This window comes from Manis javanica, chromosome 14 (assembly GCF_040802235.1).
Source record: "Manis javanica isolate MJ-LG chromosome 14, MJ_LKY, whole genome shotgun sequence".
NCBI lineage: Eukaryota > Metazoa > Chordata > Mammalia > Pholidota > Manidae > Manis > Manis javanica.
This window is the reverse complement of record NC_133169.1, coordinates 65,869,122-66,157,479: the sequence shown is the minus strand read 5'-3', so window position 1 is coordinate 66,157,479 and position 288,358 is coordinate 65,869,122. Positions and strand designations below refer to the sequence as shown.

The 288,358-nt window shown below is 37.3% G+C and overlaps 1 non-coding gene and 1 pseudogene across 1 annotated transcript; one reads left to right on the top strand and one right to left on the bottom strand.

Annotated features, from left to right (window-relative positions):
* Positions 1–9,604: 9,604 nt before the first annotated feature.
* LOC140846307 (U1 spliceosomal RNA) lies at positions 9,605–9,769 on the bottom strand. The gene has a single exon (XR_012125338.1). It is a non-coding gene; the product is annotated as a U1 spliceosomal RNA (small nuclear RNA).
* A 19,197-nt stretch (positions 9,770–28,966) lies between these two features.
* Positions 28,967–29,862, top strand: LOC108395949 (NADH dehydrogenase (ubiquinone) complex I, assembly factor 6 pseudogene; annotated as a pseudogene).
* Positions 29,863–288,358: the final 258,496 nt, after the last annotated feature.

Genomic DNA, 288,358 nt, shown 5'->3' with positions numbered 1-288,358 from the left:
ACCAGAGAGAAAATAAGTCAGGACACAGAGGCACGGATCAACACACTAGAACAGATGGACCTAATAGACATCTACAGGACTTTACATCCAAAAGCAACAGGATACACATTCTTCTCAAGTGCACATGGAACATTCTCCAGAATAGAACACATACTAGGCCACAAAAAGAGCCTCAGTAAATTCAAAGAGATTGAAATCCTACCAACAAACTTTTCAGACCACAAAGGCAAAAAACTAGAAATACACTGTACAAAGAAAGCAAAAAGGCTCACAAACACATAGAGCTTAACAACACACTCCTAAATAATCAATGGATCAATGACCAAATCAAAATGGAGATCCAGCAATATATGGAAACAAAGGACATCAACAACACAAAGCCCCAACTACCGTAGCATACAGCAAAAGCAGTCTTAAGAGGAAAGCATATAGTAATCCAGGCATATTTAAAGAAGGAAGAACAATTCCAAATGAATGGTCTAATGTCACAATTATCGAAATTGGTAAAAGAACAAATGAGGCTTAACGTCAGCAGAAGGAGGGACATAATAAAGATCAGAGAAGAAATAAATAAAATTGAGAAAAATAAAACAATAGCAAAAATCAATGAAACCAAGAACAGGTTCTTTGAGAAAATAAACAAAATAGATAAGCCTCTAGCCAGAGTTGTTAAGAGGAAAAGGGAGTCAACACAAATCAACAGTATCAGAAACTAGAAAGGAAAAATCATGATAGACCCCACAGAAATACAAAGAATTATTAGAGAGTACTATGAAAACCTATATGCTTACAAGCTGGGAAACCTAAGAGAAATGGACAACTTCCTAGAAAAATACAACCTTCCAAGACTGACCCAGAAAGAAGCGAAAATCTAAGCAGACCAATTACCAACAATGAAATTGTAGCGGTAAGCAAAAACCTACCAAAGAACAAAACCCCCGGGCCAGGTGGATTTACTTCGGAATTTTATCAGACATACAGGGAAGACGTAATATCCATTCTCCTTAAAGTTTTCCCAAAAATAGAAGAGGAGGGAATACTCCCAAACTCATTCTATGAAGCTAACATCACGCTAATACCAAAATCAGGCAAAGATCCCACCAAAAAAGAAAACTACCGACCAATATCCCTGATGAACATAGATGCAAAAATACTCAACAAAATATTAGCAAACCGAATTCAAAATTACATCAAAAGGATCATACACCATGATGAAGTGGGTTTCATCCCAGGGATGCAAGGATGGTACAACATTCGAAAATCCATCAACATCATCCACCACATCAACAAAAAGAAAGACAAAATCCACATACATGCTGAAAAAGCATTTGACAAATTTCAACATCCATTCATGATAAAAGCTCTCAGTAAAATAGGAATAGAGTGCATGTACCTCAACATAATAAAGTCCATTTATGATAAAACCACAGCCAACATTCTACTGAACAGGGAGAAGCTGAAAGCTTTTCCTCTGAGATCAGGAACTAGACAGGGATGCCCACTATCCCCAATGCTATTTAACATAGTACTGGAGGTCCTAGCCACGGCAGTCAGACAAAACAAAGAAATACAAGGAATCCAGATTGGTAAAGAAGAAGTTAAACTGTAACTATTTGCAGATGACATGATATTGTACATAAAAAACCCTAAAGACTCCACATCAAAACTACTAGAACTGATATCGGAATACAGCAAAGTTGCAGGATACAAAATTAACACATAGAAATCTGTGGCTTTCCTGTACACTAAAAATGAACCAATAGAAAGAGAAATCAGGAAAACAATTCCATTCACAATTGTATGAAAAAGAATAAAATACCTAGGAATAAACCTAACCAAATAAGTGAAAGACTTATACTCTGAAAACTAGAAGTCACTCTTAAGAGAAATTAAATGGGACACTAAAAATGGAAACTCATCCCATGCTCGTGACTAGGAAGAATTAATATCGTCAAAATGGCCATCCTGCCCAAAGCAATATACAGATTTGATGAAATCCCTCTCAAACTACCAGCAACATTCTTCAATGAACTGGAACAAATAATTCAAAAATTCATATGGAAACATCAAAGACCCCGAATAGCCAAAGCAATCCTGAGAAAGAAGAATAAAATAGGGGGGAACTCACTCCCCAACTTCAAGCTCTACTGTAAAGCCATAATAATCAATACAATTTTGTACAAGAACAGAGCCACTGACCAGTGGAACAGACTAGAGACTCCAGATATTAACCCAGACATATATTGTCAATTAATATTTGATAAAGGAGCCATGGAAATACAATGGCAATGTGACAGTCTCTTCAACAGATGGTGCTGGCAAAACTGGACAGCTTTATGTAGGAGAATGAAACTGGACCATTGTCTAACCCCATATACAAAAGCAAAATCAAAATGGATCAAAGACCTGAATTTAAGCCATGAAATCATTAAACTCTTGGAAAAAACCATAGGTAAAAACCTCTTCAACATAAACATGAGTGACCTCTTCTTGAACATATTTCCCCGGGCAAGGAAAACAACAGGAGAGATGAACAAGTGGGGCTATATTAAGCTGAAAAGCTTCTGTACAGCAAAAGACACCATCAATAGAACAAAAAGTTACCCTAGAGTATGGGAGAATATATTTGAAAATGACAGATCCAATAAAGGGTTGACATCCAAAATATATAAAGAGCTCAAATGCCTCAACAAACAAAAAACAAATAACCCAATTAAAAATTGGGCAGAGGAACTGAGCAGGCAGTTCTCCAAAAAAGAAATGCAGGTAGCCAACATACACATGAAATGATGCTCCACATCGCTAATTATCAGAGAAATGCAAATTAAAACTACAAAGAGGTATTACCTCTCACCAGTAAGGATGGCTGCCATCCAAAAGCTGATCAACAACAAATGTTGGCGAGGCTGTGGAGAAACGAGTACCCTCCTACACTGCTGGTGGGAATGTAAATTACTTCAACCATTGTGGAACGCTGTATGGAGGTTCATCAAAATGCTCAAAGTAGAAATACCATTTGACCCAGGAATTCCACTCCTAGGAATTAACCCTAAGAACGCAGCAATCAAGTTTGAGAAAGACAGATGCACTCCTATGTTTATCACAGCAGTATATACAATAGCCAAGAATCAACCTAAATGTCCATCGGTAGATGAATGGATAAAGAAGATGTGGTACATATACACAATGGAATACTACTCAGCCATAAGAAGAGGGCAAATCCTACCATTTGCAGCAACATGGATGGACCTGGATGGTATTATGCTCAGTGAAATAAGCCAAACAAAGAAAGAGAAATACCAAATGATTTTACTCATCTGTGGAGTATAATAACAAAGGAAAAACTGAAGGAAAAAAACAGCAGCAGAATCACAGAACCCAAGAATGGACTAACAGGTACCAAAGGGAAAGGGACTGGGGAGGATGGATGCTCAGTGAGGGATAAGGGGGGGGGAGAAGAAGATGGGTATTAAGATTAGCATGCATGGGAGGGTGGAAAAAAGGGGAGGGCTGTAGAACACAGAGAAGACATGTAGTGATTCTACAACATTTTGCTATTCTTATGGACAGTGACAGTAAACGGGTTTATAGGGGGGACCTGGTATAGGGGAGAGCCTAGTAAACATAATATTCTTCATGTAAGTGTAGATTAATGATAACAAAAAAAAGAAAGAAATTAAAAGGGACTACTCCCTGACAGGATAAAACTAACTAAAAATTGAACGATTAATGCATGCTTTAAATATCCTTAATTGTGATCACTTAAAGGGTGTCAGATGGTCAGCTATGGAGGTACATTTTTCTGATAATATTCCTTTCTCTTAAAAAAGAAAGCAGTTCCTGTGTGGTTACCTCCAATTAGTTCTACACAATGGTATAAAGGGCATATCAAAGTGTGGGCAAGGTGCTGTTTGTGTTTATACAGAGGATCAAAGCCTAATTTGGCTACCCAGAAAATGAACTAAGATACGATATGAAGAAGAACTTCCAACATCAGCACTCTCTGGAAGACTTATAGCAGAAGATAATCATCAAAAAACCTCAACAAAGATCCACGCACTGCTACAGCTGTAGCTGCATTCATCTCACCGGTTCCTGGACTTGCCATGGGAGTGAAGAAGGAAATATCTAAGCTGGCCTGTGTATACACTAAAACAACAAATTTGACTGGATCTACACTGTTGGAACTCAACCAAGAATTAGGAGAAGTGCAAGTTGTAGCGCTTCAAAATCTTACAACTACAGACTATCTACTGTTATAAGAACATATGGGATGTGAACAGTTCCCAGAAATGGGTTGTTTTAATTCGTCTGATTTCTATCAGACTGTTCAAGTACAGTTGGACAATATTCATCATGCCATAGATAAATTTTCACAAATGCCTAGATGCCTAACTGGTTTTCTTGGTTTCACTGGAGATGGCTGGTAATTATAGGTCTGCTTTGGTAATGTAACTGTATTCCTATTATGTTAATGTGTGTATGCAATTTAATTAGTAGTTTAAAACCTATACATACTTAAGTTACTCTACAAGAAGATATGTCAAAGAAATAATCAATCTTCCATGTTATCTTCTGTCTGCTACTCCTATAGCTTTTCTTCTTCCTTCCTAATTACAACCCTTAAATAGAATTCGTGACTCATTACTGAGTATCATAATTCCTCCAAGTGGTAAAGATACCTCAAGACAAATGCTGGGCATAGAAGCCACAGGGCATAAATATGCAAAGAAGTAAAAAAGCTAACCTTCTCAAACAATATTGCTTCTCTCTCACTTACCAACTTTACATTTTCCTGAATGGACCCGGAAGATGACTGGTTAGCCAGAGAGAGGTAAGATTCCTCAAGGGAGGAACGACCTAAGACAGGCACAGTCGCAGGGTGCCATCAGGTGAGAAATTGGGGATCAACAGAGGTGAGGCTTAAAACCTCACACCCCCTGTTTTGAGAGAAATCGTCTTCATCCGTGGATGTTTTATTGCCCTTGTCCAGCTTGCATTAACACATAGTCTACAGGCACACACCTGATCATCTACATTTGCTCTCTTACAACACTAAACCATGTTGTCTACCTTTACCTTGCAGGTACCTTCCACTTAAGAATTTTATTAAATAATAATAATAATAATAATAATAATAATAATAATAGTAATAATAATAGTAATAATAATAATAATAATAAAGGGAGAAATGTGTGATTCACATATAAATCAATTATAAAAATGAAATGAATATTCATATTTGACCTGATTGTTTATAGTTCATAATAAGTGATCAAAACTGAATGTTTCCGTGATGACTGACCTTGTACTGTTCACCATGTAAGAACTTATTCACTATGTAAGAATTTGTTCACCATGTAAGAACTTGTTTGTTAAGCTTCAGAAGATTGGAGACTGTTGAGAACTAGGCTTGGGGTGGATTAATAGTTGTGCATTGAGCATTGACTCCCCTATACATAATTTGATTGTTGTTAACAACAGTTTGGTCAATAAATATGAGAGATGCCCTCTCAAAAAAATAATCTCAACACAATGTGGAGAGGGTATGTATCTCAATATAATAAACTGTATGTTTGATAAGCCCACAGATAAAATCATACTCAATGACATAGAGCTAAAAGCTTTTCCTCTAAGATAAGGAATAAGTTAAGGATGTCCACTAGTCAACACTTTTACTCAATATAGTACTGTAGGTCCTACACATGGCAATCAGACATGATAAAGAGATAAAAGGCATATGTTAAACTGTATTTGAAGATGACATGATGTATATAAGCCCCTGAGGACTCCACTAAAAATCTACTAAAACTAAAAATTGGATTGAGCAAAATTACTCGAAGCAATTTAAAATTTAATGTGGTCCTTACAAATAACAATAGCATTTTTCAATGAACTAGAGTAAAGAATCCTTAAATTCATATGGAGCACAATTTAACCCATATAACCAAAGCAATCTGGAGAAAGTAGAACAGTGCTTGGGAATTAGGCCTCTGACTTCAAACTATACTGCAAAGCTATAGCAGTCAAAACAGTATTGTACTGGCACAAGGACAGATACATAGGTGAATTGAACAGAATAGAGAGCCCAGATATCAATTCATGCATATACAGTGAATTAATATATGATAAAGGATCGATGAGTATACAATGGGAAAAATACAATCTCCTCAATAAATGGTGTTGGGAAAACTAGACAGCTACATGCAAGAGAATTATACTGCATTACTATCTAACTCCAAACAAGAAAAGTAAATTCAAAATGGATTAAAGACCTAATGTAAGACTTGAAGCCATAAAATCCTTAGAAGAAAACATGGGCAAAAGTCTCTTAAACATAAGCGTGAGCAATTTTGTCCTGGACTCATCTCCCCAGGCAAGGAAATGAAAATGAACAAGCAGGACTACATCAAACTACAAAACCTCTGTACTGAAAAGGATACCATCAGCAGAAGAAAAAGGGAACCTACAGTATGGAGAATTTATTTGTAGCAATTTATCTAATAAGGGGTTAAAATTAAAATATATAAAGAACTCATACACTTCAAAACCAAAAAACAAATAACCTAATTAAAAAATGGGCAGGTGAATGATAGCTCTCCAACGAAGAAATACAGATGGCCAGCAGGTACATGAAAAGATTATTAGATCACTAATAATCAGGGAAGTGTAAATCAAAACCACAATGTGCCTCATGCCAGTTAGAATGGACACTGTCCAAAAGACAAGAAAGAACAAATGTTGGCAAGGATTTGGAGAAATAGGAACCCTCCTATACTTTAGGGGAGGTGAGAATGTAAATTTGTCCAGCTACCATGGAAAGGAGTATGGAAGGTCCTCAAAAATCTGTAAATAGAAATAAATATGAACTACTAATTCTAATTCTAGGAATTTACCCAAAGAAATCAAAATCCCTGATTAGAAAAGATATATGCACCCCTATGTTTATTGCCGCATTATTGACATTACCCAAGTTATGGAAGCAACATAAATGTCCATTAGTAGATGGATGGATAAAGAAGAAGCGGTATGCATTCACAATGGAATAGAGGGTATTATGCTCGGTGAAATATGTCAGGTGGAGAAAGACAAGTACCAAATGATTTCACTCATGTGTGGAGTATAAGGACAAAGGAAATCTGAAGGAACAAAACAGCAACAGAATCACAGAACCCAAGAATGGTCTAACAGTTACCAAAGGGAAAGGGACTGGGGAGGATGGGTGGGAAGGGAGGGACAAAGGCGTGGAAAAAGAAAGGGGGCGTTACGATTAGCGTGTATAGTGTGTGTGGAGGCACGGGGAGGGCTGTGCAACACGGAGAAGACAAGTAGTGATTTTACAGCATCTTACTACGCTGATAGACAGTGACTGTAATGGGGTATGTGGGGGGGTACTTGGTGATGGGGGGAGCCTAGTAATCATAATGTTCTTCATGTATTTGTAGACTAATGATACAAAAAAAAGAAATCCTGACATTTGCAACAACATGTGTAGACCTAAAGGGTATTATGCTCAGTGAAATAAGACAGGTGGAGAAAGACAAGTACCATATGATTTCAATTATTTGTGGAATATAAAGAAAAGCAAAACAGAAGGAACAATACAGAAGTAGACTCAAAGATACTGAGAAGTGACTAGTGTTTACCAAGAGGGAGGGGTTGAGGTAGGTTTGGGGGGACGGGGTGGGGGATAAAGGGGCAAATAATCACTATTATAAGTTATTCATGAGGATGATAGTAGAACATGGAGCATATATTCTACATCTTTCTATGTTGACAATAACTGTAGCAGTTGGAATGAAGATTTAATAATGTAACTTTTAAAACACAGTCTTGTATACTTGAAACCAACATAAGATTGTATATCAACTATACTTTAACAAGAATAAATTTTTTAAAATGGACCAGCACTTTAGCTGAACTAAACATACCTTTCAAAGATCGAAATGTGTACAATGTGTTTTATTTTACTTTTCTCTCCTAGTATTATCTAAATATCAGCCACCAACAGCTCCTGTAGTTAGGGATAAATGCACATGCTGCAATTCATAAAATAACTGCCATCAAAGCTTTTTATGTCTTTGTTTCAAATGCCTGTGTAACTCTTCTCCATGACAAAGCTGGCCGGACACTTAGAAATCATTAGAACATGTTTCCTTTCTCTAGCATTTAAGGCCTAGGTGAAGGATATTCAATTATGAAAATGGTTGTATGCTCTTACAAAAGCAGAATTTACTAGTTCCCAGGTTAATTATGTACCTCTTTACATATAGCAGTTCAGTCAAGTAGTGGTGTTAGGCTTGATTAGTTGTAAAAATACTGAAAGAAACAAACTATAAAAGTATTAGATTGAATAACGTTATGAAAAATATTGATGCATTCAGCTTGATGTATTGGTAACTATTTAGAGATGCACCATGGTTTCTTGTGTTTATGGAAATGGTTTTATTGTTTTGGTGATAGGTCTGATTGTACAGTTGCTCTGGCTTCCATTGGATTTAATTAGCCTGATAACACAGTAATATGAGCAGTTTATTCCATGGGATGAGATAGACTAATGGAAAATTCTCGTTTAAATATTGGGAAGAAAACCTGAATCAAAAATTTTTATTGACTTTATGTTTCAATTCAAATCAATCTCTTAAAAAAAGAACTTTACGTCATGATAAATGTAAAATGGGGCAATATTTTATATTTTAAAAACAGATATTTATGAACTCAGACACTTTTACGATTTGTAAATGATAGCCTAAAAATAGAAAAAAAATAGATAACCACAAAAATCAGTTAACCTATTGAAGAATTGTTGCTATGAAAAGGTCTTGAACCTAAATTCAATAAGTGAGTCATCCTTTCCCAGATAAGAGGAAATCTACTGTGCTTTCATGATGAAGAAAGCATGGGCAGAGTGTCAGCTTTTGATTAAGCAGAGAGCTTTATTTGGGGAAAGGACACCGAATCAGGGCTTCAAAACATTGGGTACTGCCATACTGAGGTCTGAAGAGGTCTACTTGTATAATCCGTTCTCCTGCCATTCGCACAAGGATGTCTACTTTGGAGGTTATTTTTTGTTTTGTTAATTCAATGTGCTTATTAAAGAGATTCAACAGTGAAAAATACATTATTCTATCCTTTCTTGTCATTTTTACATTCCACACTCCTTTACATTTGATTCCTTTGTGATATGAAGCCCAGAACTGTTTAAAATAGCATATTTGCTTTGTTAATACATCTCTTACTGACCTGATGCATTTTAGAATATAGAATTTTGATGATATTTGTCCCCAACTTATTCAAGGTTGTTCTACTCCTTTCCTTGGGATAACTTTCAGGATCATCTTGGTGTTTTGTCCATTTGTCTTTTTTCATTAGATCCTTTTCATTAGTTACAATCAGGGACTGTTTTAAGTTTTAGATAAGCATTTACATTGTGCTTTGATAGCCATTTTCCTTTTTATTTTGTGGATGCCAATTTTCAAGTTATTTCATTAACTTTACTATTTAGTGAGTTTGTATCATACATTTTTGGTTAAATTAGTTCAGGTAAGAGAGTTGGGCACATTGCATCCACTCTATTAACACATATTTTTTCCTTTTTTTATATCAGGGGAAAGCACAAGCACAATCCCCCACTATCACAAATTATGGAGTCAAGTTTCACACATTTGGGGATATAGCAGGGGTCAGCATATCAGGAGTGCGAATGGATGAGTCTTGCCTTGGGAAATCCAACTTAGTGATCGTGGTATCTCTTCTGCTAGGTAAGTATTATCAACACACATTTGACTAATACATTTATTTACTCATTAAACCAAGAGGGATCCATAAACCATTTTGGAGGATTTGTGCTTTCTTAAAGGTTATGAAACCTCTCTTCAAAGGTTATCTCTAAAAATAGACTGTTGCCGCTCTAATTAATCTCAATGGATTGGCCAAGATACTAATGAAAAACAAGGCATGAAGGGCCTTCAGCATCCCTGGAGGCTGCAATTTGTAGTTCCCTGAGATTTGTCAGAGATCAAATAAATCATTGCCCAATAGAGATACCCTAAAGAAACAGAAAAGCCAGTGCATTTTATTTCATGTCTCTTAGAGTCAAAGTCCCTTCAGCTCCAAGAAAGGACTCTCTGGATTGTGCCTAATGAAAGAAATTGAAGGATAATGGCATTAGCCTTTACAGCAGGGTGTCTTTGAGAAACACTGATATGTGCCGAGAGATATCCCATGTCTCAGTCATTAGTATACCTGTGTTTAATCATTGCTCATTCTGTTACTGGATTGTTTTGATTTTAGACCCTATTGGGAAGAAAAAGATTTTTCCAGTTATATTGAAAGGTTTTAGTATTTAGGTATATTTACAGTATTTATTTAATATTTCCCAAGGTTTATTGACTGTATTTGATACTGTGTTTTCTTACGCTTTGATTATTTCACTTGGTTAATTAATAACAACTCTGCAAGGTACAATCATTATATAAGGGTTGTATATATTTTCATTCAGTAAACCAATTTGTATCACTTTTTATAGCGTATGAAGATTTCATTCTCTCACAGTTTTGTTTGTAGCATCATTTTACCCTTTGATCAATTGACTACAGGTCACTGAAGCATATTAGCAAACACAGACAATGGAAGCACCTTCACAGAGTTCTTCCTGATGGACATCTCAAGCTCCAGGGAGCTCCAAATCTTGCAAGGTCTGATATTCTTAATGGTTTATCTGGGAGCTCTGGCTGGAAATCTTTTGACATTTACCATCATTGTTATAGATCCACATCTTCACTCCCCCATGTACATTTTTATGGCACAATTTAGCCCTCATAGATTTTGGTTTCATCTCAGTTACTGTTCCCAAATCCATCATGAATTCTCTAATGGGCAGTAAATTGATTTCTCTCAGAGCATGTGCTGCTCAGACTTTCCTATGTATTTTCTTTGGATCTGCAGAGTTCTTTTTCCTTGTGGTGATGTCCTATGACCGCTATGTTGCCATCTGCCACCCTCTGCACTATGGGCTCACCATGACCCCATGTCTGTGCACACAGGTGGCAGGTGTCTCATGGGCCAGTGGCCTGGTCTATTCTGCTGTCCACACAGGGACCATGTTCAGTCATCCCTTCACAAAGTCCAATGTGATTCACCAGTTTTTCTGTGATGTGCCTCAAATTATGAGCATAGCATCCAAGGCTGTGCAGTTTTCTGAGTTTGTGGCTCTTGCTGTTAAGTTCTTGCCTCATGTTATTCTGCTTTGTCATCTTGTTAACCTCATATGTTTACATCTTTCCAACCGTGTTGCAGATGCATTCTGTAGAAGCCCGGAGCAAAGCGCTGTCAACCTGCTCTCCCCAGATAGCAACATCTATTCTCTTTATAGTTTCTGAATTGTTTTGTTGTTTTGGTCATATTTCCAACTCATCAAGTATTCAAACCCTCCTCTCAGCTATGTTCTACTCCATGGCGCCCCCCCTTAGTGAACCCCATCATCTTTAGCCTGAGGAACAGGGAGATTAAATCTGCTCTGGAAAGAATGTTTAAAAGAGCTTTTCAGTTTCACAGGAGAGATATTGTCCCTTAACTGGAAGTTAATGTTTCAATAATTAATGAATATATGTATACAAAACACATTTTTTGTGTATAAACACATTACCATAGAAATTATAAGTTATTCGGTCATTTGATAAAGAAAAAGATGGATCTATTAATAAATTAGCTGTAAATAATTATGCAGTTAATGAAGAAAAATCTTGCTTACTATTACTTATATACCCTCTTTTTAGTTTCTAATTATTTTGTGGTATGTAGTGGATATTTTGTGTTGTAGTAGCCCCATGGTTTTGTAAGTTAATAACACCTACAATGATAATTTATTTGCCATATGCGCACATTGGTATGCACAAAGGTGAGAAAATAATCGGTTTTATTTTTCTGTAAAAATCACCCATATGTATAATTTTATACCAAAAATAATAATTTTTTCATCTAGCCTTTTTATTTCAGTGTATTTCCACATTCTATAGATAAACAGATACTCTGTCATTTTATTAGATAATTACAGCAAATAATACTTATGTTAACAACTCCATCCATATGCATAAATATATAGTACATAAAATATATTGCAGATTGTCCATCCTTCTTAGGCTTAGCAAGATGAAAAAAGATAATTTGTACACAGGGAATTTGAGAATATCTTATAAACATGAGAAATATAGAGAAACATAAAATAATACTTGTCATATGAAACAAAGCATTGTGATAGTGTTTTAATGCTTAAAATATGTGCTAATAATTTATAGGACAAAAAAATAAGAACATAGCAATTGCGGTTGAATTTAGTCATTGACATTCCTGAACATGGACTCTGGGTGGCATCTGGTGGATTGTCACAGGCCGTAGTCCTGGAGAAGCTAGTCTTGGTAGTAGGTAGCATATAAAACATTGCTTGATGCACACTACGTGATTCCTGATGATGCAACAAGTAGTGGGATGTGGACAGCCAGTAGAACTCATGATCCATGTAAGGGGAAGGCAGGAGGGAAATAGGGTCAAGGACTCACAGGAAACAAGGAGCCACATCCTGGGTATCTGGAGAATTCAGCCTGAAAAACAAGCGGGCCTTCCCAGCTACAAGTCACTGAGAATCCTGTAAACTTCCTTTTCTTTGGTTTATAATTCCTAGACACTAAAGTCCCAGTGGCCTCCACTCTTGGAGCCCCTCCCTTTTAGAGGGAGTCTCTTTCTTTCCTTCTCACTCATTATTAAAAACCTTGCTGGTTGTTCCATACTCTTATCTTCTGGCTTCATTATTCGTTGCCTCCAAGACACGATCCTGGGAAAAACATCATCTCAGCCAGTAATGCTGTCATCAGAGAAAAAAATTGTTTTCAATCCCCTTAAAAATTTTCATGGAGTTGTTGTTTATATAATGTTTATTTCAGTATTGAGTTAAATATTTTATTTGAGGAGGGGAAATTGTATTCAGAAAATATGGGCTTTTATGATTTCCATGATTTTCAGATATATGGATAACCATGAAGTAGCTTATAATTAAATCTTAAGTTGAACAAATTATGACATGTCATGATCTGAGGCCCTAATTGGGCAGACCAGAAACTAAGTGTCCTTCAAATATAGTTGCTAGATCAGTAAAATTCAATTTATATATGGCCATCTGTATGTGTTGTATGATCCACTCAAATAAATATTACAAAAATAAATATATATGTTTACTTCTGTTTATTAAAACCCACCACAGTTGTGAAGTAGTATTCTACATTTTCATGACATCTTTCCTCGCTGGACTCAAACCAATATAGAATCATGGCACATTTATGATTTTATCCTATGATCTTATTCAAAATCTGTCTACACATATTAATTAGAATTCTCACAGTCATCTCAAGATTCTTTCTTCACTATCCATTAAGAGGAAGAAAAACTTCAGAGTCCATTCTGCAGTTATAGACATTTTAAAATATTTATTCTGTGCCTATTAATTTCAAATGTATAACATAAGTTTTATCATTAATGTTGACTTTTGCTGCTTTTTTTAAACAACTTTCTTATAAATATGATAGGTTAGTAAATTGATCTTGTTTTACCTCTTTTTTATCTTTCACAAATATCATTATTTATCATATAACATATATATGTATGAATTTTTCCTATATGATATTGTTTTCATTATAATGAGGAAGTAATTTTAAGATGTGATTATCTCACCACTTACACAGAAGCTATTTTGGGGATCTTGTGCTCTCCAAAGTTTTACCTATTTAAATCCCTTTACTTAAAGTTTAAAAATCCTTATTTAAAGTGTATCTGTAAAATACCTACTGCCAATCTAATTAATCTCAATGGATTGGCCAGAATTTCTATGGACAACAAGACATTGAAGGTCTGCAGGTTTTCAAGAGCCTGTGATTAGTAGTTGTTCTGAGGCTTGTCAGAAATCCAAGCACACCAATGCCCTCCAGAAAGAGATCAACAAGCAATTCAGAGAAACCCAGTGCACATTTCTTCATATGGGTTACCATAAAAATACATCTGTAAGAAAGGATTCTTTGAAACACATTCAAGAAGAGGACTGAAGGGTAGTGATATTGGTCTGTACATCAGTGTACCTTTGTGAGAGTACATCAATGTAGTAAATTACATACAGCAGACATTTCATTCCATACAAGCATAGTTTGTACTCTCCATTATGGTTTCTAGTATTATCTTCTTAGTTTACCCTTTGACTCCAGGGAGAGACTGGAAAACTTCACCACATTCACAAAATTTCTCCTGATGAATATCTCAAGGTCCCAGGAACTCCAAGTCTTTCAAGTTCTGTTTTTCTTACTGACTTATGTGGGAACCTGGCTAAAAATTTGATGGTCCCTATCTTCATTTCCCAGTGTAATTTCCTGTAGGCAATTTATCCTACTTAGGTTTTGGTACCATCTCAATTTGCAATCCCAAATACATCATGGATTCTCTAATTGGCAGTGAATTGATTTCTCTCACAACATACAATGTCGAAAACTTCCTACTTATCTTTTTGGAAACACAGAGTTCTTGCTCCTTGTTTTCAGATCCTATGACTGCTCTGTTGCCATTTGCCACCCTCGGCACTATGGCCTCACATGATTCAGTGTCTGTGCACAGGTAACTGGTGTCCTATTTTATGCCACTCACAAATATTAACTCAAAATGTATTAAATACTTAAATGGGTGACCTGAAACAATTCATAGAAGAAAAAAATAAAGTGGGAATTCATCATATTAGAAAGCATCACTGCAAAAACACCACAAAAAAAAATCCAAGAAAAAAATGGACAAAGTATATAAAAGGAAATTTTCCAAAGGAGATATATAAATGGGCAACATGTACATGAAAAGATGTTATCTATCACTTAATAGAAGAGATAGAGATAAAGTAATTAGGAAAATGAAAATCAAAGCTACACTAAGGTATCACCTCACTGTAGTTAGAATTACCATAATCAAAAAGACAATGGATAAATACTAGCATGGAAGTAAAAAAAGGGAAACATTGTACACTCAGCGTTATTATAAATCAGACCAGCCACTATGGAAACTAGCATAAATAATGCTCAGAATGTCAAAAACATAAATACATGATCCAGCTATTTCATTTTTCGGAATATGTCCAAAGGAAATGAAAACACTAAGTTGAAAAGTCATCTGCACCTGTCTATTCATAACATCATTAGTTACAAATTTCCAATTGTGGATAAAATATCAGTATTCCCAGGATCTCTAACCTGGCCTTAGTCTATCTTATATCAATAGGTGTTTCCAATGAGTGGAGAGAAGTAGCCTTTCTCAATAACAGTAAGTGCTTATAAGGGATGGGGGAAGAGTGAGTGCGCACCTGGACTGGAGAAGTTGTATTTTATTCTTCCCAGCCAGGACAGGGAGAGACACGAGCCAGTGAGAGTAGTGACTTCCTGTAAGCAATAAATAGGTTTCTCACACTTTGTTTTCCACTTGACTGATTTCAGTTCAAAACACTTTATTTGCCATGGGTTGAGATAAAATATTTTTCTCCTGGAAGTGGTTGGCAGTATCTCTGAACCTGACATCTCTCTTCATGGGTGTGACACTCAGGGGGGCTGCCCCTAGAGATGGTGAGAAGACCTGGAAACCCCCTGCAGATGGCGGGGAATCTCTGGTTGCTGCTGCGGTGGGGACTGATGACTCACCCTTACCTCTGGCAGATGTGGAGGGTGTGGCTTCAGCCAGGGGATTCTACTTGGGGAGCCCCTGATGGGAAATTGGTCTAGGGTACAGTACCTCCTAGTTGGGTGGGACATTCTGCAGAATTGGGAAGGGTAGAGACACTGGAAGCTGTGGCATTAGCCCTCCATGAGATAGAAGACTGCTTAGAGGCCCTTAGTGCCCATGTAGCAGCAGGGATTGTGGGATGTTTGTTTCTTGAGATAGTGGAAAGCTTTAACACGGAAAGAGACACACACCAGCATCACCTGGAAGAGGTGGGTAGCAACCTACCAGATGCCTTTAAGAAAGAGAGACAAGTATTAAGAATATTGAGAAGTGAGATTGTGCTCCTGGAAGATATTTTAGCAGTGAGGGAGGAGGCAGCAAGAAAATCCAAGTTGTAGGAGGCCATGGGGTAGGCTGAGAAAGGAGTGGTGCCTTCAGCCCTGGAGATGGTACAGAAGATATCTGGGAGGACGGGGGCTGGGCCAGAGGGTGGGACTGTTGCTGAGGCCACAGCCCAGGGCACCAGCCTCTTCTGTATTAAAGGCCAGCCCAGTTGTAATTAAGAAAATAAAAATGCAACAACTGCAGGCTCCGTGGGGGAGGAACAGCCTCCTCCTCAGGTTGTGGAGCTTTCCATACTCTCCTATTCCCAGGATGAACTGGTGGGCATGAGTATCCAGTTGTGGCTGAAGCCATCAGAACATCTGCCAACATGACTTTTGTGTCTTTGGGGTATGATGGTGGAAAACATCATTATGTCTGGTTCTGAAATGGGTAGACTGGCTTCCCTGATGACTCAGCCTTCCCTATGGCAGTGATTGAAAAGTGCCCATCACACACACAGAATCATGTGTATCTGGATTGGCTCACAGCAGCCATCAGGAAGGTTTGGTCTAATAATGGTGATTTACCACAGTTACTTATTTGCCAGAAAATGCATGCAGAGCTCCAGCAGGTTTTATGAGAGTAGGGCATGAACGATACCATCTGTAATATGGAGCCCCAGGGCCCTGGTTAGGAGTTGTTCACCATGAGAATGAGAAATGCTCCATACAGTTCCCAATCTTTCTTTGTGTCCTTAGAAACTATTTTTGCACACTACATAGGACAACCCATAAGTGAGGCTACTCGTACTTTAGAAGATCTGGGGGAGGTTGAAACGATCAGAGCATAGAAGGACGTACAGGCTACAACTGAAATGAGAGGTGAAAAGGCTCAGGTGAAGATCTCAAGGATCCAGATGTGGGTTGATTTGATAAAGGCCAGGGTAATAAAAGAAAAACTTGATGGGCAACCCAAGAGGATCTTGTTAGAACTGTGGCACCAATTAAAGCCAGAGCAGCCATTCCAGCCACTGAGGTCCAGGACTTGGAAGCCAGAGGCAAAGCCCCATTTCCAGCCTGTGTCCCTATGAGACTTCCTGCAGAACAGTACTCAGGCCCTACCTGGGCCCTCACCCCCAAACCCCACAAGATGACAACTGGAAATGGTGGTTTGACTAAGGGGGGTTCAAGGCCCCTATCTTGGGTGATGTGGTGAGGCCAAGAGGCCAAATGTAGAATTAGAAATTCATTGGTCCCCCACAAATGTACAATGTGTCCTGGCACTGGTGGACACAGGAGCTGAATGTTCTCTGATTTATGACAAGCCTGAACATTTTACTGGGACCCTTGCTATAATAGATGGCTATGGGGTAAGGCAATTAGAGTGAAGAAAGCCCACGTCCCACTGGTGATAGGGCATTTACTGCCAAAGGAATACATTGTGCACATTTCTCCCATCCCTGAATATATTTTGAGGGTGGATACACTGCAAAGCCTGTGACTACAGACCACAGCAGGTGAGTTCAGACTGAGGGTACATATGGTAAAGGCAGTTCTGAGCAGCATGCTAAGCACCCACCTGTAGCTCTGCCTCTCCCTTGGTGGGTGACAAATACTAATCAAGCTAAATTGCCTGGGGGTACTGAAGGAAACCAGAGAAACTCTACAGGAGCTGGAGAAGGTGAGCATCATAAAGCCCACTTACTGGTCTTTTAATTCCCCAGTGTGGCCAGTGAAAAAGCCAGACAGCTCTTGGCTATGACCATAGATTACAGGGAATTGAATAAAGTCACACCCCCTTTTCATGCTGCTGACGCCTGTAAGCATCCCCTACAGACACCCTCAGTCATGAACTAGGGACACATCATTATGTTGTGGAGCTTGCTAATTCTTTCTTCTCTATTGAGAAAGCACAGAAAAGTCAGGAACATTTCACATTCATTTTGGAAAGCCAGAAGTGGACATTCCTTGTCCTTCCAAAGGGATCCATCCATGGTCCCACCATTTGTCACTGACTTGTATCCCAGGACTTGGCCACATAGAAGAAACCACACATGGTGGGTCTGTATCACTAAAGTGATGATATGCTCACGTCTGATTCTCTGGCAGATTTAGAAGGGGCAGTTCCTAGACTGCTGCAACATCTACAGGAGGAAGATGGGCTGTGAACAGCACCAAGTTTCAGGGACCTTGTTTGTCTATAAAGTTCTTAGGAGTTGTCTGGTTGAGTAAAAGTAAAGTTATCCCAGAAACAGTCACAGACAAGGTCAAGGCTTTCCCTACCCCTACCATTGTGTCAGTATTAAAAGAATTGTTGTGTCTTTTGGGCTACTAGAGAGAGTTTATGCCACACGTCACAAATTCTGAAGCCCTATACTGGTTATTACAAAAGAGCATCAGGTGGGACTGGAATGAGACATCTGCAGCTGCTTTTACTGCTGCTAAGAGAGCAGTGAAGGCCATACAGGCCTTGAGTGTAATTGATTCATCAATGCCCCATGACCTAGATGTTAATGTAACTGAAGATGGTTATGGATGGGGCCTTTGGCAGGGACTTGAATGGACCTGCCCACCTATTGGATTCTGGTCACAACTATGGAAAGGAGTAGAGATCCAGTACACTTTGATACAGAAGCAACTGGCTGCTGTTTCCCATGCCTTGATGGCTACAGAGCCCATCACCAGAACAGTTCTGACCAAGCTAATAACTACCTATCCCATCATGGGGTGGGGCAAGAGTGAACACAATGGACATGGAGCAGCTTGGCTCTGGTGCCTACATTGGCAAATGGGGCACGTATTTACAGCACTTTAGTGCCCTCTGTACTAGCCCCTTCAGTGGAGAACAATGCTTATTGGGGCCAGTCACATATGCCAGTGGAAAGAAGGAAGAACTTGTTTTGGAGCCATTGGTAGCCAATAGTCCTTATCAGGAGGGAAGGCCCCTATATCTGAAGATGCTTGGTATACAGATGGCTCCAGTTGTAGGTAGCACCCCATGTGGAGGGCTGTGGCTTTCCCTTGTAAGATTGAGACAATATGGATGAAGGATGGAGAGGGGAAGAGCAGTCAACTGGTTGAGTTGGGGGCAGTGCAGCTTGTGATCACCCAGGAGCCCTCACCTATCATTGTTTACACTGACAGCTTGACCATCTATTGGGGTTTGACACTGTGGCTACAAACATGGTACCATACCAACTGGATGGGTGGTCACTTGACTCCCACAGGGAGGGGTGTGAAGGTCTTGTATACTGGACCAGAATGAGATCCCATGTCTGCCAATGTCTTATTACAGGACGACTCTTCTGCATGCCATGCATCCATCCTCTCTGATGGACAATATTAGCCTATTCTGGTGTTATTAAAACATGTATTTTATCACTCTTAAGGTTATTTCTTCTATAGTCATTATTGCTAGGACCCCCACCACCTTGTTAAGATTGTACAGAGCTCTCTACCAGTTCAACTGCTGGCCTCCTGTGAAATGGGTGAGCTAGGGAATTAATCCACATAGGGCTTTGAACCTAGCAGGGTCCTCCAAATTGGAGATTATTATTATTTTATTGCTTTTCCTGTATGTTATTAATCAGATTATTATGATCCAGTTTTGTCACACCAGAGCCATTGTGGATGATAGGGAGTAGATTGTGAGACAAGATTTCTGGAGGGGTGGGCTGTGGGTAGAATTGCAACGTTTCCAGAGTCTCTCACCTGGCCTTAGTCCATCTCCGTATCAAAAGGTGTTTCCAAGGGGTGGAGAGAAGTAGTCCATCTCCATATATGTAGGCCTGTACAAGGGGTGTGGGAAGACTGGGCACCTGGGCCAGAGAGGGGTTTTTTGGCTTCCTCCAAGCCAGGATCAGTGATACATGGGCAAGTGGGAGTAGTGACTTGCTGTAAGCAATAAAAGGGTTTCTCCCACTTTGTTCTCCCCTTTAACTGATTTTGTTTCAAAAGTTTATTTGTGCCCAGTGGGGAACACATTTCCCCCAAGAGTTAACACCAAGATATGGAAGCAACCAAAGTGTCCATCAATAGATAAATGGATAGATAACTGGTAATATAAATACACAATGGAATGTTATTCAGCCGTAAAAATGTAGCAAACCCTGCCTTTTGTGAAAACATAGATAGATCTTGAGGTTATTATGTTAAATGAAATACGTCAGAGAAAGAAAAATGCTGCATGATTTCACTTATGTATGGAAACTACACACAGAAACACACAAACACTCATATAAATGTGGGAAGTTGTGGAAAGGGGAATTAGAGGAAGGTGTTCAAAGGTCCAAACCTCTAGGTATAAGAAAAATAAATAGTAGGAATAATGTATGACATGATGACTACACTGCTGTATGATACATACAAAACAAGAGAGTAGATTGTAAGAGTTCTCATCACAAAGAGAATGTCTTTTTTTCTTTTCCCTTTATTGTATCTATATGAGATAATATATGTTACATATATAATATATATAGCAATCATTTAACAATATATATAAATCACATGATTATACTGCATACCTTAAACTCAGTTAAGTATGTCGATTGGTATCTCATTAAGCAAGAAAAAATAGGAAAAAATATCTCACACTCTATGAAAATCTTGTTCAGGCATCCCCACTTTTGTGAAGCCTAAAACATCCTGCACCAAGTATGAGGGCTCCTGCTACCATGGAATTGACCTCTCATCACTACTCAATAAGCTTTTCAGGATTCCTTGTGGAAGTCCCTCTATGTCAACTTTAGGAGTGGTGAAGTAGAGACTTCAATATTTAAACTTTCTTGTCCTTGGAGATTCCTCTTTCCACTATGCTTTTCTCTTGGAAGACAGTGGCTAATTAGAATGGTCAAAATATTGGCAAATTGGATTTTTCCCTAAAAACTCCTTTTGTACTTAGTATCTGAGGTATACTAACATTATAAGCCACATTCCATTTATGTTAGGATCCATTCAAACCAAATTTGGTGAAGGGTCTCAATATGTACCAGAATTTCTTTTTCTTGTGCTAGATTCCCTTCAAAAGATGACAACCATGTAGAAGAAATTATCTATCACCTAGAACACAAGATGGTTGAGATTAGCTAGAGATTCAAAATGGAAAAAGCCTGTTATGAAGTGAAAAAAGCCTGTTGGATTTACAGACATAATCAAAAATAACAATATCCTCATTATGGAAATTCCATTAAGAGACGAAAAACACCAAAATATATATTTAAAGCAATAAGGTCTGAAAACTCCCAACCATAAGGAGAAAAATATATTAAGATCCATAAGACCAAATAACCCAAAAATGTTGAGCTCAGTTAGGACTGCACTGAGACATGTTATAAGAAATGGTCAGGAGGCAGGGTCAAGATGGCAGCATGAGTAGGACAGTGGGAATGTCCTCCCAAAAACATATATATTCTTGAAAATACAACAAATACAACTAATCGTAAAAGAGAGACCAGAAGACACAGGACAACAGCCAGTCTACATCCACACCTGTGAAAACACAGTACATGGTGAAAGGGGTAAGATACAAGCCCTGGCCTAGTGAGACATGAGCGCCCCTCACCCCAGCTCCCAGTGGGAGGAGAGGAGTCAGAGCAGGGAGGGAGAGGAAGCCCAGGACTGCTGAACACCCAGCCCTAGCCATCCATACCAGAGCACACACACAGTACATGCGTGGGATGCTGGAAACTAGGGAAACAGGACAGCAAGACCTTTGAGGGGGTCCCGAAGCCGGTGCCCCTGTGACAAAGAAAGGTGGCTGCTTTTTGAAAGTCTTAAAGGGAAAGGGACTCCACAGCTGGACAGAAGCTTCCTGGGTCAAAGTCCTGCAGCTGGAAATTCCAGGGAACCCTGGGTGCAATAACCCCCCGGGCAACAGCTCTGAGACCCCTTATGGAGGTAAACAACCAAACAGCCCCCTGTCCATTACTTCTCTGGGGCCCCACCATAGCAGAGCACATCCTGAGGCTGGACATGCCCACAGCAAGGGAGCTTCCTTCATACAGGCCAGGCAAGATACAGAGACCCAGTACATATGCAATTGCCCAACACAAGCCACTAAGGGTCGCAGTTGTCCCAGATAAAAAAGGCCAGGAGCTAGTGGAAAGCCTGGGCACTCCCAGCTGACAGAAAGTAAATAGCTCACCATTGTACCTATCAAGATGAAAAGGCAAAAAAATATGATCCAGACAAGACTAAACCAGACACCTTTGACATCTGATACATCTTCCCCTGAGAAGTAACCTGGAGAGATATATTTAACCAATCTTCCTGTAAAAGAATTCAAAACAAAAGTCATAACAATGCTGATGGACTTGCAGAGAAATATGCAAGAACTAAGGAGGGAGAATACAGTAATAAAACAAGCTCTGGAAGGACTTCAAAACAGAATGGACAAGATGCAAGAGACCATTAATGGACTAGAAAACAGAACAGGAACACAGAGAAGCTGATGCAGAGAGAGATAAAAGGATCTCCAGGAATGAAAGAATTTTAAGAGAACTGAGTGACCATTCCAAATGGAACAATATCCGCATTCTAGGAGTACCAGAAGAAGAAGAAGAGAGAAAAAGGGATAGAAAGTGTCTTTAAAGAAATAATTGCTGAAAACTTCCCCAAACTAGGGGAAGAAAAGGCCTCTCACACCACAGAGGTACACAGAACTCCCATTACAAGGGATCCAAGGAGGAAAACACCAAGACACATAATAATTAAAAAGGCAAAGATCAAAGACAAGGACAAAGCATTAAAGGCAGCCAGAGAGAAAAAAATGGTTACCTACAAAGGAAAACCATCAGGCTATCATCAGACTTCTCAACAGAAACCCTACAGGCGAGAAGAGAATGGCATGATATACTTAATCCAATGAAACAGAACGGCCTTGAACCAAGATTACTATATCTACCATGATTATCATTTAAATATGAAGGAGGGATTAAACAATTCCCATACAAGGAAAAGTTGAGGGAATTTGCCTCCTACAAACACCTCTACAGGGACAGCTCTATATGGGAGAACTGCTAAAAAGAACACAGAACAAAACACCCAACATATGAAGAAAGGAGGAGGAGGAATAATAAGGGAGAGAAATAAAGAATCATCAATCCGGACGATGCTGCAGTTGTGGCTGCATCCACCCCACCATTTCCTATACTTGCCATTGGAATGAAGAGGGAGATGTCTAGGCTGCATGTGCATACAGTGAGACAACAAATTTGACCGGATCTGTACTGTTGGAACTCAACCACGAGTTGGGAGGGGTGCAAGTTGTAGCATTCCAAAATCTTATAACTATAGACTATCTACGGTTAAAAGAACATATGGCATGTGAACAGATCCCAGAAATGGATTGCTTTAATTTGTCTGATTTCTCTGAGACTGTTCAAGTACAGTTGGACAATATCCATCATATCATAGACAAATTTTCACAAATGCCTAGGGTGCCTAAATGGTTTTCTTGGCTTCACTGGAGATAGATGGTAATTATAGATTTGCTTTGTTTATGTCACCATATTCCTATTATGTTAATATGTGAGCACAAGTTAGTTAGTAGTTTAAAACCTATACATGCTTAAGGGACTCTACAAGAAGATATGTCAAAGAAATAATCAATCCTCCCATGTTTTCTTCCATATGCTACCTCTATAGCTTTTCTTCTTCCTTCCTAATTACAACCCTTAAATAGAATTCGTGCCTCATATCGAATTTACCGAGGATCATAATTCCTCCAGGTGGTAAAGATACCTCGAGACAAGTGCTGGGCATAGAAGCCACAGGGCATAAATCTGAAAAGAAGTAAAAAGCTAACCTTTTAAAACAATATGGCTTCTCTCTCACTTACCAACTTTACATTTCCCTGTATGGCCCTGGAAGATGACTGGTTAGCAGGAGATGGGTCAGATTCCTCAAGGGAGGAACAACCTAAGACAGGCACAGTCGCAGGGGGCCATCAGGTGAGAAATTGGGGATCAACAGAGGTGAGGCTCAGAACCTCACCTCCCCTGTTTTGAGAGAAATCTTCTGTATCCGTGGATGTTTTGCTGCCCTTGTCTAGCTTGGATTAATACTTAGTCCATAGGCACACACCTGATCATCTACATTTGCCCTCTTACAGAACTAAACTATGTTTTCTACCTTTATCTTGCAACTGCCTACCACTTCAGCATTTTATTAAAAATAAACATAAAAATAATAATAAAGGGAGAAATGTGTGATCCACATATAAATCAAGTATAAAAATCAAACGAATATTCATATTTGACCTGATTGTTTATAGTTCATGATGCGTGATCAAACTGAAAGTTTCTGTGATGAATGCCCTTGTACTGTTCACCATGTAAGAATTCATTCACTATGTAAGAATTCGTTCACCATGTAAGAACTTGTTCGTTATGCTTCAGAAGATTGGAGACTGACGAGAATAAGGCTTGAGATGGATTAATGATTGTGCATTGAGCATTGACCCCCCTATACAGAATTTTATTGTTGTTAACAACCATTTGATCAATAAATATGAGAGATGCCCTCTCAATAAAAAAGTAAGATAATAGCACAATAAAAATATTTATATAATAAAAAAAAGAATCATCAGACCGCGTTTATAATAGCTCAACAAGCGAGTTAAGTTAGACAGTAAGACAGAAAAGAAGCTACCCCTGAAACTTTGGTAAACACAAACTTAAAGCCTGCAATGGCAATAAGTACATACCTTTCAATAATCACCCTAAATGTAAATGGACTGAATGCACCAATCAAAAGACACAGAGTAATAGAATGGATAAAAAAGTAAGACCCATCCATATGCTGCCTACAACAGACTCACCTCAAACCCAAAGACATGCACAGACTTAAATCCAAGGGATGGAAAAAGATATTTCATGCAAACAGCGGAGAGAAAAAAGCAGGTGTTGCAATACTTGTATCAGAAAAACTAGACAACAAAATAAAGAAAGTAACAAAAGATAAAGAAGGACATTACATAATGATAAAGGACTCAGTCCAACAAGAGGATATAACCATTATAAATATATATTCACCCAATACAGGAGGACCAACATATCTGAAAGAAATACTAACAGAACTAAAGGAGGAAATAAAATGCAATGCATCCATTCTAGGAAACTTCAACACACCACTCACTCCAAAGGACAGATCCACCAGACAAAAAATAAGTAAGGACACAGAGGCACTGAACAGCACACTAGAACAGATGGACCTAATACACATCTACAAAATTCTACATCCAAAAACAACAGGATACATATTCTTCTCAAGTGAACATGGAACATTCTGCAGAATACACCACATACTAGGCCACAAAAAGAGCCTCAGTAAATTCAAAGAGATTGAAATCCTACCAACAAACTTTTCAGACCACAAAGGCATAAAACTAGAAATAATCTGTTCAAAGAAATCAAAAAGGCTCACAAACACATGGAGGCTTAACATCATGCTTCTGAATAATCAATGGATCAATGACCAAATCAAAATCGAGATCCAGCCATATATGGATACAAATGACGACAAAAACACAAAGCCCCAACTACTGTGGGATACAGCAAAGTCAGTCTTAAGAGGAAAGTATATAGCAAAACAGGCATATTTAAAGAAGGAAGAACAATCCCAAATGAATGGTCTAATGTGGCAATTATCGAAATTGGAAAAAGAAGAGCAAATGAGGCCTAAGGTTAGCAGAAGGAGGGACATAATAAAGATCAGAGAGAAATAAATAAAATTGAGAAGAATGAAACAAGAGCAAAAATCAATGAAACCAAGAGATGGTTCTTCGAGAAAGTAAACAAAATAGATAAGCCTCTAGCCAGACTTATTAAGAGGAACAGAGAGTCAACACAAATCAACAGAATCAGAAATGAGAAAGGAAAAATCACGACGGACCCCACAGAAATACAAAGAATTATTAGAGAGTACTATGAAAACCTATACACTAACAAGCTGGAAAACCTAGAAGAAATGGACAACTTCCTAGAAAAATACAACCTTCCAAGACTGACCCAGAAAGAAACAGAAAATATAAACAGACCAATTACGAGGAAAGAAATTGAAATGGTAATCAAAAAACTACCCAAGAACAAAACCCCTGGGCCAGATGGATTTACCTCGGAATTTTATCAGAGAACAGAGAAAACTTAATACCCATTCTCCTTAAAGTTTTCCAAAAAATAGAAGAAGAGGGAATACTCCCAAACTCATTCTATGAAGCCAACATCACCCTAATACCAAAACCAGGCAAAGACCCCACCAAAAAAGAAAACTACAGACCAATATCCCTGATGAACATAGATGCAAAAATACTCAAGAAAATCTTAGCAAACCGAATTCAAAAACACATCAAAAGAATCATACACCATGACCAAGTGGAATTCATCCCAGGAATGCAAGGATAGTACAACATTCGAAAATCTATCAACATAGTCCACCACATAAACAAAAAGAAAGACAAAAATCACATGATCATCTCCATAGATGCTGAAAAGGATTTGATAAAATTCAACATCCATTCATGATAAAAACTCTCAACAAAATGGGTATAGAAGGCAAGTACCTCAACATAATAAAGGCCATATATTTTAAACCCACAGCCAACGTCATACTGAACAGCAAGAAGCTGAAAGCTTTTCCTCTGCGATCGGGAGCAAGATAGGGATGCCCACTCTCCCCACTGTTATTCAACTTAGTACTGGAGGTCCTAGCCACTGTAATTAGACAAAACAGAGAAATACAAGGAATTCAGATTGATAAAGAAAAAGTTAAACTGTCACTATTTGCAGATGACATGGTATTGTACATAAAAAGCACTAAAGACTCCACACTGAAACTACTAGAGCTAATATCGGAATTCAGCAAAGTTGCAGGATACAAGATTAACACACAGAAATCTGTGGCTTTCCTATACACTAATAATAAACTAATAGAAAGAGAAATCAGGTAGACAATTCCATTCACAACAGAATCAAAAAGAATAAAATACCTAGGAATAAACCTAACCAAGGAAGTGAAAGACCTATACCCTGAAAACCATAAGACACTCTTAAGAGAAATTAAAGAGATCACTAACAAATGGAAACTCATCCCATGCTCTTGGTTAGGAAGAATTAATATTGTCAAAATGGCGATCCTGCCCAAAGCAATATACAGATTTGATACAATCCCTATCAAATTACCAACAGCCTTCTCAATGAACTGGAACAAATAGTTCAAAAATTCACATGGAAACACCGAAGACCCAGAATAGGTAAAGCAATCCTGAGAAGGAAGAATAAAGTTGGGGGATCTCACTCCCCAACTTCAAGCTCTACTACAAAGCCACAGTAATCAAGACAATTTGGTACTGGCACAAGAACCGAGCCACAGACCAATGGAACAGAATAGAGACTCCAAACATTAACCCAAACATATATGGTCAACTAATATTCTATAAAGGGGCCATGGACATACAATGGGGAAATGACAGTCTCTTCATCATATATTGCTGGCAAAACTGGACAGCTCCATGTAAGAGAATGAAACTGGATCACTGTCTAACCCCGTACACAAAAGAAAATTAGAAATGGATCAAAGACTTGAATGTAAGTCATGAAACCATAAGACTCTTAGAAAAAAACATAGGCTAAAATCTCTTAGACATAAACATGAGTGACCTCTTCTTGAACATATCTCCCCAGGCAAGGAAACACTCACAGAAATGAATAAATGGGACTATGTCAAACAGAAAAGCTTCTGTACAGCAAAGGACACCATCAATAGAACAAAAAGGTATCCTACAGTATGGGAGAATATATTCGAAAATGACAGATCCGATAAAGGGTTGACATCCAAAATATACAAAGAGCTCACACACCTCAACAAACAAAAAGCAAATAATCCAATTAAAAAGTGGGCAGAAGAGATGAATAGACAGTTCTCTAAAAAAGAAATTCATATGCCAACAGACACATGAAAAGATGCTCCACATTGCTTGTCATCAGAGAAATGCAAATTAAAACCACAATGAGGTATCACCTCACACCAGTAAGGATGGCTACCATCCAAAAGACAACAACAACAAATATTGGCGAGGTTGTGGAGAAAGGGGAACCCTTGTACAGTGCTGGAGGGAATGTAAATTAGTTCAACCACTGTGGAAAGCAGTATGGAGGTTCCTCAAAATGCTCAAAGTAGAAATAGCATTTGACCCCGGAATTCCACTTCTAGGAATTTACCCTAAGAATGCAGCACTCCAGTTTGAAAAAGACAGGTGCACCCCCATGTTTATTGGAGCACTATTTACAATTGCCAAGAAATGGAAACAACCTCAGTGTCCATCAGTAGATGAATGGATAAAGAAGATGTGGTACATATACACAATGGAATATTACTCAGCCATAAGAAAAAAACAAATCCTACCATTCGCAACAATATGCATGGAGCTAGAGGGTATTATGCTCAGTGAAATAAGCCAGGCAGAGAAAGACAAGTACCAAATAATCTCACTCCTATGTGGAGTATAAGAACAAAACAGCAGCAGAAGCACAGATCCCAAGAATGGACTATAGTTACCAAAGGGAAAGGGACTGGGGAGGATGGGTGGGAAGGGAGGGATAAGGGCAGGAAGAAAAGAAAGGGGGCATTACGACTAGCATGTATAGTGTTGGGGGGGCACGGGGCAGGCTGTGCAACACTGAGAAGAGAAGTAATGATTTTACAGCATCTTACAATGTTGAAGGACAGTGACTGTGAACTTGGTGACAAGTAGTGATTTTACAGCATCTTACAATTGTGATGGACAGTGACTGTGAACGGGATGTGGGGGGTACTTGGTGAAGGTGGGAGCCTAGTAAACATAATGCCCTTCATGTAATTGTAGATTAATGATACCAAAATAAATAAATAAATAAATAAAAAAGAAATGTTCAAGCATGCGGCAGCTCCCGGGGTACGTGGAGTCCGGGCGGAGCGTGGCCGTGGCTTAGCTGACGGGATGCCTCGGACACTGACCGTTACTACCTAAAGATGCTGCAGAAATGAGATTTTGAAGGGTATTTATGTTCTCTGCGATTCCCTGCAGAATCCAGAAGCTCTGCTGTTGCACTGAGGGCCTTTAATTGGAACTGGCTCAGGCTAGTTAAGGACTTGGTTTCTGAGAAAACAATTGGACTGATATGAATGTAATTTTGGGAAAAAACTGTGGATGATATATAGTGTGACAGTCCACTGCCTCAGCCTGTGGTCATTGAACTGTGAAAGGCTGTTAAAAGACATAACCTGACTAAAAGATGAAAATCATTGATGAAAGAGAAAAAGTTTGAATGACAGAGCATAGTTTAATATCCAGGAACTAGAAAATTATGCTGAAAGCACACAGTTACCTTCTTTATTTAACACTGGAAGTACTGCGTGTAAAGGACCTTCATGCAGATCATGTTGCAAGTCATATTGGAAAAGCACAAGGCATTGTCACTTGCTTTAGAGCAATGCCCTATCATGGTAGCAGAAGGAGGGTGCTCCTCCCCATGGATGTGTGTATGCTGCATGGTGTTGCACAAGAGGATTTTCTATGGAAGAACCAAGATAAAGTGTGAGAGATGTGATCTATGATATTGCCAGCCAGGCGTACTTGCACCTATACCCTGCTAGGTCCTTCCACAAAAGTGTTCCTGTGAAAGTATTTCCTGCTTTTCTTCAGGCAGTTGCCCTAGAAGAACATTTAAAGAAAATTCAGCAAGTGGATTTTGACATATTCCACCCATCTTTACAGGAGAAAACATTACTTCCATTATTTTTGTATATTCAGTCATAGAGAAAAAGATATTAAAATAATTTCATGGCACTGATAAAAAAAGAAAATGGTCAAAAAGTCAGTGACAAATATCGCTTTAAAAATGACAACAAAGATAGATACATCTTTATGTGGTAAACACCATAATTATGTCAGTCAACAAAAATTTCCGACTGGGAGAGAAAGGGATTAGATGATCCAATATTGAAAAAGCTTCCTGTCAAGAAGGATTTTCATAAATAGCAGAGCTGTAGTTTAGAAATGAATAAGAGATAAAGACATTCCCAAACAAAAGCTGAGGATGTTCATCACCACTACACCTGCCATGCAAGAAATGCTGAAGGGAGCTCTCTGAGTTGAAATAAAATGAATATAATTATCATAAAATAAGAAGATGGGGTAAAATTCACTGGTAATGGCTAAAATATATTCAAAGAGAGAATCTCTAAAACAGTAAAAATGCTACTTAAAACTTACATTTACATCTCTAGGTCAAAACTTAAAAACAAAACCAATAAATGTAACCATAATAAAAAAATCTGTTGCATACAAAATATTTTAAGCATATAAATATTATAACATCCATTACATTATATGTGAGAGGGAGGAGATATAAAAGGACAAAGATCAGAGGAGTCATAAAAAGATGGTGGTGTGAGAAGAGCAGAAACCTTCTCCCAAAATCACATAAAACACAGAAATATAGCAAATACAACTAATTCTGAAAGACTGAAGAACAGACAACCTACATCTGGTGAGAAGAGAAGACCTCACAGAAAAGGAGAAGTAGCAAAGCTGTGACCCAGTGGCACCCGTGTGCTCCTCCTACCCCAGCCCAAAAGCTGGAGGAAGAGGAATGGAGCAGGGAAAGAGTAGAAGCCCAGGACTGCTGGAAACCCAGCCCTGGAGATCTTCTCCAGGAGCACTAACACACATGGCATGGTGCTCTGAAGGCTAGTGGGTTTTTTTTTCTTTCCCATTACTTTATTTTGTATTCTTCATGACATTTCATAATTTCTGAAATTCTTACCTTGTTAGTTCACTTATTTACTGTCTACTTACCCTCCTATAATTTAAGATCTAAGAGACAAGGGATCTTGTCTATCTTGTATATTAGTTGCTGTTCAATAAATTCTTGCTGGATGATTGAATGCATCAATGAACCTATAAACATGATTCCATTTTACTTTAAAATATCTTCAAAAAAGGATAACATCTAAGTGACTAGTTGAACTAATCATAGGGAAGTTTTTATTTCCCTCGTATCTATCAAAAAATTCTCATCTTTCAGATGATAGTCTTTTCATTTTTTTGAAGACAAAAGAATACTCAGAAAGGCTGAGTTTCCAGCTGCTTGTGGAGAACAGTAATGCAATACTGGCTGCCCTGGGACAAAAGAAAGGTGGGCACTGTGAAAGACTTCCCAGCAGCAAGAGGGGAACTAAAGGGTCAAAGAGTACACAGAGTTCACTGCTCAGGAGAAAGGATATGTGGAGAAAATCTTCCAGACACTCTCAGATCAGCAGGTTGAGAACTCTTAGGAACTTCAGATATTCCATCCCCCTGGTTGGCAATGCAGCCGTGATGCACCCCACTGCAGCACACAGCCTGCTGTTCCTTCCTCCCAGCAGGCACTAGTCCTGCACATCTGCTGCCTATGCCATTGCACAAGGCCAGTGGGAGTGTGGCCCAACCTATGGAAGCTACATGGGCATAGCACAGATGCTTTTCTCTGCATGCTCAGCCCACAAGACCTGGCAGTTGGAGACAGGTGTTACAGCCGAAGTTAGGAAAAAGCTCTCTACTGCCAGCAGGCAGTGTATCACCTCACCTGTGACCCCTGCCATTGCGGCAGGTGTTCAGCATCTCCAGTGAGTAGAGCTTCTGGGCACTAGAGGGCACCTCCTACAAAAATTTATTATCCCTTAAGAAACACTATAAAGAAAATGAAGAGACAGAGGAATTTGACCCAAACAAAATTTCAAGAAGAACACCAGAAAGAAGTCTTAATGAAATGGAATTCACCAATCTTCTTGATAAATATTTCAAAATAAAAGTCATAAACATACCTACAGAGCCAAAGAAAAATATTCAAGATCTTGGGGAGGATTTCCACAAAGAGATAGAAACTTTGAGAAATAGAGTAACTGAATTGAAATGTAAAATGGAGGGACTTAAAAGTAGATTAGGTGATGTAGAGGAGATGTTAAATGAAACAGAATTTAGAAAACAGGAAACAAAGAAGCTAAGGAACAGAGAGAAGAAAGGATCTCTTGGAATGAAAGAACATTAAGAAAGCTGTGAGAACAACCCAAACAGAACAATATTTGAATTATAGGGGTATGAGAAGAAGAAGAGATTAAAAGAGATAGAAAGTCTCTTTGAGGAAATAATTGCTGAACACTTCTCCAATCTGGGGAAGGAAATACTGTCTCAGGTCATGGAAGTGCAGAGATCTCCCAACACAAGGGATCCTAGGAAGACAACACCAGACATGTAATAATTAAAATGGTAAAGGTCAAGGACAGGGAGAGTATTCAAAACAGTCAGAGAGAGAGAAAGATCTCTTATAAAAGGAAAAATCAGGCTACCAGCATACTTCTAAGCAGAAGCTTTACAGACCAGAAGGGAGTTGTGAGATATATTTAATGCAATGAAACAGAAGGGCCTTCAACCAAGAATATTCTACCTAGAAAGATTATAATTTACATTTGAAGGAGGGATTAAACAATATACAGATAATCAAAAGTTGAGGGAATTTAAAACCCACAAACTCTCTACATTGTATCTTAGAGGGACTTCACAAGATGGAACTGTTCATAAGGGTAAACAGCGGTCACAAGACAAAATAAAGCCACAGTAAAGGAAGTAGACCAATTAATTACTAAGCAAATACAAATTTAAATCAACTACTTGCAAAGTTAGTCAAGGGATACATGAAGTATACAGAATATGACACCTGATTTAGAAAGAGTAGAGAAGAAAGAAAAATAAAGGGGGAAAAAGGACCTTTAGATTGTCTTTTAAATACAATAGAAAGCGAGTTAAGACAGACTGTTTGATAATAAGGAAGCTGCCACTGAACCATTGGTAACCACAGATCTAAAGCCTACAATGGCAATAAGTACATATCTACTGATAATCACCCTAGCAATGTTAAAGGATTGAATGCATCCATCAAAAGATGCAGAGTTACAGAATGGATAAAAAACAAGACTTGTCTATATGCTTCCTAAAAGAGGTTCACTTCAAACCCAAAACATACACAGACTAAAACTGAAGGCATGGAAAAAGTTCATGCAAATAATAGGAAGAAAAAATCAGGAGAAGCAGTATTTATATCAGACAAAATAGATTTCAAAACAAGGTAACAAGAGACAAAGAAGGACTTTCCATAATGATAAAGGGGTCAGTCCAACAAGAGGATATAATCATTATAAATATCTATTCATCCAATACAGGAGCACCTGAATATGTAAAACGAATACTAATAGAATTAAAGGGGGATATAGACTGCAATGCATTCATTTTAGGAGACTTCACCAAACTACACATTCCAAATGATAGATCAACCAGACAGAAAATTAATAAGGAAACAGAGGCACTGAACAATGCTTTAGAACAGATGGACCTAACAGACATCTGCAGAAGAGTTGACTCAAAAGCATCAGGATACACATTCTTCTCAAATGTACATGTAATTTTTTCCAGAATAGATGAGATACTAGGTCACAAACTAGCTTCAGTAAATAAAAAAAGGTTGAAACTGTGCCAACCAGCTACTCAGACCACAAAGGTATGAAACTTGAAATAAATTATGCAAAGAAAAAAAAAAGGCCACATACACATGGAGGCTTAACCACGTGCTCCTAAATGATCAGTGGATCAATGACCAAATTAATAGATAGGTCAAGCAATACAGGGAGACAAATAAAAACAACTCAATAACCCAAAACCTGTGTAATACAATGAAGGCAGTTCTAAGAAGAAAATATTTTGCAATACAGGTTAACCTCAAGAGGGAAGAATACCAAAAGAAAAGTCTAAACTCACAATTAATGAAACTAGAAAAAGAAGAACAAATGAGGCCAAACTAAGTAGGAGGAGGGACATAATAAACAAAGAGCAGAAATAAATAAAATTGAAAAGAATAAAACAATAGAAAGAATCAAACCAGGAGTTTGTTCTTTGGGAAACTAAACAATAGATAAACCCACTCAGACTTATCAAGAAAAAAAGAGAATGAACACACATAAAAAGAATCAGAAATGAGAAAGGAAGAAATCAATAGAGATACCCCAGAAATACAAAAAGTTATTAGAGAATACTATGAAAAATTTTATGCTAACAAATTGGATAACATAGAAGAAATTCACAACTTTCTAGCAAATACAACCTTCCAAGACTGACCCAGGAACAATCAGAAAATCTAAACAGAACAACCAGCAATTAAATCAAATTTATAATAAAAAAAACTACCTAAGAACAAAACCCTTGGACCAGATGGCTTCACCACTGAATTTTATCATACATTTAGAGAACACCTAATACCCATCCTCCTTAAAGTTTTACAATAAAGTAGAAGAGGAGGAAATACTTCCAAACTCATTCCAGGAGGCCAGCATCAAATACCGAAACTAAGGAAAGACACCAAAAAGGGAAACTACAGACCAATATCCCTGATGAACATATATGTAAAAACACTCAACAAAATATTAGCAAACTGAATTAAAAAATACACCAAAAAGATCATGATCAAGTGATAGTTATTCCAAGGATGCAAGGATAGTCCAATATTTGAAAATCCTTCAATATCGTACACAACATCAACAAAAAGGACAAAAATCAAATGATCATCTCAATAGATGATAGAAAAGCATTTGACAAAATTCAACATCCATTCATGATAAAAATTGTCAACAAAGTGGTTATAGAGGGCAAATACCTCAACATAGTAAGTACTATATATGACAAATGCACAGCCAACATCATACTTAACAGTGAAAAGCTGAAAGCTTTTCCACTAAGATCGGTAACAAGACAAAGATGCTCACTCTCACCACTTTTATTCAACAGAATACTTGGGATATTTGCCATGGCAATCAGACAACACAATGAGATAAAAAGCATCCATATTGGAAAGGAAGATGTTAAACTGTCAAAGTTTGCCGATGACATGGTAATTTACATAAAATACCCTAGGGAATCCACCAAAAAACTACTAGAACTAATTACTGTATTCAGCAAAGTTTCAGAATACAAAATTAATAAACAGAAATCTGTAGCATTCCTATATAATAATGATGAACTAGCAGAAAGAGAAATCAGGAAAATAATTCTATTTACAACTGCATCAAAAATAATAAACTACCTAAGAATAAACCTTATCAAGGAGTTGAAAGAACTATACCCTGAAAATTACAAGACACTCATGAGAGAAATTAAAGAAGACACCAGTAAATGGAAATATATCTCATGCTCATGGATAGGAATAATTAATATTGTCAAAATGGTCATTCTGACTAAAGCAATCTACAGATTCAATGTAATCTCAACCAAAATACCAACAGCATTCTTCAACGAACAAGAACAAATAGTCCTAAAATTCATGTTAAACTACAAAAGACCTTGATAGCAAAAGCAGTCCTGAGAAGGAAGAATAAAGCTGGGGGGATTATGTTCCCCGACTTCAAGTTCTAAAACCACAGTAACCAAAACAATTTGATACTGGCACAAGAGCAGATCCATAGATCAATGGAATAGAACAGAGTCCAGATATAAAACCACACATATATGGCCGATTAATATATGATAAAGGATCCACAGATATACAATGGGGAAATGACAGCCTCTTAAACAAATATTGTCAGCAATACTAGACAGCTGCATGTAAGAGAATGAAACTTGATTATTTTCTATACACAAATGTCAACTTGAAATGGATCATAGTCATGAATGTAAGTAATGACACTGTAAAGTTCTTAGAAGAAAAGATAGGCAAAATTCCCTAGAATATAAACATAAGCAACTTTTTCCTGGACACTTCTCCTCAGGAAAGGGAAACAAAAGCAAAAATGAACAAATGGGACTACATCAAACCACAAACTTTCTGTACAGCAAAGGACACCATCAGTAGAACTAAAAGGCATCCCACAGTATGGGAGAATATATTCATAAATTATTCATCTGATAAGGGGTGGTCAAAAATTATATAAAGAACTCATATGCCTCAAAAAGCAAAAAACAAAAACCCAATTAATACATGGCTGGACAACCTAGAAAGACACTTCCAAAGCAGAAATACAAATGGTCAACAAGCACCTGAAAAGATGCTCCAAATCATCAATAACCAAGGAAATTCAAATTAAAACTACAATGAGATATGAACCTAACACCAGTTAGAATGGCCACAATCCAAAAGACAAGAAATAACAAATGCTGGTGAGGGTGCAGAGAATTGGGAACCCTCCTACACTGTTGGTGGAATGTAAATTGGTGAAACCATTATGGAAAGCAGTATAGATATATAATATACAATATAGATAGTTTTTGATCACCAGTTCTATTTCATTGCCAGTAACTGGTCTATTCAGTTTTTGTTTCTTCCTGCATCAGTTTTGGAAGTTGATGTTTTTCTTGAAAGTTGTCCATTTCTTCTAGATTGTCCAATTTATTGGCATATAATTTTTCATAGTAGTCTCTAATAACTCTTTGTATTTCTATGGTGTCTCCTGTGATTATCTCCTTCTTTTCTGATTTTGTTTATGAATGTTCACTCTTTTACTTGAAAGCCTGGCTAGGCGTTTATCAATTTTTCTTATTTTCTCCAAGAACCAGCTCCTGAATTCATTGATTTTTTTCTATTGTTTTATTCTTCCCTATTTTATTTATTTGTGCTCTGATCTTTACTAACTATCTCCTTCTACTAACCTTGGGTTTCATTTGTTCTTTTTCTAATTTCTGTAGTTGTGAGTGTATACTATTTGGCATTTGTCTCATTTCTTGAGAGAGGCCTGTATTGCTATGTCCTTCTCTCTCAGAACTGCCTTTGAAGCATACTACAGATTTTGGACTGCTGAGTTTTTATTTTCATTTGTCTCAATATATTGCTCAATCTCTGTTTTGATTTGGTCATTTATCCACTTATTATTTAGAAATATATTGCTTAGCCTCCATATGTTTGTAGGCTTTTTGTTTTTTTTTTTTGTAATTTACTTTTCATTTCATGCCATTGTGGTTCAAGAAGCTGCTTGATAAAATTTCAATCTTTTAAATTCTTTGAGGCTCTTTCTGTGGCCTAGTATGTGATCTACTGTGGAGAATACCCCATGGATGCTTGAGAAAAATGTGTTTGCTGTTGCTTTTGATTGGAATGTTCTGTAGATATCCGTTGATACAATATATTGTTCAGACCCTCTGTTTAATTACTTATTTTCTGTCTTGTTGACCGGTCTATTGATGTGGGTGGTGTGTTAAAGTCTCCTGTAACAAATGTGTTGCAGTCTATTTCCCCCTTTAATTCTCATAGTATTAGTTTTACAGATTTAGTGCTCCTTTATCGAGTGTATAGATTTTTATAATGGTTACATCCTCTTGTTAGACTGACCCCTTTACCATTATGGAATGTCCTTCTTTGCCTCAGTGGACATAGATACTTTACAACATTTTGACATGTTTTCTTATAGAAACAGTATTCTTTTGATAGAAAGAAAGGATTTTTTTCTGATAATTTTTCTATTTCTTCATCCTTCTCTTTATAGGAGCTGCATATCTAATATGTTCAGTTCATATTTCTGAACTTTGGGAAGTTGTATCTGGATTTCTGAATAGTGCATTTCCTCCTCACAATAATGTATCTGAAATTACATTTTGTGTTCCTTATGTGATTTGTGCAATATTTTAAGCACTTCCTACACATTGTATATTTGCAATTATTATTTTTACTTTTTCTAACTTTAATGAAAATTATAAAATGAAAAATAGGTAACACAAGGACTTCAGGAAGAGGAAATACAAATTACATGAAATTAATCATTGATACAGAACACATATGTTAATCATGCTAGACTTTCAAAGCCAGTTATATGTAAGCACTAAACTATAATTTAAAAATATAAATATCTGTAATTGAAATATAAAAGGAATTTTAAAGACCCCTAAACAATAACCTTTTTAATATAAAATTAAAGATATCTGTTCTATGGAAGCAGAAATTGGCATAAATCAACTATTTAGTATAGTCCACATACTGTGAATACTCACTTTGTGTATATGTCCATGTAAGTATAGGAGAAGATACATATTAAAGACCCAATATTTAACTTTTATTTACAAAAGTAATTTTGTGGACAAGTTGTATTTTATAATGGCTCATGGGCAAGATTTCCACTTCAGATAATGAAATGATTCATTTGGTAGCTCAGCATCAGGGATTTCTTAGGAAATCTCTTGGAGATTTTGAGCTTCATGTTGACCTATTTTGTTGATCATGCTCCCTTCTCCACAGTCAGTCTCATGAAAGAAATACTTTCCCCCAAAATAGACCCAGGGGAAATTTATTGAAAATCTGTTGAAATTTCCCAGGTCCCCAAACTACAGCCACCTATGTTGTTCTCTCCTGCCTCACCCCTTCCTCTCCTGGGCATACTTGAAAATATATTGAGACACATCACAGCCTCAGAGCTGCTATCATTCACCTTTTCCTTAGAGAGATTTGAAGTGGCTCTACCCTCACTGAATGTGTAACTAAGCTTCCCCAGTCCTGAAGTAGCGTGAAGAATTCTACTTACTTCCATGACATTAGATGAGAAAAAATCTTCCTGGATGAAGAGAATCTATGAAGGCTGGAGATTTCAAGGCACATGTGAAGTCACTTTAATAAGGAATAGTCTCTTTATATCCCAGATTTTCAGAGGTTAATACACCATGACCATGTGAGTAACACTTCTCATTTTTTGGGGAAAAATATACTCCTTGTCTATGATAGAAAAAGGATTATATCTCTAACATATGATCCAATTAAATGATTAAGTGTGATACTTTCACCTTTAGATACACATAAACTGATCTAAAATCTCTCTGTTTTCTAAAATTAATTTTATTTAAATTTAATTTTATTGAAAATTTCAAGTGTTTTGTCTCATATACAATTAAGAGAAAACTTCTGGTGTTAAAAACAGACAGTGTGAGGATAAGAGAAATCAGAGACATACACATACATGCATAGCGACATGAACACATATGCACACAAATATAAAAGTTGAATTAGGAATGTGGTATATAGATAAGGTAATTTTATCAAATTATAATAAACTCATCGACATATAATAAGTAAATGAAATTTTTTCTACCAAATAATAAAAACTTTAAACTAAAATAATAATATATTCCCTTATGTCCTACAGGTACTTGCAGTATTTGGTACTTCTGCCTACAAACATATTCTGAAAAATCATATTCCAAATTAATGGATACAAATAAATTCTGACAATATTTTGAATTTAAATCATGAGAAATTTAGTGTGCATTACAAATTAGTGTTACAATTGAAAATATGTGTTTCTTATTTATGCATAAGTTAATCCTGCAAATCATTCTGCAAGCAAAAAGGTGAAATGGTGCACAAGGTTTTGTCAATCATGATTGAACAAACATTATAAGCAGTGGTTATCAAAATTATAATACAGAAAAAAATGGATTCCTTTTTCATTATCCATTTGTCCTTGGCTCTGTGTAACATTGAGGATTTGAAGAGACAAACTCACTCTTCCAGTAATCCCTTATAAATTATCTTCCAAATGTATCCACATCATATTTTGTAAATCTGTGTTTTACAATATCTCCTTTATAGAACTATACTTTGTCCTTGTCAGAAAATGGGCAATTGTGAGGTCATTATACTAAATAGATTATGTTATTGCATAGAATTATAACACAGTAACTAAAAAACATTGCTTTTATATATAGATAACTCAGCATATCAATATGTCACCAAGATAGATGTTGGGTTCACAAACCAGACAACAGATTTTTCATTTCTCAACCCTCAGGTTCCCTGGATCAGGGAGTGCCAGACAGCAGTAAACCACATAAAGAGGGAGTAGCTAGCCTGGGAACATCCTAGCCCATTATCTTTGGCAAATTCTGCATCAACAGGTGAGTTTTAAGCCTTCAGATGTAGTACAGGGTTTTCTAAGGCACAATAGCTACATCGACTTGTCATACTGGGAAACTGAGTTACATTTTTTGGTTTGTACAAACATAAAATACAGGTTTAGTTGGATTTGGAAATCTACAAATATACTCAGGGTGTACCAGAGATGTTTCCAGTCCTAATTATGTGGAGTTCATTCATAGAATGAGTCCATTTGTATTTGTTCACAGTTCCCTAAACAATTTAGAGGTAAGGAAGAATTTGCTGTATTATATATCTGAGAACTAAGGAACAGAAATTAAACAAAGCCAAACCATGTGTTTCAACAATTGGTAGTGGCGTTTTGATCATGACTAGATCAGAAGAAAGGGTAGTTTTTTTTGACTTGTGGAATTTTGAGTTAGAATTTTAATCATTCTATTTTAGACATAAAGTTTCCCACAGGCTAGGAAATAGCTGAAACCTTAGGTGGTGGTGGAACATTGCCATATAGACCTAGGCTGAAGTAAGCAAATAGTCTGGGAAGAAATTATTCTGAAAATGTATAAATATTATGTAATCGATAATAAATGCTTATTTAAAAGTCCTAGCAGAGTTTAGACAAGCCTCTGAGACAATATCCTCCTGTTTTTCCCGCTCACTCACCTATGTTTAAGTGCATCAGCTGCACATGAATATACACAACCTTTTGAACTAGTGAGAATGGCAGGAACTATTGAGATAAAGAATTTGAAAGTGATAAAATGACCTGGTATTATTTTCCAATTAATGTTGAGCTAATAAAACTAAACGTTTTATTGTTTTCTAAGCTAAATCTATTCCATACTTCTGGACAGTAACTCTCTATGCAGGGTGGCTTTGCAGAAAACAGGCAGTCACAAAAGTCAAAGAAACCACTGTCCAGTCATATTTGTGCCATTTACTGGTTATGCCTATTGACACTGGGGTACAGCAAGTGTGCTGCCAACCTCTCTGTGTCTTACTTCTTCATCTGTGAAATTATAATCATATTGGGTCTTCACTTTCTTGCTGCATGTGCAGATTGAAATGATTAATGAATGACAACTTCAATATCATCAACAGTTCAATGATGATTACTATTGCCATTACCAAATATTTTTTATTGAAATATTGTTGATATATATTCTTATTTTGGTTTCAAACATATGACACAGTTGTTCAGCACATACCCATACTATTAAATCCTCAACCCCTCTAGTGCAGTTACTGTCTGTCAATGTAGAAAGATATTACAGAACCATTGACTCTGTTCTTTCCCCATTCTGTTCTTTCTTCCTAATCACCAACTTACATTATGATTGAAATTTTGTACCTCTTTATCTCCTTCACCTATTTCATTCACCCACCTTAACACCTTCCCCATGGTAATTACTAGTCACCTCTCAGTGTCTATGAGTCTACCACTATTTGGTTCCTTTGGTTTGTTTTGTGTCTAGATTCCACATATAAGTATAATGATATGGTATTTATATTTTTACACCTGGCTTATTTCAGTTTTCATAGTACACTCTAGTTCTGACCATGTTGCTGCAAATGGCAGGACGTCTTTATTTTTGTGGGCTGAATAATATTCCATTGTGTATATGTCCCACCTCTTCTAACCATTCATCTACTGACGGACACTTATGTTGTTTCCAAATATTGGCCATTGCAAATAGTGCAGCAACAAACATAGGGTGCATATATCTTCTTGAATCAGGGATTTTGTTTTCTTCATGTAAATTCCTAGGAGTAGAATTACTGGGTCAAATGATATTTGTATTTTTAGTTTTATGAGGAACCTCCATAATGCTTTTCACAGTGGTTGCACCAATTTACATTCCCACTAACATTACAGGAGAGTTCCCATATCTCAGCATCCTCACCAGCATTTGTTATTTGTCTATTGGATAGTGGCCATCCTAACTGGTTGAGGTGATATATCATTGTTGTTTTAATTTGCATTTACCTGATGATTAGCAATGTGGAGCATCTTTTCATGTACCTGTTGACCATTGGTATTTCTTCTTTGTAGAAGTGTTCAGGTCTTCCACCCATTTTTTAATCAGGTTATTTGTTTTTTGGAAATTGAGGCATATGAATTCTTTGCATATTCTGGACGTTAATTCTTTATCAAATAAGTCATTTATGAATATATTCTCCAATACTGTTTTATTTCTTTTTGTTCTGTTGATGATGCCCTTTGCTGGACTAAAGCATTTTAGTTTGATGTAGCCTCACTTGTTCATTTTTATTTTGTTTGCTTTTACAAAAATGTTCAAAAACTTTTAAGCATATATAGTAATTCAGTGCCTAGAACAGTCTTGCTAGAAAATGAATGAAACACTTACACAGTGTTAAAGTAACTTGACAAATTTCTATGGTTATTAGGAGCAAGAAGAATGCACACATCCAAAAATTTTGGTTTTAGCATCCTTGCTGTTAACCACTACAGTGAACTTTGAGATACAATACATAGTAAATGAACTTTATCAAATATTTTAATATAATTGTTTTGTATAGTATCTGCTGATACATATTGAATTACCTTTTTCCAAATAATATATACTTACAATGCCTATGCCACCTAATAAATTTCTATTGGACTCTACATTATAATCTCTTGCTAGCTAGTTGTAACACTAAGTCACCTGAAATATTAGACAAATGACACAAAGTCATTCACTCACTATATGGGAGAATCAATTGAAAAGTTTTACTAATCCCTGGTTCTTTTTCCTATGTTAAATTGACTTTCAGAGTTCTCAGTACAAACCTGTAAGAAATTCTCCTTTTTTCCTAAATAGGCTGCCTAAAATTCATAAGTTTCTTAAAATATTTTATTACCTTCTTCACAAATCAAAAATCTCCTTAAAAATAATCTGACATCTAAAATATGGGCATGGTTTTTCTGGCCTGACTAAAATATGTCTCACCATTTACCTTTATCAACCTTCATTTCAGAGGAGATCCTTCCTGAAACATAAAAAAATTACTCATCATGTTAAATGACTTTTAACTGGTCAGATACATATAATATGACTTTTCCATTTTAATTATTTTAACTGTACAGTGCAGGGGTTTCAAAATGCATTCACATTTTTGTGCAACCGTCCTCACTGTCCATCTCCAGAAATATTTCATTTTACAAAATGGAAACTCTGTACAGAGAAAACAAGAACTCCAATTTACTCCAATCCTTCACAATGACCACTTGCTGTCTGCCTATATATATTTTACTGCTCTAGGAACAGAATCATACAGTGTTTGTCATTTTCTGGATTGTTTAAATTAACATAATATACTCAAAGCTCACTCAGAGTTAAAAGATAATGAATAAAACTATATAACAAAAGTAAACAACTATGAGCATTCAAGAGCAATTCAGTAAATTTCCATGTATACCTTTGATTTTGCATGTTTCTTTGGTTTTCTGGAAAATGTTTTACAGAGATGAGATGGAGTTTCCTATAAAAGCTGGAGAGAAATTTTGAACATTTCTTCCTTACTCTGATTTGGGCTACATAACATTGGTTAATTGATACAAATATAATGAGAACATTAACACCACAGAAATTGGGAAATGCTACAAGATAAGCTCATCCTTTAATCCCAGACATTCATTAAACATTTGTGAGCCCATCACTGTATCATAAAAATCAAAGCATGTCTGCAAATTGGATTACAAATGTTAATTTTTCTTGCTTGGAAACATAATCTTACACTTTTAAAGAAAACATATATTTCTCATGTTATTTTGAGGTATAATGGACAAACTTTTTTCTCCTCTATTTTCGTTCTTTTTAAACATTGAAAATTGGCTTACATACAATACCTTATTGATCTTAGATGAAACCTCATTGATTGATCAATTACATTATTTAATGCTTCAAAAATGATAATATAGTTACCATCTGTAACCATACAAAACTATTATATAATGAGCTATATTGCGTATGACATACTTCCAATTCTGCCACTAAATCATTTTATCATTTAAAGTTTGTATCATTATCCCCTTCATCTATTTCACCATCCCCTCTACCATGGTAACCAACTATGAGTTCTCTGTGTTTTAGTCCATTTCCATTTGGTTTGTTTTTTCATTTCTGTTTCTCAGATTCCACATCAAAGAGAAACCAACCATATGGTAGAAAAAATTTATGAAATTGCAGCGATATATGCACACTAATATTTTGGCACCTAATTTAGAGTAGCCAAGATATGGAGGCAACCAAAGTGATCACCAATTGAATGGATAAAGGAGATGGGATGCATACATACAATGGAATATTATTTGGCCCTGAAAACGAAGGAAATCTTGACATATTTTTAGAAAATTGATGGACCCAGAAGTTATTACACTAAGTTGAAGGTCAGCCAAATAGAATCTTTATATATTTGAAATGTGTATCTTCATCCATAGACATACATATATATCATACAAACAAATATGTATATAGACAAACACACACTACACATTGTGACATTCTCACTACAGATAATTTACAAATCCTTCCTTCCACACAACCAGGTAACATTTTCATTTATTGACATATCTTGGTTTACAGCAAACAGCTAACTCTTTGGGACTACACCCTTGGATGAGATGATTAACTATACCGGTGTCACTGAATTCCTTCTCCTGGGATTCTCTGAGGACTTGAGGATGCAAACACTGCAGGGTGTCCTTTTCCTCGTGGCTTACCTGGCAGCCCTGTTAAGAAATGGGCTCATCATCATGTTCATTACTTGGGATCCTAAGCTTCACACACCCATGAACTTCCTCCCGAAGAACCTGTCATTCATAGATCTCTGCTACATTTCTGACACTGTTCCTAAATTTGCTCTCAACACCCTAATGAGCAGGAACACAATATCCTTCCTTGGATGTGTTTTCAGGTACTGTTCTTTGTGAGTTTTGCTTCTGCTGAATTTGCCATCCTCACATTGATGTTCTATGATCGCTATGTGGCCATCTGCCATCCGCTGCACTATGAGACCATCATGAACAAGGGGGCCTGTGGGCAGATGGTGGTGGCTTCATACATCAGTGGGGGGACCTCTGGAGCCATGTACACAGCAACAACATTTTCCACAACTTTTACTTCCAACAAAATACATCACTTTTTTTGTGATATCCCTCAGATTATTTTGATCTCAGACTCCAAAATGATCATAAATGAAGCATCAGAGACTGCATTTGGCATAAGTGTCTCACTGTCTTGTTTCTTCTTTATTTTATATTCTTACATACACATCTTCTTTGCTGTCTTCAGAATCTCCTCCCTGGAAGGCAGGTACAAAGCCCTCTGTACCTGCCTCCCTCACCTTGTTGTTGTGACTTTGTTTGTTTTAACTGCTTCATTGGCCTATCTGAAGCCAGCCTCTGATGTGAACTCGGTTGTAGACATGATTTTGTCTATATTTTACACAGTGGTTCCTCCATCAGTAAACCCCATCATATACAGCCTTAGAAACAAAGACATAAAGGTAACTCTAGGAAAACTCCTTGGAACTGTAGTAATTAAGTGAAATTAAATATATTTGGGTAGTTTAGAGTTTTCTCTTTAGTTCTAACTCATATATATGAACACAATATCCTATATTATGTGTTTCAAATTTTGCCCTTTATGTAAAGGCGATGTGTCATATTATTAATGTACTATCTTAGTCATTTGGGATTAATGCTAGAGCTGTCAGTGCAGAATGTTCTTCAGATAACTGGCAGAAAAAAAGAGTTATCAGTGAAACATTATTACTGTGGTATCTTTTGGACAGTGGCTAGCAAAATTTCTTTAGCAATATAAATAAATGTGTTTTTTAAAATCTAGACATCCTAATTGTAGAATTACTTCAAGAGGATACAAGTAATAACATATTATGTACTAATTTTTTCAAAAAAAGATTCACTGGCCATGTTCTTTTTCTTAGTTGGGAAATAGCCACTTTAATTTTATAACATACATAAAATCCAACTTAATTCCCAAAATGAGCATTTTATAATTAGTGAAGAGGGAAAACACATAGAGCAGAGGTGGACAATTACTCTTTCTGTTCCCAAAGGTAGTACTCCCCTTTAATGAATGTTACTCCCCAAAATAGAAAATTACCCTATTCTGTTCTACAAAGAGTGATGATTTTCAGTCTTGAATCTCTAAGGAAAAAGTGAAGACAAAAATTACACTTATCTTCATATCTTCCTTTTCATGCAGCATTTTGTTGAAAATTTCAAATAGAGAATTTCTTCAATAAAACAATTCTTTGTAATGTATTCACTCCATGTGTATTGAATATACACAGTATTTAAAGAAGAAATTCTAACCTCTTTTGAGGCATATGTGTTTGTGTGGGTAGAGGGAAGGGAAATGGTGGGTTAATAAAAATCATCTCAATGACACACTGAACTTTCATTTTTATTATCATTTTATTAAACAAAATCCAATATAATTCATATAACTGTGCCATCCCCAAGAATGACCCACAGTTTAGAAAACAATATTCTTGCTTGTATTTCCTAGATTATCACTGCCCTTACCGCTATATTATTTAATGTCATGTGGAACATCCTTCTGTTTTTATTGTCTCCGGAACTTCAGTATAGACAGCCTGGCCCGGGTATGAAATTATGGCCCTTGCTGTTCAGACTGTAAGAATGAAAGATCATTTATCTTTATAATGGATAAATTCAATTTTCCCTTTCCTCTTATGCTCACAATTAAACAGCAAATAAAGGTGTGTGTCAATGGAGGGAATGCTACTTTCTCCTAGGGTCTTTCTTTCTCTTGACAAAAGACTGCTTGCCCAAGTATGTCCCATTCAAGAACAATAAGCTAAGGACATTTGTAAACCATGCTGTCCCCTTCTACAATGTGTTGTTACCAAGAGTAGCACATTTATATTGTGTTCAAAATTGACAGACCACCAACTTAATATAGACTATTACATATTTTGGAAACTACTAGTGAATCTTAAATTAGCCACAAACCTAAAGCCTATAAAAGACACACAAAATATTTTAATTGCCAAGGAAAAATTTAAAGAACACATCAAGTCACAAGAGAAGTGTAGAAGAGAGGAAGAAAGGAATAGGGGGGAATCTACAAAACACCAGAAAGCTATTAAGAAAAGTGTAATAAATACCTATCAATAATTACCTTAAATGTGAGTGTACTAAATGCACAAATCAAAGACATAGGGTGGCAGAATGGAAAATAAATAAGATGCATCTCTATGCTGCCTACAAGAGACTCATTTAAACATAAAGATATACATAGACTGAAAGGGACAGAAAAAGATATTTAAGGCAAATGAAAGAGAGAAGAAAGCAGGAGGACTTATGTAAGACAAAATAGACTTCAAACCAAAGAAAGTAACAAGAGAGAAAGAAGGACATTACATAACTATAAAGTGATCAGTCCAACAGAGTATAAAACTACTGTGTATACCTATGAACCCAAAATAGGAAGAAAGAAATATATAAAGGGAGGTAAACAATAAAGATCAGAGTGGAAATAAATGAAAAAGAGACTATGAAAAAGAGAAAAAAAATCAATGAAGCTAAAAACTGGTTCTTTGAAAAGGTCTATAAAATTGATTAAACTTTAATTTTAATTAAAGTTTATAAAATCAAATAAATAAAATCTGAAATGAAAGAGAAGATACAGTTTACACAAGATAAATTCAAAGGATTAGAAGAGGATTCTATAAATATTATGTGCCAGTAATTTGGCCAAGTACAAGGAATGGATAAATTCCTAGAAACAGTCTTCCAGGACTGACCCAGGAAGAAACAGAACATCTGAACACACTGAATACTAGTAACAAAAATGAATTGCTATTCAAAAAGTTGTCACAAAATAATTACAAGATTAGATGACTTCACAGGTGAATTCTACCAACCATTTAAAGAAGAGATAATACCTATCCTTTTGAAACAAACGTAAAAAAGTAGAAGAAGAATACATCCAAACTCATTCCACAAAACCAGCATTACCAAAACCAGAAAAAGACACTATAGAAAAAAACAAAATTACACACCAATACCCATGAAGAAAAAAGATATAGAAATCCACAACAAAAAATAGCAGAACAAATTTAAAATATATCAAAATTATCATTCATGATGACCAAGTGAGGTTTATTATCCACAAAGATCCAGGATGGATCAATATTCACAAGTCAATCAATGAGATACACCACATAATCAAAGGTAGGATAAAACCACATGATCATAAAACTGAAAAATCATTTGAAAATATCCAACATCCATCATGATAAAGAAAATCTCAAAAACACAGATGTAGAAGGAATATCCAGCAACATAATGAAGGCCATATATGACAAAACCACAATTAATATCATATGCAATGTAAAAATCCAGAAAATTTTCCTCTAAGATCAAGAACAAGGCAAGGATATCCAGTCTCACAACTTTTATTCACCATAGTACTGAAAGTCCTAGCCACAGCAACCAGACAAGGAAAAGAGTAAAAAGGAAGAAATAAAACTCTTGGTAGATAACATGATACTAGGGACAGCCCTAAACACTCTACAAAAAATATTAGAACTAATAAATATATTCAGCAATGTCACAGGATACAAAATCAATATACAGAAATCTCTTGCCCTCTTATGTAAAAAATAACAAACTAGCAGGACAAGAAATGAAGAAAATAATTTCTTTTAGGATTGTATCAAATGGAGTTTGATACCTAGGAATGAACCTAACCAAGTAGGTGAAAGACTTATGCTCTCAAAACCATGACACTGATGAAAGAAATTATAGAAGATATAATCAAATACAAAGATATTCCCATGTAACAGATAAGAATTCAAATTGTAAAAATGTACACACTACCCAAAGCAATCTACAGATTCAATCCAATGCCCATTACAATAACAATGCCATTTTCACAGAATTAGAGCAATCCTAAAATTTGCATACAATTGCAAATGACCACGAATAGCCAGAGCAATATTGAACAAGAAGACCAAATCTGGGTGCAGTGTGCTTCCCGATTTCAAACTGTATTACAGAGCTACAGTAATCAAAACAGTATGGTGCTGGGATAAGAATAGATACAAAGAGCAGCGGGACAGAATAAAGAGCACAGAAATAAATGCACAACTATATGGTCAATTAATATAACAAGAGAAGCAAGAGTATATAATGAGGAGAGACAGTCTCTTTAATAACTGGCACTGAGAAACAGGAGGGCTATATGCACAGCAATGAACCTGGATCACTGTCTTATACACAAAAATAAACTCCAAATGGATTAAAGACCTAAATGCAAGACCTGAAAATATAAAATTTCTAGAAGAAAATACAGGCAGTAAAGTCTTGATTAGCAATAGTAAATTTTTAAGATATATCTCCATAGGCAAGAGAAATAAAACATATAGACAATTGGGACTACATCAAACCAAAAGTCTTCTGCACAGCAGCAAAGGACACCATCAACGAAACAAAAAGGCAATCTACTGTATGGGAAAATATATTTGCAAATGATATGTCTGAACAGAGGTAAATATCCAAATCTTATAAAGAATTCATACAACTCAGCACCAAATATAATTAAATAAACAAATAAATAAATAAACCACTTTAAAACGGGCAGAAAACTTGATTTTTTTCCAAGGAAATGTACAGAGAGGCAATGTTCACAAAAAAAAGATGTTCATCACTAATCATTGAGGAAATGCAAATTAAAACTACAATGAGATATCACCTCACAACAGTCAGAACAGCTGCTATCCAAATTATATGAAATAACAAGTGCTGGTGAGGATGTGGAGAAAAGAAAACATTCCTCTACTATTGGTGGGATTGTAAAATGGTCCATCCACTGTAAAAAGCACTATGGAGATTCCTCAAGAACCTAAAAACAGAAACACTATATGACAAAATAATTTCATTTCTTGGAATTTACCTGAAGAAAAGAAAATCACTGACTTGGAAAGATATACACACATGCATGCTTATTACAGCATTATTGACAATAGCCAAGATATGGAAACACCCTGTGTGTTCAGCAATAGATGAATGGGTAAAGATGGGGTGGTACATATATCCATGGAATATTACTCAGCCATAAAAAATAATGAAATATTGCCATTTGTAACAATGTGGATAGAGCTAGAATGTATGCTAAGTGAAATAAGTCAAAGAAAGACAATACCATATGTCTTCACTTATATGTGGAATCTGCAAACAAAGTAAATGAACAAACAATGAAACAGACATAATAGTAATAGACTAAGAGACATAGAGCAGAGACAGATGGTTTCCATGGGGTAAGGGGAAAATGGTAGGTGGAATGGATTAAGAGTCACAAAATTCCAATTTAAAAATGAATTATTCTTGTGGGTGAAAATGCATTTTAGGTAATATAAAAAAATATTGTAATAGAGTTTAAAATCAGTATGAATACTGACATAATTACACTTATGGTGAGCATTTGGTAATGTTGACAATTGTCAAATCACTATGTTGTACACTTGAAACCAACATTATATTTCATATCGATTATAGTTTAATGAAAACAATTATAATGCTATCAAAGTCCAATGAAAGCAATGGTAGCATTAATCTAAAAAAGTAAATTCAGATATAATAAGGATTGACTTCTGTGACAGAAAACAGGTAGAATTTCCCCTGTGACTGTTGGTATGAGGGCTCAAGTGCTATGAAAGCCCTGTCACATCATCCAGGTTACCCAAGATGCCTGATACTGGAGAGTGTGGCTCTGCTTCTTCCTAGGGTGTATGATGACCGACATGATCCCGTACTTATTCTGGGGCTCTGTGACCTGTGCATGGAGCAGACAATAAAAGGGTCACTTGGTAAAGCCTGGAACTCAACCCAATGTTAAGTAGTATTTGCTGGATGTGATCATTTTCTTCCCTAAGCTCCTTGAGCTTTCTCTCAGTTTACAAAGCTGTCCTCCAACTTTCCTGAGCTCTTTTCCTATAGAAAATAATTCCTTCTGAGAGAAAAAAGTGCTTCGTTCCAGTCCTTTCTCCATAAATTGACCCTTTCTATAGATGTTACATTTCTGCTATGTAAAGGTCAAATTTCCACACACTTCGGTAAGTTAACTCTGGATTTCTAACAGCGTATTTCCTTCACAAACAATTTTTTTCTGAAGTTGTTATGTTATCCATGAAATTCAGGAATTATTCAATTTCCACACATTGCACATTTGCAATTATTATTTTTATTTTTTTAATTTTAAAGAAAAGTATTACAGTGTCAGAGGTAACATAAGAATAATTACATCTATTTCTGCAGGAGGAAATAATTTATTATTGCATGAAATAAATCCTCCCAGCAGAAAACATGTTACTCTTGCTAGATTTTCAAAAGTAGTTGTCATAACTAATCACTAGATTCTAATTTAAAATATTAATAACTGTAATATAAATAAAGAGAACAATTTTTAAATAACCCCTAGGCAATATATTTTCATTAAAAAACAAGGAAGGATGAACCATGATGTGAGAAATGAGCTTAAGTGTGTTCTTTAATATATTCCACATAGTATGGATATTCAATTAATGTATATGTCTGTGAATGTAGACACATAATCACATATACATATAATTAATAATTATTAGCAATAATTACATATATTAAAGACATACCATTTAACTTTTACTTATAAAAATTATTTGTCTAGCTGACAAGTTATGTTTGATTACTCAAATTTGGTAGCCAAGCATCAGGGATTTTGAGATTTCTTAGCTCAAATTATGTTTGATCACTCAAACTTGGTAGCCCAGCATCAGGGATTTTTGAGAAAATGTTCTGTTGCTCTGTTGAGCCTGCCACTTTCTCCCCAAGCAGTATCAAAAAAAGAAATAATTTCCCCTTAATAGACCTCTGGGTTTATTCTCAGTTTTAATTCCCCAGGTCCTCACACTATAACCACCTCCTCTGGTCTCTCCTGTCCCACCTCTTCTACTCCGGGGTGTTCTTGAAAGGATTGAGGAGAGACACCACCAGTTCATACATGTAACAATTCACCTTTTCCTTAGAGTGCCTTGAAGAGGTTCTTCTCTCAGTGAGAGGATAACAGTTCTCCCAGTTCCTGCTGGGATACAGCCTGCTACTAATTTCTATTACATTAGATGAGAGCAAGTCTTCCTGGATGAAGAGAATCTATGAAGACTGAAGAGTTCAAAACACATGTGTAATTCCCATAGTAAGGAAATAATTTCCTTTATAGACCAGCTTTTCAGAGATAATCACACAATCGCCACGTAAGTAACAGCTATTTGGAATTTTGGGGAGGGTGAAATTTTCCTTTTCTATATAAAAAATATTATTTTTCTAACATATTATCCAATTAAATTACTGTATATATGTAGACACTAATTCAAAATAGCACTTATTCTCATGAACTTCAGTATTATTGAATATTTCAGTTTTTTAGCCTCAGATACAATCAAAAGAGAAAAACACCAGAGTTAGAAAAGACAGTTGTGAACATAAGCAAAAATCAGACAGACAAATATGAACCCAAATAAGGAAAATAGAATTAGGAATGTGGTATAGATAAAACCTAAAAATATAATTACTTCACAGAAATAGGATTTTTCCTGTCTAATATGTTCCTAAATATAGCTAAAAGTTTTATAGTAATGTTAAAATCTAAATACATACATCATATGGGACCCAATAACCTCTACACTTGTTAAGCCTATCCTCCAAATTGAAAAAAATAAATTCTGACATTTGCATTTGAATTGTCATAGTTGTGTAATTTTAAAATTAATGTTATGCATTCAAAATACATACTGATCAGAAGTTTCTTCTTTACACATAAATTAGTCCCATATATAATTCAAAAGGCTAGAAAAGGAAATGATTCACAAGTTATCACCAATCATATTAAATAATTAGTAGAAGCAGTGTTTATCAAAATTATAACACAAAATGAAATCGGTGTCTCTGTCATTATCCCTTTGTCCATGGTTCTTTCTGAAATAGAGGATTTATGGAGAACTCTCTCTACTTCATTCTTTCCTTACAAAAGAAACTATCTCACAAACGTATACACATCTTAGGGCTTTATAAATATGTGTTTTACAGCATTATCCCCATTACATTACTGTGCTTTACCCTTACCAGAAAACCAACAGTTGTGACCTTTTAGCATTTAAATTACTTTGATGTGTAGAGATGCAATATGGTGACTAACACAGTGCTTTTATGTAGAGAGGCTTCAGCATTTCAACTACCACCAAGATAAGTGGTGTCCAGGATCCATGAAAATGAAAGCAGCATTTTCATGCCTCGTACTCAGGTGTTCTGGATTGAGGAGTGTCAGACTTCAGGAGGCTGAGCAGGCCTGGGGTGGCCAGACTGAGAAGGAGCCTGCCCACTACCTCTAACAAATGCTGCCCATTAGGCCACAGTTAACAAAGCCCTCAGACGTACAAGAATTTTTGGAACTACAGCAATGGTTGACACTCTGACAGAGTATATTAGGAGACTGAGTTATATTTGCTGTTTCATGAACATATGCAATTCAGGTTCATGTGGAATTTGGAAATATATTAATATAGTTAGGCATTATCAGAGATGTTTACATCCCTGTCTTTGTGGACTGCATTTCATAGATGAACCCTTGGGTAAGTGTTTGGACTTTATAAAACCACTTAGAGATTAGGTAGAATTTACTGTGTTATATCTCTGATAACTAAGGCATAGTGAATGAACAAAAGTCAGAAACTAAGTCTTTCAATAATGGCTAATGGTGTTTAAGACCACCAGGAGAGAGGAGGAGGAAATGTACTTTTTGTTGAAGCCTATAATTTGAGTTAATTTTTTTTTACCATCCCTCCTACCTAGGACAGGAAGTTTCCTACACGTCATGAAACAGCTGAAACTGTAAGTGGTGGAACAATGACATCTAAGGTAAGCAAATTTTCTGGGAAGAAAATATCCTGAAAATGTAGAACATAAATAGTATATGATACATAATTAATTCTTATTTAAAAAACACAACTAGAAGAACTTAAACATGCCTGTAATTGAGACAATGTTCTCTCCCTCCCCTTCACTTACCAATATTTAAGGGCAGAAGCTACACACATATAAACAAATCATGTCCTTCCCATGCAAAGGGCAATAACTACAGCAATGAAGTTGTTAGCAGCAGCCAGATGGCCCAATCCTGTGTTTCTATTATCTAACATATATGTTGGGCTAAATAAATAACTTTTTATTTTGGTCATACACACATTGACTCCTGCCTGGCAAGAACTCTCTGTGCTGTGTGTTTTTGCAGAATGGAAGCCAAAGGAGCCACTTTCCAGTATCATCTCTGCCATTTACGGGCTATGCCCCACGATACTGGGCGGAGGTCAGGGAGCTGATGACTTCTCTTTGTATTACTATCCTCAGCTGTGAAATGGCAGTAGTATTGGGACATTGTTCTGTTTACAGAGAAGATTAACATTAATAATAAATAAAACGTCAATATAACCAATTAACAGTTGGTGACCATCACCATTGCCCAAATCTTCCAGTTAATAAAGGTTTCTAGTAACTTCATTACATTAACTAATTTAATGCCTAGAACAGTCCTACGACAAAGTAATGAAGCAGGCACAAGGGTTTACACAACCTGGCAAATGTCTACAGGTGGACAGCAGCAATGAGGAAGTGCACACCCCACAGTTCTGGCTTTGTAGCCTCGCTTTTAACTGCTATATTTAATTTTCTGAGGCACAATAAATACTAACCCAATGTTACCTGTAATGTATCTCATTTAGTAGCTGTTTATAGTGAATGTTTACTTTGTGGTAAATACTGTGTACAGAGTACTCCCATTGCTCAATAAATTTCCACAGGGCTCCACTTATAATCTATTGTTAATCAATTGTAAAACTTAGTCACTTAAAATATTCACAGAGTTTCACAAAGTAATTTACACAGTTCATGACAGACTCAGATTGAAAACCAACATGTTTCTAATCCCTGGTCCTTGCCCTTTCTTCTTCATTACACTGACTCTCAGACTCCTTACTATAAAGCCATAAATAATTCCCTCTTATCTCCAATGAAGCTGGCTAAAAATCAGAAATTCATGAAATTAGTATCTTTTTAACAAATAATTGTTCTGGTAATGGGCATATTTTCCTGGCCATTATGTTAAAATGTATTTTATAATTTACATATAAATTTCATATATCATTAATTTCAGAGAGATTATTGTTGAAAGTTAGAAGACTTTTATCATGGAAATGTAAATTAGAACCACAATGAGATATCACCTCACACCGGTTAGGATGGCCAACATAGAAAAGACTAGGAACAACAAATGCTGGCAAGGATACGGAGAAAGGGAAACCCTCCTACACTGCTGGTAGGAATGTAAACTAATTCAACCATTGTGGAAAGTAATATGGAGGTTCCTCAGGAAACTAAAAATAGAAATACCATTTGACCCGGGAATTCTACTCCTAGAAATTTACCCAAAGACTTTTAAATTACTTTTAATAATGATAAAATGCATATATCATAGGAAATCTTAACTATTTTAAGCGTTTTCCTATCGTGGTAACTACATTCACATTGCTGTGCATCCATCTTCACCATCCATCTCCAATGCTGTTTCATATTGAAAACTGAAATTCTAACCCAGTGAACTGTAACTGTACATTCCAATCCCCCCCAGACCTTGACAATCATCATGTATTTACTGTCTATATGAACTTAATATAGATACCACATTTTAATGGAATCATAGTTTTTATAATTTTCTGACTAGATTATTTGGTGGACTCAAGACACACTCATCTTCAAAGGTAATAAAACCAATAAGCAAAATTAAATAACTATGAACAATTAAACAACTTTCCAGGAACACCTTGGTCTTTGCTTCCTACTTTGGTTTCCTTTGAAACACTTTTATACAGATGTGCTGGAGTTTCTTCTAACAGCTGGAGGTGTATTTCGATCATAACTTACTATGTGTTAGTGGATATCACATTGGCAATTTGATAATGCCATAATTGAGAACACATCACAGAAATCTGCAAATGCTGAAAGATCAGTTCATTCATTCATCACAGACATTGTTACACATATATGAGCCAGTCACAATACTACAACTCCAATACATCAGTGCAACCGGGAATTTGAAAGATTAATTTTCTTGTTTAGACATACAAAATAATACATAATTTTGGAAGAACCTACCCCATCTATTTATTTTTTCTGATTTCTGAGTTATAGCAAAATATAAAAATTGTATATATTTGAAGGTTTCAACTTAATATATAGGTACACATATACTTTATATATATACAAGTACAAGTACACACACATACAATTTGTGAGAAAATGACCACAGGTAAGATAATTAACATATCCATCAGCACAGGTAGGTACCATATTCTTTTCTTCCTGTGTGTTGATTACAGTGCACAGCTCACTCTTTGGAACTTGCCGTTGGATGATGATCAACCACACAGGCGTCACTGAGTTTGTCCTTCTGGGATTTTCTGAGGACTCAAGGATTCAAACCCTACATGGTGTCCTGTTCCTCATGGCTTACCTGGCAGCCCTTTTAGGAAATGGACTCATCATTTTCCTTATTACTTGGGATTCTCAGCTTCACATATCCATGTACTTCTTCCTGAAGAACCTGTCACTCATAGATCTCTGTTACATCTCTGTCACTGTTCCCAAATTTGTTCTCAACTCCCTGATGAGCAGGAATAGGATATCCTTCCTTGGATGTGTCTTCCAGGTGTTTTTCTTCATGTGTTTTGGTGCTGCTGAACTGGCCATCCTCACAGTGATGTCCTATGACCGCTACGTGGCCGTCTGCCACCCGCTGCACTATGAGACCATCATGAACAAGGGAGCCTGTGGACAGATGGTGGTGGCTTCATACATCAGTGGGGGGGTCTCTGGAGCCATGCACACGGCAGCAACATTTTCCACTACTTTTGCTTCCAACAAAATGCATCATTTCTTCTGTGATATCCCTCAGATTATTTTGATCTCAGACTCCAAAATGAGCATAAATGAAGTGTCAGTGACAGCATTCATGGCAACTATTTCACTTCTTTGTTTCATCTCTATCTTATATTCCTATGTGCACATCTTCTCTGCTGTCTCAAGGATCTCCTCCCTGGAGGGCAGGTCCAAAGCCCTCTCCACCTGCCTCCCTCATGTGGTCGTTGTGACTTTGCTTGTTTCCACAGCTGCCTTGACCTATCTGAAGCCAGCCTCTGAGTTGACATCAAACCTAGAGATGATTTTGTCTATGTTTTACACAGTGGTGCCCCCATCATTGAATCCCATCATTTACAGCCTTAGAAACAACGACATAAAATTGAGTCTGAGGAAAGTCCTTGGAATTGTAGAATTTAAGTCTAATTAATTATATTTGGGTAGTTTAGGGAGTGGTTGCACTTTATTCCTAAGCACATATTATTTTCAACTTCATCATTCATATAATAGGATGTTTCTCAATATTAACATTCTAATTTAACCATTTTGGATTAGTGATAGATCCATCATTGCAGGATGTGCTTCAGTAATATGGAAAATATAAAGCTGGAGATATCAGTGGAACACTATTTTTGTGGTCTTTTGGACAGTGTCTAATAACATTTTAGAAATATTAGGATATAAAATTTTTTAATTAATTCATTTCATCTTTCCTTGGGTGCACCAAAATTATAGGATAAGATACTGGCAAGAATTAGGGCATAGAAGGACTGCAAAGCTTCCAGTAGGAGAAAAGTAGCTGAACATAATAAAACTTGGGAAAAGACAGAGGATTTGGTTTTAAAAAAGTATCATATCAGGTGCTGGATGGTTTAAAAACTATTTTACATGGACGGCCCACCTTGGAGGTGCTCCTGGCCAGAGCATCCAAGGTGAGGCACCTGCATTGCTACTTAAATCTATTACAGACATTGATGAAGACAGGAGGAGGGGAAGATCCCTCCTGAAAAGGCGCTGCAGAAGGCACAGCCTCAACCTGAGCTCAGAAGTACATATCCAGACACTCATGCTGAAAACCCTGGGGAATATTATAATCCTTTTGATCCTAATGAGACAGTCCGAGTGAGGCCTGTGGTCACAAAGAAAACAGTTATAGATTATAACCACGGGCCTACATAACCAGTTACAGGGGGAAACCAAGAGTTATTCCAGAAAAGAGATGCAGAAAATAAGAACCAACTTTGCTCAAGACGTAGCCTCAGTTGCAGATTGGACATCGAAGTTATGGGACCCAGGTATAAATACTATCGAGTTGTCTGGGGAAGAGATGTCCCAAATAGTTTGCCTCACAGTGGAGCCCGGGTTAGACACTACCCTGCAGGCCATACCAGAAAATGATCCTAAGGTTATTTTGAGCTTGTGAGAATGGGTCAGCTAAGCATGGATGCAAGTTCACCTGTATGTAGACCATACTGGTTTGGGGACTAAGATAAATTGGAAAACTACTGGTGAGACAACGAAGGTGTTAAAGAAACTTACTGCCCTTAAGTGTGCTTATGGACAAGAGGGATCTGCTCCCTTGAGCTGCACTATGGATACTGCAGCAAAGAAAACATTCCTGCAGAGAGCCCCCAACCGTCTGCAAGTTGCATATATGCAACTAGTTACTGGAGCCAAAAGCTTTATGAATTTAATTAAAACTTTGCAGCTCCAGAGGGTACAGGTGGGAAGGCAATTACTTCTGCCAACTCCATTCCTCAAAAGGGGGGAATGGAGACCTGCAGTCCCTAGAAAACAGTACCCTGGTGGATGGGATCAGACATTCAGGAATGCAAAAGGGATGTTACAAGGTTACAAGGAATCCCCAGTAAAACTAGAAAACCAAGTTCAGTCCGTGCAAGCCACTAGTCCTGAGGAATGCAGGATTATATTGGAAGGAATTAGCAAAACTTCAAATGATTTGAACATGCAGTGTGCCAGCACGAACCCACAGGCACAGTGGATCAGTCTACAACAACCTCTTCAGAGACAATAGAGTCCTGACAATCCATTTGTATGAGTACGCAATAATGAGGGTCCCATTGGGAATCTAAGGTTCTTACAATATGGTGATCAGAGAAGGATGGGCCAGTCAGTTCTCCAGTGAGACTTCTGGCCAGATCAGTTTAGGGTACAGCATGGCCAGGGCTGGATGATTCCCTTCACGGACCAGTTTCTCCAGAGAACCCATTAGAGCAGGGAGAGCATCTAGAGGAGCGACCTTCCCATCACCTGTACAGGCTCCTACCCTGGGCATGTGGACAATAAACCCTACACAACTTTGAAAATGAGACTAACTAATGCAGAACCTGATGTTGATGAAGTACAGTGTGTATCATTTCTAATTGATACAAGAAATAAGATTTCTATTTCAAAAGTTACACCTAAGGTATTCGAGAATCCCCTATACACTCAAGGCCTGGGAGGCTCAGTTTTGCTGACATATTCAAATGAGGTATGGATATATAATACAAACTACCAAAACTTAAGGGAATTATATATTATTCAGATAAAGCTGAAAACATTGTAGGGTCGTTTCCCTACAATTTGGCCTGAATTAATTCTCTATAAAAAGGTAAAGTTGGAGGAGGAGCCAAGATGGTGGTGTGAGTAGGACAGTGAGAATCTCCTCTCAAAAACATATATACTTTTGAAAATACAACAAATACAACTAATCCTAAAAGAGAGTCCAGAAGACACAGGAAAACAGCAGACTACATCCACCCCTGTGAGAGCAAAGCACCTGGTGAAAGGAGTAAGATCCAAGCCCCAGCCTGGCGGGACCTGAGCATCCCTCAACCCAAATCCTGGCGGGAGGAGAGGAGTCAGAGCGGGGAGGGAGAGGGAGCCCAGGACTGCTAAACACCCAGCCCTAGCCATCTGAAACAGAGCGCAGACACAGTGCATGCGTGGAAGGCTGGAAACTAAGGAAAAAGGACAGCAAGTCCTCTGAGCAGGTCCCGAAGCCAGCGACCCTGTGACAAAGAAAAGCGAGTGCTTTTTGAAAGTCTTAAAGGGATAAGGACTCCACAGCTGGACAGAAGCTTTCTGGGTCAACATCCAGCAGATGGAAATTCCATGGAACCCTGGGCGCACTAACCACCTGGGCAACAGCTCTGAGAACCCTCATGGAGGTAAACAGCCGAACAGCCGCCCGTCCATTAACCCTCTGGGGTCTCGCCATAACAGATCAGTAGCCTGAGGCTGGTCACGGCCTCAACAAGTGAGCTTCCTCCATACTAGCTGGGCAAGATACAAAAACCCAGTCTACACCCAACTGCCCAACAGAAGCCACTAGGGGTCGCAGTTGTCCCAGTAAAGAAAGGCCAGGAGCCAAGTGGAAAGCTGATAGATGCGTCAATAGCACTCAACTACACCTATCAACATGAAAAGGCAAAAAAATTTGATCCAGATAAGACTAAACCAGACAGCATCAGCATCTGCTACATCTTCCCCTGAGAAAGAACCCAGGGAGATACATTTAACCAGTCTTCCTGAAAAACAATTCAAAACAAAACTCACAACCATGCTGATGGACTTGCAGAGAAATATGCAAGAACTAAGGAAGGAAAATACAGAAATAAAACAAGCCCTGGAAGGACTTCAAAACAGAATGGACGAGATGCAAGAGACCACTAATGGATGAGAAAACAGAACAGGAACGCAGAGAAGCTGATGCAGAGAGAGATAAAAGGATCTCCAGGAATGAAAGAATTCTAAGCGAGCTGAGTGACCAATCAAAATGGAACAATATCTGCATTATAGGGGTAACAGAAGAAGAAGAGAGAGAAAAAGGAAGAGAAAGTGTCTTTGAAGAAATAACTGATGAAAACCTCCCCAAACTAGGGGAATAAATGGCCTGTCAAACCACAGAGGTACACAGAACTCCGATGACAAGGGATAAAAGGAGGGCAACACCAAGACACATAATAAGTAAAACGGCAAAGATCACAGACAAGGACAAAGTATTAAAGGCAGCCAGAGAGAAAAAAAAGGAAAAGTTGGTTGGTAGGATTGCCTACAAAGGAAAACCCATCAGGCTACCATCAGACATCACAACAGAAAACCCAAAGGCCAGAAGAGAATGCCATGATATACTTAATGCAATGAAACAGGAGGGCCTCGAACCAAGACTACTGCATCCAGCACGATTATCATTTGAATATGAAGGAGGGATTAAACATTTCCCAGACAAGCAAAAGATGAGGGAATTTGCCTCCCACAAACCACCTCTACAGGGCATCTTACAGGGACTGCTCTAGATGGGAACACTCCTAAAAAGAGCACAGAACAAAACACCCAACATATGAAGAAGGGAGAAGGAGGAATAAGAAGGGAGAGAAATAAAGAATCATCAGACCGTGTTTATAATAGCTCAATATGCGAGTTAAGTTAGACAGTAAGATAGTAAAGAAGCTAACCCTGAACCTTTGGTAACCACAAACTTAAAGCCTGCAATGGCAATAAGTACATACCTTTCAATAATCACCCTAAATGTAAATGGACTGAATGCACCAATCAAAAGACACAGAGTAATAGAATGGGTAAAAAAGCAAGACCTATCCATATGCTGCTTACAAGAGACTCACCTCAAATCCAAAGACATGCACGGACTTAAAGTCAAGAGATGGAAAAAGACATTTCATGCAAACAGCAGAGAGAAAAAAGCAGGTATTGCAATACTAGTATCAGACAAAATAGATGTCAAAATGAAGCAAGTAAAAAAATATAAAGAAGGACATTACATAATGATAAAGGGCTCAGTCCAAAAAGAGGATATAAGCATTATAAAAATATATACACCCAATATAGGAGCACCAACATATCTGAAACAAATACTAACAGAACTAAAGGAGGAAATAGAATGCAATGCATTCATTCTAGGAGACTTCAACACACCACTCACTCCAAAGGACAGATCCACCAGACAGAAAATAAGTAAGGACACAGAGGCATTGAACAACACACTAGTACAGATGGACCTAATAGACATCTACAGAACTCTACATCCAAAAGCAACAGGAGACACATTCTTCTCAAGTGCACATGTAACATTCTCCAGAATTGACCACATACTAGCTCACAAAAAGAGCCTCAGTAAATTCCAAAAGATTGAAATCCTACCAACCAACTTTTCAGACCACAAAGGCATAAAACTAGAAATAAACTCTACAAAGAAAGCAAAAAGGCTCACAAACACATGGAGGCTTAACAACATGCTACTAAATAATCAATGGATCTATGACCAAATCAAAATAGATATCCAGCAATATTTGGAAACAAACAACAACAACAACACAAAGCCCCACCTACTATGGGACAAAGCAAAACCAGTCTTAAGAGGAAAGTATATGGCAATCCAGGCATATTTAAAGAAGGAAGAACAATCCCAAAGGAATGGTCTAATGTTACAATTATTGTAATTGGAAAAAGATCAAATGAGGCCTAAGGTCAGCAGAAGGAGGGACATAGTAAAGATCAGAGAAGAAATAAATAAAATTGAGAAGAATAAAACAATAGCAAAAGTCAATGAAACCAAGAGCTGGTTCATTGAGAAAACAAACAAAATAGATAAGCCTCTAGGCAGACTTATTAAGAGGAAAAGATAGTCAACACAAATCAACTTAATCAGAAACGAGAAAGGAAAAATCATGATGGACCCCACAGAAATACAAAGAATTATTAGAGAGTACTATGAAAACCTATATGCTAACAAGCTGGGAAACCTAGGAGAAATGGACAACTTCCTAGAAAAATACAACCTTCCAAGACTGACCCAGAAAGAAACAGGAAATATAAACAGACCAATTACCAGCAACAAAATTGAAGCGGTAATCAAAAAATTACCAAAGAACAAAACCCCCAGGCCAGATGCCAGATGGATTCACCTCAGAGTTTTATCAGACATACAGAGAAGACATAAAACCTATTCTCCTTACAGATTCCCAAAAAATAGAAGAGGCATGAATACTCCCAAACTCATTCCATGAAGCCAACATCACCCTTATATCAAAAGCAGGCAAAGAACACACCAAAAAAGAAAACTACAGACCAATATCCCTCATGAACATAGATGCAAAAATACTCAACAAAATATTAGCAAACTGAATTCAAAAATACATCAAAAGTATCGTACACCATGACCAAGTGGTATTCATCCCAGGGATGCAAGGATGGTACATCATTCAAAAATCCATCAACATCATCCACCACATCACCAAAAAGAAAGACAAATCCACATGATCATCTCCATAGATGCTGAAAAAGCATTCGATAAAATTCAACATCCATTCATGATAAAAACTCTAGACAAAATGGGTATAGAGGGCAAGTACCTCAATATAATAAACACCATATATGATAAACTCACCACCCATATCATACTGAACAGCAAGAAGATGAGAGCTTTTCCTCTGCGATTGAGGAAAAGACAGGGATGCCCTCTATCCTCACTGTTATTCAACATAGTACTGGAAGTCCTAGCCACCGCTATTAGACAAAACAAAGAAATACAAGGAATCCAGATTGGTAAAGAAGAAGTTAAACTGTCACTATTTGCAGATGACATGATATTGTACATAAAATACACTAAAAACTCCACTCTTAAATTACTAGAGCTAATATCGGAATTCAGGAAAGTTGCAGGATACAAAATTAACACACAGACGTCTGTGGCTTTCCTATACACTAATAATAAACTAATAGAAAGAGAAATTAGGAAGACAATTCCGTTCACAATAGCATCAAAAAGAATAAAATACATAGGAATAAACCTAACGAAGGAAGTGAAAGACCTGTACTCTGAAATCTATAAAACACTCTTAAGAGAAATTAAAGAGGTCACTAACAAATGGAAACTCATCCCATGCTCTTGGTTAGGAAGAATTAATATCGTCAAAATGGCCATCCTGCCCAAAGCAATATACAGATTCCATGCAATCCCTATCAAATTATCAAGAGCTTTCTTCAATGAACTGGAACAAATAGTTCAAAAATTCATATGGGAACACCAAAGACCCCGAATAGCTACAGCAATCCTGAGAAGGAAGAATAAAGTGGGGGGGGTTCTTGCTCCCCAACTTCAAGCTCTACTACAAAGCCACAGTAATCAAGACAGTTTGGTACTGTCACAAGAACAGAGTCACAGACCAATGGAACAGAATAGAGACTCCAAACATTATCCCAAACATATATGGTCAACTAATATTTGGTAAAGGGCCATGGACATATAATGGGGAAATGACAGTCTCTTCAACAGATGTTGTTGGCAAAACTAGACAGCTACATGTAAGAGAATGCAACTGGATCACTGTCTAACCCCATACAGAAATGTAAATTCGAAATGGAGCAAAGACTTGAATGTAAGTCATGCAACCATAAAACTCTTAGAAAAAAACATAGGCAAAAATCTCTTAAACATAAACATGAGTGACCTCTTCTTGAACATATCTCCCCATGCAAGAGAAACAAACACAAAAATGAACAAATGGGACTATATAAAGCTGAAAAGCTTCTGTACAGTAAAGGACACCATCAATAGAACAAAAAGTTATCCGTCAGTTTGGAGACTATATTCGAAAATGACAGATCCGATAATGGGTTGACATCCGAAATATATAAAGACTCACACACCTCAACAAACAAAAACCAAATAATCCAATTAAAAAATGGGCAGAGGAGCTGAGTAGACAGTTCTCTAAAGAAGAAATTCAGATGGCCAACAGACACATGAAAAGATGCTCCACATCGCTTGTCATCAGAGAAATGCAAATTAAAACCACAATAAGATATCATCTCACATGAGTAAGGATGGCTACCATTAAAAAGACAAACAACAACAAATGTTGGCGAGGGTGTGGAGAAAGGGGAACCCTCCTACACAGCTGGTCGGAATGTAAATTAGTTCAACCATTATGGAAAGCAGTATGGAGGTTCCTCAGAATGCTCAAAGTAGAAATACCATTTGACCCAGGAATTCTACTTCTAGGAGTTTACCCTAAGAATGCAGCACTCCAGTTTGAAAAAGACAGATGCACCCCTATGTTTATCGCAGCACTATTTACAATAGCCAAGAATTGGAAGCAACCTAAATGTCCATCGATAGATGAATGCATAAAGATGTGGTAGATATACACAATGGAATACTACTCAGCCATAAGAAGAGGACAAATCATACCATTTGCAGCAACATGGACGGAGCCGGTGGGTATTATGCTCAGTGAAATGTCAAGTGGAGAAAGAGAAATACCAAATGATTTCACTCATCTGTGGAGGAGAAGAACAAAGGAAAAACTGAAGGAAGAAAATAGCAGCGGAATCACAGAACCCAAGAATGGACTAACAGGTACCAAGGGGAAAGGGACTGGGGAGGATGGGTGGGTTGGGAGGGATAAGGGGGGGAGAGAATAAGGGGGGTATTAAAATTAGCATGCATAATGGTGGGGTGGTAGAAAGGGGAGGGCTGTACAACACAGAGAAGACAAGTAGTGATTCTACCACATTTTGCAATGCTGATGGACAGTGACTACAAAGGCATTTATAAGGGGGACCTGGTATAGGGCAGAGCCTAGTTAACATAATATTCTTCATGTAAGTGTAGATTAATGATAACAAAAAAAAGAAAGAAAGAAAAGGGGCAATACTCTCTGATAGGATAAAACTAACTGTAAATCAATGATTAATGTATGCTTTAAATGTCCTTAATTTTGATCACTTAAAGGGTGTCAGATGATTGGCTATGGAGGTACATTTTTCTGATAATATTCCTTTCTCTTAAAAAACAAAAAATAGCAGTTCCTGTGTGGTGACCTACAATGAGTTCTACACAATGGTATAAAGGGCATATCAAAGTGTGGGCAAAGGGTCTGTTTGTGTTTATACAGAGGATCAAAGCCTAATTTGGCTACCCAGAAAATGAACTAAGATATGATATGAAGAATAATTTCCAACATCAGCACTCTCTGGAAGACTCATACCAGAAGATGATCATCAAAAAATGTCAGCAACGATCCAGGTGCTGCTACAGCTGTAGCTGCATTCATCCCACCGGTTCCTGGACTTGCCATGGGAATGAAGAAGGAGATATCTAAGCTGGCCTGTGCATACAGTAAAACAACAAATGTGACTGGATCTATACTGTAGGAACTCAACCAAGAGTTAAGAGAAGTGCAATTTGTAGCGCTCCAAAATCTTACAACTACAGACTATCTACTGTTAAAAAACATATGGCATGTGAACAGTCCCCAGGAATGGGTGGTTTTAATTTGTCTGATTTCTCTCAGACTGTTCAAGTAGAGTTGGACAATATCCATCTATCATAGACAAATTTTCACAAATGCCTAGGATGCCTAACTGGTTTTCTTGGTTTCACTGGAGATGGTTGGTAATTATAGGTCTGGTTTGGTTATGTAACTATATTCCTATTATTTTAATGTGTGTGTGAAATTTAACAAGTAGCTTAAAATCTATACATGCTTGAGTTATGCTACAAGAAGATATGTCAAAGAAATAATCAATCTTCCCAAGTGTTCTTCCGCCTGCTACTTCTATAGCTTTTCTTCTTCCTTCCTAATTACAACCCTTAAATAGAATTCGTGCCTCATATCGAATTTACTGAGTATCATAATTCCTCCAAGTGGTAAAGACACCTCAAGACAAATGCTGGGCATAGAAGCCACAGGGTATAAATCTGCAAAGAAGTAAAAAGCTAACCTTTTCAAACAATATGGCCTTTGTCTCACTTACCAACTTTACATTTCCCTGTATGGCCCTGAAAGATGACTGGTTAGCCAGAGACAGGTAAGATTCTCAAGGGAGGAAGAACCTAAGACAGGCACAGTCGCAGGGCACCCATCAGGTGAAAAATTGGGGATCAACAGAGGTGAGGCTTAGAACCTTACCCCCCCTGTTTTGAGAGAAATCTTCTGCATGCGTGGGTGTTTTATTGCCTTTGTCTAGCTTGGATTAACACATAGTCTACAGGCACAGGGCTGGTCATCTACATTTGCTCTCTTACAACACTAAACTATGTTTTCTACATTTATCTTGCATCTACCTACCACCTCAGCATTTTATTTAAAACAAATAATAATAATAATAATAATAATAATAATAATAATAATAATAATAATAATAAAGGGAGAAATATGGGATCCACATATAAAACAAGTATAAAAATCAAATGAATATTCATATTTGACCTGATTGTTTATAGTTCATAATGCGTGATCAAAACCAAAGTTTCTGTGATGACTGCTCTTGTACTGTTCACCAGGTAAGAATTTATTCACGATGTAAGAATTTGTTCACCATGTAAGAACTTGTTCGTTATGCTTCAGAAGATTGGAGACTGACGAAAATTAGGCTTGGGGTGGATTAATGATTGTTCATTGAGCATTGACTCGCCTATACAGAATTTTCTTGTTGTTAACAACCATTTGATCAATAAATATGAGAGATGCCCTCTCAAAAAAAAGAAAAAAAGGAAAGAAAAAACAAAGCCTACCATTTTCAACAACATGGATGGAGCTAGAGGGTATTATGCTTAGTGAAATAAGCCACACGGAGAAAGACAAGTACCAAAGGATTTCACTCATATGTGGAGTATAAGAACAAAAGAAAACTGAAGGAACAAAACAGCAGCAGAAGCACAGAACCCAGGAATGGACTAATAGTTCCAAAGGGAAAGGGTCTGGGGAAGTCGGGTGTTAAGGGAGGGATAAGGGCAGGAAGAAAAGAAAGGGGGCATTATGATTAGCATATACAGTGTTGGGGGGGGGCACGGAGAGGGCTGTGCAACACGAAGACAAGTAGTGATTTTACAGCATCTTACTATGTTGATGGATAGTGTCTGTGAATGGGGATGTAGGGGGGACTTGGTGAAGGTGGAGCCTAGTAAATATAATGTCCTTCATGTAATTGTAGATTATTGATACCAAAATAAAAAAAAGTTAAATTTGAGTGCTAGAATATGTTGGAATACCATTAATATAACCCCGTTGTCCTTCCCACATCTAGTAAGGCGGTGCTTATAAAGCAATGCCCTGTCAAGGGTGGCCTTCAGGAAATAACAGAAAAAATTCACAGTCTCCTGACTGAACAAGTGACAGTACAGAGGAGCAGCCATTTGTATAATTCTCCTGTGTGTCCAGTAAAGAAACTTAGCGGAGCATATAGGCTTACTGTAGATTATAGGGAATTAAATAAGGTAACTCCAAAACTGGAAGGCATGCTGTTGAGATGGTGATCACTGTTAATGTAATAACACAATATAATCCCAAATACTTTGTCTCAAATGATATGACTTATATGTTCTTTACCATTCCTCTGGCTGAACCCTCATGGCAATATATAGACAACTTTCTCATGGGTTGGAAAATTATATCAATTTACCAGACTTCCACAAGGATATAGTAATAGTCCTATTATAGCTTATCAGCTATTATCCTCATCTATTGATTTTCACAAGTATGAAAGTAAAATTCTGACCTTTATTGGTGACAGCATTATGATGAGTAATAATTATGAGCAGTGAAAAAAGGAGAAGGAGACTTTAATTATAGACTTTAGAAACAAGGGCTGGACTATTAATCAGGGAAAAACAAAGGGCCAGATACTACAACATTATAATTTTAAGTATTACTTGGTCATTAGAAGGAAGGAAAATACCAAGTGAGGTCATTGATAAGCTTGGATCCATTCCTAAACCAAAGAATAAAACAAGCACAGAGGTTAGTAGGATTGTTTGGATACTGGGAACAGCATGTACCTTAACTCAATTCTAGAACCTATTTGCAAGGTTACTCATAAGGCTGAAGATTTGGGGAGAATCTCAGCAAGAGTCACGAGATACTATTCAGCAATATCTATCTTTATTTCCTACATTGGTTTTACAAGCAAAGCCAGACTTGAAATCACATTTTTGAGAGACTATAGATCCTTGGGTATCTAGGTACCTACAGACAGGAAACCCTTACCTGTAGGATTTTGGTCCAAAAGATTCCAATATGCACAGGCCAAGTACTCCATATTTGAAAACACTATTTGAACTTTCTATAAGGCACTTAAACAAACCACCTCTATAATGGGAGAAATCCCGCTATGCATGCAGTCTCAAATTCCTCTGCTTGCATGGTTCAGATGTTCCCTCTAAGACTCCTGTAGGCTACAAATTGATCCTAAGATGCTAAATTGGAAATGGTACATCTCAAAAAGGGCACTAAGTCTGATCTCCAGAGTGTCTACCATGCTATCTGAAGAAATCCATGATATGTCTATCTCACCACCAGTGACTATCAGGACCCCTGTATATCAGCCTATTGGTTCTTGAGGCCTTGATTATAGTACAGACATTGAAAATGAGTGTTTTACGATTGGCTCTGCCGTCACCAAGGGGAACAAAATGCAATGGAAGTCAGCAGCCTTCAGCCCCGGAGACAATAAAACAACTACCAAGGAAGGGGTTGATGTGTCTGTACAGAATGTAGATGTAGAAGTGGTCACTTGTTGGATAGTCGTAGAAAAGTCCAGCAAAGAACCACCATCTGTTGTGTATATTTGCCCAGATTCTTGGGCATTATCCAATGTCCTTTGCATGTGGTCATCTAAGTGGAGAGAAACTGATTTTTTAATTACTGATAAAGAAGTAAGGAGTATTGGATTAAATTATCTGAAGCTCCTGTTTGCATCCTGGTCAGACATGTAGATGTACATACTAACAAGGACACTATCAAGGCTCAGTTTATACCAGACAAGGCAGCCAAGATTAGAGCAATACACGTTAATAAATCTATCCCTAGGCTTAAATTACACAGGTCTGGTGATGAATGGCATATTAAGACTCCTATTTCTAAACTTAAATTGCATAAGACAAAGGATGACACATCGTAAGTATTTTATTCTGTTAGTACTAATGGTGACTAATGCATACTCCAGATATATTTAGATTGCATATTGAAGTGGGACAAAGAGGAACACATCAATTGTATAATTGGCTTCATAAAAGGAATTTGATTGCTACTTGGAAAGATGTTCAAAATGCTATTAAGAGTTGTGAATACTGTAGGGAAAGAATAGCTAAATTTGTTCATAGACAAGTTCCAAAGGAATACAAGCCTGCCACCTTTAACTTGTTAGGTAAACTTGATTTTATAGGACCCCTATCTAAAGTTAAGTGGGCCAGTAAATATGCATGCACCGTGGTTGATACTTGGTCAGGCATAGGCTCAGCTTGTGCTGTTAACATACCAAATCAACACAGCATTTACCACATGCTGTATAAATGGATGGCAGCATTTTGGGCACCTAGAGTGATGGAGTCCAATCAAGGCTCACATTTTACAGGACACCTGATCCAGAAAATGGCATTGAGTTATGATATAATGTGGAATTACCACCTATCATATAATCTGAGAGCTGCAGGACATGTTGCAAATTTAATCATCTATTAAAAACAGAGATTTCTTTAATTGAGGCTCCCATGTTCCAAGAAATGTTAAATGTGACTTGTTTTAATCTAAATTCTAGAGAAACTGCCATGGTGTCCAGCCAAGTGGAAAGGTTGTTCACCAAGCCTGACATTATGTTTGTAAATCACTCACTCACAAAAGGAGAACCAGTGATGTGCCCCAAGGTTTACATTAAATCTAGGAACAAACATGCCCTATATTTTAAACAGGAAATTATTGCTGCCGCTGGTCCAAATATGCTATGGACAGCCACCCCTAATGGACTGCAATTGCAAAGAATCGATGATCTTCATACCAGACATTGAAAGAGGAATTGAAGACATAAATCCCCTTCTGCCTGTGAATATCCCATAGAGGGAGATCTTCAGGTTGCTTGTGCAAGATGTAATAACGATTAGAGCTTTGTAAGGCACTTTTTCTTTTTTACTTAGTTCATTATAATACCAGGCGTGTGTTTGTTTGCTCTTTTAAGTTTTTATTGCTAGAGGATCTAAGATAGAAACATTTTCTCAAGTACCACGCTTTTCTGGACTGTGGTCCCTTACTGTTTTTCTATTAGTAATTTTAGCCATATATGCTAAGGGAATATTGTTTACTTTATAATACTTGAGTGATTATATATGTTTTACGAATATTAGTTATAAGGATATTATAAGGATAAGTAATCAATGTTGAGTGATTCCTTTCCCTTAAATCTTGACTAGTAATAGTTATACATCTAGATATTTTCTTTTCTGCTGCATACCTTTGCCTAACTTACTACCAAAAATATGTATATCAGATTTTCTTTATTTAATATGCCAAAAGTAACCACACCCATCTGCAGTAGAATTTATAGGAGGTTAATGTCACATAAGAGGAAGCAATCAAGGAGTACAGCTTTGCTTAATCTGTGTGTCCATAAAGATCTGGATAAGATATTCTCTAACCTGCAACAGCTAACATCACCTAGTGATAGAGGTAGAATCTTAAGTCTTATTGCTACCCAGTTCAATCTCTTTATAGAAGAATATTTTCCTAACACACCCAGTCAGCATGACCAGCAGATAACTCCTCAGTTGGCTGATCTTTCTTTTCCTTTGCCAGAACACTTTTAAAGCCTCTGCATCCTCTACTTTAATGTCATCAACCTCTTGAGTGCAGTTTCTTCACCACCTTTGGCTACAGGAAGCTACTACTGTAACTGAGTAGCTTCCTCACTTAACAATCCCTACTACTGCCAATCTAAATTCAACACAACTACCTGCTTATGGTGCATTAGACCTTGTTCATTCCATGTATTATTTAATGACCAATGAATGGTCAATTAGAGGCAAACCCAAAACTATATGGTCTGATCATATTCAACTGAGACAATATTGCACCTTTTCCTATAAGTGACCAGCCAAAATTCTGGGAACACATGCATAACCACTTTAGTAGATGTCAGACAGGTGCAAGATCCAATTAGCATTTCTGTGATAGTAACCACACCAGTACCGTGCTATATGATGACATCTCTTGATGTGTGAAGAATGGGTATTATATGAATTATACAAAACCTAAGACACATATAGTCCTGAATTATGAAAAATTGAATAATGACGGAGTCTAAAATGGTTATTTACAGACCAATCAAACTGGGTTGCCTTAACTCTTTGAGGTCTTTCCTATTACGGTTCATAATAAGCTTAACACTGAAAATATCACATGCTGGAATATTGCATCCATAACCCCATTAATTGATGTATACATTAATTTTTGGAATAATCCCTCTCAATTACTTGAAGATTATGATTATGATTATAAGTGAAGTGATTATAATGAAATAAATACTGTTCTTGGTACATCCCCAAGTTCTACACCTACCTTACCAAGTTGTACCCCTACCTTACCATTCTCCAAGTTTGAATTTTCTCCATTCCTAGACCCTCTCCCATTACCATATGGTGATGGTTTGCATGGAACTATGATTAAAATACATAATTTGACATAGATTACCTACGATTTAATAGAATTTCCAAAATTCTTTAGATTTGGTGACATGGCTATTGCAAATCATGGTTACCAGCATGAAAGCTTTTTAAAATTAATATATACCACTACAAAAAGAAGTACCCCAGAGCAATACTTTCAATCTTGGATGTTTGCTTTAGATTGGTATTCTTTCACTCCTCCAATAATTATCACTGATCTATTACCCAATACTCAATTACAACTTAAACCTAATCAAGAGACTCCTGAATATAGCTACCTTAATAAGATAACTGATTTCTGGTTATCCTCATGCAAAACTTTTATTTATTATTGTATCTTGGGTGCTAGCACTGACCTGGACATCAGTGATAAAGCCAGTTCATAAATGTCTATTACACAAATTTTAAATTTAGATTTACTATGAATATGTCTTCCAATAAATGATTCTACTTTTTCCCAATATTTATTGGAATCAGGTAACCCAGAGAGATGTGAACATCCACCTTTGAAGGAAACATAATTTAATTATACCTCTGCTTTAGGTCTTTATACCATTGTTCATGCATATATAACCTTCCTGCTAAAAGCTAGCCTGAACATGTGGACACTCAGGATCACTCTTTTAATGCCTTTCTTAGATTAGAAAATACAATGTTGAAATTTACTTCTCTGAATGATTTAACCTTGGCTACTGTAAACTGGACAATTAATTTTACACAACTTTTTTACAATCTGGGCATTAAGCAATGCCCTGATTGTTCTACAGTTGGCAATCTCATGGTGAACAGACCCAATATTCATGCCTTTAGCTGTTTTGTAAAAATCCAGAGGATTCATTAATCTTAATTAAAATATTTCATTGGACAGAATTTAATATTTCAAAAGTAATCTATCTTAAACCTAATACCGCCCAATGGTAAAGCATAACTTTACAAGAATCTTCCCCTACTAGATATGTAACTAGACACAGTTTCTCATTTGTCCTCTCGGGGAATACCCGAGTTAGGTACTCCTGTACAGTATGGCTCACACATATCTGAAGACACCTGTTATTGGATATGTGCCTATCCTAATTTACATAGTAAGTCTCGGTTCTTTGACAAACATTTTCTGTTTCTTTCTGTTCACCAAAGTTCATCATTGCATCAACTGTCAACATATAATAGCTTCCAAAATTCCTTAAATATGATCTTATGTATTGTTTGTGGTGAACCTATTCAACACCAATACAGTTCTCACGTTTATGACTTTGGCCCTTTTCCTATTAAGCTGAAGAAAACAATATGACATTTAACAGGAAGACTTTCCAAAAACATGTGTTAACCAATATTATTGAACTTCCTTTTCTGATCTCTTTGAAAATGCAAATACTGCAATGCTTTAATTATGATGATCCTAAAATTTATTATAAAATTTTGACTAAATTTAAATTTTTATAAGTAACACATATGTCTTGGTGGTCCCCTATGGCACCAGATGTGATCCCACCACCACATCAATTTATTCTGAATTACTACCTTACTCCTGGTACATGATCAGGCCATACCTACATGTTTAGTATGAAATAATGTAGGGATCAAAAATTCTCTATCCTTATGACCAGAATACCTGAATATTTTCTACACAACATCAAGTTAAGGTATATATATTAGATTTTAGTTCGTGCCCTAATATGACTGATTCTGACTATGGTCCTTGTTATATCTGCAGAAGTAAATATAATTTCACTCTTCACTTTCTAACAGTGCATTATAAACCCATCTTTACTCATGGATTGCTGTTAACTACTGAAACACCTATTCTAGTCCTCAATTTAAATTACAACCCCAACCACTTTTACCTATTAGATTATTACTTAAACCTAGAATGAAGATATGGATTATTACTGTCTCAAAGATTTTAATATTGCCAAGGTATTTTCTCACTGCACACAATTTTTGAAACCAAAACAATGTATTGACCCGATGTTTCCTGAGGAAAGTCAGTTAGGAAATCTTCATAGACAAAAGAGGGAAATTTTTGAGTGGCTAGCTATTGCTGCCCTGGCAGTCACAGCCGCTGTGCAAGAAACCCAAATTGCAGAAATAACCTAAAGAATATGAACTTTGGAGGACAATTATTATGAGTTTTCCAATCAGATCTTTTCCTATTCTATGAAGTCACCCACACCATACAGCTTATGCAAGACATCTAACAACTACATTCTTCACAGGTTGTTAGTTTAGAATATCAGACTCTTAAGGCACAAATCAATCACATCAGGTTAGAAATATCTCTTGAAAATTTACAATTTTCCGAATACTACTATAATATACAATTCCACCTACAAAACTTAGCAACTGTTATTACGGGGGATAGACTTCCCGTCGATTTATAGGCCAACAGTCAATTCTACCTATATTATTGGACACGACTCAATACTATGGATATAGCCCAGCTGGGAAATATCAATTTTTAATCTTAGAACTCACAAGAGGCATACAGAAATTGGTGCCTAGAGTTGAAAGTGTTCCATGTAAATTTGGAGGCCAATGGATTTCATACCTGAGGGAGAATAGTTGATGGTTGACAGCATACCTGTAAGAAGATCTTGTGTCTATGAAATTACCCATATACACAAGTGACCTGGGAATCATTGGAGGTACCACCATCAGTGGCCAAGACAGTGCAAATATCTGTGGCCAAACACATATTTAATGCTGGTGACGACTTGTTTATGATCTGTGATGATAATATTACAGTGCAGACTGAAGGAAGGAGCATGGAGACAGTGCATTTCCTATGTGTGAATGAGTGCCGGGGAACAGCCAAAGCCTCAAGGGTGAACATGAGGGACCAAGCTTACTAGTATAGGTTTCGAGTAACAGATCACACTCAGCGGCATGTATAATTGCCGTGTTTGACAGACAGGGAACTGGACAAGTCACACAATAAGGTTATTAGATAGATGTCAGAGGATCTTTACCATTATAAGCAGACAGTAATAGCTCAGAGACAGCAGTTGGGCAAACTGAAACCAGTACTCCCTACGGAGATGTCCAGAACCAAGAGCTCCATGAGATCATTAGACAAGGTGGTAACTAGACTTAACCAAGATTTTTCTGTACATGAATGTGATGCAAGAGCTATGATGACCCCATGCAATCCATGGATGGCTCTGATCAGAGCAATGGATAGGTATGTGTAAGGAAGTATATGGGACTGGAGTCCCATAGCTCAGATTCATGACTGCTTTGTGAATTTACGGAATTCATTTAAAACTATTGTACTGGAGGTGTTCATAGTCATATGTGTGATTTGTGTTCTTAAGAAAATATTAATTGGAAAGTGCAAAAGAAAGAAATGACACCCCTGACTTACAAGTAACTCATGGGCATTAGGAGATGCATTGATACAACCAGCCAACTGCCTCTGGGAACATACCTCACCTTAAAGGGTATGCCTGTGAGTGCCTGAACCAGATGGGGACTGCCCCCTCTTATCTCCAACCTCTGGACGGATGGACTGGATTATATAAGGTACTGGGCACAGAGCACTTGTGGCAAGCTTGTTCCAGTGGTCCTTCACACTTGAAGACAGACATGTGCTCCAAGGCTTGCTCCTGCTCATCTGCATGCTTTTCTGCCCCATCACAGATTTGTCACTCCTCTGGAACTTTCTCCACTTCATCACCTTCCCCAAAGGTAGAAGTCGTAGGACACACTGTAGGAAAGACAAGAGGCTGTTTGGGACAGCCTGGACACAGACCATTTGTCATGACCAGTATGAGATGTACTGATCCATGGTATGTGTGACCATCCTTTGAATGTTGTGTGAAAGGAAAGTGCAAAATAAATCATGTGATTCATGCAACCTTAAGGGTGTTAAGTTCATTACTCCACCACCTTGTGGATCTATGCTCCTGACCTACTCATATCAATATGTACACCAAATTTACATTGCACAAACTGGAAACTAACACAATGCTGAAAAATATACAGCTAAATTATGATTTAATGATGGCGACAATAAGAAAAGTAATGTTGATTCAGATAATCACCATCATTAACAGAAAGAGACAGATATGAAGCAGAACTCAGGATGATTTCATTTATAAAAAACATAAGCATATGCATACAAATTTGTCGTTTGAAGTCATTATATTGTTTTACTATGAGGGACTAATAACTGAAAAGGTACAAAGGTGATACTTTTGGAATACAAGTACATTTTTTCTTGATTTTGGTTCTGGTTATGATGGTATTTCAAGCTTGTAAAAATGATCACATTGTATAGTTATGATTTATTTCTTCATACTGTTATAATTTGATGTAATGAAAAAACTACAACAGTTTGTCTATAAGCCAAAGAAAAAGGAGGAAGGGTATCTCAATGTCAAAATGAGCATAACACTGAAATGAGATATAATGCAAATACTCTATAGTGTTTATCATAGGATAAACCTAGGTCATGATTAAATATAAATGTTCAGATTTAACTTTGAATTTAGAAATTTTAAATGGATGGTAATCAATGGTCTAATCAGTTAATCAAAATTTTAAGAAGCACACAGGACATTCATCACAAAAAAGAGTATAAAGAGTATAAGACAGATAATATCAGTAAAAATCAAAGTAAGAAAACAAGCTTACAAATGTTAAACTGGAAAAAATATTGGAAGTTTGAAAACATGAATAAAATTAATAAATGCTGGGAAAATTGGTGAAGAAATAAGCAAGTTACCACATATTGCAAAGTTTCAAATGAGGTCTTCTATTTTCCTCTGTAGATGTGTTTTTTTTTGCTTTTCATGAGTGATCAATATGTGGGTATGTTTATTTCATTATATTTTATTGATTTATACATATGAGATATGAAATTTTTATTGGAAAATATGTCAAGAAGACATAATTAGAAATGTTCTACCAAATATGCATCACATTGGAAAAATGAAACACTATTCTAAACATCTTCACCACAATTAGCATAAGAAAATAATAGAAAAAAGAATGTTCCTGCCTCTATTAAATAAATAAAATTTTCAGTTAAAGACATTCTAAATGATAAAATTCAAGACATAAATATTTGCTAGAGTTAAGTAATCAAGAGAAAAAGATCCCCCTATAGAACAAAGGTACAGCATGGAGAATATTGTCAATTAGTTATGTAACATTTTCTACAGTGACAGATAATAACTACACTAGTTAGGATGAGCATTTAATAATGTACATAACTGTTGAATAACTATGTTGCAAACTTTAACCAAGATAATATTGTATTCAAATTTACTCCAATAAAAGTATCTCAAAAGGGAATTAAATCTATTTTAGTAAAATTCAACAACCATTTCTAATTAAAAATATCTCAGGAAAAAGGAATGCTGGAATCATCTTCTTTCTGATATAGAATAACTATAATAACAAACAAACTTCAGACATAAATTTGAAATATTATTTTCTTTTGCTTTCAAAAGACACTGATGTTATAATATAAACTTACCCTGAGTTTTCTAGCCAATTAAATAAAATACAGAAAATACAATTTTTATAACAAACATTAGGAAAAAATGAAACAAAATTGTACCTATTGTGTAAACTGAAAAATTATCAAAAATATTCCACCCCTAAAAAGTAGGAAAACCTGCTGTTTGCAGCAAAATGGATAAACACAGAAGACACTGTGCTAAGTGAAATAGGCCAGACACAGAAGGAGAAAAATCGTATAATCTCACTTTCATGTAGAAACTAAAAGATTCAAACTCATAGAAGCAGATATTTAAATGGCATTCACCAGGAATTGGGGAGAGGGGAATGGTGGTCAAATAGAGGTAGGTGATAGCCTAATACTGCAAACTCAGTCATGCAAGGTGAGTAAGTTTTAGATATCCACCTCACAGCATACAGTCTATATCTAACAGCAACCAATAGGACAGGAGGTTTTGTAACAGATTTCTTGCTGAGGCAATGTATTTAGGCTTATTAATAATCTATTTCTTTCGCAAAACTTAAGACTGCTGGACAGTCATGATGTAAAACAGAGAATTTGAGAAGACAGAAATATCTGATAATTGAAGAAGTGAAATAAAATATAGGGTGATGTGAATATAAAGAGTATTTTCCCAAACCAAGCAACAACAAATGGAATCAAGCAATACTGTTTGCCATAGATATTATTTGCTACAGGTATTTTGGCTTTTCTATGTATATATGATTGCACAGTGTTGACAATTGACATAATCAGTGTTTTCCAATTATACTCCATATTATCAGACAGAGAATGTAATGGATCTTTTACCAATTAAGTTAATTGTTGCTCTCTTCATTTATTATTAGCAATGTTTTAACATTTTTTTCCCTTGACAAAGAGAAATGTCCAATATAGAGTCACATTGGGTCTATGAATTTCCTTTTCAATCTGTAACATCATTGTTGATAGAAAGATGACTATACAGCATACACAAATATCTGTTATGGGGAGAAGTTGGAAAAAAGTATCTGTCAATAGTGTTCCAGATGGCAGAAGAGGGTATGTGGCTGTGGACCAGTGGTGAGTGGAGAAGTGTGTTGAGGTGCACAGGCTGGGTGCAAGAGACTGTGTGCAGGGATGACAGCAGAACTTGCTGGGCAGACACTTGGTGGGGGGCTGGTAAGTCATGCTGGGGAACCCACCTAGAAAGCCAGTAAAACCTACCTTGAAAGCACCCTCCTCTACTTACTGTCAAGTTGTCACTCACTCACAGTTGTGTGATCCCCCAGCACCATCTACTGACAAACATTATTTCAGTTAACAAAACTGAAATGCTTATGGGCTCCAGGTTGCTTATCACAAGGCAGCCCCTAAGGGGATAAATTGGGGCTGAGAGGCAATCCTGAGGATAAAAAAGTGACCAGATGATACATCACAGGCACTCCCTCCACTGTTCTATTACCTTCAAGATTCAGAAGTCACACACTCAGCACTCTTTGCTCCATGATTCAGAAATAACACACTCAGCACTCCCTTTTTGACCATACAGGAAGGTATCAACCCTCTAACTTTTGCCCAGTTCCTCCCTTCTTGCACTAGCTCTTATCTCTTTTCCCAGCATCTAGGTAATCCATCCAGGAATTGTTTTGTTTATGTATCTTACATCATAATGCTTCTTTTTCTATGTGGTCATTCCAATCTCTTGAAAATATAGTATTTTATATGATTTTTAAATAAGCTCTACCTACAATGCTCCTGAAAATTATGAAAAAACATTCTGCTGCCATTCACAGAATATATCCTTAAAAAATTTTTCTCAGAGCTTTCCCCAAACCTCCCCTGGTACATCCTCTTAAACCCACTCTGATCAGGCATTGCCCCCAAAACTCCACAATACATATCTTGTCAAGAAAATTGATGACTTTCACACTTTCATAAATTTTACTACATTAAATTTAGTAATTAATTTGCAGTCCACATCTTATTTGACCCATCATAATGAGAATGCAAGATTCCAGGAAAGTGATGGTGGAGTAAGGAGGCAACCTCCCCCAGACACATAAAACACAAACATACAACAATTACAACTAAAACTGAAAATGACCTGAAGACTACAGAACTGACTACCTACATCTGGAGAAGAAGAGATGACCTCAGAAAATGGTAAACTGGAAAAACCAAGCTCCAGTGGGACCCAAGCCCACCCCAAAGTCAGGAAGAAGAGGAACGCAGTGGGGAAGGATTAGGAAACCAGGATTACTGAACACCTGGCTCAGGGGATCTGCTCTGGGAGCACAAGACCACATTACAAGGTACTCTGGTGATTAGTGTGGCTGGATAACAAATATAGGTGGAACACTCAGGGAGGCTGAGACTCCAGGTGCTAACAGGACACAGGAATGCTCTACCAGACCCCCAGAGATAAAAGCAAGGAAAGCCCTTTGAAAGACTTCCCAGCAATGGGAATGGCAGCAGAAGGGCAAGGATTAGGCAAAGCTCTCTGCCCAGGAACACTGGGGTGCCCCAGAATCCCAATACCCCACAATGGAAATGCTCCCCAATGCTCCACCCTGTGCACATATCCTGCAGGTGGCCCACCTGGGCCAGCAACAGTGCAGGACTATGCTGCTGGGTAGGCTGAGGGAGACTCTCCCAGATTTCTCAGACTTGTTTGGCCCAGCCTAGGAATTGCCTTTGGTAGCTCCCTGAGAACTCGTTTCTAAATGGGAGTGTCCATGCATTGGACCTGGACAGATACACTCAAGCCTGCCCACCCCATTACCCTGAAAACCCCACCACTGCTGCAGGCCAGGCAGAGGGTGGCCCCACCACAGCTACTCCAGCAGAGACTTCTGTGGTCATTACAAAGATGTGGCTGAATAAAAAAGAATCAGACCACAAGCCAGACAGAAAGGCACCCCAACCCCTGAATGCCAACATCTGGGGCTCCTGCACTGGAAAGCAAAGTGTCTTGGGTGCCTGAGCACTAGAGGGTGCTTCATGCATAAAGCTATTATTCAATAGGAAGAAACATAGAAACACTGAAAATATGAGGAGGCAAAGGAATATATTTCAAACAAAACTACAAGACAAAACACCAGAAAGAGGGGTGAATGAAATTGAAAATCACCAATCTTCTTGATAAAGACTTAAATTAAAAGTCATAAACATGCTCAGGGATCCACAGAAAAGATGTTCAACATCTCAGGGATGGCCTCAACAAAAAGACAGAAGACCCACCCACAAAAGAGACACTCAGAGATGAAAGATACAGTATCTGAAATGAAACATAAAATGAAGGATTAAAAGTAGATTATCAGAGGTTGAAGAAGCTGTAAATGAAATGGATAAAAGGAAATAGGAAAGCAATGATGCCAAAGACACAGAGAAAAAAGGGATCTCTAGGAATGAAGGAATATGGAGAAAACTGTGTGAGCAATCCAAGTGTGTGTACCAGAAGGAGAAGAGGGAGACAAAGGGATAGAAAGCCTCTTTGAGGAAATAATTGTTGAAAACTTCCCCAATCTGGAGTAGGACTTAGACACTCAAGTCATGAAAGCACAGAGAGCAACTAACAAAAGAAAACCCAGGAAGACAACACCAAGACATATAATAATTTAAATGACAAAGTTTAAGAACAAGGAGATAGTATTGAGAGCACCCAGAGAGAGAGAAAAATTACTTATGAAGGGAACCCCATCAGGCTATCAGCACAATTCTCATCAGAAAGAGAACAGACCAGAAGGGAAAGGCATAACATATTTGATGTAATGAAACAGGAAGAATTCCAATGAAGAATACTCTAACTGGCAAGATTATCATTTACATTTGAAGTACGGGTTAAACAATTTCCAGATACACAGAAGTTGAAAGAATTCACCAGCACCACTAAGCCAGCCTTACCAGATATTTTAAAGGGGCTGCTCTACATGGAACTGTTCCTAAGGCAAAAAACCCTTCAATAGTGAAAATAAACCCATAGTAAGTGTAGTAGACCAATTAACTACCAATCAAGTATGAAATTCAAACAAAAGGAGGAAAATAAACATCAGTTAAGGGATGCAAAAAATTACAGAATATGACACATAATGCAAAGTGTGGAAGAGGAAGAAGAACAAAGTGAAAAAAAATACCTTTAGAGTAATCAACAATTTAAGATAGACTGTTACATAGTAAGGGTAAGGAAGCTGTCCTCAGACCTTTGTTAACCACAAAATTAAACATATAATTGATACAAAAAAGAAAAGAGTGGGGGGAGGAGAGAGAGGGGAGCGGGAGGAGAGAGGAAAGAGAAGAAAGAAAGAAAAAGAAAGAAAGAAAGAAAGAAAGAAAGAAAGAAAGAAAGAAAGAAAGAAAGAAAGAGAGAGAGAGAGAGAGAGAGAGAGGGAGGGAGGGAGGGAGGGAGGGAAGAAGGAAGGAAGGAGGGAAGGAAGGAAGGAAGGAAGAAAGAAGGAAGAAAAAAAAAGAAAGAAGGAAAAAAAGAAAGAAGAAAGAAAGAAGGAAAGAAAGAAAGAAAGAAAGAAAGAAAGAAAGAAAGAAAGAAAGAAAGAAAGAAAGAAAGAAAGAAAGAAAGAAAGAAAGAAAGAAAGAAAGAAAGAAAGAAAGAAAGAAAGAAAGAAAGAAAGAAAGAAAGAAAGAAAGAAAGAAAGAAAGAAAGAAAGAAAGAAAGAAACAAAGAAAGAAGAAAGAAAGAAGAAAGGAAGGAAGAAAAGAAGGGAGGAAGGGAGGAAGGAAGGGAGGAAGGGAGGAAGGGAGGAAGGAAGGGAGGAAGGAAGGAAGGGAGGAGAAAGAAAGAAAATCTAATCACAACACCAAGGAAATCCATCAAATAACAAGTCTAAGAGGAGAAAAGGAGCAGAGAGGAGATATAAAAACCAGGAACAATTAATAAAATGGCAATAAGTTCATATCTATCAATAATCACATTAAATGTAAATGGACTGAATGCACCAATCAAAAGACTTAGAGTCACTGAATGGATAAAATAGCAAGACCCATCTATATGCTGCCTATGAGAGCCTCACTTCAGACCCAAAGATATACACAGACTGAAAGTGAAGGAATGGAAAAAGATAGCGCATGCAAATAATAATGAGAAAAAAAATAGAAGTAGCTGTACTTATATCATACAAATAGGTTTCAAAACAAAGAAAGTTATAAGAGACAAAGAAGGATATTCCATAAATGATAAAGGGATCAGTCCAACAAGAGGATATAACCATTATAAATATCTATGCACCTAACATAGGAGCACCTACATATGTAAAACAAACAGTAACAGAATTAAAGGAGGAAATAGCCTTCAACACATTCATTTTAGTAGACTTTAACACACACCACCCACATCAATAGACAAACCAACAAGACAGAAAGAAAGAGGAACTGAACAACAGAATTGATAAAATTAACAAATGTCTACAGAACATTCCACACAAAAGTGTCAGGATACGCTTTCTTCTCAAGCATACATGGAACATTCTCCAGAAAAGATCACATACTAAGCCACAAAAATGAGCCTCAATAAATTCAAAGGGACTGAAAGGGTATTAAGTAGCTTCCCAGACAACAGTGGAATGAAACGAGAAATAAATTATGCAAAGAAAACAAAAAAGCCTACAAATACATTGAAGCTAAACAATATGATACTAAATAATTAGTGGATCAATGATCAAATTAAAACAGAGATCAAGCAATACATGGAGATGAAGGAGAACAAAATCTCAACAGATCAAAACCTCGAGGATGCAGCAAAGGCAGTTATAAGAGGAAAGTACATAGCAAAACAATCTTACCTCAGAAAACAAAAAAATCAATGAAACCAGCATCTGGTTCTTTGAGAAAGTAAACAAAATAGACAAAGCCCTAACCAGACTTATCAAGAAAAAGAGAGTGTACACACATAAAAAAGTCAGAAATGAAGAAGTAATAATCACAGCAGACACCCTAGAAATACAAAGAATTATTAGAGAACACTATGAAAAATTATATGCCAATAAACTGGAAGAAATGGACAACTTTCTAGAAAAATACCATCTTCCAAGACTGACCAAGGAAGAAACAGAAAAAACTGATCAGATGAATTAACAGCAATTAAATAGAATTGGTAATAAAAGAGCTATCTATATTATATACCATATAATGATATTGCTTTCCAAAAGTATTGCACCAATTTACATTCCCACCAACAGCATAGGAGGGTTCGGTTTCTCCCCATCCTCACCAGCATTTGCTGTTTCCTGTCTTTTGGGTTGTGGCCATTCTAACTGGTGTTAGGTTCATATCTCATAGTGTTTGTAATTTGTATTTTCCTGATGATTAGTGATGTGCAGCATATTTTCATGTACCTCTTGGCCATCTCTGTTTCTTTGGAGAAGTGTCTGTTCATGTCCGCCACCAATTTTTTAATTGGTTTAATTTGTGTGTGTGTGTTGAGGCATACAAGTTCTTTATATATATATATATATTGATGTTATCCCCTTACTATGTAAGTTATTTATGAATATATTCTCCCATACTGTAGGGTGCCTTTTTGTTCTGCTGATGGTGGCCTTTGTTCTACAGAAGTTTTTTTTGTATGATGTAGTCACACTTGCTCAGATTTGATTTTGTTTCCCTTGCCCAAGGAGATATGTCCAGGAAAATGTTGCTCATGTTTATATTCAAGAGATTTTGGCCTATGTTTTCTTCCAAGAGTTTTATGGTTTCATGACTTACATTCAGGTCTTTGATCTATTTCAAGTTTACTTTTGTGTAGAGTTAGACAATAATCCAGTTTAATTCTCTTGTACGTATCTGTTCAATTTTCCCAACATCATTTGGTGAAGAGGCTGTCTTTTCCTCGTTGTATATTCCTGGTGCTTTTATCATCTATTAACTGACCATATACGCATGGGTTTATATCTGTGCTCTCTATTCTATTCATTTGATTTAATGGTTTGTTCTTGTGCCAGTACCAAATTTTTTGTTGATAATTCTGGCTAAGGGTTTATCTATTATGGTTATTTTCTCAAAGTACCAGCTGCAGGTTAAAATGATTTTTTTCTATTATTTTATTCTTCTCTTTTATTTCTGCTCTGATCTTTATTATGTCCCTCCTACCAAATTTGAGATTCATTTGTTCTTTTTCTAGGTTTCTTAATTAGTTCAGACTGTTTATTTGGGATTTTCTTGTTTTTTGAGGTAAGAAATTATCACTGTGTATTGCCTTCTTAAAACTACCTTTGTAGCATCCCCCAAATTTTGAGCTGGTGAGTTTTTATTTTCATTTGTCTCCAAAAATTGCTTGATTTTTGTTTTATTTTGTTCATTGATCAGTTATTTATTTAGAAATATTTTGTTAAACTGCCATGTGTTTGTATGCTTTTTTGTTTCCCTTGTGTAATTTATTTCTCATTTTATACCCTTGTGGTCTGAGAAGCTGCTTGCTACAAATTTCAATCTCTTTGAATTCGCTGAGGCTCTTTTTTGTGGCCCAGTATGTGATCTGTTCTGGAGAACATTTAATATATGCTTGAAAAAAAATATGTGTCCTGATGCTATTGTCAGAATATTCTGTAGATATTTGTTAAGTCCATCTGATGTAATGAATTGTTCAGTCCTTCTGTTTCCTTATTTAATTTCAGTCCAGTTGATCTGTCTATTGATGTGGGTGGTTTGTTAAAATCTCCTAAAATGATTGTGTTGCTGTCTATTTCCCTTTTTAATTCTGTTATTATTTGTTTTATGTATATAAGTGCTCCTGCATTGGGTGTGTAATATTTATAATGGTTATATCCTCTTTTTGGACTGACCCCTTTATCATTATGGAATGTCCTTCTTTGTCCCTTCTTACTTTCTCTGTTGTGAAATCTACTTTTTCTGATATGAAATTTATTTTTTCTGATGTAAGTACTACTACTACTGCATTTTTCTCCCTCTTATTTACATGAAATACATTTTTCCATCCCTTACTTTTAGGCTGTGTATGTGTTTAGGTCTGAAGTGAGCCTCTTGTAGGCAGCATACAGATGGGTCTTGATTTTGTATCCACTCTGCCACCCTATGTTTTTTGATTAGTCCATTCAGTTCATTTACATTTAAAGTGATTATTGATATGAACTCATTTCCATATCTATTTTAAATTGTTTTCTGTTGTCTTTATATTGCCTCTCTGTTTCTTTTTTATTCTTATACAAATCTCTTGGTTTTTTATAGATTTCTTTAGTGTTGTGATTGGATATCTTCCCTTCTCCCTCCCTCCTTCCCTCCTTTCCTACCTTCCTTCCTTCCTTCCTTCCTTCCTTCATTCCTTCTTTCCTTCCTTTTCTTTCTTTCTATTTTTTTTTCTTGTGTATCTATTGTAGGCTTTTGTTTTGTGGTTACCAAAGGTTCAAGGATAGCTTCTTTACTATATAACATTCATCTGAAATTGCTGATTGCTCTATTTCAAGCACAATCTAAAGGTACTTTTTTCTTCTTCTTCCTTATCCTATTTTATGTATTAGACATCATAATCTGCACTTTTTGTTTGTCACTTGACTGATTTTATAATTGATTTGCTCCTTATATTTTAATTTCATATAGGCTTGGTCAATAATTCGTCTACTAACTTTACTCTGGGCTTATTTGCACTGGTGAAAGCTATTTAGCATTAGTAACTTATCCATCTAAAGCAGTCCTTTTAAGTATCCTGTAGGAGTGGCTTAGTAGTGATGAATGCCTTCAACTTTTTTTAAACTGGAAATTGTTTAAATCCTACTTCAAATTTAAATTACAATTTTGCCAAGTAGAGTATTCTTTGTTGGAGGTCCTTATGTTTCATTGCATTAAATATATCATGCCACTCCCTCTGGCTTGGAAAATTTCTGTGAGAAGGCTACTGATAACTTATTGGAATATCCCTTATAAGTAATCTTTCTCTCCCTGGTTGCTTTCAATACTCTTTCCTTCTTGAAGTTTGCCATTCAAATTATAATATGTGTTGGTGCTGTCTTTCTGGGATTCCTTTTTCTTAGGGGCTTTCTGTGCTTTCATGACCTGAGTGTCCAATTCCTTACCCAGATTGGGGAAGTTTTCAACAGTTATTTTCTCAAAGGGATGTTCTAACCCTTTGTCATCCTCTTCTCTTTCTGTTACCACTATTATGCAAATATTGTTCCATTTAGATTGCTCACACAGCTTTCTTATTGTTCTTTTATTCCTAGAGATCATTTTTCTCTCTGTTTTTGGCACCATTGTTTTCCTATTCCCTAATTTACGTTTCATTTACAGCTTCTTCAACCTCTGGTAATCTACTCTTAAATCCCTAATTTTTTTTTTCATTTCAGGTACTGTATTCTTCAGCTCTGAGTGGCTCTTTTGCAGGTCTTCTATCTTTTTGTTAATGTCCTCCTTGAGATATTGAATGACTTTCTGTAGATCTGTGAGCATGTTTATAACCTTTACCTTGATTTCTTTATGAAGAATATTTGTGATTTGAGTTTCTTTTAGCTCTCCTTCTGGCGTCTTGTCTTGTAGTTTTGTTTGGAACACAGTCCTCTGGCTCCTCATTTCCTCAGGGTTTCTGTGTTTCTTCCTTTGTATTATATGGCTCTGCTGCTTCCTGACCCATTTCTGTGAGGTATTCTCTCCTTCCACAGATGTAGGTAGTCTCTTCTGCAGTCTTTGGGTCATTTTCAGGCTGCATTGTATCTGCTATATGTTCATGTTTTATGTGTTTTTGGAAGGAGTGTTCTGCTTTCCATTCCTACTACACCATGTTTTTTGATGCCTCCCATTTTATGTATTTTTAAAGCACTTACACTTATTTGGGTAAATATTAATTGATTTCATAGTTTAATAGCATTCATAACATAGAGAAATGTTCTGGATTGTATAGTTTCTAACCATATCAAAATTTGATTATGGTTTAAGAAACAGGACCTTTTATTTAAATCAGAATGGAGTATTTATGTAATTTTAGATAATCCAATGTCATGGGTAAAATGTGTTCTTAAAAAGTATATTAAATGAATCTTTACCAGAGGTGGGACCTTAAAATGATCATTTTCACAAATATCAAGACAGCAATGGGAGCACCAATTAACTCGTGATAACAAAATTAAAAGATAAATATAAATGGTTTCAAAGAGAAAAGACATGCATACAAACTCCCCAGTGATTTATGGTGCTCAGGGCTCTGATGCTGTGAAAGTCAAGTGAAATCTGAAGGTGACCCCAGATCTCTGAACCCTGACAGGATCACCCTATTCCTTGCTCAAACACCTGTGACCCAATTCCATGATAATTCTTTGCCACTGTGAACTGGGCAGGGAACAGCAGAAACAAAAGGGCCACTTGGGAAAGGCTGGAACCTGAACTTGATGTTACCAAGTACTTCCCTGGTGAAGTCACTTGATTTTCTTACTTCTTTGAACTTCCTCTCAGTGGACACAGATGCATTTTACCTCCTTTGTCATGGAAAACAACATTCTTTTGATAAAAATGATTTTTTCCAATTATTTTTCCATGTTTTTCTTTTAGTAGCTATATTTCTGATATGTTCAGTTCATATTTCTACACTTTTGGGAGATGCTACTGGTTCTCTAAATAATGCATTTCCTTCTGAGAAATTTTTGTCTGGAAATATATTTTATGTTCTTTATGTGATTTTTGCAATATTTTAAGCACTTATAACACATTTTACACTTGCAATTATTTTTACTTTCCATAATTTTAATGAAAAATACAATACCAAAACAGGTACTTCAGCAGGAGATAATAATAATTACATGAAGTTAATCATTGCTACAGAACACATATGTTAATCTTGCTAGATTTTCAAAGCCAGTTATACATATGAAAGCACTAGATTCTAATTTAATAATACCAACATCTGTAACTGAAATATTAAGTAATTTTAAAGAACCCCTATATAATAATATCATTAATATAAAACTAAAGATATGTGTACCATGGAAGCAGAAATTAGCATCAATCCACTATTTAGTATAGAACTTATTATGAAGACTCACTTTGTATATATGTCTGTGCAGGTATAGATGTAGAAACAATTTAAAGACCTAATATTTAACTTTTACTCTTAAAATTATTGTTGTGAACAACTTGTATCCTTAAATTTCTTATAAGCAGTGTTTGCACTTCTAAGTACTGAAATGATTCATTTGGTAGTTGAAAATCAGGGATTTCTTAGGAAATCCCTTGGAGATCTCTGAGCTTTATGTTGACCTCTTTTGTTGAGCATGTTCCCTCCTCCACAGTCAGTATCATGGAAGAAATACTTTCCCCTGAAATGGACCCAGAGAATATTTCTGGAAAGTCTGTTGAAATTCCCTAGATCCCCAAACTACTGCCACCTGTGGTCTCTCCTGTCTCTTCCTCTCCAGGGTGTTCTTGAAAATATTTTGAGATTTAGCACAACCTCAGAGCTGAAATAATTAAGCAATTTCTTACAAAATTGTGAAGTGGTTCTTCCCTCACTCAGAGGACAACTAATTTCTCCCAGTCCTGAAGTAGCATGAAACCTGCGACTTACTTTTATTGCATTAGATGAAAGCAAATCATCCTGGATGAAGAGAATCTAAGAAGACTGGAGAGTTCAAGGCACATGTGAAGGCACTGACATAAGGAAGTAGTCTCTTTATATACCAGGTTTTCAGCGCTTAATGCATGATCACCATGTGAGTAATACCTGTTTGTCACTTTTGGGAAAATAAAGTATTTCTTGTCTATGATAGAAAATAAGATTATATTTCTAACATATTATCCAATTAAATGGTTAAGTGTGATACTTTCACCTTTAGATATGTAGATCCTGATCTAAAATCTGTATTTTTTTCTAAAACAAATTTTATTAAATATAATTTTAATGAATATTTCAAGTATTAGGTCTGATATACAATTAAGAGAAAAATCCTGGAGTCAAAAACAGACAGTGTGAGCATAAGGAAAAACACAGAGCCTTAAACACATGAATGCACACCCATATACACACATATGCACACAAATAGAAAAGTAGGAGTGTGGTACAGATAAAGTAATTTAATCAAATTATAACCAACTCACTGACATACAATAAGTGGAAATTTTTCCTGACAATAAACTAAAATCTTTTCTTATTTTCTACAGGAACTTGTAGAGTTTGGTACTTCTGCCAACATACACATTCTTAAGAATCATCTTTGAAATTAATCATTACAAATAAATCCTAACAACATTTTGAATTTAAATAATGAGAAAGTTAGTATGTATTATAAATTAATGTTACAATTGAAAATATAAGAATGTCTCTTATTTATGCATAAATTAATCCTGCAGATCATTCTACAAGCAAGAAAGTGCAATGATTCATAAGCTCTTGCCAATCATGACTAAACAAGTGTCAGTAGTAGTGGTTATCAAAGTTATAATAGAAAAAATTGATTTATCTTTCATTATCCATTTATTCTTGGCTCTCTGTAAAATAGAAGATTTGGAGAGACAAACTCACTCTTCCAGGATTCCCTTATAAAATAAATTATCTGCCAAATGTATTCACATCATATTTTGTAAATCTGTGCTTTACAGTATTATCTCCATTAGAGGACTATGCTTTATCCTTGTCAAAAATGGAGAGTTGTGAGGTCATTATACCAGAATTAGTTTGAAGTGCATCATTGCAATGTGGAAACTAAAACACAGTGCTTTTATGTAGAGACGCGTCAGCATATCAATCTATCACCAAGACAAATAGAGTGCAGGTTCCACAAACACGACAACAGATTTTTCATTTCTCAACCCTCAGGTGCCCTAGACCAGGGAGTGTCAGACATTAGTAGACTGGACAAAGTAGTAGTGGCCTGACCTAGGAATGGTCCACCGGTTATCTTTGGAAAATACCGCATCGGCAGGTGAGTGTTAATCAAGCCTTCAGGGCTTTCCAAAGGTATAGGATATTCTAAGCTACAATAGTTGACAATGACGTGTCATACTGGGAAACCGAGTTACATTTTCTGATTTGCACAAACATGAAATCCATGCTTAGTTGGATTTGGAAGTCCCGAAATACAGTCAGAGTGAACCACAGAAGTTTCCAGCTCTAACTACATGGAATCCATTTTATATAATGAGTTTCTTCATATTTTTTCAGTGTTCTTAAAGCAATTCAGAGATGAGGAAGAATTTGCTGTATTATACATCTGAGAATTAAGGCACAGAAACTAAGCAAAGCCAGGAACTATGTCTTTTAACAATATTTGGTGTTATTTAAACCATGACAAGAGGATGAGAAAGTGTACTTTTTGCTGACTTTTCAAATTTTGAGTTTGAATTTTCATCATTCCTTCATTTTAAGACAGAAAATTGCCCCCAGGTTAGGAAACAGATTAAACTAAAGGTAGTGGAACATTGCCTACTAGGCCAAGACTCAATTAAGCAAACAATCTGGGGAGAAATTATTCTGAAAATACATATACAATGTAAACTGATAAAAACTGTTTATCAAAAAAAACCTGGCAGAACTTAGACAAGCATCTAAACAATATTATCCTTATTTTAACCCTTCACTCACCAATGTTTAAGTGAAACAGCTACACCCATATAAACACCCTATCCTTCAGTGAGAATGACAGAAACTACTGAGATGACATTGTTCGCACCGATCAAATGGCCTGCCTCTAGGTTTCTATAATGCAGCATAAATGTTGCATTAAAGTTAAACTAACCTTTTATCATTTTCTAAACTATATCTATTGCCTCTGGCCTGTTAAGATCTCCCTATGTTGAGTGTGTTCCTTCAGAGGACTGGCAGGTGGAGAACTCAAAGGAGCCATTTACCTGACCATCTCTGCCATTGATTGGCTATGCCCCTTGACCCTGGGGTAGAAGGTGGGCCAGCTGTCAACCTCTCTGTGTCTGACTATCCTTAGTTTTGAAATGACAGTAGTATTGGCACCTTACTCTCTTATTCACTGTGTTGATTAAAATTATTAATGAATAATAACTTCAACATCTTCAACAATTCATTAGTAATGATGAGTATAACATTGCCAAAATAATTTTATTAGTAAAATGCTTCAGGGACTTCTAAAGATGTATTTACTAACTTAGTGCCTAGAATCGTCTTGTATCAAATTGATGACATAGGCACAGAGGATGTAACTAACTTAACAAATGCCTGTGATAGTAAGGAGCAACAATAAGGAACACACACAGATATGTTGGTAGCCTTGCTTTTAACCACTACATTTAACTTTGCCTGATGCACAATAAATACTAGACAAATGTATATTATCAATGTCTAATAATAATAAAAACAAATAAGTCTGATAATTATTATTTTAACTCTCTTATTTACTAACTACTTATATACATTAATGTTTACTACATTTCAGATGCTGTATACAAAATATGCCTATTCCTCTAAATAAACCTCATGGGCTCCACATATAATCTCTTGCTGTAAAAAACTTAGTCACCTATAATATTAAGCAAATACCAAAAGGTAACTCACCCACTACGTGACAGACTCAGACAGAAAACAAGAATCTTTCTAAACTCTGATCTGTCCTTTTTCCTGTGTTACACAAATCATAGATTTCACAAATCATACATTAAAAACCTGTAAAAAAAATCCACTTTTTTTGCAAATGAACTGGCTGAAATTCAGATATGGATTAAATTTTTGTAATACCCTCTACACAAATCATAAATGTTCCAAAAAGTATCAACAAATGTTGAAAGTTGGATATTTTTATGGCTATGACTCTAAAATATGTACTACCATTTATTATTTTTCAAATGTTCACATTCCTGGGATCCTTTCTGAGGGTTAAATATTCTGCGTGCTCAGTGTTAAATTATTATTAATTGTGGTAAAATACAGTAACATAAATTTTCCATCTTAACCATTGTTAAATGTACAGTCAAATAGTGGTAAGTACAGTCACATAGTTGGGAAACCATCTTCACACCATCTCCACAACTGTTTCTTTTGGCAAAACTGAAACTCTGTATCCATTAAACAATAACTCCAAGTTGCTTCAAACCCTCAGCCCTTCCTGCCACTGTTAGTCTCTGCCTATATGAATTTATTCCAGGGACCTCTTATAAATGTAATCACATAGCATTTCTCATTTTGTGACTGGGTTATTTTAATAACCAAACTGTACTCTATGTCAGCTCATGTTTAAAGATAACAAATAACACCAAGAAGCAATATTAAATATGCACATTATGAGAATGTGTAAATAAGTTTCCAGGAAGACCTTGGTTTTGCCTTTGCTTGCATTTTCTTGTAACCGTTATTATGGTGTGAGGTAGAGTTTCCTGCAAGAGCTTGGAGGGAAGTTTGGCGCATTTCTTCCTAACTCGGTGTTAGGTGTGACACTTGGAGGGGTTGGTGCAGCCATAATGGTGAAAATAACCCCACAGGGCCACACAAACATTAAATGGTCACCTCATCCATCTGTTGAAGTCCCTTTTAACATTTGTGCGCCCATCACTGTAACAGAAAACCAATGCGTCACTGCAACTTTGATTCACTAAAGTTAATTACGCTGCTAGAATGACTACTTTAAAATCTAAATTTATTTCTTGATACTACTCTCCTTGTCTCATTTTTCACATTTTTTGGCTATTTGGCAAATATAGATATTTATATATTAATTGTTAGTATTTAATATTTAAGGATAAACATACATTTTATAAATATGCTTATATACACATTATAAAATATGCAAATTTAGATAATATATTGGCACAAGTAGATAACATTTCCTTTATTTCTATGATTTCAATTACAAAAAAGAGCTCACTCTTGGGGAGCATGCCATTGGATGAAGTGACCAACCACACAGGCATCACTGAGTTCCTCCTCCTGGGATTCTCTGAGGACCTGAGGATGCAAACCCTCCTTGGCTGCCTGTTACTCATGGCATACCTGGCAGCCCTGTTAGGAAATGGACTCATCATCACTCTCATTACTTGGGATCCTCAGCTTCACACACCCATGTACTTCTTCCTGAAGAACCTGTCATTCGTAGATCTCTGCTACATTTCTGACACTGTTCCTAAATTTGTTCTCAATTCCCTGATGAACAGGAACACAATATCCTTCCTTGGATGTGTCTTTCAGGTGTTTTTCTTCATGTGTTTTGGTGCTGCTGAACTGGCCATCCTCACAGTGATGTCCTATGACCGCTTCGTGGCCATCTGCCATCCGCTGCACTATGAGACCATCATGAACAAGGGGGACTGTGGGCAGATGGTGGTGGTTTCATATGTCACCTCAGGGATGATTGGAGCCTTGCACACAGCAGCAACTTTTTCCATAACTTTTAGTTCCAATAAGATCCATCATTTCTTTTGTGATATCCCTCAGATTATTTTGATTTCAGATTCCAAAATGAACATAAGTGAAGTATCAGTGACAGCATTTGTTGCAAGTATCTCACTAGGTTGTTTCATCTCTATTTTATCTTCCTATGTGCACATCTTCTCTGCTCTCTCAAGGATCTCCTCCCTGGAGGGCAGGTCCAAAGCCCTCTCCACCTGCCTCCCTCATCTGTCTGTTGTGACTGTGTTTCTTTCAACAGGTGCCTTGGCCTACCTAAGGCCAGCCTCTGAGGTGATGTCAGACCTGAATATCATTCTGTCTGTGTTTTACACGGTGGTGCCTCCATCATTGAATCCCATCATTTACAGCCTTAGAAACAAGGACATAAAAGTAACTCTGGGAAAAGTCCTTGGTATGGTATCATTTAAGTCAAATTAAATGTACTCAGGTAGTTTAGAAAGAAGTATTTATTTAGTTCCAAGGTATATTGTTTTAAAATTCTATAATTTATGTGATGGGGATGTATATTAAAATTAATGTACTATTTTAGCCACTTGGGAACAGGGATAGAGCTGTCATTGCACAATGTTCTTCAGACACATGGAGAAAACACAGAGGTATCAGTGGAACATGATTTTTGTGGTACTTTGTTGACAGTGCCTTCAAAGTGTATTTAACAATATTAATTAAAGGATTACAAATAAATCTAGACTTCCTAGGTGAAACACCAACATATGAGGGTATTAATAATATTTTTATTTAGTACAATGTTTTCAAAAATTATTGCATCAGCAGTGTTCTTTACAAACATAATGCAATGAAATTGGAACAACATTGGCCTTCAAAAACCAAAATGATTCTACAATTAAGAAAGTAAAATTTCCCTATATTTCCCTATATGTTTCACCTAGATTTGGTGATTTTACTGCTGTATCAGTTCATGGTCAATGAATCTCAGGGGGCACAGATTTGCCCAGGTATGAACCCCTGGATCTTGTTATTTAGACTGCAAGAATGAGAGATTCCATTTTATCTTCATATAAAATCATCATATAAAAATGAAGTTTTTCTCCCCTTGCAGGCTCATGTGTAATTAGAAATGGCAGGGCTGGGAGGGTGGAGGGAAGGCTCCTTCCTCCTGTAACTGTATTTGCTTCCTCCTGAAGACAGCCTGGTGCCCAAGGAGACTCCTACACATGATGATGAGGCTGAGGGCCACTGTGTGCTGTGCTCACTCCCTGCTCCACATGCTGCTGACACTGCACGTTCTGATCTGCCTCATGTTCCCCTCAGGTGTGATTCCCTGTGCTGTTTATGCCATTTTCTTTTACAAAAGCCTCCATGGCACCTAGTTGTGAGCATGGCTAAGGTGACATGACATGAACCTTAAGGGACATGTCCTCATAGTCAGGAGCCCCCTCCTCCTTCCTCCCGTGGTGCTCACTAAATGCAGCTGACTTGTGGGTCCCTAGGGAGCAAGCCCATGAGCCTGGCATCCTGGATATTCACTTAACCAGTGACCCAGCCATTCTAGGAATTTCCAACAGGACCCTGATGCTGTAACCAATTTGTGCTCACTATTTCCACATCAATGCAATAAAATATATGAAATAATTTTATTATAACAAAAACTGGGTGAAAATAAACAAGTGTGCCCATATTGGTTGTGTATATAATGTTACAAAAAATACTTTTCTGCATATAAAATGTAGGGAAGCCTGCCAGTTTCCACAGCACGCATATAGCTGGAGGTCATTTTGTTAAGTGAAATAAACCAGACAGAAAAAGACAAACATGTGATGTGGCTTTTGTGTCAAATCTAAAATAGTCAAACTCACAGAGGCAGAATGTAAAATGGTGGTTGCCAGGGACTGAGAAAGGAAAATGGGCATGTTATGGTCAAAATGGGCAAACATTCAGTCATGCAAATGAATAATTCTGGAGATCCATTATAAAGAAAACTATATGTAGCCAACAATATTTCACACTTAAATCTTGCTGAGAGAGTAGATCTTATTACCATGACATAAGAATACTGAAAGAAGCATGAGGAAACTTTGATAGATGATGGTGTGTCTATGGCCTCGATGGCGGTGATGGAGTCATGGGTACACAACTATCCCCAAACTCATTGAATTGTGCACACTGAATATGTGCATAATTTATATGTCATTCACACCTAAGTAAACTGATATTTTAAATTCTGTATATGAATGATTACAATGAATAAATGTACATGTAGTAAAACATGATTCCATTATAAGGAAAATAATCTATGAGAAAATATTTTAAAATATATTACAACAAGAATAAGCATGGAGAAATAATCTACTGAAAATGCACAAGTCTCTATTCCAAAACTATACAACTAAAGAACACCCATTTAAGTGAAGGATACTGCTTTTTAATGGATACAAAATTGGAATTCATGTTGGTATCAACTACACTATATCAAGAAGATTTTTTTTATTACTAAGGTATCATTGATATACAATCTTATGCTCAGGTTTCACATCAGCAACACTGTGGTTCCTAGATATCCCCCCATTATCAAGTTGCCCCCACATACCCCATTAAAATCACTGTCCATAAACATAGTAAAATGCTACAGAGTCACTGCTTGTCTTCTCTGTTATATACGTCCTTCCCCATCACCCACCCCAGATTGTGTATGCTAATAGTGATGCCTATTATTCCCCTTCTACCTCCCTTCCCATCCACCCTCCCCAGTCCTTCCCCTGGTAACTGTTAGTGCATTCTTGGGTCCTGTGAGTCTGTCACTGTTTTGTTCATTCAGCCTGTGCTCTGTTGTTGTTTTACTACACAGATGAGTGAAATCATTTGGTGCTTGTCTTTCTCCACCTGGCTTATTTCACTGAGCATAATAACCTCTAGCTCCATCCATGTTGTTGCAAATAGTAGGATTTGTTTTCTTGCTATGGGTGAATAATATTTCATTGTGTATATGTACCACCTATTCTTTATCCATTCATCTACTGATGGACACTTAGGTTGCTTCCATTTCTTGGCTATGGTAAATAGTGCTGTGATAAACATAGGGGTGCATCTGTCTTTTTCAAACTGGGCTGCTGCATTCTTAGGGTAAATTCCTAGGAGTGGAATTCCTGGGTCAAGTGGTATCTCTATATTTAGTTTTTTGAGGAACCTCCATACTACTTTCCACAAGGGTTTAACTAATTTACATTCCCACCAGCAGTGTAGGAGGGTTCCCCTTTCTCCACGTCCTCGCAAGCATTTGTTGTTCCTACTCTTTTCTATGTTGGCCATCCTAACTGGTGTGAGATGAAATTTCATTATGGTTTTAATTTGCATTTCCCTGATGATTAGTGATGTGGAGCATCTTTTCACATGCTTGTTGGCCAGCTGAATTTCTTCTTTGTAGAAGTTTCTGTTCATATCCTCTGCCCATTTTTTAATTGGGCTATTTGCTTTTTGGTTATTGAGGCTCATGAGATTTTTATATATTTTGGATGTCAACTGCTTATCAGATATGTATTTTATGAATATATTCTCCCATAAAGTCAGAAGCCTTTTTGTACTACTGATGGTGTCCTTTGCTGTACAAAAGTTACAAGTTTGATATAGTCCCACTTGTTCATTTTTGCTTTTGTTTCCCTTAACCGAGGAGATATGTTCATGAAAACATTGCTCATGTTTATATTCAAGAGAGTTTTGCCTATGTTTTTTTCTAAGAGTTTTATGGTTTCATGACTTACATTCAGGTCTTTGATCCATTTCCAGTTTACTTTTGTGTATGGGGTTAGACAGTAATCCAGTTTCATTCTCTTACATGTAGCTGTCCTGTTTTATGAGCACCAGGTGTTGAAGAGGCTGTCATTTCCAAATTGCATATCCATGGCTATGTTATCATATATTGATTGACCATATATGCTTGAGTTAATATCTGGATTCTCTATTCTGTTCCAAAGGTCTATGGGTCTGTTCTTGAGCCAGTACCAAATTGTCTTGATTACTGTGGCTTTGTAGTAGAGCTTGAAGTTGGAAAGTATGAACCCCCTTCTTTATTCTTCCTTCTCAGCATTACTTTGGCTATTCTGGGTCTTTTGTAGTTCTATATGAATTTTAGAACTATTTGTTCTAGTTTGTTGAAGAATGCTGTCAGTATTTTGATAGGGATTGCATGGAATCTGTAGGTTGCTTTAAGCAAGATGGCCATTTTGATAATATTAATTCCCCTACCCAAGAGCATGGGATGAATTTCCATTTACTAGTGTCATCTTTAATTTCTCTATAGAGTGTCTTGTAGCTTTTAGGGTATAGGTCTTTCACTTCCTTTGTTAGGTTTATTCCTAGGTATTTTATTCCTTTTGATACAATTGTGAATGGAATTGTTTTCCTGATTTCTGTTTCTGATATTTCATCTTTAGTGTATAGAAATACAACTGATTTCTGTGTATTAGTTTTGTATCGTGCAACTTTTCTGAATTCAGATATTAGATCTAGTAGTTTTTGAATGGATTCTTTAGGGTATTTTATGTACAATAACATGTCATCTGCAAACAGTGACAGTTTATCTTCTTCCTTAACAATCTGGATGCCTTTCATTTATTTGTGTTCTCTGATTGCTGTGGCTAGTACCTCCAGATCTATGTTTAATAAAAGTGGGGAGAGTGGGCATCCTTTTCTTGTTTCCAATATTAGAGGAAAAGCTTTCAGCTTTTCTCTGTTAAGTATGATGTTGGCTGTGGGTTTGTCATATATGGCCTTTATTATGTTGCTGAAAAACTTTCCCAGTCAGGGGAAGGAAATACTCTCTCAGGCTATGGAAGTGTACAGATCTCCCAAACAAGAGACCTAAAGAAGAAAACACCAAGACATATAATAATTAAAATGCAAAGATCAAGTACAAGGACAGAGTAATAAAAGCAGCCATAGAGAGGAAAAAAGGTCACATACAAAGGAAAACCCATCAGGTTATCATCAGACTTCTCAGTAGAAACCTTACAGGCCAGAAGGGAGTGGCATGATATGTTTAATAAAATGAAACAAAAAGGCCTCTAACCAAGAATGCTCTACCTGGCAAGATTATCATTTAAATTTGAGGAAGGGATTAAACAATTTCCAGATAAGCAAAAGTTGAGGGAATTTAACACACACAAACCATATCTACAGTGCATTTTAAAGGGACTGCTCTAGATGGAAGTGCCTTTAAGGCTAAATAGCTGTCACCAGAGAAAATAAAACCACAGTAAAGGAAGTAGAAGGATTAATTATGAACCAAATTCAAAATTAAATCAGCTACCCAAAAAGTCAGTCAGTGGATACACAAAGAGTACAGAATATGACACCTAACATAAGAAGAAGGGAGGACAAAGAAAAAGAAGGAAGAAAAATAAAAAGTAAGAATCTTTACATTGTGTCTATAATAGTGTAATAAGCAAGTCAAGTTAGGGTGTTTGATAGTAAAGAAGCTGCTGTAGAACCTTTGGTAACCACAAATCTAAAGCCTGCATGGCAATAAGTACATATCTATTGATAATAACCCTAAATATAAATGGATTGAATACACCAAGTGAAAGACAGAGTTACAGAATGGATAAAAAAGCAAGACACGGAAGCATAAGAAAGGATGGTAGCATGAAAGGTGAGACAGAGGCCCCTTCCTGAAACCACATATAATATGAAAGTATAGTTAATAGAACAAATCCTGAAAGAGCAACAGGAAAGAAGGCTGTGCTAGACTGCATATACCTGGAGAAAAGAAGAGATTTCATGGAACAGGGTTATGTACAAAATCTGTGATCTGGCAGGACCCAACACCTTCCCCCATGCCAGCTCACTGGCAGGAGGAAGAAAAACACAACAGGGAGGGGGTGGATATCTAGAATTGCTGAACACCCAGCCCTGGAGATAGTGGGGTTGGAAAGCTAAGGCAAGAAAAATACATGGAGAGACTGAGATTCCAGCTGCTTGTGGTAAGCAGGGATACACATCCGGCTGCTCTGGGAGAAAAAAAGGAGGAAGTCTGACAAACTTCTTAATAGTGAGAGGGTTGCTAAATGGGAAAGGACTGCACAGAGCTTCATGCTCAGGAAAAAATTGCCCAGGCACACTCTGCCCAAAGGTTAGGAACTTCCATGAACTTCAGGAACTCCATTCCCCTGGCCAGTGATACAGCTCCAGAGCCCCCAACCATGACACACACCCTGCTGCACCTTCCTCCCAGCCAACCTGCACTGCCTTCCAAACTGGGAGCCCATGCCCTGATGTCAGGCCAGCGAGAGGGAGGCCCTGCCTATGGCAGCTAAAAACACAAAGCATAGAGGCTTATACCTGTGAGCTCAGCCCACTGTTTCTGGCAGCGGAGAGAAGCACAGCAGCAGGGAATCAGGAAACAGCTCTTTCCTCCCCCCAGGCATTAGGACCACTCCCCTGCAATCCCTGACATCACTCCAGAAGATGAGCAGCTCCAGAAAGTAGAGATTCTGTGCCACGAGAGGGGCCCACATACAAATATGAAACATCAAAGGAACCTGTTTCTAACCAAAATCCCACAAACACCAGAAACAGGGCCAAGTGAAACTGAGCTCATCAATCTTCTTGAGAAAGATTTCTAAATAAAAGTCATAAACATGCTCATGCAGGTACAGAAAAATGTTCAAGAACTCAGGGACAAATTCAGCACTGAGATTCAATTAAGGAATACAATATCTGAAATAAAACATACAATGGAGGGATTTAAAAGCAAATCAAGTGAATTAGAGAAGATGGTAAATGGAATAGAAATCAGAAAGAGGAATACAAAGAAGGTGAGTCACACAGAGAAAAACAATCTCTAGCAATGAAAAAATATTGAGAGAACTGTGTGACCAATCCATCTTACAGGGGTACCAGAAGAAGAAGATTGAGAAAAAGAGATAGAAAACATCTTTGGTAAGGCAATTGCTAGAAACTTCCCCCATCTGGGGAAAGAGATAGTTTCTCAGGCGTTTGAGGTGCACAGATCTCCCAACACAATGGACCAAAGGAAGACAGCACCAAGACATATAAAGACATAAAATGCAAAGATCAAGGATAAGGACAGACTATTAAAAGCAGCCAGAGAGACATAAAAGATCACATACAAAGGAAAGCCCATCAGGCTATCATCAGACCTCTCAATAGAAACCTTACAGGAAAAAAGGGAATGGCATGATATATATAATGCAATGAAACAGAAGATCCTTGACCAAGAATACTCTACCTGGCAAGATTATCATTTAAATCTGAAGCAGGGATTAAACAATTTCCAGATAACTTACCTCCCACAAAGCATTTCTATAGTGTACTTGGAGGGGCTATTCTAGATGGAAGTGTTCCTAAGGCTAAATATTTCTCACCAGAGGAAATAAAACCACAGTGGAGAAAGTAGAACAATTAATTACTAAGCAGATGCAAAATCAAATCAACTAACCCAAAAGTCAGTAAAGGGACAGACAAAGAGTACAGAATCTGATACCTAATATGTAAGGAATGGAGGAAGAAGAAAAAGGCAGAAAAAGGAACCTTTAGACTGTTTTTGTAATAGCACACTAAGTGAGTTAAATTAGACTGTTAGATAGTAAGGGAATTACCCTTGAACCTTTGGTAAGCATGAATCTAAAGCATGCAATGTTAGTAAGTACATACTATCATTAATCACCCTAATGTAAATGGTCTGAATGCACCAATCAAAAGACATAGAGTCACTGAAAGGATAAAAAAAACCATACCCATTTATATGCTGCCTACAAGGGACTCACTTCAACCCAAAAGATACGCACAGACTAAAACTCAAGGGATGGAAAAGATATTTCATGCAAATAATAGGGAGAAAAAAGCAGGAGTTTTAGTACTTGTATCAGACAAAAATAGACTTCAAAACAAAGAATGTCCCAAGAGACAAAGAAGGACATTACATAATGATAAAGGGGTCAGTCCATCAAGAGGATATAAACATCATAAATATTTATGCATCCAACACAGGAGCACCTACATATGTGAAACAAATACTAACAGAATTAAAGGGAGAAACAGAATGCTGTCATTCATTTTAGAAGACTTCAACACACCACTCACTCCAAAAGACAGATCAAACAGAGAGAAAATAAGTTAGAAGACAGAGGCACTGAACAACACATTAGAGCAGATGGACATTAGAGACGTCTACAGAGCACTCCAACCAAAGCAGTAGGATACACATTCTTCTCAACTGCACATAGAACATTTTCAATAATAGATTATATACTAGGCCACAAAAAGAGCCTCAGTAAATTAAAAAAGATTGAAATTGTACCAACCAGCTTCTCAGAACAGAAAGGTATGAAAATAGAAGTAAATTATGCAAATAAAATAAAAAACCTAAAAACACATGGAGGCTTAACAACATACTCCTAAATAATCAGTGGATCTATGACCAAATAAAACCAGAGATCAAGCAATCTATGGAGACAAATGACAATGATTCAACACTACAAAATCTGTGTGATACAGCAAAGACCATGCTAAGAGAGAAGTATATTGCAATAGAGGCCTAACTCAGGAAAGAAGAACAATCTCATATGAACAATCTAAACTCACAATGAAACTACAAAAAGAAGAACAAATGATGCCTAAAGTCATTAGAAGGAGGGACATAATAAAGATTAGAGCAGAAATAAATAAAATAAAAAAGAATAAAACAATAGAAAGAATTAGTGAAACCAGGACCTGGTTCTTTGAGAAAATAACCAAAATAGATAAACCCCTAGCCAGACTTATCAAGAGAAAAAGAGTCTACATTCACAAAACAGAATCAGAAATGAGAAAGGAAAAATCATTACAAACACCACAGATACAAAGAATTATAAGAGAATACTATGAAAAATTGTATGCTGACAAACTGGATAACCTAGAAGAAATGGACAACTTTCTAGAAAAATACAACCTTCCAAGTCTGATGAAGAAAGAAACAGAAAATTTGAACAGACCAGTTACCAGCAATGAAATTGAATTGGTAACCATAACACTACCTAAGAACAATATTCTTGGACAGATAGCTTCACCACTGAATTTTGTCAGACATTTAGTGAAGACCTAATACCCATTCTACTTAAAATTTTCCAAGTTTGAAAGAGGAGGGAATACTTCCAAACTCATTCTATGAGGCCAGCAACAGTCTAATACCAAAACCAGGCAAAGACACCATAAAAAAAGAAAATTACAGACTGATATCCATGATGAACATAGGTGCAAAAATCCTCAACCAAATATTAGCGAACAGAAATAAAAAATACACCAAAAAGATCATCCATCATGATCAAGAAGGATTTATTCCAGGGATGCAAGGATGTTACAATATTGAAAAATCCATCAGCATCATCCCTCACATCAACAAAAAGAAAGACAAAAACCACAAGATCATCTCCTTAGACTGAAATAACATTTGACAAAATTTAACATCCATTCATGATAACAACTCTAAACAAAACGAGTATAAAGGGTATATACCTCACATATTAAAGGTGATGTACAAAAACCCATAAACAAAACACAATTAATGTTGAAAAACTGAAGCATTTCCTCTAAGTTAGGGAAAAGGACAAGGATACCCACTCTCACCACTTTTATTCATCACAGTACTGTAGGTCCCAGACAAAGCAGGTCTTCTTTTCCTCCCCATATGTAGGTAGTCTGTTTTGCAGACATCAGGTCATTTTCAGGTTTCATTTTTTTTTTTCTGTATTTTTGTGTTTTGTATGTTTTTGGTAGGAGGTTTCTACCTTGTCGACCTACTCTGTCTCCTCTTTCTCTGCTCACCACTTTTCTGTATTTCTAAAGCACTTAGACGTATTCAGAAAAATACTCAAATATTTTTATAGGTTATTAGTAGCATAAATAAATTATCTGGATTGTTCTACAAGTTTCTGGCCATGTCAAAATTTGATGATGGTTTAAGAAATAGGGGTCCTTTTATTTAAATCAGAATGGAGTACTTACGTAATTTTGGATAATCCAATGTTATGGCTATAATGTATTCATGACAAGTATATTAAATGAATCTTTACCTGAGGTGGAACCTTAAAATTCTAATTTTAACAAACATCAATGAGAGCAATGGTAGCACCAATTAAACAGCAATAACTAAATTAAAAGATGAATAGAAATGGTTTCAAAGAGGAAAGACATGCATGCAAACTCCCTGGTGATTTTCAGATACTGTGAAAGCCAAGTGAAATCTGTAGGTGACCCCAGATCCCTGAGCCCTGACAGCATGACCTTATTATTCATTGTTCAGATTCCTGATGATACCAGATTCCATGATAATTCTGAGCCACTGTGAGCTGGGTGGGTAAAAGCAGAAACAAAAGGGCCACTTGAGAAATGCTGGAGCTTGAACAATGTTAGCAAGTATTTCCCTCATGTGATCATTAACTTTACTCAGTTCTTTGATCTTTCTTTCAATTGACAGAAATGCCTTACAACTTCTTGAGCTCTTTTCTCATGCAAAACAATCTTCTACTGATAGAAAGGTATTCTCCAATTATTTCTCCATGTTTTCATCCTTCTGTTAATATTAGCTGTATGTATGAAATGTTCAGTACACTAAGGGAAGCTACCTCTAGATTTCTAAACAGTGATTTCCTATTCAACATAATGTGCCTGGAATGTAATTGTATATACATTCTTTATGTGATTTCTGATGTATTTAAGCACTTTCTACACATTGTACATTTGCAATTATTATTTTTACTTGTCATAATTTTAATGAAATATATAAAAGACCAAAATAGGTAAAACAAGTACCTCAGCAAAAGAAACTAATTATAACATGAAATTAATCATTGCTACAGAACACATATGTTGGTCTTGCCAGACTCTCAAAACCAGTTTTATGTAAGCATTAGATTCTAATTTAAAAATCTTTATATGTGTTACTGCAATATAAAATGAATTTTGAAGAACCCCTACACAATAATATTTTTAATATAAAACTAAAGATATGTGTACCATGGAAGCAGAAATTAGTACAAATCAACTACTTAGTATAGTCCATATATTGTGAATATTCACTTAATATATATGTCTATGCAAGCATAGATGTAGAGATAATATAAAAGACCTAATAGATAACTTATATTTATAAAACTTATTGTTGTAGAAAAGGTGTATTTTATAATGTCTCATAAGGAAAGTTTCCACTTCAGGTAATGAAATGATTAATTAGGGAGCTGAGCATCAGCAATTTCCTGGGATATCTCTGGGAGATCTCTGAGCTTCACATGGACCTGTTTTGTTGAGCATGTTCCTTTCTCCACACTCAGTATCATAAAAGAAATACTTTCCACTGAAATAGACCCAGGAGAATTAGTTGAAAATCTGTTGAAATTTTCTATATCCCCAAACTACAGCCACCTGTATTGGTCTCTCTTGACTCACCTCTTCCTCTCCTGGGTGTTCTTGAAAATATTTTGAGACACATCACAGCCTCAGAGCTGAAATCATTCACGTTTTTCTTAGAGTGATTTAAGGTGGTTCTTCCCTCATTAGAGGATAACTAAGTTCTGCCAGTCTTCAGGTAGCATGAAGACTGCTACTTGTTTCTATGACATTAGATGAGAACAAATCTTCCTGGATGAAGAGAATCTATGGAGATTGGAGTGTTCAAGTCACATGTGGAGTCACAGTAATGAGGTAGTCTATTTACATCCCAGATTTTCAGAACTTAAACCATGATCACCATGTGAGTAACACTTGTTTGTCACTTTTAGGGCAATAAAATATTCCTTGCCTATGATAGAAAAGATTATATTTCTAACATATTATCCAATAAATGCATGTGTGAGACTTTCAGCTCTAAATATATAGACCCTGATCTAAAACCTGAATTTTTCTTAAACTAATTTTATTTTAATTTAATTTTATTGAAACTTTTAAATATTTTGTCTCAGATACAATTAAGAGAAAAATTCTGGAGTTAAAAACACTATGAGCATAAGGTAAAACACAGAGACTTACATATATGCATTCATACCTGAATACACACATATGCACACAAATAGAAACGTAAAATTAGGAATGTGTTATAGATTAAATAATTTTGTCAAATTCTAATCATCTCACTGATATGTAATGAGTAATTGCAAATTTTTACTGAGAAATACTAAAAATTTTATAGTAAACTAAAATCAAAATATATTCTCTTATATTCCACAGGAACTTGTAGTGTTTGGTACTGCTGCCTATATACACATTCTTAAAAACCATCTCTCAAATAGTTACAAATAAATTCTGATCACATTTTGAATTTAAGTTATGAGAAAATTAGTGTGCTTTATACATTAGTGTTACAATTGAAAATACAAGAATGTTTCTTATTTATGCATAAGTTAATCCTGCAGATTTTTCTGCAAGAAAGTGAAATGATTCACAAGTACTTGCTGATCATAACTGAACAAATGTCAGGAGCACTGTTTATCAAAATTATAACAAATGAAAAAATGGATTCCTCTTTCATTACACATTTGTTCTTGGCTCTCTAAAACAAGAGGATTTGGAGAGACCAACTCACTCTTCCAGGATTCCCTTATAAAATGAATTATCTGCCAAATGTATTCACATCATATTTTGTAAATGTGTGTTTTACAGTATTACCTCCATTACAAGACTATGCTTTATCCTTGTCAGAAATGAGCAGCTGTGAGGCTGTTACATCCACATTAGTTTGATGCATAGAATTGCAATACGGTGACTAAAACACAGTGCTTTTATGTAGAAATGCCTAAGCATATCAATCTATCACCAAGACAAATAGTGTCCAGGGTCCACAATACAACAACTGATTTTTCATTTCGCAACCCCCAGGTGCTCTGGATCAGGGAGTGTCAGGCAGCAGTAGACTGGACAAAGTGGGAGGGGCCTGACTTGGGAATGGCCCACCCATTAACTTTGGCAAATTCTGCATTGTCAGGTGAGTGTTAATCAAGCCTTCAGATGCAGTCAGGAGTTTCTAAGACACAATAGTTGCAGTGATGTCATACTGAGAAACTGAGTTACATTTTTTGATTTGTATAAACATGAAATATAGGTTTAGTTGGATTTGGAAATCTACAAATATAGTCAGGGTGAATCTGAGAACTTTCCAACCTTAACTACAAAGAGTCTGTTTCATAGAATGAGTCCCTTGGTATTTGTTCAGAGTTCATACATTTAGAGGTCAGGAAGAACTTGCTCTTTATATATCTGAGAATAAAGGCACAGAAACTAAACAAAGCAAGGAATTATGTCTTTCAACAATGTTTAGTGCTATTTAGATCATGTCGAGAGGAAGAGAAAGTGTACCTTTTTCCAAATACTTATACTAACAATGCCTACACCACTTAATAAATTTCTACTGGAGTCCACAGTATAATCTCCTGCTAACTAGTTGTAATGTGAAGCCACCTATGATCCTAGGCAATGACACAAAGTAATTTGCCCACTACATCACAGAATCACAGTGAAAGGAGTTTTTCTAATCCCTGGTCCTTTCTCCTATATTAAACTGACTCTCAGAGTTCTCACTTTGAACCTGTAATTCTCCATTCTTCCCCAAAGAAGCTGGCTACCTACGAACAAGAACCCCAAGTTTCTTCTTCCCCCAGCCCCTCAGAATGAGCATTTGCTCCCTGTCTATATGTATTTGACTATTCTAGTTACTTTATATAAATGGCAACATACAGTGTCATTTTGTGGGTTGTTAAAATTAGCATAATGTACTCAAAGTTCACTCAGAGTTAAGCAAAATGAATAAAACTATTCAGCAAAACTAAACACCTATGCGCATTTGAGAGCATTTAAATAAGTTTCCCTGAATACCTATTTTTACATGCTTCTTTGATTTTCTGAAAAACGCTTTATAGGGATGAGCTGGAGTTTCCTGTAACAGCTGAAGAGAAATTTTGATCATGTCGTCCTCACTCTGCTTTGAGCTGCATAACACTGATTCACTGATACACGTATAGTGAGACTGTCAACACCCCAGAAATTGGCAAATGCTACTAGATAAGCTCATCCTTCAACCCCAGACACTCATTAATCATTTGTAAGCCCATCACTGTACTAAAAAAAACCAAAGCAATCCTGCCATTTGGATTAGAAATGTAACTTTTCCTTGCTTAGAAATACAACTTTACACCTTAATTTTTAAAGAAGCCATTCATTTTATTTTTCCTGTTCTTTTGACGTATAATGGACAAATATTTTTCTTCTATTTTTTAAAATTGAAATACAATATCTCATTGATCTAAGATGAACAACTTAATGATTGATCAATTATACACATTACTAAGGGCTCCACAGTAAGTACAGTTACCATCTGTCATCATATAAAGCTATTATATTATGAGCTATGTTGCCTAGGACATAGTTGCATCCTGTCACTAAATCACTTTATAATTTGAAGTTTGTATCATTAACCCCTTCCCCTATTTCACCAATCTCCTCTACCATGGTAACCAACTATGCATTCTCTGTGTTTCAGTCTATTTCATTTTGGTTTGTTTGTTCATTTTTGTTTCTCAATTTCCCAAACTGAAATCATATGGTAGAAAAAAAGTAATGTATTTGAAAAGATATATTCACACCAATCTTCTTGGCAGCTATATTTAGTGTAGCCAAGAAATGGAGGCAACCAGTGTCCATCAAAAGATGAATGGATAAAGGAGATGAGATGCATTCACACAGTGGAATATTATTCAGCCATAAAAAAGAATGAAATCTTCCCTTTTCTATACAAAGTGGGTGGACCTACAGTGTATTATGCTAAGTGAAATGTCAATTAAATAAAAATTTTATATATTTAAAATACATATCTTCATCTGTAGATATACATATACATTAACACACACAAATATACATACAAACACACACACACTACACATTGTGAAATGGCCGCTACAGATAATTTGACATGTCCATCAACACAACTAGGTAACATTTTCCTTTTTTTTTTTGCATATATTTGTTGACATTAAACAGCTTACTCTTGGGAACCACATCATTGGATGAGATGATCAACAATACAGGAGTAACCGAATTTTTTCTACTGGGATTCTCCGAGGACGTGAGGATGCAAACCCTACATGGCTACCTGTTCCTTGTAGCTTACCTGGCAGCCCTCTTAGGAAATGGACTCATCATCATGCTCATTACCTGGGATCCTCAGCTTCACACACCCATGTACTTCTTCCTGAAGAAACTGTCACTTATAGATCTCTGCTACATTTCTGACACTGTTCCTAAATTTGTTCTCAATTCCCTGATGAACAAGAACACAATATCCTTCCTTGGATGTGTTTTCCAGGTGCTGTTCTTTGTGAGTTTTTGTTCTGCTGAATTGTTTATCCTCACAGTGATGTCCTATGACCGCTACGTGGCCATCTGCCATCTGCTGCACTATGAGACCATCATGAACAATGGAGCCTGTGGGCGGATGGTCGTGGCTTCATATGTCAGTGGGGGGGGGAGGTCTCTGGAGCCATGCACAGAGCAGCAACATTTTCCACAACTTTTATTTCCAGTAAAAGCCATAATTTCTTCTGTGATATCCCTCAGATTATTTTGATCTCAGACTCCAAAATGAACATAAATGAACTGTCAGTGATGGCATTTGGTGCAATTACCTCACTGGCTTGTTTCTTATTTATTTTATATTCCTATGCCTACATCCTCGCTGCTGTCTCAAGGATCTACTCCCTGGAGGGCAGGTCCAAAGCCCTCTCCACCTGCCTCCCTCACCTGGTTGTTGTGACTTTGTTTGTTTCCACAGCTGCCTTGGCCTACCTGAAGCCAGCCTCTGAGTTGAGGTCAGACCTAGATATGATTTTGTCTATATTTTATACAGTGGTGCCTCCATCATGGAATCCCATCATTTACAGCCTTAGAAACAAGGACATAAAACTGACTCTGGGGAAAGTCCTGGGAATTACAGAATATACATCATATTAAGGGAGTTTTTTGGGTAGCTTATGCAGTGGTTGTTCTTTAGTTCTAAACACATATTATTTTTCAGCTTTACCATTGATATAGTGGTATGTATCTCAATATTAATGTTTATTTTTACCATTTCAGAGTAGTGATTGATCTTTCATTGCAGGATGTACTTCAGTAACATTATAAATATAAAACAGCAGATATCAGTGGGACACTATTGTTGTGCTGTTTTGGGCAGCGCCTAATAATTTTTTTATAAATATTGGGAAACACAATTTTTAAAAATCATTGTATTTCATATATTTTAAGTTTAGTATCAGCAATGTTCTTTGTTAAACAAAATCCAATGTAATTTTCAACCTGAGCCTTCAGAAGCCAGAATGATTCTACATTTTAGAAAACAGTATTGCTGCTTTCATTTCCTGTATTTTGGGTGAATTTCTGCTTTATCTCATCACAGCAAGTGGAAGCAATCCATCTGTTCCCATCTGTTTCCCAGCTCGTCTTGATAATGAAACCCTGACCATCGGTATTCAGACTGTCAGAGTCTTTATAACTTCTAAATGAAGGCTCCCTCCTCCCAGTAGGTTCATATATAAGAAAACTGCGCAGGGATGGTAGGGTAGAGGGAAGCCTCCTTCCTCCTAGTGTGCTTCTCCTTGAGAGCAGCCTGCTGCCCAAGCATGCCGCTCTGCAGGACGGTTAGGCTAAGGTGATCTGTGCACCGTGTTGTCCCACTGCTCCAGCATGTTGATAACAGTACACTTGTCAGTAGAGCTGTGAAACTTAAGGGAGATGTCCTTACAGGTCAGGAGTCCACACCTCTTCTCCCCATGTTGCTGACTGGAATGTGGCTTGGGTGTGGAGACATTTGGGAGCATGGACATCCTGGACATCCACTGACCCATGACACAGCATTGTGTGGGTTTCCAACAGAAATGCCCATCTACATTCACCAAAAGATACGGCCACCAACTTTACATTGCACAAACAGGAAACTAACATAATGCTGTAAAACAGAGCTAAATTATGATGTAATGATGGTGACAATGGGAAAACTAACGTTGATTCAGAAAATCATCATCATTAACAGATGAAGCAGAACTCAGAATGACTCAATTTTTAGAAAATGTAAAAATATGCATACAAATTGATCATTTGAAGTCATTTTATTGTTTTATTATGGTTAAGGACTGAAATGGGACAAAGATGATACTCTTGGAATGTAAGTGCACTTTTTGTTGATTTTGGTTCTAGTTAAATGGTATGTTAACGCTTTTAAAAATGATCAGGTTATATGCTTATGCTCTATTTCCTCATATTCTTATAATGATATAATGAAACAAACTTACAATAGTTTACCCATAAGCCAAAAACAAAAGGGGAGGAAGGGAATCTCAATGTCAAAATGAGCATAATACTGAAATGAGCTATAATGCAAATACTCTATAGTGTTTCTCATAGGGTATACCTAAGTCATGATCAGAGACAAATGTTCAGGTTTAGCTTTGCATTTAGATATTTTAAATGGAATGTAATCAATGGCCTATTAACTCAAAATTAAAAAGCACAAGGAAATTTATCACAAAAAGATTATAAGCAGTATAGATAATATCAGTAAAAAGCAAAGTAGAAAAAGAAGCTTACAAATGTTAAACATACAGAAAATATTGCAAATTGAAAACACTAATAAAATTAATAAATGCCTGGGGAAAATGATGAAGAAAAAGTAAGTTAGTACCTATTGCAAAGGTTCAAAAGAGGGCTCCAATTTTACTCTGTAGATATGTCCTACTGCTTTACATGATCAATATAGGGGTATGTTTATTTCATTATATTTTATTAACTTATACATATGAGGTGCACAATTTTTATGGGAAAAATATATCTAGAAGAGATAATTAGAAATGTTATATCAAATATATAACATACTCAAAAAATGTAACACTATTCTAAACATCTTCACCACAATTAAGAAGATAATAGAAAAAAGAATATTTCTGTACCTATTAAATAAATCAAATTTTCAATTAAAACATTCTAAATGATAAGATACAAGACATTAATATTTGTTAGAAAAAATAATAAAGAAAAAAGGATATCCCTATAGAATGAAGTTACAGCATAGAATATATAGTCATTTAGTTCTGTAACATTTTCTACACCAACAGTGACTGCACTAGTTGGGATGAAGATTTAATAATGTATATAACTGTTGAATAACTATATTGCATACTCTAAGCAATATAATGAATACCAACTATGTTTCAATAAAAATATATCAATAAAATAATCAAAGCTATTTTAGTAAAATCCAACAGCCCCTTCCAATTATAAAAATCTCGGAATGAAAGAATGTTAGGACCATCTTATTTCTGACAATAACTAAAACAAACATCATACTTCAGACAAATTTGATGTTTTCTTCTGTTTTGAATTCAAGAAAAAGATACTAATGTTATAATCTCAATTTACTCTGAATTTCCTGGCCAATGTAATAAGATATAGAAAATAATATTATCTATAACAAACATTGGGAAAAAAGAAACAAAATTGTACCTATTGGGTATATTGAAAATTTTTCAGAAATATTCCACCCCTAAAATGCAGGAAAACCTGCTATTTGCAAATGAATAAACCAGAAGACATTGTGCTAAGTGCAATAGACCAGAAACTTAAGGACAAATACTGTATAATCTCACTTTCATGTAGAAACTAAAATAGTGAAACGCATAGGAGCAGAGATTTAAATGGCATTCACCAGGAATTGGGGACGGGGGATGGTGGTCAATGAGAGGCGGGTGATGGCCAAAGACTGCAAACATGCAATCATGCACGATCAGTAAGTTTTGGAGATCCAGTATTCAGCATACAGTCTATAGCTAACAATAACCAATAGGATGGAAGGTTTAGGGAAGACTGTGTTGTAACAGAATGCTTGCTGAGGCAATGTATTTAGGCTTATTAGAAATCTGTATCTTTCCCCCAGTCTGAGATTGATGGCAATCACTGTGTGAAATAGAGATTTTGGGAAGACAGAAATATCCTGATAATCAAAGAACTGAAATAAAACAAAAGATGATGCAAATATAAAGAGCATCTTGCCAAAGTGAGCAACCACAAATGGCATCAGGAATTGGTGTGTTTGCCATGTGTATTATTTGCCACAAGTATTTGCTTTTTCTAAACATGTATGATTACACATTGTTGACAATTGACATAACCAATGTTTTCCAACTACTCTCATATTTTCAGAGGTAATGTAATGGATCTTTTCCCAATGATGCTAATTATTGTTCCCTATATAGATTATTCCCAATGTTCTAACATTTTCTTCCCTTTGACAAAGAGAAATGTGCAATATAGAGTCAGATTGGGTCCATGAAAAAGTATCCTTTTTAATATGTAACATTATTGTTGATAGAAAGAGTGCTCTACAGCATGCATGCATATCTGACAGGGGGAGATGTTGGGAAAGAGTAACTGTAAATGGTGTTCCATATGACAGAAGAGGGCATATGGCTGTAGACCAGTGGTGGGTGAAGTGTGTTGAGGTACACAGGCTGGGTACACAGGAACTATGTGATGTTTCAAGCAGAATCTCGCTGAGCAGCCACCAGGTGAAGGGATATAAGGCCTTGCTGGGAACCCATCTAGAAAACCAGTCAAACTTTGAAAACACTCTCCTCCACTTACTGCCAAGTCACCACTTACTAGCAGTCATCCCATTGAAAGAGAAAGGAAACCTCTAGATTCAAGACAAGCCCCTGTCCTTTGTGTGCTCCCCACCACCATCTACTGAAAAACATAACTTCAGTCAACAAAATTGAAATGTTTATGGATTCCAAATTGCTTATCACAAGGCAGCCTAGAATGGGATAAATTGGGGCTGAGAGGCAATATTGAGGACATAGAAGTGATCAGATGATACATCGCAGGCATTGCCTCCTCTGCTCTGAATATTGCCTTCATCATTCAGAAAACACATACACAGCAATCCATTTATGACTGCAGAGAAAAGTATTGATCTTCTTATCTAAGAGCAGTTCCTCCTTTTCTCCACTAGTGCTCATCCTCTCTCCCAGCATCTAGGTAATTCATCCAGGAATCACTCCATTTATCTATCTTGAATTACAACACTTTTATTGTTCTCTCTGTGGATATTACAATTGTCTTGCAAATATAGCATTTTGTAATTTTATAATAATCTTTTTAGTTAAGTGCTCCTGAAAATTATCAAAAAATGTCTGCTCCCATTCACAAAAATATCCTTGAAAATAATTTATCTACAGCTGTCTCCCACCTTCCCCTGCTATATCCTCTAAAACCCACTCTGATTGGGCATTTCATTCAAAATTCCACCATACTTGTCTTGTCAAAGTAGTAGATGACCTTCACGTATTTAATTCCAGTAGTCAGTTTAGGTCCACATCTTACTTGACCTATCACTATGAGAATATCACAGCTTTGGTTTCTTCTTTCTTTTTGAAACAGATTATGAAATTGGCTTCTAGAATGACATACATTCCTGATTTGTTAATCCTTGAAACCTTAAAAATGATCTCAGCTGGAATGCTTGTATAGACCTCTACAGTTTTGAAGTTCAAAGTGCAACATTTATATCTGAAAGTCACACAAAAAAATACAAGTTCTTCCTAGGTGTTCCTTCATTCCTCTCATGGGAGAATTTCTATAGTACCTAGTAGCCATTACAGTCAAATAGGGTAGGTTTTGGATTTGGTAAGAGGATTGGTTGACTTTGAATTGTTACTGGAGCCACACCTCTGGTCCTGTAAATATTAGATTTTCAAAACAAAGACAGCTGTATTTAATTCTTCACATAACTGGGATGCCACCTAAATGATACTGATGACTGGCACAACCATCAATCTATCTTAGAATGTTTTTCTTTCCTTCTGTGCATGTTTTGCTTAAGGGAAAAGTCTTAAGAAATAATTTCTATCAGGCTTGGAATATTAGTTCCGATTGGCCAAATACTAACAATATGCTATTAAATCCTTTCAAACATTTTGTCAAGTTCTACCTGGGATAAATATTAAACAATTCTGACAGTATGCAACAACCCGATGAACTCAAGAGTTCATTAAAGAGAAGCAAAAGATGCTACCTTCTCACAACCCAGAGCCATTCTCAAAAGTAGCCAACAATCCTCAGCAACCTGCATGTCCTAAACAGGCAGAAAGCCAAACCCAGTCTTAGGATGTAAAACGAGACAAGTAAGAAGGCAATCACTATCAGGGGGAGAAAGAGGATGAATAACCAGTGAGTCTGGATTTGGAAAGGAAGACACAACAGGAAATTTTATTTTATTTTCTCATTGTGCACTGCAGAGAGAAAAATTTGGAATAGATGATTCTGGTAAGAATTTTGACCTTTGCAGGCTTCTGCCAGTGTTTCCGGGACCCTTTATATGCTCTGCTACATACCAGAGTCCCCACCTAGACTTTCTAAGGCACTAATGTAGCAGCTCACCAGAAACTCGCTCAGTTTTGCCAACTCTGGGAGGACCCCAAATACACATGTCTCTAAGCCACTAATTTGGTAAACTTTTATTTACATTGATGTGCTCTTTTTAGAAGTGGGTAACTGGGATTGACTTTTTTATGTTTTTATTTTATTTATTTATTTATTTATTCATTCATTCATTCATTCATTCATTCATTCATTCATTCATTTATTTATTGGGATGGATTTTTAAAGAAGGAAGTGCCCAATCTCATATCTTTTGTTTAAGGATATCATATCTTCCATTTTCATTAGCTTTTGCTGTTCTTAATGAAACTAATCTGGAATTTTAAAGACTTTTTAAAATACACTTTTAAATGATTTTATCTAACTGGTACTTCATAAGGGCCACGGTCATTCTAGGTTGTAATTCCCTAGAAGGCTGGCAATTACTGGTAGAGCTAAAACTGCAAATGTAAATTAACCCACACTCCCACCTAGCCACTTTGGCCACAAATGGAGTCCAATACACATTTCTGTCTGGCCACAGGGTCTCCAGCCCAACATTCATTAAGCCAAGTTCACAGGACACACAGAAAACTTACTAAGATACTGTCACTTTTCCCAAATATTCAATGCATCCAGAACTTGTTTTTATAGCTGGAAGTTGGTGATTTGACTCTACAAATTAAAGACCTCATTAGCTAAAACCCTTCTGTTTCTTGGAGTGGATGTGATACCACAAATGAATATGCCATGGGGTTGAGGAATGTGCCTGTTTTGCAATGTAACTCCTTGCACGGAAGCTTTTTTGAGGTTGGTGATTTAATTAGTATCTATCTAACCCGCTCCATAAACAACCTATCATGGGAGTATTCTTGATGTGGTGAGCACTTTAACAGCCTTTCAACAGTCGAATTTGCCCACCAATTAGAATGACTATTTTGTCCTGCTGGAAATATCCTTGTTTACATAAAACAAGATAAAAAATGTACATGTAAACAATAGCAATAACCAAAAGATGTTACTGCATCCTGGCCAACAGGTCCTTATATAAAATACCACCTTCCTGTAGAACTTTGTCTAGTATTCTACCCAGGAACTTATGATCTGGAAGGCAAGGGTTCAGGTCTAGGGCAGAACCTTCTTCTGTAAGTTCAGCTGAACTTGAGAGAGAACTACCAACCAAGCTGAGTGGTAGGCAATACGGCCAGCTCAGTACAGACCTAGGTACTACTGTCTACAAGCTCATGTTCATCTGCCATGCCAAGACAATTATATCTGGAAAATTAATGCAAAAAGAGCAACCATGTTGCTCAGAAATGGTCCTCCAATATTGTGAGCAGGGCAGCAAACTCAAAAAGATTATATCTTTTGTGCAATGGAGATGGCACAAAGGATGGTCTATTTTATTGATGATCAATAGAAAATTTGTGAATGACATTTCTGGGGAGGGTGAAGTGCAATTAAGTTAAGTGCTAAGGCCTAATTTGGTGATTTGGCCTAGCATATGTGACCCTGTGATGGACCTGTGTTTTTTCTATTTAACAGATAATAACTTACCTACCACAGTGATCATTTTATAATATAAATATATCCAATCAGTGTCTTCTATCCCTGAAACTTCAATAATATTGTGTGTGTCACTCATTACTCAATACTAAAACCATAAACCTCCTAGTACATAATATATGAGAAAATATAGATGACTTTGTGCTTGGTGATGCTCTTAGATACAGCACCAAAGGTATGATCCATGAAAAATATGCCTGATAAAATGGATTTCAAAAAATGTAACAATTTCCTCTCAGGGAACTGTCAAGAGAGTGAGAAGATAAGTTCCAGCTTATGAGAAAACATTTACAAAAAACATATCTGATAGACCACTGTACAAAGAACATTCAACACAAACCAGAAAACAATCTGACGTAGGATATGCCAAAGGCTTTAACAGTCACCTCATCAAATTGCATATGAACAAATGCTCTGCATCATCTACCATCACTGAAGTGCATCAAAGCAGCAGTGAGATGCCACTACACACCCACTGGAAAGGCCAAAATCCAGAGAAACAGCCACATGAAATAACATCAGCTTTGCTGAGAAAAAGGAACTCTTATATGTTTCTGGGAATACATAATGGTGCAGCTGCTTTGAAAGATTGGCCATTTCTTACAAAACTAAACATACTCTTGCTATATGACCCAGCAACTGCACTTCTTGATATTTTCCCAAAGGATTTGAAGGTATATGTGCACAGGAGTGCCTAGAAAAGGCTGTCAATACCAGCTTTATTCATAATTATCAAACATGGAAGCAACCATGATCTCCTTCAGTAGGTGAATTGATAAAGTAGGTTATACACAATAATAGAATATCAGTCAGTACTAAAACTGAATGAGCTGTCAAGCTATGAAAAAGACATGGACAAATCATAAATGCATATCACCAGTGGAAGACCAACTTACAAAGCTGCCTACAGTATGGTTTGAAAAACATGAGGTTCTAGAAAAAGAGCAAAACTCTGGGAACATTGAAAATATCAGTGATTGCCTAGGGGAAAAGGGGAGACAGGATGAATAAGTATAAATGCAGTATTCTCAGTGCAGTGAACATACTCTGTGTTACACTATAATGGTGGATACACATGACAACACATATGTTCAAATCCATAGAGTATACACATGAAGAGTGAACCCTAATATAAACTATGGACTTTCAGGGTCAAAGGACACTCATCAGTTTTCTATTCTGGGGTTCATTGTTGATAATGGTGAATCTTTGCATGTATGAGAGTAGAGGGCATATGGGAATCTCTGTATCAACCCCTTAATTTTGCTATACATTTAAAACTTTTTAAAATACAGTCTATTAAAACATGAGTGTGGATCAAGGAGTCAAATAATGGCAAGTTTGAACTGAAAAAGGAAATGAAGAAACGTTTGTTCTTTTTTCCCAGACTTACTTTTGCTAATCTGGATCTTTTGTGGATGCATGTAAATTATCCAGAGCAAATCTGAGAAAGAAGAACAAAGCAATAGTCATCAAATGTCTGACTTCACACTAAATGAAAAAGGTATGAGTTTGAAACTGTATAGTTTCATCATAAAACAGACACATAGACCAATGAGACAGGAATGAAGGATGAGAAAGAAAGTTGACACGTATCCAACAAATATTTGACAAGGGAACAAGAATGCTCTTTGCAAAAATTCCCTTTCTTAATGGTACTGGAAAAACTTGAGATTCACATGTAAAGAAAAAATTGCATCTGTACCTTACACTATTCACAAACATTACCTCCATAACTATGAAGACTAGAAAAATGTAAAACTTTTAGAAAAGAGCATAAAAGTATTTCCTTCATGTGCATCTTGGCAATATATTTTTGGGTATGACACATAAAGCAGAGTAATCAACAGTAAACAACTTGGACTTTACCAAATGAAAAAGCAAAAGAAATGATCAACAAAATGAAAATACAACCTATTGAATGGGGAAAAATTATTTCCAAATCAGATCCATCTGACCTGCCAAACATGCTAGGCACATGCTGTCTAAATAGGGGAATCTCCTACACATGGCTATTCCTGAAATTGAGAGAGATAACGGCTGTGCTTAGTTCTTATATATAAACACAGAAAGTCATACAACATGAGGAGACAGAGGATAGATCCTAAAAGATGAAACAAGGTACAATGACAGCAAATCTACTAATGAAATGGACATAATATGCCTAACAAAGAGTTCAAAATAATGGTCAAAATGTTGGTAATCAAACTTAGGAAAAAATTAGAGAAGCACACTGAGAAAAACAAAATTTGGAAGTATAAGAAAGAACAAATGAGAGCTGAAGAACAAAATAAAATAAATGAAGAATACAGTAGGTGGGATCAAGAAAGGTTAGAGGATTCAGATCAATGGATCAGTGAAGGTCATCCAATCAGAACAGCTCTAAGGTAAACAAATTTTTAAACATGAACACAGTGTAAGGGACTTGTGGTACAATATCAAGCATGGGAACATTCACATTATAAGTGTCCTAGATTGATAAGAAGGAGGGAAAGGGGAAGAAAACTGGTTTGAAGAAGTAATGTCTGGAAACATCCCTACGCTCAGTTAAGAAACAGACATCCAGGTCCAGGAAGCAGAGAGATTCCAAACAACATGAAGCCAAAGTAGCTAACAGGGAAACAAATCACACTTAAAAAGGCCAAAGTTAAAGAGAATGAGAGATCAAAGGACAGCAGGAGAAAACATATGATTACATGCTAATTTTTCCACAGAATCTTCAGGAGCCAGAAAGAAGAGGCAGGATATATTTAAAGTGCTGAAAGGGAAAAATTAAGACCAAGAAAGTCTACAGAACAAGACAGTCATTCAGAATTAAAAGAGAAATAAATATTTCCTAAAACAAAAGTTAAAGGTGTTCATGACCTCTAAATTAGCTTTAAAAGAAATGGTAGAGTCTTAAAGAAGAAAGGAAAAGCTGTAATTAGAAAACTGATACAGGCAAATGTGAAGACCATGAATCAACCACTTAAAAATGTTCTATGAATAGAAAAGTTAAAAATATTAAAATCAACTATAGCTTCAATATGTAGTAAAGAGATACACAAAATGAAAAGCTGTGTTATATGACACACACAAAAAAAACCTTAAATATGGTGGAAGGAGAAAAACTGCAGTACTTTTAGACTACTCAAGCTTAAGTGACTATCAGCTTAAATAGAGTATTATATATATATTGGCCAGTATATATGTACCTCAAGGTAACCACAAATCAAAAATCTATAATACACAAAAACACACAAAAGAAAACGAACACAACTCCAGAGAAAAACATCAAACCACAAGGGAAACAACCAAAAGAAAGGACATGTAGAGAGAAGATCTACAAGAACAACCAGAAAACAATTTAAACAACAGCGTTAAGTACATACGTATCAATAATTATTTTAACTATGATGGATTAAATTATCCAATCATAAGACATAGGATGGCTGAAGAGATAAAAGAAAAATCTAGGCACATCTATATACTGCCTACAAGAGACTCACTTCAGATAAAAAGTCACACACTCCAAAAGTGAAAGGATGGAAAAAAAGATATGGAAATGAAATTGAAAAAAGAAATATAAATGAAAATAAAACTGGAGTAGCTATATGTAGACAAGACAAAATACTTTAAAACAAATACTGTATCAGAAGTCATAGAAGGACATTACAAACTGAGAAAAGGTACAATCCAAATGCAGGAAATAACACTTGCCAATCTCTGTGCCCTCAGTATAAGAGCATCTATGTATATAAAGCAATATTATAGATATAAAGGGAGAAATTGACAGTAACATAATAGTAGGGGAAATTAGTACCCCACTTCCATCAGTGGATAGATGATTCAGACAGAATATCAATATGGAAATGTTGGCTTTAAAAGAAATTAGATTAGATGGTCTTAGTAGATAATATACAAAACACTTCATCCAAACTAAAGAAAACATATTCTTTATAAATCCACATAGGATATTCTCCAGAATAGGTCCATGTTAGGCAACAAACCAAGTCTAATATATTCAAGGTGACTGAAATCATATCAGCATCTTTTCCTACTACAACAGGATAGAACTAAATCCATTACAAAAAGAAAACTGGAAAAACACAAACAAGGACTCTAAACATTGTGCTACTCAACAGCCAATGGGCCAGTAGGAGATCAAGAAGGAAATTAAAAAATACCTTGAGACAAATAAAAATGGAAACAAATTTCCAAAATCTATAGGAAGCAGCAAAAACAGTTCTATGCAGGAAATTCATAGCAATGCAGGACTACCTTGAAAACTAAGAAACATTTGGAAAAAATCAATCTTTACATTTAAACTACAGAAAAGAAAAGGTAAAACCCAAAGTTACTAGAAGGAAGGATATAATAAAAATCAGAGTGGAAATAAATAGCAAAAACCAACAATGGAAGAGATCACTGTCCTAACAAGTCCTTTGAGATGATTAGCAATATATGTAATCCTCCAGACAGTGTAATCCAAATGAGAGACAGAAAAGGCCCAAATAAACACAATTATAAATGAAAAAGTGGAAGTTACAATTGACACCACAGAAATGCAAAGGATTAGAGACATTACTAGGAACAATTTTATGCCAAAAATTGGAAAAATTAGAAGAAATAGTAAATACTTGGATACATACAAACTTCAAAGTTTGAATTAAGAAGAAAGAGAAAATACAAAAAGGATGATTACAATAATTAAATTGAACAACTAGTTTTACAAACCCCAAAAATCAAAATCACAGCTCTGGATATTTTCACAGGTGAATTCTACCAAACATTGAAAGAAATGTCAGTACTATCCTTCTCAAAATATCCCTAAAGAATTTAAGAGTCATGAACACTTAACATAGCCAGGATAACCCTATTAAAGCTAAAGACACGAAGAAAATTAAAAGCCAGTAATCCTGATGAATGTAAATGTAACAATCCTGGATAAATATTAGCAGACTGTTGCCAGTATATTTAAAATGTCATGCCCTACCCCAAATAAATGTTCCTAGGATTCATGGATGGCATGATAACTCAAAATCAATTACATTGGTACACCACATTAACAGAATGAAGGATAAAGGACACATGATCATCTCAATAGAGGCAGAAAAACGTTTGTCAAAATTAGGCATCAGTTTATGATAAAAACTCAATAAAATGATTATAGAAGGAAAATAATCAAACATAATGAATGCTATGTATTAAAGAACCCAGTGTTAACATCATATCAGTGGTGAATTAAAAGCTCAAAGCTTTTCCTCTAAAATCAGGAACAGAACAAAAATGCCCATTATTGGCAGTTCATTCCACATAGCACTAGATTTCTTGGCCACATCACGTAAACAAGAAAGGTAAATAAACGACATCCAACTTGGAAAAGAAGAAAAACTTTCTGTAGAGATGACATGATACTTTATGTAGAAAATTCTAAAGACTCCACCAGAAATCTATTAGAACAAGTAAATAAGTTTACAGAATATGATACTAATATACACAAATCAGTTTTGTTTCCATACACTGATCACAAGGTATTATAATAAGCAATTAAGGAAACAAATTCATTTGCAACTGAAAGCATCATAATTAAAAAAACATAATCAATAAGAATGACCTGTGTACTGAAATTTAAAAGACATTGAGGAAAGAAATTTGAAAGGACACAGATAACTGCAAAGATATTCCATGCTGATGAATTGGAACAATTAATATTGTTAAAATGTCCATACTACAAAAACATGTATAGATTCAATCCAATTGCTATCATAATTATAGTGGCATGTTTTACTATTACAACCAATCCTAAAATTTGTATGAACCCAAATAAACCCAGATTGCTAAAGCATTTTTGAAAAAGAAGAACAAATTTAGAGACATCATGCTCCCTGATTTCAAACTATACTACAAAGTTATGGTAATCAAAACAGTATGGCAGTTTCCTAAAATGAGACAAATATGTCTATGGAAAAAATAGAGAGCCTGGAAATAAACATGTACAACATAGTTAATTCAGTTATAAGTAAGCCGAATAAGTACATAGTGAAAAGGATGGTCTCTTCAACAAATTATGTTGGGAAAACTGGACAGCCACATGCAAAAGAATGAAAATGGACCACTATGCTACATCTTACATAAAATTTAACTCAAAATTATTTCAAGACCTGAACATAAAACCCAAAATCCTAAAACTCCCAGAATAAAATATTTTTAGTGAACTCCTTGACATCTGTCTTAGTGATGTTTTTTTTTTCTGTGCATCACACCAAAAGCAAAGGCAAAAATAATTGTTTTTATCCAATTATGTTTGAATGTCTTCATCCTTCTCTTTATGTTCAGTTCATATCTGTACACTGTGAGAAGTTGCCTCTGGGTATCTAAATGGTGCATTTCCTCCTCAGAATAATGTGTTTGGAATTTAATTTTATGTTCTTTATGTGATTAGCACAATATTTTAAGCAATTCATATAAATTGTATATTTGCAGTTATTATTTTTAGTTTTCATCTTTAATGAAAAATATAAAAGACCAAAATAGGTAAAATAAATACTTCATGAAGAGGATATAATAATTAGATTATTATGAAATTAATATTTGCTACAGAACGCCCATGTTGATCTTGCTAGACTTTCAAACCCAGTTGCATCTAAGCACTAGATGCTAATTTTAAAAATCTTAATACCTGTTACTGAAATATAAAAGAATTTTAAAGAACCCCTACAGAATAGCAGTTTTAATATAAAACCAAAGAAGCAGGTACCATGGAGGCAAAAATTAACATAAATAAACTATTTAGTATAGCCCACATATTAAGAATATTCACTTCGTGTATGTGTCTGTGCAAGCATAGATATAAAGATATATTAATGACCTGATAGATAACTATTATTTATAAAAAGTATTGTTGCAGACAAAATATATTTTATAATGGCTCATAAGGAAGATTTCCACTTCAGGTAATGAAATGATTAATTAGGTAGCTCAGCATCAGGGATTTCTTGGGAAATCTCTGGGGAATTCTGAGCTTCATGTTGAGCTGTTTTGTTGAGCATGTTCCCTCCTCCACAGTCAGTATCATGGAAGAAATATTTTCTCCTGAATTAGACCTAGTGTAAATTGATGAAAATCTGTTGAAATTTCCCAGTTCCCCAAACTACAGCCCCCTATGCTGGTCTCTCCTCTCTCACTTCTTCCTCCCCTGGGTGTTCTTGAGTACACATCACAGCCTCAGAGCTGCAATCATTCACCGTTTTCTTAGAGTTTTGAAGTGGTTCTGATCTCATTGAGAGGATAACCAAGTTCTCCCAGTCCTGAAGTAGCATGAAGCCTGCTGCTTGTCTTTATGACATCAGATGAAACAAATCTTCCAGGGTGAAGAGAATCTATGAAGATTGGAGAGTTCACGGCACATGTGAAGTCATTATAATGAAGTAGTCTTTGTATCCCACATTTTCAGAGCTTAATGGACAATCACCATGTGAGTAACACTTGCTTAGCACTTTGGGGGGACAAAACTGTCCTTGACTATGACAAATAAAGAGATTATAGTCCTCACGTATTATCCAATTAAATGGTTAAGTGTGATACTTTCACCTTTAGATATATAGACTGTGATATAAAACCTGCATTTCTTCTAAAATTAATTTTATTTGAATTTAAAAATCACAAGTGTTTTCTCTCAAATAGAAACAATTCTGGAGTTAAAAACAGAGCATAAGGGAAAACACGCAGACTTACACAAATGCATGCACAACCACATACACACATGTGCGCACAAATAGAGAAGTAGAATTAGGAATGTGGTGTAGAAAAGTCATTTTATCAAATCATAAGAAACTCATTGATTTATAATAAGCAATAGCAAAATTTTCCTGCCAAAGAGTAAAAAATGTATAGTAAACTAAACATAAAATATCTTCTCTTATACACTACAGGAACTTGTAGTATTTAGTACTTCTGCCTACATACACCTTCTTAAGAATCATCTTTGAAATTAAGTCCCTTGGTATTTGTTCAGAGTTCATTAAACAATTTAGAGGTGAGGAAGGATGTGCTGTATTATACATCAGGGAACTAAGGCACAGAAACTAAACAGAGTCAGGAACTATGTCTTTCAACAATGGGTCATCATATTTAGACCATGATGAAAGGAAGAGAAAGTGTACATTTTCTTGACCCCTGGAATTTTGAATTAGAATTCCCAGAGGTTAGGCAACAGCTGAAACTCTAGGTGGTGTATAGTTGTCATTTAGACCCAGACTGAAGTAAGCAAATAAACTGGGAATAAATTATTCTGAAAGTATAAATACTCTTTAATTGATAATAAATGCTTACTTATAAGTCCTGGTAGAGTTAGACAAGCCTCTAACTGAGACAACATTATCCTATTTTTCCCCTTCACTAATCAACGTTTAAGTGCACAAGCTGCACACATATGACCACACCCTTTCCATCCAGTGAGAATGGCAAGAACTACTGAGATGAAGCTGTTAGCAGCAATCAAAGGCTTGGTTTTATTTTCTAATTAATTATAATTAATGTCGAGATAAAAAAACTAACTTTTTATTGTTTTCTAAGCTACATTGATTCCCTACTGTTGGCCAGGAACTCTCTATGCAGGGTGTCTTTGCAGAAAACAGGCAGGCACAGAAGTCAAAGAAATCACTGCCCAGCCTTGACACTGGTGTGGAGAATGAGTGGTGTCCACTCTCCATGTCTCAATTCTTCATCTGGAAGATTACAGTAGTTTTGGAACTTTACTCTCTTGCTTGCTGTTCTAACTACAATTATTAATAAATAACAACACTAATATCTTCAGCAACCAATATTGATGATGAATATCATCAATGCCAAATCATTTTTATTGAAGTATTGTTGATAAACAATTTTATATTGGTTTCAAACACACAGCACAGTGATTCTATTATTAAATCCTCACCCACTCTTGTGTGGTTACTATCAACTTAGAAAGATGTTAAGAATAATTGACTCTACTCCCCATGCTGTGACTGATTTATATTTTCATTGCAAATTATGGTGCCTCTTTACCCTCCTCGCTCTCCCCCGCTGCCCACCCGAACCCCTCCCCCGCTGTAACACTAGTCCCTTCTCAGAGTCTGTGAATCTAGTGATGTTTTGTTCCTTCTGTTTCTCTTTTTTTTAATAGTCTACATAAAGGGGAAATGACACGGCATTTTTCTTACTCTGTCTGGCTTATCTCACTGAGCATAATACCCTCTACATACATCCGTGTTGTTTAAAATAACAGGATTTCTTTCCTTTTCATGGCTGAATAACATTCCATTGTGTATATGTACCACCTCTTTATCCATTCACCTAATGATGGGCACTTAGGTTCCTTCCATATTGCCTACTGCAAATACAGCACCAATAAACATGGGGGGGCATGCATCTTCCTGAACCATGAATTTTGTTTTCTTCAGGTAAATTCCTAGGAGATTACTGGGTCAAATGTATTTCTATTTACAGTTGTTTGAGGAACCTCCATAGTGCTTTCCACAGCATTTGCACCAATTTACACTCCCACTAGCACTGTTGGAGTGTTCCCATTTCTCCACATCTTTGCCAGAGTTTGTTATTTCTTATGTTTTGGATAGTGGCCATTCTAATTGGTATGAGGTGATATCTCATTGCAGTTTGCGTTTCCCTGATGATTAGTGATGTGAAGCATCTTTTCATTGGCCTGTTGGCCATTTTGTTTTTTGGAGAAGTGTCTGCTCAGGTCCTCTGCTCATTTTTTAATTAGGTTATTTGTTTTTTGCATGTTGAAGCAAATGAGTTTGTTGGATATTTTGGATGTTAACCCTTTATCAGCTAAGTAGTTTATGAATATATTCTCCCATACTGCTGGATTTCTTTTTGTTCTGCTGGTGGTGTCCTTTGCTGTACACATGTTTTTTAGTTTGATGTAGTTCCACCTGCTCATTTCTCATTTTGTTTTCTTTTAAAAAGTTTCTCAAAAAATTCTTAGCATATAAATAAATTAATTTAAAGCTGTCCTGTTAGAAAATGATGAAACAGGTATGCAGGATTTAAGAAAATTGACAAATGTCTAAAACTGATCAGAGCAAAGAGATGCTATAGACAAACACACACACACACACACACACACACACACTGCACATTGTGAAATGGCCACTACAGATAATTTACATGTCCATCAACACAACTAGGCAACATTTTCTTTATTCTATATGTTTGTTTACAGTACACAGTTCACTCCTGGGGACCACAGTATTGGATAAAATGATCAACTATACAGGTATCAGAGTTACTCCTCCTAAGATTCTCTGAGGATCCAAGGATGCAAACCCTCCATGGCTGCCTGTTCCTCGTGGCTTACCTGGCAGCCCTGTTAGGAAATGGACTCATCATCATGCTCATTACTTGGGATCCTCAGCTTCACACACCCATGTACTTCTTCCTGAAGAACCTGTCACTCATAGATCTCTGCTACATCTCTGTCACTGTTCCTAAATTTGCTCTCAACTCCCTGATAAACAGGAACAAAATATCCTTCCTTGGATGTGTTTTCCAGCTGCTGTTCTTTGTGACTTTTGCTGCTGCTGAATTATTCATCCTTACAGTGATGTTCTATGACCGCTATGTGGCCATCTGCTGTCCGCTGCACTATGAGACCATTATGACCAATGGGGACTGTGGGCGGATGGTGGTGGCTTCATATGTCACCTCAGGGATGATTGGAGCCATGCACACAGCAGCAACTTTTTTTATAATGTTTAGTTCCAATAAGATCCATCATTTTTCTGTGATATCCCTCAGATTATTTTGATCTCAGATTCTAAAATGAACATAAGTGAAGTATCAGTGACTGCATTCGTTGCAAATATCTCACTACCTTGTTTCATCTCTATGTTATATTCCTTTGTGCACATCTTCTCTGCTGTCTCAAGGATCCCGTCCCTGGAGGGCAGGTCCAAAGCCCTCTCCACCTGCCTCCCTCATCTGGCTGTTGTGACTTTGTTTCTTTCAACAGGTGCCTTGGCCTATATGAAACCAGCCTCTGAATTGAAGTCCATTGTAGACCTGGTTTTGTCTGTATTTTGCACAGTGATTCCTCCATCAGTGAACCCCATCATATACAGCCTTAGAAACAAGGACATAAAGGTAACGCTGGGAAGACTCCTTCCAGTTGTAGTAATTAAGTCAAATTAAATATATTTGACTAGTTTAGATAGAGTATTCTCCTTAGTTCAAACACATATCCTTTTCAAATTTTACCAATCATGGTAAGGGGATGTATAATATTATTAATGTTCTCTCTTAGTCATTTGGGAATAGCAGTAGAGTTGTCAGTGCAGAATGTTCTTCAGACAAATGGAAGAAAACAAAGATGTCAGTGGAACACTATTACTGTGGTGTATTTTGGGCGGTGGCTACCAAAATTTCTTTAGCAATATAAATATATAGGTTTTTATTAAAAAAATAGACTTCCTCATTGCAAAATTAGTTTAGGAGGATATGAGTAATAACATAATATTACTCGTTTTTTCAAAGAAAATTTAATTGGCAGTGTTTTTTATTAAACAAAATCCAATATAGTTGATATAACCTGGCCATCCACAAAAAGAATCCTATGGCTTAGAAAATGTTATTTACATTTCCTATATTTTTAGTGCCCTTACTGCTGAATTATTTCATGTCATGTAGATCTACATCCAGTTCTTATTGACCCTAGAAGCTCAGTGTGGACTGCCTGGCCCAGGTATGAAACAGTGGTCCTTACTGTTCACACTGTCAGAATGAAGATCATTTATCTTTACAGTGGAGAAATGCAGTATTTGTTTCTCTTTTAAGATCACAATTAAATAGAAAATAAAGGAGTATGTGGGTAGAGTGAAGAATACTTTCTCCTAGTGTTTTTACCTTCCTCCTGACAAGAGATTTCCTGGGTATGTCCCTCTCCAGGACAAGGAGGCAAGACCACCTGTGCACCACACTGTCCCACTGCTACAATATGTTTACAATACACATTCAGTAAGTGCCCATGTCAATGGTGCTATTTCCTGGGTTCATCATGACACTTGGCCATTACAAAAAAGCCTCCATTACAACTGTTAAAGAACATGTGATTACGTTCTGGGCGGTGTCAGAGGTGAAGTGACATGTAAGTTAAGGGACATATCCTCATGGTCAGGAACCTTCTTCTCCTTCCCCCCGTGGTGCTCATGAGAATGTGGCTGTGGTATGGAGGCATTTGAGGGCATGCCATGGACATCCACTCACTCAGGACACAGCTGTCCCGTGGGATTCCAGCAGAAATGCCTACCTATATTCATGAAAAGACATGTTCAGTAATTTATGTTGCCCACACTAGAAACTAACACTATGCTGCAACCCAGTTAAACAGTTTTATTATTTTACTGATGGTGACACTGAGGAAAACAATATTGATTCAGAAAATCACAATCATAATAAAAATGAGATTTACACAAAGCAGACCTCATAGGATGATTCCATTACTAACAGACATAAAGTCATGCATATTAACTCACGGTTTAAAGTCATTCAGTTGTTTCACCTTGAAAGGTCAATGAATGAAAGTGCACAAAAGCTATACTGTTGAAATGGTAGTAATTTCTGTTCTTGATTTGTTGGGCTGTTTCAATCCCACAGTAAGTTTATAAAAATGATCAAGCTGTATGCTTTATTTTTTGTTAATTACTCATATTGTTACACTTTTATATACAGTAAAACCTTATAACACAATATCCACAAATCAAGAAATAAGATAAAATATGATATGTAGTACACATATTCTATAATCTTTCTCATAGATATACTTAATTCATGGTTAAGGAACAATAGTCAGGTTTAACTTTATATATTAAAATTTTTACAGGATATGGAGAAAGGGCAACCCTCCTACCCTGATGGTGGGAATGTAAATTGGTGCAGCCACTGTGGAGAGCAGAATGGAGGTTCTCAAACCTAAAGTAGAAATACCACATGTCCCAGTAATTACTCTTCCAGGAATTTACTAAAGGAAAAAATCTGATCTGAAAAGCTATTTGCACCCGTATGTTTATTGCTGCATTATTTACAAGAGTTGTTCATAAATAGATGAAACCATAGAGCACTCGTAACCACATTTGTTCTGGTGCTACATGTACACCCAAAGAAACCATTGAAAATTAAAAAAAAAAATAGATGAATGAATGAGGTAGAAGAGGGACATATATACAATGAAAAAGTATTCAGCCATAAAAAAGAAAGAAATGTTGCTATTTGCAAAAACACAGATAAGCCTAAAGGGCATTATGTTAAGTGAAATAAGTCATTCAGAGAAAGACAAATGCCATATCATTTCACTTAGAAGAGGAATATAAATATAAAACAAAACAAAATGAACAAAACTGTAATAGTTACAGACACTGATAAGAGACTGGTGATTACAGTGGGGAATGGGATGTGATGGGTGGGTGAAACTGAAGGAGAGGATAAGAGGCACAAATTGGAACAAATAGTTCAAAAATTCATATGGAAACACCAAAGACCCTGAATAGCCAAAGCAATCCTGAGAGAGAAGAATAAAGTGGGGGGTGATCTCACTCCCCAAACTTCAAGCTCCACTACGAAGCCATAGTAATCAAGACAATTTGGTACTGGCACAAGAACAGAGCCACAGACCAGTGGAACAGATTAGAGACTCCAGACATTAGCCCAAACATATATGGTCAATTAATATTTGATAAAGGAAACATGGACATACAATGGTGAAATGACAATCTCTTCAACAGATGGTTCTGGCAAAACTGGACAGCTACATGTAAGAGAATGAAACTGGACCATTGTCTAACCCCATACACGAAAGTAAATTTGAAATGGATCAAAGACCAGAATGTAAGTCATGAAACCATAAAACTCTTAGAAAAAAACATAGGCAAAAATCTCTTAGACATAAACATGAGTGACCTCTTCTTGAACATATCTCCCCGGGCAAGGAAAATAAAAGCAAAAATGAACAAGTGGTACTATATTAAGCTGAAAAGCTTCTGTACAGCAAAAGATAGCATCAATAGAACAAAAAGGTACCGGAGAATATATTTGTAAATGATAGATGCGATAAAGCCTTGACATCCAAAATATATAAAGAGCTAACACACCTCAACAAACAAAAAACATAAAATCCAATTAAAAAATGGGCAGAGGAACTGAACAGACAGTTCTCCAAAAAATAAACTCAGATGGCCAATAGACACATGAAAAGATGTTCCACATCGCTAGTTATCAGAGAAATGCAAATTAAAACCACAATGAGATATCACCTCACACCAGTAAGGATGGCTACCATCCAAAAGACAAACAACAACAAATGATGGTGAGGTTGTGGAGAAAGGGGAACCCTCCTACACTGCTGGTCGGAATGTAAATTAGTTCAACCATAGTGGAAAGCAATATGGAGGTTCCTCAAAATGCTCAAAATAGACTTACCATTTGACCCAGGAATTCCACTCCTAGGAATTTACCCTAAGAATGCAGCACTCCAGTTTGAAAAAGAAAGGTGCACCCCTATGTTTATCACAGCACTATTTACAATAGCCAAGAATTGGAAGCAACCTAAGTCTCTATCATATATGAATGGATAAAGAAGATGTGGTACATATACACAAGGGAATATTATTCAGCCACAAGAAAACAAATCCTACCATTTGCAACAACATGGATGGAGCTAGAGGTTATTATGCTCAGTGAAATAAGCCTGGTGGATAAAGACAAATGCCAGATGATTTCACTCATATGTGGAGCATAAGAATAAAGAAAAACTGAAGGAACAAAACAGCAGCAGAATCACAGAACCCAAGAATGGACTAACAGTTACCAAAGGGAAAGAGACTGGGGAGAATGGGAGGGTAGGGTGGGATAAGGGTGGGGAAGAATAATGGGGGTATTATGATTAGCATATATAGTGTGATGGGTGGGGGAAATGGGAGGGCTGTGCAACACAGAGAAGACAAGTAGTGATTCTACAACATTTTGCTATGTTGATGGACAGGGACTGTAATGGGGTTTGTTGGGGGGACTTGGTGTAGGGGAGAGCCTAGTAAACATAATATTCTTCATGTAATTGTAGATCAATGATAACAAAAAAAAGAGAAAGAAAAGGGGGAATCACTCCCTGATAGGATAAAACTAACTGCAAATCAACAATTAATGCATGATTTACATAACCTTAATTTTGATCTTTTAAAAGGTGTCAGATGATCAGCTATGGAAGTATACTTTTCTGATAATATTCCTTTCTCTTAAAAAAAAGCAGTTCCTGTGTGGTGATCTCCAATAGGCTCTTCATAATGGTATAAAGGTCACATGAAAGTGTGGGCAAAAGGTTTGTTTGTGTTTATACAGAGGAACAATGCCTAATTTGGCTACCCAGAAAACGAATTAAGATACTATATGAAGAAGAACTTCCAACATGAACATCCTCTGGAAGAGTTATTCCAGAAGATGATCATCAAAAAACTTCAACAATATCCTGGCACTGTTGCAGTTGTAGCTTCATTCATCCCACTGGTTCCCGGACTTGTCATTAGAATGAAGAAGGAGATATCTAAGCTGGCCTGTGCATACAGTAAAACAACAAATTTGACTGGATCTATACTGTCAGAACTCAACCAAGAATTAGGAGAAGTGGAAGTTTCAGTGCTCCAAAATCGTGTGACTATAGACTTTCTACTGTTAAAAGAACATATGGGATGTGAACAGATCCCAGGTATGTGTTGTTTTAGTTTGTCTGGTTTTTCTCAAAGTATTCAAATTCAGTTAGACAATATCCATCATATCATTGATAAGTTTTCACAAATGCCTAGGGTGCCTAACTGGTTTTCTTGGTTTCACTGGATATGGTTGGTTATTGTAGGTCCGCTTTTGTTATGTAGCTGTATTCGTATAATGTTAATGTGTGTAAGAAATTTAATTAGTAGTTTGTTAAAACCTATACATGCTTATGATACTCTACAAGAAGATATATCAAAGAAATAATCAATCTTCCCATGTTTTCTTCCATCTGCTACCTCTACAGCTTTTCTTCTTCCTTCCTAATTGCAACCCTTAAATAGAATTCATGCCTCATATCGAATTTACCGAGTATCATATTTCCTCCAAGTGATGAAGATACCTCAAGACAAATGCTGGGCATAGAAGCCACAGGGCATAAATCTTCAAAGAAGTAAAAAGCTAACCTTTTCAAACAATATGGCTTCTCTCTCACTTACCAACTTTACAATTCCCTGTATGGCCCCGGAAGATGACTGGTTAGCCAGAGACGGGTAAGATTCCTCAAGGGAAGAACAACCTAAGACAGGCACAGTCGCAGGGGGGCCATCAGGTGAGAAATTGAAGATCAACAGAGGTAAGGCTTAGAACCTCACCCCCCCTGTTTTGAGAGAAATCTTCTGCATCCGTGGATGTTTTATTGACCTTGTCTAGCTTGGATTAACACATAGTCTACAGGCACACACCTGATCATCTACATTTGTCCTCTTACAGCACTAAATTATGTTTTCTACCTTTATCTTGCATCTCCCTACCACTTCAACATTTTATTAAAATAATAATAATAATAATAATAATAAAAGGGCAGAATGTGGGATTCACATATAAATCAAGTATAAAAATCAAATGAATATTCATATTTGACCTGATTGTTTATAGTTCATAATGAGTGATCAAAACCGAAAGCTTTTGTGATGACTGCCCTTGTACTGTTCACCATGTAAGAACTTATTCACTATGTAAGAACTTGTTCGTTATGCTTCAGCAGATTGGAAACTGTTGAGAATTAGGCTTGGGGTTGATTAATGATTGTACATTGAGTCCCCTATACAAAATTTTATTGTTGTTAACAACTATTTGATCAATAAACATGAAAGACACCCTCTCAAAAAAATAAAAAAAGGAAACTAAGAATACAATTTAGTGCTAAACACTGATATAAAATATTTCAAAGATATAATTTATGGAAAATAAAACAAGCTAAAATTTTTGATATATTGAAAAATATTCATTCATATGCATTATTGAACAAGTGTTAATGGCTACCTTCTTTGTGGCTGGTTCTGTCTAGTTACTGATAACACATCAAAGAGTAAACATTGCACTCTATTTGAAGTGATGGATGATAGACTAAATAAGTAAATAAAATGTTTAGTAAATTGCATATTGATGACTGTTAAAAATGCAAATATAATACAAATAAGTGGGTTATGGAGGGTGTCTGGGAAAACATTTTTTATTTAAATTTAAATACTGGGATCTTGTGGCAGTATCTGCACCCCCATGTTTACTTTCCTATTATTCACAATAGCCAAGAAATGGAAATGACATAAATATCCACTAATGTCTGGATGAATAAAGAAAATGTGTCATACACACACACAATGAAATGTTACTCAGCCTTTAAAGGAAATGAAATCCTGCCATTTGCAATAACATGGAAGATATTAAGCAAAGTGAAATATGCCCATCACAGAAGGAAATATATTATGTGATTCCACTTACATAAAGTATCTGAATTGTCGGTCATACAAACAGGGAATATAATGATGATTCCCAGGAGCTTATGGAAGGGAAAATGGGTACTTGCATCTCCATGGGTATAGTTTCAGTTAGGCAAGATGAATAAGTTCTAGAGACCCACTGCACAGTATCATGCCTGTAGTGATTGTCCCTGCATTGTGCACCTAAAAAACTTTTTAGGAGGTAAGGCTTAGTGTTAGGTGTTCATACTACAATAATATAAAGGAAACACTAGAAAAGCATCAGAGGAAACAGTTTTGTGAGCAGACATCAGAAAAAAGTGAGGGATGAGCACACAGCAGAGGGGGGAAGAGCAGATGCCCCCAGACATCTTGGCACCGAGGGTGGGGTGAGCTGTGTGTGACTCTGGGAGAGAAAACACAGTGTGAGAAGGCTGAGAAGGTCGAGGGGGTGGGTGAATTAGGTCTGGATCTGTGAAAAACCTGCGTTTATAGGCCATGTAGATTTGATTTTAAATTGCTATTCCCATCATTTATGAATATTAATATATCTTATTCGTATTTATTACTTTGCCAAGACTTTACAACACATGTAAAATATACAAATTCTTATTATTTGGAGGCATCGTTTAAACAAAAAGATAAAATCGAAAGTTCCCATAACCCACAAACTCAGAGCAAAATTATTTATTGAGTAAAAGAAAGTAAAAAATATTTAAAACTGCTTTATTACATAATTATGCACAAAGAAGAATATGACATTGCTACTGATATTTCCAGCAGAGTTCATCAAGATATTATCCATATTTCTAAGTTCCTCCTACTGCCCATTTGTGTTTTAGAAATTCTGTCTTTACAGAGCAAAATTGGTTTTCTAAAATAATTATTACATACATACTGTAAAGCTGAATGATATTCTATCATATAGCAAGTCATGATAGCTTTGATGCATGTACCCATTAAATTCTTCAGATTAACAATTGTTAAATATTCATGTTATATATTTCTATATGTTTAACATGTTCTATGGTTAAATTTTTTTTTTTTTTTGCTGAAACACCAAGAAATATTGCGGCACTTGTCTTTAAGCCTCATGTATAGGTAATTTTAAAGCTACAAAATGAGCAACAACTGTTATTAACAAATTATACCATGTGATTATACCTACATGTGGAATCTAAAAGCAAAATAGATTTTAAAAAAACAGTAGACTCATAGACACTGAGAAGTCACTAGGTGTTAACTTGAGGGAGGAAATTGGATGTGTGGGTGGGGAATGTGAGGGGGATAAAGGGACACAAAAATCTCAATTGTAATGTAAGTTGGTTATGGTGCTGATAGTGTAGCATGGAGAATATATGCAGTGGTTCTGTATGATCTTTCTATGTTAACAGATAGCATCTTCACTACAGGGGGTGAGGATTTAATAATGTGGGTAACTGTGGAACCACTGTGTTGTATATTTGAAACCAATATTATACATCAACTAGTGCAAATGGACTGATAATGCACAAGAAAGAGAAAAACAGATTTCACTGTGGACAGCTATCCCTGGCAATCAGCAAGTTGGTTGTGGGGTTCCCAGACAAATGCAGCTTTACAGGATACTAAAAATTAACAGTCCAGGTCATTCATCTCTATAATAGAACACCCAAAAGTAAGAAGAGTTTATAAACTAGAGTGTTATGTCCCTCCAGGGCCAGGTTAGCTAAACTGGATTATGGGAGACTGAATAAAAATGGCCCAAATACTTCCCATCCCACTATCTATACCTTTTGATACAGATTCTCAGACTGTCCTTATGACTGGTTTCAGCCAAAGTGACATTCATTACAGGTATAATATGGGGTTTTGAAAAGCACCTTTGCTCTTTGGGACTTGCCTTCTTACAGTGTTTTGAATGCTGAGACGACCATGTGAATAAGCCTTGGAGAGGGAACTCACTTATGACAGTCACAATGCCAGTCACCACCATTAACCCACAAGGATAGAAATTCCTTTCTAGATGGAATATTGAGCATCCAAAATTACCCATCACTCAGCAGGTTCCAGCTATCCCATGCAGTAAATACATGCACAAGCTCATGTGAGATCACGCAGAATATAAGAACCACCTGCCCAAATGTACAATATACTAAATAATGGCTAAATGATGCCTATTTACACTAGAGAGCCCTTAGCAGCCTTGTTATGCTACAAAGCTAATTGATGCATGCTGTTAATATTTTCTTAAAGTTATGTAATTATATTTTAATTTGCGTAAGTACTGCACATACCTATGCTGATGTTGCATCACAAAATTTAATATCATTTTTTGTATTTCTCTATGGTCAAACTTACTAGATGAGCTAAGTTTAGCCCAATTTACTTTTTGTAGGAATATAATATTCTCCCATTCTACAAATACTTTTTAATATCTTTTAAGTGGATGTATGCATTTCTTTAAAAGAAATAAAAGATTGAATGAAAATGAAAATGGGAATAAATTTTATACCCTTGTGCCCAGTTAACAAATACTCTCAGAATAATTGTTGAAAAGTTTTCTCATAGAAATAATTGACAACTCTTTATCTAATATCAGAGATTCTTTGACCTATATGTAATGTAACATGAGAGAAATCATTTAAACCAGAAGAGAAGCCCCTTCTTATTGCATGGCTACCCAAACCCAACTACTGACAAGCATGTTTCAGTCAACAAAGTAGAAATTTTTATGGGATCCATTTTGGTTGTCACAAAGCAGCTCAAAACAATGTTAACAGGGTCTGAGGGACAATACTGAGGAAATAAAAGTATATTTTACAGGCAATTCCTCCAGTGCTCTGAGTACTATCTACAAAACTCAGAATTACACACTCAGCTCTCCCTTTGTGACCACAGATGAAGTGTCAGTCCTCTTATCTAAACCCAATTCCTCTCTTTGAGCTTTAGCTCACAGCCGCTTTCCCAAACTCTAAGAAAACAGTTCAGTAATTGCTCTCTTTATCTCTCTTTTATCATCCTAATTTTTGTCAAATATAGAAGGCAAATACTAAGAGACAATAAGGAATAAAGAAACACTAATACATTATTAGTAGGGGATTATAGTACCTCACTTCAATGGATAGATCACCCAGTAATATCAATAAGGAAATTTGGGCCTTAAATGACATGTTGGAATGAATGGACTTACTGATGTACACAGAACATCCCATCTGAACAGGAAGACACATTCTTTTCAAGTGCACACGGAAAATACTTGACAAGATATCAATGATAAGCCACAAAACAAGTCTCAATAAACAAGAAGCCTAAAGTAATATCAAGCATCTTTTCTGACCACAATGGAATAAATATAGAAATCAATTACAAAAGTAAAATGGAAAAATGCAAACACATGGAAACTAAACAACATTGTATTAAACAACCAATGTGTCACCATACAAGCAAACCAAAAATACCGTGACACAAATGCAAATGGAAACACAATGTTTCAAAGTATTTGGGATGCAGCACTTATGGGTATTTATGAAGAAAGCAAAAAGACCAACAAAATCATAGATGACCATGAGTTTGGTGATAAACTTTTAATACAACAAAGGCATGATGCAAAAAAACAAATAATCAACAGTCAGAATTTCACTAAAATTTCAAATTTCGTCTTGAGAGGATCACTCTCAAGAGAATGAAAAGCCAAGCCACAGACTAGGAAAAAATATTGGCAAAAATCACATCTACTAAAAGACTAATATCCCATATGTGCAAAGAACTCTTAAAAATATCCAATACAATCTGACTTAAAAATATTCCAGGGAACAAAGATGGTGGCATGAGTAGAGCAGCGGAAATCTCCTCCCCAAACCACATATATCTATGAAAATATAACAAAGACAACTCTTCCTAAAATAAAGACCAGAGGACACAGGACAACATCCAGACAACATACACACCTGCGAGAACCCAGCACCTCGCGAAGGGGGTAAAATACAAGACCCAGCTGGCGGGACCCGAGCAACCCACCCCCCAGCTCCCAGTGGGAGGAGAGGAGTCAGAGCAGGAGGGAGAGGGAGACTAGGACTGCTGAACACCCAGCCCCAGCCATGTGGACCAGTGCGCAGACACAGTGCATGCGCAGGGCCCTGGATACTAGGGAAACAGGGCAGCAAGAATGGTGAGCAGGTACCAGAGGCTGGCACTGGAGGACAAAAGAAAGGAACTGGCCATTTTTTGTTGTTGTTGTTGTTTTGTTTTGGCAAGTGCATTTTGGAAGTCTGAAGGGGATAGGGAACCCAATACTAGGGAAACATGGTAGCAAGACTGGTGAGTGGGTGCCTGAGGCTGGCGCCAGAGAATAAACAAAAAAGAGCAGCCTTTTTTTTTTCTTGTGATCATTGATTTGCTTTGGCGGGTGCTTTTTGGAAGTCTTAAAGGGGCAGTGTGGGACACTTAGTCCAGAGGTAGGGAATCCAAGGATCTCTGGGCACTCTAATCCCCTGGGCTGCAGGGAGCATGGAGGCCACTTATGGAGATAAATAGCCTCCCAGCCACTGCCCCTCCAACACAACTCCACCACATTGGAGCAGCAGCCCGAGCTAGGCCACACCCACAGTGACAGCAGACATAAACTCCATAGCATCCAGGCAGGAACCAGAAGCCCTGTCTGCATGCAGCTACCCAGCACAAGCCATGAGAGATCATTGTTCTCCAAGGGGAGGAAGGCCACAAAATAACAAGAAGGGAAGTTCTTCCAGGCATCATTCGTCCCAGCTATGCAAACTATTCCTATGACCATGAAAAGACAAAATTACAAGCAAACTAAGATCACAGAGACACCAGAGAAGGAGACAGACCTAACCAGTCTTCCTGACAAAGAACTCAAAATAAAAATCATAAATATGCTGACAGAGATGCAGAGAAATACGCAGGAGAAATGGGATGAAGTCCAGAGGGAGATCACAGATGCCAGAAAGGAGATTACAGAAATGAAACAAACTCTGGAAGGATTTATAGGCAGCATGGATAAGATGCAAGAGGCCATTGATGTAATTGAAACCAGAGAACAAGAACGCATAGAAGCTGACATAGAGAGAGATAAAAGGATCTCCAGGAATGAAACAATATTAAGAGAACTGTGTGACTAATCCAAAAGGAACAATATCCATATTATAGGGGTACCAGAAGAAGAAGAGAGAGGAAAGGGATGGAAAGTATCTTGGAAGAAATAATTGCTGAAAACTTCCCCAAACTGGGGGAGGAAATAATCAAACAGACCATGGAAATACACACAAACCTCAACAGAAAGAATAGAAGGAGGACAACACCAAGACACATAATAATTAAAATGGCAAAGATCAAGGACAAGGAAAGAGTTTTAAAGGCAGCTAGAGAGAAAAAGGTCACCTATGAAGGAAAACCCATCAGGCTAACATAAGACTTCTCGACAGAAACCCTACAGGCCAGAAGAGAATGGCATGCTATATTTAATGCAATGAAACAGAAGGGCCTTGAATCAAGGATACTATATCCAGCAAGACTATCATTTAAATATTATGGTGGGATTAAACAATTCCCAGAGAAGCAAAAGCTAAGGTAATTTGCTTCCCACAAACCACCTTACATGGCATCTTACAGACACTGCTCTAGATGGGAGCAATCCTAGAAAAGAGCACAGAACAAAACATCAAAAATATAAAGAATGGAGGAGGAGGAATAAGAAGGGAGAGAAGAAAATAATCTCTAGACAGTGTATATAAGAGCTCAATAAGGGAGCTTAGTTAGGCAGTAAGATACTAAAGAGGCTAACCTTGAACATTTGGTAACCACGAATCTAAAGCCTGCAATGGCAATAAGTACATATCTTTCAATAGTCACCATAAATGTAAATGGACTGAATGCACCAATCAAAAGAAACAGAGTAATAGAATGGATAAAAAACAAGACCCATCTATATGCTGCTTATAAGAAACTCACCTCAAACCCAAAGACATGTACAGACTAAAAGTCAAGGTATGGAAAAACATTCACGCAAACAACAGTGAGAAGAAAGCAGGGGTTGCAGTACTAATATCAGACAAAATAGACTTCAAAACAAAGAAAGTAAGAAGAGAGAAAGAAGAACACTACATAATGATAAAGGCCTCAGTCCAACAAGAGGATATAACTATTCTAAATACATACGCACCCAACACAGGAGCACCAGCATATGTGAAACAAATACTAACAGAAGTAAAGGGGAAAATAGACTGCAATGCATTCATTTTAGGAGACTTCAACACACCAATCACCCCAAAGGACAGATGCACCAGACAGAATATAAGTAAGGACACGGAAGCACTGAACAACACATTAGAGTAGATGGACCTAATAGACATCTATAGAACTCTACATCAAAAAGCAACAGGATATATATTCTTCTCAAGTGCACATGGAACATTCTCCAGAATAGACCACATACTAGCCCACAGAAAGAGCCACAGAAAAATCCAAAATATTGAAATTCTACCAACCAATTTTTCAGATCACAAAGGTATAAAACTAGAAATAAGTTCTACAAAGAAAACAAAAAGGCTCACAAACACATGGAGGCTTAAACACATGGATGCTTAACAACATGCTTCTAAATAATCAATGGATCAATGAACAAATCAAAAAAGAGATCAAGGAATATATAGAAACAAATAACAACAACAGAAAGCCCCAACTTCTGTGGGATGCAGTGAAAGCAGTCTTAAGAGGGAAGTATATAGCAATCCAGGCACACTTGAAGAAGCAAGGACAATCCCAAATGAATAGTCTAACATCACAATTATCGAAATTGGAAAAAGAAGAACAAATGAGGCATAAATTCAGCAGAAGGAGGAACATTATGAAGATCAGAGAAGAAATAAACAAAATAGAGAAGAATAAAACAATAGCAAAAATCAATGAGACCAAGAGATAGTTCTTGGAGAAAATAAACAAAATAGATAAGCCTCTAGCCAAACTTATTAAGAGAAAAAGAAAATCAACACATGTCAACAGAATCAGAAATGAGAATGGAAAAATAACGACAGAATCCACAGAAATACAAAGAATTATTAAATACTACTATGAAAACTTATATGCTAACAAGCTGGAAAACCTAGAAGAAATGGACTACTTCCTAGAAAAATACAACCTTCCAAGACTGACCAAGGAAGAAACACAAAAGTTAAACAAACCAATTACGAGCAAAGTAATTGAAATGGTAATCAAAAAACTACCCAAGAACAAAGCACCTCGGCCAGACGGATTTACCTCGGAATTTTATCAGATACACAGAGAAGACATCATACCCATTCTCCTTAAAGTTTTCCAAAAAATAGAAGAGGAGGGAATACTCCCAAACTCATTCTATGAAGCCAACATCACCTAATACCAAAACCAGGAAAAGACCCCACCAAAAAAGAAAATTACAGACCAATATCCCTGATGAATGTAGATGCAAAAATACTTAATAAAATTTTAGCAAACAGAATTCAACAGTATATCAAAAGGATCATACACCATGACCAAGTGGGATTCATCCCAGCGATGCAAGAATGGTAGAACATTCGAATATCCATCAGCATCATACACAACATCAACAAAAAGAAAAACAAAAACCACATGATCATCTCTATAGATGCTGAAAAAGCACTTGACAATATTGAACATCCATTCATGATAAAAACTCTCAGCAAAATGGGAATAGAGGGCAGGTACCTCAACATAATAAAGGCCATATACGATAAACCCACAGCTAACATCATACTCAACAGTGGGAGGCTGAAAGCTTTTCCTCTGAGATAGGGAACAAGACAGGGATTGCCTCTCTCCCCACTGTTACTCAACATAGTACTGGAGGTCCTAGCCACGGCAGTCAGACAAAACAAAGAAATACAAGGAATCCAGATTGGTAAAGAAGAAGTTAAACTGTCACTATTTGCAGATGACATGATATTGTACATAAAAATTCCTAAAGACTCCACCCTAAAACAACTAGAACTGATACTCGAATACAGCAAAGTTGCAGGACACAAAATTAACACACGGAAATCTGTAGCTTTCCTATACACTAACAATGAACCAATAGAAAGAGAAATCAGGAAAACAATTCCATTCACAATTGCATGAAAAATAATAAAATACCTAGGAATAAATCTAACCAAAGAAGTGAATGTCCTATACTCTGAAAACTACAAGTCACTCTTAAGAGAAATTAAAGGGGACACTAACTAATGGAAACACATCCCATGCTCATGGCTAGGAAGAATTAATATCGTCAAAATGGCCATCCTGCCCAAAGCAATATACAGATTCCATGCCATTCCTATCAAATTACCAGCAACATTCTTCCATGAACTGGAGCAAATAATTCAAAAATTCATATGGAAACAGCAAAGACCCTGAATTGCCAAAGCAATCCTGAGAAAGAAGAATAAAGTAGGGGGGGTGTCTCACTCCCCATCTTCAAGCTCTATTATAAAGCCATAATAATCAAGACAATTTGGTACTAGCACAAGAGCAGAGCCACAGACCAGTGGAACAGACTAGAGACTCCCGACATTAAGCCAGACATATATGGTAAATTAATATTTGATAAAGGAGCCATGGACATGCAATGGGGAAATGACAGTCTCTTCAACAGATGGTGCTGGCAAAACTGGACAGCTACATGTAGGAGAATGAAACTGGACCATTGTCTAACCCCATATACAAAAGTAAACTCAAAATGGGTCAAAGACCTGAATGTAAGTCTTGAAATCATTAAACTTGTGGAAAAAAACATAGGCAAAATCCTTTAAGACATAAACATGAGTGACCTCTTCTCGAACATATATCCCCAGGCAAGGAAAACAACAGCAAAAATGAACAAATGGGACTATATTAAGATGCAAAGCTTCCGTACAGCAAAAGACACCATCAATAAAACAAAAAGGAACCCTACAGAATGGGAGAATATATTTGTAAATGACAGATCCTATAAAGGCTTGACGTCCAAAATATATAAACTGCCCACATGCCTCAACAAACAAAAATCAAATAATCCAATTAAAAAATAGGCAGAGGAACTGAACAGATAGTTCTCCAAAAAAGAATTATAGATGGCCAACAGACACATGAAAAGATGCTCCACATCGCTAATTATCATAGAAATCAAATTAAAACTGCAATGAGGTATCACCTCACACCAGTAAGGATGGCTACCATCCAAAAGACAAACAACAACAAATGTTGGTGAGTCTGTGGAGAAAGGGGAACCCTCCTACACTGCTGGTGGGAATATAAATTACTTCAACCATTGTGGAAAGCAGTATGGAGGTTCCTCAAAATGCTCAAAACAGACTTACCATTTATCCCAGGAATTCCACTCCTAGGAATTTACCCTAAGAATGCAACAATCAAGTTTGTGAAAGACAGATGCACCCCTATGTTTATCACAGCACTATTTACAATAGCCAAGAATTGGAAGCAACCTAAATATCGTTCGGTAGATGAATGGATAAAGAACATGTGGTACATATACACAATGGAATACTACTCAGCCATAAGAAGAGGGCAAATCCTACCATTTTCAGCAACATGGATGGAGCTGGAGGGTATTATGCTCAGTGAAATAAGCCAAGCGGAGAAAGAGAAATACCAAATGATTTCACTCATCTGAGGAGTATAGGAACAAAGGAAAAACTGAAGGAACAAAACAGCAGCGGAATCACAGAACCCAAGAAAGGACTAACAGGTACCAAAGGGAAAGTGACTGGGGAGTCTGGGTGGGTAGGGAGGGATAAAGGGGCGGGAAGAGGAAGGGGCTATTAAGATTAGCATACATAGGGGGTTGGGAGAAAGGCAAGGGCTGCACAACACAGAGAAGAGAAGTGGTGTTTCTACAACATTTTCCGACGCTGACGGACAGTGACTGTAAAGGGGTTTATAGCGGGGACCTGATATAGGGGAGACCCTAGTGAACATAATATTCTTCATGTAAGTGTAGATTAAAGATAACAAAAAAAAAAGAAAGAAAGAAAAGCGGGATTACTTCCTAATAGGATAAAACTAACTATAAATCAATGATTATTGCATGCTTTAAATATCCTTAATTTTGAGTACTTAAAGGGTGTCAGATGATCGGCTACAGAGGTACACTTTTCTGATAATATTCCTTTCTCTTAAAAAAAAGAGCAGTTTCTGTGTGGTGACCTCCAATGAGTTCTACACAATGATATAAAGGGCATATCAAAGTGTGGGCAAAGGGTCTGTTTGTGTTTATACAGAGGATCAAAGCCTAATTTGGCTACCCAGAAAATGAACTAAGATATGATATGAAGAAGAAAATCCAAAATCTTCCTCGCTGGAAGACTCATCCCAGAAGATGATCATCAAAAAATCTCAACAAAGTTCCAGGCGATGCTGCAGTTGTAACTGCATTCATCCTACCATTTCCTGGACTTGCCGGAATGAATAAGGAGATATCTAAGATGGCCAGTGCATACAGTAAAACAACAAATTTGACTAGATTTATACTGTTGGAACTCAACCAAGAATTAGGAGAAGTGCAAGTTGTAGCGCTCCAAAATCTTACAACTACAGACTTTCTACTCTTAAAAGAAAATATGGATGTGAGCAGTTCCCAGGAGTGGGTTGTTTTAATTTGTCTGATTTCTCTCAGACTGCTCAAGTACAGTTGGACAATATCCATCATATCATAGACAAATTTTCACAAATGCCTAGGGTGACTAACTGGTTTTCTTGGCTTCACTGTAGATGGCTGGTAATTATAGATCTGCTTTGGTAATGTAACTGTATTCCTATTATGTTAATGTGTGTGCACAATTTAACTAGTAGTCTAAAACCCATACATGCTGAAGTTACTCTACAAGAAGTTATGTCAAAGAAATAATCAGTCTTCCCATGTTTTCCTGTCTGCTACCTCTAAACCTTTTCTTCTTCCTTCCTAATTACAACCCTTAAATAGAATTCATGCCTCATATCGAATTTACCGAGTATCATATTTCCTCCAAGTGGTGAAGATACCTCAAGACAAATGCTGGGCATAGAAGCCACAGGGCATAAATCTTCAAAGAAGTAAAAAGCTAACCTTTTCAAACAATATGGCTTCTCTCTCCCTTACCAACTTTACAATTCCCTGTATGGCCCCGGAAGATGACTGGTTAGCCAGAGACGAGTAAGATTCCTCAAGGGAGGAAAAACCTAAGACAGGCACAGTCTCAGGGGGGCCATCAGGTGAGAAATTGGAGATCAACAGAGGTGAGGCTTAGAACCTCACCCCCCCCCCCGTTTTGAGAGAAATCTTCTGCATCCGTAGATGCTTTATTGCCCTTGGATTAAGACATAGTCTACAGGCACACACCTGATCATCTACATTTGCTCTCTTACAACATTAAACTGTTTTCTACCTTTATCTTGCATCTACCTACCACTTCAGCATTTTATTTAAAATAATAATAATAATAATAGTAAAGGTAGAAATGTGGGATCCACATATAAATCAAGTATAAAAATCAAATGAATATTCATAATTGACCTGATTGTTTTAGATCATAATACGGGATCAAAACTGAAAGTTTCTGTGATGACTGCCCTTGTACTGTTCACCATGTAAGAACTTATTCACTATGTAATAATTTGTTAACCATGTAAGGACTTGTTTGTTATGCTTCAGAAGATTGGAGACTGGTGAGAATTAGGCTTGGGGTGGATTAATGATAGTGCATTGAGCATTGACTCCCCTATACAGAATTTTATTGTTATTAACAACCATTTGATCAATAAATATTAGAGATGCACTCAAAAAAAATTTCAAAGACTTTCACAGATGTCTCACCAAAGATGTCACAGAAATACCAAATAAGCACATGAATAAATATCACAATTGTTATCAAAGAAATGCAAATTATAGCAACAAGGAGATAACCATTGAAGACAGAGAAAGTCAAAATCCCAGAAAATTGACATCAAATGTTGCCAAGGATGTTGAGCCACAGAAATATTTAAACTTTTCTTGTGGGAAAACAAAATGATATTCACTTTGGAATAAAGTGTGGCATTTTCTTACTAAACTAAACATATTCATACCATAAACCCCTGGGAGTCTGCTTGTCCCAGAGGAGGAGGAGGTTTTCCACCACAAACACTTGGGTGTTAGCAGACAGAGCTCCTACCTGAAAGGAGGTCTCCAAAGTTGTAGCTTTGCTCATGTCCATGGCCATGAGAGTGCCTCATTCCAACCAAAGGCTGTGGCAGGGCAAGGTCTGCATGGGCAAGGTCTCCAATGAAGGCTCTCACTCCCCTGGAACCTGCTTTACCTTCCCCTTCAGGCTGGGGAGCTGATCACCGGTGGGAGCACGACTGAGTGTAGCTCCTCATCCTGCCACCAGGATGCCTTATTGAGCACCTGGAAGTTGTACAAATCAGCAGGGCTCGAAGAGACAGCTGTTCATCTGTCCAGACACTGATCATCTGTACAGCAAAGGCAGGGTCACCATTTATGCAGAGAACCTGGGAGTAGGTGGGCTTGATCGAAGCAAATACCTTGATTAGAATTGTGGCCCATGCTGCCCAGGCAGAAGAGCTTATTTAAACCCCACCATTGCTGAATGGAGCTCCATGCCCATGTGGTTATAAGTCAATACCAGGAGCATCTATAGGAAACTGGAACCAGCCCTCTAATTCTTCATGGTTGGGAATCTGATACCAGCTCCACTGATTTCAGTATAGATACCTCAGCCTGACTGAATAAGCAGCCAGATCAGAGTAAAAGAGAAGCTGCATAGCAAAGCAACAGTCCTCATGCCAGGGGCACTTAAACAGAGAGCACAGCCCATGGATTACCACCTGCAGAGGAAACCTGCAGCTCTGTCCCACCAGGGAATCCAGTGCCCAGTCTTACCCAATTTGGGTCCACAGACAATGAGCCATGCAGGCCGTGAGGCCAGTTTTGTTATCCAACAAGGCAGATAAACTCATTAATAGAGCTGCCCACTGCTAAGTATATTAACAGTCCCAATTATTTAGGAAGCCTGCCAGCAAGCCAAGGCAAACACAGAGCACATTCTACACCCTTGTTGGTCAGGACACCGAATCAGGTGTCTCTTTCAATATGTCATACAGGGGACCCCCACCCCTGATAGTAAATCTCAGTTCAGAGCCTCCCCTGATATCAAACACTGATAAGAAGCCCCATGTGCCTTATGACACACCCAGGAACAAACCTGGGCTGACTGGTGTGCACTGTCCCTGACTGAGACCTAAAGCCTGGACAAAGGGCCCACTCACTGAAATTTGCTGCCACCCACACAGGGCATCTATGGAAAACCAGGGAAACATGGCACCAGTTAAAGAAATCAACAAACCTCCAATAACTGACTCTAAAGAAATGGAGATCTCTGAAATATCAGAGGGAATAATCCAGAAAATCCCTCTGAAAATGTTAGTGAAATACAAGAACACAGAGACAACCATATGAAACTCGGAAAACAAGGCAGGTACACACAAAGAAATTCAAAAAGAAACAAACACATTAACAATATCTTAGAGCTGAGACATTCAATGAGCTGCAGAATTGAATAGAAGTTCAACTGATAACTTAACCATGTTAAAGAATTAATCTTTCCCTTAGAACACAAGATGATTGAAAATAACCAGAGAAAGAAATGAAAAAGCCTGTTAAAAAGCCAGCCTGTGGGAATTACAGACATAATCAAAAGTAACAGCAACCCCTTTATGGGAATTCCATCAAGAGAAGAGAAAGAGACTGAACAAAATGTATACTCAAAGAAATAGGGTCTGAAAACTCCTAAACATAAGGAGAAAAATCCATTAGGATCCATAAGAACACAGAACACAAAAATGTTGAGCTCAGTTAGGACTGCACTGAGACACATTAGAAGAAAATGGTCCAAACTCAGTGACAAATGGAATTTCATGAGTGATTACAAAAGACAAGTAAATCTTTAGGTGGGAAACACCATAATATTGCCAGGGTATTAGTCAACAAAAATTTCCAGGCTGGGAGAGAAAAAGATTATATAATCAAATAAAGAGAGAAAAAACATCCTGGCAAGCAGGATTTCCATTAGCAGCAGAGCTGCAGTTTAGAAATGAATGACAGATAAAGTCTTTCCAAAATGAAATCTGAGTACCTTCATCACCACCACAGCAGCTTTACAAAAAATGCTAAAGTGAATTATCTGAGTGGAAATAAAATGAGTATAATTATCATCATAATATAAGAAGATAGGGTAAAATTCACTGGTAATAGTTAAAATATATTCAAAGTTTGTCTAATACAGTAAAACTGCACCTTAAAACTTACCTTGATATCTCTAGATCAAAAGTTAAAAACACAGTAAATATAACCATAATAAAAATAATATGCTGGATAGAAAATATTTTTAAAAGTATAAAAAATATAGCATTGTGTTAATTGAAACTAGCCAGACATAAAAAGATCAATGTGTGATCTGGCATTTCTGTCAAATCTAAAATAGTCAAACTCAGAGAAGCAGAGAGTAAAATGGTGGTTGCCAAAGGCTGAGAAATGAAGAAAATGGGCAGGTAATGTTCAAAGTGGGTAAACATTCAGTCATACTAGTGAATAACTTTGGAGATCCCTTATAAAGGAAAATATATGTAGCTAAAAATATTATAGAATTAAATTTTGCTAAGAGGGTAGATCTTATGTTAAATATTCTTACCATAAAACAAGAATACTGAAAAAGACATGAGGAAACATTGAGAGATGACGGACATGTCTATAGCCTTGATGATGGTGATGGTGTCATGGATATAAGACTGTTCCCAGACTCATTGAGTTGTACACATTGAATGTGTACATAATTTATATATAAATTATACCTCAGTAAACTGCTGTTTTAAAATGTGTATATGAATGATTAGAATGAATAAATGCTCATATAATAAACCATTATACCATTATAAACAAAACACATTATTAGAAAATATTTTAAAATATTATTTACAGCAGGAAAAAATAATAAGGACTTAGAAATAATCTACCAAGAAAGCACAACTCTTAATTTTAAAACTGTGCTACTAAAGAACACACATTTAAGTGAAGGATACTGTTTTCATGTATACAAAATTTGAATTCATTTCTATCAACTACACTCCATCAAGAAGTTTTAATGTTCATCATAAAACTTATATTGAAATCGAAAATGCCAAGAAAAAAGAAGTTTTTAAAATTATGAGTCAACAACATGTATAGAATTCTTGGGAAAAAAAAGTGGAAGGATTTTAATGTCCCATATCAATAATTATTATACACAAAAAGTAATTATTTTACTGGATCAGGGAAAGACAAATAGATCATTTGAACATAACACAACTCAAAAACTGACCCACTCAAAGAGAGACAATCAATATATGACAAATGTGGTAATACAGAGACATGAGGAAAACTGTCTTCTTAGTAAATGATGTTGAAAATATCCCATATTAATGCAGAAGTAATTATACTTGACCTCTATCTCCTACCATGCTTAAAAGGAAAACCATTCTGAAGGATATTGAAATGAGACAAAAAAAAATAAACCATTTTGAAGATAACACAGAAATATATCCTCATGACTTTGTGGTTAGGAAAAAATTTCTTTAATTAAACAAAGAAGTGATAATTATAACCTAAGTAAAATGAGTGGAAATACTTTAAATTTGCTTAATTTTTAAATCTACAACACGAAATGTAGAGAAGCTAGTAGCAAACCCCATCAATCTAAGAGGAACTGCATAAATAACACAGGCTTATATATGACAACATATACTTCAAAACAAGGAAAGTAACAAGAAAGAAGGACATTACAAAATTATAAAGGTATCAGTCCATCAAAATGATATAACAATTCTAAATATTTATGCACCTATTGGAGGACCTATCTATATAGAAGGAGGGACACAATAAAGATCAGAGCAGAAATAAATGAAAAGTAGACTAAGAAAAAAGAAAAATCAGCAAAACTAAAACTTGCTCTGAATAAACCTACAGAATTTATGAAACTTTTACTGCACCCATCAAGAAAAAGAAGAGAGAAATAAAATAAATATAATCAGAAATGAAAGAGCAGATACAATTGAAACCACATAAATTCAGAATATAAAAGAATTCTATGAAATACATGCCAATAAGTTGGACAACTACAAGAAGGGGTTAAGTTGCTAGAAACATACAGTTTTCCAGGACTGAAACAGGAAGAAAGAGAATATCTGGACAGATTGAATGCTAGTAAAACAAATGAATTGGTATTCAAAAAATGCACACAAAAAATTCCAGGAGCAGATGGCTTCACAGGTGAATCCTACCAACCATTTAACAAAGAGATAATACCTATTCATCCACAAAAATTTCCAAAAATATAAAAAGAATACTTCCAAACTCATTCCACATGGCCAGCATAACCAAAACCAGAAAAAGACACTATAAAAAAAGAAAATTACAGACAAATATGCCTGACAAACAGAGATATAGAAATCCTAAATAAAATAGCAAAAAAAGTTTAAATACATAAAAATTATCATTCACCATGACCAAATGAGCTTTATTTCCTACAAAGATCCATGAGAGATCAATATCCACAAGTCAACCAATGAAATACAGCACATTAATCAAAGGTAGGATAAAAACACATGATGTCAATAGAAACTGAAAACGCATTTGAATATCCCAAAATCCATCATGATAAAAAATCTCAGAAACACGGACATAGAAGGAACATACAGCAATACAATAAAATCCATAAATGACAAAATCACTGTTAATATCATATGCAGTGCAAAACCTGGAATCTCTTCCTCTTGTATAAGTAACCAGACAAGGACATGCACTCGCACAACTTTTATTCGCCATAGTACTGAAAGTCCTAGCCACAGCAACCAGACAAGGAAAAGAAATAAAACTGTCACTATTGGTAGATGACATGATACTAGGGACAGCCCTAAACACTCTACAAAAAATATTAGAACTAATAAATGTATTCAGTAATGTCACAGGATACAAAATCAATATACAGAAATCACTTGCACTCTTATATAATAATAACAAAATAGAAGAAAGAGAAATAAAGAAACCAATTTCTTTTAGAATTTTGTCAAATGGAATGAAATACCTAGAATAGACCCTAACCAAGGAGGTGAAAGATTTGTGCTCTCAAAGCTGACACTGATGAGAGAAATGAAAGATACAAATAAATAGATATTCCATGTCACAGATAATAATTCAAACTGTTAAAAGCTACCCATTACCATAAGCATTCTACAGATTCTATCCAATACCCATTAAAATAACAATGTCATTTTCACAGAATTAGAGAAAACAATTGTAAAGTTTGCATTGAATCACAAATGACATTTAACAGCCAAAACAATATTGAACAAGAAGATCAAATCTGGAGGCATCATGCTCCCTGATTTCAAACTCTACTACAGAGCTACAGTAATCAAAACAATATGGTACCTCGATAAGAATAGATACATAGATCAGTGAGACAAAATAAAGAGAACAGAAATAAACACACATATATATGGTCAATTAATATAACAAAGGAGGTAAGAGTACATAATGGGAAAAGACAGTCTCTTTAATAAATGGCACTGAGAAAACTGGAAAATAAAGCTGGAGTAGCAATATGTAGACAAAATACTTTAAAACAAACACTGTATTAGAAGACATACAAGGATATTACAAAGTGAGAATAGGTACAATCCAAATGCAGGGAATAACAGTTGCCAATCTCTGTGCCTCCACTATAAGAGCACCTATGTATATAAAGCAATATTATAGACATTAAGGGAGTAATCAACAGTAACATATTAGGGACTATTAGTACCTCCACATACATCAATGGAGAGATCATCCAGACATAATGTTGATAAGGAAATGCTGGCTTTAAGAGAAATTAGATTAGATGGACATAATAGATATATGCAAGTCACATCATCAAAACTAAAGAAAAAACATTCTTTAAAATTGCACATAGGATATTCTCCTGAATAGGTCCCATGATAAGCAACAAACCATGTCTAATATATTCGAGATGACTAAAATCATATCAGCATTTTTTTCCTATACCAAGAGTATAGAACTAAAACTATTACAAAAAGAAGACTGGAAAAACACAAACAGAAGTACACTAACCATGCAAATAAACAGCCAATAAGCCAATAAAGATATCAAGAAGGAAATTTAAAAATATATTGGGACAAATAAAAATGGAAGCAAAATTTTCCAAAATCTATAGGAAGCAGCCAAATCAGTTCTATGAAGGAAATTCATATCAATGTAGGCCTACCTCAAAAACTAAGAAACGTTGAAAAAAATCAATCTTTACATGTAAACTACAGAAAAGGTAAAGCCCAAGTTAGTAGAAGGAAGGATATAGAAAGATCATAGTGACAACAAATTAAATAGCAAAACCAATAATAAAAAAGATCACTGTCCAAACAAGCTCTTTGAAAAGATGAACCGCATACATAATCGGCCAGGCAGTATAATCCAAAAGAGAGAAACAGTGAGAGAGAAAATGCCAAAATAAACACAATTAGAAATGAAGAAGAGGACGTTATAACTGACACCATAAAAATGCAAAGGATCAGAGTCATTACTAGGAACAATTTTATGCCAACAAATTGGAAAAATTAGAAGAAATACTAAATTCTTAGTTACATAAATAATTCAAAGATTGAATCATGAACAAAGAAAATATAAATATGCTGATTACAATAATTAAATTGAAAAACTAATCTTAAAAATTTGTAAGAAACAAAATCACAGTACTGGATATGTTCACAGGTGAATTCTATCAAACACTGAAAGAAGCATCAGTACTATCCTTCTCAAAACAGTCCTAAAAAATTAAGAGGAAAGAACTCATCCAAAGTAATTTTACATTGCCAGGATTACCCTATTAAAACCAAAGACACCAAGAGTATTAAAAGCCAGTAATCCTGATGTATATAAACATAATAGCACTCAATAAATATTAGCAAAATGAAGTCAGTGTATTTCAATGGTTATGCACCACCCCAAATAAATATTACTAGGAATCATGGATGGCATGATAACTGAAAATCAATCACATTGGTACACCACATTAACAGAATAAAGAGCAAAGAATCACATGATCATCTCAATAGATGCAGTAAAGAACATGTGTCAAAATTAGACATGTTTATGACAAAAACTCTACAAAATGATTATAGAAGGAAAATAACCAAGCATAATAAAGGCCATGTAAAAAAAACTCAGTGTGTACATCAAATCAATGGTGAATAAAAAGCTCAGAGCTTTTCCTCTAAGCAGAAACAGAACAAAAATATCCATTATTGCCACTTTTATTCCACATAGCATTGAATTTCCTAGCCACACCATTAGACAAAAAAAATAAATAAATGACATCCAAATTGGAAAGTAAGTAAAACTTTCACTCTTTGGAGATGACATGATACTTTATATAGAAAACCCTAAATAATCCACCAGAAAACTATTAGAACTAACAAGTATATAAAGTAAATTTACAGGATACAATACTAATATACAGAAATCAGTTGTGCTTCCATTCACTGATCAAAGCTATTATAATTAGCAATTAAGGAAACAAATTCATTTGCAACTGAAAGCAATAATTTTTAAATATTATAACCAATGAGAATAACCTGTATTACTGAAAACTAAAAGACACTTAGGAAAGAAATTTGAAGGGACACAGATAATTTTAAATATATTCCATGTTGATGAATTAGAACAATTAATATTAAAATGTTCATACCACAAAAAAGCATGTATTGATTCAAAGCAATCACTATCAAAATTCTAATGGCAGGTTTTATAAAAAAAAAAAACTACAAACAATCCTAAAATTTATATGGAACCCAAATGAACCCAGACTGCTAAAGTATTCTTGAGAAGAAAGGACAAATTTAGAGACATGATGCTCCTCAATTTCAAACTATACCACAACATTATGTTAATCAAAAGAGTATGGTATTATGCTAAAACAAGGCACATATCTATGGACAAAATAGGGAGCCTGGAAATAAACACATGCAGGATGGTTAATTCATTTATAAATAAGCCAAAAAATACATAGGGGAAAGGACAGTCTCTTCAATAAATTATGTGGAGAAAACTGGACAGCCACATGCATAAGAATGAAAATGGACCACTATGTTATATCTTACACAAAATGTAACTCAAAATTATTTCAAGACTTGAATGTAAAACACAAAATCCTAAAAATCCTAGAAAATATTTTTAGTGAGCTCCTTGATATCTTTCTTAGTGATAGTTTTTTCTGTGCATAACAACAAGAGCAAAGGCAATAATAATTGTATTTTTCCAATTATTTCTCCATGTCTTCATCCTTCTCCTTATAATAGTTACATAACTGACATGTTCAGTTCATATTTCTATACTTCAGGAAGCTGTCTCTGGATTCCTAAACAGTGCATTTCCTCCTCAAAATAATGTTTCTGGAACTTAATTTTATGTTCTATGGGTGATGTGCACAGTATTTTAAGCAATTTTACACATTGTACTTTGGCAATTATTTTTATTTCATCATTTTAATGAAAATTATAAAAATCCAAAACAGGTAAAATAAGTACTTCATCAAGATGAATAAATAATTACATGAATCAATCATTGCCAGAGAATATCCTGATAATCTTGTTAGATTTTCAAAGCCAGTTGTTCTAAGCAGTAGATTCTTATTTAATCATCTTAATATGTGTTACTGAAATATAAAGGGAATTTTTAAAAAACCCTAGACAATAACATTTTTAATATAACAACAAAGAATCTAGTACTATGGAGGCAGAAGTTAGCATTATTCAACTATTTAGTGTAGTCCACATATTGTTAATATTCACTTAGTATATCTGTACAATCATAGATATAGATATACACCAAAGACCTAATATATAACTTTCAATTATAAAAATGTTGTTGTAGACAAGATGTATTTTATAATGGCTCACTTGCAAGGTTTCCACTTCAGGTAGTGAAAGGATTCATTGGTTAGTTCAGCATCAGGGATTTCTTGGGAAATATCCTGGAGATTTCTGAGCTTCATATTGACGTGTTTTGTTGAGCATGTTCCCTGATCCACAGTCAGTATCATGAAAGAAATACTTACCCCTGAAATATACCCAAGGGAAATTTGTTGAAAATGTGCTGGAATTTCCCAGATCCCAGAACTACAGCCATCTATGCTGGTCTCTCCAGTCTCACCTCTTCCTCCCCTGGGTGTTCCTGAGGACCCATCACAACCTCAGAGCTGCAATTATTCACCTTTTTTAAAGAAATTTGAAGTGGTTCTCTCAATGAGAGGGTAACTAATCTCCCCAGTCTTGATGTACATGAAGCCTGCACTTGCTTCCATGACATTAGATGAGAACAAATCTTCCTGTATGAAGAGAATCTATGAAGATAGCAGAGTGCAAGGGATATGTAAAGTCACTATAATGAAGTAGCCTACTACAACCCAGATTTTCAGAGCTCAATGCACAATCACCATGTGAGTAACAATTGTTTAGCACTTTGGGGACAACAAAATATGCCTTAAGTGTGATAGTTAAAAGAATTACATGACTCACATATTATCCAACTAAATGGGTAAGTGTGATACTTTAACCTTTGGGTACATAGACTCATATAAAGCCTGTATTTTATCTTAAACTAATATATTTAAATTTAATTTTATTGAAAATTTCAAGTATTTAGTCTAACATAAACTTACAAGAAAAATTCTGGACTTAAAAACAGTGTGAACATAAGAGAAAACACAGACTTACACATATGCATGCACACCCACATACACACATATGTACACAAATAGGAAAGTTTAATTAGGAATGTGGTATAGTCATTTAATCAAACTATAATCAACTGATTGATGTATAATAAGCAATTGCAAATTTTTTCTGACAAATACTAAAAATGTTGTAGTAAATTAAAATAAAAATATATTCTCTTATATCCTACAGCAACTTGTAGCATTTGGTACTTGTGCCCACATACACACTCTTAAAAATCATCTTCCAAACTAATAGTTACAAATAAATTCTGATGACATTTTAAATTTAAATTATGAGAATATTAGTATATATTATACATTAGTGTTACAATTGAAAATACAAAAATGTTCATGCAATAATTAAAACTGTAGATCATTCTTCAAGCAAGAAGGTGCAATGATTTACAAGTTCTTGCCAATCATCACAGAACAATGTCAGAAGCAGTGATTATCAAAATTATAACACAGGAAAAGATGAATTTCTCTTTCATTATCCATTTGTCCTTGGCTCTCTGTATAATAGAGGATTTGGCGAGACAAACTCCTCTACCAGGATTCCCTTATAAAATATATTATCTGCTAAATGCATTCACAACATATTTTGTAAATCTGTGTTTTACAGTATTATCCCCCATTAGAGCACTATGCCTTTTCCTTGACAGAAATGGGTAATTGTGAGGTCATTACACTGGAATTAGTTTAATGTGTAGAATTGCAATGTGGAAACTAAAACACAATGCTTTTATGCAGAGATGCCTCAGCATATCAAACTATCACCAAGACAACTAGTGTCCAGGGTCCTCAAACATGACAACAGATTTTTCATTTCTCAACTCCAAGGTGCCCTGGATCAGGGGATGTCACACCACAGTAGACTGGACAAAGTGGGAGTGGCCTGACCTAAGCATGACACATCTGTTATCTAGGGCAAATTCTGCATCAACAGCTGAGTGTTCATCTAGCCTTCAGATGAAGTACAGGGGTTTCTAAGGCAAAATAGTTACAAAGACATGTCTTACTGGGAAACTGAGTTACATTTTCTGATTTGTATAAACATGAAATCCAGGTTTTGTTAGAGTTGGAAATCTACAAATATAGTCAGGGTGAACCAGACTTGTTTCCAGCCCTAACTACATGGAGTCTGTTTCCCAGAATGAGTCCCTTAGTATTCAGAGTTCATTAAACAATTTACAGGTGAGAAAGAACTTGCTATATTATACATCTGAGAATTAAAGCACAGAAACTAAACAAAGCCAGCAACTGTGTCTTTCATGTTGGATGATATTTAGACCATGACAAGAGGAAGACAAAGTGTACATTTTGTTGACTCCTGGAATATTGAGTTAGAATTCCCACAGGTTAGGAAACAGCTGAAACTATTGGTGGTGGGTCTTTGCCATTTAGAACCAAGATGAAGTAAGCAAATGAACAAGGAAAAAATTATTCTGAAAATGTATAAACACTGTGCAATTGATAACAAATGCTTTCTTAAAAAACCTGGCAGAGGGGTGGAGCCAAGATGGCAGCGTGAGTAGAGCAGCGGAAATCTCCTGACTAAACCACATGTATTTTTGAAAATACAACAAAGAAAACTCTTCCTAAAAGAGAGACCAGAGGACACAGGACAACAGCCAGACCACATCCACACCTGCAAGAACACACTGCCTTGCGAAGGGGGAAAGATACAAGCCCTGGCCTGGTGGGACCCGAGTGCCCCACACCCCATCTACCAGCAGGAGGAGAGGACTTGGAGTGGGGAGATAGAGGGAGACCAGGACTGCTAATTCTCAGCCCCAGCCATCCGCACCAGAGAGCAGACACAGTGCATGCATGAGGTGCTGGAAACTAGGGAAACAGGACAGTAAGAACTGTGAGCAGGTCCTTGCAGATGTTGCACCCAGGACAAAGAAAAGCGAGTGCTTTTTGGAAGTTTAAAGGGACAGGGAATCCACAGCCGGACAGAAGCATCCTGGACACTTAGCCCAGAGGCAGGGAAACTGGGGATCTCTGGGCACTGTAACTCTCTGGGCAGCAGGGAGCACCCATTGGTGTAGCAGCCTGAGGCAGGCCATGCCCACAGCAAGAGCAGAGATAAACTCCATAGAGGTCGGGCAAGAATCAGAAGCCCTTTTTGCTCAGCTTCACATCAAAAGCCACTAGAGGTCGCTGTTCTCCCAGGAGAGGAAGGCCACAAACCAACAAGAAGGGAAGTTCTTCCAGCTGTCACTCGTGCCAGCTCAGCAAACTATCTCTATCAACATGAAAAAGCAAAATTACAGGCATACCAAGATCACAGAGACAACACCAGAGAAGGAAACAGAACTAACCAGTCTTCCCGAAAAAGAATTCAAAATAAAAATCATAAACATGCTGACAGAGATGCAGAGAAATATACAAGAGCTAAGAGATGAAGTCCAGAGGGAGATTACAGATGCCAGGAAGAAGATAACAGAAGTGAAACAAACTCTGGAAGGATTTATAAGCAGAATGGATAAGATGCAAGAGGCCATTGATGGAATTGAAACCAGAGAACAGGAACGCGTAGAAGCTGACACAGAGAGAGATAAAAGGATCTCCAGGAATGAAACAATATTAAGAGACCTGTGTGACCAATCCAAAAGGAACAATATCCATATTATAGGGTTAATAGAAAAAGAAGAGAGAGGAAAAGGGATAGAAAGTGTCTTTGAAGAAATAATTGCTGAAAACTTCCTCAAACTGGGGGAGGAAATAATCGAACAAACCATAGAAATACACAGAATCCCCAACAGAAAGGATCCAAGGAGGACAACACCAAGACACATGATAATTAAAGTGGCAAAGATCAAGGACAAGGAAAGAGTTTTAAAGGCAACTAGAGAGAAAAAGGTTACCTATAAAAGAAAACCCATCAGGCTATCAACAGACATCTCGACAGAAATCTTACAGGCCAGAAGAGAATGGCATGATATATTTAATGCAATGAAACAGAAGGGCCTTGAACCAAGGGTACTGTATCCAGCATGATTATCACTTAAATATGAAGGAGGGATTAAACAATTCCCAGACAAGCAAAAGTTGAGGGAATTTGCTTCCCACAAACCACCTCTAAAGGGTATTTTAGAGGGACAGTTCTACACGGGAGCACTCCTAAGACTAAACAGATGTCACCAGAGCAAATAAAATCACAGCAAAGAAAGTAGTCCAAACAAATACTAACTACAGACAAAAAATAAAATCAATTACCCATTAAAAGCCATTAAAAGAAACACGAAAGAGCACAGAATAAAATAGCCAACATATAAAGAATGGAGGAGGAGGAATAAGAAAGGAGAGAAGAAAAGAATCTCCAGACAGTGTATATAATAGCTCAAAAAGTGAGGTAAGTTAGGCAGTAAGATACTAAAGAAGCTAACCTTGAACCTTTGGTAACCACGAATCTAAAGCCTGCAATGGCAATAAGTACATATCTCTCAATAGTCACCCTAAATGTAAATGGACAGAATGCACCAATCAAAAGACACAGAGTAATAGAATGGATAAAAAAGCAAGACCCATCTATATGTTGCTTACAAGAACCTCACCTCAAACCCACAGACATGCACAGACTAAAAGTCAAGGGATGGAAAAACATATTTCAGGCAAACAACAGTGAGAAGAAAGCAAGGGTTGCAGTACTAATATCAGACAAAATAGACTTCAAAACAAAGAAAGTAGGAAGAGATAAAGAAGGACCCTACATAATGATAAAGGACTCAGTCCAACAAGAGGATATAACCATTCTACATATATATGCACCCAACACAGGAGCACCAGCATATGTGAAACAAATACTAACAGAAATAAAAGAGGAAATAGAATGCAATGCATTCATTTTACAAGACTTCAACACACCACTCACACTAAAGGATAGATACATTGGGCAGAAAATAAGTAAGGACATGGAGGCACTGAACAACACACTAGAACAGATGAACCTAATAGACATCTATATAATTTTACATCCAAAAGCAACAGAACACACATTCTTCTCAAGTGCACATGGAATATTCTCCAGAATACACCATATACTAGCTCACAAAAAAAGCCTCAGTAAATTCCAAAAGATTGAAATTCTAACAACCAATTTGTCAGACCACAAAGGTATAAAACTAGAAATAAATTCTACAAAGAAACCAAAAATTCTCACAAACACATGGAGGCTTAACAACATGTTCCTAAATAATTAATGGATAAGTGAATAAATTAAAATAGACATCAAGGAATATATGGAAACAAATAACAACAACAACACAAAGCCCCAACTTCTGTGGGACGCAGCGAAGCAGTCTTAAGAGGAAAGTATATAGCAATCCAGGTACACTTAAAGAAGGAAGAACAATTACAATGTATAGTCTAACATCACAACTGTAAAAAGAAGAACAAATGAGGCCAAAAGTCAGCAGAAGGAGGGACATAATAAAGATCAGAGAAGAAATAAAAAAAATTGAGAAGAAAAAAACAATAGCAAAAATCAACAAAACCAATAGCTGGTTCTTTAAGAAAATGAGTAAAATAGATAAGGCTCTAGCCAAACTTATTAACAGAAAAAGAGAATCAACACACATCAATAGAATCAGAAATGAGAATGGAAAAATCACGACAGACTCCACAGAAATACAAAGAATTATTAAAGACTACTATGAAAACCTATATACTAACAAGCTGGAAAACCTAGAAGAAACGGACAACTTCCTAGAAATATACAACCTTCCAAGACTGACCAAGGAAGAAACACAAAAGTTAAGCAAACCGATTATGAGCAAAGTAATTGAAATGGAAAACAAAAAACTACCCAAGAACAAAACCCCTTCGCCAGATGTATTTACCTCGGAATTTTATCATACATACAGAGAAGACATCATGTCTATTCTCCTTAAGTTTTCCAAAAAATAGAAGAAGAGGGAATATGCCCAAATTCATTCTATAAAGCCAACATCACCCTAATACCAAAACCAGGAAAAGACCCACCGAAAAAGAAAATTACAGACCAATATCCCTGATGAATGTATTTGCAAAAATACTCAATAAAATATTAGCAAACCGAATTCAAAAATAGATCAAAAGGATCAAACACCATGACCAAGTGGGATTCATCCCAAGGATGCAAGGATGGTACAACATTTGATAATGCATCAAGATCATACACCACATCAACAAAAAGAAGGACAAAAACCACATGATCATCTCCAAAGATGCTGAAAAAGCATTTGACAAAGTTCAACATCCATTCATGATAAAAACTCTCAGCAAAATGGGTATAGACATAATAAAGGCCATATATGATAAACCCACAGCCAACATCATACTTAACTGTGAGAAGCTGCAAGGTTTTTCTGTGAGATTGGGAACAAGACAGAGAAGCCCACTCTCCCCACTGTTATTTAACATAGTACTGGAGGTCCTAGTCATGGCAATAAGACAAAATGAAGAAATACAAGGAATCCATATTGGTAAAGAAGAAGGTAAACTGTCACTATTTGCAGATGACATGATATTGTACATAAAAAACCCTAAAGGCTGCACCCCAAAACTACTAGAACTGATATCGGAATACAGCAAAGTTGTAGGATACAAAATTAACACACAGAAATCTGTAGCTTTCCTATACACTAACAATGAACCAATAGAAAGAGAAATCAGGAAAACAACTACATTCACAATTGCTTCAAAAAGAATAAAATACCTAGGAATAAACCTAACCAAAGAAGTGAATGACCTATTCTCTGAACACTACAAGTCACTCTTAAGAGAAATTAAAGGGGACACTAAGAAATGGAAACTCGTCCCATGCTGGTGGCTAGGAAGAATTAATATTGTCAAAATGGCCATCCTGCTCAAAGCAATATACAGATTTGATGCAATCCCTATCAAATTACCAGCAACATTCTTCAATGAAGTGGAACAAATAATTCAAAAATTCATATAGAAACACCAAAGACCCCAAATAGCCAAAGCAATCCTGAGAAAGAAGAATAAAGGTGGGGGGATCTCAGTCCCCAACTTCAAGCTCTATTACAAAGCCGTAGTAATCAAGACAATTTGTTACTGGCACAAGAACAGAGACACAGACCAGTGGAAAAGACTAGAGACTCCAGACATTAACCCAAACATATATGGTCAATTAATATTTGATACAGGAGGCATGGACATACAATGGCGAAATGACAGTCTTTTCAACAGATAGTGCTGGCAGAACTGGACAGCTACATGTAAGAGAATGAAACTGGATCACTGTCTAACCCCATACACAAAAGTAAATTTGAAGTGGATCAAAGATCTGAATGTAAGTCATGAAACCATAAAACTCGTAGAAGAAAACATAGGCAAAAACCTCTTAGACATAAACATGAGTGACATCTTCTTGAACATATCTCCCCGGGCATGGAAAACAACAGCAAAAATGAACAAGTGAGACTATATTAAGGTGAAAAGCTTCTGTACAGCAAAATACACCATCAATAGAACAAAAAGGAACCCTGCAGTATGGAAGAATATATTTGTAAATGACAGATCCGATAAAGGCTTGATGTCCAAAATATATAAAGAGCTCACATGCCTCAACAAACAAAAAACAAATAATCCAATTAAAAAATGGGTTGAGGATCTGAATGGAAAGTTCTCCAAAAAAGAAATGCAGATGGCCAACAGACACATGAAAAGATGCTCCACATTGCTAATTATCAGAGAAATGCAAATTACAGCTGCAATGAGGTATCACCTCACACCAGTAAGGATGGCTGCCATCCAAAACACAAACAACAACAAATGTTGTCGAGGCTGTGGAGAAAGGGGAACCCTCCTACACTGGGGATGTAAATTAGTTCAACCATTGTGGAAAGCAGTATGGAGGTCCTCAAAATGCTCAAAACAGACTTACCATTTGACCCAGGAATTCCACTCCTAGGAATTTACCTTAAGAATGCAGCAATCAAGTTTGAGAAAGACAGGTGCACCCTTATGTTTACACAGCACTATTTACAATAGCCAAGAATTGGAAACAACCTAAATGTCCATCGATAGATGACTGGATAAAGAAGATGTGGTACATATACACAATGGAATACCTCTCAGCCATAAGAAGAGGGCAAATCCTACCATTTGCAACAACATGGATGGAGCTGGAGGGTATTATGCTCAGTGAAATAAGCCAAGCAGAGAAAGAGAAATACCACATGATTTCACACATCTGTGGAGTATATGAACAAAGGAAAAACTGAAGCAACAAAACAGCAGCAGAATCACAGAACCCAAGAATGGACTAACAGGTACCAAAGGGAAAGGGACTGGGGAGGATGGGTGGGTATGGAGGAATAAGGGGGGGGAAGAAGAGGAGGGGTATTAAGATTAGCATGCATACGTGGGTGGGAGAAAGGGGAGGGCTGTACAACATAGAGAAGACAAATAGTGATTCTACAACATTTTGCTATGCTGATGGACAGTGACTGTAAAGGGGTTTATACGGGGGACCTTGTATAAGGGAGAGTCTAGTAAACATAATATTCTTCATGTAAGTGTAGATTAAAGATAATAAAAAAAGGAAAGAGAAGGGGGATTACTTCTTGATAGGATAGCACTAACTGTAAATCAACAATTAATGCATGCTTTAAATATCCTTATTTTTGATCACTTAAAGGGCATCAGATGATCAGCTATGGAGATTCACCTTTACTGATAATATTCCTTTCTCTTAAAAAAAAAAGCAGTTCCTGTGTGGTGACCTCCAATGAGTTCTACACAGTGGTAAAAAGGGCATATCAAAGTGTGGGCAAAGGGTCTGTTTGTGTTTATACAGAGGACCAAAGCCTAATTTGTCTACCCAGAAAATGAACTAAGATATGATATGAAGAAGAACTTCCAACATCAGTACTCTCAGGAAGACTCATACCAGAAGATGATCATCAAAAAACCTCAACAAAGATCCAGGCGATGCTTCATTTGTAGCTGCATTCATCACACCAGTTCCTGGACTTTCCATGGGAATGAAGAAGGAGATATCTAAGCTGGCCTGTGCATACAGTAAAACAACAAATTTGACTAGATTTATACTGTTGGAACTCAACCAAGAATTAGGAGAACTCAACCAACAATTAGCAAGTTGTAGCGCTTCAAAATCTTACAACTACAGACTACCTACTGTTAAAAGAACATATGGGATGTGAACAGTCCCCAGGAATGGGTTGTTTTAATTTGTCTGATTTCTCTCAGACTGTTCAGGTACAGTTGGACAATATCCGTTATATCATAGACTAATTTTCACAAATGCCTAGGGTGCCTGACTGGTTTTCTTGGCTTCACAGGAGATGGTTGGTAATTATAGATCTGCTTTGGTTATGTAACTGTATTCCTATTATGTTAATGTGTGTGTACAATTTTATCAGTAGTTTAAAACCTATACATGCTTAAGTTACTCAACAAGAAGATATGTCAAAGAAATAACCAATCCTCCCATGTTTTCTTCAATCTGCTGCCTCTATAGCTTTTCTTCTCCCTTCCTATTTACAACTCTTTAGTAGAATTAGTGCCTCATATCAAATTCACCGAGTATTATAAATCCTCCAAGTGGTAAAGATACCTCAAGACAAATGCTGGGCATAGAAGCCACAGGGCATAAATCTTCAAAGAAGTAAAAAGCTAAGCTTTTCAAACAATGTGGCTTCTCTCTCACTGAACAACTTTCCATTTCATTCTATGGCCAGGAAGATGACTGGTTAGCCAGAGACGGGTAAGATTCCTCAATGGAGAAACAACCTAAGACAGGCCCACATTCGCAGGGGGGCCATCAGGTGAGAATTTGGGGATCAACAGAGTTGAGGTTTAGAACCTCACCCCCCTGTTTTGAAAGAAATCTGCATCCGTGGATGTTTTATAGCCCTTGTCTAGCTTGGATTAACACATAGTCTACAGGCACACACCTGATCATCTACATTTGCTCTCTTACAACACTAAACTATGTTTTCTACCTTTATCTTGCTTCTACCTACCACCTCATCATTTTATTTAAAATGATGATAATAATAATAATTAATAATAATAATAATAATAATAAAGGGAGAAATGTGGGATTCACATATAAATCAAGTATAAAAATCAAATGAATATTCATATTTGACCTGATTGTTTATGGTTCATAATGAGTGATCAAATCCGAAAGTTTTTTGATGACTGTCCTTGTACTGTTCACCATATAAGAACTTATTCACTATGTAAGAATTTGTTAACCATGTAAGAACAACTTGTTCTTTATGCTTCAGAAGATTGGAGACTGATGAGAATTAGGCTGGGGGTTGATTAATTATTGTGCATTGAGCATTGACTCCCCTATACAGAATTTTATTGTTGTTAACAAACATTTGATCAATATGTATGAGAGATGCCCTCTCAAAAATAAAAAGCCTCCATTACAACTGTTTGAGTACATGTGATTATATTCCTGGCAATGTCCGAGGTGAAGTGACATGAAACTTAAGGGACATGTCCTCATGGTCAGTAGCCCCCGCCTCCTTTCCCCCGTGGTGCTCACGGGAATGTGGCTGTGGTGTGGGGGCATTGGGGGCATGCCATGGACATCCACTTACCCAGGACACAGCCATCTGTGGCATTCCAGCAGAAATGCCTACCTACATTCACTGAAAGACACGTCCAGTAATTCATGTTGCACAGTGGAAACTAAGACAATGCTGAAATCCAGTTAAACAGTTATATTAAAATTTACCTATGGTAACAATAGAAAAACAATATTTATTCAGGCAATCACAATCATAATGAAAAGGAGATTCACAAAAGCAAACGTTATAGGATGATTCCGTTAATAAAAGACATAATGTCATGCGTATCAATTGACAATTTGAGGTCACTCAGTTGTTTCACCTTGAAAGGTCAGTGACTGAAAGTGGACAAAAACTATACCTTGGAATGGTACTAATATTTATTCTTGATTTTTTAGCTTGTTTCAATCCCATTTATAAAAATTACCAAGCTGCATGCTTTATTTTTTGTTATTGATTCATATTGTTACACTTTGATATACAGTAAAACCCTGCAACACAATATCTACCAATCAATTGATAAGATAAAATACCATGATATGTGGTTCAAATGTTCTATAGGGTTTCTTGTAGATATACCTAATTCATGATTAAGGAACAATAGTCATGTATTACTTTATATATTAAAAATTTTAAAGGATGCAGAGAGATGGCAACCCTACAACCCTGTTGGTGGGAATGTAAATTGGTTCAGGCGCTGTGGAAACAAGTATGGAGGTTCCTCAAACTCTATAGGAGAAGTACCACACGACTCAGTAATTCCTGTTCTAGTAATTTTCCCTAGGGGAAAACATCTGATTGCACCCTTATGTAAGTATAGCATAGAGAAAAAATCAGTGTAACATCTTCGTATGTTGACAGATAGTAACTATGTTATTTGTGATGAGCATCTCATAATGTAGACAGCTGCTGAATTACTGTTGTATACTTGAAAATAATATAATATTGTGTCAACTATACATCAATAAAAACAAATCAATAAATAAATACTCCTCATCAAAAAAGTACAAATAAATGCAAAACTTAATCCCTGGTGAAACTAATAAAGTAATAAGCAAGTTACTACCTACTGAAGTGCCAAAGATTTCTTCTACTCTGTACATACATTTTGTTCCTCTTGTTTAGTCAATATAAGAATATCTTTATTTCATGAAATTGTATTTATCCATTTTATGGGATAATATATAAAGAAGACATCATTAGAAATGTTATGTCAAAAATATAAGATATTGTTCTGAGGGTGAAATGGTTTTATGCCAGGGTCTCTATGCACTGTAACAAGAGGAGCAATTGTTTCTTCTTCTGAACTGAAGCATGAAATAGTTTTCGTTTAAGAAGATATAAAGTATCAGTAGTTCCAGAAGTTTTGAAAAGACTGTAAAAGTGAAAATTCTCAAAACTGCCTTTTTACTCCAAAATAAATTACTGAACACTCCAGCCAGAAGAATACTGTTCAGTTTTTCTGTTATGCACACCGTTTTGTGTAGTATTTGATCCTTTCTGGCTTAAGTAGTTATTTCTTGAACTGCTAGTGTCCCAAACTAAAGGCAACATTTCCTGAGGGAAGGAAAAATAGGCTATGTTTAAGGTGAGTAGAAAGTTACTTTGAGGCCACTGTTGGAAGATATTAAGCTCCAGGCAAGAAATTCTAATTTAATTGGGTTGAGTTATGGGAGGAGCCATAGGGAGTCTCTGAGAGGGGGAAAATGTCATATTCATAGTTCTGCTATAAAAAATTATCTGCTTATAATATGTCAATGTACTGAATAGTGGTAAGACCAAAAACAGGAAACATTTCTTGATTTTACTTATTGCCTGTGTGCCCTATTGGAAGTACATCTGAAAAGGATAAGGATCCTAAATCTGCTTATCCTATTATGCACAGATAATAGGCATTCAAAAATATTTGTCAAATTACTTAATAAATACATACAAGGAAATAACATATATATATATGTATATATATATATATATGATATTATAAAAATGAAACACGGTTCCTAAACAAAACTTTAACAAAATTGTCATAAGAAATAGAAAAAAGAATGTTTCTGCATCTACTAACAAATTTAAAATTTCAATTAAAAACATTCTAAATGAAAAATTCAAGACATCATTGAATTCTAACAAACTTTTTAAGGGAATTATTAATTGTGTCCATAATATCAAAAAGAAGTTAATAAATTCATCATGCTACCTAATTTTAAATACATCTCAGCAAACTAGAAAGTTAAAGGCCATCTATATTCTGATAAACAGTAACTATAAGGAATATCAAACCAGATATAAATATGAAATGTTTGCTATTGTTCTAAATTCAAGAAAAAGAGATTGAAAGTATAATCTAACCTTGCTCTGGATTTCATGGACAATGAAACAAAATATGTAAATTATTTATAGAAAATATTGAAAAAAATTTAAAAGTGTATGTATTGTGTATTTAGAGGTTTTTTCAAAATATTCTAACTCTAAAATACAGGAATATATATCCTTTCTCACAACACAGATAAACCTGGAGGATATTATATAAAGTGCAATAAGCTAGACATATAATGACAAATAATAAATGATCTTACTTTTATATGGAAACTAAAATAGTCAAACTCATAGAAGCAGAGAGTGAAGTGGAGGTAACCAGGCCTGGAAAGGGAAAAATGGGCAGGTTATGGCCAAAGGGTGCAAAGCCTCAGTTATGCAAGGTGAATGCATCCCATAGATCCACTGCACAGCATAGAGGCTATCAATAAAAATACCATATTACATACTTGAAATTAGGTAAGAGGGAATCAGGAAAATTCCAGAGGTGATGGATGTGTCTGTGGCCTCATGGTGATGTAGGTTTCATGGGTTATTCTGATCCCCATGGTCACTGAGATGTGTATAACAAGTATTATGTCATACTACTGTAAAGTGATTTCTTAAAATTCTGTACAAAAATTACTAGAATTAACAAAATTCTATATATAGAAAATATTCCATTATGAAAGAAAATGCCATTAGAAAATGATGTTTAAACATAATTTACAAGACCAAAAATAAATACATGGAAGTTCACTACTGAAAATTCACATCTTTACCCAGAAGTTGGACTACAAAAAAACCACCCACTTAACTGAAACATATACTTTTTTCTTGGACTCAATACTTGAATTCAACTACACTCAGCCAACATGATTTAATGCTCACCCTAATGTTCACACTGAAATTGAAAAGGCCAAGAATAAGGGAGTCTTAAAAAAGTTCAAAGGGTTGGGAACACTCACTTAAAGATCCTTGAGCAATAAAAAATAAAACTGGAGATACATGTTATCAAATGTCAAGACTTCTTATGCACATAAATAATAATTACAATACTGGGTCAGAGAGACACAGATCAGTTGAAAGAATAGAATTCAAAAACTGACCCACTCTAATACAGGCACTAGGTATATAAGAATTTTCCACAGTAGGCATATAAAAAGTTTCGACTACAGAGACATGAGGGGAAAACCCATCCTCTTAATGAATAATGCTGAACCAATCAAGTAATAGTTTGGAGGCAATTATTCTTGACCTCTATCCCCTGTCATACTCAAATGGCAGGACATAGTGAAGGAATGTAGAAATGTAAAGAGCAAAATAAACCATCTAGAAGATAACAGAAGTATATCTTCATAAACTTGTGGTTAGGAAAGAGTTTTTTACAGTAAATGAAGCAGTTATAATAATCTTAGTAGTGATAAATAGATATATATTAAATTTATTAATTTTGAAAGATACCACAAAAAAATAGAAAAATGAGAAGCCACTCAAGGGCAATCTACAAGGAGCTGCATAAATGGCACTGGCTTAAACACTTCCTTGTAGCTCCATGGACACTACAGACTGACAGACATTTGGGTATTTTCTCTAAATTTATCTTTTCCTTCATGACTAGAAACTCAATGTATTAGAACAACACACACACATCTATACACAATTAGAGGTCTACATAATTTATCCAGCAATATATCAGAATCTCTTCTGAGATCAACCTTTTATTTTTCATGTTAACAATGTTCAGAAAACAAAGAGCCAAATATTAAGTAAAGCAAACATGTTATGGCCTTGAAATTTTTCTACATGAAATCACTAGCTTATGATTAAAAAGACAAATTGGATGACTTATGCAGGGATTTGTTGATACGTTGTTTCTACAGCCACTACAACTTCATACACTTTATGACCTCACATTTATGAATATTAATCACCCTGTTATGAAACACAAAGATCAGCTGCCTGCATCATTTTGCTGAAGGAAAACATTTGTACATTCTCCTGATATTTGTAAAAATTCAACATCAACACACTAAGTCCATATAAATATTTCCCAACTCTTCCTGTAAGCTATTGTCCTTGAAATAATGGTATTTCATGTGCTTTTTTAGTAGTGAGTGAACTGTATAAAAGAATCCAAGTTGCCCTTTATTACAACATTGTAATTTAAATTGCATATTGCTTGTTTTAACAAAAAATATTTTGCCCTCATGTATCCATTTATGAAACATGTATTCTCTATTCCTACTTACCTTCATAAGTATCTTTTTAAAATTATTGCAACACCGGTAAAAAGGATGTTTCAACATGCAAGTTACACTTTGGTAAATAGGCAAGAACACTTAGCAACCTTACATTATTCTTTCCAGAGGATCAACATTTACAGAACATACTTTCTAAGGATTTACCAAGTGTCATTAAGACTCTAATATGCAAAACACCCAAGGAAGCCATCTTAATACATCTTAATACATCTACTGTTACATTCATTACTCATTTTAGAAAATGTGCTTTAATCATGGAAATGCTACTGTTTAGAATATTCAGTCCTGGAGGCATTCCAAGATGCAAGATGTAAAGTCTGAACCCATCCTCCTGCTACATACACATACACCATATCTAATCCTACACACAGAGAAAATCATCCTTAGAAAGAAATAAAGCCTGAGCAGACAGTGTGGGATAATTGACCAAATAAAAAATGGCAGGAGAGATGGAGACATTACTAAGGGAGACCCATCTCCATCTCCAAGTCAGCCCTTCAGTAAGGAGGCATATCACTGAGGGACTAGAGCACATATCATCCTGCCCTGGGCCAGAAAAAATTCACAGTTTAGAGACTTAAAGAAGCGAACACCCTATTAGTGAGGGTAATAGGTTTTTCATGTGTAGCACAGGCCAAATGGTGGGGGAATCCCTAGAACTCTTTTCCGGACCAGAGGCTCTGGTGAGTGCTAATGTTTACATCACCCCACACACATTATTGGTTCTGTCTCCTACTGCCCCCTGGCATTTTCTCTTAAACCCATTTGGACCAGTCAATGTTCCTAATACTGCACCATATGTCTCCCATCAATGCAGTTAATGAACTTCAAATTCTTAATTCTAGTAGTTGATTTTCAGTCCACATCTTACCTGGTCAATCACCATGAGAATATCAGAATTCAATTACTCCTATCACATTTAAATAACTTCTGAAATTGTCTCCCAGAACAACAAATATTCCTGATTTGTCAGAACTTGAAACCTTTAAAGCACCTGCCTTTAAATGCTTGCAATTCAGGGATAGACAAATGACCAAATAAAGGTAGGAAAGGATTGGAAAACTCACCTTACTATATAAGGTGAGCAAAGCCCAATAAGCAAATGACAATAATACTTCTAAAGCTATGATTACATGATTAAAAATAAGATTAAAAATGCTGAATTTGGCAAGGATGTGCTGCAGCAAGAACTCTCATTTCACTTTGGTGGCATTGTGGGAAATGCAACAATGTCTCTTTAAATTAAAGGCAGTTACTCATCAAATAAACACATGCAGAGCAATTCTATTCCCAGGTATTGACCAATGGAAATGAACCTATTTGAATAAAAGGTTTCTAAACCAATGTTCATAAAATACTCTTTGTAATAACTCCAAAATGAAAGCATCCCATGTGTCTGTCAATCAAAAACATCAACAAATTCCGGTCATTCAGTGAGTCTCTTACTACCAGCCACATTAAAAAAGGGAAACAAAAAGAAACCTCTACTGACATAGGCCATGAGTAGGTAAGTATCAAAATGTTATTTGGACTAAAAAATCATATGGTGAAGTCCACATATATGAAGATCAGGACGAAACTATTCTGGAAAAGAATCCTTAATAGCTGTTGCTTATGAAGGGAAGATACAGAGGGTGGCTGAGTTAGGGTATCACGAATATTTTGTGAAAGAATTTCCTCATACGGATTTGCACTGAACATGCGTATGTATTTTTGAACACCCATCAAGTGATAAACTTCTAATGTACAACAGTAAAGGTTAATACCAAATGGGTCATATACCAAAATGTAAAACACAAACTATAATTCTCCTGGAGTGTGTTTTGCACTGACATAGTAGGAAGACCCTGAATTTACCTCCTCCCATGTACTTAGCAAATTCACAGCTTCACATAGAATAATTATCCACTGATATAAACCTGAGATATAAACAGCACCTCTACAGCAAAAGACAAAAGAGCGATATCAAAGTTAGGAGAGGCACAAAGAAGGTCTTTCATGGAACCCCACCCAAGTGCATTGACCATGCACAGAAGAGAGATCCCAAAATATGGCACTTTCACTTGAAGGTATTGTGTTCCACATCAGACACCCTGACCCCTGGGCTGGCATCAGGAAGACAAGCCCCTCATCTGTCTGGTTTGAAAATCAACAGGGATTGAGTCCAGGAAAATCATAAAACTACAGGGAACAAAATTCTACTCCTGAAGGACTGATGAGCAGATTCTGTCACCCTGAGGTCCAGTGCCAAACCAACAGAGTGAAAGTTGTCAAGACAAAATGCAAGGGAGATGCACTTTCTCATTTTAAAGTCACTTCCAGAGAGGCAGGAATCTTCAGGGTCTTTAACCAGGGATGGAATCTCTGGTAAACAATATATTCTCAGGCTCATCCTACCATTCCATGGATGGAGCTGACAGCCATCAAAGCCCAAAGTTAGTCAAAGAAAGGTTATAATAAAGATCAGAGTGGAAAGAAATGAAATACACAGTAAAAATGGGCAATAGAAAAGGATCAAAGGAACTGATAACTAGTTCCTTGAACAGTTAAATAAATGCAGTAAATTTCTGTCAAGAGCAGTGAAAAACAGAAAGAGGCCAAATAAATAAAAACAGAAATAGGGAAGTGCAGAAGTTACAACTGATGCTACAGAAAGGCAACGGCTCCCAGGAGATCGCTATGAACGGTTATATGCCAACACATTAGACAACCTAGAAGTGGGTTAAATGTTAGAGACATAAAATCATCCAAGAATGAATTATAAAGAAATAAAGAGTCTGAATAGGCTAACTAAAATAATGAAATTGAATCACTAATTTAAAAACTCCTAAAAATAAGGCCCAGTATTGGACAGCTTTACAAGTAAATTCCAACAAACATGTAAAGGACAAACTCGTATACTTCACAAATTACTCCTAAAATATTTGAAATTAAGGAACACCTCCAAAATTATTTTATATGGTGAGCATAACTTTGATTAAAAAATGAATGACACAACAAAAAGAATTCTAAGCCAATATACTGTGAACATAGATGTGACAACCCTCAACAAATTAGCAAACTGAAATCAACAATGCATTAAAAAGATAAGCACCACTATCAAATAGGTATTCCAAGGATGCATGGATGGTTCAAATCTGTAGATCAGTCTGTGAGGTACACACATGAACAAAATGAAGGGTAAAAATCATATGATCATCTCAGCAAATGCAGAAAAAGCATCTTTTGACAAATTCAGCATCAATTTATGATTAAAAAAACTCAACAAAGTGGATATTGAAGAAACATTCTCAACACTTACAGTCATACGTGAAAAACCTACTGTTAACTTCTTTGTCAATGGCAAAGAAAAGCTGACAGATTTTCCTCTAAGATCAGGCAAAAGACAAGGATATCCAAACTGGCTACTTTTATTACATGTAACATTGAAAGTCCTCTCCACAGCAATCAGACAAGAAAAGCAAATAAAATACATCCAAAGTGGATAGGAAGAAATAAAACTGTCACTTTTTGTAGATGACATTTTACTTTATATGGGAAACCTTAAAGACTCCACCAAAATTCTATTAGAGTTAATATGAATTAAATCGCTGGATACAGAATTGAGATACAGATATCACTTGTCTTACTATTCAATCATAATTTTCAGAAAGAACAATCAAAAAACAAATCATTTAAACTCAAGAAAAATGTTACAATTTTTGAAAAATTGTAAGCACAAGAATGACCTGTGTATTAAAAACTAAAAGACATTGAGGTAACAAATTGAAAAGACAGAAATAATTTTCAAGATATTCAGTGTTCATAGATTGGAAAAATTAATATTGTTAAAATATCCATACTACACAAAGTATCTACAGATGGAATACAATCCCTATCAAAATTTCAATGGTATATTTTGCAGAAATAGGATAAACAAAAAATTCTTACATTTTAATGGAACAAAGGAACTGAGATGGTCATAGAAATCTTGAGAAAGAACAAACCTGGATATAGCATGGTCCCTGGCTTCAAACTATATTGTAAGCCTATAGTAATCAAAACAGTGTGGAATTTTCCTAAAAGGAAACACATACATCAATGAAGGGAATAGAAATCCTGGATATAAACCCACATATACAGTTGATTAATATGTGATAAAAGAGCCAAGAATATATACCTGGGATGTACACACGGGATTCTGAATAAATGAGGTTGGGAATACTGAACAGCCTCAAGCAAAATAATGAAACTGCATTGCTACCTTACACAGTGTGCAAAATTACCTCAAAATTATTTCAACATTGTAAGACCTGAAGTCATTAAACTCATAGGAAAAAGACATATGCAGTGAGTTCCTTGATATAGGTCTGGAAGATGATTACTTGTATATGACACTAAAACAAAGGAAAAAAATACCTATTCTACTAGCTCTTTATTCTGTTATTTTTTTTTGTAAGCAATAAACAGGTTTTAAACTTTATTTCTCCCTTTGACTGATTTCGTTTTTTTTTTTTTTTGAGAGGGCATCTCTCATATTTATTGATCAAATGGTTGTTAACAACAATAAAATTCAGTATAGGGGGGTCAACGCTGAATGTACAATCATTAATCCATCTCAAGCCTAATTCTTGTCAGTCTCCAATCTTCTGAAGCATAACGAACAAGTTCTTACATGGTGAACGAATTCTTACATAGTGAATAAATTCTTACATGGTGAACAGTACAAGGGCATTCATCACAGAAACTTTCGGTTTTGATCATGCATTATGACGTATAAACAATCAGGTCAAATATGAATATTCGTTTGATTTTTGTACTTGATTTATATGTTGATCCCACATTTCTCCTATTATTATTATTATTATTATTATTATTATTATTATTTTTAATAAAATGCTGAAGTGGTAGGTAGATGCAAGATAAAGGTAGAAAACATAGTTTAGTGCTGTAAGAGGGCAAATGTAGATGATCAGATGATCAGGTGTGTGCCTATGGACTAAGTATTAATCCAGGCTAGACAAGGGCAGCAAGACATCCACGGATGCAGAAGATTTCTCTCAAAGCAGGGGGGGGTGAGGTTCTGAGCCTCACCTCTGTTGATCCCCAAATTCTCACCTGATGGCCCCCCTGCGACTGTGCCTGTCTTAGGTTGTTCCTCCCTTGAGGAATCTTACCCGTCTCTGGCTAACCAGTCATCTTCCGGGGCCATACAGGGAAATGTAAAGTTGGTAAGTGAGAGAGAAGCCATATTGTTTGCAAAGGTTATCTTTTTACTTCTTTGCAGATTTATGCCCTGTGGCTTCTATGCCCAGCACTTGTCTTGAGGTATCTTTACCACCTGGAGGAATTATGATACTCGGTAAATCATGTGCATACAGTGAGACAACGAATTTGACCGGATCTGTACTGTTGGAACTCAACCAGGAGTTGAGAGGGGTGCAAGTTGTAGCACTCCAAAATCTCATGACTATAGACTATCTATGGTTAAAAGAACATATGGGATGTGAACAGATCCCAGAAATGGGCTGCTTTAATTTGTCTGATAGTTCAAGTACAGTTGGACAATATCCATCATATCATAGATAAATTTTCACAAATGCCTAGGGTGCCTAAATGGTTTTCTTGGCTTCACTGGAGATGGATGGTAATTATAGATTTGCTTTGTTTATGTCACCGTATTCCTATTATGTTAATATGTGTGTGCAAATTAGTTATAGGTTAATAAAAGTATGACTGAAATACAATAAGCTGCTCTTTATCTGGGGGCCTCAAGGCCTGGAGGATTCTGTGATAATTCTGGAATCTGTGTGCTGGGCATGGAAGAGTGCGAACAAAGGGGCCCCGCAGTGAAGGCTGGAACTTGAACTTGAAGGTAAAAAGTATTTCCCCGATGATTTCTTTTCTCAGCTCCTTGAGCTTCCTCTCAGTGGACAGAGGTGCCATCCAACTTGAGACTTTACCACAGAAGAGAATCTCCATTTGATAGAAGGAAGGGGTTCTAATTCTTTGTCCATGATTTCAGCCTTCTTGCAAATGTTACATATCTGAAATGTGCATCTCATGGTTCTATACCCCTTGGGAAGCAATTCGGGAACAAATACTTCTGGATTTCTAAGAAGTGTATTTCCTCCTCTAACAATTTTCTCTGGAGATGAATTTTATGTTTTTTATGTGATTTAGGCAGTATTTTAAGCATTTCCTACTCATTATATATTTGTAATTATTACTTTTTCCATTATTTTTAAGGAAAAATATAACAAGATAACATGTAAAATAAAATAAGCACATCTATTTCAGGAGGAAATAATAATTACATCAAATTAATCATCACTGCAGAAAACATATTTTTCTTTCTAGACTTTATAATCAGTTCCTGTAGCCAGCATTAGATACTAATTTTAAAATATTACTATCTGTCATTGGGATATAAATAACCACTCTTTTAAAAGCCCCTACATAATTTTTAATATGAAACCAAAGAAACATGCACAATGAAGGTAGAAATTAGCTCAAATAGATATGTTTGTGTGAGATGTAGAGACATTTTAAAGACCTAATATTTAACTTTTACTAATAAAAATTCTAGTTCTAGACAACAGCTCCTTATAATGGCTCATAGAAAATATTTTGCACTTCTTGGTACTGTAAAAGTTAATTAGATACATTAGCACTAGGCATGTAATTGTATATTAATGATACCAAAATAAAAAAATTTTAAATCAGCACTAGGGATTTGAACTCTCTTGGAGATTTTCCCGTTTAATGCTGAACTGCTTTGTCAAGCCTGTCCTTTTCCACCCAACCACTGTCACAAAGAAATGCTTTTCCCTGAAGCAGACCTGTGGGTTTACTCCCTGGTCTGATTCCCCAGGTCCCTGACTGGCAACTGCCTCTCCTGGACTGCTCCCTCCCTCGCCCCTCCTGTGAATTCTTGGAAGGACTCAGGGGAGACCCCAGAGCCTCAGAGCTGCAACCATGTGTCTTTTCTTAAGGAGGCATGAGGTGGTCTTCCGTCTGTGAGAGGATAAGTGAGTTCCCACTGTTCCGGGTGGGATAAAATCTAATATTACTTCCCATTACAATAGATTAGAACAAATCTTCCTGGATGAAGAGAATCTAGGAAGATTGGAGAATTCAAGTCACACATAAAATTGCTGTGATAAGGAAACAGTTTCTTTTATAGCAAAGTTTTTCAGAGATTAAAGCATGATCAAAATGTAAGTAACCTTTATTTAGCACTTTTGGATAGGACTAAATACTCCTTGCCTATAGAAAGGATTATTTTTCTAACATATTATTCAATTGAATGGTTAGGTGTGATACTTTCATCTGATATGTAGATATGTAGACCCAGATTCAAAACTTATATCTACTCTAAAATGATCAAGAGTTTCATTGAAAAATTCAGTTATTTTGTCTCCCATGCAATTAAAAGAGAGAAATCCCAGAGTTAAAAAACATAGTTATGAGCTAAGTAAAAGTAGACACACATGCACACACATGCAGGAAAGCTAAAGCCCAGTAAAATACACATGAATAGGGAAGTATAATGAGGAATGTGGTATGGATAAAGCCATTTGTCAAAACGTATACAGAAATGCAGTAAGCAGAATTTTTTCCTGTCGCAAAGAGTTCCCAAATAAACAAAAAGTCAGAGTGAAGTTAAAAATCAAAACACCTCTCTTATATCCTTCAAGAACCTGCAGTTTTGGGACCTTTGCTATATATTTTTAAGACCATCTTCCAATTTCATTTTTGAAAATAAATTCTGACAATATTTTGTATTTAATTTATGAGATAGATAGTGAATATTTTAAACTAATGTTATATATTGAAAATATATTGTGATAGGGGTGCTTTTATTTACACATAAATTCTGTAAGCCAAAAAGGACAATGATTAATGAGCTCTTGCCAATCAAGACTAAAAAATGATTAGAAACATTCATCAAAATTATAATACAGGAAAAAGGGTTTCTCTGTGATTATTTTTCCAGGGCTCTCTTTAAAATAGCTTCAGAGAGAAATATCCCTCTGTTATAGAATTCTGTTATAAAAGAGTTTATCTGACAAATGTATCCATATCTTAGGGTTTTTCATATGTGTGTTTTACAGCACCATCACCATTACCAGAATATGCTTTATCTTTGTCTGAGAATGAGCTTTTGTGAGTATTTTAGCTCTGAAATTAGTTTTATGTGTAGAATTGCAGTGTGGCCACTCAAACCCAGTGGTTTTACATAGAGGTGCCGCAGTATTTCTTCTGCTACCAAGAGAACTGGTGTCCAGTATCCACAAAAAGGACACCAGAATTTCCTGTCTCAGCGCTCAGATGCTCTGGGTCAGGGAGCTTCCAACCCCAGGAGACCGCAGAGCCTGGGAGCGGCTCGACCTGGGAACGAGCCTGCCCACTATCTTTGACAAATTCTGCATCACTGGACAGTCATGATCTGGGCTCCAGACACATTACAGTTTTCTAAGCCAGAGCAATAATTGATGCTGATGTATCCTAGGGGACTGAGTTATATTTGCTGATTCATATACACATGCAATCCAGGTGCCGGTGGGATTTGAAAATCTATAAATGTACACAGGCATTATCAGAAATTTTTCCATCACTTTCTTCATTAACTCCATTTCACAGATAAATCCTTTTTTGTTTGGACTTTATAAAGCCAGTTAAAGATGAGGAAATATTGCTGTATTATATCTTGGATAATTAAGACAGAGACACTGACCAAAGTCAGGAACATTGTTTTCACTAATAGGAATCAGTATTTGAGACCATGGCCAGAGGAGAAGGAAGTGTAATTTTTGATGATTCCTGGAATTTTGAGCTAAAAGTTTTGCCATTCTTACTTTTGAATTCAGAAAATTTCTTACAAATTTGAAAAAGCTGATATTACTGGTAGAGGATCCTGTCCAGTGTGAAGTAAACAAATAACCTGGAAAGACTTGTATTCTGAAATTGTAAACACAAGTAGTATGTGATGCATATTTAATACTGATTAAAAACCAGAACTGGAAGGACTTAAACACACTTCAAATTGAGACGATTTTCTCTTTTACTGCCCATTATGCACAAATATTTAAGTGCAATAGCTGCACATGTACTTAAACACCCTTTCCGGCACTGAAAATGGCAGGATTTACTGAGATGAAGTTGTTTGGAACAATCAAATGACCTGGTCTCTGTTTTCTATAGTTTAACATTCATGTTGGATTAAAATTAAACATTCCTTTGATTGTTTTCTAAACCACATCTATTGCCTCCAGCCTGCCAAGATCTCCCTATGCTGTGTGTCTCTTCAGAGAACAGGGAGGCATAGAAGTGAGTGTAAAACCATCCTCTCCCATCTCTGCCATTTACTGGTTATGTCCCTTTACACTAGGACTGGAGGTGGGGGAGCAGTCCCCCTCTCTCTATCTTACTACCCAAAGTTGTGAAATCATAACAGCACTGGAAACTTACACTCTGTTCACTGTGCAGGCTAAAATTATTGATGAGTAACAAATTCAACATCTTCAACAATTAATTAGTGATGATGACCAGATCATTTCCAAAATCATTTTACTAGAAATTCTATATATAGACTTCTATAATATACAACAAATACTAAATATATATTATCAATGTTTAATAATAATGAACATAAATAATAAATTCTTATTTTAACTGTTTTATTTAGTATCTGCTTATAGACATTGATGTTTACTATGTTCCAGATGTTATATAAAAAATATGCCTGTTGTTCTTGATAAACTCCCATGGGTCTCCACATATAATCTCTTTCTAATTGTTATAAGACTTAGTTACCCACAATATTAATCAACTACCACAAACTAACCCACGACATGACAGATTCAAACTAAGTACAAGAATTTTTCTAATTCCTGAACTACCCTTTCTCCTAAGTTACATGATTCTCAGAGTCATTATAAACCTGTAAAAAAATTCCACATTTGACAGATGAACTGGCAAATATTCAAAAATGAATTAAATTATTTTAAGATCTTCTGCACAAAACAGGCATGTTCTAAAATGTATTTGACAAATGTTAAAAATTGGGGATTTTTTGTTTTTTTTGGCTATGACTTTAAAATATGTACTACCATTTATTATTTTTCAAATACTGACATTCACAGGGATCCTTTCTGAGTGTTAAAAATTCTGACTCCTCAATGTTGAATTATTTTTAACTGTAGCAAAATACAGGTAAGACAAATTTTACATCTAACCATTGTTAAGTGTACAGCCACGTGGTGGTAAACAGTCCCATCGTTGGGCAAGCATCCCACACCCACCTCCAGAATGGGCTCTTTTGCAAAACTGAAACTCTGCATCCATTAAACAATAGCTCCAAGCTGCTTCATCCCCTCAGTCTTTCCCAACACAGTTTAGTCTCTGTCTACATTAATTTATTCCAGAGACCCATATAAATGGAATTATATAGTATTTCTCATTTTGTGACTAGGTTATTTTAATGACCATATTGTATTCAAGAATAATTCATGTTCAGAGATAACAAATAACACCAAGAAGCAATATTAAATATCTATGCACACAATGAGAATGTGTAAATAAGTTTCCAGAAAGACCTTGGTTTCTACTGCTGCTTGGATTTTCTTGGTACTGTTTTTACACTGTGAGGTAGTTTCCTGTATCAGCTTGGAGGGAACTTTGGAGCATTTCTTCCTAACTTGGTATTTGGTTAACACCCATTGTCAGTTGGTGCAGCCATAATGGTGAAGATAATCCCACTGGACCCCACAAACATTAAAGGCTCACCTCATCCATCTGTCCCAGCCCCTTTTAACATTTGTGCATCCATGACTACAATAGAAAACCACTGCATCACTGCAGCTTGGAATCACTAAACATAACTACACTGCTAGAATTACAATCTTAACATCTAAATATCTTTCTTAAAACAACTCTCATTTTATTTTTCACATTTTTAGGTTAATTGACCAATACAGATATTTATATATTTGTCAGTATTTAACATTTAACTTAATATAAAGATATACCTATATATTTTATAAGTATACTTACATATTGTGAAATAATCACAGTTTAGATAATATCTTGACACAAGTACATACCATTGTCCTTTATTTCTGTGATTTCAATTACAGTAAATAGATCACTCTTGGGGACCACACCACTGGATGAGATGACCAACAATACAGGGGTCACTGAGTTCCTTCTCCTGGGATTTTCTGAGGACCAGAAGGTGCAAGTCCTCCATGGTGTCCTGTTCCTCATGGCTTACCTGGCAGCCCTGTTCGGAAATGGACTCATAATCATGCTCATTACTTGGGATTCTCAGCTTCACACACCCATGTACTTCTTCCTGAAGAACCTGTCACTCATAGATCTCTGCTACATCTCTGTCACTGTTCCTAAATTTGCTCTCAACTCCCTGATGAACAGGAACACAATATCCTTCCTTGGATGTGTCTTCCAGGTGCTCTTCTTAGTGAGTTTTTCTGCTGCTGATGTATTCATCCTCACTGTGATGTCCTATGACCGTTATGTGGCCGTCTGCCGTCCACTACACTATGAGACCATCATGAACAAGGGAGGCTGTGGGCGGATGGTGGTGGCCTCATACATCAGTGCAGGTATCATTGGAACCATGCACATGGCAGCAACCTTTTCCACAACTTTTAGCTACAATAAGATCCATCATTTCTTCTGTGATATCCCTCAGATTATTTTGATCTCAGACTCCAAAATGAACATAAGTGAAGCATCAGTGACAGCATTTGTTGCAAGTATCTCACTAGCTTAGATTCCTCTCTATTTTATATTCCTATGTGCACATCCTCTCTGCTGTCTCAAGGATCTCCTCCCTGGAGGGCAGGTCCAAAGCCCTCTCCACCTGCCTCCCTCATCTGGTTGTTGTGACTGTGTTTCTTTCAACAGCTGCCTTTGCCTACCTGAAGCCAGCCTCTGAGTTGAGGTCACACCTGAATAGCACTCTGTCTGTGTTTTACACTGTGGTGCCTCCATCACTGAATCCCATCATTTACAGCCTTAGAAACAAGGACATAAAATTGACTCTGGGGAAAGTCCTTAGAATTGTAGCATTTAAATAAAATTAAATATATTCAGGTAGTTTACAAAGAAGTTTCTCTTTAGGTCCAAGTTATATTGTTTTAAAATTTTACAATTTATTTGGTGGGGATGTATCTTAAAATTAACATATTATTTTAGCCACATGGGGGCAGGGATAGAGCTCACATTGCAGAATGTTCTTCAGACACATGGAGAAAACACAGATGCATCAGTGGAACATGATTATTGTGGTATGTTTTTGGCATTGGCTTCAAAGTCTATGCAGCAATATTAATAAACAGATTACAAGGAAATCTATACTTCCTAGTTGAAGTGCCATCATGTGAGGGTATTAATAATATTTTTATGTGGTGCAATAACTTCAGAAACTATTGCATCAGCAGTGTTCTTTATAAACACAGTCCAATGAAATTAGAACAACCTGGTCTTCCACAAACCAGAATGATTCTACATTTTAGAAGATAAAATTTCCCTCTGTATTTCCTATATTTGTGGTGACCTTAATCTGTATCATTTTCTGCCCAGTGAAGCATGTCCATTTGTTCCCAGAATCTCAGTGTGCACTGAGGGGCCCAGATATGAACCCCTGCTTCTTGCTGTATAGACCGTTAGACTGAAAAATTCCATTTTATCTTCATCATATAAAAATGAAGCTTTTCTCCCCCTTGCAGTCTCATGTGTAATTAGCAACGGCAGGGCTGGGAGGGTGGAGGGAAGGCTCCTTCCTCCTGTAACTTTGCTTGCTTCCACCTGAAGACAGCCTGGTGCCCAAGGAGGCTCATGAACATGATGATGAGGCTGCAGGTCACTGTGTGCTGTGCTCACTCCCTGCTCCACATGCTGCTGACACTGCACGTTCTGATCTGCCTCATGTGCCAACAGTGGTGTGATTCCCTGTGCTATTCATGATGCTGTGTTTCTCAAAACCCTCCATTGCAACTAGTTGTGAATATGTAATTGAGTTCTGCACAATGTCTGAGGGGAAGTGACATGAACCTTAAGGGACATGTCCTCAAGGTCAGGGCCCCCCTCCTGCTTCCCCCATGATGCTCACGGGATGCGGCTGTGGTATGGGGTCCTCGGGAGCAAGCCCATGAGCCTGGCATCCCAGATAGTCACTTACCCAGTGACCCAGCCACTCCAGAAATTTCCAACAGGTACCTGATGGTATAACCTACTTGTGCTCAGGATTTCCTCATCAATGCAATAAAATATATAAAATAATTTTAGAATAACAAACACTAGGTAGAAATAAGCAAATCCATCCTTATTGTGTATATTATGTTATGAAGAATATTTTTCTACATATAAAATGTAGGAAAACCTTCCAGTTACTGAGGTAGAATTTCCCTTGTACTGTGGGTGTCAGGGCTTAATTGCTGAGAAAGCCCAGTCAAATCTCGGTTACCCCAGATGCCTGCCCCCCGAGAGTGTGGCTCTGCTCCTTCCTTGGGTGTATGATGACCCACATGATCCCATACTATTTCTGGGACTCTGTGACCTGTGCATGGAGCAGACGATAAAAGGGTCACTTCGTAAAGCCTGGAACTTCAACCCAATGTTAAGTAGTATTTGCTGGATGTGGTCATTTTCTTTTCTAAGCTCCTTGAGCTTTCTCTCAGTTTACAAAGCTGTCCTCCAACTTTCCTGAGCTCTTTTCCCATAGAAAATAATTCCTTCTGAGAGAAAGAAGTGCTTCATTCCAGTCCTTTCTCCAGGACTTGAGCATTCTTATAGATGTTACATTTCTGCTGTATGAAGCTCAACCTTCCACCCACTTTGGTAAGTTAATTCTTGGTTCTAAACAGGGTGTTTCCTGCTCCAACAATTTTTCTCTAGAGTTGTTTTATATCCTATTTATGAGATTCAGGGATTATTTTAAGGAGTTTCCACACATTGCACACTTGCAATTATTATTTTTATTTTTCTAATTTTAAAGAAAAGTATCACATCTAAGAATATTTACATCTATTTCAGCTGGCAGAAATATTATTAGTGCATGAAATTAATTATCCCAGAAAAAAAAAATGTTATCTTGCTAAATTTTTAAAGGCAGTTGTTGTAACTAACCACTAGATTGTACTGTAAAATACTAATAACTGTACATGAAATATAACTAAAGTGAATAATTTGTAAAGAACCCACAGGCAATATTTTTTAAAATTTAAAACCAAGGAAGCATGAACCATGATGTCAGAAATGGGCTTAAATGGATTCTTTAGTATATTCCACATAGTATGAATATCAATTTTATGTATATGTCTCTGAAAGTAGACATATAATTATGTGTACATATAATTAATATTTTATTAACAATAATTATATACATTAAAGATCTATTTAACTTTCACTTATACAAATTATTGTTCTAGCTAACAAATATTTTAGATTACTTATAAGCAATGTTTGTATGTTTATATACTCAAATGATTAATTTGGTGGCCCAGCATCAGGGATTTTTGAGATTTCTTAGCTTAATATTCAGTTGCTCTGTTGAGCCTGTCACATTCTCCCCAACCAGTATCACAACAGGAACACTTTCCCCTCAATAGGCCTCTGCGTTTATTCTCAGTTTTAGCTCCCCATGTCCTCAGGCTATAACCACCTCCCTTTGGTCTCCACGGTCCCAACTCTTCCTCCTCTGGGTGTTCTTGAAAGGACTTAGGGGACACACCACCACCTCATAGATGGAACAATTCACCTTTTCCTAAGAATACCTTGAGGAGGTTCTTCTCTCAGTGAGAGGATTACAGTTCTCCCAGTTCCTGTTGGGATACAGCCTGCCACTAATTTCTATTACATTAGATGAGAACAAATCTCCCTGGATGAAGAGAATCTACAAAGACTGAAGAGCTTAAAACACATGTGTAATTCCTGTAGTCAGGTAATAGTTTATTTTACAGCCTGGATTTTCAGACATAAACACACAAGGACCATGTAAGTAACAACTATTTGATATTTGAGGATGGATGAAATTTTCCGTGTCTATATTAAAAACATTATTTTTCTAACATATTATCCAATTAAATTACTGTGACCCTTTCTATTGTACATATGTAGTCCCTAATTCAAAAGTTGCATTTATTCTCAAGTGAACTTGAGTATTATCAAACATTTCAATTTTTGTCTCACATACAATTGAAAGAAAAAAACCCAGACAGTTATGAGCATCAGAGAAAATCAGACAGACACATATACACATAAATAAGGAAAACAGAATTAGGAATGCGGTATAGATAAAATCATTTTATAAATATAATCACTTCACAGAAACAGAGTTAGCAAGATTTTTCCTGCCCAAATGTGCTCCTAAATATAACTAAAAGTTTGAGAGTAAAGTTAAAATCAAAATATATACATTATATATGGGGCCCTATAGCCTCTACATTCATTAAACCTATCCTACATATTGATAAAATAAATTCTGACACGTGCATTTCATTTATGAGAATGTTGTGTACTTTTTAAATAATGTTATGCATTCAAAATACACCCTGATTCGAAGTTTCATATTTACACATAAATTATTTCCACACATCATTCTACAACCTAGGAAAGGAAATGACTCAAGTTCTCACCCATCATACTAAGTAATTATTAGAAGCAGTGTTTCTCAAAATTATAATATGAATGAAATGGGTATGTCTTTTTTTAATTTTGAAATATTTATTTATAAGGTAATAACTGTCTTTGAAATTAAGCAGTTAACTGAGCAGTTTTGTCCATACACATTCACATGTTATTGCTGTAAAGAAGATATTTGTAATTTCTCCAGTTTCAATCTGAAAAAATAATTTGTAGTAACAAGATGCATATTCAAGTACAGATCTTCTAATTTGTTGTTCTATCTTCACCCACATCGAATAGGAATAATAATACCAGTTTTTTTAAGTTACTTTATAGGTAGCAGGCATAAGATTTATATGAAAAAATTTGCCAGAATCACTAAACAAACATAGGGTAAAATACATAAAGTTTTATCATATTAACTATATCTAACATTTGATTTGCTTTTCATAGTCTTACCAAAATAAAGATTGCATACATTCAGAACTATGAAACTCAGTAGTTAGACAAGGTGAATTAAAGTAGTAAAAGTAGTCATACTAATAAACCGATTCATCCATGCTCTCAATTACATTAATAATGACAATTGTAAAAACAGATTAACATTTTGAGAAAATTCTCATATTTATTTAGGAGTTCTTGCCCATGTCAATGGACTGTCTGGCATCAGCCACGGCATCAGGTACTTGGACAGTCATATTGTCCATAGACTTTGTCAAACAGATTTGGCAGCCCAACCAGGGTCTATCTGTGAGCTCATATGCCAGATCAAGCATGTCATTGTCCTCATCAGTCACTGCTTCTGACTTTTCAAATATGTGGTCCTCAAAGATGAGACGACAGGTAGAGCCAGCCAGGGTACCCTCACATGCACCTGCGGTGCGCCTGCGCCGACACGCTCAGCGCCCCGGGCGCCCCCACACCGCCCCCCAGGCCCCGCTTGGCGCTTCCGCCCGGACCCCGGCCGTCCGGGAGGCTCCCGGCTCCAGCTCGGGGTCCCATGAGAAGCAGCCGCAGGTGGGCCGCACCGCCGAGGGCCGCAGTGGCGGCGCACAGGAGCCGGGCGCCCTCCGCAGTGGCCGCGTGACTCCCAGACGCGACGCCGGCGCCCGACGCCCGAGGGCCACAGCGGGGCGTGCGGAGGCGGGCGTGCCTCCCGGGGCCTGGCCTGGGTGGGCGCAGAGGGCTCCGGTGGGGCTTTCTTTATCCCTTTGTCCATGGCTCTCTCTCAGTTAGAGGATTTATGGACAGCCCTCTCTTCCATTCTTTCCTTACAGAAGAAACTACCCGACAAACGTGTACACATCGTTATAAATGTGTGCTTTACAACGTTATCCCAGTACATTGCTATGCTTTACTCTTGCCAGAAAAATGAAAAACGGTGAGTTTTTAGCACTTAAATTAGTTTGATGTGTGGAATTGCAATGTGGCCACTAACACATGGTGATTTTATGTAGAGAGGCTTCAGCATTTCATGGACAAGTGGTGCCCAGGGTCCATGAAAATGAAAAGAGCATTTTCATACCTCCTACTCAGGTGCTCTGGATTGAGGAGAGTCACACTTCAGGAGGCTGAGCAGGCCTGGGGCGGCCAGACTGAGAAGGAGCCTTTCCACTACCTCCGGCAAATGCTGCCTCATTAGGACACAGTTAACAAAGCCCTCAGACGTGTAAGAGATTTCACAGCCACAGAAATCATTGACACTCTGACAGAGCAAATTGGGAAAAAGAGCTATATTTGCTCTTTTCATGAACATACACAATCCAGTGTCCTGTGAAATTTGGTGTAATGCCTTAATAAAATTAGGCATTATCAGAGATGTTTACATCCCTATCTTCGTAGACTCCTTTTCATAGATGAACACTTTAGTACATGTTTGCACTTTATAAAACCACTTGGAGATAAGGAAGAATTAGCTGTTATATCTCTGATAATTAAAGCATAGGGAATGAACAAAAGCCAGGAACTGTCTTTCAACAGGCTAAGGGTGTTTAAGATCACCACGAGTGGAAGAGGAAATGTACTTTTTGTTGAGGCCTGTAATTTTGAGTTAGAATTTTTGCCATCCCTCCTACCTAGGACAGGAAGTTTCCTATGTGTTATGAAACAGCTGAAACTGTAAGTGATGGAACAATGGCATCTAAAGTAAGCAAATAGTCTGGCAAATTATCCTGAAAATGTAGAAGATAAATAGTATGTGATTCTTAATTAACTGTTAATTAGAAAACACAACTGGGAGAATTTGAACATGCCTGTGATTGAGACAGTGTTCCCTTCTTCCCCTTCACTCGCCAATATTGAAGGGCACAAGCTGCACACATAAAAACACACCCTTTCTGTCCCATGCAAATGACAGTAACTACTGCCGTGAAGATGTTAGCAGCAACCAGATGACCCGATCCTATATTTCTATAATCTAAATCACACGTTGGGCTAAATTAAATAACCATTTATTTAGGTAATACACACATTGCATCTGGCTAGCCAAGAACTCTCTTTGCTGTGTGTTTTTGCAGAGGACAGGCAGGAATGGAAGCCAGAGGAACCACTTTTAATAAGGTACATTTTAATAGAATCACAGTTGTTATTATTTTATTACTAGATTATTTTGATGTATTCTAGACTCAGTCATTTTCAAAGGCAATAAAACCAAGAAGCAAAATTAATAACTTTCCAGGGATACCTTGGTCTTTGCTTCCTACTTTGGTTTTCTTTGAAACTCTTTAATACAGATGTGTTGGAGTTTCTTCTAACAACAGCTGGAAGTGTATTTTGATCATACCTTACTTTGTGTTAGTGGATATCACATAGGTAATTTGATAAAGCCACAACTAGGAACACATCACATAAATCTGCAAATGCTGAATGATCAGCTCATTCAGTCATCACAGACATTGTCACATGTACATGAGCCAGTCACAGTAACACAAAACAAATAGAGCAGTGTAACAGGGAATTTGAAAGATTAATTTCCTTGCTTAGACATACAACCTAATACCTTAATTTTGAAAGAACCTACTCTATTTTTCCTGATTTTTGAAGTATTAATTATATGAAAATAGTATATCTTTATAGGGTTTAACTATATATATAGGTATATATATATACTTTATATATATATAAATATAAATAGACACACACAATTAGTGAGGTAATGACCACAGGTAAGATAATTAACATATCTAATAGCACAAGTAGGCACCATATTATTTCTTTCTATGTGTTGATTACAGTACACAACTCACTCTTTGGAAGCCAATGGATGTCATTCAATGACACAAGTGTCATGGAGTTTTTCTTCTGGGATTGTCTGATGATCCAAGGATTCAAACCCTACATGGTGTCCTGTTCCTCATGGCTTACCCAGAGGCCCTCTTTGGAAATGGACTCATCATGATCCTTACTACTTAGGATCCTCAACTTCACACACCCATGTACGTTTTCATAAAGAACCAGTCATTCATAGATCTCTGCTATATTTCTTTCACTGTTCCTAAATTTTTTCTTAACTCTCTAATGAAAAAGAAAATCTCTCTACTGGGAACTAAAGTGTCTTATGTAGAGATGACTCAGCATATCAGTCTAGCACCAAGATAAATAGTGTCCAGGGCGCACAAATAGGACAATGGATTTTTCATTTCGCAACCCTGACATGCCCCGGATCAGGGAGTGTCACACAGCAGTAGACTGGACAAAGTGGGAGTGGCCTGACCTGAGAATAGCCCACCTGTTGTCTTTGGCAATTTCTGCATCAACAACTGAGTGTTCATCAAGCCTTCAGATGTCGTACAGGGGTTTCTAAGTCACAATAGATACAAGGACATGTCTTACTGGGAAAGTGAGTTTCATTTTCTGATTTGTACAAATGTGAAATCTAGGTTTAGTTGGATTTGGAAATCCACAAATATAGTCAGGGTGAACCAGACATGTTTCCAGCCCTAACTATATGGAGTCTGTTTCACAGAATGAGTCCCTTAGTATTTGGAGTTCATTAAACCATTCAGAGGTGAGAAAAAATTTGCTGTATTATGCATCTGAGAATTAAAGCACAAAAACTAAACAAAGCCAAGAACTGTGTCTTTCATGTTTGGTGGTATTTAGAGCATGACTAGAGGAAGAGAAAGTGTACATTTTGTTGACTCCTGGAATTTTGAGTTAGAATTCCCACAGGTTAGGAAACAGCTGAAACCATAGTTGGTGGGTCATGGCCATTAGACCCAGGCTGAAGTAAGCAAATGAACAAGGAAAAAATTATTCTGAAAATGTATAAATACTGTGTAATTGATAATAAATGTTTACTTAAAAAATCTGGCCAGTTTTAGACAAGCCACTAACTGAGACAATATTATTCTGATTTTCCCCTTCACTCACCAACGTTTAAGTGCATAAGCTGCACACATAAAACCACACCCTTTCCATCCAGTGAGAATGGCAGGAACTACTGAGATGAAGCTGTTAGCGGCAATTAAATGGCCTGGTTTTATTTTCCAATTAACTGTAAATAATGTTGGCTTAAAAGAACTAACTTTCTATGGTTTTCTAAGCTACATCCATTCCCTGCTTCTGGCCAGGAACTCTCTATGCTCTGTGTCTTTGCAGGAAACAGGCAGGCATGAAGTCAAAGAAACCACTGACCAGTCATATCTCTGCCATAAACTGGTTATGGCCTTTGACCCTGGGATCTGGAAAGAGTTCTGGCAGCCTCTCTGTGTCTTACTTCTTCAGCTCTGAGATTAAAATAGTGTTGGGACTTTACTCTCTTGCTTGTTGTTCTGATTACAACTAGTAATAACAACTTCAGTATCAACAACAAATGTGGTGATGAATCACCATTGCCAAAACTTTTTTTATTGAAGTACTGTTGAAATACAATCTTATATTGTTTTCAAATATACAACACAGTGGTTCACTGTTACCCATATAATTAAACCCTCACCCCCTCTAGTGTCATTACTAGCAACTTAGAAAGATGTTACAGAATCATTGACTATATTCTCCATGCTGTGAAAATTTACATTGTCATTGATTATTGTGCCTTTTTATTGCCCTTCCTCTCCCGCATTGTAACCACCAGTCCCTTCTCAGTGTCTATGAATCTAGTGCTGTTTTTTTCCTTCTGTTTTGCTTAGTTGTTATAGTCCACATATAAGTGAAATCATATGGCATTTCTGTTTCTCTGTCTGACTTATTTCACTGACCATAAATAATACCCTCTAGACCCATCCATGTTGTTACAAATGGCAGGATTCCTTTCCTTTTCTGGATGAATAATATTCCCTGTGTATATGTACCATCTTTTCTTTATCCATTCATCTATTGATAGGCACTTAGATTCCTTCCACATTGGCTATTGCAAATAGTGCACCAATAAAAATAGGAGTGCATTGATCTTCTTGAGCCAGGGATTTTGCATTCTTCAGGAAAATTCCTAGGAGTAGAATTACTGGGCAAAATGGTGTTTCTATTTTTTACTTTTTGAGAAATTTCCGTACTGCTTTCCACAGCAGTTGCACCAATTTACATTCCCACCTACAGTGTAGGAGGACTCCCTTCTCTCCATGTCCTTGCCAGCATTTATTTCTTGTTTCGGATAGTGGCCATCCTAACTGGTGTGAGGGGATACCTCATGGTGGCTCTGATTTGCATTTCCCTGATGATTAGCCATGTGGAGCTTTTCATGTGCCTGGTGGCCATTTATTTCTTCTTTGGAGAAGTCTCTGTTCAGGTCCTCTGCCTGTTTTTAATCATATTATTTGTTTTTTGGATGTTGAGGCAAATGAGTTCTTTGCATATTTTGAATGTTCACTCTTTATCAGATAAGTTGCTTATATTCTCCCAAACTGGTGGATGTTTTTTTTGTTCTGCTGATGGTGTCCTTTGCTGTACCAAATCTTTTTAGTTTGATGTAGTCCCACTTGTTCATTGCTTATTTTGTGTCCTTTTATAAAGTTTTCAAAAGCTTCTAAATGTATGTATTATTAATTTAGAACCATCCTGCTAGAAAATGACAAAACAGTTTCACAGGGTTTTAGTAACTTGACAAATGTCTGTAACTAGTAAGAAGAAAGAGAAGCTATAGACAAACACACATACACACGCACACACACTGCACATTGTGAAATGGTCACTACAGATACTTCACATGTCCATCAACATGACTAGGTAACATTTTCTTTAGTGTCTATGTTTGTTTACAGTACACAGTTCACTCCTGGGAACAACAATATTGGATGAAATGATCAACTATACAGGGGTCACTGAGTTCTTTCTCCTGGGATTTTCCGATGACATTAAGATGTGAACCCTCCATGTTGTCCTGTTCCTCCAGGCATACCTGGCAGCCCTGTTAGGAAATGGACTCATCATCACGCTCATTACTTGGGATCCTCAGCTTCACACACCCATGTACTTCTTCCTGAAGAACCTGTCACTCATAGATCTCTGCTACATTTCTGACACTGTTCCTAAATTTGCTCTCAACTCCCTGATGAACAGGAACAAAATATCCTTCCTTGGATGTGTTTTCCAGGTGTTGTTCTTTGTGAGTTTTGCTGCTGCTGAATTATTCATCCTCACAGTGATGTTGTATGACTGCTACGTGGCCATCTGCCGTCCGCTGCACTATGAGACCATCATGAACAAGTGGGCCTGTGGGCGGATGGTGGTGGCATCATACATCACTGTGGGGATATATGGAGCCATGCACACTGCCTCGACTTTTTCCACAACTTTTAGGTCCAATAAGATCCATCATTTCTTCTGTGATATCCCTCAAATTATTTTGATTTCAGAAACCAAAATGAATATAAATGAATTGGCAGTGAGTGCATTTAATACAAGTATTGCACTGGTTTGTTTCATCTCTATTTTATATTCCTATGTGCATATCTTCTCTGCTGTCTCAAGGATCTCCTCCCTGCAGGGCAGGTCCAAAGCCCTCTCCACCTGCCTCCCTCATCTGGTTCTTGTGACTGTGTTTCTTTCAACAGGTGCCTTGGCCTACCTGAAGCCAACCTCTGAATTGAAGTCTGTTGTAGACCTGGTTTTGTCTGTATTTTACACAGTGGTTCCTCCATCAGTAAACCCCATCATATACAGCCTTAGAAACAAGGATATAAATGTAGCTCTGGGAAAACTCCTTGTTGTTTTGGTAATTAAGTCTAGTTAAATATATTTGGGTAGTTTTGAGAGAATTTTGTCCTTAGTCATAACACATATCCCTTTCATGTATCATATTATTAATGTACTATCTTAATCGTTTGGGAACAGCAGTAGAGCTGTCAGTGCAGAAGGTTCTTCTGACAAATGAAAGAAATAAAGATATCAGTGTAGTACTATTGCTGTGGTATATTTTGGGCAGTGGCTAGCAAAATATCTTTAGCAATATATGTTTTTTTTTTAAAATAAATCTACACCTCCTCATTGTAAAATCAGTTTAGGAGGATATGAGTAATAACATGTTATGTACTTTTTTTTTCTTCAAAAATACCTGGCCCTGCAAAAGAATGATCCTACATTTTATCAAATATTTTGCTTACATTTCCTGCATTTTAGCACCCTTACTGCTGTATTATTTCATGTCAAGTGGATCCACACCCTGTTTTTATTGTGCCCAGAACCTCGGATTGGACAGCCTGGCCCAGGTATGAAACCACGACCCTTGCTGTTCAGACTGTCAGAATGAGAGATCATTTATCCTTATAATGGAAAAGTGCAGTTTTCCTGTCTCTCTTAGGCTCACAATTGATTAGAAAATAAAAGGGTGTGTCGGTAGAGAGAAGCTTACTTTCTCCTAGTATTTTTACCTTCTTCTTGCCAAGAGGCTGCCCAGGTATGTCCCTCTCCAGGACAAGGAGGAGAGACCACGTGTGCACCACACTGTCCCACTGCAACAATACGTTCACAATACATTCAGTAAGTGCCTCATGTCAACAGTGCTATTTCCCTGTGATCTTCATAACACTTGGACATTACAAAAAAGTCTCCATTACAAGTGTTTAAGAACATGTGATTATGTTCTGGGCAGTGTCAGAGGTAAAGTGACATGAAACTTAAGGTACATATCCCCATGGTCAGGAGCCCCATCCTCCCTCCCCCCGTGGTGCTCATGGGAATGTGGCTGTGGTGTTGGGGCATTTGGGGACATGCCATGGACATCCAGTTACCCAGGACACAACCATCCCGTGGGATTCCAGCAGAAATGCCTATCTACATTCACCAAAGGACATGTCCTGTAATTTCTGTTGCACGGATTAGAAACTAACACAATGCGGAAACCCAGTTAAAAAGTTACATTATGATTTACTGATGGTGACACTAGAAAAACAATATTGAGTCAATCACAATCATAATTAAAAGGATATTGACAAAAACAAACCTCATAGGATGATTCCTTTAATAACAGATATAAAGTCATCCATGCTAATTGACAGTTTGAAGTAATTCAATTGTTTCACCTTAAAAGGTCAATGACTGAAAGTGGACAAAAACTATATTGTTGGAATGGTAGTAATTATTCTTGATTTGTTTGGTTGTTTCAGTCCCATAGTGAGTTAATAAAAATTATGAACTTTATATTTTGTTAATTATTCATATTGTTATACTTTTGTATACAGTTAACACCTATAACACAGTATTCACAAATCAAGAGATAAGATAAAATATCATGAGATGTATAGCAATTAGTCTACAACTTTTCTCATAGATACACCTGACTCATGATTAAGGAACAAAAGACAGGTTTAACTTATATATTAAAATTTTTAAAGGATGTGGAAAGAGGATAATCATCCTACCCTGATGGGAATATAAATTGGTACAGTCACTGAAATGAAATAATTTACAACTGAGGAAAAATAATACAATTTTTTAAATATTTTAACCATGAGGAAAATGACCTGTTTATTAAAAACTAAAATACATTTAGAAAGAAATTTAAAAAGCACAAGTAATTTTTATGATACTCCATGCTCATAGATTAGAAAAATTCATATTGTTAAAATGTCCATACTACACAAAGTATCTACAGATTGAATGTAACCCCTGTCAAATTTCCAGTCGCATATTTCACATAAATAGGACAAATGTTTCTTACATTTTTATGGAACAGATGACCCCAGACTGTCATAGAAATATTGAGAAAGAAGAACAAACCTGGGTATAGCATGGTCCCCAGGTTCAAACTATACTGTAAGCCTATAGTAATCAAAACAATGTAGTATTTTCCTAAAAGGAAGCACGTACATCAATGAAGGAAATAGAAAGCCCAGATGTAAGACAACATGTAGAGTTGATTAATATATGGCAAAAGAGACAAGAATATATACCTGGGATATACACATGGGATATTGAATAAATGAGGTTGGGAACACTGGACAGCCTCAAGCAAGAGAATAAACCTATTTCTGTCTTGCACACTATGTAAAAATAACTCAAATTGACAACAACATGTCAATGTTAGTCTGGAAATCATTAAACTCTTAGGAAAAAAGTTTATGCAGTGAACTCCTGGACATAGGTCTGGAAGATAATTTTTTGTATATGACACCAAAACAAAGAAAAAAAATACCTAATACACGCGATTTTTGTTGTTTTATTTAAACAGGTTAATTAAAGTATGACTGAAATACAGTAAACTGAATATATTTCCAGTGCACAAACTGATAACGTACACAGTCAAGTGTACACACCCTTGAAATCTTTACTTCATATGAAAATAAACACAAACATCACCCTCTATAGTTTCCTTGGGCCCTGTGGTCATCCCTCCACTTGGCTTTCCCTGTCTCCCAAACCCCCAATCTCTGATCTGCTTTCTCTGATTATATGTGTGTTTAAATTCTTTAGTGAGGTATAAATGAAACAGGTGCTTGTTTTTGTTTGGCTTCATCACTGGTCATAATAATTTTGAGTGTCATCCATGAGATTTCCTGAATCAACAGTTTATTCATTTATTGCAAAGTAGTTTTTGAATGTAGGACATAACCACAGTTCATTTATCCATTTCCTGTTGATGAACATATGTATTTTTCTAGTTTCAGCCTAGTAAAAATAACTTATTGGAAAAAATTTATTGCCAGGTGTTTCTGGTTACCCTGCATAAATACTTAAGTGTGGAAGGGCTATGCCATATTACTTGTCAATGTTTTAAGTTTTCTTTTGATTGTGTGATGACAATTATATACCCATTCTTCTTTATAATTTAGATAAAGTCTCTTATTTGGATCTATTACTTGGAAATATTTTCTAAAACTGTGTAGTTTGTTTTGTAATGTACTATTTTTCTTTTTGCATCATGGCAAAATTTGTTTTCACTGCACAAAATTATGGGGTATTTGAGTAAACAACAATTATCTTACACAATATAACAAAGGTTTAAAAAATGATGAAACATGAAACAAAAGGTTGAAATTCTTCATTCCCTTAGTTATTCAAGGAATTTACGATTAAACTAATGAAAATATTATGATGTATGAAGAGGGAAGAGACTCATAAATGTTATTATCTTGTAATTGTGGCTGTTCAGGTATCAGTTTCTATAAAAGTCAAGTCAAATCTGAAGGGGACTCCAGATTTCTGAGCCCTGAAAATATGACTGGGCTCTTTACTTGGGGACCTCAAGGCCCAGAGTATTCTATGACAATTCTGGGATCTGTGAGCTGGGCATGTAACAGAAGAAATAAGAGGGCCCCATGGGAAAGGCTGAAATTGAACTTGAAGTTAGTATTTCCCTGATGATTTCTTTTTTCAGCTTCTTGAGCTTCCTCTAGTGGACAGAGGTGCCAAACAACTTGAGAATTTCTTACAGAAGAGAATCTCCTTTTTAATAGAGAGAAGGGGTTCTTTCTAAATCTTTGTTCTTTATTTCAGCCTTCTTGTAAATGTTACATATCTGAAAAGTGCATCACATAGTTTTCTACACACTTTGGGAAGCTACTTCTAGATTTCTAAGCAGTGCATCCCCTCCTCAGACAATTTTCTCTAGAGTTGAATTTTATGTTCTTTATGTGCTTCAGGCAGTTTTAAAGGCATTCCTACTCATTCCATATTTGAAATTAATGGTCTTATTTTTCATCACGTTAAACAAAAAAATAACAGAAGATTACATGTAAAATAATAATAAGCGTATCTATTTCAGCAGGAGCAAATAATAATTACATCAAATTAATAATCCCTGCAGAAAAACTATCACTAGATCCTTATTTTAAAACATTAATATCTGTTTGGAATACAAATAAAATAAGCAATATTTTAGAAAAACCTAGGTATTATAATTTTTAATATAAAACCAAAGAAACATACACAATGAAGGTGGAAATTAGCTCAATGGATATATGTTGTATAAGATATAGAGACATTTTAAAGACTTAATATTTAACTTTTAATTATAAAAATTCTTATTCTGGACAACAGAAAAGGTTCTGCACTTCTAGGTATTGAAAAAATGAAGTTGGTAGATCAGCACTAGGGATTTTAACTCTCTCAGAGGCTTCCTAGCTCAATGCCAAATTGCTTTGCTAAGCTGGTCTTTTTCCACCCAAACAGCATCACAAAAGATACACTTTTCCCTGAAGCAGACCTGCGGGTTTATTCTCTGGTCTGATTCCCCAGGTCCCTGACTGGCAGCTGCCCGTCCTGGTCTGCTCCCCCCTCCTCCTCTCCTGGGAGTTCTTGGGAGGACTCAGGGGAGACCCCAGAGCCTCAGAACTGCAACCATGTGCCTTTTCTTAGGCAGCCAGGAAGTGATCTCTCAGTGAGAGGATTACTGAGTTCCCCACAGTTCCAGTTGAGATACAAGCCTAATACTATTTCCTGTTACAATAGATTTTAACAAATTTTCCTGAAGAGAATGTTTGAAGATTGGAGAGTTCAAGTCGCTTGCAAAATTGCTATAATAAGGAAACAGTCTCTTTTACAGCAAAGTTTTTCAGAGATTAATGCATGGTCAAAATGTAAGTAACCTTTATTTGGCACTTTTGAATAGGATAAAATACTCCTTGTCTATAGAAAGGATTATTTTTCTAACATATGATCCAATTGAAATGTTAGGTGTAATCCTTTCACCTGTAGATTTTTTAGACCCTGATTCAAAACCTATAGGATGATCATGAGTTATTTAAAAATTTTAATATTTGGTCTCAGACACAATTAAAGGAGAAATATCATAGAATCAAAAAAAAGTGTTGTGAGCATAAATAAAAGCAGGCACACACATATACACATGCATGCATGCTAAAGCACACTCATGCATGTATAAATAGGAAAGTATAAATAGGAATCTGGTATGGATGAAGCCATTTGTCAAAAAATACACAGAAATACAGTAAGAAGTATTTTTTTTCTGTCCCAATGAGTTCCCAAATACAACAAAAAGTCATAAAGTTAAAAATCAAAATACCTTTCACAACCTGTAAGAATCTGTAGTTTTGGGTATCTTTCCCTATTTATTCTTAAAACCACCTTCCAATTTCATTTTGAAAATGAATCCTGAAAACTTTTTCTATTTAATTTATGAGACAGATAGTAAACATTTTAAACTTATGTTACATATTCAAAATATATTCTGATAAATATGTTTTTATTTACATAAAAATTAACCCTACAGTAAGCCAGAAAGGACAGTGACTCATAAGCTCTTGCCAGTCAAGATTAAACAATGATTACAAACATTTATCAAAATTATAATACAGGAAAAAGGGTTTCTCTGTGATTATTTCTTTTTCCAAGGCTCTCTTTAAAATAGATTTGGAGACAAATATCTGACCCCAGAGTCCACATAGACTGCGAGCGGCTCGACCTGGGAATGAGCCTGCCCACGATCTGTGACAAATTCTGCATCACTGGACAGTCATGATCCAGTCTCCAGACCCAGCACAGTGTTCTCAGCCACAGTAATACCTGATGCTGACACACCCTAGGGGACAGAGTTATATTTCCTGATTCATATGCACATGCAGTCCAGGTTCAAATGGAACTTGGAAATCTATAAATGTACTCAGGCATTATTAGAAATGTTTCCATCACTTTCTTCATGAACACCATTTCCTGGATGGATCCTTTGTCATTTGGACTTTATAAAGCCACTTAAAGATGAGGAAAGATTGCTGTATTATATCTGAGATAATTAAGACACAGACACTGAACAAAAGTCAGAAACAAGTCAAGGACACTTTTTTCAATAATATGCAATGGTATTTAAGGCCATGGCCAGAGGAGGAGGAAATGTAATTTTTGCTGAGTAATGGAATTTTGAGTAAAAAGTTTTGCCATTCTTCCTGTTGAATTCAAAAAAATTCTTATAAATTAGAAAAAGCTGAAATTACAGGTGGAGGATTCTGTCTCCTAGACCCAGGGTGAAGTAAACAAATAAACTGGGAAGAATATATCCTGAATGTGTAAACACAAGTAGTATGTGATGCATACTTAATTCTTATTAAAAAACCAGAACTGTAAAGACTTAAACATACCTCGAATTGAGACAATTTTCTCTTTTCCTGCCCTTTATACAAAATACTTAAGTGCAATAGCTGCACACATACTTAAGCACCATTTCCATCAGGTAGAATAGCAGGATCTACTGAGATGAAGTTGTTAGCATCAATTAAATGGCCTGGTTCTAGTTTTCTATACTTTAACATTCATCATGGGGTAAAATTAAACTTATCTTCTATTGTTTTCTAAACTACATCTGTTGCCTCCCTAGGCTGTGTGTCTCCTCAGAGAACAGGGAGGCATAGAAGTCAGTGAGAAACCATCCTCTCCCATCTCTGCCATTTACTGGTTATGTCCCTTTACACTAGGGCTGGAGGTGGCAGAACAGTCACCCTCTCCAAGTCTTAATATCCTCAGTGGTGAAATGACAGTAGTATTGGCACCTTAGTCTCTTGTTCACTGTGTGGACTAAAATTTTTAAGAAATAACAACTTCAACATCTTCAGCAGTTCATAGTGATGATGACCATCACCGCTGCCAAAATCATTTCATTAGTAAAGTGCTTCAGAGACTTCTAAATATGTATTAATTTAGTACCTAAAACAGTCCTGTATCAAATTCATGACTTAGGCGCAGAGGGTTCAAGTAACTTGTCAAATGTCTATAACTAGTAAGGAACAATAAGGGATACATGAAAAATTCTGGTAGCCTTGCTTTTAACCCACTACATTTAACTTTACCTGATGCGAAATAAATACTAAGTAAATGTCTATAATCAAATCTTATAATAAATTATAATAATAAATGTCTAATGAAAAATTCTTATTTTAACTGTCTTATTTACCAGATGCTAACAGACATTGATGTTTACTTAATTCTAGATGTGATATAAAAATATGCCTATTCCTTTTATTAATCCCTCATGGGATTCCACATATAAGCTTTTAACTGTTGTAAAACATGGTCACATATAACGTTAAGCAAATACCACAAGGTAATTCATCCACTACATGACAGATTCATACTGAAAACAGGAATTTTTCTAATAACTGATCTGTCCTTTCTCCTTTATTAAAAGAATCTCAGAATCCTTCTATAAACCTGTAGATAATTCTTTTTCCCAAGATTAGCTGACTAAAATTGAGAAATGGAATAAATTATTTTATACCTTCTGCACAAATAAGAAATGTTCCAAAAAATCTGAAAAATGTTTAAAATAGAGCATGTATTTTTCTGCTGTAATTTTACAGTAAGAACTCATATTTCCTTTCTTCAAGCATTCATATCACAGGAATCTTTTCTGAGTCTTAGAAAACTTTGGTCTATCAGTGCTAAATTACTTTTAATTGTGGTAAAATATAGGTAATAATTTTTCCATTTTAACCATTATTAAGTGTACAGTCAAGTCATAGTAACTATATTCACACAGTTGGGCAACCATCTCCACCACCCACTTACAGAACTGTCTCTTCTTGCAAAACTGAAACTATATTCATTAAACAATGACTCCAAGTTCCTTCATCCTCCCAGCCCTTCCCATCACCATTAGTCTCTGTCTATGGACCTTTATTCCAGGGAAACCATATACATAGAATCATACAGTATTTGTCATTTTGCAACTGGATAATTTTAATGACCATATGTACTCAAGACTAACTCATGTTTAAAGAGAATAAAACCAAGAAAACATGTTAATGCATTGTTATATATGCATATAATGAGAATATTTAAATAAGTTTCCAGGAAGACCTTGGTTTTTCCTGTTGCTTGGGTTTTCTTGGATCTGTTTTATACTGATGAGCTGGAGTTTCCTGCAACAGCTTGGAGAGAAATTTGCAGTATTTATTCCTTACACACTGTTAGGTGTGACCCACTGGAAAGCTGACACAGACTTAATGGTGATGACCCCACTGGAATGGATAGACATTGAGTGGTTACCCCACCATCCATCCCAGCCACTCATCAAACAGCTGTGCACCCATCACCACAATAGGAAATCGATGAATCCCTGCAACTTGGAATCACTAAGATTAATTACCCTGCTAGAATTACAACCTTAACATCTTAATTTTTTCTTGACACTATTCCTTTTATTTTCCATCTTTTTTACATTAAATGGCAAATAATATATAGATATTTAATTAATGTGTATAAGTGATACGGAGATACACATACGTGCTATGTAAATTCTTGAACAAATATTGTGAAATAATAACCAAAGAGAAGATAATTAATTAGGTACCGTTTCCCTTTATTTCTATGATTTTGTTTACAGAAAGCAGTTAACTCCTGGAAACATGCCATTGCATGAAATAAGCAACCACACAGGTATCACTGAGTTCCTCCTCCTGGGATTCTCTGAGGACCCAAGGATGCAAATCCTCCATAGTGTCCTGTTCCTCATGGCTTACCTGGCAGCCCTGTTAGGAAATGGGCTCATCATCATTCTCATCACTTGGGATCCTCAGCTTCACACACCCATGTACTTCTTCCTGAAGAACCTGTCATTCATAGACGTCTGCTATATTTCTGACACTGTTCCTAAATTTGTTCTCAACTCCCTGATGAAACGGAATGAAATATCCTTCCATGGATGTGTTTTCCAGTTGTTGTTCTTTGTGACTTTTGCTTCTTCTGAATTTGCCATCCTCACAGTGATGTCCTATGACCGCTACATGGCCATCTGCCGTCCACTACACTATGAGACCATCATGACCAAGGGGGCCTGTATGTGGATGGTGGTGGTGTCATACATCACTATGGGGGTCTATGGAGCCATGCACACTGCTGCGACTTTTTCAATGACTTTTAGGTCCAATAAGATCCATCATTTCTTCTGTGACATCCCTCAAATTATTTTGATTTCAGAAACCAAAATGAATATAAATGAAATGGCAGTGACTGCATTTGGTGCAAGTATTGCACTGGTTTGTTTCATCTCTATTTTATATTCCTATGTGCACATCTTCTCTGCTGTCTTCAGAATCTCCTCCCTGGAGGGCAGGTCCAAAGCCCTGTCCACCTGCCTCCCTCATGTGGTAATTGTGACTGTGTTTCTTACAGCAGGTGCCATGACCTACCTGAAGCCAACCTCTGAATTAAGGTCACACCTAGATATCACTCTATCAGTCTTTTACACAGTGGTGCCTCCATCACTGAATCCCATGATTTACAGCCTTAGAAACAAGGACATTAAATTGACTGTGGGGAAAATTCTTGGAATTGTATCACTTAAGGCAAATTAAATACATTTGGTTATTTTAGAGAAAGGTCCCTCCTTAGTTCTGAGATACATCATTTTCAAATTTTGCCATTTAAATTATGGGGATGTATCCTAAAATTATTGTAGTATTTTAGCCACTCAGGAATGTTCTTCAGACACATGGAAATAACACCTGGAGATATCAGTGGAACACAACTATTGTGGTATGTTTTGGGTAGAGGCAAACAAAATTTATTTAGCAATATTAATAAAGATATTTCAAAGTAATCTAAAATTCCTACTTCAGAAGCCAGCATAAGAGGATATTAATAATATTTTTATTTAATAAAATAGTTCTACCATGAGGGTAGAGTGAAAGCAGCAGCCAGAGGCACCAGACAGGGATAGCAGGCTGTTAGCAAGAAAAATTTTTCCCCCAGCCCACACTGTCCCTTGAATTATTTCCGTTTTACCAGTCTCATGGGGAATTCACCCCAAGCTGGAACCCCCTTCCCCCAAGAGCTACACATAGGCAAACAACTTTATGACCTTGGGGTTAGGAAAGATTACTCCCACAAACAAAGAAGCAATAATTATAATCTAAAAAGTAATGATGGTACTTAAAATTTTATTAATTTTGTAAGATACCACAAAAATATCAGAAAACAAGTAACCAAGCACTGTCACTCTAAGAAAAGTTGCAAAAATGACATAGGCTTATACATTTTTCGATGGCTCTGTGGGCACAGGTGATATATATTTGGGCATTTTCTCCAAAACTCTCTTTTCCTTCATGGTTAGAAATGCCTGCTAGAAACACACAAACACACAGGAGAAGATGCACACAACCCATCTAAATCTACACAAAATATATACAATATTTTCATATATGTTCTTATGAAATCAAGGAGCTATTTGTCATGTTTAGAATGTCCAAGAAAAGGAGACAAATTTTAACTATTAAAATACCCATCTTGTATTTATGCAAATTCTCAACCTGAAATCCCTAGCCTGATATTAAAAAGTAAAGTGGCTATGGCTTTAGTGCATGGCTTTTTTTGATATGTTGGCTCTAGAGACCCTGCACCTTCATACACTTTCAACGCCATGTTTGTGGATACAAATCATCCTTATGTGGAGGGCAAGGATCAGTTGCTCACATCCATTAGTGAAAAGCTCATTTTGCTTTAGTCAAACAATTCAACCTTCTGATACTTGTAAATTCCAGCGCGAGACCTTAATCTCATACACATTCTCCCAACTCTTTCCTGGTAACTGGGAGGCCCTAGAATAACAGTATTTGCATCTCTTGCATTTGTACTGAGTAAAATGCACAGAGGTACAGTGTTGTAACAGAAAAGTATATATTGATTGTTTTAATAAAAATGAATATCATGTATCCATTCCTTAGTCCTACTTTTATAATCAGGCTTTAAAAGAATATGCATTAAATACTATTCATAATAACCTCAAATTTTAGGTCCAAGTATCAGAAAACTGAAAAAACAAAATTTCTGGTAGATTTGCTCACTGTCTTAGTATTTTATGACATTAAAAGAGAAAACTCTACTGATACGTGCATAAGTACCTAGTATCAGTGTGATTCCCTTGGGTTCACTCCATTTATAAAAGATCAGAATAAACTAACCTATTCTGGAAAAACCCCAATAGTTTTTGCTTATGTAGTGATAAATGTGTAGGTGGCTGAGTGAGGCACCAGGAAACTTTGTTGAAGTCACTTCTTATCTTCTGATATGGACTTGGAATGACCATCTGCACATATTTTTGAAAACTCATTAAATGCTAGATTTCTTACATAAAAAGAAAACAGTGATAAAATTTACTCAACACAGATCATACGTCAAATTGTAAAGCACAAAGTATAAGCTCCTGGATTAGGGTTCAAGATGACAGAGCAGGAGGACCCTGAACTCACCTCCCATAGACACAGCAAATTTATGCCTAAATATGGAATAATTATCCTCAAAAAGACCTGAGAACTAAATGAACAGCACCTCTACAAGAAAAGACAAGAGACACATTGAGTTTAAAAGAGGCAGAGATGCAGCCTCTCTTAGAAGCCCACAACTAAGAGGGATCCCAAAATACTGAACTCTCACTCACGGTGTGAAGGGACTGCCCACATCAGACACCCGGACTCTGGAGTGTCCAGACCATCACCATATGGCAGCCGCAGCTTTATTTATGCCAGCGGGCATTGCCAACCATAAAGAGACACCAATAGGGTGTCTGCCTCTTGTGAGAGGTACAGACTGCACTTCCAGGCCATACAGATGAGACACCAAAATGTTCAAGTTTGAAGATCAATAGGATTTAACAGAGAACCATAGACCTATGGGGAGTTTACCAAATGGTGATAATATTACAGTGACTGCTGTAGAGGCAGGAAATGCAGGGACTACCCTCAAGGGGAGAAGCACTGGTGGGCATTTTTGCAGTCTCATCCTAACTTGTGGGGATGGAGCTGATAGAATCCATTTGTGGTGCCCTCCTGACCTGCAAGACCCAGAAACTGTTCTGCCCACATTGTGCTGTAACTGGGTTAGGCTACTGCCCCACCCAGCATATGCATAACTCAAGCTTCAGCAGGACCGGCCAGCACAAGCCCCTCCCCACACCGTGCAGAGACACAGGCAGACAACTGGTCCTGAGCACCATCCTCCTGGACCAGCAGTGAAGGTAAAAACAGGCCACATCAGTGCACCAAGCCCAGCTTCCCCATATAGTGCCTGAACTCCAACTGGATTGGCAGTCACCGTGAGCATCATATTCACTGTACAGGCAGCAAGTTGCCCCCAGAAGGAAGAGCACCCTGAGCTCTGGCCAACTTATGCAGAGACACTACTACAACTGGGGTGAGAAAGCAGCCCAAACCTCACTCTTCCTTTTTAGTGGCCAAGCTCCAATCAGGTGACCAGTGCACCAAGCCCTGCCCTGCGCACACAGCAGCTGCAGCCATATCAGAACCAGCTGACACTCCCAGGCACAAAAGAGACTCCCACAGGGTTCCTGGCTCTGGCGTCCAGGGTAGATGGAGCTCTGGGCCACCAAACAAAGCTTCTACAAAGACACTTTTTCAAAACTGAAAGAGGTTGGCACTTCTCCTAATATATAAAGACAAACACAGAGAGATAGGAAACATGAGGAGACAGAGGAATATGTGCAATACCAAAGAACAAGTGAAATCCACAGAAAAAAACATTAATGGAACAGATAAGCAATCTGACAGTTCAAACCAACAGTCATGCAGATGCTCATGCAACTCAGAATGGGAGAACACAATGATAATTTCAATAAAGTGATAGGAAAAGGAAGAAAGTACCAAATAAAAGTTACAACTGACATGAAAAATGTTCTAGAAGGGTTCCCCAGCAGAATGGATGAACTCAAACACAAATCAGTGACTTGGAAGCCAAAGCAATGGGAAATAACCAGGCAGAGGAGCACAAGGACAAAGGAATTCTAAAAGTGATGCCACTGTTAGGAACCTTTGAGACAACATTGAGAACAGCATTTTCATTAGAGGGATCCCAGAAGGAGAAGAGAGAAAGAAAGGGCCAGGAAGACTGCATGAGTAAATAATGGTGGAAAACTTCTGTTATATGAAGAAAGGAACAGACATCAGGTACAGGAATAACAAGAGTTCCAAATGCCAGGAACTAAAAGAGAAACACATGGAGAAAAATTATAATTAAAATAGCAAAAGTTAGGGATAAAAAGAAAGAAATCATAAATGCAGAAGAGAAAACCAATATATTACCTATAAGGGAAACTGTATAAGACAATAAGCAGATTTAATAGCCAAAACTTAACAGGCAGAAGAGAGACATGGCATAATTAAAATAATGAAAGGGAAGAAATATTAACAACAAAGAATTCTCTAACTGGCAAGGTTATCATTCAGATTGATGAAGAGAATAAGAGTTACCGAGATAAAAAAAAAGCTAAAGGGGTTTATCACCACTAAACTGGCCTTGCAGGAAGTATAAAAAGGAATTTTCTGAGCTAATAAGTGGAACTAGTTAAAAATAACAAGACATACAAGAGTAAATATCTAACTGGTTAAAGTAAATAATAAACGTAGTTGTTTAATCACTTACAAATCAAGTATGAAAGATAACAAAACAAAATTATAAATTAAAAATACAATAGTTAAGGGATACATAAAATAAAATACTAGATGTGTCATCCAAAACATAGCACATGGGGCAGTGAGTGTAAATGTAATGCTTGGGAATATGTTTAAAATTATGTTACTATCAACTTAACAGAGACTGTGATATACATAAGATGTTATATGTGATCCTCACAGAAAACACAAAGATAAAACCTATACTAAATACACAAATGAAAAAGAAAAAGGAATGTAAACATAACACTATGAAAATGCTCAAATAACAAGGGAAACAAGAAAGAAGAAAGGAACAGAGAGAAACTACAAAGAAAGTGAGAAAAACAATTAACAAAATGGCAGGAAGTATTGTAATGGAGTGCAGAGAGCATCAAGAGTCAGGAAAAAGAACTAATGACACTTAACCTGACTGCCTAGAGCGAGAGCCACCCAGTCTTTTCTTGTGTAAATTATCCAAGACTTCTGAGAAATGCGCCTACCCTAAGTTAGATAACTAGAAGTGGGCAACAGCCTGGGAATACCTGGGGATGTAAACCGTGATAAGTCACATAGACATGCTTGAGTAAGCAAGAGATAACAATTGAAGCGGGCAGGCAACTGGCACATTCCCTAAAAAGGTTACAATGTTTCCCATTGGTTACAATATAGAGCGTGTTTTAAACCTATTAGTTGTAGAACTGCACGGGCTTTAGTGTAACGGCTGTGAAGATCCTATATAATCAGTACCCAAGTTGCTTCGGGGTCTGCAGCTTGGACTCGGCCTGCGTGTCAGGGGAGGTGCTGTTGACCCCAGCTTGCTGGCTGAATAAAGACTTTGCATAGATTTTCATCTCCGTGTCTGTGTGTCTTGTTCTCTGGGAAACCCCGGAGTCCTAGACCCTAACATTTGGGGGCTCGTCCGGGATCTGTGCAGCTTCCCTGAGAACAAAGGACAGTTGGAAGAAAGGTCTAATTGTCTGGATGGGGCAGTGTAATTCGAGGCTCGCCCCCTCATGTCTGCATAAATCCATTATAAAGCGGGAGTCGCCATCCCATGTATGGTCTCGGGTTAGTGAACCTGAGTGAGAGAGTCCAGGTTGGTAGTCCCGGCCCCAGGTTAGTGACCCTGGGTGAAGTCCAGGTGACTAATCCTGGCCCTAGACTCTGAGTGACTCGGCCTTAGGAAAGCAAGTCCGATTGGCAGGAACCTGGCACCCGAAGAGGAAAGGATCAAGCTCGTCACCCTGTGGCAGTCCGAGTGGACGATTCAGCCTTTCGGGAGAATCACGAGTGTTTTTGAGGATCCTGAAAGTGGTGAGGGTGGTGCACACCAGAAGGACCAGTCCAAATGAGTGCCATCAGATGTGGTGTGTTTGCTTAGTGTTATAATTGATTGTTTTATTGTGTTTTGGTTTTGGTTTATATTTTTTTTTGCACTTCTCATTTTAAGTTTCCTCGTTCTAAGGTTCTCCTGCTCTCTCCATTCCTTCTTTCTGCCACTACATCATTCCCCGTGGGCACGGGTCGGGCAATTAACCGCCATTAGGGCGCCTGCCGCTAGAAGACTCCCATGACAGGATAATGGGGTCACAACGGCGAATCCCAAATAAATTTGTGTCCCCCACAGAAGAAAAACTGTGCAACGACAGGCACCCATTCACAAGCACATACAACAGTCATCTTGTTTGAAGTGGCATCTTCATCCTTTGCCTTTGTCTCCCTCATATTCTTTTTCTTCTTTTTTCTCACTATGGGTCAGACTCAGGCTACTCCTAAGAGTCTGATCCTTTCCCATTTCCTGAAGGTAAAGGAACAGACCTTAAATATGAGCCTTGGCATCAAGAAGGGTAAGCTCGACACCTTTTGCTCAGTCAAGTGGCCTTCCTTTGGAGTAGGCTGGCCTACCCAGAGGTCTCTTTCCCTGGACCTTATAGGCAAAGTCAAAACGATTATCTCCCGACCAGACCCTGAGGGCCACCCTGACCAACTCCCCTATATCTTGGTCTGGGAAAATCTAGTCGAGAATCCTCCATCCTGGCTGAGTCCCTTTTTGGTGGGGAAACCTTATACTGACCCACTAAAGACCTCCGTCCTAGTTGCTCAGGAAAAATTAAAGCCCTCTGATCGCAGGGCCAGAAATCCTGTGCACCCGAGAGCGCCGCCTGTCCTCCCCGACAGTTCTCTCTACCCCCTTCTGCTGATTGAGCAGCCACCCCCATATGCAGAGGAGAGGGGTGAAGCTGCCAGGAGGATAGAAAACGAGGCTGGGGAACCCAGCGGGAACCAGGTAGCCGAAGCTTCCCCAGACTCTTCAGCAGAGGGAGGCGGGAGGCCGGAGGCCGGAAAGAGCTTCCCCACACTCCCCCGCCCTGGCCCCATTCTGGGCACCAGGTAGAACAGGAGGAATGCAGTTAAGGCCTCGGGGGGGCAGGGAACAGGAAGGGAAGGCTCCCTCCTCCACCTCAGAAAGAGCAGTGCTGGTTCTGCCTGTGCGTGCCATCGGTACAGGCATCGCTCAACAATATCAATACTGGCCCTTTCCATCTAGTGACCTCTATAATTGGAGGACTCAGAACCCTCCCTTCTCAGAAGATCCCAAGTGTCTTATAGGTCTGGTGGAGTCCATTATGTTTACCCATTGTCCCACATGGGACGACTGCCAGCAATTGCTCTGCACTCTCTTCACGACGGAAGAGCGAGAGCGTATCTTCAATGAGGCCAGGAAAAATGTCCTCGGAGAGAATGGAAGACCCACTACCCTCCAGCCCTTCATCAACGAGGCGTTCCCACTTATGTGCCCGGATTGGGACTTCGGGACTGCAGAAGGTAAAGAGCGTCTCTGGGTCTACCGCCAGACTCTGATGACCGGTCTCTGGGCGACCGCCAGATGGCCCACTAACCTGGCTACAGTAAAAACTATTGTTCAGGGGGAAATGGAAAGCCCAGCCACGTATCTGGAAAGGCTGTTTGACGCTTACAAGCAGTATACCCCATAAACCCGGAAGCAGAGGAACATAGATCAGCTGTAGTCTTCTCATTCATCAACCAGGCAGCCCCCGATATCCAGAGAAAACTCCACAAGCAGGAGGACCTGGGGGAGATCTCTATTAGGGAACTGCTGCAGCAGGTGGAGAAGGTCTTCAATACTAGGGAAACTCCGGAGGATGGAGAAGAAAGGCTAAGGAAAGAGAAATGGGTAATGCAGGAGAAAAATAGGAAGGAAGACAGAGAATTTCAGAAGAGGGAGCACAAGAAACAGAGGGAGGAGATGGCTAGGATATTCCTGGCTGGGGTGAAGGAGGGCCCTAGGCCACCTCGAGGAACAGGACCCCGCCAATCCTGACTGGGACGAGATCAATGCACCCTGTCTGTAAGAGATATGGACATTGGAAGAGGGAGTGCCCCCAAAGGAGGGAACAAGGAAGAGAGAACCCTATTAAGACCCTGCATTTAGGAGAGGAAGATTGATGGGGATGGGGCTCGGCACCCCTCCCTGAGTCCTGGGTATCCCTGTTGCATGGAGAAGACCCCCATAGGGTTCATGGTAGATACTGGGGCACAATATTCAGTTCTTAACCAGGCCCACAGTCCCCTGAATGCAGGATGCACAAGTATAGTCCAGGGAGCAACAGGGTCCAAGAAATGTGCCTGGACCACTAGCAGAAAAGTGGACCTAGGAAGGATTCAGGTCTCTCACTCATTTCTGGTTGTACCTGAGAGCCCCGCACCATTGTTACATAGAGACTTACTAACCAAGGTTGCGGCGCGCATTCATTTTGAACCCGAAGGGATAAAAATCATGGACAAAGAAGGGCAGCCCCTACAACTGGCGCATGTGTTAACCCTGTCCCTGGCTGAAGAACATTGTCTGTTTCAGGCAGATCAAGAAAAGGGGGGCCGGGGAGAAATGGACTCTTGGTTACAGAGGTTCCCTTCCACATGGGCCGAGACTGGAGGAATTGGTCTCGCTAAACACCTATCCCCGGTCATTGTTCAACTCAAAGCCACGGCTCTACCCATCTGGGTCCAGCAATATCCAATGCCTGAAGAGGCTAGGAAAGGGATAGCACCCCATATTATTAGGCTGTTGGAGACAGGAATCCTTAAAACCTGCCAATCTGCATGGAATACGCCCCTGCTTCCAGTGGGGAAGCCTGTCAGTAGAGATTACAGACCAGTGCAGGACTTGCAGAAAGTCAATGAGAGGGTAGAAGACATCCATCCTACAGTGCCCAACCCTTACACCCTACTCAGCCACCTGCCACCCACACATGTGTGGTATACTACTCTGGACCTGAAAGACGCCTTCTTTAGTATCCCACTCTCTGAAGTTAGTCAGCCTTTGTTTGCCTTTGAGTGGCAAGAGCCGGGGGGGGAGAAGAAAAGGGCAGCTTACCTGGACTAGACTACCACAGGGCTTCAAGAACTCTCCCACCTTATTCAATGAAGCCTTAAGCCAGGACCTGGAGCCCTTTCACAGGAGCCACCCCTGTGTGACACTGCTTCAGTATGTGGATGACCTGTTGCTAGCCACGGAAACCCGTGAAGAGTGCGTAGAAGCCATGGGGAACTTGCTGGCTGAACTGGGCGAACTGAGATATCGAGCCAGTGCCAAGAAAGCCCAGATCTGTCAGAGGTCAGTAGTCTACTTGGGGTACAAAATATCTAATGGGGTCAGGTGGCTAACACAGGCCATGAAGCAAACTATGATCCTGACTATCCCCGTCCCTTCCTCACCCCGGGGAGTGAGAGAATTTCTTAGCTCAGCCAGGTTTTGCAGGCTCTGGATTCCAAGGTACGCAGAAATAGCCTGACCGCTCTATGAAGCGACCAAAGAAGGGCCGGGCTGGCAATGGACTCAGGAACCACAACAGGCTTTTGACAGACTAAAAGAAGCTCTCCTCCGGGCCCCCGCCCTATCTCTGCCAGACCCAGAAAAACCCTTTATCCTGTTTATAGATGAAAAGAAGGGAGTGGCTAAAGGAGTCCTGGCTCAGCAGCCGGGCCCATGGAAAAGACCTGTGGCCTATTTGTCCAAGCGGCTAGACCCAGTGGCCTCCAGGTGGCCACCTTGTCTGCGTATCCTAGCATCTATCACTCTACTGGTAAAGGAGGCAGACAAGCTGACTTTTGGCCAGAACCTGAGAGTAACAGCCCCACACTCAAGCATCCTCCAGGAAAATCGATGACGAACGCAAGACTCACCCACTACCAAGGGCTCCTACTGGATTCTCCACGAATCACCTTCTCTGACCCGGTAACCCTAAATCCTGCCACCCTTCTGCCAGACCCAGATCTGACGACCCCCATCCATGACTGTAGAGATATACTTTCCAAAATTATCCAGGTGCGAGCAGACCTGAAAAACACACCGTTACCAAACTGTGAGCTAAATTGGTATACGGATGGGAGCAGCTTTGTGCAGGAGGGTCAGGAGAGCAGCGGCAGCAGTAGTAACCCACGAAGGCGAAGTTGTCTGGAGCACAGCTCTGCCCCCTGGCACCTCAGCACAGAAGGCAGAACTTATTGCTCTCGCTGAGGCCCTGGAAAGAGCAGAAGGCAAGCAGGCCAACATTTACACAGATAGCAGATATGGCTTTGGCACTGTCCATGTCCACCGTGCCATCTACCGAGAAAGAGGATTCCATTCAGCAGAAGAGAATTGACTGAGGAATCTGCAAGAAGTCCAAAGACTTCTATCTGCTGTCGAAAAACCCAAAGCGGTTGCAGTTATACATGTACCGGGCCACCAATCAAAGAAGCCATTGGCAACAGCCATGCTGATGCAGAAGCTAAGAGGGCAGCCCTCTCGGACTCCCTTGTACTTGCAGCCCTCAAAATACCCATACCTGAACTGCCTGCCTTGCCACCCAAACCTGAGTATTCCCCCCAGGATCTTTAGTAGATTAAGAAACAAGTCTCAGGGAAAGTGTTTGGGGAGGGAAATTGGAGTAGGGACCAAGAAGGTAGGTTGATCCTGCCAGAAGCATTGGGGCAGTACATGCTTGCTAATCTGCATAAGTCCACCCATCTTGGCTGGAAAAAGCTGCTCAGCATTTTCCAGTCCGTGCAGTTGGTGTTTCCCCACCAGAGTGAGGCAGCTCGTCAGATCACAAAAGAATGCAGTAGCTGTGCAATGCTAAGACCAGCCCCAAGAGGGCTGCACCTGGCAGGTACCTGGGAAAGGGGGAGAGCTCCAGGGAGGAATTGGGAAATAGACTTCACTGAAATAAAACCAGGGAAGTATAGATACAAGTATTTGCTGGTTATGGTAGATACTTTCTCTAGGTGGGTGGAGGCCTTTCCAACCAAGCATGAGACTAGCCAGGTAGTAGCAAAAAGATTAATTGAGGAAATCATCCCCAGATATGGGGTCCCTGAAGCAATAGGTTCCGATAACAGCCCAGCTTTCATTAGCAAAATCCTGCAAGGACTAGCCCTAGCGTTGGGAGTAGATTGGATGTTACATTGTGCTTATAACCCACAAAGCTCTGGGCAGGTAGAAAGAATGAATCGGACCCTGAAGGAGACCCTTTCTAAATTAGTATTGGAGACTGGCAGGGACTGGGTGACCCTCCTTCCCTTAGCCATCTTCCGCGTTCGGAACTTCCCCTGTGTACATAGTTTAACTCCATTTGAGATAATGTATGGGGCCCCTCCACCCATAACCCAGTGAGTGCAGCTTCCCGGTGCAGAGGACCCGTCCCCTGAGTATCTGAATGTGTTGCAAGCTCTTGCTAAAGTGCAGCAGGAAATCTGGCCCCTGATCAGAGCATATTATGAAGGCGGGAAAATTCCGAGCCCAGAACATGGCATAGTCCCAGGGAATATGGTATGGGTCAAAAAACACCAAGTGAGGACTCTCGAGCCCAGGTAGAAAGGATCTTATGTTGTATTGTTTACCACCCCCACTGTTCTCAAGGTTGATGGTATTGCTCCATGGGTGCACCACACCCACATTCAGATCCTACCTTGTAATGATCCAAGGAACCAAAAAGAAGAGTGGAAGGTGCAGCAGTATCCTGCCAATCCCCTAAAACTACACTTAAGCCAAAGATGAAAGAGATCCTGCTAATAAGCTCCTTAGTATGGATCTTCACGGGAGCCACATCTGTGGGGATCAGAGGCACCAACCCCCATCAACCAAGGAACCTGACCTGGATGCTGTCTGATAGCAACAATGGGGAAGCCATCATCTCCACACAACACAGTGCGCCAATCAGAGCCTGGTGTCTTGACCTGTATTTCTGCTTTCGGCAGATCAACCCCGTTTACCGAACCGTCCTTCCAAATTTGTCCCGCTCCCATGGGTTTTATGCTTGCCCAGGAACAGGTAAAGGAAGTCACTGTGGGGGGGGGGGGCATGACTTCTTTTGTGCCAGCTGAGACTGTGTAACCTCGAATGATGGAGATTAGAGATGGACAGTTACAAAAATCAATTCTGTCAAATTTACTTATGTCAACAAGGGCATCCCTCGTCACCAGCCTATGACCCTTTACAAAACCAAGGCTTGTGACAAAACGGACCAGGATTGGGTAAGAGTTCAATTCACCAAGACAGGCAAGAACACTGAGGTATCACACTAGATAAACAGACTAACGTGGGGAATGGTATATTATAAATATGGGGGGCATGCTGGCTCAACCCTCATCATTAAATTAACTGGGTCATCTCCCACCGCCTCCGTAGGTCCCAACCCAGTTATAAATCCCCAGAAACCTTCAATCCAGGACAAGGGCCTGAACAAAAAAGATGAGAAAATGCCGACCAGAACGCTTGCTCCAGAGCCCAGGAGGGCCAAGTCGATCGACCTCTGGGTTTATGGGCCCAGCACACTCTTTCCGGGTTAGATAATCCCATGTGGGAAATGGTGCAGGCAGTAGTAGAGACTCTTAACCACACCACTTCCTCCCTCACTGATCCCTGTTGGCTATGCTACCCAGGTTCACCCCCCTTCTATGAGGCAATTGAGATAAATGGCTCCTACACTATCAACAACTCCCATCCCACTTACTGGGACGGGAGACTGTGGGGACTTACAATCGCTCAAGTCTCAGTCATTAGTACATGTGTAGGCACAGTCCCGACGACCCAGAGCCAGTTATGCTCCTCCTATAATAACACTATGTGGGAGCAGGGAAAGTGGATTATACCCTCCTCGGGCTGGTGGCTCTGCTCAAAGACAGGCCTCACTCCGGCCCTATCCACCTCTGTGTTCAATGCTAACAGTGAGTTTTGTGTGCCGGTGGCCATTCTACCTCGCCTAATGTATCATTCTCATGAATCTCTCCTTTCTTATTGGGAAGAAAGGCTGAGCCCTCACCGGAGCAAGAGGAAAGTTGTTACCGCCCTGACCATTGGGACCCTCTTCTCCCTAGGGATAGCAGGGGCAGGCACTTGGGTCGCAGCCCTTGTGATGCGGGAAAAAGGGCTCACAGCCCTGAGGCTGGCAGTCGACAGGGACCTAGAACAACTCCGACAGTCAATATCAGACCTAGAGCAATCCCTCACCTCCTGTCAGAGGTGGTCCTACAGAACCGAAGAGGCCTGGACCTCTTGTTCTTAAAAGAAAGTAGGCTATGCGCAACCCTAAAAGAAGAATGCTGTTTCTATGTAGATAAGACAGGTGCAGTCAGAGATTCCTTAGACAAACTAAAAAAAGATCTTGACAGGTGGCATAAAGAATATGAAAGCAGCAGCAGCGAAGGCTGGTTTGAGTCTTGGTTCAAGCAGAAGTCATGGTTTGCTACCCTCCTCTCGGCTGTTGCAGGGCCACTGGTCATCCTGCTGTTTTTGCTTACCATCGGCCCGTGTATAATAAACAGGCTGCTTAAGTTTGTGCAGGAGAGGTTTGACACCATCCAACTCCTGTTCCTTTGCCAAAAATATCAGGCAATAGACACCGCTGCAGAAGATTCCTTAGTCTGATGAAGAAAAGGGGGGAAATGTAATGGAGTGCAGAGAGCATCGAGAGTCAGGAAAAAGAACTAATGACACTTAACCTGACTGCCTAGAGCGAGAGCCACCCAGTCTTTTCTTGTGTAAATTACACGAGGCTTCTGAGAAATGTGCCTACCCTAAGTTAGATAACTAGAAGTGGGCAACAGCCTGGGAACACCTGGGGATGTAACCCGTGATAAGTCACATAGACATGCTTGAGTAAGCAAGAGATAACAATTGAAGCGGGCAGGCAACTGGCACATTCCCTAAAAAGGTTACAATGTTTCCCATTGGTTACAATATAGAGCGTGTTTTAAACCTATTAGTTGTAGAACTGCACGGGCTTTAGTGTAACGGCTGTGAAGATCCTATATAATCAGTACCCAAGTTGCTTCGGGGTCGGCAGCTCGGACTCGGCCTGCGTGTCAGGGGAGGTGCTGTTGACCCCAGCTTGCTGGCTGAATAAAGACTTTGCTTAGATTTTCATTTCCATGTCCATGTGTCTTGTTCTCTGGGAAACCCCAGAGTCCTAGACCCTAATAGTATATGCTTGCCAGTAATTCATTTGCCAATAAATGGCTAAATTCTCCAATTGAAGACATAGGTGACTGAATGGAGAAAAAAAAAATTAGACCCTTCTATATACCACCTGCAACAGACTTACTTAAATTCTAAGGACACTCACAGACCTAAAGTGAAAGGATGGAAGAGTTACCATGCAAATGGGTACCAAAGGAGGCTGGACTCATATCGGACAAAATAGACTTCCAAACAACTACCGTAACAAAATATTTAGAACAGTTAATGAATATCTATGCAGCCCAGCTAAGAGCACCTAATTCTATAAAGCAACTACTGAGATATAAAGGGATAAGGAGAAGCAATGTGATAATAGTAGGGGACTATAACACCTACTTACATCAATAGATAGATCACCCAGACAGAAAAAATCAATAAGGAAATTTTGACCTTTAATGACACATGAGAACAGAGGGACTTCATTATATACGTATATACATACACATACACACACAGAACATTCTATTCAAGCAGCAAAATGCACATCCTTTCCAAGTGAAAGTGGAACATTGTCCAGGGTAGATCAATGTTAGGCCACAAAAAAGTCTCAATAAATTTAAGAGGACTGACACAATACGAAGCAACTTTCTGAACACAGTGGTATAAATCAAGAAATCAATTACAAAAAGGAAACTTGAATGAAGTGCAAACACGTGAAGACTAAACCACATCTATTAAACAGCCAAGAAAAGCTCACCCTGTGTACACTACCAACTATTCCTTTAGAACCTTAGCTGAAGTTTTCCATATGGGGTATTGTGGTCTGAAAGACGAAGGTCTCGGCTCTGGGTAGACACTTCTGTCAACACAGTTCAACTCTGGGCAAAAGTGCCATATCAGCTTTTCTCTGGGAAGACCTCTCAGCCAGCTCAGCTGAGTTTTTGGCAGAACTGTCAGCTCTGTTGTGCCCTGCATAGTACTGGCTACCAGCTCAAATGGCCCTGCCCTGTAGAGGACAAACAACTACTATCTGGGACCTCAGTGCAGAAAGAGTAACCTTGGGCAATTCAGCAATGGCCCTCCAAAATGGTGAGACAGATATTGAGCACCAAAGGGTTGGCATGCACCAAATCTATGTTTCTTAAGTTCCTTAAGTGCCTGTAAGTCCGGGGAATGAAATCCCAGGGCAAAATACCCCTAAAAAATGAAATCAGTCAAAGGGAGAAATAAAGTTTAAAACCCATTTATGGCTCACAAACTGCCTTCCAAGGCGGTCTTTCTCCTCTGCTCCAGCAGCAACAACACCGACCTTCCCCCTCACCTCTCCGGAACAGATAAGCCCTCTGTTTCTCAGGTAATTACCCACTGATATGGAGATGAATTTCTCCACCCCTGAGGAAATATGAAAATATGCTAAAGCCATACTTCTCCCCACTTCTGAATGCCTGTTAATATGCAGATGTACCAAAGCCAGGGAGATATGCTGGAAATGTTTCAATTTTACCCACAGTGCCATAGAAAGTTTGTGTTCTAACCCACTGATGCCACCAGATATGATTTAAAAAGATAAATCTCAACCAAGTGAATTTAAAGACCTAATTAGCTCTATTAAGGGATTCATGAATTGGGCAGCCTCCCATTTAGCAACAGAGATGCTCTTAGAAGTTCTACAAAATAGGAAGTTTATACAGACAGGAGGTTGGGGCAAAATTTAATAGCAAAATAAAAGAAACAACTGTTTCAGACCATGTTACCCTCCATTAGAGGGAAGAGCAGGGGTCTTATCTTGGAGATTACATCATCTTCCTTTAGGCGATGGAGAAGGCACATGTGACAGAGAATTGTATCAATGCTCAACAGAGTATTCCTGACTGATTACATTTCAGGGGAGGTTGAAAGTGCATTTAGATAGGGTATTAAACCCAGGTTAGGTGACATGGCCTAAAAGGAGTAACACCATGTTGGGCCTGTGTTTCCTTTCTAACAGATAATAACAGCCTATCATGGCAAAAATTTTATAATGTATAAAAATATTGAATCACTATTTTTAACACATGAAATTAATGTAATATTGTACATCACTTATTATTTAACAGTAAAACTAGAAAACTAGAAAATAATATAGGAGGAAATATAAATGACTTTGGTTTATTGCAAAACTTTTAAATACAACACTGAAAGCATGATTCATGAAACAAATAATTGATAAGGTAGATTTTACTAAAATTCTAATTTTATTCTCAGTGAGGGACATGGTCAAGAGAATGAAAAGATAAGCCACAGCCTGGGAGACCATATTGGCAAAAACCACATCTGATTAAAGGCTGTTCCCACATATACAAAGACTACTTTATAATAATGAAGAAAACAATCTGATGTGAAAATATGCCAAAGATTAACAGAAATCCTAATTAAATAAACCATACAGATTTAAATAAGCATATGAACAAAAGGTCTGCATCATCTATCACCACAGAAATGAAAACTAAAGCAACAATGGGATACCACTAAAAACATATTAGAAAAACCAAAATCCAGAACACTGGAAATATCAAATGCTGTCAGACATGCTGAGGAACAGGAATGCTCAGACATTGCTAGTGGGAAAACAATACGGTACCGGACATTGTAAGACCGTTTGCAAAGGGATGTCAAAACCAGCTTTATTCAGCATTTCCAAACATGGAAGTAACCACAATGTTCCCCAATAGGTGAATGGATAAATAAACTGGTACATGAAAAAAACAGAATATCAATTGATCCTAAAATTCAATGAGCTGTCAAGCTGTGAAAAGACATGGATGAATCTTAAATGCATTCAAATTCATCAATCTTAAATGTTATTCAAATTCATTTCCCCAGTCCCCAATGCAGATGCATCTGATTGAACAGCAATCAGATTTTGTTTTAAGAAGTGTATTTGCTTAAGTAGTGACTGTGGCCTCTTACTGCACTGATGGACAGTGACTGCAATGGGGAGTGAGGAGGGACTCAATAGCGGGGGGTGAATGTAATAACTACACTGTTTTTCATGTGAAACCTTTATAAGAGTGTATATCAATGATACCTTAATAAAAAATAAATAAAAAGAAGAAATGTATTTGCTCATCTCAAAGCAGCCTGACAGGCAGATGTCTAATTTCATGTGCACCTCGTGGCATGCTGGTGCACTCTTGGAACTGAGGCTGACACATAACATCCTTACATTTTCACTCTGCTTTTCTCCAGAAGGATGGAACTTTCTACAAACTCCCACACTGCCTCACTCCAGCTCACCAGTGTTTCCCAAGAGGATCAGGTACCCTCTGCTGGTACACAGAATTTTGTGGCTGCTGCCCATGGGACACCACTTGTTAGCCTGGTGCCGGTGGCCAGAGTGGCTTTCATTTCTGGGCCCCATGGGACTATTACAGACACAGACAGTTCTTAGCTGACTGCCACCCTCAGGGCACTGCATACACAGCAGACAGAAACACACTCCCAGGATTCCTGTGAAAAAGGCCCAGGCTTGCCCTGCAGCTCCATTAGGAAGGACAGGTTTCTGCTCTGGGATGCATGGAAGGCCCGATAAGGAGTTCCGTGGGGACAGAGGACAGTGATGCCATCTTCGCACTGAGCCTGTGTCTTGCTCCAGCTCACCAGTATCTCCCAGAATGGAGCTTGTACCTTTGTCTGGCTCTCTAATTTTTGAACCTGCCGCCCTGGGTTACACCTGCATTTCCAGGTTCTCGAGGCATCAGGGCTTGTGCTCACAGGTTCCATAGGACCCAAAGGGAGAAATAGTTCTTAACTGGCGATTACCGCCAGGGCATAGCAGAGAGGCTGGGGAAGTAGAAGCCCAGTTTTTCTGTGACTGAAGCTTATTGGAGTATCATTAGAGCAGCAGCCTGAGGGACTGTCTTGTAATTAAATGCACATTTAGGTACCATTGTGCTCCAAAACAGGCCCCAGAAGGCAGGTGCTCTCTTAGCGCTCTCCCTCGGATGTGCTCCAGGAGAGCACGGACGTCACTCAGAGGGGGTTTTACATGCGTCTGAAGCTCTAGATTTCAAACTTGGTGACCCATTTTTTGTAGCTGCCACCCAAGGGTTGCCCCTTGATTGTCTGAGGCTGACTGGTGACCAGTGGTGCTTACATTCATGAGTTCAGTGGGACAGGAGCTAGAAAGAGTTCTTAACTGGCTACCACACTACAGTTCAATGCAGAGAAAGACAAAAACTCACAGCTCCAAATGATCCCTTGGAAGGGATATAGTCACATATTTTAAATTTGCTGTCTGAGAATATGGCTTGTAATCATCCTGAATCTGGGTACAAACTGAGATCATCCTAGGCCTGGGATTCTTTGATGTGCCCTGCTTCTGCTGACCTTTGCCATATCCTTTCTTCTGCTGATCTACATTGTCTTGAACCCCACTAGAGTGTTTTTCAGTTCAACATTGTATTATTCAGCTCTGTGATTGCCAGTTGGTACTTTCTTACATTTTCTACCATTTTGCTAAAGATCTGAGTCAGTTTGTACATACTTTCACTGAGTCAGGTGAGCATCCTTAGCACCATTTTTATGAACCCTTTATTAGTCTGGTTACATACAATGCTCCAGTTTTTTCACAAAGTGGTATTGTAAAAGATGGGGAATGAGTAGAGTGCAGGGTAAGATTTCTGGAGGGGTGGGCTGTGGGTAAAACTGCAGTATATCCAGAATCTCTTGCCTGGCCTTAGTGCATCTCCATATCAATAGGTGATTCCAAGAGGTGGAGAGAAGTAGTCATCTCCATATCAATAGGTAATTACAAGGATGCTGGAGGGTTTATCTGGACCAGAGAGGTTGATGGGGTCCCATTTTTCTGCAGCCAGGTGGTGAGAGACATGGGAGAGAAGATGTGGATGACTACTTGTAGGCAATAAACAGGTTTCTCCAACTTTATTTATCCCTTTAACTGATTTCAGTTTCAAAAGGATTTTGCCCCAGGATAAGAAGACATCATTAGAAATGTACTGTCAAAAATATAAGATATTGCTCTGAGGGGAAAATGGCTTTTTACCAGTGCCTCTATGCACTGTAAGAAGAGGAGCAATAGTTTCTTCTTCTGAATGGAAGCATGAAATAGTCTTAGTTTAAGAAGTTATAAAGTATCAGTAGTTCCAGGAGTTTTGAAAAGAGTGTGAAAGTGAAAATTCTCAAAACTGCCTTTTTACTACAGAGTAAATTCCCAAAACTCCAGCCAGAAGACAACTGTTCAATTTTTCTGTTGTGCACACCATTTTGTGTAGTATTTGATCATTTATGACTTAAGTAGTTATTTCTTGAACTGCTAATGTCCCAAACTAAAGGGAACATTTCCAGAGGGAAGGAAAAATAGGCTATGTTTAGGGTGAGTAGAAAATTACATTGAGGCCAATGTTGGAAAATGTTAAGCCCCAGGCAAGAAATTCTAATTTAATTCAGTTGGTTTATGGGAGGAGCCATAGGAGTGTCTGAGAGGGGGGAAATGTCATATTCATAGTTTTGCTATAAAATAATTATCTGCTTATAATAAGTCAGTGTACTTTAAAGTGGTAAGACCAAAAACAGGACACATTTCTTGATTTGATTTATTACCTGTGTGCCCTATTGGAAGTACATCTGAAAAGGGTAAGAATCCCAAATTTGATTATCCTATGTTGCATAGATAATAGGCATTCAAAAAATATTTGTCAAATGACTGAATCAATACATATAAGTGTTGGATTCTCTCAGAGGAGGACGCCACCCCAAATCACTCACGGAAGGCGTCTCTTGATGCAACAAGCAAGAGGAATTTTATTCAGGAACCAGCTAGCTGGGGTCCAAGTGTCAGCCCGACGCAGTGGGTCTCAACAAGGACCCCAAGCACTCAGAGCCAAGGGTTTATATAGCATTTTCAAAGCACTTAACTCATAGTAATTTTCCACAGCTATACATTATTCTTGCAAGACATACATCCTGGGGTTAAGCAAGGGCAGGATAAGACTACTCCTCAATGGTTAGGGAGGTTCTGCACGATAAGCTTGGTATGTAAGATTAACTGACCAAGGTTAGCTGACCAAGGGTCACAGCTGCCCACCACCCGGTGCTCATGATTAACTTGTTTTTCAATGCCTTACCCAGGCCCAGTTTTTTTTTTCTTCCTGAGTCACACCCTCAGAAAATGGTTTCTAGGTTTCTAAGATTGCTATGCTTATGCTAATTTACCAATCTTACTAATGCTTAGATTCTACATTTCCCCACTTTCTTTTGACCATTCCAATCATGGAATGTTTGTTTCTTCCTGCTGTGTGAGTGAATGATACTGCCGTCTCAGCATTAGCACCTGAACAGCACTCACTCTTTCCCTAACAAAGGCTATTAGCAGGTTTAAGATACAGGGACCTAAAGTGAGAAGCAGTATGAAAATAAACAAGGGCCCTGCCAGGGTGGATATCAGGGTTGTAAACCATGGGGATTTAGTATACCAGGATTCAAATAGCCCTTGGCTGGCCTCTTGCTCTCTCTTCCTTTCATCTAGCCTCTCTCTAAGTTTAGACATTGAATCTCTTACTATTCCGGAATGGTTTGCATAAAAACAGCATTCTTCTTTCAAGGCTGCACACAATCCTCCTTCTTTTAAAACAGCAGATCTAGTCCTCGTCTGTTCTGCAGTATTACTTCAGAAAGGGAAGTTAGGGATTCTTCAAGTTTAGTAATGGATTGCTCTATAGTCCTCAAATCTTCATCAATAGCTGTCCTCAGTCCCTCATAATGTTGGTTCCCTTGGATAATAGCGGCTGTCCCCATTCCCACTCCAGCTCAACTCCTACTCCTAATAACACAGCTAGAGTCAGCGAGACTGGCTCTCTTCTATATCTATGTCTGGGTTCGAACTCTGTTACAAATGAGAAATCTTCATGATACATCAGCCTAGGCACTAGCTGGACCATAATACAAAAATCGCAGGAGGAATTGAAGGCAGAGGTGGAGACACACGGGGTCAGTCCAGTATTACAAGCCCACCACCCCTGGGGAGGAGACACTAGATATCTGTTTTCACCTGAGGAAGCTATGGGTATGGTTTCATTACACAAATCTTTATGAGTGGGAGGAACTATGCCTAGGCATTTCCCTTTTCCAGTCACTTGGGTCAGAGTCAGCTTCTTGTGGCTGCCCCAACTACAGATCTCGTGACTGGTTGTATTGTTAAAGCTGCCTAACAACTCCAATCCTGCATAATAAGGCGGTCTGGAGGAAAAACATAACCAACAGGATTTGGTAGTATTAGGGTTGGTGGTGTTTAGAACCCAGAAAGCCCCCTCAAGAAGGTTGAGGAGGCGTTGTCCGGTGCCAGGAAAGGGGCCAGGGGTGGGGATGGTAGAAATGGAGGCAGAGACTACCAGTGACACTGGAGTCTGCTTCGGGTTTGGGGTTGGGAGATGCAGCCGATTTCTTAGGACAGTGTTATATCCTACTGGGGCACCCGGAAGGGTCTCAACTTTTAGTCTGATAGTAAATATGAGGCCTTTGTCATATCCAGATTTATAGTATCTAAGCCCCCACTGTTGTCCAGTGACCCATCCATCATACTGGCGTCCCTTATCACTGAATGAGAAGGGGTTGCATAGCCCTGTCTGCTCACAGTTGGGGGATGTGTGGTTCTGGACTACTTTAAGGAGGTCCCAACTAGACACAGGGTTCCAATAAGCATTACCTGTAGTTTCACAGCCCCAAGAGCTACAATAAAAGGATCCTAAGCCCCCACACTGTTGGGCTTGTTGGTGGGTTTGTCCGTCACGGGGGCAGACATAGAAAGTAGTGGTTTTTATCCTATTGCGTGCTCGGGGTAACTACACCCGCTATCTCCATAGGAAACCTGGCTCTGGGCTGCAGAATAATCATGGTCTGGTGGTCGAATTAGGTGGGCCTGTCTCCAGGGTATATTAGGTATGTCCCAGGTATCTAAACCAGCAACTAGGGCGCAAACATCGGGGTGCAGAGACGGCCACCAGGTCTTAAGGGGGGCAGCCTTAGCAACAGACCACACTGTCTCTCCCGTCTAAGAGTAAACCTGCCATGTCAGCAACCTGGGTTCATGGGGGTTGGGGTTCTGGAGGGTTGGAAGTAGCAGGAGCATCAGAATCACTAGTAACATAATTATTTTTACACAAACGAAGCTTGAGGGGGTTATCAGTCTGAGTTACTCGCCAATCCGGGTCCAGCTGGGGTGCTTTTTTCAGATGTGAAGCATGTACCCAGGAGGAGATGCCATCTACTTTCACAGCTGTGGGAGTGGTCAGGAGGACGATGAAGGGTCCTTTCCACCGAGGCTCAAGATTCCCCGTTTGGTGTCGCCTCACGTAGACAGAGTCTCCCACCTGGAACTGATGAGGTACTGAGAAGTCCTCTGGCCGATAGACTTCCTGGATGAAGGCCCACACTTCTCTCTGTACAACTTCTAGGGCCTGTAACCTTTCAAGCAGAAACTTATTAGTTACACATTCTGGGGATGTATGGAGGTGAGCCGATTTGAGCGGTGCTGGGGCCCCAAACATTATCTCAAAGGGTGTTAGTCCAAAATGGCCGGGAGTGTTCCTGACCCAAGATAAGGCGAAGGGAAGGAGGACTAACCAATCACACAAACCAGTCTCTATGGATAATTTAGTCAAAGTCTCTTTTAGAGTTCTATTTATCCTTTCTACCTGTCCTGAGCTCTGGGGCCTGTATGCACAATGCAATTTCCAATCTGTCCCCAGGATCTTGGCCAATCCCTGACTTATCTGGGCAACAAAGTCAGGACCATTGTCAGAGCTGATTACCTTTGGGATCCCAAACCTGGGAAATATTTCTTCAAGGATCTTCTTGGACACCGTCTGGGCTGTCTCAGTTTTGGTGGGGAACGATTCTGCCCATCCTGAAAAGGTGTCTAGGAAAACTAGGAGGTACTTATATCCATACTTAGCAGGCTTGATTTCAGTGAAGACAACTTCCCAGTAAACTCCTGGCCAATCCCCTCGAAGACTCTTTCCGTATATTACTTGATGTTTGTTCACATTTACCATTTGGCAAGGAACACAATTTCTTACAACCTCCTCTGCCATTTCTCTCAAGCCAATGACATGATAAGGGGAGTTTTGAACCAGGGTTTTTAGATTATTGGCCCCCAAATGTGTCAACTGATGTAGTTGCCTTAAGTATTCTCCTGCCTCTCTCTGGGGCAGGATATTTTACCCATTTCCTGACTCGTACATTCCAAGGGGCGAGGATTTTTGGAACCCCAAGTTGTCCATCCGAGCGAGATCCTCTGGTGTATACTGGAAGCTCTTAATACATGTGGCTTCTGGGTATACCTGGAGGGGTAAGATATTCATTCCCTGGGCTGCTTGTTTCGTGGCTTGATCTGCTCTCCTGTTTCCTTGAGCTATTGGAGAGTCATTTTTCTGATGCCCAGGGCAAAGTATTATTGCTACTTCCCTAGGCCTATGGATGGCTTCCAACAGATCTAAGATTTCTTGTTTGTTTTTAACATCTTTCCCAGCAGAAGTTAACAGCCCTCTCTGTCTATAAATAGCCCCGTGTATATGAGCGGTGGCAAAAGCGTATCAGTGTAGATGTTAAGTCTCTTACCTTCTGCCATCCTTAGAGCCTGAGTCAGGGCAACGAGTTCTGCTCACTGTGCAGAAGTGCCCGTTGGGAGTCCGCTGGCCCACACAATCTGGTCATCATCCACTACTGCAGCTCCTGCCATCCTCTTACCTCCCATGATATAACTGCTCCCGTCTGTGTACCAAGTCAGGAGTCTTGGTCCTTCTAGGGGCTGATCTCGTAAGTCCCAGCGGGTCCCTGTCTCCTCATCCAGGATTTCCTGGCAGGTATGGAGTACTTCTTTCCCTGGATCGGGGAGTAGAGTAGCCGGGTTTAGGATAGCGGGCGGGGCAAATTCCACACGATCGCGATTCAGGAGCAAGGTTTGGTAGTGAGTCATTCTGGCATTCGACATCCATCTTTCGGGTGGTTGCCGAATTACGCTTTCCAGCGCATGTGGAGCAACCACAGTGAGTTTTTGTCCCAGCGTTAGTTTGTCAGAATCCTTAACCAAGAGGGCCACGGCCGCCACTACTCTCAAACAGGCGGGCCATCTGCTACTCACTGGGTCCAATTTCTTTGACAAGTAGGTGACAGGTCTCTTCCAAGGTCCCCATTGTTGGGTCAACACTCCTTGAGCCACTCCGCTCCGTTCATCCACAAAAAGGACAAACGGCTTAGTCACGTCTGGCAATGCCAGAGCGGGTGCCGACAGGAGGGCCTTCTTAATATCATCAAAGGCCTGCTGTTGTTCAGATCCCCAAACAAACAGGGCTGCCCCTTTGGTTAGGGGATACAGAGGGGTGGCTAAGGTAGCATATCTGGGTATCCACAGTCTACAAAACCCTGCCGTCCCCAGAAACTCGTGAACCTGGCGTGGAGTAGTGGGAACCGGGATCTGCGTCACAGTTTGCTTTCGGGCTTCAGTAAGCCACCTTTTCCCTTCTCTCAGGGAATATCCCAAATAAGTCACTCGTTGTTGGCAGATCTGTGCCTTTTTGGCAGATGCCCTATACCCCAATTTAGCAAGTTCAGTCCAAAGGGCTCCAGTGGCCTCTTGGCAAGCTTCCCGGGTAGGGGCTGCTATTAATAAGTCATCAACATATTGTAACAAAGTTACCTGTGGGTTGGAGGTTTGGTAAAAAGCCAAGTCCTGATGTAAAGCCTCGTCGAAGAGGGTGGGAGAATTCTTGAATCCTTGTGGCAAACGAGTCCAGGTCAATTGCCCAGCAGTTCCTGTGGAGGGATCTTTCCACTCAAAGGCAAACAGCGGTTGGCTACTCGGGTGCAGGCGCAAACAAAAGAAAGCGTCTTTTAAATCCAGGACTGTATACCAGGTGTTTTCCGGGGCCAGGGAGCTTAGGAGATTATAAGGGTTTAGCACGGTGGGGTGAATGTTCTGTGTCCTCTTATTAACTTCTCTTAAATCTTGCACTGGCTGATAATCTCCCGTTCCTGCTTTTTTCACAGGCAGCAAGGGAGTATTCCATGGGGATTTGCATTTTACTAGTATTCCCTGTTCTATGAGCCTCTGGATATGGGGCCTAATTCCATCCCTGGCTTCTTTACTCATTGGATATTGTCTCACAGTTACTGATAAGGCTGAAGCTTTCAGTTCTATGACCACAGGGGGCTGGTTCTTGGCAAGCCCCATACCTGCCGTCTCCGCCCAGGCTCCTGGGAACCGGTCAAGCCACTCCTGACTAATTTGGGAGGGCTCTGGTTCCTTAAAAAGGCAGTATTCGTCTTCTAATCTTATGGTCAGGATACTTAGGCTCAAAGGATTTTTCTCCTGATTAGTCACTTGAGGTTCCTCAGCTTGAAAGGATATTTGGGCCCCTACTTTGGTTAAGATGTCTCTTCCTAACAGGGGTGTGGGGCATTCCGGTATGACAACGAATGAGTGGTTTACTCGTCTCACTCCTAAGTCTACTGTTCTTCGGGTGGTTCACGCATATTGTTTCTGGCCTGTAGCCCCGATCACCCAAGACTTTCTGCCAGAGAGGGGGCTCTTAGCTTGAGTTAGTACAGAATGTTGAGCACCAGTGTCTACCAGAAACTCAACGGGTTGCCCCTCCACTTTCAGGGTTACCCTGGGCTCGTGGAGGGGCTCCGAGCCCCGTCTTCCCTAATCTTCATCTTCTAGCAAAGACAAGACCTTTTCTGGAGGCCTCTGTGGTGGCTTTTTAGGGCATTCTTTCACCCAATGTCCCTTTTCCTTGCAGTATGCACATTGGTCCTTCTCTAAAGGGGGTCGGTTGCCCAGGTGCCCTGCCTTACTAGTTCTGCCACTAGAGGGCAGGGGTCCCCTTCCTTCTACCACTGCGGCCAAGATCCTTGTTAAATTTTTCTCATGCTTTCTGTCCCTCTTTTCCTCTTTACTTTCTTTCCCTCTCCTTCCTCAATTCCTTCTCTTCCTCAGTCTCTCTCTTATTATAAACTTTCTCAGCCTTTTTCACTAAATCTCTCAGCGACAAATCTTGTAAGACCTCTAATCTCTGAAGCTTCTTTCTAATATCAGGCGCTGATTGCCCGATAAAAGCAAGAGCCACCGAAGCACTGTGCTCCTCAGAAGTGGGGTCAAAGGGAGTATACCACCTGAAGGCTTCCATCAGGCGTTCTAAGAACACTGAGGGTGCTCAGCGGCTCCCTGACTAACCTCTCTTACCTTGGCCAAATTGGTGGGGCGCCTTGCGGCCCCGCGAAGACCCGCCACCAGAGCCTGGCGATAGATGGTTAGTCGCTCCCTACCTTCTGGAGAATTAAAGTCCCAGTTGGGTCTGGTCAGTGGGAACCCCCTTTCTATATCATGAGGGAGTTGCGATGGTCATCCGTCAGTTCCAGGCACGTTCTTTCGTGCTTCTAGGAGGATCCTTTCTCTCTCCTCCGTGGTGAAGAGCACCTGTAAAAGCTTCTGACAATCATCCCAAGTGGGCTGGTGAGAAAACATCAGGGACTCTATCAGTCCCGTTAGTCTCCGCGGTTCCTCTGAAAAAAGGAGGGTGGTTAGCTTTACAGTTGTATAAATTGGCAGAGGAAAATGGTCAATATTGCAGAGGTTGGAAAGGCGGGTCCCCTTCCTCTTCGAGGAAGGGGACCCCATAAGACTGGAGGGGAAAAAGACCCGGTGGGTCCAATGTGGCCCCTCGGTGGCGCCGAGTTTCCTAGGCCAGTCCCAGAGCCGGCACCAGAGACTGGAGGCATCGGGGGTGCCGGGATCGGAGGCGCCGGGGCTGGAAGTGCTGGGGCTGGAAGTTCCGGGGCTAGGGGTGCCGTAGGAGCAGGACGGTAGGGAGGGGGATCATCAACCATGAGCAAATCTTGAGTGTCAGGGTGAATTTTGGTAGTCTCTTTCTCCTTGCTCTGAGGTTGAGCCTGGGCAACCAAGACTCGAGAGCCCATTTTCTTTTGCACCCAGGGCTTTACCCAGGGTGGTGGATTTTCCACCAACTCTTGCCAGACCACAGTGTAGGGTTGTTGATCCGGATGCCCCTGAGACGAATCCTGGGAGACAACAGCTTTTACTGCTAGTAAAGTGGGGAGATCAAAAGTCCCCTCCGGGGGCCACCCAACATTGAAGGTGTGCCACTTGGAGGTACAGAAAGTCTGCCATGGTCTTTTCTTAACTTCTACTGACAAATTATGTGCCCTTGCCCTTACTTCCGTCCAATGATCTAACGTCAGACTAAGGGGGGTCGTCACTGTCTGTCCCATTGTCAGTATGACAATTATTAGACATGTGAAAGACACAAAAAAACAGAGATACACAGAGATCAGACACACAGCGGCCGCTCTTTGTTTTCTTCAGATTTCTGACCAAAAACCGAAAAGAATCGGTGGGTTGATACTCTTGGCGCCCGAAAATCAACCCTATCTCATCAGATTCACCTTGCCGAAAAAACAGGTGAGAGGTCATCAGGTGTCCCTAGCCCTCTAATCTCCCCGAGGCATCCCCCAGGGTTGCAGCCTGTGGTGCTCCAAGTACGTCTACCAACCGTGGTTGCGACCCCTTTACGGGATCGGGACGACTGCCAGACAGAGGGTACCCCTTTCCGAATTCTGACCGGTCTCACTGAAAAACAGAACACAGAACACAGACAACTCAAGGCACCACTAATCTTACCTCTTCCTCCAAGGGCGACTTCGGGAGTGAAGCGGGGTGAGTGCACGATCCCGGACGAGCCCCCAAATGTTGGATTCTCTCAGAGGAGGACGCCGCCCCAAATCACTCACTGAAGGCGTCTCTTGATGCAACAAGCAAGAGGAATTTTATTCAGGAACCAGCTAGCTGGGGTCCAAGTGTCAGCCCAACGCAGCGGGTCTCAACAAGGACCCCGAGCACTCAGAGCCAAGGGTTTATATAGCATTTTCAAAGCACTTAACTCATAGTAATTTTCCACAGCTATACATTATTCTTGCAAGACATACATCCTGGGGTTAAGCAAGGGCAGGATAAGACTACTCCTCAATGGTTAGGGAGGTTCTGCACAATAAGCTTGGTATGTAAGATTAACTGACCAAGGTTAGCTGACCAAGGGTCACCACTGCCCACCACCCGGTGCTCATGATTAACTTGTTTTTCAATGCCTTACCCAGGCCCAGTTTTTTTTTCTTCCTGAGTCACACCCTCAGAAAATGTTTTCTAGGTTTCTAAGATTGCTATGCTTATGCTAATTTACTAATCTTACTAATGCTTAGATTCTACATAAGCAAATAAAAAATTATATATATGATATTGTAAAAATGAAACACTGTTCCTAAACAGAACTTTAACAAAATTGTCATAAGAAATAGAAAAAAGAATATTTCTGCATCTATTAACAAAATTGAAATTTCAATTGAAAACATTCCAAATGAAAAATTCAAGGCATCATTGAATTCTAACAAACATGTGAAGTGAATTATTAATTCTGTCCATAATATCAAAAATAATTTAATAAATTCTTCATGGTACCTAATTTTAAATAAATCACCAAAATAGGAAGGTAAAGGACCATCTATATTCTGATAAACAGTAACTATAAGAAATATCAAACCAGACATAAATATGAAATGTTTGCTATTGTTCTAAATTCAAGAAAAAAGACATTGACAGTATGATCTAACCTTGCTCTGGATTTCATGAGCAATGAAATAAAATATGTAAATTATTCATAGAAAATATTGGAAAAATTTTTAAAGTGTATATATTGTGTACTTAGGGATTTTTTCAAAATATTCCAACTCTAAAATGTAGGACTATGTCCTTTCTGACAACACAGATAAACCTGGAGGATATTATGTAAAGTGAAATGAGCTAGACACATAACAACAAATAATAAATTATCTTACTTTTATATGGAAACTAAAATAGTCAAACTCATAGAAGCAGATAGTGAAGTGGAGGTTACTAGGGGCTAGAAAGGGGGAAATGGGCAGGTGGTGGCCAAAGGGTGCAAACTGTCAGTTATGCAGGGGAATGCATCCCGTAGATCCTCTGTAGAGCATAGAGGCTGTTCCTAAAAATACTATATTACATACTTGAAATTTGGTAAGAGGGAATCAGGAAAATTCCAGAGGTGATGGATGTGTCTGTGGCCTCATGGTGATGCAGGTTTCATGAGTTATTCTGATCCCCATGGTCACTGACATGTATATAAAAAGTATTATGTCAATCATATGACTATAAAATGATTTCTTAAAATTCTGTACATAAATTACTAGAATTAACAAAATTCCATATATAGAAAATATTCCATTATGAAAGCAAATGCCATTAGAAAATGTTTAAACATAATTTACAAGACCAAAAATAAACACATGAAAGTTCATTACAGAAAATTGTCGTCTTTACCCAGAAGTTAGACTACAAAAAAGTCACCTACTTAACTGAAACATATACATTTTCCTTGGACTCAAAACTTGAATTCAAGTACACTCATTCAACATGATTTAATGCTCACCCTAAAGTTCACATTGAAATTGAAAAGGTCAAGAATAGGGAAGTATTAAAGAAGTTCAAAGGGTTGGGAACACTTAAAGATCCCTGAGTAATAAAAAATAAAGCTGGAGATTTATGTCATCAAATGTCAAGACTTCTTATGCACATAAAGAATAATTACAGTACTGGGTCAGAGAGACACAGATCAGTTGAAAGAACAGAATTCAAAAACTGACCCACTCAAAAAGAGTCACTAGGTATAGAAGAATTTTCCATGGTAGGCATATAAAAAATTTCTACTACAGAGACATGGGGGGGAAAACCATCCTCTTAATGAATAATGCTGAACCAACTGAGTAATAGTTTGGAGGCAATTATTCTTGACCTCTGTCACCTGTCATGCTCAAAGGGCAGTCCATAATGAAGGAATGTAGTAATGTAAAGAGCAAAATAAACTATCTAGAAGATAACAGAAATATATCTTCATAAACTTGTGGTTAGGAGTTTTTTACACTAAACAAAGCAGTTATAATCTTAACAATGATAAAATGATATATATTAAATTTATTAATTAAAAAAATACCACAATAATATAGAAAAATGTGAAGCCACTCAAGGACAATCTACGAGGAGCTGCATAAATGTCACTGGCTTAAACATTTCCTTGTAGCTCCATGGACACTACACACTGACAGACATTTGGGTATTTTCTCTAAACTTATCTTTGCCTTCATGACTAGAAACTCAATGTATTAGAACAGCACACACACATCTATACATAATTAGAGGTCTACATAATTTATCCAGCAATACATCATAATCTCTTGTGAGATCAACCTTTTATTTCTCATGTTTAGAATGTTCAGAAAACAAAGAACCAAATATTAAGTAAAGCTAACATGTTATGGCCTTGAACTTTTTCTACATGAAATCACTAGCTTATTATTAAAAATACAAATTGGATGACTTATGCCAGGATTTGTTGATAAATTGTTTCTAGAGTCCCTACAACTTCATATACTTTACAACCTCACATTTATGAATATTATTCACCCTGTTATGAAAGACAGAGATCAGCTGCCTGCATCATTTTGCTGAAGGAAAATATTGGAACATTCTCCTGAAATTTGTAAAAATTCAACATCAACACACTAAGTCCATATAAATATTTCCCAACTCTTCCTATAAGCCATTGCTCTTGAAATAATGGTATTTCATCTCCGTGTTTAGTACTCAGTGAACTGTATAAAAGTATCCGAGTTGCCTTGTTTTACAGCATTGTAATTTATAATTGCATATTGCTTGTTTTAATAAAAAAGATTTAGCCCTCATGTATCCATTTATGAAACATGTATTCTCTATTCCTACTTATCTTCATAAGTATCCTTCTTAAATTATTGCATCACCAGTAAAAAGGATGTTTCAACACACAAGTTACACACTGGTAAGTAGGCAACCTTACATTATCCTTTCCAGAGGATCAACATTTACAGAACATACTTTCTAAGGATTTACCAAGTGTCATTAAGACTCTAATATGCAAAACACCAAAGGAAGCTATGATCTGTCTTTATTTGAAATTTAATACATCCTCTGTTGCATTCATCACTCATTTTAGAAAATGTGCTTTAATCATGGAAATACTACTGTTTAGAATATTCAGTCCTGAGGCATTCCAAGATACAGGATGTAAAGTCAGAACCCATCCTTCTGCTACACACACATATACCAAATCTAATCCTACACACAGAGAAAATCATCCTTAGGAAGAAATGAGGCCTGAGCAGACAGTGTGGGATAAATGACCAAATAAAAAATGGCAGGAGAGATGGAGACATTACTAAGGGAGACCCATCTTCACCTCTGAGTCAGTCCTTCAGTAAGGAGGCGTATCACTGAGGGCCTAGAGCACAGATCAGCCTGCCCTGGGCCAGAAAAACCTCACAGTTTAGAGAGTTTAAGAAGCTAACACACTATTGGTGAAGGTAATAGGTTTTTCACTTGTAACACAGGCCAAATGGTGGGGGAATCCCTAGAACTCTCTCCAGACCAGAGGCTCTGATGAGTGCTAATGTTTACATCACCCCACACACATTATTGGTTCTGTCTCCTACTCCTCCCTGGCATTTTCTCTTAAACCCATTCTGATCATTCAATGTCCCCAATACTGCACCATATGCCTCTCATCAAGGCAGTTAATGATCTTCAAATTCTTAATTTTAGTAGTTGATTTTCAGTCCACATCTTACCTGGTCAATCACCATGAGAATATCAGAATTCAATTACCCCTATCACATTGAAATAACTTCTGAAATTGTCTCCCAGGAGAATAAACATTCCTGATTTGTCAGACCTTGAAACCTTCAAAGCACCTGCGTTTAAATGCTTGTAATTCAGGAATAGACAAATGACCATGTAAAGGTAGAAAAAGATTGGAAAACTCATCTCGCTATATAAGATGAGCAAAGCCAAATAAGCAAATGACAATAATCCTTCTAAAACTATAATTACATCATTAAATATAAGATTAAAAATGCTGAATTTGGCAAGGATGTGCTGCGGCAAGAACTCTCATTTCACTTTGGTGGCATTGTGAGAAGATGCAACAATGTCTCTTTAAATTAAAGACAGTTATTTATCAAATAAACGTATGCAGATCAATTCTATTCCCAGGAATTGACCAATGGAAATGAGCCTATTTGAATAAAAGCCTTCTAAAACAATGTTCATAAAATACTCTTTGTAGTAACCCCAAAATGTAAGCACCCCATGTGTCTGTCAGTCAAAAAAAATCAACAAATTCTGGCCATTCCCTCAGTGTCTTACTACCAGCCACATTAAAAAGGGAAACAAAAAGAAACCTCTACTGACATAGGCAACGAGTAGGTAAGTATCAAAATGTTATTTGGACTCAAAAATCATATGGTTAAGTCCACATATATGAAGATCAGGCCAAACAATTCTAGAAAAGAATCCCTAATAGTTGCTGCTTATGAAGGGAAGATGGAGAGGGTGGCTGAGTTAGGGTATCAGGAAAGTTTTGTGAAACAATTTCCTGATATGGATTTGCACTGAACATGTGTATGTATTTTTTAAAAACCATCAAGTGATACACTTCTAATGTACAACAGTAAAGGTTAATACCAAATGGGCCATATACCAAAATTTAAAACACAAACTATAATTTTCCTGGAGTGTGTTTTGCACTGACATAATAGGAAGACCCTGAATTCACCACCTCCCATATACTTAACAAATTCACAGCTTCACATAGAATAATTATCCAGTGATAAAGACCTGAGAACTATATAAACAGCACCTCCACAGCAAATGACAAAACAGAGATATCAAATTTGGAGAAGCACAAAGAAGGTCTTTCATGGAACCCCACCCAGATGCATTGACCCTGCACAGAAGAAGGATCCCAAAATATGGCACTTTCACTTGAAGGGATTGTGTTCCACATCAGACACCCTGACCCCTGGGCTGGCATCAGGAAGACAAGCCCCTCATCTGTCTGGTTTGAAAATCAACAGGGATTGTGTCCAGGAAAATCATGGAACTACAGGGAACAAAAATTTTACTCCTAAAGGACTGATGAGGATATTCTGTTACCCTGAGGTCCTGTTACCCTGAGGCCAAACCAGCAGAGTAAAAGCAGTTAAGACTAAATGCAAGGGAGATGCACTTTCTCATTTTAAAGGCACTTACAGACAGGCAGGAAAATGCAAGGTCTTCAATCAGGGATGGAATCTCTGATAAAAAATATATTCTCAGGCTCATCCTACCATTCCATGGATGGAGCTGACAGCCACCAAAGCCCAAAGTTAGTCAAAGAAAGGTTATAATAAAGATCATAGTGGAAAGAAATGAAATACACAGTAAAATGGGCAATAGAAAAGGATCAAAGGAACTGATAACTAGTTCCTTGAATAGTTAAATAAATGCAGTAAATTTCTGTCAAGAGCAACGAAAACCAGAAAGAGGCCAAATAAATAAAAACAGAAATAAGAAGGTGCAGAAGTTACAACTGATGCTACAGAAAGGCACAGGCTCTCAGGAGATGCTGTGAACAGTTATATGCCAGCAAATTAGAAAACCTAGAAGTGGGTAAAATGTTAGAGACATAAAATTATCCAAGAATGAATTATAAAGAAATAGAGTCTGAATAGGCTAACTAAAATAATGAAATTGAATCACTAATTTACTTGTAAAGCTGTCCAGCACTGGGCCTTATTTTTAGTAGTTTTTAAATTCCACAAAACATGTAAAGGACAAACTCGTATACTTCACAGATTACTCCTAAACTATTTAAAGTTAAGGAACACCTCCAAAATTATTTTATATGACTAGCATAACAGTGATTAAAAAATGAATGACACAACAAAAAAATTCTAAACCAATATACTGATGAACATAGATGTGACAACCCTCAACAAATAAGCAAACTGAAATCAGCAATACATTAGAAAGATCAGACACCACTATCAAATAGGTATTCCAAGGATGCATGGATGGTTCAAATCTGTAGATCAATCAGTGAGGTACACACATGAAGAAAATGAAGGATAAAAATCACATGATCATCTCAGCAGATGCAGAAAAAGCATCATTTGACAAATTCATCATCAATTTATGATAAAAAAAACTCTCAACAAAGTGGACATTTAAGAAACATTCTCAACACTTACAGTCATATATGAAAAACCTACTGCTAACTTCTTTGTCAATGGCAAAGAAAAGCTGAAAAATATTCCTCTAAGATCAGGCATAAGACAAGGATATCCAAACTGCTTACTTTTATTCTATATAACATTGAAGGTTCTCGCCATAGCAATAAGACAAGAAAAGCAAATAAAATACATCTAAAGTGGATAGGAAGAAATAAAACTTTCACTATTTGTAGATGACATTTTACTTTATATGGGAAACCTTAAAGACTCCACCAAAATTCTATTAGAGTTAATATGAATTAAATCACAGGATATAGAATTGAGATACAGATATCAGTTGTCTTATTATACAATCATAATTATTAGAAAGAATAATCAAAAAACAAAATCATTTACAACTCAAGAAAAATGATACAATTTTTGAAAAATTTTAAGCATAGGGAGGATGACCTGTGTGTTCAAAATTAAAAGACATTGAGGTAACAAATTGAAAAGACACAAATAATTTTCAAGATATTCAATGTTCATAGATTGGAAAAATTAATACTGTTAAAATATCCATACTACACAAAGTATCTACAGATGGAATACAATCCCTATCAAAATTTCAATGGTATATTTTGCAGAAATAGGATAAACAAAAATTTCTTACATTTTAATGGAACAAAGGAACTGAGATGGTCATAGAAATCTTGAGAAAGAACAAACCTGGATATAGCATGGTCTCTGGCTTCAAACTATATTGTAAGCCTATAGTAATCAAAACAGTGTGGAATTTTCCTAAAAGGAAACACATACATCAATTAAGGGAATAGAAAGCCTGGATATAAACCCATGTGTATAGTTGATTAAGAGGTGATAAAAGAGCCAAGAATATATACCTGGGATGGATATGGGATTCTGAATAAATGAGGTTGGGAATACTGCACAGCCTCAAGCAAACTAATGAAATGTCATTACTATATTAAACAGTGTATGAAATTACCTCAAAATTATGTCAACACTTCAGTGTAAGGCCTGATGTCATTAAACTCCTAGGAAAATGACTTATGCAGTGAGCTCCTTGATATAGGTCTGGAAGATGATTTTTTGTATATGACACTAAAACAAAGGAAAAAAACTTATTGCACTAGCTTTTTTATTGTGTTATTTTAACAGGTTAATAAAAGTATGACTGACATACAATAATCTGCATTTATTTAAAGTGTACAAATTGAGAATGTACATACAAAAGTGTACATACCCTTGAAATCTTTACTTCAAGTCAAAATAAACACAAACATCACCCCTTATAGTTTCCTTGGGCCATGTTGTCATCCCTCCATTTGGCTTCCAGGTCTCCCAAATTCCAAAGTCTGACATGATATCCACTTTCTCTGACTATATACGAGTTCAAATTCTCCAGTTATACATAAATGAGGCAGGTTAATTGTTTTGTTTGGCTTCCTCACACAGCATAATAATTTTTGAGTTCATAAGACTTCATTGATTAGTTTGTGTGCATCAATAGTTTATTCATTTATTGCAAATTAGTTTTTGAATTTAGGAAATACCACACTTCATTTATCCATGACCCACCAATGCTGGTGGACATTTGTATTATTTCTAGTTTCAGCCTATTAAGCATAAACTACTGGAAAACATTGCTGGTCAAGTGTTTCTGGTTATGCTGCATAAATACTTAGGTGTAGAAGGCTATAAAATATTAATTGTCAGTGTTTTAAGTTTTTTCCTGATTGTGTGATGGGAATTATGTAATCATTCTTCTGTATATATTTAAGTCTCTTGTTGGATATATTACAAATAATTTCTAATAATCTGCGGTTTGTTTTGTGATGTGTTTGTTCCTTTTGGATAAAGGCATAACATTTTTTACTGTAAAAAATTGAGCACTATTTCAGTAACTAAAAAATAATATCTTACATAATTTAACAAATATTTTATAAATTACAAAAAATGTAACAAAAGGTTGAATTTTTACTTTCCTTAGTTTTTCAAGGAATTTCCTTTAATCTAATGAAAATATTATGAAGTATGAAATATGAAGAGGGAAGAGATTCATAGATGTTACCTTGTAACTGTGGGTAACAAGGTCTTAGGTTTTGAGCTCTGAAAATATCACAGGGCTCTTTATCTGGGGGACTTAAGGCCTGGAGGATTCTGTGATAATTCTGAAATCAGAGGATTCGGTGATATTTCTGTAATCTGTGACCTGGGCATGGAACAGTGGGAACAATGGGGCCCTGTAGTGAAGGCTAGAACTTGAAAGTAGAAAGTATTACCCCAATGATTTCTTTTCTCAGCTCCTGGAGCTTCCTCTCAGTGGACAGAGGTGCCATCCAACTTGAGAATTTCTCACAGAAGAGAATCTCCTTTTGAAAGAAGGAAGGGGTTCTAATTCTTTGTCCATGATTTCAGCCTTCTTGTAAATGTTACATATCTGAAATGTGCATCTCATGGTTCTACACACTTTGGGAAGTAATTTGGGAACAAATACATCTGGATTTCTAAGAAGTGTATTTCCTCCTCTAACAGTTTTCTCTGGAGATGAATTTTATGTTCTTTATGTGATTCAGGCAGTATTTTAAGCATTTCTTACTCATTTCATATTTGTAATTATTACTTTTTTACATTATTATTTTTTATATTCACTCTATTATCATTAATCAACAATTACATGAAGGACATTATGGTTACTAGACTCCCCCCTTCACCAAGTCCCCCTACAAACCCCATTACAGTCACTGTCCATCAGCATAGTAAGACGCTTTAGACTTAAGACTCACTACTTGTCTTCTCTGTGTTGCACATCCCTCCCTATGCATCCCCCCATATTATACATGCTAATCGTAATGCCCCCTTTCTTTTTCACCCCCCTTATTCCTCCCTTCCCACCCATCCTCCCCAGTCCCTTTCCCTTTGGAAACTGTTAGTCCTTTCTTGGGTTCTGTGATTCTGCAGCTGTTTTGTTCCTTCAGTTTTTCATTGTTCTTATACTCCACATATGAGTGAAATCATTTGGTACATGTCTTTCTCTTCCAGGTTTATTTCACTGAGCATAATACCCTCTAGCTCCATCCAAGTTGCTGCAAATGGCAGGATCTGTTTTTTCTTAAGGCTGAGTAATATTCCACTGTGTATATGTACCACATCCATCTTCTTTATCCATTCACCTACTGATGGACATTAAGGTTGCTTCCATTCCTTGGCTATTGTAAATAGTGCTGTGATAAACATAGGGGTGCACCTTTCTTTTACGAACTGGAGTGCTGCATTCTTAGGGTAAATTCCTAGAAGTGGAATTCCTGGGTCAAATGGTATTTCTATTTTGAGTATTTTGTGGAACCTCCATAACGCTTTCCACAATGGTTGAACTAATTTGCATTCCCACCAGCAATGTAGGAGGGTTCCCCTTTCTCTGCAACCTTGCCAACATCTGTTGCTGTTTGTCTGTTGGATGGTGGCTACCCTTACTGGTGAGGTGATATCTCATTGTGGTTTTAATTTGCATTTCTCTGATGACAAGTGATGTGGAGCATCTTTTCATGTGACTGTTGGCCATCTGAATTTCTTCTTTGGAGAACTGTCTGTTCAGCTCCTCTGCCCATTTTTTAATTGGGTTATTTGCTTTTTGTTTGTTGAGGTGAGTGAGCTCTTTATATATTTTGGGTGTCAAGCCTTTATCAGATATGTCATTTATGAATATATTCTCCTATACTGTAGGGTAACTTTTGGTTCTATTGATAGTGTCTTTCACTGTACAGAAGCTTTTCACCTTGATATAGTCCCACTTGTTCATTTTTGTTTTTGTTTTCCTTGCCCGAGTATATATGTTCATGAAGAAGTCACTCATGTTTATGAACAAGAGATTTTTGCCTATGTTTTTCTCTAAGAGCTTAATGGTTTCATGACTTACATTCAGATCTTTGATCCATTTTGAATTTACTTTTGTGTATGGGGTTAGAGAGTGCTCCAGTTTCATTCTCTTACATGTAGCTGTCCAGTTTTTCCAGTACAATCTGTTGAAGAGACTGTCATTTCCCCATTGTCTGTCATGGCTCCTTTATCATATATTAATGGACCATAAATGTTTGGGTTAATATCTGGAGTCTCTATTCTTTTCTACTGGTCTGTGGCTCTGTTCTTGTGCAAGGACCAAATAGTCTTGATTACTGTGGCTTTGTAGTAGAGCTTGAAGTTGGGGAGTGAGATTCCCCCAACTTTATTCTTCCTTCTCAGAATTGCGTTGGCTATTTGGATTCTTTGGTGTTTCCATATGAATATTTGAACTATTTGTTAAAGTTCGTTGAAGAATGTTGTTGGTAATTTGATAGGGATTGCATCAAATCTGTATATTGCTTTGGACAGGATGGCCATTTTGATGATATTAATTATTCTAGCCAAGAGCATGAGAGGAGTATCCATTTGTTAGTGTCCTCTTTAATTTCTCTTAAGAGTGTCTTATAGTTTTCAGGGTATAGGTCTTTCACTTCCTTGGTAAGGTTTATTCCTAAGAATTTTATTCCTTTTGATGCAATTGTGAATGGAATTATTTTCCTGATTCCTCTTTCTATTAGTTCACTGTTAGTTTATAGGAAAGAGACAGATTTCTGTGTGTTAAGTTTGTATGCTGCAACTTTCCTGTATTCCGATATCAGTTCTAGTAGTTTGGGAGTGGAATCTTTAGGGTATTTTATGAACAATATCATGTCATCAGCAAAGAACGACAGTTTGACATCTTCTTTACCAATTTGGATTCCTTGTATTTCTTTGTTTTGTCTAATTGTCATGGCTAGAACTCCAATATTATGTTGAATAACAGTGGGGAGAGTGGGCATCCCTGTCTTGTTCCCGATCTCAGAGGTAAAGCGTTGAGCTTCTTATTGATCAGTATGATGGTGGCTGTGGGTTTATCATATATGGCCTTTATTATGTTGAGGTACTTGCCCTCTATTCCCATTTTGTTGAGAGATTTTATCATGAATGGATGTTGAATTTTGTCAAATGGTTTTTCAGCATCTATGGAGATGATCATGTGGTTTTTGTCCTTCTTTTTGTTGATGTGGTGAATTATGTTGATGGATTTTCGAATGCTGTACCATCCTTGCATCCCTGGGATGAATCCCATTTGGTCACGGTATATGATCCTTTTGATATATTTTTGAATTCAGTTTGCTAATGTTTTGTTGAGTATTTTTGCATCTATGTTCATCAGGGATATTGGTCTGTAATTTTCTTTTTTGGTGTGGTCTTTGCCTGGTTTTGGTATTCGGGTGATGTTGGCTTCATAGAATGAGTCTGTGAGTATTCCCTCCTTTTCTATTTCTTGGAAATCTTTAAGGAGATTGGGTATTATGTCTTCTCTGTATGTCTGATAAAATTCCAAGGTAAATCCATTTGGCCTGGGGATTTTGTTCTTGGGTAGTTTCTTGAATAAAGGTTCAATTTTTGGCTGGTAATTGGTTTGTTCAGATTTGGTGTTTCTTCCTTGGTTAGTCTTGGAACATTGTATTTTTCAAGGAAGTTGTCCATTTCTTCTAGGTTTTCCAGCTTCTTAGCATATAGGTTTTCATAGTAGTCTGTAATAATTCTTTGTGTTTCTTTTGGCTCTGTCGTGATGTTTCCTTTCTCCTTTCTGATTCTGTTGCTGTGTCTTGATTCTCCTTTTCTCGTAATAAGTCTCCCTAGAGGTTTATCTATTTTGTTTATTTTCTCAAAGAACCAGTTCATTTCATTGATTTTTTTCTACTGTTTTATTCTTCTTAATTTTATTTATTTCTTCTCTGATGTTTATTATGTCCCTCCTTCTACTTAATGACTTTAGGCCTCATTTGCTCTTCTTTTTCCAATTTTGATAATTGTGACGTTAGACTATTCATTCGGTTTTGTTCTTCCTTCTTTAAATATGCCTGGAATGCTATATAGTTTCCTCTTAAGACTGCATTTACTGCATCCCACAGAAGTTGGGGCTTTGTGTTGTTGTCATTTATTTCCATGATTTGCTGGATTGCCATTTTAATTTGATCGTTGATCCATTGACTATTTAGAAGCATGTTGTTAAGCCTCCATGTGTTTGTGAGCCTTTATGCTTCCTTTGTACAATTTATTTCTATGTCTATGCCTTTGTTTAGACATAGAGAAGTTTGTTGGTAGAATTTCAATCTTTTTGAATTTACTGAGGCTCTTTTTGTGGCCTACTATGTGATCTATTCTGGAGAATGTTCCATGTGCACTTAAGAAGAATGTGTATCCTGTTGCTTTTGGGTATAGAGTTCTATAGATGTCTATTAGGTCCATCTCTTCTGTTGTGTTGTTCAGTGTCTCTGTGTCCTTACGTATTTTCTGTCTGGTGGATCTGTCCTTTGGAGTGAATGGTGTGTTGAAGTCTCCTAAAATGAATGCATTGCATTCTATTTCCTCCTTTAGTTCTGTTAGTATTTGTTTCACATATGCTGGTGCTCCTGTGTTGGGTGCATATATATTTATAATGGTTATGTCCTCTTGTTGGACTGAGCCATTTTTCATTATGTAATGTCCTTTTATATCCCTTGTTACTTTCATTGTTTTGAAGTCTATTTTGTCTGATGCTGGTACTGCAACACCTGATTTTTCCTCCCTATTGTTTGCATGAAATATCTTTTTCCATCCCTTGACTTTTAGTCTGTGCATGTCTTTGGTTTTGACATGAATCTCTTGTAAGCAGCATACAGATGGGTCTTATTTTTTAATCCATTGAGTGACTCTATGTCTTTTTATTGGTGCATTCGTCCCATTTACATTTAGGGTGATTATCGATAGGTATGTACGTATTGTCATTTCAGGCTTTAAATTCATGGTTACGAAAGTTACAGGTTACTTTCCTTACTATCTAAGAGTCTAACATAACTCAGTATGCTGTTACAAACTCAACCTAAAGGTTCTTTTCTATTTCTTCTCCTTTTCCTTCCTCCTTCATTCTTTAAATATTAGGTATCGAATTCTGTACTTTCTGTCTATCCCTTGATTGATATTGGGAATAGCCATTTTAATTTTGCAATTGCCTCAGAATCAGCTGCTACTCCCTTCCTACAGTGGTTTTACTACCTTTGGTGACAGATATCCAACCCTACGAACACATCCATCTATAGTATTCCATCCAAAATAGACTGAAGAGATGGTTTGTGGGAGGTAAACTCTCTCTGTTTTTGATTACCTGGAAATTGTTTAATCTCTCCTTCAAATTTATATGACAATCTTGCCAGATAAAGTAATCTTGGTTACAGGCCCTTCTGCTTCATGGCATTAAATACATCATGCCACTCCCTTCTGGCTTGTAAGGTTTCTGCTGAGAAGTCTGATGTTAGCCTGATGGGCTTTCCTTTGTATGTTATCTTATTTCTGTGTCTAGCTTCTTTTAATAGTCTGTCCTTATCCTTGATCTTTCCCATTTTAATTACTATGTGTCTTGTTGTCTTCCTTGGGTCCCTTGTATTGGGAGGTCTGTGTATCTCCATGGCCAGAGAGACTATGTCCTTCCCCAGATTGGGGACGTTTTCAGCAACCACCTCCTCAAATAAACATATTATAGCAGTGGGACAGTGTGGTGCACAGGTGGTCTTGCCTCCTTGTCCTGGAGAGGGACATACCTGGGCAGCCTCTTGTCAAGAGGAAGAAAGTAAAAACAGTAAGAGAATCAAGTCTTCCCTCTACCCACACACCCCTTTATTTTCTATTTAATTGTGAGCCTAGAAGAGAAAGGAAAATTGCACTTTTACATTATAAGGATAAACGATCTCTTATTCTGAAAGTCTGAACAGGAACAGCCATAGTTTCATACCTGGGCCAGATTGTCCATACTGAGGTTCTGGGCACAATAAAACAGGGTGTGGATCCACTTGACATGAAATGATATAGCAGTAAGGGTGCTAAAATATAGGAAATGTAAGCCACATATTTTCTAACTATAGCTTCATTCTTTTGAAGGCCAGGTTGTATCAACTATAATGGATTTTGTTTAATAAAGAATATTGCAAATGAAATTTTTTTGAAAAAATGAGTACATAATATTTTATTACTCATATCCTCCTAAATGAATTTTGCCATGAGGAAGTATGGATATTATTTTAAAAAACATGTATTTATATTGCTAAAGAAATTTTGCTAACTACTGCCCAAAATATACCACAGTAATTGAGTTCCAGTGATATCTTTGTTTTCTTCCATTTGTCCGAAGAACATTATACTCTGAGAGATCTATGGCTGTTCCCAAATTACTAAGAGAGAACATTAATATGATGCATCCCCTTTATATAGAGAGTAAAATTTGAAAGTGATATGGGTACAAACAAAGGAGGAAACTCTAAGCTACCCAGATATATTTAATTTGACTTAATTTACTGCAACTGCAAGGAATTTTCTCACAGCTACCTTTATGTCCTTGTTTCTAAGACTGTATATGATTGGGTTCACTGATACAGGTACCACTGTGTAAAATACTGACAAAACCAGGAGTACAATTCACTTTGATTCAGAGGCTGGCTTCAGGAAGACCATAGCATCTGTTAAAAGAAGCAGAGTCACAACAACCAGGTGAGGGAGGCAGGTGGAAAGGGCTTTGGACCTGCCCTGCAGGGAGGAGATCCTTGAGACAGCAGGGAAGATGTGCACATAGGAATACGATATAGAAAGTAAACAGAGAAGGGGGATACTTGGACAAAATGCAGTCAGTAATGCTTCATTTTTGATCATTTTGGAGTCTGAGATCAACATTTTCTGAGAGATATCTCAGAAGGATTCCTGGATTTTATGGGAACTAAAAGTTGTGGAAAATGTCAATGCTGTGTGTAATGGCTCCATAGATTCCCACACTGATGTATGAAATCACCACCATCTGCCCACAGGGCCCCTTTTTCATGATGGTCTCATAGTGCAGCAAACGGCAGACAACCATATAGCAGATATAGGACATCACTGTGAGGATGGCTATTTAAGCAGAAAAAAAAAACTCACAAAGAACAGCATCTGGAAGATGCATCCAAGAAATGATATTTTGTTCCTATTCATCAGGAAGTTGAGAGCAAATTTAGGAACAGTGACAGAGTTATAGCAGAGATCTATGAGTGAAAGTTTCTTCTGGAAGAAATACATGGGTGTGTGAAGCTGAGGATTCCAAAAATGAGTGTGATGATGAGTCCATTTCCATACAGGGCTGCCAGGTAAGCCATGAGGAACAGGACACCATGTAGGGTTTGCATCACTGGGTCCTCAGAGAATCACCGGAGGAGGAACTCAGTCATGCTTGTGTGGTTGACTATTTCATTCAATACTGTCATCACCAAGAATGAATTGTGCACTATAAACAAACACAGTCAAGAAAATTTTACCTGGTTGTGTTGATGGACATGTGATTTACCTGTAGTGACTATTTCATGTTTAGCATGTGTGTGTGTTTGTCTGTTCCTACTCATTGTTCCTACTAGCTATGTACATTTGTCAAGTTATTGAAATCCTTTGTACCTGTTTAATCATTTCCTAGCAGGACTGTTCTAAATTAATAAAAATTTTTAGAAGTTTTAAAATACTTTTTAAAAGGAAACAAAATGAGAAATGAACAAATTGGACTACATCAAACTAAAAAGCTTCTGTATAGCAAAGGACACCATGAGCAGAACAAAAAGGCATCCAACAGTACAGCAGAATATATTCATAAGTGACTTATCTGATAAATGGTTTACATCCATAATATCCAATGAATACTTTTGCTTCAAAATCCAAAAAACAGATAGGCTGATTAAAAAATGTGTTGATTAGATTGGGATTAAAGATGGTGGCATGAAAGGTGAGATAGAAGCTTCCTCCTAAAACTGGATACAATTAGAAACTATAGTTGGTGCAAGTAATCCTGAGAGAACAACAGGAAAGAGGATGGCACCAGACTGTATATATCTGGAGAAAAAAGCAGACCTCACCGAATAGAGTCATGTACCAGGGCCGTGGCTCTGTGGGACCCAAGCCCTTCCCCCACCCCAGGTCACTGGTGGGAGGAAGAGGAATGGAGTAGGGAGGGAGTGTAAGTCTTGGGACTGGTGAATACCGATTTCCGGAGCCCTGCTGTGGGAGCACAAACCTACATTTCATGATGCTTTCATGAGACTTGCATGACTACCAGGTTGGAAATTTAATAAAGGCAGAGTTCCTGGGCAGACTGTGATTCCAGCCACTTGTAGAATGTAGGGACCAATATCCAGCTGCTCTGCGGCAAGAACATACCTGTGTGCCTGGCCCACTGGCTGAGGCAGTGGAGACATGCACAGCAGCCTGGAGGTGGGGAACAGCTCTTTCCTTCTCCCAGGAACAATTACTGCTCCCCTGCGACCCCTGACATTGCTTCAGGGGCTGAGCAGCTCCAGAATAGACCTTCTGGGCACTAGAGGGTGCCATATACAAACATGAAATGTCAAAGGAACCATGTCAAGAGTAAAATTATTAATACAACTCCTGAGAAAGATTTCAATGATATGGACCTCGTGACTCTTCCTGAAAGGGAGTTTAAAATAAAAATCATCAACATTCTAATGGAGGTATGCAAAGACATCCAAGAACTCAGGAATGAATTCAGGTCAGAGATCCAATCATTGAAGAGCATGATGGAGGGTATTAAAAGCAGGTTGGATATGGTGGAGGAGATAATAAATGAATTAGAAACTAGAGAAGAGGAATACAAAGAAGCTGAGGCACAGAGAGAAAAAAGGACATCTAAGAATGAAAAAATATTGAGAGAACTGTGTGACCAAGACAAGCAGAAGAATATTCACATAATAGGGATACCAGAAGAAGAAGAGAGAGAAAAGGATAGAAAGTGTCTTTGAGGAGGTGGTTGCTGAAAAATTCCTCAATCTGGGGAAGGACATTGTCTCTCAGGCCATGGAGATACACAGATTTCCCAACACAAGGGACCAAGGAAGACAACAACAAGACACATAGTAATAAAAATGGAGAAGATCATGGATAAGGACAGACTATTAAAAGAAGCTAGACACAGAAATAAGATCACATACAAAGGAAAGCCCATCAGGCTAACATCAGACTTCTCAGCGAAAATCTTACAGGCCAGAAGGGAGTGGCATGATGTATTTAATGCCATGAAGCAGAAGGGCCTTTAACCAAGACTACTTTATCTGGCAAGATTATCATAAAAATTTGAAGGAGGGATTAAACAATTTCCAGAGAAGCAAAGGATGAGAGAATTTACATCCCACAAACCATTTTGACTGCCTATTTTGGAGGGGACTGCTATAGATGGAAATGTTCCTAAGGTTGAATAGGTGTCACCAGAGGTAATAAAACTACAGTAAACTAAGATGAACAGCTAATTATGAAGCAAATGAAAAATTTAATTAACTATCCCCAAAGTCAATCAAGGGATAGACAAAAAGTACAGAATTTGATACCTAATACATAAAGAATGAAGGAGGAAGAAAAAGAAGGAGAAATGGAAAAGAACCTTTACATTGTGTTTGTAAGAGCATACTAAGTGAGTTAAGTTAGACTCTTGGATAGTAAGGAAAGTAACCTGGAACCTTTGGTAACCATGAATCTAAACCCTGAAATGCCAATAAGAACAAAGCTACTGATAATCATCCTAAATATAAATGGACTGAATGAACGAATCAAAAGTCATAGAGTCACCGAATGGATGAAGAAACAATACCTGTCTATATGCTGCTTACAAGAGACTCACTTCAAACGCAAAGACATGCACAGACTAAAAGTCAAGGGATGGAAAAAGATATTTCATGCAAAAAAATGGAGAAAAAAGCAGGTGTTGCTGTACTAGTACCAGATAAAATAGACTTCAAAACAAAGAAAGTAACAAGAGATAAAGAAAGACATTACATAATGATAAAGGGCTCAGTCAAACAAGAGGACATAACCATTATAAATATATATGCGCCCAACACAGGAGCACCAGCATATGTGAAACAAATACTAACAGAACTAAAAGAGGCAATAAAATGTAATGCATTCATTTTAGGAAACTTCAACACACCATTCACTCCAAAGGACAGATCAACCAGACAGAAAATACGTAAGGACACAGAGACACTGAACAACACAATAGAACAGATGAACCTAATAGACATCTATAGAACTCTACACCCAAAAGCAACAGGATACACATTCTTATCAAGTGCACATGGAACATTCTCTAAATTAAATTCACTAAATTAAAAAAGATTCAAATTCTACCAACCAAATTCTCAGACCACAAAGGTATAAAACTATAAATAAATTGTACAAAGAAAGCAAAAAGGCTCACTAACACATGGAGGCTTAACAACATGCTTCTAAATAGTCATTGGACAAACTATCGAATTAAAATGAAGATACAGCAATATATGGAAATAAATGACAATAACAACACAAAACTCCAACTTTTGTGGGATGCAGCGAAAGCAATCTTAAGAGGAAACTATATAGCAATCCAGGAATATTTGAAAACAAACCTAAATGAATAGTCTAACATCACAATTATCAAAATTGAGAAAAGAAGAACAAATGAGGCCTCAAGTCAGCAGAAGGAGGGACATAATAAAGATCAGAGAAGAAATAAACAATATTCAGAAAATAAAGCAATAGAGAAAATCAATGAAACCAAGAGCTGGTTCTTTGGGAAAAGAAGCAAAATAGATAAGCCTCTAGCCAGACTTATTAAGAGAAGAAGAGAATCAACACACATCAATAGAATCAGAAATGAGAAAGGAAACATCATGACAGATCCAACAGAAACACAGAAAATTATTAGCGACTACTATGAAAACCTATATGCTAAGAAGCTGGAAATCCTAGAAGAAATGTACAACTTCCCAGAAAAATACAACCTTCCAAGGCTGACCAAGGAAGAAACACAAAATCTAAACAAACCAATTACCAGCAAAGAAATTGAAGTGGTAATCAAAAAACTACCAAAGAAAAAAAACCCCAGGCCAGATGGATTTACATCAGAATTTTATCAGACATACAGAGAAGATATAATACCCATTCTCCTTAAACTTTGCCGAAAAATAGGAGAGGAGTGAATACTCCTATACTCACTCTATGAAGCCCACATCATGCTAATAACAGAACCAGTGAAAGACCCCACCAAAAATGAAAACTACAGACCAATCCATGATAAACGTAGATGCAAAAATACTCAATAAAATATTTGCAAACCGAATTTGAAAATATATCAAAAGGATCGTACACAATGACCAAGTGGGATTGATCCCAGGGATGCAAGGATGGTACCACATTCGAAAATCCATCAAGATCATCCACCACACAAACAAAAAGAAAGACAAAAACCACATGATCATCTCCATAGATGCTGAAAAAGCATTCGACAAAATTCAACATCAATTCATGATAAAACCTTTCAGGAAAATAGGTATAGAGGGCAGGTACCTCAACATAATAAAGGCCATATATGATAAACCCACAGCCAACATCATACTGAACACCAAGAAGCTGAAAGCTTTTCCTCTGAGATAGGGAACAAGACAGGGATACCCAATCTACCCACTGTTATTTAACATAGTACTGGAGGTCCTAGCCATGGCAATTAGACAAAACAAAGAAATACAAGGAATCCAGATTGGAAAAGAAGAATTTAAATGGTCACTATTTGCTGATGACATGATATTATATATAAAAAACCCTAAAGAATCTACTCCAAAACCACTAAAACTGATATTGGAATACAGCAAAGTTGCCGGATACAAAATTAACCCACAGAAATCTGTGGCTTTCCTATACACTAAAAATGAACCAATAGAAAGAGAAATAAGGAAAGCAATTCCATACACAATTGCATCAAAAAGAATAAAACCCCTAGGAATAAACCTAACCAAGAAGTGAAAGACCTATACCCTGAAAATTACAAGACATTCTTAAGAGAAATTAAAGAGGACACTAAGAAATGAAAACACATCCCATGCTCTTGGCTAGGAAGAATTAATATAGTCCAAATGGCCGTCTTGTACAAAGCAATATGCAGATTTGATGCAATCCCTATCAATTTACAAACAACATTCGTCAATGAACTGGAACAAATAGTTCAAAAATTCATATGGAAACACCAAAGACCCCGAATAGCCAAAGGAATCCTGAAAAGGAAGAATAAAGTGGGGGAAATCTCACTCCCCAACTTCAAGCTCTACTACAAAGCCATACTAATCAAGACAATTTGGTACTGGCACAAGAACAGAGCCACAGACCAGTGGAACAGATTAGAGACTCCAGGGATTAACCCAAACATATACGGTCAATTAGTATTCAATAAAGAAGCCATGGACATACAATGGGGAAATGACAGTCTCTTCAACAGATGGTGCTGGAAAAACCGGACAGCTACATTTAAGAGAATGAAACTGGACCAATGTCTAACCCCATACACAAAAGTAAATTCGAAATGAATCAAAGACCTGAATGTAAATCATGAAACCATAAAACTCTTAGAAAAAAACATAGGTAAAATCTCTTGGACATAAAAATGTGACTTCTTCATGGACATGTCTCCCCAGGCAAGGAAAGCAAAAGCAAAAATGAACAAGTGGCACTATATCAAGCTGAAAAGCTTCTGTACAGCAAAGGACACCATCAAAAGAACAGAAAGATACCCTACAGTATGGGAGAATATATTCATAAATGACATATCCAAAAACGGCTTGACATCCAAAATGTATAAAGAGCTCACTCACCTCAACAAACAAAAAACAAATAACCCAATTAAAAAATGAGCAGAGGAGCTGAACAGACAGTTCTCCAAAGAAGAAAATCAGATGGCCAACAGACACATGAAAAGGTGCTCCACATTGCTAGCTATCAGAGAAATGAAAATTAAAACCACAATGAGATATCATCTCACACCAGTATGGATGGCTACCATCCAAAAAACAAACAACAACAAATGTTTGCGAGATTGTGGAGCAAGGGGAACCCTCCTACACTGCTGGTGGGAATGTAAATTAGTTCAACCACTGTGGAAAGCAGTATGGAAGTTCCTCAAAATGCTCAAATAAACTTACAATTTGACCCAAGAATTCCACTTCTAGGAATTTACCTTAAGAATGTAGCACTCCAGTTTGAAAAAGACAGATGCACCCCTATGTTTATCACAGCATTACTTACAATAGCCAGGAAATGGAAGCAACCTAAGTGCACATCAGGAGATAAATGTATAAAGAAGATGTGGAACATATACACAATGAAATATTATTTAACCATAAGAAGAAAACAAATCCTACAATTTGCAACAACATGGATGCACCTAAAGGGTATTATGCTCAGTGAAATAAGCCAGGTGGAGAAAGACAAGTACCAAATGATTTCACTCATATGTGGAGTATAAGAACAAAAGAAAAACTGAAGGAACAAAACAGCAGCAGAATCACAGAACCCAAGAATGGACTAATAGTTACCAAAGGGAAAGAGACTGGGGAAAATGGGAGGTTAGGGATGGATAAGTGTGGGGAAGAAAAAAGGGGGTATTATAATTAGCATGTATAATGTGGGGGGGTGGGGAAAAGGGAGGGCTGTGTAACACAGAGAAGACAAGTAGTGATTCTACATCATCTTACTATGCTGACGGACAGTGACTGTAATGGGGTTTATGGGGGGGACTTGGTATTGGGGAGAGCCTAGTAAACATAATGTTCTTCATGTAATTGTAGATTAATCATAACAAAATAACGTGTATCTTGGCAATACCAAAAAAATAATAATTTGAAAAATCAGCACTAAGCATGTAATTGTATATTAATGATACAAACATAAATTTTTAAAAAAATCAGCACTAGGGATTTGAACTCTCTTGGAGATTTTCCTGATTCCTGCTGAACTGCTTTGTTAAGCCTGTCCTTTTCCACCCAACCAATGTCAGAAAGAAATGCTTTTCCCTTAAGCAGACCCGCAGGTTTATTTTCTGGTTTGATTCCCCAGGTCCCTGACTGGCAGCTGCCCCTCCTGGTCTGCTCCCCCCTCCTCCTCTCCTGGGAGTTCCTGGAAGGATTCAGGGGAGACCCCAGAGCCTCAGAGCTGCAACCACGTGTCTTTTCAGAGAGCCACTATGTCGTCTTCCCTCAGTGAGAGGATAAGTGAGTTCCCCCTGTTCCGGGTGAGATACAAGGCTAATACTACTTCCCATTACAATAGATTAGAACAAATCTTCCTGGATGAAGAGAATCTATGAAGATTGGAGAGTTCAAGTCACATGTAAAATTGGTGTAATAAGGAAACAGTCTCTTTTATAGCAAAGTTCTTCAGAGATTACAGTATGACCAAAATGTAAGTAACTTTATTTAGCACTTTTGGGTAGGTCTAAATATTCCTTGCCTCTAGAAAGGATTATTTTTCTAACTTAGATTACAATTGAATGGTTAGGTGTGATCCTTTCATCTGATATGTATATATGCAGACCCTGTACAAAACTTATATCTACTCTAAAATTATCATGAGTTTCATTGAAAATTTCAATTATGTTGTCTCCCATGCAATTAAAAGAGAAAAATCTCAGAGTTAAAAAAACATAGTTGTGAGCTAAGTAAAAGCAGACACACATGCACACACATGCAGGAAAGCTAAAACTCAGTAATATACACATGAATAGGAATCTATAATTAGGAATGTGGTATGGATAAAACCATTTGTCAAAACATATACAGAAATACAGTAAGTAGAATATTTTCCTGTCCCAAAGTGTTCCCAAATATAACAAAAATTCAGAGAGTGAAATTAAAAATCAAAACACCTCTCATATTCTTCAAGAACCTGTAATTTTGGGACCTTTGCCTATGTATCCTTAAGACCATCTTCCAATTTCATTTTTGAAATAAATTCTGACAATATTTTTATTTAATTTATTATATAGTTAGTGAATATTTTAAATTAATGTTATATATTCAAAATACACTGTGATAAGTGCATTTTTATTTACATATAAGTTAACCCTACAGATCACATTCTGTAAGCCAAAAAGGGCAATGGTTCATGAGCTCTTGCCAATCAAGACTAAACAATGATTAGAAACATTCGTCAAAATTATAATACAGGAAAAAGGGTTTCCCTGTGATTATTTATTTCTCCGAGGCTCTCTTTAAACTAGCTTTGGACAGAAATATCTGTCTGTTATAGATTTCTTTAATAAACGAATTTATCTGACAAATGTATCCATAAGCTTTTCATTTATGTCTTTTACAGCACCGTAACCATTACCAGAATATGTTTTATCCCTGTCAGAGAATGAGCTTTTCTGAGTATTTTAGCTCTGAAATTGTTTTTATGTGTAGAATTGCAGTGTGGCCACTCAAACCCAGTGGTTTTATGTAGAGGTGTCTCAGTATTTCTTCTGCTACCAAGAGAAGTAGTCCAGTATCCACAAAAAGAACATCTGCATTTTCTGTCTCAGTGCTCAGATGCTTTGGGTCAGGGAGCTTCCAACCCCCATAGACCACATAGATTGGGAGCGGCTCGACCTGGGAATGAGCCTGCTCACTATCTTTGACATATTCTGCATCACTGGGCAGTCATGATCTGAACTCCAGACACAGTACAGTTTTCTAAGCCAGAGCAATACTTGATTCTGACATATCCTAGGAGACTGAGTTATATTTGCTGACTCATATACACATGCAATCCAGGTTCAGGAGGAAATTGGAAATCTGTAAATGTACTCAAGCATTATCAGAAATGTTTCCATTACTTTCTTCATTAACTTCATTTCATGGATGAATCCTTTGTTATTTGGACTTTATAAAGCCATTTAAAGATGAGGAAAGATTGCTGTATTATATCTTAGATAATTAAGACAGAGACACTGAACAAAAGTCAGGAACATTGTTTTCACTATAGGAAACAGTATTTAAGGCCATGGCCAGAGGAGAAGGAAGTGTAATTTTTGATAAGTCCTGGAATTTTGAGCAAGAAGTTTTGCCACTCTTTCTACTGAATTCAGAAAATTTCTTATAAATTTGAAAAAGCTGATATTAGATGTGGAGAATCCTGTCATCTACATCCAGGGTAAAGTAAACAAATAAACTGGAAAGACTATATACTGAAAGTGTAAACACAAGTAGTATGTGATGCATACTTAATTCTTATTAAAAACCAGAACGGGAAGGACTTAAACATGTCTCAACTTGAGACAATTTTTTCTTTTTCTTCCCATTATGCACAAATACTTAAGTGCAATAACTGCACACATACTTAAACACCCATTCCATCACTGAGAATGGCAGGATATACTGATACGAAGTTGTTTGGAACACTCAAATGACCTGGTTTTTGTTTACTACACTTAACATTCATGCATGATGAAAATTAAGCTTTTCTTTTATTGTTTTCTAAACTACATCTATTCCCTCCAGCCTGGCAAGATCTCCCTATGCTGTGTGTCTCTTCAGAGAACAGGGAGGCATAGAAGTTAGTGAAAAACCATCCTCTCCCATGTCTGCCATTTCCTGGTTATGTCCCTTTACACTGGGGCCGGAGATGGGGGAACAGTCATGCTCTCTATGTCTTACTATCCTCAGTTGTAAAATCGTAACAGCATTGGCACCTTACCCTCTGTTCACTGTGCAGACTAAAATTATTGATAAGTAACAACTACATCTTCAACAATTCATTAGTGATGGTGAGCATCACCATTTCCAAAATCATTTTACAAGTAAAATTCTTCCAAGAATTCTAAATATAGACTTCTATAATATACAGTAAATACTATATGTCTATTATCAATGTTTAATAATAATGAAAATAATAAATTCTTATTTTAACTGTCTTATTTAGTATGTGCTTATAGACATTGATATTTACTACATTCCAGATGTTATATAAAAAATATGCCTGTTGCTCTTGATAAACTCCCATAGGTCTCCCTATACAATCTCTTTCTAACTGTCAGAAAACATAGTCACCTATAATATTAATCAACTACTACAAATTAACTAACCCACGATATGACAGATTCAAACTAAAAACAAGAATTATTCTAATTCCTGATCTTTCCTTTCTCCTAAATTACATGAATCTCAGTCATTATAAATCTGTAAAAAAAATTCTACTTTTAAACAAATGAACTGTCTAAAATTCAAAAATGAATTAAAATATTTTAAGATTTTCTGCACAAAAGAGGAATGTTCCAAAATGTATTTGATAAATTTTGAATATTGGGCATTTTTTGTTTTTTTTTGGCTATGACTTTAAAATATGCACTACCATTTATTATTTTTCAAATACCGACATTCACAGGAATCCTCTCTAAGTGTTAAAAATTCTGACTTCTCAATGCTGAATTATTTTTAACTGTGGAAAAACACAGGTAACACAAATTTTCCATCTAACCATTGTTAAGTGTACAGTCACGTGGTGGCAAAAAGTCCCATCGTTGGGCAAGCCTACCACACCCACCTCCAGAATGGTCTCCTTTTGAAAAACTGAAACTCAGCATCCATTAAGCAAAAGCTCCAAGTTGCTTCATCCCCTCAGTCTTTCCCAACACAGTTTAGTCTCTGTCTACATTAATTTATTCAAGGGGTCCACATAAATGGAATTATACAGTATTTCCCATTTTGTAAATATGTTATTTTAATGACCATATTGTATTCAAGACTAATTCATGTTCAAAGATAACAAACAATACGAAGAAGCAATATTAAATATCTATGCACACAATGATAATGTGTAAATAAGTTTCCAGAAAGACCTTGGTTTCTCCTGTTGCTTGGATTTCCTTGTAACTGTTTTTACACTGTGAGGTAGTTTCCTGTATCAGCTTGGAGGGAACTTTGGAGCATTTCTTCCTAACTCGGTATTAGGTTAACACCCATTGTCGGTTGGTGCAGCATAATGGTGAAGATAATCCCACTGGGCCCAACAAACACTAAACGCTCACCTCATCCATCCGTCCCAGCCCCTTCTAACATTTGTGCGTCCATCACTATAATAGAAAACCACTGCATCACTGCAGCTTGGAATCACTAAAGTTAACTATGCTTCTAGAATTACAACCTTAACATCTTAATTTATTTCTTGAAAACACTCTCCTTATTTTATTTTCCACACTTTTAAGTTAATTGGCCAATACAGATATTTGTCAGTATTTAACATTTAACTTAATACAAAGATACACATATACATTTTATAAATAGGCTTACAAGTGAGATAATCAAGACAGTTTAGATAATATCTTGACACAAGTAGATACCATTTTCCTTTATTTCTGTGATTTCAATTACAGAAAACAGCTCACTCTTGGGGACCACACCACTGGATGAGATGATCAACAATTCAGGGGTCACTGAGTTCCTCCTCCTGGGATTTTCTCAGGACCAGAAGATGCAAATCCTCCACAGTGTCCTGTTCCTCATGGCTTACCTGGCAGCCCTGTTAGGAAATGGACTCATCATCATGTTCATTACTTGGGATCCTCAGCTTCACACACCCATGTACTTCTTCCTGAAGAACCTGTCATTCATAGATTTTTGCTACATTTCTGTGACTGTTCCAAAATTTGCTCTCAACTCCCTGATGAACAGGAACAAAATATCCTTCCTTGGATGTGTCTTCCAGATGTTTTTCTTCCTGTGTTTTGGTGCTGCTGAACTGGGCATACTCACAGTGATGTCCTATGACCGGTACGTGGCCGTCTGCCGCCCGCTGCACTATGAGACCATCATGAACAAGGGGACCTGTGTGCGGATGGTGGTGGCTTCATACATCAGTGGAGTGGTCTCTGGAGCCATGCACACGGCAGCAACATTTTCCACAACTTTTAATTCCAACAAAATGCATCATTTCTTCTGTGATATCCCTCAGATAATTTTGATCTCAGACTCCAATATGAGCATAAATGAAGCATTAGTTTTAGCATTCACTGCAAGTATTTCACTAGCTTGTTTCATCTTCATTTTATATTCCTATGTGCACATCTTCTGTGCTGTCTCAAGGATCTCCTCCCTGGAGGGCAGGTCCAAAGCCCTCTCCACCTGCCTCCCTCATCTGGTTGTTGTGACTGTGATTCTTTCAACAGGTGCCTTGGCCTATCTGAAGTCAGCTTCTGAGTCAAGGACCATTCTCGATAATATTTTGTCTATATTTTACACAGTGGTGCCTCCATCATTGAATCCCATCATATACAGCCTAAGAAACAAGGACATAAAAGTAATTCTGGAAAAGTCCTAGGTATTGTTGCATTGAAGTTAAATTAAAATATATTTGGGTAGTTTAAAAAGAGATTCTTCATTCCTAAAATATGTTTTTTTTTTCAAATTTTTCCATTTTCACAGGTTAGACGTATCTTAACCATAAGGTGGTATGTTAGCTGTTTGTGATTAGTGATAGAGCTCTCATTATAGAATGTTATTCAGACAAACAGAAGGAAACAGAAATATCAGTGGAGCACAATTAGTGTGGTATGTTTGGACAGTGGTTAAGAACTTTTACTTAGCAATATATATAGAATTTAAATCCTAGACATTCTAATTGATAATATGGAAGTTACTAACAATATACTTATTAATTCAATGTTTTTTTATAGTATTGCCTTGACTGTTTTCTTTACTAAATATAATCCAATGTAATTTGTACAACCTGGGTCTCCACAAGCCAGAATGATGCTACATTTTAGAAAGATATGTATTTCCTCAGTGTTGGGTGGCCTTCCTGGTGTATCATTTCCTGGCAAGTGGGAGCGAATCCATCAGGTCCCGGGATCTCTGTGCTCAGCACAGACCAGTATGAAATGCTTGCCATTGGTATTTCTTTCATCAGCCTGAGAAATATCCTTTTATCATTATAATGCATAAGTGAAGCCTCCCTACACCTCCTATGCACGTAAAGAGAAATTGCTAGGAAGGGAGGCCAGAGGAAAGGCTCCTTTTTCCTAGTGTTTCACTTTCTTCCTCTTGACAACAGCCGGCTGCCCATATGTGAGCCTTCACAAAGTGATGAGGCTGAGGCCGCCTGCGCACCACGCTGTCCCACTGCACCCGCACGCTGCTACAGTGCACATTCAGCAAGTGCTACGAGTCAGGAGTGCTTTGATTTGCCTGTGCTGCTCATGAAATTCTGTTACTACACAAGGCCTCCATTGCAGCTCTTTGTGTACATTTTATTAAGGTCAGGGAACTCTGAGGCAAAGGGACATGGAAGCTGAGAGACTGTCCTCGCAGCTCAGGGTCCTCTCCTTACCCCTATGATACTAACAGGAATACGGCTGTGGAGCCCTGGGAGCATGCATATGAAACAGGCATCTGCCAGCCCATGACAACAGAACTGCCCATCTAAATGAACCAAATGACATGTACAGGAACATCACATCGCACAAATGAAAATAGCATAATGCTGAAAACTAGTATTATAATTTATTGATGGCAACACTGAGAAAAAATTATTCAGATAATTACCACCATAAGCAAAATAAATTTACATAAAGTAAAACTCATAGGATAGTTTTACTTATAAAAAACAATGTTCCTTGTTTGGAGACTGTTTACATGCGGTTTGAAGCTGGGATATGTTATTTATCAGTCCATCAGTCAGGGTGTCCGGGGTACATCTGGTCACTGTCTTACATGCCTGTGTACTTCCTGGCGCCATCTGTGCCTGAGAAGAGGCAACATTTCATATTATCACTCACTCTCCAAAGGAATTCTGGCAAGGACACGGGAATGAAGTTCTATTTTACACTTTCTTATAAAGAAAAAATAAAGTGTGTGGACATAACTCAAAGTCAAATATAGAAAAATCTCTGTACATACACTGACATGAGATATATTGAAAATACACTATAATGTTTCTCATAGGTTACACCTAAGTCATGATTAAAGAAAAATGGTCATGTTTAACCATATATATAACAAATTTTAACAGCATTAATATCAAAGATCACATCATTATCTAAAAATTTAAAGAAACACAGGTAACATCAAAAAGAAAAGAGAATAAACAATATAGAACAGACAATATTAGGAAAAAGTAAATTAATAAATACAACATTACAAATGCTTAAAATGGAAGAATACAGGAACTTTGAAAACATCAGTAACATTAATAAAATGATTTTGATACTGACTTTGTAGTAATAGTGAAAGGAAGCTTCTTCTCTTTTGATGTGTTTTGTTGCTTTTCTTGTGCAGTCAATAAAGGGGTTTATTTGTTTCATATTTCATTGTCATGTATTTGTGAGTTTAAAATTTTATAGGAAAATACACCAAGATCAAGAATAAGAAGTTCTTTGTCAAAAACATAAAATATTGGATAAATGAAACATTATTCTAATATACAACTTTACCAAAACTGGTATAAGAAAAATAATCTTTTTGTATCTATTATATTAATTTTCAATTAAAAACATTCTAAATGAAAAAATTCAGGACTTCATTATTGAATTGACCCTTGCTCCTTCGTTGGGACCTGATGACCTTGGGATTCCATGACAGTCCTGGGCCCCTGTGAGCTGGGCAGAGAACTTGACCTTGATGTTAACTAGTATTTCCCTGATGGGATCACTGTCTTTTCTCAGCTCCTTGAGCTTCCTTCCAGTGGAGAGAGATGACTTCCAGTTTCTCGAGCTCCTTCTCAGAAAAGTTAATCTCCTTTTCATATAGTAAGAGGTTCTCTGCAATTTTTCTACACTTCTTAAGATTTCTTCTTGTAGAAGCTGCATATCTGTTAAGTGTGTCTCATATTTCTATACACTTTGGGGCTACTTATGGATTTCTAAGCAGAGTATTTCCTCCTCAAACAATTTTCTCTAGATCTGAATTTTATATCTTTATGTGATTCAGGCAGTAATTTAAGCAGTTACTCACACATTGTACATTTGCAATGCTTACTTTATATCAGTGTAAAGCGAAAAGATGCCAGAGTATAACCAATATGGGTAAGTTCATCAATTTCAGAAGGAAGAAATAGTAATTATATGACATTATTTCTCTCTGCAGAAAACACATGGTAATCTTTTTTTTTTTTGATAAGTATTTTTTATTGAAGGGTAGTTGACACACAGTATTACATTAGTTTCAGGTGTACAACACAGTGATTTAACATTTATATACATAATAATTCTAGGTACCAGCTATCACCATACCAAGTTGTTACAATATTTTGACTATATTCCTTATGCTATACATTACATCCCGGTTACTTATTTATTTTACAATTGGAAGTGTGTACTTTTTTTTGTGTGTGTGTGAGGGCATCTCTCATATTTATTGATCAAATGGTTGTTAACTGAAATAAAATTCTGTATAGGGGGGTCAATGCTCAATGCACAATCATTAATCCACCCCAAGCCTAATTTTCGTCAGTCTCCAATCTTCTTAAGCATAACGGACAAGTTCTTACATGGAGAACAAATTCTTACACAGTGAATAAGTTACATGGTGAACATTACAAGGGCAGTCATCACAGAAGCTTTTGGTTTTTATCATGCATTAAGAACTATAAACAGTCAGTTCAAATATGAATATTCATTTGATTTTTTATACTTGATTTATATGTGGGTACCACATTTCTCTCTTTATTATTATTATTTTTAATAAAATGCTGAAGTGGTAGGTAGATACAAGATAAAGGTAGAACACACAGTTTATTGTTGTAAGAGAGCAAATGTAGATGATGAGGTGTGTGCCTGTAGACTATGTGTTAATCCAAGCTAGACAAGGGCAATAAAACATCCACGGATGCAGCAGATTTCTCTCAGAACAGGGTACAGGGGGAGATTCTAAGCCTCACCTCTGTTGATCCACAATTTCTCACCTGATGGCCCCCCTACGACTGTGCCTGTCTTAGGTTGTTCCTCCCTTAAGGAATTTTACCCGTCTCTGGCTATCCAGTCATCTTCCGGGGCGATACAGGGAAATGTTAAGTTGGTAAGTAAGAGAGAAGCCTTATTGTTTGAAAAGGTTAGCTTTATATTTCTTTGCATATTTTATGCCCTGTGGCTTCTATGCCCAGCATTTGTCTTGAGGTGTCTTTACCACTTGGAACAATTTTGATACTCAGTAAATTCGATATGAGGCACGAATTCTACTTAAGCGTTATAATTAGGAAGGAAGAAGAAAAGCTATAGAAGTAGCAGGTGGAAAAAAACGTGGGAAGATTGATTATTTCTTTGCCATATCTTCTTGTAGAGTAACTTCAGCATGTATAGGTTTTAAACTACTAATTAAATTGCACACACACATTAACATAATACTAGTACAGTTACATAACCAAAGCATACCTGTAATTACCTTCCATCTCCAGTGAAACCAAGAAAACCAGTTAGGCATCTTAGGCATTTGTGAAAACTTATCTATAATATGGTGGATATTGTCCAACTGAACTTGAACAGTCTGAGAGAAATCAGACAAATTAAAACAACCCATTCCTGGGAACTGTTCACATCCCATATGTTCTTTTAACAGTAAATAGTCTGTAGTTGTAAGATTTTGGAGCACTACAATTTGCACTTCTCCTAATTCTTGGTTGAGTTCCAACAGTTTAGATCCAGTCAGATTTGTTGTTTTGCTGTATGCACAGGCCAGCTTAGATATCTCCTTCTTCATTCCCATGGCAAGTCCAGAAACTGGTGGGATGAGTGCATCTACACCTGTAGCAGTGCATGGATCTTTGTTGGGGTTTTTTGATTGTCATCTTCTGGTATGAGTCTTCCAGAGAGTGCTGATGTTGGAAGTTCTTTTTCATATCATATCTTAGTTCACTTTCTAGGTAGCCAAATTAGGCTTTGATCCTCTGTATAAACACAAACAGACCCTTTGCCTACACTTTTATATGCCCTTTATATCATTGTGTAGAACTCATTTGATGTCACCACACAGGAACTGCTTTTTTATTTCTTTTTTTTTAGCATGAATCTATACTTACATGATGAATATTTTGTTTACTAGGCTCTCCCCTATACCAGGTTCTCCCTATATACCCCTTTACAGTCACTGTCCATCAGCATAGCAAAATGTTGTAGAATCAATACTTGTCTTCTCTGTGTTCTACAGCCCTACCCTTTCTCCCACCCCTCCATACATGCTAATCTTAATACCCCCGTTTTTCTCCCCCTCCCGTATCCCTCCCTACCCACCCATCCTCCCCAGTCCCTTTCCCTTTAGCACCTGTTAATCCATTCTTGAGTTATGTGATTCTGCTGCTATTTTGTTCCTTCAGTTTTTCCTTTGTTCTTATACTCCACAGATGGGTGAAATCATTTGGTATTTCTCTTTCTCCGCTTGGCTTGTTTCACTGAGCATAATACCCTCCAGCTCCATCCATGTTGCTGCAAATGGCAGGATTTGCCCTTTTCTTATGGCTGAGTAGTATTCCATTGTGTATATGTACCACATCTTCTTTATCCATTCATCTATCGATGGACATTTAGGTTGTTTCCAATTATTGGCTATTGTAAATAGTGCTGCGATAAACATAGGGGTGCATTGGTCTTTCTCATACTTGATTGCTGCATTCTTAGGGTAAATTCCTAGGAGTGGAATTCCTGGGTCAAATGGTAAGTCTATTTTGAGCATTTTGATGTACCTCCATAGTGCTTTCCACAATGGTTGAACTAATTTACATTCCCACCAGCAGTGTAGGAGGGTTCCCCTTTCTCCACAGCCTCGCCAACATTTGTTGTTTTTTGTCGTTTGGATGGCAGCCATCCTTACTGGTGTGAGGTGATACCTCATTGTAGTTTTAATTTGCATTTCTCTGATAATTAGCGATGTGGAGCATCTTTTCATGTGTCTGTTGGCCATCTGTATTTCTTTTTTGGACAGCCGTCTGTTCAGTTCCTCTGCCCATTTTAAATTGAGTTATTTGTTTTTTGTTTGTTGAGGCGTGTGAGCTCTTTATATATTCTAGACGTCAAGCATTTATCGGATGTGTCATTTTCAAATATATTCTCCCATAATGTAGGGTTCCTTTTTGTTCTAATCGTGGTGTCTTTTGCTCTACAGAAGCTTTTTAGCTTAATATAGTCCCACTTGTTGATTTTTGCTGTTGTTTTCCTTGCCCGGGGAGATATGTTCAAGAAGAGGTCACTCATGTTTATGTCTAAGAGGTTTTTGCCTATGTTTTCTTCCAAGAGTTTAATGGTTTCATGACTTACATTCAGGTCTTTGATCCATTTTGAGTTTACTTTTGTATATGGGGTTAGACAATGGTCCAGTTTCATTCTCCTACATGTAGCTGTCCAGTTTTGCCAGCACCATCTGTTGAAGAGACTGTCATTTTGCCATTGTATGTCCATGGCTCCTCTATCAAATATTAATTGACGATATATGTTTGGGTTAATGTCTGGAGTCTCTAATCTGTTCCACTGGTCTGTGGCTCTGTTCTTGTGCCAGTACCAAATTGTCTTGATTACTATGGCTTTGTAGTAGAGCTTGAAGTTGGGGAGTGAGATTCCCCCCTACTTTATTCTTCTGTCTCAAGATGGCTTTGGCTATTCGAGGTCTTTGGGGGGTAATCTTTTTATATAATTAAAAGTAGTTGGATCTTGTCATTAGATCCTAATTTTAAAATATTAATATCTGTAACTGAAATATAATTAAAAAAACAAAATCTGTGATTTGAAGATATATGCACCCCTATGATTACTGCTGCATTATTTACAATAATCAAGACAAGGCAACACGCAAAGTGGCTGTCAAGGTGAATGGATAAAAAAGAGGTGGTACATATCCATAATAGAATGTTGTTCAGCCATATGAAAGATGGAAATCCTGCCATTTGTGAAAACATGGGTGAACCTAGAGGGTATTATACTATGTGAAATAAGTTGGTCAGAGATAGACAAATGCCATATGATTTCACTTATTAGTAGAATATAAAAACAAAACAAAATGAACAAAACAGCAATAGACTCATAAACACTGAGAAGTAACTAGTGTTTCCCATGGGGGATGATATGAAGTGTGTGGGTGAAATAGGTGGACAGGTTAAAGAGGCACAAAATCTCAATCATAATAAAAATTAGTTATGGGGATGAAAGTGCAGCATAGAGAATATAGACTGTAATCATGTAACACCTTCCCATGTTGACACATAGCAACTACCCTAGTAGGGGTGAGCATTAGTAAAGTATATAATGGTCAAATCACTGTTTTAAACATGAAACCAGTATAATATTGTATATCAACTATAATTTTAAAAAAGGAAGGAAGGATAGAAAAAAACTTTTAAAAGAAATACTACGTTATATAATTTTGATATAAAACCAAGGCACATGCACTATGAAATCAAGAATAAGCTTAAATGGACTCTACTATATTCCATACATTATGAATCTTCAGTTAAGGGTATATGTCTGTGTAAGTATACCTATGGAAACATATAAAAGACCTAATACTTAATATTTACTTAGAAAAATTACAGTTCTAGATAACAGATTTTTATAATGGTTCATAGGCAAATTATTTTGCTACTTAAGCATCAGGGATTTAACTCTCTTGAAGGTTTCTTAGTTTAATGATGGGCTGTTATTAAGCCTGTGTCTTTCTCACAAACCAACATCACAAAATAAATACCTCCCCTTAAGTAAACCTGGGGATTTACGCTCTGCTGTAATTCACCAAGTCGCCAAACTACAGCTCCCTCTCCTGTCCCATCTCCCCCTCTCCTGGGTGTTCTTGAATGGACTTAGGGGACACACCACCACCTTATAGTTACAACCATTCACCTTTTCCTCAGAGCACATAGAAGTGGTTCTTCTCACAAGAGGGTAACTGAGTTCTCCCTGTTCCTGTTGAGACACCAGTTCTTTCTACTACATTGCATGAGAACGAATCTTCCTGGATGAAGAGAATCTCTGAAGATCAGAACATTCAAATCACATGTTAAATTGCTGGAATAAGGACGTTAGCCCCTTCTATATCCCAGATTGTCAGAGACTGATCCATGATCACCATGTAAGTAACACCTATTTGGCACTTTTGAGGAGATAAAATACACTTATCTGGAGAAGAAAAATTATTATTTTGTTAACATATTTTGCAATCAAATGGCTGTATATGCTCCTTTTCCTTGTTGATAAATAGACTTTCATTAAAAACTGTTTATTCAAAAATGAACTTGAATATTAATGAAAACTACAACTGTTTTGTCTCAGATATAACTAAAAGAGAAAATTCCCAGAGTTATAAAAAAAGTGCGAGCCTATGGAAAAATAGACACACACATAAGCAAGTGCATGCATTCCTTTACACAGACACACGCACACACACACACATGAATAAGAAAATTCGTTTAGGAATGTGATATAAGTGATTTTGCCCAACTATAAAGAACTCACTAAAATACAGTATGTGGAAAATTTTCCTGCCTTAATGTATTCCTAAATATAACAGCACATAAAATGGTAAAATCAAATAACCTCACTTCTATCCCACAACAACCTGTAGGCTATGTTGCCTCTGCTCACACATTCTTAAAATCCATCCCCCAAATTTATTATTAAAATAAATTCTGGCAATGTTTTGCTTTTAATATAAGAACAAATTAGTGTACATTTTAAATTAATGGTACATATTCAAAATACATTCCCATTAGAATGCTTTGTACTTACACATAAATTAATCCTATGGGTCATTCTGCAAGCCAGAAAGGGAAATTATTTGCATCTATCACCAATCATTTTTAAACAATTAAGTGATGCAGCATTTACTGAAATTATAATGCAGAAACAAATGTGTTTACTCTCTCATTATCCCTGTGTCCATGGCTCACTCTAAAACAGCAGATTTAGAGAGAACTCTGTCACTCTTGCAGCCTTCTCTTAAAAATAAATTACCTGGCAAGTGTATTCCCATCTCAGGGCTGTTTGAATATATTTTTAGAGTACTACCTCCTTTGTAGGACTATGCTTCCTACTTGTCAGAAAACAGGCAATTGTATGTTTTCAGCCCTGAAATTATTGTAGAATTGTAGTGTGGAAACTAAAACACAGTGCTTTTAGGTAGAGATGCTTCAGTTCAATCTACCACCAGGATAGGTGCGTCCAGGGTGCACAAACATGACAACGAGTATTTCACGTCTCAGCACTCGGATGCTCTGGCTAAGGGAGTTTCAGAGCCCGGAGACTGGAAAAGTGGGAGGGCTGACCTGAGAATGAGCCAGCCTGTATCTTTGGCAAATACTGCACCTTTGGGACAGTGTGGATCCAGCCTTCAGACATGCTACGGTTTTCTCAGTCACAGCTACTGTTGACATTGTGGCACATAATGTGGGAAGACTGAGCTATATTTGCTGATTCACCCACACATGCAAACCAGCTGCACGTGGGATTGGGAAATCCATACAGTCAGGGAGTACCAGAGATGTTTCCACCCCAGCTACATGGGCTGCATTTCATTAATGGATCCTTTGTTATTCATGAAATTGTTTGGTCTTTAAGAAACCATTTTGAAATGAGGAAGAATTGACTGTATTATATCACTGATAATTAAGGCACAAGAACAGAACAAATGTCAGGAATTGTTTCTTCCAATAAAAGGTGAAGGTACACAATATGATGGCCAGAGGAAAAGGACATACAATTTTTGCTGAGAACTGTAATGTTAGAATTCTTACCATTCCTCCTACTTAAGACAGTATATTTCCTATTAGTTAAGAAATAGTAGAACTATAGGTGGCAAAACTATGTCATCTAGACACAGAATGAAGTAAGCTGACTTTGAGAAGAAATATTCTGAACATGTTAACATAAATAACATGTGATCTACAAAAAATGCTTATTTTTAAACACAAGAATTTAACATGCCTCTAATTGAGATGAGGTTTCCCTTCCTCCCCATCACTAGCCAATATTTAAGTGCACCAGCTGCACAGATCTGAACACACCCTCTGTCCTAGTGAGAATGGCAGGAACTGAGGTGTAGCAGCAGCAGCGATCTAATGGCCAGGTCTTATTTTCCAATTATTAAAATGTATTTTGAGTTAAAAAAGTAACCTTTTTATTCTTTACTAAACTAAATTTAGAGCCCCCAGCCTGCCAACAGCTCTTTATGCTGTGCAATTTTGCAGAGAACAGGCAAGCACAGAAGTCAAAAAACAGTTCCCGAGCCACTCTGTCATTTACTGGCTTTGCCCCTTGACATTGGGTCAGGTGGCGGGGAAGCTGTCCACCTACCTATGCATTACCATCCTCACCTGTGACGTGACAATAATATTGGTACCTTACTTTCTTGTTTGCTGAGCAGATTAAAATTAATAATAAGAAATCTTCAATAACTCCAAGTTTATACTAACCCCATTGCCAAATCTTGTTTTAATATTGTGCATCAAAAACTTCAATATCTATTAACAAATTCAGTACCTAGAATAGTCCTGAAATAAAGTGATGACTTAGGCACAGAAGGTTTATGTAACTTGGTAAATGTCCGTGGTCTGTGAGGAACAATGGGAAGTCACACACCTAAAAATTTTGGCTTCAGCAGCCTTGCTTCTTGCAACTATATTTTACTCTCCATGATAAACAATAAATATTAAATGATTGTTACCTTTTATGCTAATTTTCTTATTCAGTAGCTTTTTATACACTGAATTTTTACCTGTGTCGGATAGTGAATACAGATTATGCCCCTTCGTGTTCATAAACCCATGGGACTTCACATTATAATCTCTTGCTAACTAGATCTAAAACCAAGTCATCTAACATATTAGGCAAATTTTACAAGGAAACTCATGAGTAGAAGGCACTCAGTTTGTAATCAAGATACTTTCTAATCCCTGGTCCGTGTTCTTTCTGCTACATTAAACTGATTCTCAAAGACTTCATTATAAACCTGAAAAGGATTTCCCCCTTTACTCTAAATGACCTGTCTGAAATTCAGAAGTCTCTCAAAATTTTAAAATATTTCCTGCACAAATCAGAAAATTTCTAAAAAATATCTGACATGTAGGAAAACAACATGATTTTTCAGGGTGTTTTCTTTAAAATACACCCTCACATTTACCCTTCCTGACATTCATTTGAGAAGGAATGCATTCTGAAAGTTTCAAAAAAAAAACTTTTACACATCTAGCCTAAATTACTTGTAACTATGGGAAAATACCAATGACATATGATTTCCATCATAAATAGTTTTATGTGTACACCTGGTGGTCAGCAACCATGTTCACTGTCCATCTCTGGAACTGTTTACCTTTGCAAAACTGAAACTCTGTACCCATTAAACCAGAATTCCAAGTTCCTTTACCATCTCCTCACCTCCCAATCACCATTTAATCTGTGTCCATAGGAATTTAACTACACTAGGTACCTCATACAAGGGTGATCACACAATATTTGTCATTTTTGATGCAATTTTTTAATCAGTATAATATTCTCATGGCTCATTAATCCATAAAGTTATAAATAAAACCAACAAGAAAATTAATTATTATGCACAAAATGAAAATATATAAATAAGTTTCCAGGAAGTCCTTGGTTTTAGCTTGCTGTGTTGGTTTTATTTGAAATTATAATGATGCGCTGGAGTTTCTGGTAATAGCTGAAGAAAATTCTGAGCATGTTGCTCACCGTTGTGTCATGTTGGTGAATTGACACAACCACGATGGAAACATTAACACCACACAAACTGATAAACACTGAAAGATCAGCTCATCCTATTAATCCAGAACTTGCTAAACTTTGAGGAGCCCATTACTGTAACATAAAACCAATCTCTCTCTGCAACTGGGACTTAGAAATATTAATATCCTCAATTAGAAACAACCAAACAACTTATATTTTTTAGAAGCTATTCCATTTATTTTATTTTTGCAGCTTTTGAGGGTCTAATAGACAAATAAAATTTTATGTATTTTAAGTGTTACTCGTTATGTAGATATACATATATTATACAAACTTATATGTGTATTTATACATAAGCATATTGTGAAATAATCAGTGCAGAGAATGAATGTATTTACACAGGAAGGTAAATTTTCCCTTCATTTCCGTTTGTTTGATTACAATATACAGATGACTTACAGAAGTTGCCATTGAACAAGATGATCAATCACACTGGAGTCACTGAGTTTCACCTTCTGGGATTGTCTGAGGACCCGAGGAGGCAAATCCTACATGGGTTCCTGTTCCTTGTGGCTCATCTGGCAGCTCTGTTAGACAATGGACTCATCATCACACTCATTACTTAGGACCCTCAGCTTCACACACCAATGTACTTCTTCCTGAAGAACCTGTCACTCATAGATCTTTGCTGCATTTCCGACACTGTTCCTAAATTTGTTCTCAACTCCCTGATGAACAGGAACACAATATCCTTCCTTGGATGTATTTCCCAGGTGCTTTTTTGTTTGAGTTTTGCTTCTGCTGAAGTAGCCATCCTCACAGTGATGTCCTATGACTGCTACATGGCCATCTGCCGTCTGTAGCACTATGAGACCATCATGACCAAGGAGGCCTGGGGGCAGATGGCAGTGGCTTCATACATCAGTGCAGTGGTCTCTGGAGCCATGCACACAGAAGCAACATTTTCCACAACTTTTACTTCCAATAATATCCATCATTTCTTTTGTGATATCCCTCAGATTATTTTGATCTCAGATTCAAAAATGAACATTAGCGAAGTGTCAGTGACAATATTCACTGCAAGTATCTCACTAGATTGCTTCATCTCTATTTTATATTCCTATGTACACATACATCTTCTCTGCTGTCTCAAGGATCTCCTCCCTGGAGGTCCCGTCCAAAGCCATCTCCACCTGCCTCCCTCATCTGGTTGTTGCGACTTTGTTTCTTTCAACAGGTGCCCTGGCCTACGTGAAGCCAGCCTCTGAGGTGAGGTCAGACCTAGATATCACTCTCTTTGTGTTTTACACAGTGGTGCCTCCATCATTGAATCCCATCATTTACAGCCTTAGAAACAAAGACTTAAAACTGACTCTGAGAAAAGTCTTTGGAATTGTAGTATTTAAGTCAAATTAAATATAATTGGGTAGTTTAGGGAGAGGTGCTCTTCAGTTCTACACACATATTATTTTGAACTTTGCCACTGATATAATGGGTATGTATCACAACATGAATGTGCTGTTTGAAACATTTCATATTAGTGATAGATCTATTATTGCAAAATGTAATTCAGAAATATGGAAAAAATAAAATCAGAGTATTAGTGGAACACTAGGATTGTGCTGTGCTTTGGGTTTAGCTAATAATTGTCACACATAAAGAGTATAAACAGCATGACAAAGATAATATCTGTAAAAAGCAAAATAATAAATACAAGCTTACACATCTCAAACATTGGTAAAAGATTGGAAGTATGAAAACACTAATAAAATTAAGAAATGCCGATGAAATGGATGAGAAATAGACTAGTTACTACCTTTTGCAGAGGGTCAAAGTAAGGTTTTTATTCTACTCAAGATCTGTTCTATTGGTTTTCATAAGTGATCCATAGATGGGTATATTAATTTCATTATCTTTCATTGATTTATACTTATGAGGTGTGTAATTTTTATGGGAAAATATAGATATCATGAAGATATAATTACAAATATTGCACCAAACATATAAAATTATGAAAATGAAACACCATTCTAAACATCTTCAGCAAAGTTAACATAAGAATAAAGTAGAAAAATAATGTTCCTGCATCTTTTAAATAAATCAAATTTTCAAAAACATTCTACAAGAGATGATTCAAAACATTGTTATTTAATTTTAACAAATATTTGAGAAAAAGATTTCATAGAATAAAGTTATGGTATAGAGAATATACTCATTCAGTGTTGAACATTTGATATGTTGACAGATAGAAATAACACTAGTTAGGGTAAAGATTTAATAAGGTTTATAACTGTTGAAGAACTACATTGCATATTTTAAACAATATAACATTGTACACCAACTAAAATTCATGAAAAATTTAGCAAAAAGAAATCAAAGCTATTTGAGTAAAATTCAATAGCACCTTCTAACTAAAAATATCTCAGAAAAAAGGAATGTTAGGACCATCTTTTTTCTAATAAAGCATAACTATAACAACAAACATCAAACCTCAGACATAAATTCGAAATATTCTTTTCTTCTGTTATGAATTCAAGAAAAAGGCACTGATGTTATAATTAAATCTTACTCTGAATTTCCTGGACAATGTAATAAGATGTTGAAAATAACAATTTTTATGACAAACAGTGGGAAAAAAAGAAACAAAATTGTACCTGTTCTGTAAATTATCAAAAATATTCCACCACAAATGAAGTAGGAAAACCTGCTATTTGCAACAAAATAGATAAACCGAGAAGATATTGTACTAAGTGAAGTAGGCCAGAGAAGGACAAATACTGTCTAAACTCACCTTCACGTAGGTATTTAAATAGACAAACTCGTAGAAGCAGAGGTTTAAGTGGCATTCACCAGGAACTGAGGAGGAAGGATGATGGTCAAACAGATGTAGGTGAAGGCCAAGAACAGAAAACTTTCACGATGAGTAAGTTTTGGAGATGCACTATTCAGCCTACAGTCCATAGCTGACAATACTCAATAGGAAGGAAAGTTTAGGGAAGACTGTTTTCTAACAGAATTCTTGCTGAGGAAATGTATTTGGGCTTATTAATAATCTGTTTCTTTCCCCAGTCTAAGACTGCTGGACAACCATGATGTGAAATAGTGATTTTGAGAAGACAGAATGTCCTAATTGAAGAAATGAAATAAAATACAGGGTGAAGTGAATATAGAGAATATCTTCCCAAATTGAGCAACCAATGAACGGAATCATGTATTGCTTTTTCCGTATTATTTACCACAGGTATTTTGGATTTTCTAAGCACCTATGATTGCACGTTGTGGACAATCGACATAACCAGTATTTTACAATTACCCTCATATTTTCAGAGAGAGAACGTAATGAGTATTTTTCCAATGATATTAACTGTTACTCTCTGTATAGTTATTTAAAATGTTTTAACATTTTTTTCCCTTTGACAAAGAGAAAGGTCCAATATACAGTCAGATAGCATCCATGAAAGAATTTCCTTTATAATATGTAGCATTATTGATGATAAAAAGAGAACTCAACAGCATACAAAAATATCTGATATGGGGAGAAGTTGCAAACAATTTCCAGTCAATGGTATTTCAGATGACAGAAGAGGGTGTGTGGCTGTGGACCAGTAGTGGGTGGAGAGGTGTGTTGAGGTGCACAGGCTGGGTGCACAGAAACTGTGTGCAGGGATGACAGCAGAACTTGCTGGGCAGCCACCTGGGGAAGCGATGGTAGGCCTTTATATAAAGGCCTAGAATAAAGTAAAACTTTATTCTAAAGTACTTTATTCTAAAAATAAAGCAAAACTTACTTTGAAAACACTCTCCTCTACTTACTTCCAAGTCACCACTCACTACCAGTCATTTTATTGAAAGAGAAAGGAAACATCTAGATCTGAGAAGACAAGCCCATTACTTTCGTGTGATCTCTGAACACCATCTACTGACAAACATAACTTCAGTCAACAAAATTGAAATGTTTATGGGATCCAGATTGCTTATCCCAAGGCAGCCCAGAATGGGATAACTTGGGACTGAGAGGCAATACTGAGGATAAAGAAGTTATCAGACGATACATCACAGGCATTGTCTCCTCTTCTCTGACTACTACCTTCAAGATTCAGAAATCACATACTCAGCACTCCATTTTTGACCATAGAGGGAAATATATTGATCCACTTGTCTATGGCCAGTTCCTCCCTTTCTGTACTAGCTCTCATCTTCTCTCCCAGCAGCTGTTCTGTTTATCTATCTTGCATCATAATTCTTTTTCTCCATGGTATTTCAAAATTGTCTTGCAAATATAGCATTTTAATGATTTTATAACAATCTCTACCTTAAATGCTCCTGAAAACTATGAAAAAAGAATTCTTCTGCCATTTACAAAAAATATCATTGAAAAATTTTCCCAGAGAAGACTCAACCCTTCCCTGCTATGTCCTTTTAAACCCACTGTGATTGCCCCCCAAAGCTCCACAATATATGTTCTGTCAAGTTAATCAATGACTTTCACACCTTCATCAATTTTTCTACATTAATATTAGGAGTTATTTTTCAGCCCACATCATACTTGACCCATCACCCTGAGAATATCACAGCTTTGCTTACTCTTTTTCTCATTGAAATAGATTCAGAAATTGGGTTTGAAAACAATGAACATTCCTAATTTTTTGGTCCTCAAACCTTAAAAATAATATCAACTGGAATGCTTGTACTGACCTCTTCCCTTTTGAAATTCAAAGTGTAACATTTATATCTCAAAGTCACAGAAAAAAAATGCAAGTTATTCCTATTTGTTCCTTCCATGATGACTCACCCTACCATCCACCAGTGGTTGCAAAGTGCCTATCACACCTTAGGGAACTGGACACTTGTGGATTGGCTGACAGCAGCCATCAGGGCAGATTGGCCTAATCAAAATGATTTTCCATATTTACCCACTCACTAGAAGATGTATGCAGGGCTCCAATAGGTGTTACAGGAGCTGGGCATGAAAAATATCATCTATAATATGTAACCCCCAGGCCCTGAGAAGTAGTTATTCATCATAAGAATGAGAAATTTGGTGCTCCATACAGCACCCTCAACCTCCCTTTGGGTCCCTAGTGACTATTCTAGCCCCTGACATAGGGAAACCCACAAGTGAGGCTACTCGTACTTTAGCAGATCTGGGGGACGTTGAAACAATAAGGGGACAAAAGGAAGTATGGGTTATGACTGAAGGGAGAGGTGCAAAGGGCCCCAAGAAGGTTTTGAGGACCCACATATAAGTTTATTTGATAAAGGCCAAGGTAGTGGGAAAAACAACTTGATAGGAAGCCCAACAGGATCTTGTTAGAACAGTGGCACCAATTGAAGCCAGAACAACAATTGCAGCTGCTGAGGTCCAAGACACAGAAGCCAGAGGCAAAGCCCCATGTCCATCCTCTGTCCATGAAAGACTTTCTGGGGGACAGTACTCAGGGTCTACCTGGGCTCTCACTCCCAAAGGAGGACCACTAGGCATCACAGTTTGACTGACAGGGTGGATCAAAACCCCCACCTTGGTGGATGTGGTGGGGACTGAAGTTACATGTAGAATTAGCACTTCATTGGTCCCCCATGAATGTACAAGATGTTCTGCTGCTGGTGGGCACAGGAGCTGAATTTTCTCTGATTTATGGTAACCCTGAGCATTTTCCTGAGACTCCTGCTGTGATAGATGGCTATGGGGGTAAAGCAATTAGAGTGAAGAAAGTGCAAGTCTCATTGGGAGTAGGTCGTTTAACCCCAAAGGGGTATACTGTGTACCTTTCTCCCACCCCTGAATACATTTGAGCAGTCTATAACCTGCAGGGCCTGTGGTTACAGACCACTGCAGGTGAACTCAGACTGAGGGTCCATGTGGTAAAGTCAATTGTGAGGGGGCATGCTTATCACCCATCTGTAACTCCCACAGGGAGGGGGTGAAAGTCTGGTATACTAGTACATGATGAGATCCCATTCTGCCTTGAATGCATCCTACCTGATGGACAAGATTTGCCTATGCTGGTGTCATTAAAATGTGTATCTTATCACCCTTAAGGTTATTTTCTTCTACACTTTTGACCTGGACCCACACCCTGGCTGCAACTGTCACACGATGCTTGCTCTGAACTCCCTACCTGTTCAGCTGCTGATCACCTGTGGAATGGGTGAGCTATGGACTTAATCTGCATAGGACTTTGAAACTAGTTGAATCTTCCAGTTTGACGATTTTTATGATTTTAGTGCTGTTGCTACTATATGTTATTAATCTGGTTACAACGCTCCAGTTTTTTCACACAGGGGCATCATAGAAGATGGAGAATGAGGAGAGTGTAAGGTAAGGTTTCTGGAGGGGTGGGCTGTGGATAACATTGCAATATTTCCAGAATCTCTTGCCTGGCCTTAGTGCATCTCCATATCAATAGGTGATTCCAAGAGGTGGAGAGAAGTAGTCCATCTCCATATCAACAGGTAATTACAAGCATGAGCAAGGGCATATCTGGACCAGAGAGGTTGAGTGGGGTCCCTTTTTTCTGCAGCTGGGTGGTGAGTGACATGGGAGAGCAGATGGGGATGACTACATGTAAGCAATAAACAGGTTTCTCCAACTTTATTTCTCCCTTTGACTGATTTCAGTTTCAAAGAGATTTTGCCCCAGGATTTTCCCCCAGAGTTACATCCACAAAAGAGACATCCAGAGAAGGAAGTATACAATATCAGAAATGAAACACAATGGGGAGATTTTACAGTAGACTTTTCACAGGTTGAAGAAGTTGTAAATGATTTGGTAATTAGGGGGCAAGAAAACAATGTAGGAAAAAATGAACAGAGAAAAAGGATGCACAATAATGAAAGAAAAAGACAGCTGTGTGACCAATCCAAATGCAATGATATTCACAAAATAGAGGTACCTGAAGGAGAAGGAGAGAGAAAGGGGCAGAAAGCTTCTGTGAGGAAATAATTGTGGAAAATTTCCCCTATCTGGGGAAGGAATTAGACACTCAGGTTATGAAACCACAGAGAGCCCTTAACAAAAGAAACCAAAGAAGATAACACCACGACATGTAATAATTAAAATGGGAAAGATCAAGTACAATGAGAGAGTATTGAAACCAGCCAGAGAGGAAAAGATTACATACAAAGGAAACCTGAATCAGGCTATCAGCAGACTCCTCATCAGAAAATTTACATGCCAGAAAGGAATGACATGATATGTTTAATGTAATGAAACAGAGGACCCTCAACCAAGAATACTCTAAGCAGCACGATTGTCATTTAAATTTGATGCAGAGATTAAACTATTGTCTGATGAACAAAAATTGAAGAAATTCACCACCGCTAATCCAGCCTTACTGGATACTTTAAAGGGACTGTTCTATACAGAAATGTTCCTAAGGATAGATATCTGCTACCAGTGAAAATAAACCCACAGAAAAGGTAGTAGACCATTCATTACCAAGCAAGTATGAAAATAAACCAAAATAAACAGCTCACAAAATAAGTCAAGGGACACAAAAAATGTAGAATATGACACTTAATGCATAAAATGTGGAGGAGGAAGAAGAAGAAGGTTAAAAAAGAACCTTCAGAACAAGTTTGAAATAGACTAATCATTAATTTAAGATAGAGTGTTATATCTAAAGTATATATGTAAAGATGTTATCATTGAACCTTTGGTAAGCAGAAAATGAAAATGTACAATAGATACACAAAAAAAGGAAAAGAAAGATAGAAGAGAGAGAGAGAAAAAGAAAGACATGGAGGGAGAAAGAGAGAGAGGAAAGGAAAAGAAGAAAGAGAAAGAAAGAAAGAATCAAAGAAAGAGAGAAAGAAAGAGAGAAAGAAAGAGAGAAAGAAAGAAAGAGAGAAAGAGAGAAAGAGAGAGAGAGAAAGAGAGAGAGAGAGAAAGAAAGAGAGAGAGAAAGAAAGGAAGAAAGGAAGGAAGAAAGGAAGAGAAAGGAAGGAAGAAGAAAATAGAAAGAAAAGAAAGAATTTAATCACAACTCTAAAGAAATTGTTCAAATCATGAGTATTAGAGGAAAAAAGGACAGGGAAGAGATATAAAACAAAAAACAATCAATAAAATGACAATAAGTACATACCTATAAATAATCACCAAAAATATAAATAGACTGAGTGCAGCAATCAAAAGACATATAATACCATAATGGATTAAAAAAAAAGGCCGTTTATATGCTTCCTACCAGAGACTCACTTCAGACCCGATGACATATGATTAAAAGGGCAGTAATGGCAAAGATAATTCATGCAAATAATAGGGAGTTAAAAAAATCAGCAGTAACTACATCAGGCAAAATAGATTTCAAAACAAAGAAAGTAAAAAAGAGTCAAAGAAGTACTTTACATAATGATAAAAGGGTCAGTCCAATAGGAGGATAGAACCATAACAAATATTTATCCAGTCAACATAGGAGCTCCTAAATATGTGAAACAAACATTAACAGAATTAAAGGAGGAAACAGACTGCAAGATATTCATTTTAGGAGACTTTAACACACCACTCACATCAACAGACAGATCAACCAGACAGAAAATCAATAAGGAAACAGAGACACTGAACAATTCATAACATCAGATAGACATAACAAATATCTATATAACATTCCACACAAAAGCAGCAGGATACACGATATTCTCAAGTGCACATGGAACATTCTCCAGACTACATCCCATACTAAGACACAAAAGAGCCTCATTCAACTCTAAAAACTGAAATTGTACCAAATAACTTCTCAGACCAAAATGGTGTGAAATGAGAAATAAATTACACAAATAAAGAAGACTCCCAACACATGGAGTCTAAATAACATGATACTAAACAATCAGTGGATCAATGACCAAATTAAAACAGAAATTAAGCAATACATGAAGACAAATGAAAACAAAATCTCGACAGCTCAAAACCTGGGGGAGGCAGCAAAGGCAGGTCAAAGAGGAGTGTACAAAGAGGAGTGTAACAGATTACCTCAAAAAACAAGAAAGATCTCAAACAGTCTAAACTCACAATTAAAAGAGGCTAGAAAAAGAACAAATGAAGCCAAAATTAATCAAAGGAGTGACAAAATAAAGAGCAGAGCAGAAATAAATTTAATAGAGAATAAAACAATAGCAAAAATCAATGAAACCAGGAGCTGAATCTTTGAGATAATAAACAAAGTAGATAAAACCCTAGCCAGACTTGTCAAGAAAAGGACAGGATATGCACATAAACAGCAGCAGAAATGAAGGATAATCACAACAGACACTACAGAAATACAAAGAATTATTAGAGAATACTATGAAACATTATGTGCCAGTAAATGGGACAACCTAGAAGAAATGGACAACTTTCTAGAAAATTACTACTTTCCAAGACTGACCCACAAAGAAACAAAAACCTGAATAGACCAATTACCAAGAATGAAATAGAATTGGTAAAAAAAAAAAAAAAAAAACCGAAAAAAATAATCTCCAGGCAAGATAACTTCACAGCTTAATTTTATCAACATTTAAAAATGAATACATATTACCATCTTTCTTAAAGTATTCCAAAAAGCATAAGAGGAAGGAATACTTGCAAACTCATTCTATTAGGTTAGCATCACTCTAATAACAAAACTGAAGACACTACAAAAAGAACATTGTAGAACAATATTCCTGATGAACATGGATGCAAAAATCCTCAATAAAATATTAGCAAACAAAATTCAAAAATACATCAAGAAGATCATCCATCATGATCAAGTGGTATTTATTCTAGTGAATCAAGGATGGTACAAAAATGTTTAGATCAATCAATATCATACACCACATCAACAAAAAGGACAAAAGCCACATGATCACCTCCATAGATGTTGAAAAACATTTGACAAAATTCAACATCTATTCATGATAAAAGTCTTAAAATAGGTACAGAGGGCAAGTACCCCACATAATACAGGCTGTATACAACAAACCCATAGCCAACATCACACTTAATAGCAAAAAGCTAAAAGATTTCCTCCTCTAAGATCAGGAACAAGACAAGGATGCCCACTCTCACCACTTCTATTTAACATAGTACTGGAGGTCCGAGCCACAGCAATCAGACAACACAAAGAAATAAAAGGCATCCAGATGGTAAGGAGGAAGTTAAACTGTCACTATTTGCAGATGACATATTAGACATAGAAAACTTTTAATACTCCACCAAAATACTACTAGAACTAATAACTGAATTCAGTAAAGTAGCTGGATACAAAATTACTATAGAGAAATCTGTTGCCTTCCTATGACCAATGAACTGGAAGAAAGAGAAATCAGGAAGACAACTCCATTTACAACTGCATCAAAACGAATAAAATACTTAGGAAAAAAAACGAACCAAGGAGGTGAAAGACATGTACTCTGAAAACTATAAAACACTAATGAGAGAAATTAAACAAGACACAAATAAATGGAAATCTATCCCATGCACATGGATAGAAAGAATTAATATTGTTAAAATGGCCATCCTGCCCAAAGCAATTTGCAGATTCAGTGCAATCCCTATCAAAATAACAACAACATTCATTAATGAAGTACAACAAATAGTACTAAATTTCGTATGGAACCACAAAGGGCCCCAAATAGCCAAAGCAATCGTGATAAAGAAGAAAAAAGCTGGGGGCATTATGCTTCCTGACACCAAGCTCTACTACAAAGACACCATAATCAAAACAATTTGTTATTGGCACAAGACCAGACACATAGATAAATGGAATAGAATAGAAAACCCAGATATAAACCACACATATCTTCCAATTAATAAATGATAAAGAAGCCATGAATGAATAGACAATGGGGAAAGACAGACTCCAATAATTGGTGTTGGGAAAACCGGACAGCTACATGTAAGAGAATGAAACTGGATTACTGTCTAACTCCATACATAAAAGTAAGCTCAAAATGGATCAAAGACCTGAATGTAAGTCATAAAACCATAAAACTCTTAGAAGAAAACATAGGTAGAATATAAACACGAGCAATATTTTCCTGGACACATCTCCTTGGGCAAGGGAAACAAAATAAAAAATGAACACGTGGGACTACATCAAACTATAAAGCTTGTGTACAGTAAATCAGAAGAACCAAAATATATGGGAGAATATATTCATAAATGACTTATCTAACATGGGGTTAACATCCAAAAAATATAAAGAACTCATATACCTCAACACACACAAAAAAACCAAATAACCCAATTAAACAATGGGCAGAGGATCTGAACAGACACTTCTCCAAAGAAGAAATATAGATTGCCAACAGGCACATGAAAAGATGCTCCACATCCCTAATTAGCAGGGAAATGCAAATTAAAACCACAACGAGATATCAACCTAACACCAGTTAGAGTGGCTACAATCCAAGACATGAAATAGCAAATACTGGTGAGGATGCAGTAAAACAGAAACCCTCCTACACTGTTGGTGGGAATGTAAATTGGTGCAACCATTGTGGAAAGCAATATGAAAATATATAATACAGATAGTTTTTTGATTAGCAATTCTATTTCATTATTGGTAATTGTTCTGTTCAGCTTTTCTTCCAGGGTTAGTCTTGGAAAGTGGTATTTTCCTAGAAAGTTGTCCATTTATTCTATGTTGTCCAATTTATTGGCAGATAATATTTCATAGTATTCTCTAATAATTCTATGTATTTCTGTGGTGTTCTGTGGTGATTATCCCTTTTTCATTTGATTTTGTTTATGTGTGTACCCTGTATTTTTCTTGATAAGTCTTGCTAGAGAGTTATCTATTTTGCTTATTTTCTCAAGGAAGCAAAGCCTGGTTTCACTGATTTTTTCTATTGTTTTACTCATCTCTATTTTATTTATTTATGCTCTGATTTTATTTTGTCTCTCCTACTAATTTGGTCTTCATTTGTTCTGCTTTTCCTTGACTCTTTAATTATGAGATTCCAGCTGTTTTTTTTTTTGAGATTGTCCTTGTTTTTTGAGGTAAGCCTGCATTTCTATGTACTTTCTTCTTAGAATTGCCTTTACTGCATCCCACAGGTTTGGGGCTGTTGAGTTCTATTTTAATTTATCTCCATGGATTGCTTGATTTCTGTTTTAATTTGGTCATTAATCCACTGATTATTTAGAAACATGTTGTTAGCCTCCATGTGTTTGTAGGCTTTTTGATTTCTTTGTGCAATTTATTTGTCATTTCATACCAGTGTGGTCTGAGAAGTTGCTTGATAGAATTTCAGTCTTTTTGAATTAATTGAGGCTCTCTTTATCCCTTAGTATGTTATCTATTTTGGAGAACATTCCATGTGCACTTGAGAAAAATATGCATCCTGCTGCTTTTGGCAGGAATGTTCAGTAGGTATCTGTTAAACTATCTGATGTAATGGATTGTTCTGTCCACTATTTTCCCTTTATATTTTCTGTCTGGATGATCTGTTTATTGTTTTGGGTGGTGGTTGAAATCTCCTAAAATGACTGTTACAGTCTATTTGCCCCTTCAATTCTGTTCGTATTCTTTTTCACATATTTATGTGCTCCTATATTGGGTGCATAGATATTTATAATGATTATATCCTCTTGTTGGACTGACCCCTTTATCGTTATGGAAAGTCGTTTGTCTCTTTTTTGTTTTGGTTGTTTTGAGGTCTGTTTTGTCTGATACAAGTACTGCTAAATTGTTTTCCTCCCTGTTATTTGCATGAACTATCTTTTTCCATTCCTTCACTTTTAGTCTGTGTATGTCTTTGGGTATGAAGTGAGTCTCTGGTATCCTGCATATAAATGGGTCTCTTTTTTGTTATCTATCCTGCTATTCTACTTTTTTTGGTACATTCAGTATATTTACATTTAAGGTGATTATTTATAGATATGTCATTTTTTTCGATTATATTGATTATATTCTGGTTGTTTTTATATATACTCTCTGTTCCTTTTCTTGTTTGTTTGTTTTATATGCTTCTCTTGTTTTTTGATGGACTTCATTAGTGCTGTGATGGGATCTGTCTTTCTTTCTCTAAATCTTCTTTCTTTTCTTTCTTTCCATCCTCTCTCTTTATCTTTCTTCTTTCTTCCTTCGTTGTCCTCCCTCTCTCCCTAATTCCCTCCCTTCCTTCCTTCCCTCCTTCCCTTTTTCATCCCTCCCTCTCTCTTTCTTTCTACGTATCAATTGTAGGCTTTAATCTTGAGGTTACCAGAGTCAATGATAGCTTCCTTACTATATAACAGACTATCTTAAATTGCTGATTACTCTATTTCAAACACAATGTAAAGGTACTTTCTTCTTCACCTTCTTCTTTCTCTTCTACACTTTTTTTTCCAGGTGTTTCCCATCATTAATTTTTTTTTTGAGAGGGCATCTCTCATATTTATTGATCAAATGGTTGTTAACAACAATACAATTCTGTATAGGGGAGTCAATTCTCAATGCACAATCATTAATCCATCTCAAGCCTAATTCTCGTCAGGCTCCAATCTTCTGAAGCATAATGAACAAGTTTTTACATGGTGAACGAATTCTTACATAGTGAATAAATTCTTACATGGTGAACAGTATGAGGGCATTCACCACAGAAACTTTCAGTTTTGATAACGCATTATGAAATATAAACAATTAGGTCAAATACGAATATTCGTTTGATTTTTATACTTGATTTATATGTTGATCCCACAATTCTCCCTTTATTATTATTATTATTTTTATTTTCAATAAAATGCTGAAGTGGTAGGTAGATGCAAGATAAAGGTAGAAAACATAGTTTAGTGCTGTCAGAGGGCAAATGTAGATGATCAGGTGTGTGCCTATGGAGTAAGTATTAATCCAAGCTAGACAAGGGCAGCAAAACATCCACAGATGCAGAAGATTTCTCTCAAAGCAGGGAGGGTGAGGTTCTGAGCCTCACCTCTGTTGATCCCCAATTTTGCACCTGATGGCCCCCCTGCGACTGTGCCTGTCTTAGGTTGTTCCTCCCTTGAGGAATCTTACCTGTCTCTGGCTAACCAGTCATCTTCCGGGGCTATACAGGGAAATGTAAAGTTGGTAAGTGAGAGAGAAACCATATTGTTTGAAAAGGTTAGCTTTTTACTTCTTTTCAGATTTATGCCCTGTGGCTTCTATGCCCAGCACTTGTCTCGAGGTATCTTTACCACCTGGAGGAATTATGATACTTGGTAAATTTGATATGAGACACAAATTCTATTTAAGGGTTGTAATTAGAAAGGAAAAAGAAAAGCTATAGAGGTAGCATATGGAAGAAAACATGGTAGGATTGATTATTTCTTTGACATATCTTCTTGTAGAGTACCTTAAGTATGTATAGGTTTTAAACTACTAACTAATTTACACACACATATTAACATGATAGGAATACGGTGACATAAACAAAGCAAATCTATAATTACCATCCATCTCCAGTGAAGACAAGAAAACCATTTAGGCACCCTAGGCACTTGTGAAAATTTGTCTATGATATGATGGATATTGTCCAACTGTACTTGAACAGTCTGAGAGAAAACAGACAAATTAAAGCAGCCCATTTCTGGGATCTGTTCACATCCCATATGTTCTTTTAACCGTAGGTAGTCTATAGTCATAAGATTTTGGAGTGCTACAGCTTGCACCCCTCCCAACTCCTGGTTGAGTTCCAACAGTACAGATCGGTCAAATTCATTGTCTCACTGTATGCACATGCCAGCCTAGACATCTCCCTCCTCATTCCAATGGCAAGTTCAGGGAACGGTGGGTTGGATGCAGACACAACCACAGCATCGCCCAGATCCCTGTGGAGGCTGTTTGTTGATCATCCCCCGGCACAAGTCCTCCAGAGAGTGCTGAAGCCGGAAGCTCCTCCTCATATCGTATCTTAGTTCATTTTCTGGGTATCCAAGCTAGGCTTTTATCTTCTGCATAGAAACAAACAGACCCTATGCCCACACTTTGACATGCCCTCTATACCACTGTGCAGAACTCATTGGAGGTCAGCACTCAGGAACTGCGTTTTTTTTTTTATTAAGAAAAAAGGAATATTATCAGAAAAGAGTACCTCTATAGCTGATCATCTGACACCCTTTAAGTGATCAACACTAAGGATATTTAAAGCATGCATTGATCTTTGATTTACCAATAGTTTTATCCTATCAAGGAGTAATCCCCCTTTTCCTTCTTTCTTTCTTTTTTTTTAATCTTTAATCTACACTTACATGAAGAATACTATGTTTACTATGCTCTCACCTATATCAGGTCCCCCCTAACAACCACATTGCGGTTACTGTCCATCAGCTTGGCAAAATGTTGTAGAATCACTACTTGACCTCTCTGTGTTGTGCAGCCCACCCTCCCCTTTCTCCCTCCTCCCCATGCATGCTAATCTTAATATCCCCCTTTTTCTTCCCCCACCCCTTATCCCTCCCTGCCCACCCATCCTCCCCAGTTCCTTTCCCTTTGGTACATGTTAATCCATTTTTGGTTTCTGTAATTCCGCTGCTGTTTTGTTCCTTCAGTTTTTCCTTTGTTCTTATACTCCTCAGATGAGTGAAATCATTTGGTATTTCTCTTTCTCCGCTTGGCTTATTTCAGTGAGCATAATACTCTCCAGCTCCATCCATGTTGCTGCAAATGGTTGGATTTTTCCACTTCTTATGGCTGAGTAGTATTCCATTGTGTATATATACCACATCTTCTTTATCCATTCATCTACCGATGGACATTTAGATTGCTTCCAATTCTTGGCTATTGTAAATAGTGCTGTGATAAACATAGGGGTGCATCTGTCTTACTCAAACTTGATTGCTGCGTTCTTAGGGTAAATTTCTAGGAGTGGAATTCCTGGGTCAAATGGTAGGTCTGTTTTGAGCATTTTGATGAACCTCCATACTGCTTTCCACAATGGTTGAACTAATTTACATTCCCACCAGCAGTGTAGGAGGGTTCCCCTTTCTCCACAGCCTTGACAACATTTGTTGTTGTTTGTATTTTGGATGGCAGCTATCCTTACTGGTGTGAGGTGATACCTCATTGTAGTTTTAATTTGCTTTTCTCTGATAATTAGTGATGTGGAGCATCTTTTCATGTGTCTGTTGGCCATCTGTATTTCATTTTAAGAGAACTGTCTGTTCAGTTCCTCTGCCAATTTGTTAATTGCATTATTTGTATTTTGTTTGTTGAGGTGTGTGAGCTCTTTATATATTCTGGACGTCAGGCCTTTATCGGATCTGTCATTTTCAAATATATTCTCCCATACTGTAGGGTTCCTTTTTGTTCTATTGATGGTGTCTTTCGCTGTACAGAAGCTTTTCAGCTTAATGTAGTCCCACTTGCTCATTTCTGCTGTTGTTTTCCTTGTCTGGGGAGATATGTTCAAGAAGAGGTCACTCATGTTTATGTCTAAGAGGTTTTTGCCTATGTTTTTTTCCAAGAGTTTAATGGTTTCATGACTTACATTCAGGTCTTTGATCCATTTTGAGTTTACCTTTGTATATGGGGTTAGACAAATGTCCAGTATCATTCTCCTACATGTAGCTGTCTGGTTTTGCCAGCACCATCTGTTGAAGAGACTCTCATTTTGCCATTGTATGTCCATGGCTCCTTTATCAAATATTAATTGACCATATTTGTTTGGGTTAATTTCTGGAGTCTCTAATCTGTTCCACTGGTCTGTGGCTCTGTTCTTGTGCCAGTACCAAATTGTCTTGATTACTATGGCTTTGTAGTAGAGCTTGAAGTTGGGGAGTGAGATCCCCCCTACTTTATTCTTCTTTTTCAGGATTGCTTTGGCTATTCAGGGTCTTTGGTGTCTCCATATGAATTTTTAAATTATTTGTTCCAATTCATTGAAGAATGTTGCTGGTAATTTGAGAGGGATTGCATCGAATCTGTATATTACTTTGGGCAGGATGGCCATTTTGAAGATATTAATTCTTCCTAGCCATGAGCATGGGATGAGTTTCCATTTATTAGTGTCCCCTTTAATTTCTCTTAAGAGTGACTTGTAGTTTTCAGAGTATAAATCTTTCACTTCTTTGGTTAGGTTTATTCCTAGGTATTTTATTCTTTTTGATGCAATGGTGAATGGAATTGTTTTCCTTATTTCTCTTTCTATTGATTCATTGTTAGTGTATAGGAAAGCTACAGATTTCTGTGTGTTAATTTTGTATCCTACAACTTTGCTGTATTCCGATATCAGTTCTAGTAGTTTTGGAGTGGAGTCTTTAGGGTTTTTTATGTACAGTATCATATCATCTGCAAATAGTGACAGTTTAACTTCTTCTTTACCAATCTGGATTCCTTGTATTTCTTTGTTTTGTCTGATTGCCGTGGCTAGGACCTCCAGTACGATGTTAAATAACAGTGGGGAGAGTGGGCATCCCTGTCTGGTTTCCGATCTCAGAGGAAATGCTTTCAGCTTCTCGCTGTTCAGTATAATGCTGGCTGTGGGTTTATCATATACGGCCTTTATTATGTTGAGATACTTCCCCTCTATTCCCATTTTCTGAGAGTTTTTACCATGAATGGATGTTGAATTTTGTCAAATGCTTTTTGCATCTATGGAGATGATCATGTGGTTTTTGTCTTTCTTTTTGTTAATGTGGTGGATGATGTTAATGGATTTTCAAATGTTGTACCATCCTTGCATCCCTGGGATGAATCCCACTTGGTCATGGTGTATAATCCTTTTGATATACTGTTGAATTCTGTGTGCTAATATTTCATTGAGTATTTTTGCATCTACATTCATCAGGGATATTGGTCTGTAATTTTCTTTGTTGGTGGGGTCTTTGCCTGGTTTTGGTATTAGGGTGATGTTGGCTTCATTGAATGAGTTTGGGAGTATTCCCTCTTCTTTTTTTTGGAACATTTGAAGGAGAATGGGTATTATGTCTTTTCTGTGTGTCTGATAAAATTCCGAGGTAAATCCGTCAGGCCCCGGGGTTTTGTTCTTGGGTAGTTTTTTGATTACCGTTTCAATTTCTTTGCTCGTAATTGGTTTATTTAACTTTTGTGTTTCTTCCTTGGTCAGTCTTGGGAGGTTGTATTTTTCTAGGAAGTTGTCCATTTCTTCTAGGTTTTCCAGCTTGTTGGCATATAGGTTTTCATAGTAGTCTTTAATAATTCTTTGTATTTCTGTGCAGTCTGTCGTGATTTTTCCATTCTCATTTCTTATTATGTTGATTTGTGTTGATTTTCTTTTTCTACTAATAAGTTTGGCTAGAGCCATACCTATTTTGTTTATTTTCTCAGAGAATCAGGTCTTGATTTCGTTGATTTTTGCTATTGTTTTACTCTTCTCAATTTTATTTCTTCTCTGATCTTTATTATGTCCCTCCTTCTGCTGACTTTAGGCCTCATTTGTTCCTTTTTTTCCAGTTTCGATAGTTGTGATGTTAGACTATTCATTTGGTATTGTTCTTCCTTCTTCAAGTGTGCATGGATTGCTATATAATAGCAACAGGGAGCACAGAGGCCCCTCTTAAGACTGCTTTCACTGTGTCCCACAGAAGTTGGGGCTTAGTGTTGTTGTTGTCATTTGTTTCTATATATTCCTTGATCTCTATTTTCATTTGTTCATTGATCCATTGATTATTTAGTAGCATGTTGTTAAGCCTCCCTGTGTTTGTAAGCCTTTTTGCATTCTTTGTAGAATTTATTTCTACTTTTATACCTTTGTGGTCTGAAAAACTGGTTGGTAGAATTTCAATATTTTGGAATTTACTGAGGCTCTTTTTCTGAGCTAGTGTGTGATCTATTCTGGAGAATGTTCCATGTGCACTTGAGAAGAATGTATATCCTGTTCTTTTGGATGTAGAGTTCTATAGATGTCTATTAGATCCATCTCTTCTAGTGTGTTGTTCAGTGCCTGTGTGTCCTTACTTATTTTCTGCCTGGTGGATCTATCCTTTGGGGTGAGTGGTGTGTTGAAGTCTCCTAAAATGAATGCATTGCAGTCTATTTCCCTCTTTAGTTGTGTTAGTATTTGCTTCACATATGCTGGTGCTCCTGTGTTGGGTGCATATATATTTAGAATGGTTATATCCTCTTGTTGGACTGAGCCCTTTATCATTATGTAGTATCCTTCTTTATCTCTTTTACTTTCTTTGTTTTGAAGTCTATTTTGTCTGATATTAGTACTGCAACCCCTGCTTTCTTCTCACTGTTGTCTGCCTGAAATATGTTTTTCCATCCCTTGACTTTTAGTCTATGCTTGTCTTTGGGTTTAAGGTGAATTTCTTGTAAGCAGCATATAGATGGGTCTTGCTTTTTTATCCATTCTAT